At 44.2% G+C, this 282,017-nt stretch overlaps 14 protein-coding genes, 1 long non-coding RNA gene and 1 other non-coding gene across 33 annotated transcripts in view; 10 read left to right on the top strand and 6 right to left on the bottom strand.

Annotated features, from left to right (window-relative positions):
• GRB2 (growth factor receptor bound protein 2) overlaps positions 1 to 13,214 on the top strand; it is a 58,397-nt gene extending 45,183 nt beyond the window's left edge. Inside the window, exons 4-6 of the mRNA XM_044453680.1 lie at positions 7,535 to 7,657; positions 8,707 to 8,875; positions 11,051 to 13,214. Of these exons, the coding sequence (XP_044309615.1) occupies positions 7,535 to 7,657; positions 8,707 to 8,875; positions 11,051 to 11,236 (478 nt within the window). The 3' untranslated portion in view covers positions 11,237 to 13,214. The remainder of the gene's footprint in view (positions 1 to 7,534; positions 7,658 to 8,706; positions 8,876 to 11,050) is intronic.
• Positions 13,215 to 17,849: 4,635 nt separating this feature from the next.
• SLC25A19 (solute carrier family 25 member 19) lies at positions 17,850 to 27,736 on the top strand. Of its 3 annotated transcripts, XM_044453989.1 has the most exons (8): positions 17,850 to 17,947; positions 19,894 to 20,080; positions 21,305 to 21,460; positions 22,393 to 22,563; positions 23,097 to 23,280; positions 23,546 to 23,676; positions 24,797 to 24,927; positions 27,481 to 27,736. In XM_044453989.1, the coding sequence occupies exons 2-8, from the start codon at positions 19,949 to 19,951 to the stop codon at positions 27,491 to 27,493; spliced, it is 918 nt and encodes a 305-aa protein (XP_044309924.1). In that variant the 5' UTR covers positions 17,850 to 17,947; positions 19,894 to 19,948; the 3' UTR covers positions 27,494 to 27,736. The 3 variants fall into 3 exon arrangements, with proteins under 3 accessions (XP_044309924.1, XP_044309921.1, XP_044309922.1); XM_044453986.1 differs by having other exon boundaries at positions 24,797 to 27,736; XM_044453987.1 differs by lacking the exon at positions 17,850 to 17,947 and adding an exon at positions 18,251 to 18,270 and having other exon boundaries at positions 24,797 to 27,736.
• A 7,933-nt stretch (positions 27,737 to 35,669) lies between these two features.
• On the top strand, positions 35,670 to 45,786 carry MIF4GD (MIF4G domain containing). 2 transcript variants are annotated; one of them, XM_044453572.1, is made up of 7 exons: positions 35,670 to 35,752; positions 39,003 to 39,130; positions 39,417 to 39,553; positions 40,444 to 40,553; positions 41,355 to 41,510; positions 42,748 to 42,840; positions 43,274 to 45,786. In XM_044453572.1, exons 3-7 carry the CDS (start codon positions 39,472 to 39,474, stop codon positions 43,499 to 43,501), a joined length of 669 nt encoding a protein of 222 aa, XP_044309507.1. In that variant the 5' UTR covers positions 35,670 to 35,752; positions 39,003 to 39,130; positions 39,417 to 39,471; the 3' UTR covers positions 43,502 to 45,786. The 2 variants fall into 2 exon arrangements, with proteins under 2 accessions (XP_044309507.1, XP_044309506.1); XM_044453571.1 differs by lacking the exon at positions 35,670 to 35,752 and adding an exon at positions 35,760 to 36,053.
• Positions 45,787 to 46,699: 913 nt separating this feature from the next.
• Positions 46,700 to 51,955, bottom strand: MRPS7 (mitochondrial ribosomal protein S7). Its single transcript, XM_044453570.1, has 5 exons — positions 51,827 to 51,955; positions 50,943 to 51,134; positions 49,469 to 49,532; positions 48,530 to 48,697; positions 46,700 to 47,340 (listed from the first exon to the last, which is right to left on the bottom strand). Exons 1-5 carry the CDS (start codon positions 51,901 to 51,903, stop codon positions 47,119 to 47,121), a joined length of 723 nt encoding a protein of 240 aa, XP_044309505.1. The 5' UTR covers positions 51,904 to 51,955; the 3' UTR covers positions 46,700 to 47,118.
• Positions 51,956 to 56,885: 4,930 nt separating this feature from the next.
• Positions 56,886 to 92,671, top strand: GGA3 (golgi associated, gamma adaptin ear containing, ARF binding protein 3). Of its 2 annotated transcripts, none has more exons than XM_044453565.1 (17): positions 56,886 to 56,947; positions 69,501 to 69,585; positions 71,287 to 71,362; positions 73,934 to 74,032; positions 75,064 to 75,187; positions 75,864 to 75,967; positions 77,311 to 77,391; positions 78,800 to 78,937; positions 79,209 to 79,290; positions 80,720 to 80,836; positions 85,009 to 85,290; positions 86,740 to 86,807; positions 87,384 to 87,700; positions 88,175 to 88,440; positions 89,317 to 89,486; positions 89,768 to 89,878; positions 90,497 to 92,671. In XM_044453565.1, exons 1-17 carry the CDS (start codon positions 56,908 to 56,910, stop codon positions 90,605 to 90,607), a joined length of 2,271 nt encoding a protein of 756 aa, XP_044309500.1. In that variant the 5' UTR covers positions 56,886 to 56,907; the 3' UTR covers positions 90,608 to 92,671. The 2 variants fall into 2 exon arrangements, with proteins under 2 accessions (XP_044309500.1, XP_044309499.1); XM_044453564.1 differs by lacking the exon at positions 56,886 to 56,947 and adding an exon at positions 67,565 to 67,601.
• A 1,062-nt stretch (positions 92,672 to 93,733) lies between these two features.
• NUP85 (nucleoporin 85) lies at positions 93,734 to 114,854 on the bottom strand. 3 transcript variants are annotated; one of them, XM_044453566.1, is made up of 19 exons: positions 114,752 to 114,854; positions 112,759 to 112,852; positions 110,012 to 110,174; positions 109,513 to 109,583; positions 109,039 to 109,082; positions 108,264 to 108,333; positions 106,521 to 106,642; positions 105,594 to 105,728; positions 104,829 to 104,951; positions 104,420 to 104,551; positions 103,693 to 103,799; positions 103,272 to 103,355; positions 101,431 to 101,496; positions 98,458 to 98,609; positions 98,228 to 98,345; positions 96,791 to 96,891; positions 95,826 to 95,977; positions 94,967 to 95,050; positions 93,734 to 93,934 (listed from the first exon to the last, which is right to left on the bottom strand). In XM_044453566.1, exons 1-19 carry the CDS (start codon positions 114,782 to 114,784, stop codon positions 93,833 to 93,835), a joined length of 1,953 nt encoding a protein of 650 aa, XP_044309501.1. In that variant the 5' UTR covers positions 114,785 to 114,854; the 3' UTR covers positions 93,734 to 93,832. The 3 variants fall into 3 exon arrangements, with proteins under 3 accessions (XP_044309501.1, XP_044309504.1, XP_044309503.1); XM_044453569.1 differs by lacking the exon at positions 109,039 to 109,082 and having other exon boundaries at positions 108,264 to 108,386; XM_044453568.1 differs by lacking the exons at positions 109,513 to 109,583; positions 110,012 to 110,174; positions 112,759 to 112,852; positions 114,752 to 114,854 and adding an exon at positions 109,460 to 109,483.
• Positions 114,855 to 115,022: 168 nt separating this feature from the next.
• Positions 115,023 to 117,256, top strand: LOC123035561. The gene is made up of 2 exons (XR_006416988.1): positions 115,023 to 115,084; positions 116,985 to 117,256. It is a non-coding gene; the product is annotated as an uncharacterized LOC123035561 (long non-coding RNA).
• Positions 117,257 to 127,558: 10,302 nt separating this feature from the next.
• Positions 127,559 to 135,365, top strand: SUMO2 (small ubiquitin like modifier 2). The gene is made up of 4 exons (XM_044453815.1): positions 127,559 to 127,757; positions 129,860 to 129,991; positions 133,836 to 133,907; positions 134,746 to 135,365. The coding sequence occupies exons 1-4, from the start codon at positions 127,737 to 127,739 to the stop codon at positions 134,806 to 134,808; spliced, it is 288 nt and encodes a 95-aa protein (XP_044309750.1). The 5' UTR covers positions 127,559 to 127,736; the 3' UTR covers positions 134,809 to 135,365.
• Positions 135,366 to 140,562: 5,197 nt separating this feature from the next.
• On the top strand, positions 140,563 to 160,962 carry JPT1 (Jupiter microtubule associated homolog 1). 2 transcript variants are annotated; one of them, XM_044453967.1, is made up of 5 exons: positions 140,563 to 140,893; positions 145,990 to 146,135; positions 147,465 to 147,559; positions 153,392 to 153,413; positions 159,912 to 160,962. In XM_044453967.1, the coding sequence occupies exons 1-5, from the start codon at positions 140,838 to 140,840 to the stop codon at positions 160,058 to 160,060; spliced, it is 468 nt and encodes a 155-aa protein (XP_044309902.1). In that variant the 5' UTR covers positions 140,563 to 140,837; the 3' UTR covers positions 160,061 to 160,962. The 2 variants fall into 2 exon arrangements, with proteins under 2 accessions (XP_044309902.1, XP_044309901.1); XM_044453966.1 differs by having other exon boundaries at positions 140,626 to 140,893; positions 147,462 to 147,559.
• A 2,014-nt stretch (positions 160,963 to 162,976) lies between these two features.
• On the top strand, positions 162,977 to 169,303 carry NT5C (5', 3'-nucleotidase, cytosolic). The gene is made up of 5 exons (XM_044453872.1): positions 162,977 to 163,190; positions 166,801 to 166,901; positions 166,984 to 167,044; positions 168,753 to 168,867; positions 168,967 to 169,303. The coding sequence occupies exons 1-5, from the start codon at positions 163,020 to 163,022 to the stop codon at positions 169,113 to 169,115; spliced, it is 597 nt and encodes a 198-aa protein (XP_044309807.1). The 5' UTR covers positions 162,977 to 163,019; the 3' UTR covers positions 169,116 to 169,303.
• ARMC7 (armadillo repeat containing 7) lies at positions 166,023 to 174,289 on the bottom strand. 4 transcript variants are annotated; one of them, XM_044453876.1, is made up of 6 exons: positions 174,053 to 174,195; positions 172,966 to 173,060; positions 172,715 to 172,858; positions 169,819 to 170,228; positions 167,876 to 168,014; positions 166,023 to 166,494 (listed from the first exon to the last, which is right to left on the bottom strand). In XM_044453876.1, exons 2-4 carry the CDS (start codon positions 173,054 to 173,056, stop codon positions 169,891 to 169,893), a joined length of 573 nt encoding a protein of 190 aa, XP_044309811.1. In that variant the 5' UTR covers positions 173,057 to 173,060; positions 174,053 to 174,195; the 3' UTR covers positions 166,023 to 166,494; positions 167,876 to 168,014; positions 169,819 to 169,890. The 4 variants fall into 4 exon arrangements, with proteins under 4 accessions (XP_044309811.1, XP_044309810.1, XP_044309809.1 ...); XM_044453875.1 differs by lacking the exons at positions 167,876 to 168,014; positions 174,053 to 174,195 and adding an exon at positions 174,213 to 174,289; XM_044453874.1 differs by having other exon boundaries at positions 166,023 to 168,014.
• A 4,451-nt stretch (positions 174,290 to 178,740) lies between these two features.
• On the bottom strand, positions 178,741 to 197,667 carry SLC16A5 (solute carrier family 16 member 5). The gene is made up of 5 exons (XM_044454043.1): positions 197,580 to 197,667; positions 194,292 to 194,538; positions 189,438 to 189,581; positions 187,458 to 188,312; positions 178,741 to 182,548 (listed from the first exon to the last, which is right to left on the bottom strand). Exons 2-5 carry the CDS (start codon positions 194,509 to 194,511, stop codon positions 182,307 to 182,309), a joined length of 1,461 nt encoding a protein of 486 aa, XP_044309978.1. The 5' UTR covers positions 194,512 to 194,538; positions 197,580 to 197,667; the 3' UTR covers positions 178,741 to 182,306.
• Positions 197,668 to 204,886: 7,219 nt separating this feature from the next.
• Positions 204,887 to 229,222, bottom strand: LOC123035598 (E3 ubiquitin/ISG15 ligase TRIM25-like). 5 transcript variants are annotated; one of them, XM_044453978.1, is made up of 7 exons: positions 228,296 to 229,222; positions 226,112 to 226,780; positions 221,213 to 221,308; positions 220,233 to 220,466; positions 216,009 to 216,171; positions 214,415 to 214,477; positions 204,887 to 205,911 (listed from the first exon to the last, which is right to left on the bottom strand). In XM_044453978.1, exons 2-7 carry the CDS (start codon positions 226,697 to 226,699, stop codon positions 205,370 to 205,372), a joined length of 1,686 nt encoding a protein of 561 aa, XP_044309913.1. In that variant the 5' UTR covers positions 226,700 to 226,780; positions 228,296 to 229,222; the 3' UTR covers positions 204,887 to 205,369. The 5 variants fall into 5 exon arrangements, with proteins under 5 accessions (XP_044309913.1, XP_044309912.1, XP_044309914.1 ...); XM_044453977.1 differs by lacking the exon at positions 228,296 to 229,222 and adding an exon at positions 226,899 to 226,972; XM_044453979.1 differs by lacking the exon at positions 228,296 to 229,222 and having other exon boundaries at positions 204,887 to 205,908; positions 226,112 to 226,972.
• A 638-nt stretch (positions 229,223 to 229,860) lies between these two features.
• Positions 229,861 to 246,080, bottom strand: KCTD2 (potassium channel tetramerization domain containing 2). Its single transcript, XM_044453816.1, has 6 exons — positions 245,492 to 246,080; positions 242,333 to 242,441; positions 241,443 to 241,534; positions 237,990 to 238,085; positions 235,860 to 235,985; positions 229,861 to 233,583 (listed from the first exon to the last, which is right to left on the bottom strand). The coding sequence occupies exons 1-6, from the start codon at positions 245,786 to 245,788 to the stop codon at positions 233,554 to 233,556; spliced, it is 750 nt and encodes a 249-aa protein (XP_044309751.1). The 5' UTR covers positions 245,789 to 246,080; the 3' UTR covers positions 229,861 to 233,553.
• Positions 246,081 to 246,988: 908 nt separating this feature from the next.
• Positions 246,989 to 254,208, top strand: ATP5PD (ATP synthase peripheral stalk subunit d). Of its 4 annotated transcripts, none has more exons than XM_044453958.1 (6): positions 246,989 to 247,081; positions 247,755 to 247,885; positions 249,076 to 249,172; positions 252,567 to 252,638; positions 253,820 to 253,882; positions 254,020 to 254,208. In XM_044453958.1, the coding sequence occupies exons 2-6, from the start codon at positions 247,764 to 247,766 to the stop codon at positions 254,149 to 254,151; spliced, it is 486 nt and encodes a 161-aa protein (XP_044309893.1). In that variant the 5' UTR covers positions 246,989 to 247,081; positions 247,755 to 247,763; the 3' UTR covers positions 254,152 to 254,208. The 4 variants fall into 4 exon arrangements, with proteins under 4 accessions (XP_044309893.1, XP_044309895.1, XP_044309892.1 ...); XM_044453960.1 differs by having other exon boundaries at positions 247,061 to 247,160; XM_044453957.1 differs by lacking the exon at positions 246,989 to 247,081 and adding an exon at positions 247,167 to 247,317.
• A 4,989-nt stretch (positions 254,209 to 259,197) lies between these two features.
• TRNAR-UCG lies at positions 259,198 to 259,270 on the top strand. The gene has a single exon. It is a non-coding gene; the product is annotated as a tRNA-Arg (tRNA).
• The last annotated feature ends 22,747 nt before the right edge of the window (positions 259,271 to 282,017 follow it).

Raw genomic sequence — 282,017 nt, 5'->3', positions numbered from 1 at the left:
GGTGATTGTGCAATGTTTGCCAATCAAGAACAGATAGATTACTTGTGATAAGACCAAAGATGAAAGGCCAGAACTAGGTAGCAGCCATTGTAGGCTGAATCTAGTCTGGGAGTCAGCAGTTCCCTATCCTTGCTTTAGCCCTTATTCAAGTATTTAAGTAGATAAAGAGTGATATAAGCAAAAGACAGGTGCATCCTTTCTGCAGCTTACTAAGCAGGGCATGACTAAGAGTGGAGGACTATGCACAAGTATACTCTTAGTTACTTAATTTCTGCATGAAATCAAAGTGAGGCTGTCAAGCAGGTTAAAGAAATTACCGCTATGATCATAATTGTGCCCTTGTCTCCCAGAATCCTCCAAACCTGGAGGCCTCTGCCTTGCTGGGCTCAAGTTGGCAGGACAGGCTGAGTGGAAGAGGCTATCTTCAGCTCCCTGTCCTTTGATTGCCAATATTTTTTTTTATGGATGGGCTTTTCAGGAGGTCCAGCATGAGAGCTTTGAAGGAGGAGCAAAGGAGGCTGGAAGAGACTTAGGGTAACTTATACCCTCACCAGTGTCCTCCTCTCCAAGGCAGCGTCAGAGAGGCGGCCTTTGTAATTCTTTGCCTGCCAGCTGTAGGGGGCGGATTCTGGAGTTGGATGCCCAGCTCCCTTCCAAGGATGGAGCACTGTCTCCAACACTGGAGAGCTTTTACAACCAATCCTGTGGTCTCTGGGATACTTACCTAGGGACCAGAAGATTTACCCTTTTATTAATTGTCAGCTTTCCAAGTAGTTAATTTATTGGTTACATGTATATTTGTATGTTACCAAAATGTCAGTATAGGTACTGTTTTGAAACACTGAATGCAGTTTTAAAAATGTAGTAAGCATAAGCTCTCACTTGTTGTTTGGCCTTCTACAAAAATGCTTCCCTGTGTAACAAACAGGAGCCTTTATTGTGCTTCTTAGAGTGATACCAGTGTTGCAGTGTTCCCACATCATCATCATCATCATCATCATTATTATTATTACATTTCTATGCCGCTCCTTGCCGAAGCCTCGGGGCGGCTTACAATAAAATACATTGACATCACTCTCCCAAGCTCAGAAAAATATGTAAATTTTATGACTGTCTTTTGTATGTTGTAGAGATTGTCCACATATACTTCTAAACTTATTGGAAATGTTAAAATCAGACTAAAACACAACATATGATAAATTTATTCCTGTGTTGGCTTATGTTAATTTAGCAAACCCATCCAGTAGATCAGAGATACTTTGAAATGAAGAAAAATGATTTTGCTTTTTGATCCAACATAAGAAATGTCTTTTGTTGAAATTGGGACATACCTTATTTCATGATATCTGGTTATTTAAAAAAGGTATTTTTTAGGTATCATAAATTACCTAAATTTATGATACCTTTTTTAGATATCATAAAGTAGCCTAGAAAGCCCCATGTTTAAGGGAGATGAATACATCACAAAATCAGCCTATCTTTTTATTTAATGCAGTGTGTTATCTTTGGCTTTCAAACAGTTTGCTTTGCCAAATGGTAAAAGAGCACTGTGTGGTTTTGAATTGGGTGACTCTAGTAATAAGGAAGCATGCCTACAATTATATTCTATTGACATGTTTCACATGCTGAATGTGAAACTAATTGAGCTCTGCGTAACATGGCTCCATAGTGACTGGCCACAAACCTATTTGGGGCTTCCTTGGTGGTGATTGGCTGAATTTGTGGTTGCAAAATTTGAGCCAGAAACAGGCCACCATGCTCATGGAAAGGGAGCGATGGAACCATGTTAACACATTGGCTGTGAATCCTAGATCTGCATGTATACCAAGACTTTTAAACAGAAATTACCAGTATAGTTCCCTTTCAAGACTAGTTCATGTAAAAAATGTGTCCAGGCAAATGCAAAATGTCATTTTCTGATCTAAGTCAGATATGCATGCAGCTGCTTCTTTGGCAACCCGGGGGCAACCCAGGCTGTGTATAGAGATCTAAATGTAACATGGCCTTCTTTTTTGATTCACATAGATGGGTAATCAACCTGTGCACTTGCTTGTTCAACTTCCCCAGCAAGCATCATGGAAAACACACCTGGGCACCAGTCTCTGACATTGCTAGCACCAGTCCTCCCTGTATCAGCAGGTCTGGCTGTACTAATTCTTGTCCTTAAACTCAAAACCGGCTGTTCAGTTGCTGCAGTCAATCCTGAGCAGGTCAAACAGACCAAGTCCCAAAATAAGCAACCTGTAAATAACTGGACTCTGGTACCAAAGCAAAAGAATGAAAAGACTATTTGTCAAAAAAGACAAATCAAACCTTAACACACCCTGGTCCCAATCCAACCACCCAGGGCTAGGATGGCCCCACAAATGCTATTGTGTCTGCCTGCACTGCTCCTGGAAAAGCTACAAATTCCATGTGGTCATAAGTTCAGAAATGATATCCATCCCTCAACTTGGTGAGTCCCAACAAGACTTCTCAGCAGACCCATGTTATCTACCTTAGGACAAATATCCCCAGAAATATGATTGCCTCAGTATCAATTCACCCCACCCAACTTGATATGCCTCTTCAAAGAGCTTCATTTAGCTTTGCTACATGACATGGAACTGGCTGTGTGCTATTATGAGTACCATTCATCACCTAGAGAGAATTATTACTATAAGGATACACAGTGTCCATGTTACCATCCATGTTAGCACTCCTGCTCTCCACATCTGTGACACCCTAAATAAACACCCTCTCATACAGTATCCAAACCACCAGAAGCCCAGTCTCTGCTTCTGTCCCGCCAGATTTAATGAGCCTACTGCTCCATCTCCACCCTCCTCTTCAGCTAAACTTTTTGAGGATATCATGGGAGGACAGGGGACCTGCTTGACCCACTACCAGCCATGTGATCACAGTCAGCAGTTCAGCTTGCTTAACCACCTCTGCCTCCCAACAGTGCAACACCAACCAACGACCCATCATCAGTGAAATTACTACTCTGACTCTGTTGCTGATTCTGTCCAACTTTTCATATCCTCTCCATTTGCCACAGGGAAGGGATCAAAACTCTTTCTCCTTCAGTTCCGTGGTGTCAGGCCCTATGCCAGGCAAGTTTAAGAATGGCCAACTCTCTTCACCAGAAAATCAGAGTTCTGCAAGCCTCTGCTATGGACTCAGTGTTCCACATGGTACAATCTGACCTGGCACCTTCAGTCACTATTCCAGTGCTCCTTGTCTTAATCCATATAAGTAGGCAGTTGGGGACAAACCTGTCCACTCTGTTACCATTGTCTTGCAAAATAGAGGACCTCTTTAGAGTCCAAGAAGCCTTCCTCTCCAAGCATGCTACTCCAAATTTTACAACAGTGGTGGCATCACTTGTAGCGATATTCCAAACTGAAGCACAAAGGCTAGCAAGTCAACAAATTAAAACATCCTGCCTTATGGCTGAACACAGTTCAAAATCTATCACAGCTGCCATTTCCCTTAGGGCTTTGCACCTCAAGCCTTTACCAAGAAGCAAAGTCAAGAATAGAAGGCCTCTCATGATGATATGATGATTATATGAGATTATTCAGAGCATTCACAGACAACATGCTAGATCAGATCCAGAAAGTGAAAATGTCTGCCCTTAAAATGGGAATAGCCTCTCAGTCATTGGCAACTTCCACCTAACCACTCGTGCCAATACTGGCAATGTCAATGGCTGCCTTGTTACTCTCCTGAATCAGGATTGAACAGAGCTCCTAAAGAGAGATCCTACCCCTCCCTCCAGTAAAAATGAAACTTCCAAAATAAATACAACCTCCTTGTGACAAGAACCCTGACAAAACTAAACTGTGTCTTTGGCCTCACTACAGTGCCCGCTTCAAGAACATAAAAGCCATACCGGATCAGACCAGTGGTTCATTCAATCCAGCATTCTGATCACATAGTGGCAAATGAGCTGTCCACAAGATCCCGCAGGCAGGATATGAGTTTTACACCCCTTTCCTGCCAGAGTTACCCAGCAGCTGATATACATAGGCATATTGACATACATAGGCATAGGTAACACACAGCCATCAAGCATAGCAACCATCAATAGATAGCCTTCTCTATGAATTTGGCCAGTCCCTTTTTAAAGTTGTCAGAGTTGGTGGCCATCAATACATCTTATGGAAGTGAATTTCATAGCTTCACTATATGCTGTGGGCAGAAATGCTTCCTTTTATCTGTCCTGAATTTCCCTGGGATGGCTCCAGGTTTTAAGGGAGAGAGGGGGAAATGTCTCCTGCTCCATGTTCTCCACCTCACCTTCTTAATTATGAGCACCTCCATCATGTCTCCCTTTCCCCATCTTTTTCTAAGCAAATAACTTTACTTAGAACAGAGGAATTGCAATAACCCCTTCGTCTCTGCATTTTTTCCAGTTCTGCAGTGTCCTTTTCCATGCAGTAACTAGAAATGTACACAATACTCTATAGTGTGGTTGCACTATTGATTTTTCTGAGAGGAATATGATCTCATTGGTTTTAAATTTCTATCACAAATTACGCCTAACATGGAGTTAGCCTTTTCACAGCAGCTATGTAGTAGACCAATATTTTCATCAAGCTATCAACTACAATCAAAGAGCTCTTTCATGGTCAGTCACTTCTAGCTCCAGTCCCACCAACTTAAAGATGAGATTTTTGCCACAACATGCATTACTTTGTACTTGCTTCACTGAACCACTTTTGCCATTTGATGCCCATTCTCCTAATTTCTATTCTTTAACCAGTTACTGATCTATAAGATGTTTTATTCTGTTACTGCTGAGTTCGCCAGGAGCCTTTGCCGAGGGTCTATGTCAAAAGAAGTCCAAGTGAACAATGTCTGTCAGATCACCCCTCTCAGTTTGTTTACTGACACTCTCAGAGAACTCTAAAAGGTTAGTGAGACAGGACTTTCCTTTGCAGAAGCCATCTTGATACTTTTTCAGCAGGGCTTGTCTCTGTATATGCTTAATAATAATATATTTAACAATGCTTTCAACCAATTTACCTAGAACAGATATAAAGCTAACCAACCTGAAATCTTCCAGATCCCCCGGATCCCTTTAAAAAGATCAATGTTACATGGCCATTCTTCAGTCCTCTGGTACTGAAGCTGAGTTCAGGGACAAGTACATGTGTAAAGCCCACATGTATATTTCGCAGTTGACCACTGAAAGAAGCAGTTAATATACAACCTGGAAGCAAATTCTTTCAGATCTGTGGATCTGATCACTCTTATCTGAAATACTGATACAGGAGTTAAGAAATATTGCAGAAATGCTCTGTTGCATTTGAAAGACTAAGTCATGTGTGATAAATATGAAAACAAACCCTGCTTTGTGGCAATTCTCTCATTCAAAAAAGGAATTGGAAGATGATAGATGAAGCTCTCTTTGTGGCAGAAGGCAGGGAATCAATCCACTGTATGTTATTTTCATTGTGTCTAGTAAGAGTTAGGTTTTTCAAAATCTTAGGAAGTATAATGAATGACAGATTTTCATACAGATATCTTTCAGCAGAAGAAAGGAGAGGTATTTGCTACCTAACATTGGTACAGGTTCTCAAATGTTCAAAGTGGTTCACATGTAATAAAGTAGAATATCCCTTTAAGATAAGGCAAGATTATTCCTCTACTACAGTACAATGTGGTGGTGATACTGAAACGGGGGACAAAGCTGAACACTATACTATTACATCCTCTTAGTACTCAAGATGGATTTGTGTGATTCACCCTCAAAAAAGGCTCATCAGTCACATAATTTGATAAAATTCACTCCTTCTCTCAAGGCCTCTGTGCCCAGGGTTCCCCACACTCCTTAGATTAGGGATCCTCAAACTTTTTAAACGGGGGGGCAGTTCAGTGTCCCTCAGACTGTTGGTGGGGGGTGAGGGGTGGACTATAGTTTGAAAAAAAATGAAAAAATTCCTATGCTCACTGCACATAAAAAAATAATTAAAAATTTAAAAAATGTTTGCTCCGCTCCCTCAAGGTGCAGCAGAAGCCCAAGATGAGGTGGGGAAGAGCATGTTCATATTCAAGGGACATAGCTACAACACAACCAAGGCAATAAATATAGTATTTTGCATAATGCAGCTGATGACTGCAACTGGCGTTTACAAAGAATGCAGCAAAAATACTAAGGATGCATACTATTAATGCCACTCTTAGTATTTGAAGCAAGTCAGCCCAGAACAATTCCCACCATACACAATAGCTGTATTTGGATGCAGAGCTAATGACTACCATATTTTAAGTGCAACCTTGCCAAAACTGGTACTGTCCAGATGAGTTGGACTACAACTTCCATTGGCCATGCTGGTTGGGCATGATGGAAATTATAGTCCTCGCTGCCACCCCAGTTCCGCAAGAGCAGGAGACTAGAGAGGCAAGTGCAGGGTGGCTCTGAGGTAAGGGTTTCTTTCCGAGGCAAGGGGAGGTGAGGGCCTTGATTGTGGCGGCAGCCCCCGGGCTCAGCGAGGGAGCCGTGGTTTGGCCTGCAGCCCTGGGACATGGCTCACATACTTAAAAATGGATTTAAAAAGTTGTATTTTTCTTACCTTCAATCCTTTTTTAGTGTCTCCGTCTCTCTCTGTCTCCCTCTCTCTCTCTCCTGCCCTCCTCTCCTCTCTTCTGTTTCCCACTCCATATTCCTACTCTGTATATGCATGCAATGGGGGAGGGGGGATCCAGCGCACGCGCAGTTGAGCTGTTACAATTAGATGCATTCGCCAGCTCTCTGCTCAGTTTCAAAGAAGGCCTGCTCAGAGCTTTTGGACTTGCTTGCAGATTGTTTTCTCCGAACAAGTCCAAAAATTCTGAGGTGGGCCAGATAAATGAGCATGGCGGGCCATATCTTGCCTGCGGGCCGTAGTTTGAGGGCCCATGCCATAGATCATTAGCCCAAGGTATATTATGGACAAAACCTTCCTAAAATAGTAAACCACTGTTGGCACTGATGGGGCAAACTGAAATGGCACACATTCTAACTTCTCTAAAAGCCATGGTTTGATTGTTAATAGAGTGATTTTTGTCTTTTTTTGGTGGAGATGTTTTATTAAAAACTATTATTTCATCATCAGGGAAGGGTTTCCCAAGAATTTATAACTTGATAATCATAAATCCCACTGCTGTAGGTAAAATACACTGGCAAAATGGGCCTGTATGTGTTTTGCCCAGGATGGAAATATGTCTGAGTAACACCTGGATTTTATATTTCAAAATAGGGAATTTCCTGATCCAAGCTCCCTTCTCCCCCATTTCACCTTGACTTCGAACACGCACACACCATGAGTACACTCGTTAAGCCAGTTCCCCCGCTCCCATTCCCCATACTGCCAAACCTGCTTTTGTAACATCTTGCCTGATGAAGAGGTCTGAAGTGTGCCCATTTTTGCTGAAATAATAAAGGTAATACACTAATGTGGATTTTGTTTTATGTTAAATTGCTCGCTAGCTCTGAACATGTTCAAAGTTTGCCCTCCCCATAGAGTTTGAATTGAGCTTAATTTTCAAGTATCTATTTGCACAGGTGGTTTTTTGGAAAGATCCCCCGAGCAAAGGCTGAGGAAATGTTGGGCAAACAAAGACACGATGGTGCCTTCCTCATCAGGGAGAGTGAGAGTGCTCCTGGAGACTTCTCCCTCTCTGTTAAGTGAGTATTACACAATTTATACTCAAACCCCGGTGAACTGAACTCATCTGAATTATTCCCCTAAATTATATTACTGGTTTATGTCACAAAACTAGTCCTTTATTCTCTGCCTCAAAACCCTGAGACTTCTGATGCAATTAGCAGAGGCTTGACTTGAATAAGAAAGTGGACTTAGTTTGAATGGTGGTAAAGCAGTGATATGGGTGCTAATTGATTGACCTGCTTGTTCTTTTCCCCTGCTACTGAGTGCTTTCCTTTTTGAAATACAGGCTTTTTTTCGTTACTGCTCTTGCCATTAGGATTGGTGAAGTGCCACTTGATTTTCAAAATGTTAATACACTGGCTTTATTACACAGGTTATCATATAGGCCTCTTATCTCAAGAGGTAACCTGTAGCGAGATTCTACCCAAATAAGATGCATTAGCCACAGGAAAAATCCATTCAGAAGAAGTATGGCTGTAAGAATTGAGTATATAAATAGAAAATCACATGTACACTGCCAGTTCAGGTCAGGATAGTGCAAGAACTGCTATACAGATTTTCTTAAACTTAAGTCCTTAGAAAACACTACTTTGTAGTATTGAAGGCTTTCCTGACTATTGAGATGTAATAGTTTGGGGGTGCTTTTTTGGATCTTGTGACTAGTCCTCAGGTCTGACAGTTCAAAGTGTTAGTTTCAGGCTTTATTTCATACACTGTAATTGGTAAACCCTTTGGGCAAGTGAGAATCTCAAGAATTTGGAATAACCAGGCCAAGAGATTAATGGGACCTCCATTTCAAAGAGGTTACACTTTCAGTCCAAAATCAGTTTATGCATTTATTGTCATTGAGCTTCATGGATGCTCATCAGCTGCCTCTTGCACAGTATTGCCACCTGCTGTTCAAAAGTCCCTTAAATCCATATTTTATATCACCGCTATAGGTATTTTTAGCTATGTATATATACAGTTTTCTTTTCCTTTATTATTTACCAATAGAAGGCATCTCATGCATCTGGTTTAAAAGTTAGAAGAACAGATAAGTACCGTAATATTCTTCTCTTCTTAGGTTTGGAAATGATGTGCAGCACTTCAAGGTGCTTCGAGATGGGGCTGGCAAATACTTCCTCTGGGTAGTAAAATTCAATTCTCTGAATGAGTTGGTTGACTATCACAGATCAACCTCTGTTTCCAGGAATCAACAGATATTCCTCCGGGACATTGAGCAGGTGCCTCAGGTAAAGTAGAATTACTAAAGTTCTGGCCTGTTTGCATTTCTGTAGCCTCAAAGCTAATCTTAAATGCAGTGTCAGCTTGTGATCACTCTGACTCATGGGGCAAAAAGTGGGCCAGCAGAGGTGGATCACAGGGTCATCAGAGGTGAGGCTAACCATGAAACTTGACCAGCCCCGAAGCATAGCAGTTTTCATGCATCGAGCCACAGGGAGGTTACAGCACAGGAGCTGTTAAAAATACACAGCTGATGGTGAACGCAAGGTTTGGGTAATTTAATGTGGTAGAGGACAGCCCTTCAAATACTGCAATTCCAATCCATTTATAGCTGTAAAGGGCCTTTTCTTCAGTGGCCCCTCATCTCAAGAAATAAGTTGCCATTGGGAATTCACCAGGTCCCATTATTTCAGGGTTTTAAGAAGAGCCTGAAAACATAGTTTTTTATTCTAGCCTTTCCCTAATTATGTTTTATTGGCTGCAATTGTTTTTGCTGCTGTGGTTTCTTGGAGCATTTGTTATTTTTATCACTGCTTTGGTTTTTATTATATGTATTTTATTGTAGTACACTGTCTTAGGAGGACTCTTGTCCTGAAAGGTGGCCTAGAAATGTTTTAAATAAATAGCAGCCATCACTTTGCACTATACCCAGAAAGGGATTGGCAGCCAGTCCAACTGTTTGGGATATTGATAAGATTCTTATAACTGGTTCCAGTTAGTAACTTAGCTGCTACATTTTGTAAGTGCCAAAGTTCTCATATGCAGCTGCAATGAATTGTAGAAGTCTTAACGTTGGCAGTGCATGTACCACTGTGGCCTGGGTGTTCTCCATCCAGAAGAATCACAGGTAATGCATCAGGTTAGCTATTGAAAAACAAGGCATCGGGTACCTGAAGTGCCAGCTGGGCCTCTAATGACAATATCTGTGAGCATCCCATGAACTGCAGAAGGGGAGGGCAGCCTTGACCAGAACAGATTGAACACTACCTTTCTAGTCAGGAAAACAAATCTACCAAAAGAAACTCTGTCTTGCTGTATTGGCCCTCCTTGCTGATTGTAAATATCAATTTAGCATTTCTACTGCCTTACCCAAATCTGATGAAAAGGAGAAGTATAGCTATACACTTCACATTATCTGATGCTTCTTTTCGCATACTCAAAATGTGGTATTTCAGACTGGTAAAGATAGTGGCATATGGAATTTTGTTAAGTGAACAATAATACCAAAACATTTGAAATTTGATGTTTTATCTCTTATCACTTAAGAAAGAAACAGCTATATGCTGACCTATATTGGATCATTGCAAAGACAGAATATGTTGCAGTTAATATAGGAACCTAGAAGGCTTAGCTCCTCAGGGCTGTTAGATCGTATCAAATAAAGATGTTGATGTAGGAAGTAGAATATTGGGAAACTAGGACATCCTTGAAAATGACACTTGGATTATTTCATGTAAAGAGATGAAGAGTATGCCAAGTGAAGCCTGACTTCATCATGTTTGATAATTTGAATTTACATTAATCTATCCATTGCAGTAAAATATCAGCTCCACGTGAAGATATTTATAAAATAGAGTACTTTTGAATAGACTTCATGCTTAAAGAAGTAACTTGATGCATAGGAAAAATACCTTGTTAGTACAATGCTAGATAACATTTCATTTGTTTTTGCAGACTTTAAGAATTAAAAGATGCACGTATGTTTGCAAGACTTAATAGCTACAGTTGGTTCTAAGTTCAAATGTCTGCATAATGTTCACTATGAAATAAATCCATTTCTGCAAGTAGAAACTCCATTATTTCAGTTTTCTGAAAGTAGTTATTAATTTGAAACAGTTATTAATTATGTTTACATTTCTAATTATTAGTTAAATTTCTAATTACATTATTATAATTACATTTATATCCTATCTTTTTTGAAGAAGCCCAAGACAACTTACGAAGTCCACCTCTCTATTTTTTCCTCACAACAGCACCGAGAGGTGGATTAGGCTGAGACACTGGCCTAAAGTCACCCAATGGGCTTCATGGCTGAGTGGCAACTAGAACCTATATTTCCCAAGTCTCAAACCAACACTTCAGTCACTATACCACAATAAAAAGGGTTTCTCTTATTTAGTAGAAACAGTCTTAAATGAATCTACTGTTTAGCACTTACTAACTCTGTTTTGTTTCCCCTGCAGCAACCCTCATTCGTTCAGGCTCTTTTTGATTTCGACCCTCAAGAGGAAGGTGAACTGGGCTTCCGCCGTGGAGACTTTATCCAGGTCCTTGACAATTCTGACCCCAACTGGTGGAAGGGAGGCTGCCATGGACAAACAGGGATGTTTCCACGCAACTATGTGACCCCAGCAAACCGGAACATCTAGAGCAAATTATTAAAGATTATTTAAGGAAACAGGAGAAACAGTAAAGTACACATTCAGAATCTAACAACAGCCAGTGATCTCCAGTCATCAGGCCATAAAATCTGAGGCACCTCTCTGCTTGAGAGGGAACACTTTTTTCACTCAGTATGGAACTTTCTGGGGAGGGGACAGGAGATGGGTCCAACTTATGCGGCAACACTTACCTTTTAAATTAAAATAGTTATTAACAGACTTGTTTGGTTACTTCTGGTGGCCCCTTATGTTTGCTCATCCTTTATCCCCCAACACTGACCCACCAGTTCATCAGTGCATGAAGTTTTAATGCTATATGAAGTCCATGCTATGCCATTAAAGGAAGGGGGAAGCTCTGCTGGTGTTTCCTGTGGATGCAAACAGTCTTCCTGAAGGGAAGAGAGAGGAACCAAATCCATTAGCCTATTTAATGCACACATGCTAATTCTGCTTTTGCCTTCAGTATTTTGCCTGGATAAGATAGGGAGTTACTTTTTTTCCTAGATACCCCTTCACCTGAAATCCCAGCAGCTCCAAAGCAGAGGAAAGAGAGTGGGGGGCTTTATGTTCCACAGGTTGCAAAGCTATTCTGAGAAATTCTATACTACAGCCAGATTGTGTTCTCATTAACCATGACAGCATTTTAATTTTTTCTGATGCGTATGGTTGAGCACATTCTATTATTTTTCCATTAGTGCCTTTCCCTCATTTCCTTTTTTTAAACTTTAAGGGGCAGTCCAGAGCCTTCAGATTTTTCCCTGTTTTATGTAAATATTTAAGGGGTTGAATGAGAGAGTTGTAGCTTTATTATTAAATACAAATAACTCTATAAACCAGGTGGAGATTTAAAATGTGTATAAGTATCTGATATTCTTTATTCCCAGGTGGGGAAAGGCATAAGAGGATGCATAAGAGGAAGGGCTAGGACTTGCAGCCAGGGGCCCTTGAGAGAGAAAGAAAATTGTACCAGTATGAATAATGTGGCATATTGTATGAAGCTGCCATTTCGAAGAGGCTGAATATTTTGGAATGTCCTCTTGAAGATATACTTTCCCCAAAGTATGGTAGGGAGAGGTCACAAAACTGCTTAATTGTGCTTAGATTTCTTAGGGAATGTTTGAACATGATGCTTGACGATATACAATGCTATCTAGTCCCCCTTTATAGCTGGCCAACTTAAAATGGCAGTCAGTGCCTAGTTCTCCAAAAGAGGGAATGGGTGCTTCTGTTGTACTTTAGCAGTTCCCTGTCTCTCCATGCCAGCATTGCCATAGTTGGAGGAGTTGTGTTCCTTACTCCCAGTTCACAGCAGGCTGTGTGTGGAATTGTATCCCAAGCTTGTATCCCCTGATAAAATTCACTCATGCCATACATGGTATTATGGACGGGTTGGAATTCAAACTGGGAGTGCAACCTGCAGAGCTCTTGTGCCAATACTCACCTTATTTCCTTTTGCTGAGCCACGCGGCTGAAAGAAGCATTGCAACAACGGATCCCAAAGCCACCACAGAGATCTCCTGTTCCGCCAAGATGGAGAAATTCCTGTGCTGGCGGGTGCCTTTTTATACTAAGTGTTACAAATGTGTTATTTCTGAGATGGACTCTGCCTTACAGTTCTGTTTCTCCCAGCAGATGAAAGACAAAGTTATCCTGTAGCGTGTTAATTTCTCTCCCTTTCCTTGCTAGCTGTCTTTCTCTTTCCCTGTTTCCCCTATTTTCTTCTTTCTCTAAAATGATTGGAAAAGGAATCTATGGCATTCTACACTTGGACCATTTGATTGTTTTCTTATTTTGGAATTGGTGTATATCATGCAGCCTTGCAGACATAATGTCTTGTGTGTATATATATAAAAAAATCAGTGTTTAAATAAAAACAGGCCTATGTACTTAATCCTTTAACTCAGCAGCATTTGGTAGATAGTAATTAACTGTGAATAATAAATATACAGTGAATTCTTCCCTTGAATATTAGTGTCTTTTTCTGTTAATATAATGAGCAAGTCTAGTAGTCAGTACACTGGAATGTTATGTGCCTTCACCCAGCCAACATCTCTGCTTACAGTGTTGATTTCTTATGCACCATAAGTTGAAGGTAGGTAACAACTGAAAATCTACACCAGACAAAACAGACATGTAACATACTTCATTTTGCAGTTGCCTAACTTCAATTTTGCCTAACTTGAATTGTTGTGAAATGCCCAGAGAGCTTTGGCTATTTGGTGGTATAAAAATAAAATTAATAATGATAATATTCCAGACCATAATGGACTTCTCAAAAATAATTCAGAGCTAAGGAATAGCCAGTTAGAACACCTTTAAGACTGTGCTTTCACAGTTCATACTGGATGAATGGAGGACACTATTCACGTGTTGTTCTTTGGTGAGAATGTACCAATTATGATGGGACTTTGGGGTAAAGAACGCTATCTCTTGCATATATAAGGCTCAGATTTGTGTGTGTGTGTGTGTGTGTGTGTGTGTGTGTGTGTGTGTGTGTTTGGTTACCACACAGTATATTGGCTTTAGTTTGTGGCTGAATGTTGTAACTTATACTAAGAAAGTCACAAGCCTTCCCAAGCATCTCAATACATTAACTAGTACAATATATTTAGTTGAATACCAGGAGTGTAAAACTTTTCAGCCCAAGGACTGAATTTCACTGTGGAGAACCACTCGGGACCACATTCTTGTAGCGGGATCAAAATACCAAAAATAGCAATTTTAGCTTAAAGCTCTTATTGCCAGTAACTATGCTGTAGGAGATGCATTCCAGCCTCTTGGAATAAAGAAAACTACAAAAAATTGAAAACTACCAACCAGTTGGTGGGAAGGAGATAGGGTCATTTGGGGATCCCAGGAAGGCCAGACTTGGCCCCTGAACCTGAGATTCTGCATCCTTGAATTAAACTAAACAATTTGTACCAGAGAAGCCTTCCATCCAGGGCCAGTTTTGGCTAAGCTGAAAGTCAACAGATTTAAGCTTGCAGCCAGAATGGAAATAGCTCACCCTATTCTGTCTTCCTCTTCATTCAAATGGATGAATGAGAAAAAAAATAGCAAACTGTGTATGTGACCAAGGTAAAGAGAATCAAGGGCAAATGTCAAAAGTGGGAGCCTGATGCTTGACATCTGCTTCCCAGCTGCAGCTTAGCTAGCCAGAAACTGAGTCAGTGGATAGGGCTGCTTAGTTTTGCACTAGCTTTTCCCAGCCAAAGAGCAAGGCATTGGCTGGTAGATAACTCATCTAGGCAGCACCTTAGGAAGGCTGTTTCACTATTCCCCTGTGTTTCCAGCAAGGAGTGAAATGGACTCAGCCTTCACTCCTACATAGTCCCAAACTATTTAAGCTGGCATTGAAAAAAAGATGCACAATTTCTTACCAAAGTCTTACCAAACCAAGAAACCAGCCCAAGGTCAACAGTACTGTTGACTCCCTAAACCCAAAGTGCTGAGAAGATATTCCGGGCAATGGGGGGAGAAATACTGAGAGAACATCTTTCCTGTTCTCCCAACGGCCTGTTGCTAATGTGATCCTTGGCTCTTTTCTGCCCACAAATGATGCTCAGTTTTGCACAGAAAAATCTTTTGAGGCAAATATAATTCCTCTAGATGTGTCATTCTAAGCTTCTATATAAGAAGGAAATCTGCATACCTGCCTGCTGTGCTGATTGCTGGCTGGCAAACCAACTGTCATCAAAAGGCATATGGCTCAAGCTTTAAATCTTGATTGCTAGTGAGCCTGTGCTTCAAAAGCTCTAAATTTAGCCAAGGAGTAACCACAGCAACAACAAACTTGCTGTAGATTCTCAGTCAATATTAAAGCAAGGTGTAGTTTGGGATGCATCCAGTATTGCACTAACAGATGTCGGCTTTCACACTGAAACTTTTCTCCCCTCCTCTTCCCATACATTTATTTATTTATTTTTCGATTTATGTCCTGCCTTTTCCCTACAAAGGGCTCAAGGCAGCTTACATCTCCTCCTCCATCTTATCCCCACAACAACAACAACCCTGTGAGGTAGTTTGGGCTGAGAGTCTGTGACTGGCCCAAAGCCACCCAGTTGGCTCCATGGCTGAGCGGGGACTAGAACCCAGGTCGTCTTGAGTCCCAGTCCCAGGCTCTTAACCACTACGCCACACTGGCCACATACCTTAAAATCTTTCTTGAAGGAACTCCCATAACCCTCTGGAGCAGATTTGGGAGGGTGCCTCTGGAAGAGAGAATCCACTTTGCTGTCCACAGTGTGGACAGACATGGTTATGTCAATATTTTATGAGGCACAGAATGAAGCTTTACACTGTTGCTGTTATGTACTGCCAACCCACCTCCAACTTAGGGCAACCCCATGAGTGAAAGCTCTCCAGAATGTCCTGTTGTGAGTTGTGTACTTGATTGCCATGTAATGGATGCCTGCTTAGAAAAGTACATTTCCTTTAACTGAAGAAATACCTGTTCACAGAATAGGAATGGGGAACAGAATGGAATGTGAGTGCAGCCCTTTGTTGGAATGGCAACATCTCAACCTTCTTTGATCCTGATGATCCAATGTAAGGAGGTTTTTTCTGAGACCATTGTGAGAAGGGACAGATTGTAAAGGAAGGTTTTGAAGAAGAAAAAGCAGAGACACGAAAAACAAGTCCTGAGAAGGCTGAGGACAGACCAGAAAAGAAAAGAGCAGCAGCATCCTGCCCTTTCCCTGGTTACCAGTCGGTAGATGCTTCAGAACTGTCAGTATCTGAGGCTTACAATTACTTCTTAAACCTGAACTGCAGAGCTAGAAACAGGTTTTGTTTTAAGAAATAACCTACCTTTAGAGAAGATCGCCACCGGACTGCATTTCACTGTATTGTTTAAGAAACTAAGTTTAAATTGTGCATTAATTTGCATGTTTACTTTGCATCTTCCTCCATTTCTCTTCCCTGTTAAATAGTATTTCTTGTTTTATAAGTTGCTGATGAGTTAGTTATTCCCCACCTGTTTTCAGGGCATGTGGCTCCTGGTGGGTTGGAGGCATTGGATGCTAGTTTGGGTCAGCATCTTGCTGTCCCGGAGGTGCTTCCAAGTGTAACCCCACTTTTCCCACTGACAAACCTATGGGGTGGTTAAAACAGAGAGATCTTGGTTCATTCGTGCAGTAGTAGAGAAAAACACCAGTTCACTTAATTCCTCAAAGCAGGTGAGGGAAAAAAGTGAGCAACTTATAAAACCAGAACTTGGATTTATTTAACTGGCAGAGGGAAAGGGGGAGGAAACAAAACAAACAGTTGAATGAGTAAACAATTTACACTAAGTCTCTAAAAATAAAATGGGGGAAGGGCGTCTCAATAATGCAACAGGCCAAGAAAGTAGGCTATTGCTCAGTCCAGGATTCAGAAGTAATTTTAATGATTGTTGCTTATACAGCCACTGTTCTCTGGAAATGGGAGGAAGGGCAAAATGCCACCACTGCAGCTCACTTTCTGTACTTGGCCTCAAGGAAATGTCTTTTCTGCCTCCCACTTCTCCCTCTTCAGTTTCATCAGAAGCTCTGTCCCCAGTTTGTCCTTTGTCATCTTCTCACAGTCTCCTCAGAAACAGCGTTGGGGTTTGAAACAGTATCTTTCAAATAATACTGGCTTCTTAAAGATGAATAAATTGAGGTTTACTGTCCTAAATAGTACAGGCATCTAGTATAGCCTTCTCAAAATGTAGTGAAATTCAGTAAAGGAAAAGTGTTGTTGTTTAACGTGTTAAGGAGACACTCTGTGTTTTCAAGTTCTAAAATCTTAGGAAATCATAGCCACTAAAGGCCATGCCCTTAACAAACATGTTATTTAGGCCAGGAGTGGACAGAAGAATCACTACTGCAAATATCTAAGTTCCTAATGTGCACTTCAGTCTTGAGACCAAACTGAATCATATATGCAAACTATACAACAACAAAGTTTTAAGAACGTGCATACTTTGTGGCAGTGCCAGTTGATCAAGGTCTAGCACTGCCCACGGATTTGGGTATTAACATTTTACAACAAACAGTGAGTCCTGGAACCACTGTAAAGATCATGCATATGTCCTCTCTATGACAGGGAGGGTGTGCTATACTCTATAAATACAGATTTATAATAAATCTATAAATGCTAGTAGCATCTCCCTAGAAGGAAATTCAAGCCAACACTGCATGATTAAGTTACACAATCAGAACAAATTGCTCTGCAGTTATTTCTGAAGATCCCAAAAATTCTGAAAGACACTCAGGCTTTTCCTATTGGCCTCTCGCCATCTAGAGTCTTTTTAGCTGAGCAACACATTCTAGCTCATTTCAAATCAGGATATCTTTAAGCAGCCTTTCCCAATCTGATGACTGCCAAATGTTTTAGACCACAACTCCCAGCATGCCTGACCATTGGCTATATTGGGCGTGGCTGATGGGATTTGGAGTGCAAAACATCTGACGGGCACCAAGGTGAAGACGCAATGAATTCCACCCACGCGAATGTTCCGCTTTGCCCACATCCCCACCCACCTTACTAATTCCAGCCCCTCCCGCCTCCCTTCATCAGAGAGGAGGACACGCCCATTCCGCCGGAGAGGACTGCATTTCCCAGAAAGCCAGGCGGCTGCCAGGGCCGCGGGAGTCCGTCTTTGAGCGGGGCGAGTTCGGTCGTAGCTTGGCCTGCCGGGGCAGCTCCTTTTTCCCGCCGCAGGGAGCGGCCGCCTGGGTGAGCCTCGGGCGCCTTGGGATGGGCTCTTTGGGGTCGAGGCGCCAAGCAGCAGGGGCCGGAGCGGTCGCGGGGTGCCCGCCGGCTTTCCTTTCCAATTCAGAAAGGAGAACAGATTAGTCGTCCTTGAAGCTCTCTCTCAGGAGCCCTCTTCTGGTTTTGGAGATGCAAGGTCGGCTTGTAGTGGTGTCGGGAATGCACTCTGAGCACGCTCAGCTGCACTTCTTCCCCTCCTATTCGTCACCTTGCGAGTTATAGGTCCGGACGTGAAAAGACATCAGCCCCGGAGAAACCTTTTGGGTGAAAAACCGTTATTACTTTCGGTAACTGTGTTTGACTTGATGTCTGACTGCTGCATCCTAGAAGCAAGGACGTCTTCCCTGGCTTGCTTTCGTGGGGTTCTGCTTTTCATTGAAAAGCTGCCCGGACACAACCGGGGGGGGGGGCACCACACTGCGGGGGAGGCTGGCAAATAGAATGGCACCTGCTGCTTAAAATAGGGTGGCTTCTGCCTCAGTCAGCATCCTTCTAATAGCCTTTTTGCGGGTACTTTACAGTGTGTGTTGAAAAGGAAACAGGACTGTGACCTCGTCCCATTTTGGGGTTCACCAAACATCCACACACTGGACTTAACATTTAAATGTGGTCTATGGATAGTTCTGGTTAATGCAAACTTTATCTCAAAATGTCATAAGAATATTATGTGCACCAGGCTTGTGCACACTAACACAAGCAACACTTCAAAATGTTACCGCTGATGTGTGGTTACTGGAAAGGCTTGAAGATGAGGGTTTGGGGGGAATTTTTCAAGTAGAACATTTCCCAGAATACTTTTAATATTTTAAGGCCATTGGGATCTAATTTAGCATAAGCAACTTAACTCAGTCGAATCTGTACTAACCTGTTGGTTTGATGATAATAATAAACATGTCTTCGTCTGTCAACTCCATAGCTCCAAGGGCATGAACCAAAACACCTGAAACTCAGCCTGTGTACTAAGACTCTAGGCATGCACACCTGGAGGCTATTTGGTTGTTAAAACACATTAATCTCAATGCAGCTGGGTGTTTGATGCCTGCAATGCCCTTTTCAGTCCCTTCAGTAAGTGGTGGGCTTCCTTATCCAGTGCATCACTTGAAACAGTTTGAACACGGTAAGGAGGAGTAGCCAGGATGGGCAGGAAACTGCCCCCTAATAGGGGAAACCTCCATCAAGGTGCCTCATGGTGAGGCCTGCAGTTGCCTGGGTGGGGTGGCAGGCACAGAGAGTTCAAATCTGACAGCCGTATAACTCAACTGAATCAGACTAATGGCTAGTCCAGCCTGCATGACCCTGGGAGTATTTGCTTGAACTTGATAAAGGGCATTTTAAAGGCACCCCATATTGATACGATGTGCTCTATAAATATTTGAGACATTTTCTCTAATAGCCATGCATAGTTGAACAGAAATATATCATTAGGAAAAGCAATAATGAAAAATAATACATATTTGATTAGAATTGCATATTCAAAACTTAGGAATGCATTATTTTTGTGTGATTTTTGGTTGATTATTGTTTTTATTACGATGTTGGTATGTTTTATACATTACAAGTACAATAAAAGGTTTAATTATTTTTACTGGAATGCTTGTAAATACGTGCACTTTCTTTACATTGTTAAATTTTTTGGAGGGGGCGGGGAGAGCAGAAACACAAAGCGGTTAAACATACTAATTTTCACATGTTCAAAGTGCTGTTCATTTTCCTTCCTAGGATACTCACCTGAAAAAAGTCAATGGTAATTTTTAATCTGCCCAATTTGACCTTGTTGACTTTGTTAACCATTGTATAAACTGATAATTTTCTGCCCCACCTTTCTGTCTTTGAAGTATGTGTGTGGACAGTCCTTAAGCTCTAATGTAAAGCAGCCTTCTCAGTTGGGACTCTTCCTTCCTTACCCTCAGTATCAGTGTCCACAGGAGTAGATGGATATCAAGGCTGCCTGTGGGCCCTGGAGGGATGGTTGGCTATGACCCAGATTCCGAATGCTCATCCCTTTCAACAGTGGAAATAGCAGCGGCAGGATCAGCATCTGGGTTGGTCACTCGGGCAATGATTGGTCCCTTTGACGTGTTAAAGATTCGTTTTCAGGTACTATTCTTGCAATTCATGGGACAGTCTTATTTTATGATGGTAAACAAGTGAAAGAAAAGTGGGAGGGAAGGAAGGAAGCTGTCCTTTCCCATAATTCGTTACTGTGCTGAAGATTATTATGGTAATAGTATATAGTAATGGAACCAGGAAGATAACAGCAGGCTTGGTGGAACCACGGTGTCCCATCTTGTGATAACCTCCTGATTAGACCACTGTAGTATGTTGTATGTGGGGCTGTCCTTGAAAACAAGCTGAAAATGTCAGCTAGTGCAGAATGCAGCTGTTCACATATTAATGGAAGTGGCCAGATGGGATCATACTACCCTTAGCAAGCTACACTGCTTGCCTATTTACTTCCAAGCCCAATAAAACCTTGAATGGTTTGGGACTTAATGAACCTCTCTTCCTATACTAGCTCACCCATGTCTTAACTCTTCCCAAGGTGCTTTCTGCCTTTTGTAGGATAACTAGTGAAGGAATCTTCTCTCTTGTGGCACCACATTTGTGAAACAACCTTCCCATGGAGGAGTGCCTGGTACAGACCATGCAGTTGGTACCACTTCAAACCTTTTCTGTTTTCCCTCAGCATTTTAAGCCTCTGTCTTAGAGATGGTTGCCTACCCTCTACTGCTGTTTTATTATAGAATTTTGTTTCCATTTTGTTTGTTTTTGTAGTTCACTACCCTAAAAATCACTTTCCTTAAGAAAGTCTTTGGATGACAAACTGTAGTCTTTTATTTTGCATCCTATTTGAACTTGGGACATAATTCTGTGCCCTTTTTGTGTTTCTGTGCTATTTCTCCAAGTCTAATTCTGCATAATATGAAGAAAGATATCCCATTGCATTAGGAAAAAGTCTGAACATGTTGGGCCTACTAATCAATCTTTTTGACATCAGGAGTTCCTCTCTCTCTCCTACTGTTGGTGGTGCCACCTTTTTCTTTTTTCTTTTCTTTGCTGTTGGCATTTTCACTACAGTATTATAGCAAACAAATGCAGGCATATTTACTCAGAAGTAAATACCATTTAGTTCTATTTGGCTTCTAAGTAAGCACATGTAAGATGACAGCCTCAGAGTGGGGACTTAGAAATGTTGTGGTCTTAATTTGTTTTAAAGCCTTCCCCAGCCTGGTAACTTTCAGATATTCTTTAGAAGCTCAAGCCCTGATGCAATTCATAGTGCAAAGATTTAAACTGAAAGCTACTTCTGTTCTCTTTCAGCTTCAGATAGAGCAAATTTCTTCCAGAAATCCACGGGCTAAGTATCATGGTCTCTGGCAGGCTATTTGGGTGATTTTTCGGGAGGAAGGACTGACAGCATTCTGGAAGGGCCATGTCCCTGCTCAGCTCCTCTCAGTTACCTATGGTGCTGTCCAGGTAAGAATCTGACATGTTTTGGCTTAGCTCCTGAGCTATTACAGCTACAGTGGCTTCCACAACAATCCTCTTTAGGTGGGACTGCCTTTCTCTTGTCTGTTTCCAAAGTATAGAGTGGTACCCATGCAGCATATTTGAAAGGATGCTTTTTCAAGGGATATCCCCTGCATCCCTGCCAAAGCATATGTTTTGAGGGCTGGGAGGCCCTTCCTGTGTTTTTGCTTTAATTCCAGCCACCCAGCATTCCAGGCCTTTCTACTTGTTCATTGCTGTTTTATTATTCACAGGCGGGGGGCAGGGAGGTATTACAACAAATACGTTGGTAGATCAGCCTTCCTTCCTTTGATTATTTTAGCCCCACACTGTAACCAAATATTGTAAAACCTGTATAGTTACAACAGTCCAAGTCATTCTTCAATGCATACATTTATATGGGTAGCCCACACACACACACACACACGCACGCACGAGAGGGAGGAAGGGCAAACAGATCAACCGCCTAAGCAAAATACACACCACACCAAGATCAACAGTGAACCCTAGCAAAACACCTCCCACATACACAAGTACTCAGGAAAATACAGACTACTCCAAAATAAACACACAAACCTCAGAAAACAGGCAGTGCACACTGCAGGGGCAAAGCACACCACCCTCTAGAGTCTAGACCATCCCCTGAAGTCCCCTAGCAGTGTCCTGGCACATGCTTCCTAGCTACCCCTGGTCTGTTGGCAAGGCAGCTGTCTGGCAAAGGTGGCACCTTCCTAGCCTCGGTGCTTTTCCTCCAACCACTTGTATTAAAAATAGATCATTTTTGTAAGTGCCTTTGTGGTGCTGGTTAGTTACAGCTGCTCGATCTCATTTCCCACAGCAGTCCTCCTTACCCAGCCCAGTTGTCCACATTTCTGACTGTTGTCGTTTGTCTCTGCCAGTTTGTCAGCTTTGAATTTCTGACAAAGTTGGTGCACCACGGCACAGCTTACGATGCCCGGGACTTCACTGTGCACTTTGTCTGTGGGGGGTTGTCTGCCTGTGCCGCCACGGTGACCGTTCAGCCCCTTGACACACTGCGTACTCGCATGGCTGCCCAAGGTGAGCCAAAGGTAAGAGATGGATGGCAGGTCCCCCCACCAGAACACAGGTACACGTGGCCTTCCTTTAGTGGCCACCTGGACTCCTTGCAGATTTATTCTGTTCCTGGCAAGTGAGGTGTTTGCCACACAACTATCTTGGAAGAGTCTCCTGGCTCTTCCCTAATGCTGAGTATTTCCTTCATGCCAGGGCAGAGAAACCGCAGTTTCTGCCAGAGTGTACATGCAAGGGAATTTTGTGAGCATTGCTGAAATTTGACTGACTTCCTGATGCATGGCAAGCTATGTTTGCCTCAAACCTCTTTTGATTGGCCTCATAAAGAAAAAGGTGCTTCCAGACTAAGGGCTTGTAGTGGTGCCATGCAAAAGGCAGTGTGTACCTATTTTCTTTCTTTCTCCTTAACCTATTTTTTTCTGATAAGGGAACAGATGGGAGGCACATGGGAGGGTTACCAATGGGAGATAACAACATCTGGGCACCCCTGTAAAATTCAGTGGGCATGTCTGGGCAGTTGCATAAACACCAAGTCTTGTGCTGTTTTCAGATCTACAGAAACCTCCGCCATGCAGTGGCAAGTATGTACCAGAAAGAAGGGCCGCAGACATTTTATCGGGGTCTCAGCCCTACCATCATCGCCATTGTCCCTTACGCTGGCTTCCAGTTTTCCTTCTATGGCCTCATGAAGAAGCTGTATGACTGGATCATTCCGAACGAAGAAAAGAAAGGAGGTTAGTTGGGGGGTGTGGGTGGCAGAAGCAGCAGCCAGTGACCAATGGGAAGGCCCTGCTATTGCCTTCCCTAACCTAGTTTTCCTGAAAATGAGCCACATTTCAGAATAAAATTCTCCCCCGTACGCTGCTGTTCTCCTTTGCTGCCCAGTCAGCTGCTGACTTCAAGTGTTACGTCATTGTTTTTCTAATCCCTGCTGTCGAAAAGCGAAGTGTAGAGCTGTGAGATGCAACCCCTCTCCTCCTGGCTTCTTCTGCTTTGCAGGCAATATTAAAAACTTCCTGTGCGGCAGCTGCGCTGGAGTCCTCAGCAAAACCCTCACCTACCCCTGTGACCTATTCAAGAAACGACTGCAGGTGGGAGGCTTTGAGGAAGCCCGGACAGCCTTTGGGCAGGTGAGAGGTGTTTCAAGTCGCAGGGCCCTTCCTCTTTTCGGGATGATTGGCATCATAAATGACCCAAGCCAGCCACATAACTAGGCTGCAGGAATGTATAGCTGCACCAAATGAGCTTCCATCCTGTGCAGTGTACTATATGTTTTCCCTTCCTGCTTTTTGGATAATTGTGGGATAGAAGAACAAAAAGGTCCATTGCAGATCTTGCTAGATTCCTCACTGGCCAGAACTGATTCCATATTTGGTACTTCTGTGACTTTTCAAACACCAATTTCTCTTCTCCCTGGCAGTTTCCGCAGCCCTGTTATAAGTCAGTGTGGAACCTCCATTCCTGTCCATGCTAGATGAAGTGCAGTGAAGGTGCCACATATTGGTCATGCTCAGACCATCCTCTGAATTCTGATGGAGGAGCAAGCAGGCATGCGCGTTGGGCTCAACCCCCCCTCCTGTCCTCCTCCGTGCATGAGCCGTGGAAATCTGAAGCTTCTGTTTGCAATTAGAGCCTAATTTGACATCCTGATTTCTTTGCTAAATATGATTTGTAGCACTCACAGTTTCCAGTACTTGGAGAAGGCAGGAAGTTGTGGCTTGTATCACACTGTGAGGAAGCATTTCGATCTTCCCTTGAGCCTGGAGGAGGTGGGGAGGGAGCTCCTGTGTCAGTGCCCGGCCACAGCTCATGCATGAAGCAACCTACGTGGCATAGTACAACTTCCCCCAGCCGTAGCCCTCCAGATGCTTTGGACTGCAACTCCCAGGATTTGTGATGGGGAGTGGAGCCCTAGATGTCTGTGGGGCACCAGGTTGGGGAAGGCTGGTTGGCTTTGCATCTGAAACAAGCCAGTTGCCCTCTGAAGGGAGAACAGTGACTGGGACTCTCCTCCACCCAGGCAGCAGAGCAGCATTTTTGCACGCTGCATGTCGTGCTCCATTGTTGGCCACGTTTACCAAACAATAACCAGCAAGGTTTTTTTTCCGTTCCGTGAGACTTGGTCCGCTGATTTTCACTGATGACATCCTGCTTCACTTGCTTGTCCCCCCTGCCTCTCTTTGGCAGGGAAAGATGCAGAAGACTTTCCCAGGTTGCAGTTGTCCTCTCACCTGCCTCCCCTTTCCCCAGGTGCAGAGCTACACGGGTTTAGTGGACTGTGCACTCCAGGTTACCCGGGACGAGGGAGTCAGAGGATTGTTCAAGGGCCTCTCCCCAAGCTTGCTGAAGGCTGCCTTCTCGACCGGCTTCACTTTTTTCTGGTATGAGCTCTTCTGCAGCTTCCTGCGCAGTCTGAAGGACTCCGATGGCGCGAAGAAGCAGGACAGCTGATGGGAGCAGGAGCCACTGTCTGCGATGAATGGACTGTCAGGGTTGCCATCCAGCCTGTGGGGTCGGGGGGGGGGGAGGTGTGGAACAGAGATGGTTATCCCTTTGCATGATGGGATCCATCTGACCCAACCAGAAGGCCCTTCCTTGCCCCTCACGACTTCCGGCGATGGCAGGGCAGGCCTGCAGCGGCTGCATCAAGCACTTCCCCTGAGGCACAGGCGCGTTCTGCCAACACCACATGGAGGCTGCCTGCCTGAGCACCGCTCACTCCAGAGAGGGGGGATCTTCTTGCTGTGTCTGCAAAGCACGGGCTGCCATTCCTGTGTCGAGTCACTCTAGCCGCTTGGGGCAGCCCCTAGCCAGTGTGCCCGCAGCCCCTGTAGCCCTCCTGGGCCTCGCCTCCTCCTAGTTGCCCCTCCAAGCTGCTGCGGCAACCCCTGCAGTGATGGACAGGGCCCACAAATGAGGTGCCTGCATTTGGACAGCACTGACTTCTGCACTCCTCTGTTAACCCACTGAATCTAAAAGTGCCCACCCCTGATCCAAATAGGAGGGAGTTGCCTTTTGGACATAACTTGACTCATTTTGATCTACATTTTAATGGATCCTCTCAAATTTATTTCTCCTGACGGCTCATCTCTGGACGCTTTCAGCAGAAGTGAGATAGAGATTCCTTGCAGCAAACTACCCAAAAGCTGGCATTTAGTAAGCCAAGGCTGAAATAGAAACGTTTGTCCAGTCAATCTTAGTCAGTCATGCCTGAAAAGAAAACTAGCCCGTGAACGCCTGAATGTAACCCAGTGCAAGTGTACTTGGAAGTAAGTCCTCCTGAATTCCATGGGACTTACTCCCAGATAAGTGTACTTAGGACTGCAGCCTTAACACGTGTTTCTCAGACACTGCTGTATTCTTGAAAGAAAGCCCGTGTTCTGGACTGCTTGTTTTCTTGGTCTGCTGTTAGTTGTTCTGTTCACTTCAGTAGAACCAAGTATCATTAGACACATAAGTTTTGCTTCCGTTCTCAGAAGCTGGTTGCGCCAGTTCTTTTTTGCTTGCTCTAAAAGGTAAAAGCACTTTCCCTTGGCGCTGTGCCAGTGTATGGTGAGAAAGCGTCTGTCTCCCTCAGCTTAGACACCTGTGCATAAGGCGACGCCATGGCATAAGAGGACTATGGACTGCAGTCGCCTGTCTCAGTGGTTGGGGGTACTGCATTTAAATGTCTTGAGCTGTTTTTATACCAGCCCCTCAGAGCAGAATGGGGGGAATGAAATCACTGTGGCCTGTGAAGTAGAGGAGCTGCCTAGGTTCCAATAAAAACCACCCACCTCTTTTGCTAGGCAGCTCCTTTGACTTTCCATCCTGTTACACTCTCTCTCACAGTGGGGCCACATCTTTTCACCCACATTTCTAGCTTGAAGGGCATTGTAGAAGGAAGTGTGCTTAGATTCTCATCTGCAATCTCCTGGGGCTTTGCTTACTGCTGCAGATGAGAATTTGAGCACATTCGATTCCACTAGAGTATGAAAAAAGATGCTTGTGAAATCTCCAGAGCCTCTTGTGTCTGAGGCTGTTGGATCCTGCTGAATTGGTGAGGGAGCCATATTTTTAGAAGCATAGAAATTAGAAACTGGAAGGATTCTCCTAGTCCCCATCTCCTTCCTACCTGTGGCATAGGATTTGGTTTTGCGCACTTGCCTGCAATTATTTCTATAGGTGACCTGACAGTCGTATCCCAGCTGCTGTGTCTTGCCCCCTACAGCCCTATGCTGAGTGCGAACGGTCAGAGGTGTGTGTTAGGCAGGGTGTTTCTCTCCCCAGCTGCCTATGTGCCCTTCCTCTTCAAAGACTGGGACTGACTGGTTGATTCAAACTCCTTTATATAGCATTCACCTGGGGGGAGTGACAGGTTCTGAGGCAAGCAAGAAGCTGGACACAAGGTGCTGTTCTGGTGGCTGTTCCTGTCGTGATTGAAAAGGAGTTTGGCCACTTCTTTCTGTGTCCAGGAGCATCAGCTCCCAAACATGAGGACAGCCTCTGCATTCCCTCTGCCTGCAGTCGAGCACACAGCCTGCCTTGGCGTCCGAGATTTGCAAAAGTGACCACAGGCGGATGCTTAAGTCTTGGCCTCTTCCACTGATGGTCCCAATGTGGCAACATCTACCAAAGATCTGGAGAGATCTTTGGTTTGCTGGCTTATGAATAAGATGTAACCCTGTGCCCTGTAGGCCATCCTTGGTTAAATTTAATCTTGTGCCTTATGCTGCTTCCAAGCCAGATGCACTTTATTGAGCAGAAGTTTAAAAATCCAGCTACTTACTGGGTACCGTGGTGTCAGTAGTTCAGGCTTCCAAACCAACAAAGCAGTTGAACTCTGGCTCTTGGAAGCCTGTACCTTTGAGAGAACTACCCAGATTCCTAGGAGTGCTTTTATTATTATTTCCAGTAGATTCAATTATCTGAATTGCATCTCTTTGTCTTCTCAGGATGCTTGTTTGAGTGCTCTGTCTTTGCATGCAAGAGCAGAAGAGACTCATTTTCAGGATCAATCACTGGGGTGGTTCTTGTTTTTCAGTTCCTCTTGTGGTATCAAAGCTTAATCCATTACAACATTTATATTTTTCATATAAACTTAGATTTTTCAAGGGCAGGGCTTATCAGAATTTGGACCAGCCCATTTTTCACTTTCTATGGAACATGTACTTCTGTTGGAAGAAAAGTAATAAATATGTTTAACAGGAATCTGCCTGACTCCATTTTTCCCCCAGTACTTAATTCACCTTTGTTCCTAGAACCTCAGTGGAGAAGCACCTTGCTCAAAAGCGAGAAAGGACTGAGTCTCAGGTGTTCTGATGGGAAACATTGACTTCAATACATGTGTGTTTTTCTATGCAGCACTAACAATATGTGCTTGGTATTTGGGGTTGTGTTACCAAATTCAAAACATCTTGTATAAAGTGAATTTCATAACAGGTTGTGCCACGTGTATAGTGGTCAGAAAAGCAAAACTGAGCAAAACAAAGAGCACCTAGTTTCAGTTATCTGTGCTCTGGTAACCTCTCGTTTGGATTAATGCAGTGCGCGCTATATGGGGCTGCCTTTGAAAATGGTCCAGAGATGCCAACTAATCCGAAACAGGGCAGCAAGATTATTAATGGGAACTGGCTTGCAAGAACATATTATGCTAGTGCTCTTCCAGCTGCAGTGGCTGCCAGTTGAAGTCCGAGTCCCATTCAAAGTGCTAATGCTAACATTCAAAGCCCTAAACGGCTCAGGTTATCTGAAGGATTGCCTCATCTCATACGTACCCATCTGGACTCTGAGGGCATCTTCAGAGGTCCTTTTCCAGGAGCCCATTCCAAAGGAGGAGAGGCAAGTGGCTACCAGAAGGAGGGCCTTTTCAGTTGTGGCACCCTGCTTTTGGAATGAGCTCCCCAACAGGGAATAGCTGAAAAGCCAGCAGTGTCAGGGTGGGATTCAAAACAGAGCAGTGGCTAGGTGGACTTGTCAGCTGGATGCTAGTGGAACTAGGATGGGGTGGTCCAACCTGCAGTCTGCAGGCCTCATGCCGCCCTCTTGCTGCTCAGAGCCCCCTGTTCTCCCTGCCCTCCCACCTGGATCCCAGCAATGGCACAGGCATGATTGCAGCAAGCTCTCCCGAGCCTGCTGGCCCGTCCTGCTCTCTTCCTGAGGTTCAGGACCAGAGTGCGTCCAGCTGGTGGCCTTGAAAGAGCTCGCTCCAGCATGCTTGCACTGCTCTAGCTGATACAAGACTGGGCAGAAGCTGAAATTGAATTTTGAAAACCACATGCTGGCCCTGGCGTGTTCTCATTTAGGGAGAAGAAAAGTCAGGACATCACTTTCCTATATATGGTATGCATGGCTTGTTCAGAAGTGGAAAGCAAGATGGGAATCACCTGGTTAGGACAGAAGAATAATGGCATATATAGGAGTTCAAAAATAGGATGAGCAAATTTAATAGAGGAAGCAGGGAGTTCAAGGACAGTTCAGTAGGATAGTCAAAGCTTTCTCTCCAAATTGCTTGGAGTGCTGTTCAACGACATCCAGAATCTGCCTGAGAGGAGACGGCAGTGATGAAGTGAGCACTCATCTGCCGTCCTTCAACATGCAACGCAATGTCCACCTGGAAATAAGCCCCATCAAGTTCAGCCAGGCTCACTCCCACGCAGGAGTACACAGGAGTGCAGTCTTTTAAGTTTTGCTCTGAGTGGGGAGAAAGAAATGTTGCTTTGTTGTGCTTTTGGGGCACTTCATTTTTCACAGCAAAAAGGGCAATGAAATTCCTCCAGCAGAGTGGTGTTTCTCAGCCCAACAACATAAACTGTGAACCCTGCTTATTAGGGATGGATCAGGAACTCATCTGGTTGAATTATTTTGTCAGACTTCCCCAGTAGGCACATCTAAAAATTATGAGAACTAGAAGGCACCTGAGCGATGAAATCCACATTTTCCAGAATTCTGCAATGGTTTTTACAGGTCAAAACAGGCACACACAAATGCATATAGCAAAGGGAAATGCACATAAAAATGCATATATCACAGAAACTGTTCAAGTAAAATCATGTGCCTAAACTGGATATTAGGAAAAGTGCATACAAGCATAGAAACAGAAAAAGAGCGAGTCAGATGGGGCCTCCCGGGCCATCTAGTCTGACCCCCAGCTCCAGCCGGCTCTGCTCACAACATGCACACCATGTGCATGTCTAGCCTATCCTTGAACACCCTCACTGATGGGGCCTCAACTACCTCTCGTGGAAGCCCATTCCACACCCTCGGGGTCCTAACGGTCAGGAAGTGCTTCCTGGCATCCAAGTTGAACCTGGGTTCCCTGAGCTTTGCTCCATTGAAGCGCGTCCTGCCTTCCTCTGCAGGGGAGAACAGGTCTCTACCCACCTCCGTGTGACATCCCCTCACATACCTGTATGTCGCCAGCAGATCCCCTCTGAGTCTCCTCTTCTCCAGGCTGAAGAGACCCAGTTCCCTCAGTCTCACCTCATACGGCATCCCCTGCAAACCGGCACCAACCTTGTGGCCCTACGCTGCACTGACTGTAACCTGGCTATATCCTTCCTGTAATGAGGGGCCCAAAACTGAACACACTACTCCAGTTGTGGGTGCACCAGAGTCATATAGAGTGGTAGTAATACCTCTCTCAATCTAGAAGTCACACTTCTGGCTATGCAACCGAGGGTGGCGTTCGCTCTCTTGACCACCGCATCACACTGCTGACTCATGTTTAGCCTGCAGTCAACCAGCACCCCAAGATCCCTTTCACAAGTGCTGTTCTTCAGCCACTTGTCCCCTAACCTGTACTTATGACACCAATTCCTATGCCCCAAGTGCACTTATCTGCATTAAACGCCATCCTGTTGTCTCCTATCCATTTCCATAGTCTGTCCAGATCCTTTTAATCAGCAGACTGTTCACCCCTTCTTCCATGTCGTTGATGAAAAGATTAAACAGGATCAGCCCCAGGACAGAGCCCTGAGGGACCCGATTCCCCACTAATGGTTACCCTCTGCTTTCAGTCAGTCAACCATGCCCTAATCCATTGGACAGTGCATCAGTCTATCCCAAAACTCCTCAGTTTCTCCACCAGGATATCATGGGGCACTTTGACAAAGGCCTTGCTGAAATCCAGGTAAACCACATCCACTGCATCCCCTCCATCTAGCCACCTTGAAACCTTGACATAGAATGCCACAAGGTCTGCCTGGCAGACCTGTTTTTGTGGAAACCATACTGTGTGGCCGCCAGACTCCCTTCCCTATCTAGCATCACTAGATCGCTTGCTATTATGAGCCTTTCCATTGTTTTTCCTACAATGGAGGTAAGGCTAACTGGTCTGTAATTCCCCATGTCCCTTCTACTACCCTTTTTGAAAATTGGGACCACTGATGCCACCCTCCAGTCCTCTGGAGGAAAATCCAAATCCATTAATTAGAATTAAAGTACACAAAAGTGGATAAGAATTTTTGTGCAGGGTTTTTGAATTTTGTTTTTTTGAGGAGGAGCAAAGGTACAAACTGATACAGAAGCTAGTCAAAATGAAATTATGGTTGGAAAACTGAGAAACCACATGAAGCAAAACAGATACTTATGTATCACTGTCCCTCCATTGCACTTGCTGAGGGAATGGGGAGAAAGGTGTGGGTATGGTGTGGAGTGCTGCATTCTTTAAACCAGCTGTTGCCCCTTTAATGGGGTGAAACTTCTCCTCCTCTTGGAAAACGAGGGCTGCTGCCTTCAGAATGGCTGTGGCACAGTGCCCAGTATGACCTCCCTCCTGTCAGGGGCAGAGAAAAGATTGGCACTGAGATGCCCCCCCCCACCCCCCAATTCAGGCATTCACGGACAATCAGCAGGAGCTACATGAAATGTTGTATGAAAAGGCGTCCACGTTTTGGCTCCAGAAGTGGGAAATTGCCGTCCTTGCCAGCTGCCACTCCAATGCATTACAATGGCAATTGTTTCGGTATGTATCATAAATTTTATTAAATTTATATCCTGCCTTTTCTCCTGCAAGGAGCTCAAGGCAACTTACACAACCATCTTTCTCTCCATTTTGTCCCCTCAGCAACCCTGTGAAGTAGGTTAGGCTGAGAGCCAGTGACCAACCCCAAGCCACCCAAGGTGCTTTCCGGCCAAGTGGAGGCTAGAGTGATCTCCCAAGACCCAGGCCTAACTCTAACTACTATACAGCACTGCTTTGCCCCTTTGGTCATGTGTGACACAGCACAGGTCCCCCACTTGTGAAACTCAGGCAAACTCCATGCATTACTATCATTTCCACTCGCCCTGGTGAGAACACAATTCTACGTGGTCTTCTTTGTTGTACAGCTACTTTGAATTATGGGCTGCAGGACTCTCTCCTTCGTCCAGCTTGCTTTTTGTGATCTGGGCCAGATGAAAAACCAGCAGGTAGATCTTAAAACTGCATCACCTGTCACATGGGTGTCACCTGAATAAGTTGCTTCTGAGAAATGGGCCTGACCCGCGGCTTCCATCAGATTGTGACTGAGTGCCCTCCAAAATGTCCGGCCCGCAACAGCCCCGCTCAGATCTTGCAGGCTCAAGACTGTGGCTTTCTTTATGCAACCAATCCATCTCATTTGGTCCACTTCTGCTCCCTCTCTGCTCCCTCTCTGATTCCTCTTGCCTTTGACATTCCCTAGCATGATTGTCTTCCCCAGTGAGTCTTGCTTTCTCATGATGCTGCTTCGTCTTCAGGGAGAAGGCAGGGAACCTTTGGCCATGAAGGCCAATTTCGGCAATCAGTTCCTTGCCCCAGCTGCTTTTCCCAGTTGGCTTTTATTCCAGGATGGAGCAGGGCTCCCCATCTGAGCTAGAGGTGCACTTCCTGCTGGCTCAGCTTCTGGGGGGCCACCTGTCAGAGGCAAGCCGCTTCCCCTGCAAAATGCGGATAAGGTCAAAGCTAAAGTTGCAGGGATACCCGCTCTCATATGCACGCACTGGCAGTGTGTTTACTGGTGTTGCCCAGCACACACAGCAGTCCCTCTGCTGCTGCACCCTCCAAGCGAAGCTAAAAAGGATGCAAATACTCTGACCAGTATTCTTGCTAGGACTTGTGCAAATTTCTCTCTTCGCCTTTCTCATGAGGAGGCTATAAAGCAGGGGTGCACAACCCTCTTCAGGGGCCACACTCCTGTGGCCCTGACACTGCTAAAACTCAACAACATGGCGGGGGCAAAAAACAGGTAGCTTGTTCTCAGAGTGCTACAGATCCTCGCCAACTGAAATGTGTCCTTTTTAAGGCTCCTTGGTAATGCGCTGATGTTTGGCGGGATGCTGTCTTTGTTTCCTTCATCACACAGCACGGCAGAGGCAACCAGGGACCACATAAGAGAACAGGGGACTCAGCAGCTCAGGGGCCATACCTTGCCCATCCTTAACCCTGACCCATACAAGAGTCCTACTTCTCAGATCTAATTCCTCAGTACACATCAACTTTTCCCGTAGAGCAGGGGTAGCCAAACTGAGGCTTGCGAGCTGCATGCGGCTCTTTGAGTTTATTTTGCAGCTCTCAGAGGGACCGAAAAAGCCCTCTAGGACACAGCCCCTCAGTTATGCGAGAAGTTCTTGGTGAAGACCCCCAGGGGGCGCTATTCCTGTATGCAGCAGAGGAGCTCCTCTCTGTTCACTTGCTACAAGCGGTGGCGTCTTAATTAGATCCGCTTTAAGCTGGGTCAGCCCAGGAGGCATGAAAGGACTGTTACAACAACAGATGGGTGACCTAATTGGCGCATCCAGGGCAGGCAGCAGTACTGGGTGACTCTGCCCTCCCCCACACCTTGGAATCAAGACCGAAAGGCGATAGGGCTGTTTTCATGCGAAGTGTTTACTCATGGGAAGGGTGCTGTAAGAGCAAGTTGGAAGCTACCTCAGATAACCTGGGAAAGCTGCCTACCGTCTGTTGGAGGTAGGTGATGAATACATGATAATGCATGTGAGTGTGGAGCAGCCTGCCCCCTTTGGCGGGACCATGGGGAAGCACAACCCTTGCGGCTGAAGAGAAGGCAGCTGTGGTGGCCATGAAGGAACTAGGTCAGACTTGGAGGCCAAAGCCTCCCACTGGACTTTCGAGAAAGTGGCCTGCCACCCTGCTGTAGCAGCAAACTGCTGTGGTGGGGATATCATTTAAGTGAGCTCAAATTGCAAGCATCTGCATGGTCAAGAAGAGGGTTTTCGCCATGTTTGGACATACCAGGAGCATAAGAAGCGGTTGTACAACTTGCAATGGCAATTGGAGAAGAGGAATGTTAGCTGTGTGTCTCAGAACTGAAATAATACACAAGGTTGTCATGGGGGGGCGAGGGGAGACGGTCGCTTAAGAACATCAAGGGTCCAAGCTGCATCATCAGTCCGTGGTGGGCAGTTCTGCCATTTTTCAGCAGCAAGTGTCACTGCTTTTCAACTGCTTTGTCCATTTTGAGCAGGGGATGCAACTTGTAGCCCTCCAAATGTTTTGACCTCTTAATCTCATTGATGGATCAATTCCATCGAGGAAGCCACAACCTTGAGTTTGCAAGAGCTGAGCAGCACTATCAAGGACTGGACATTTTGGAGGGCACTCAATTCATAGCATTGGCAGAAGTCAGAGGTGACTTGACAGCACAAAACACATTCCATCACCCGTCACCACTAGCTAGGCTGGCTAGGACTGGTGGAAGTTTCCAGCCAAAACATTTGGAAGGCAACAAGCTGCCCATTCCTGATTCTGAGCATATGTCTCTGCCCTGCTCAGTGTGTGCTGCTTTGGTTGCATAGCCAGATTAATCATAGGGCTAAGTGGGCAGCTTGGGGGCCTGTCAGCTAGCCCAATTCCCAGCTTTCAAATAAAGAAAAGCACAAGTCTCTAGCCCTTTAGAACCACGAACATAAGACAAAGCATCCAGACATGTTCCAGTTCTCTTGGGAGCAATGAGTCTTTCAAGCTGAGCATTTAAACAATGAGTGCAGTCACAGCTATGATCAATATTTGGCCACAGTGGTCCATGTAGAGCGAAGACTTGCCTGGAGAGTGGACTTCCTGGTTCATTTGGAACCCCCTTGCCACATGGAAAAGTGATTACCACCCACAGAAAACAGCTGCAACGCTCAGAATATCAGTCAGTAGCCTATCCAGCGCCAAACAAAGGGTAACTGGACATGACAAGAGTGCCCATTCCTTCAAACTCAAATCAAAAGTACACTGTTGACTCTGTGTGTGTGTGTGTGTGCGCGCGCGCGTGCCAGATGTCATGCGTTCTGTACTGGAGGCAGAATAGGAGGCCTACTACAGATGGTTACTATGGGCCTAGCATGGCCTTGACCTGGCTGTGTTTGGCTGGAGTCATGCCCAGACACCTAACTGGAGATGCCAAGGGCTGAGTGGGGCCTTGCCGCTGTTCCCAGCCTCCTCCTTCCACTCTTGCCTCTGGCTGGTGGCCACAGCCCCCCTTTCCGACACACACCTACAGGGTTCACAAGGTGTGGGTGGAAGCCTCCAAATAGGCCCTTCTTAGAATAGCAAGTGATTTGAAGTCGAAAGTGGTTTGAAACCATGACATGCACCACCCACCCTGCAAAACCCAGCTCATTCCACTTGTGGGAAATTTTGTGAGGACTGTCACAAGTTCTTCTTCCATAAGTGTCCCAAGCGTACCCGTTTGTCATGGCCACTTTTTAAATTATCCCACTGCTATCCCCTTTTGCCTCTTGTGAGGAATCCAAAATGGCTGCCCTCGCCATTTTACTCTCACAACGTCCCTGCAAGGCTGTGCTTCAGTGATCAACCCTTTGACGGCCGTGTGGGAACTAGCACCAGGGCAACGCTCTCAACTATCGTGCCCTGCTGGCCCTTGTTGGAGGGAATACGGAACAACAGGCTATTATTGTTATGAAGTAGCGGCACCGATCGGGGAGGCTCTTTCTCCCTCGGTACACCACGCATTCGTATTCCGCACGATCGCTCCGTGGTGGATCCGGGGAAGCGGCTCTGATAAAACCAACTACCCGCAAGTCCTAAGCTCCGCCGGTGCGTCCAGGGTTACAGAAGAGACTCTGCAACTGAATCTTCCAGCAGGCGGCGCCGCCACCGCCCTGCCACCATCACTCCGCCTCCTTTGGCGAAGTCTCGCTAGGAAATGACCTAAGAGGAAGCCCTGCTGGTTTGCAAGCAATGGAAAGAATCCGTCTTGCTGCTGGCACCGCCTGACCCCGAAGCGGGTGCAAAAAGTAAGAGCCGCCGCCGCCGGAGCTGCTGCGCGGCTGCTTGGGCCAGAGGGGCGCTTCTGCTGGTGGCGGGGCGAATACACGGAGGATGCCCATCCTGCACTTGCACTCCATGCTTGAGGTGCTGCCTTTCCTGCTGCTGCTGCTGCTGTTCTTGGCTCTGGGCTTTTTCCTGATCTACCTCCAGCGACCCGAAGCAGAAACCAAAAAGAACTAGGGGTGGGCGCGTGGGCGGGTGCCGGTCTCCCACGTCACGATGCCGCTCTTGGAGGTGGAGGTGTGACAGACTAAAGACGGAAAGCAGGTTGGTAACTTCTGAACACCCGCCTCCTCCTGCGTGGGGCTGCCCCATGGAGAGCAGCTTGTTCTGCCTGTTAACGTGGGTGGAGCAGTCCACCCCCCCGTCTTTTTGCGGGCAGCGGGGAGGGCTGGACGGGGAAGCGGGCGCACGCAGCCCGCGCTGGCATGCCGAGTTCCGTGGGCGCCTGTCAGCGCTGCCTGACCCCCAGTGTTCAGCATTTGGCCTCCAACACAGGACCCCTTCGTAATTACAGGCTACTCATGTTAGGCAGAGGGAAATGTGAGCGCATGAAGTGGGGCTGCCTCATTCTGCTTGCGTGGTAATGTCTCATGTGGAGCGTACATAGTTCTGCCCATGTGCAAAAAAGTGGAGAACAAGAGGACCGGGCATGAACACATGGATGAAGTGCTTGGAGAGTTAAATATTTTAAATAGTGCATGAATAATGATAACAACAACAACAACAACAACATATGTGTTGTGAAGAATGTGCATGAAGGCAGAATGCTTCCATAAATGAAGGATCACGACCACATAACAAATCCCTCATGTAAAGACGTCTTGACTCCCTTCTGTGATCTACAAAATCGCAGTGTGATTTTTCCAGGTCATGGAACCCACATTAGCTGATGGAACCCACATTAGTTACACTTGTGTGAAAGAGTGATTTAAGAGTGATTTATCTGGCTAAAGCCGCTTGAGAACGTATGATAGGAACTGACTCCGTGACACATCCCTTTGCTAGAAAATGTGTTTGTATTTTGGTGACAGTGTTACTTATAGTGATTTCCCGGTGTAGGAATATTCCTTGCTCCATTTTTGTCACTGGAGATGTCGGTGGCCACTGTGGCGCAGAGCACTTTTCGCCAGCTTAGGCTGGTGCACCAGCTATTGCCCTGCTGAAAGATCTTAGTTTCATGGATCAGGAACTGGTAACCTCCAAGTTAAATTGCTGCCAGCGGCTACCTTTGGAGAGGTTTCATAGATCAACACAGAATGTCTAGCTTGCTCACTGAAACTGGGCATTCTGATTGCTTCATACGAATGCTTCAAGAACCGCACTGGTTCCGGGGCCATTTGTGGGCTCAGTTCAAAGCACTTGTTTTTACTTTGAAAGGACTTTATGGTTCGAAGGATCCTCTGGCCTGCCAATAGAACGAGACGTTCAGTGGAGACTCTTCCGTGGGTGCCCTTGCAGCAGATGGCTTCAGGGATGAGTCCTCAGCGATGGTGCCCTGATAAAGGAAAGGGCTGCCCAGTGCCTACTTGGTTGCCATTTCAGTGAAGACCTTGTTTTCAAAGGACTTCTAACATACTCATTTATATATAATCAATAACCAATGTTCTCTGGCAAATGGCAAAGAGTTCATCTGATACAACACACATATGTGAAAGAAGAAGATTGAAGACAGGGTAATGAATTCCACAGGAATACAGATAATGAACAGTCATGGACATCTAAAATCTAAGTCTCTGAAATGCCAAGAAAAAAGAAATATCTTGGCCAAAAAGATTCCAATGTGGGTCCCAGGCAACCCCCTTTGAAGATTGCATAGAATCATGGAATAGTAGAGTTGGAAGGGGCCAAGAAGGCCATCGGCTCCAACCCCCTGCTGGTGCAGGATGGCAGTCACATTATCTCACTCAGATAACTTCCTAGTTTCTTTCTGAATGTCTCTAGAGTAGGAGCACAGCGAGAAGGCATCTTGCTTCTAGCCAGCCACCTGACTTTCCTTGGTGAGGGCATCTGGAGAAGGGACTTTGAAGATGGCCCAGGCCAGCCCATGTGGCCAGAGCTGTTCCTTACTCTGGTCCCAGGTCATTTAGGACTTTCATGGGCAACACCAGCACTTTGGGTCAGGGTTGCGAATGGACTGGGAGCTGACAAAGTGTGGTCCCATGTGATCATATCAGCCAAGGCCAGTTATGCGTAGCCGTTCTGTTTTGGGGGGGGGGAATGGAATCTCGGAGCTATCTTCCAAGATAACCCTGTGGACAGCACATTGCACTGAATCTGCCTTATCTTTGCTGAAAAATTTTTATTGTGCTTTTAGTCTGAGTAATTTGTATCATGTGATGAGTGACTCTTTACTGACTTGTTATGCTTTGTTTGCTTTGTTTTGTTTTTAGACCTGGAGGATTGTTTGATGGGCAAGGTGGATGCCTTATGATAACCATTAATAGTCTTGTGAAGTATAAAATTATAGAAAGTATTGTTGTAATCTTTTCTAGACATGATTGAGTTTCCTTATAACTGTGAAGGTAGCTAAGGGCAGGCTTCTGAACCATGCTGAATTGTACTCCTAATTGCTACTGAATTTTGCCCTCTCTGTTAAATGGTGTCTTTAATTTTGCTGTGCAAGTCCCTTTCAGATGGTTGACTTAAGGTGCAATCTTATGCATGTTTAGACAGGGCTTGGGGCATGCTGGAACTTCTGAGCCATTTTTCTGTCTAAACATGCATGAGATTGCACCCCTACTGCATTATTCCGAGGCAAGGAGTGGTGCGATGTGAAGAAGAGAAGGAAGAGTCAGGATGGGGAAGGTGGTGGTCCGGTAGCAGAGGAGGTGTAGGCAAGGTGGTTGAGGCAAGCCTTTGCTGAAGGTTGGGACTGTAAGCAGAAATGTGCAGGAAGAGAAGGAAATACCTTGATACATGGAAAGAATGAGGTGGCCTTTTCAGGCACGGCAGTGGGCACAGAGTGAGCAGCATGAGGGAAAGGGGTAAGGAACAGGGGAGCTTGAAAATGAGGAGCAAGGAGGAGATGTGAGATTTAACCAAAGGCTGAGAGATGGAGAGGGTTTGGAACTTGAAGGAAGGCCCAAGGCCTTTTGAGTGGCAGAAGCGGAAAACCCCACGGGTGCTCTTTTGAGTGTGCACAGTGGAGCAGAACTATGCAGCGCTTCCTGGAACCAAGCCTTGTTTTGTCACCTTGCTTTTGCCTGTTTGCAGGGGAAGCACATGTCACAACTGTGGAATTCCGATGAGTGAGCAATGTGCCGCTTGTCCGGCCGCTTGTCCATTCAGGGTTCAGAGGCTGCGCAGCAAGCATTTGCTCTAGCACCAAGCCGGGCGAGCAGGTAAGGCTGGATATTTATGCAAAAGGAAGACTCCCCCTCAGCTCGCAAGAGAACAGAAGAGAACAGTGCAGAATCCCAGGATCTTTGCGTGACAAGATCTTTTTGCTTTGACTTTATCAAATGTTGAGGTGTTCGGTTTCATTTTAATTGCTTGGGTGTAACTAGCAGGGCTTTTTTTCCTACTAAGTGGGGAACCAGACAGCATATATGAAAACCAGGAACAATACTAATTACTTCCTTCTCTGTTCTCAGTAGGCAGTATTTTTAATCTCTTTTCTCCTCGCAGCTCCCACGATACTCAGCTGCCTCCCTTACCAAACAAGCATTGAAAGAGGAAAGCAATGGGAGACACAGGCAAAGAAGACTGTAAAATTGACACATTTGATGCAGAGATTCAACAGCTGTTGAAAACAGCCCTCAAAGGTCAGCATCTCTTGCTCACTCTTTCTCCTCACTACTTCCCATGACCACCACATCTTCTGCTTCTGACATGAGTGTGTCAGTGGAGAGTGCTGAATGTAGAGCTTTGGAAGGCCTCAACATCCCCAGTGACTGCCTGCTCCAGTACGAAACTGCCCGTTCCTTATGATCATCTAACATATCTGGAAGTTAGAAGGAGAGCAACTGGAGATAGGATCTTTTTTGTAATAGCTTCCCAGGTGTAGAATAATCTGTTCAAGAGACATGTCTGGTGTCTGTTTAATGGACACCAGGTTACAAGAGGATTCTCCTCTTATCTCCCAGTTTAACTAACCAGTTTGAATGACATTCAAAGGGGATTAAGCAAGTTCAAGGAGGATAAGACTATCAAGGGCTAATAGTGACCTCCATTATCAGAGGTAGTACACCTGTGTACACCAGTTACTGGGGAACTGAACTGGGCAGGGTATGTTACACACATGTCCTCCTTGTGGTTTTCCCATGAGCAGCTGGGTGGCTGCTGTGTAAGCCAAATGCTGGAACAGGTGGGACTTTGGTTCAAGCCAGGGGGATTCTTTTTAGGTTCATAAGCTTATATGAAGACATCTTGATCTTTGCTGGCCTTTTGAGGACTCTTCTTCTTGGCCTGTTTTAGAATGGTGCTTTAAATTGTGTTTATTTTTTAATGTCCATTTGTATGATTTGGGGTGGAGAAAGCACTTATTCCATACATCATCCACTTCCAAAATTCTGTTCTCAAAGAGAAGACACATTAAATGCCCATCAGAAATTATGGAATGCAGCAGTAAAGCATTGCTGCACAATCTGAACACCCAGAATGCTTGAATCTGTGTCTCAAGGCAGCATTGAGAGTGTTGTCTCTTCTTCTGTAGACCCCAGCAGCGTGGATCTGGAGAAAGTGGCCAATGTAATTGTGGACCAGTCCCTCAAAGACTGTGTGTTCAGCAAAGAGGCTGGCCGCATCTGCTACACCATCATTCAGGTGGGAGCCCAAGCATCCCATATTTTGAGAACCAGCAGCTTGTTCAGCACTGTTAACTCTGGGCAACTAATCTGCAGATTCTGTTCGCTACTTCTCATGGATGTGGCTATAAATGAAAAACATAAATCACATCTTACCATGAATCTTCTGGCCAGTAAAGTGACATTTCACTCCCAGTTCTGTAGTTCACCAAAGCGTAAAGCTAAGTTTCTCCAAAATGCCTTTCTTTTGTTTCTTCCCTCTTTTGCTCCTTTAAAAACTATTTCCTTTGTGACTGATGGATGGGTAAGAGGTAGATGAGTTATGGCAGGAGGAGGAGATGAACTATCCTTGGCAATCAATAATAATGTAAGTAAAGAACCTTTTTTCACACACACACACAGAGCAAGGAGGAGAGCCAGTGTGCTGCATAAAAGCAATTCTGGATTGGCCTGCTGCTCATCTTGGGCCTCCCGCCAGCCATACTTCCTTTCCTGCAGATGGAGCTTGGTTTAGGCTGCCCTGCTGAACATGGTGGGTATCCAGCCCAGCTAAGAGGATAGAAGTTGAATTTATCCCTTCAGCTGCAGCCCAGGCTTGGTGAGCAAAACTCATTAATGACCCATGTAAAGTTTTGCCTCCCTCCCAACACTTAAGAAGTGGCTAAGAAGCACTTCTAGGCTCCTGCTTCATTAAATCAGATCTTTTTCTGCACAGTGATGGGGTTTGAATAGCATGAGAGGGATCAAAAAGACACCAGTTGCCACAGCTTAGACTACATACAGCATCCTCCGGGGCTCCATGTCTTTGTTTTTGTCACAGGTGGAAAGCAAACAGGTAGGCCAGAGCATCTTCCGGCGTGGCCTCCTCAACCGACTACAACAGGAGTATAAGGACCGTGATGAACTGCGAGCTCGGTCCCTCCAGGCCTGGATCTGCTTTGTCACCTTTATCTGCAACATCTTTGACTACCTGAAGGTAAGGGGTTGATGCTGAGAATAGGTTATCACTCCTCCTCAGATCGAACTTCAGGGCCGATATGGTACTGGTTATACAGCCCTTTTTTATATAGAAACATAGAAACAGCGAGTCAGAAGGGGCCTCTGGGGCCATCTAGACTGACCTCCGGCACCAGCTGGCTCCGCTCACGACATGCCCACCATGTGGACGTCCAGCCTATCCTTGAACACCCGCACCAATGGGGCCTCAACCACCTCTCGTGGAAGCCCATTCCACACCCTCGGGGTCCTGACTACAGTCTTTTAAAATAATACTTGCCAAACAGTTTAAAGCAAGAAGAACGAATCAGTGCAAGCACATGCATGTCTACTCAGACATAAATCCCATAGATTTCAGTGGCATCTGCTTCCAGAAAAGGGTGTGTAGGATCGCAGCCTAAAATGTAAGTCCAATGTACATGATAGACTGAAAGTCTGCAAGATTGCAAAAGCTGCTGAAAACAGCAACATTAATAGTGTCTCTAAAAAGCTTGTGATTTTTGTAAATCGTTGCATGGGTCAAAATAGGTGCTGCAGGGCTGGATGGGCTGATCCTGTGCACAGCCCTCCCCTGACAAACACCTGCTTGGGTGTTTGTAAGGACCAGGTTCTTCACACATATGTGCAGAAAGCTGCTGTATGCAAGGAGACACCCTACGGACTCCTTGTGCTTCCTCAAGGATAGGTGCACTCGGCACACAGATGTACATGCAGAGAATTTGTGCTCATAAACATCCACTAGAGCTCATGGCCAATGGTCGGAGATGATGGAAGTGGTGAGCAAAAACATCTGGAGCAATTCAGATGGGAGAGAACTGCTGCTGGGCCTTCCAGATTAACAACTTCATCACAGTGTGAATTTTGGCAGGCGAGATCCAGCTTCATTGGATGTGCGTTAAGTTTGCACCCGAGGCAGAGGGCTCCGTTCCAGACTGGTGCCCTCCAGATGTGTCTGACTGCAACTCCCATCATAGCCAGCCAGCCAGCCAGCCAGCTGTAGTTCTGGTGGCACACAGCCTGGGAAAGCTGCTCTAAACCAAAGACCGCTCTCAGCAGAACAGTCTTTGTTAGCTTTTAAGGAGCCACTTGTTTTCTTTTCCTGGCATTTTTGGGGGAGGTCTTCAAAGAAATGGCCAAGGGCTTGTAAACATATGTTGATTGTTTTGTAAGCGGATAAGGAAGTTAATGTTAATCATCAGTCCACTATTCATTCTTAGGTCAACAACATGCCCATGATGGCGCTGGTGAACCCAGTCTACGATTGCCTGTTCCGCCTCGCACAGCCCGATAGCCTGCAGAAAGAGGAAGAGGTGAGTGTGACCAGGGATGAGAGCCACTTGGCCCTGTGGAAAAGAATCAAAGTCTAGACTGTCCAATGGGCAGAGAGTTACAATCTCCTGGCGGGGAGGGGGAGCCTGAAGAGAATGTACAGGAGCCAAAGTGGAAATGGAGAGCAGCTAGACAGGTGAAGTTGGGGACAACCCCGAAAGAGGGTGATTGGGACAGAGAATGGCTGTGGGAAGTGCAAGGAACTGATTCACAGAGCAACTTTGTTGTTTCATTGTAAACACATGCAAACTTTTGCTGCTTCGATGCCAAAGAAACCTTCCCACAGGAATTGGTACGTCTGTGTAGAAGCAGCAGGGTCTGCTTTTTCACCATCCTTGTCTTCTGCTTTAATGTACAGTTGTCAGCATGGACAGCTTTCCTGCTTTACCCGTGTGTTTGATGCCTTCTATTAAGGTGGACTGCCTGGTGCTGCAGCTGCACCGTATTGGTGAGCAGTTAGAGAAGATGAACACCCAACGGATGGAGGAGCTCTTTTCCCTCCTGCGAGACGGCTTCCTCCTGCAGGAGGGCATTAGCTCCCTGTCTCAGCTGCTACTGCTGGAGATCATCGAGTTCCGGGCCGCTGACTGGAAAATGACCGATGCAGCACAAAAGTACTATTACAGCGAGGTCACTGACTGAATGGTCCGTTGCTCGCAGCACCACACTCTGCACAGTTTGAATTGCCACTCTTGACCCCTTTCACCAGCAGATTTCATACAAAAGAAAAGCAAACAAAGCTGCAATTATTTTTAATGCCTTTTGTCTAGCACTTTTTTGTATATAGAACGACTAATGCTCTCTCTGGGTAGCTCTTTGCACTAGGTAATGGCTGGCTGCAGTTGAGCTGGGAGGGAAGTATGACTGGGAGGTGGGGGAGAACCACTGCTCCTGTTGTGTTGCACTAAAGAGGGACCTATATTAATTATTGCTGCCTGCTGGACCGGTGTTTTCCATGGAGCTGTGGTCTTTCCTTACTTGCATCTCCCCACTATAAGTATGCAGCCCAGAATGCAAAGGGACAGTGGTTTAAATCCAGACTGATCAGAACTTAATTTACTCCAAGAGGCCAGATGCTAAGAATATCCCTCTCTCCTGGCTGCATTTGCAGGGTGGGGAGCCTCTTTCAGCCCAAGTCCTAAATTCACTTTCAGAGAAACTGAGGCAGGCTGAGGGGGCCCATTCCAGTGGTGCTCAGCAGTAAAAATACACAAGAAACTCTGGCTTAAAGCTCTTTCTGCCAATTACTAAACCTTAGGAGAGACTGTTGGCAAAGGAGAAAATGTGGAAAACTGGGAAACATCGAACTATCAGTGGTCAAGTGGATGTGACCCTCTGGGGAACCTCTGAGAGCCAGATTGTGATTCTAGGAGAGGCAGAGGTCACCCACCTGTTTTTGAATTTCACCTTCTTTCACAGCTGAACCCAAAAGTAAAGGTGATTCCGCCAACAAATTACAAGCAAAGGATTTCTATTTGCTTCCCTGTAATCCAGGCTGAGGGCTCTGCATGCCAACTGCTGGCAACCTGAGCAGTGGTGCTCTTGCCCTCACTTCCTGCTTGTGGGCCCTGGTGGCCTCTCACTGGCCACTGTGGGAAACTGATGCTGAGCTAGAGGGCTTTTGCTCCGATCCAGCAAGGCTCTTCTGCTTGCCGAAGGTACGTTTCCAGTTGGCATGGGTTGCCACTAGGAAACACATGTGATTTGGACAACTTTATCACTTTCTGAAATCAAAAGGTGTGTTGTGTGCCACTGATCTTTCCAAATGGCAAACAGTTTCACTTCTTTACTGCATTTCCTGCTTCTTGTCAAAAGCAGACAGGTTTTTAAAACCACCGTTCACTTCAAATTTGCATGCAAGGGCAGGACTGTGTGTTTAGCAGATTATCATTAGGATAAAAACGAGCATTGTTTCTACCACCGATATCCTTCTCCTTTGCCAATGGAAAATAAGGTGCCTGAAGGCTGAAATTCCAAGAATGCTTAGAGCTACACATTCATTAATTTCTGAGTGAGGTCTGCCAGGACTGTACTCCTTTAGATTGTAAGTTTGAATGCTTCCTGATGCAACCAAAATAACCCTCTCCAAATACAGAAAACCAGCACTGAAGGCTAGGACCCTTCACTTTGCCATGCTAGCATGGCACAAGCAATGAGTTTTTCATGGGAGAGCATTTGGTCATGTCATTGCTAAGTGGCAATTAGATGTGGAGGAATGAATATGTTGTTTGATATTCAGTTATCTAGAAGTAAATTCCATCAAAATCAGGGAGGGGGTTTATGACCAAGGAAATACCTTTAGAAGTGGAAAGGGGGCAGCTTTTCCTTGTGTTTCTTGCCTTTAAAGTAACAGTCCTGGTAAATTGCTTAGATTTTAAGATTTTTAACAGATCATATACTACTCTTCTGAGGTCAGAAGACAATTTTACTGACTTTGGTGTAGCTTAGTCGTAGGGCATACTGTCCTGTGAAAGCTACTGCCCAGCTGTTAGTTCTGAGTGGTGCTGAAGGCTTCTGGAAAGGCATGCTGGAGTTTGCAGACTCCAAATGACAATTCAGCCACACATTGTTTTTGAAATAGGTTGCCATCTCTTTGGTAGGCATCCTTCTGTAGCTGTGGCAGAGTGCTATGCAAGTGCTATTACAACCTCCGGTGCCCATTAGGTGCTGTTCCTTCCTTTTCCCTCTTCTGGCCAGCTCAGGTGTAACAGCTAAGGCAGTGCCTTCACCCCTACAGGTGGTGTGAAGCTGACATGCTGGTGCAAAGTATCACTCCACAGCAGAAGTATTCCCTGGAGAACATGCAACTACTCATTGATTTTGTAACTTTTATATAATAGCTACTTTGAACTACAGTATTGTACTTTCCTGATAAAAGGGTTGGTTTGCTTTGGATTTTTTTAAAAAATAAACATTTTAGACATCTACCTATACTCTCTGTTTCCCATCTATCAAGGAGCTATATTAGATGAAAAGTTTCTTTATGGCAGGGCTGTAAGTAGCCATATAGCCTGTTTCCTGTGGCAATCAAGAATTGTCTCTAGGTGACTAGCAAGGGAAGCCTCATGGAACTTTGGTCTATTTTTTTAGCCATAGAAATTGCAACAAAATGTTGCTGTCTAGTGTTGCAGTTCCCCTTCTAGCAACTATATTTCATTCACCTTCCCACTGCAGTTTCACTTCTGTCCTCTCTCAGGTTGTTTTTTCCTAAAGGCTTTCTGGTATTTTGGCATCCCTGTTTTGGAGTTCTTCTGTCCTGTATGTGGATGGTTCCACTTTGGCTGCAGAAGGACTAGCCCTCACAATTGGGATAGTGATAAGAGGTATTAGGAAGGCAAGTAAGGCTGCTTTCTGGCATATTCTTTGGAAGGTAGTAGGTGGCAGTGTTCAGCCATGAAAATGTTTGCTATACACTTCCATAAGGAGACTAAAAACTACACATTGTCTTTTCTATCACTCTTCTTATCTCCTAGGGGATATGAAATCTTTTTCTCTAACAGGCTCAAAAATTTGTATGGCTGGGAATCAGCCTCCCATTCTATAGGTAAGGTTAAGATGTGAAGACTCCCCCAGCCAAGATGCAGCACGAGCCATTTAACATGCTTCCTACACATACAAGAAGACAGCAAGGATTAAGGTTGGTTCAGCTGTACATGTGAATCACTTGGCTGCAGCATCAAGGGCCATTTGTACAATATTTTGTGACTAACTACCCTTTAAGAGAGATCAATTTTCAGTCAGGTGGCAGTGACAATGGGAAAATGAATATGCAACTAACCCATGATACAAAAGCATTGCAGAGTGAAGCTGTTCACCAGAGATGCAGGAAGAACATCAGAATGGTGTTTCCCTCTTTATTACACCTTAATTTTCAGTCCAAGTCTAATTCAATCCAAGATTTAGCCAGAAGACTCAGCAGAAAGTACAAAATCCTCAGCTATTTTTAAACAATCCCTTAGAAGGCTACCTGTAACTTAAGCAAGCCATTCCGCATCACAAGTGAACCCTCTGACTTGAAAAAGATAATACACAAAGAAGCACAGAGCGCCATCTGTACCAAGGAGATTGCGTAGGAAAGTAACCATTTTCTTTTAGCTAAGGTTTACCGTACAACATATTCTCCGAAAGCAAACTGAGAAAGCTGGCCACAGTTCTCCCAACCTTGTGATAGACAAAGAAAGGCATATGGGAATTTTGAGAAACACTTGCTCATAGCAAAGTCAGTCATCAAGTGCCGCTTCTGCAGAACAGTGTATTCTCTACCCCCATCGAAAGTGAGCAAAAGCTCGATTGGCCTCAGCCATCTTGTGCAGCTCATGTTTTTTCTTTATGACAGGCCCCACATTGTTGAAGGCCTCCAGCAGCTCCTGGGAAAGCTTTTCAGGCATAAGGGTACGCCTGTGCTTATTTTCCCTGCATTCAGTGATCATCCACTTCATGGCTAAGAAACGCCGCCGGTTGTCTGACAGAGCAGTTGGGATCTATAAGAAACAAAAAGCAGGGAAGAATGTAATTCTGTGTTAAATGCCCTTAAATGCTAGACTACTTTAACTACCCTCCTATGTTGGTTTTACTTCCAGAAATCTTGAAGCTAAGATCTGGGTTCCAAAAAGCTTGGACAGGGGCACAGGGGGTGGACAGTGATGGATTCCTGCAGAAAAATCAAGGTATTAAGATTGCCAGAAAAGAACCTGCAAAAGACTTTCAAGCGTTATCCCCGTCTTACCATTTGAGGTTGTAAGGCCTTCAAAGGGGCTCTGCCAGCCACATGCAACCTTCCTGCCCACTCGGCAGCCTTACAAGTTTTTTTAAAAGTAAAAGAAATGCTAGACCACTGAGAATACCACTTCAAAGCAATTCAAAAGAAAAACAAGGGGGATCCCTAGGCTATGGAAAATCATCTCAGCCACAGAAAACAGTGTTAGTGAAGGGTGCCTTTTTTGACTCACTGTACCAAAGAAAAATTCAAGCCTGTGGCAACACAGAGGAAACTGAAATGGCTCCTCTCCTGATACTCAATTCAATGGAACCATGAACTGCTTGAGGGCTCTGAATGCTACTTCACAATGGTGGAAGCAGTTCAGCTAAGGGGGAAACGAACACAAGGGCTCTAGCCAGGGCTGGGTTTAAAGAAGTAGACCATGCCACCATTTAATTCTAACATGGACTCATACGTTCAGGCTGTAACCACCAAAAGTACATGCGATATGTAAATAAGCATATGTTCTCAAGAGAGCATTTTCTGGACTTTCCTAATCAAGAGCAATTCTGCTGGGTGGTATTATTTTATACTTTAATTATTGGCAATATTTACAGTACCCTTTGACTTTTCCACATTTTGTTGCGTTACCTCCTGGAATTGAAATGGATTTAATTGACATTATTACCACTTGAAGTACTCCAGATACTCTACACTGTGAAAGTGCAACATGTTTTCATTGTGACCCAAAAATTATTGTCTCACTTGATGCAATCTTACACAGGTTTCAATGGGAAAAATAGCATACAACCAGGAACATGTCCCAGCCAGCGAGACTGGTTGGAGGATGCTGGGAGTTTTAGACCTTTTTTTCTGTTGAAAACTTGCATTGAATTGTGCCCTTAGTTTCTCTCCTTCCCTTCCCTTCCCTTCCCTTCCCTTCCCTTCCCTTCCATCCCATCATGGCTCACCTGGTAGACTCTACCTCCCTTCTGAATACCAGAAAGCCCAATGATAGGTTCACAGTTTTTCAGTGCTTCATGAAAGATTTTGTAGGGGTTGCACTCAATGTTTTCTTTCTCCTTCTCGTCAGCTTTATGGTATTTCTCAAGCTGTTTCCTTTTAATCAATTCTAAAGTCTTAATTAAAAGCAAAAATAAAAACAGTTTGTTTACTCATGCTGAAGCCTTAATTACAAACAAAAGTCACCATAGCACAACTTCTGTGATAAACCTGCTGAAAAACTGGATTTACAAACTCAGTAAGAAATTCACCAGCTGCATGCCTCCTGGATAGGTTATCTGTGCATGGAGCCTCAAGGATCTTTCTGACAGAGTCCCATTTACAAATAAATTCACAACATTTCAGAAGCCTTCAGAACAGAATCTCATTCTTTGAGTTTTGTCCTAAAACAACAGCTAGCAAACTTCTTGCAGAATAAGCTTTTGTGGACACGGTCTACTTCATCAGATGCAGCTCCCTGACTACTGGAAGCCTGGCTGACCCAGGTCAGAGCCATTAACAGGTGCTACCTTTAACATTTTCTTGGTCATCATGAAAGTCCTTAAAAAAGATGCAAGTTCCCAATTGGCATTGGATTTAATACTGAAAAGACAAATTTCACATTCTGATTCATGATTGTTTACTTCTTTTGTCTATAATGATAAATTACGGAAGTTATAAATTGTTCGTGATCCATGCAGAATATGGGATTTTGTTAGCAAAACTTTTAGTGGAAAAAAGATAATTTAAAAAAAAACGGCTGGAGATGTAGAAACTGAGGCTCATGATAAAGGGATTAAGGCAAGAATAGGCAGTTTCAATGTTGTAGTAAAAGTAGAAATACTGTTCTTTCATCACATTGGCATTAATCAAAGGAAACGATCAGAAATTGAAAGTTAATGTTTTACCTGATTTATAATGGTTCGGGCCAAAAATTTATCCCCTCCCTTCATCATCATGCTAGTGAATTTGCTGTTATGACAAAAAATAAATGTGATTATACCAGCATTGCAGGTATCCTTACTATGAAATAAGATCCTTATAACTAAACTCTGCTATTGCACAATGCATTATGCCATTTGCAGAGATTTGGGTGGACAGTACTAAGTGAGATAAGGTGATTTCAATGTTAGACTCAGGAGATCTGGTTTCTTGCCTAATCCAATGGACACATGTCTGCTTCAGCTGTAGAGAGGCAGTGTGGCACAGCAGTTAGAAGCGCTGAACTGGGACTCAGGAGATCTGGGTTCTAAGCCACTCAGCCATGGATTTCACTGAGTGACTCTGGGCCAGTCACAGACTCTCAGCCTAACCCAGCTCAGAGAGCTGGTGTTGTGAGGATAAGATTGAGCTGAGGAAGAGAATTATGTAAGTCGCCTTACATTGCTTGAAAGGAAAAAGGAGGGATATAAATAAATGCCTACAAGGCTGTTGTGAGGATAAAATGAGAGGACTATATAAGCTTCCCTGCAGTTCCTTACAAGAGGAAAAATGGTGGGATATAAATGTAATTGTGAGGACACATCACCCTTATTGAAGAAACAACAGAGGAGTTGGCCACTGCAGCATGATGCAGCTCAGTGGCATACTAGCATCTAATGAAGTGGCCCACCACAGGTCATGCGTCTGCAGCTTCCACATTCCCCCATGTTTCTGTTGCCACATCAATCCTCTCTGCTAAATGTGCCGTATCTTCCCTCATATTGTGGAAATGCTTGGTGGAGGAAGTAAACCACTCCACAAGCCAACAGCTGCCTACAGCCATGAACAGAAGGAACACAGAAAGGGTCAAAGAAAGACATAGCATCAGGTCTTTAACACCACCCAGCATATGCTTACAAAACTGGCACATAACAAGGAAGGCATCTAGGGAATATGTTGTTGCCACTGCAAATTATTTTTGTTTCTTTACACAGCTTTGTGCTCCAGAGCAAGATCTGAAACACAGAGGTGCAAAACTTCTCACTGTATCGTGATCTATCGTGCTGGGGCTGATGCTGTGCCTGTGATTTGGGGAAAATATGTGAAACGTTCTGGGGTATTCTAGATTGTTCCATAGCACAATAAAATGCTACCAATAAATTCCTAAGACTCTGAAATATCCTGCTTTTGGCACTGTGCTTCTTGGCTATTTCTACTAAAAATTCCTGGTATTTCTGTCTGCAATACTTTGGTCAACTAAAATACAATCCTATACAAAAAAAGCCTTCAACTCTCAGGATGCCTCATGCTGGCTTGAGCTTAGTATTAGTGGGAGTTGCAGGACTTTTTTTGTTTAACATGCATAGAATTTTACTCTTATTCTATGAAATCAATGAAAATTGTATATCAGATAGCAGATATAGGTACAAGAATGAGATGTAGTCATGATAGCATTCAGACCTTATCAATGGGTCATAGAACACAGAGCTGCTGAGATTGGCAGGGGCAGCCTTTATAGGCTGGGTTGCTCTGAGCTCCCACATAGCTTTTTCTTCCTCTGACATTAGGTCTGGAGATTGACGATACACTTCTTTGTTCACCTCTGGCTCAACGAAACTGGGATTGTATCGGGACCACCTGACCTGTGTCAGTCTATGAAAGATGTGAAGAAGAGAAAAAGAATGTCACAGCTGCATTTTCAGCCCCATGAACCTTGCAGCAGTCTGCATATAACATCCTATCTTGCAAACCAACCCTATGTATATATTAGAGTAAGTATTAATATCATACTTCAGACTAAAGGTCAGACTAGATGGTCCGGGAGGTCCCTTCTGACTTGCTCTGTTTCTATGTTTCTATGTATTCAATTTATAATAGCAGTGGCATAACTCACAAATTACTACTATTATTCCTCTCATGAGGAGGGCAGTACAAGTCCAAATTCACTGTGTACTTCTTTTGATGACGAGTTACCTAAACGCTGGTCTTTCAGAACACTGTTAAAGCCAGTTTTGGGGCTGCTTCTTCAGAAAGAAAGCAGAGTGATGAATACCTTACAAACTGGAAATATATTTTCAATGTCCCCTTATTTGTAGAACCCGTTATTTAATTTTGACCACTATACTCGAGACCAGCAGGACCTCCTGCTCTTGCAGGTTTATAAGATTCTATGCTTTCCGAACAAGGACTTCCCAAGTAAATTTCCCTCTGAAACTGTGGTTCCTAAATCAACGATATTCAGGATGCTATGCGGAGCTGAAACACTGGCTAAAGCACGATCTTTATAAGGAAAATTCGCTCTGCATTCCACGCCTTCGATCCAAAGGCGCCCATCGCTTCCTTACCCAGGGAGCCATACTTTCCATGGGCCAAAGAGCCGCTGCCCGACAACCCCAAGCTTCTCCACCATAGGGGCAGCCATCTTGCTTCTTTCTCAGGACCCCGCCAAGGGCTGTCCCAGCGCCTGCCTGTCGCATCAGAAGCGCGCTCCTGCAGAGCGACTTTTGCGGGCCGGAAGTCGTCCACGCCGTGAGAGAATCAGGTTTTTTTTTTTTTTTAATGCATATATCGTAGAAAATGTGTCATTCTGCTCTCTCATCGCCAGTTCAAAACCTTGCAAAATCAGAGACGAACCTCCTCCCACCTTCTTAATCAGGAGCGCGGGAGACAGCCTCTTCCGCGGCTTGCAATCGGAGAGAACGAAGGAGGCTCGAGCTTATATGATTGAGCTCTTCGCTTCTCCTGGGCGCTCTAAAGGGCGCATGGAAAAAAATGTCAGGATTGTACAGAGAAGTTGTCTAACTCTAGTGAACTGTGTAAAACAAATGGAAACCCGCTAGGTTCAGCATGACGCTAGTTTCAAGAAGCAAAGTCCTATTCAGACCAGAAAGAAAGACTGCACGCTGTGGGTTTTAGACAGTATTAATCCTTAGCTAACGCAGAACCCTGCAAGTGGGTCCTAGATCAAGTCAAGCCAGAGCTTTCCCTAAAAGCAAAAAAGATAAAACTGAGGCGGTCTGCTTTGAAGGATCATGAGAAGGCAAGAAAAGACGCTAGGAAAAGCCGAAGGCAAGAGAAGAAAAGACCAAAGAAAGGATGGATGGATTCCATAAAGGAAGCCACAGCCTTGAATCTAACCAGGGCTGTCATGGTCAAGACATTACAGAGGGCGCTCATTCATAGGGAGGACATAAGTGGGAGACAACTTGACAGCACATAACAACGCAGACCCATTGAAATGAATGAGACTCAGACTAACATTGGATACAATCCAATGTGACAGGCATAAAACTAAGACAAGCATGGCTCCAAAGCCTCTTATAAGAGCTGCACCTTATTCTGGAATGCTGCAGTTCCATAGAACCATGGGGACACTTTATACTGTAACACATTTTTATATTTTAGTGTTTTTCTATAAAACGTTCCCATTCTCTCCTCTTCCCTGATCCATTGCTCATTCTTTGCCAATGTATACAAGCTAATAACGCAGTATAACTCTTCATGCATCTGATGGTGCGGACTGCAGACTATGAACATGTATTCCAAAATAAACATCTTAATTTTTACAGTTCCACAAAAACTATTGTTTTTGCTGCAACCGACTAATATGGCTACCCCCTCTACTGTTTTCATTATAATAATCAGCCCCAATTTGCATTTGAGGGCTTCTGCTGTAGGGTGGTAGTCACATGAAATTAATTAGTTAATTAATAAACAAGTACATATCCTCTTATAAATGCATGGTTGAATATTGTGTATCAGTTGTGTATTGTCCAAGCACTTTGTTAACAACTAGCAATTGTTGTAGAAATTCAGATAAATCCTGGTAGAAAAAAGTTGCTTATACTCGTATGTCCCTTTGTGTTATAAAATCAAACCTGCAACATCTCTGCACCTCTTACTCAGAAAATACCAGAATTCCAAGACAGGCTTCTGTTTAGCATCATTTTCAAACTGTTCCTTTAAGACAGGGCTACTACCTTTGATTGGAAAAGCTTTTGCAGAATGCAGCTCCCAAGGAAAGTTATCCCGTCTACTCTTTGGCTAACAAAACCCATAAGGCTGACTGACAAGTTTTTCTAGCAGTATTGCAATCACCCTCGTTTGCATGCCAAGACCCACAATAATCCCTTAATGATCCTTATGTCAATCTCTTGTAATCAACACTATTGTCCCACTGCAGATTTCTCACATTCTTTTGACTGTGTTCTCCTGATTTTGTCATCTCCTGCCCTGCTGCTACGAGTATGTAATGTGAATCATTCTGTAACGTGCTTTACGTGGGGCTTCCCTTGAAGACGGTCCGGATACTTCAGTTGGTTCAAAACAGAGCTGCCAGGTTGCTGACTGGGACTGGGCATTATGTTCACATGACTCCAGTCATCCGACAGCTTCACTGGCTTCCCATTGAAGCCCGGGCCCAATTCAAGGTGTTGGTTATGACCTATAAAGCCCTAAACGGCTTGGGTCCTGGCTACCTGGAGCGCTTACATCCATATATGCCCGCCCGCCCCTTGAGATCTGCGGGAGAGGCCCTTCTTCGGGAACCCTCCGTGAAAGAAATTAGGAGGGTAGGTACTCGGAGGAGGGCTTTCTCTGCGGTGGCGCCCAATCTATGGAATATGCTCCCCAGAGAGGTCCGCCTGGTGCCGTCGTTATTTGTTTTTCGGCGCCAGGTGAAGACCTTTTTATTTAAACATCATTTTAATTGTTAACAATATTTACTTATTTATCTGGCCAGGGCGACTTCTCTTCTTTTCTTTTCTTTTATAACTTTTCTTTTATAACTTCTTTTATACTGTTTATATATATATATATATATATATATATATATTATTTATTTATTTATTTTATATTATTAATTTTAATTTTATATTGTTATTTTTGTATTGTATTTTATTGTGTTGTAAGCCGCCCCGAGGCTTCGGCAAGGGGCGGCATAGAAATGTTCTAATAATAATAATAATAATAATAATAATAATAATAATCAGAACCTATAAAACACTCTGTATATGTTCTAGAAGTTTGTATGTGGTCTCATACTCACCCAGCAGAGCTGTTTGTAAGGTTGGTCTCTGCAGAGGGTATCTGAAGGCTCAACCTAATAAACTGTCAAGGGTCTTAACGAAATCTGTCTCCCTGTGAATCCAAGCATACATTCTCCCAACTGGTATTTCAAGATTCCCTGACACAGTCTTACCAGATTATTTTTCATTTTTGTCCATCATGAGAATATTCTGGAGTTTGCACATCCAGATTATTAGAAATTCTCTGTACAATGGTGTGGTCCAATTCTGTGCGTATCTACTTGGAAGTGACTCCTACTGTGTCCACTCTGCCACATTTATATGCATTGGAATTCAAACTTTCAGTAATCATACAAAAACACTTAGCGATATGCAGTAACTAAAGCCAATCTCTATTCTTGGTGGTGGGGACAGGGGAAACAGAAGAGCTGAAGGAGGAGCATACTGAGCTGCAGGATGGAATTATTCCAGCTGACTGTGAAAAACTTTAAAAAGATGTCTCCAAACTGTATGACTGAGCAACAAAATAGCAGCTGAGGTTCAACATAAATGTAAAGTGATGCACATTGAGACAAAATAGAAATACTAATTTCACATATTAATTGATGGGGCCTGAACTGGTGGTGACCTGGAAAAAAAATGGTGCAGTCCAATTGAAGAGTTCAATGAAAACGTTAGCCCAGTGTGTGCCAGTTATGAAAAGGACAAATTCCATGTAAGGATTATTAGAGAAGAGACTGAAAATAAAGCTGTATGCTGTAAATTTATAATGTGGCCATATTGTGAATACGCTGTTTAGTTATCAAAGAATTTCAAAAGGTGCTAAGAAGGGCAACCAAAGTGATCAGGAGGCTGGAACAACTCCCATATGAAGGAATGTTGCAACATGGGAGGATGTTTTTTAGATTAGAAAAAGGGGAAGGGCAGATCAATCATAAAAAGGTGGTAGGGTGAAAAAGTGAAGTGGTCAAATGTCTACCTCTTCCAAAGTTTTGCCTCTTTAGCTCAAGAAGCTTGATTGAGATTGCTGTTGGGGGGCGGGGGTCCAGCTCCAGACCACTGTAGCTGCGGGCTCAATCTTGGGAACTGATCCACTGGATGCAAAGCTGTTCCCACCCTGTTGCTGCAGCACTGCCAGTGGCAGGCTTGTGCCTGTAAACCTTTCTGCAGACATAAGCAGGGCCTCTGGGGTGGGTATGCCTCTCTTCACTGGCACAAAGGCACCTTCATGTTATCCTAACCCCTTCTCAGCAACGTATCAGGCATGAGGTAGGGAAGGACTGTGCTGTAAGAGAATTGAAGTTTTCTTGTTCCGGCAGCCAAACACCTATGTTTCAATAACCTCCTATCCTTTATCTAATTTGATTTCCACTTCATCACATTCACACAGTAATACTTATTTTTCTTGAGAATGTTTGGTAATGTATGGTGGAGTAGTGATATTTTAAACAAATATGCAGCTTAGGATACCAGTCAGTTACTGAGCGGCAAAGAGTAGGAGTGCGCTGGTCTCTTCATGATCGTCTTTGTGGATTTCCAAGGAGGCTTCTGGTTAGTCACTGTAGAAATTGGGATGCTGGTAAATGAGATAGCTCCAGTGGGGCTCTTCCTATGTCTTCATCCAAGCAAACAGCCTAATCCCATCCTGGGTAGATCATGCACTAGACAGTCATCATTAGCTCTTTGTGCTACAGATGAGCAAGCTTCCAGACAGAAGAGAAATGTAGCAATAAGCAAACAGATTGGTGATACCAATAGCGTTGGGAGCCCATCCCACACACAGGTTTAGGCAGCCACAGATAGTGCTTTTTCAAGTGTCAACAGCCTCTTTTTGTTCTTGCCCTATACTGAGGGATTCCTATAGCACAGTCTAGGCTTGTACTGAGATAAGGGAAAGGAGACATCTTGCTGGGTCTGGGGTGCAGCGACAGCCAGAGGCCCAAGCCTCTCTGCACCTTTAGAAATGCCCCTCGAGAAACTTATTGAGAGGTTGCTTCATATACCCACGCACCTCACAATTTAAAGCTATTCTTATTTGCTTGAGAAGGGAAGCGACAAGAGCAGGCGCTGATATTATCATCGTCACCATCAGCTTTGGTTGGACAAAGGTAAGAAATCATCACGAACAATTCCATATACACGACTATAGCCAGAAGTGGATGCTGTTGCTGCTGAAATGAAAGCAGTTCTCCGGTGCAATGAGATGATGATGATGAGGAGGATCACGATGCTATTAAAACAAGTCAATGAAGCGAAACAGCAGCGAAAGGGGACGCCGCAGAAGGGGGATGGGGAGACGGCGATCCTTCCCGCCCCGTCTGGGCCGGGCCGGGCCGGGCCTGGCGCGGCGCGTTGTGGCGTAGCCTGGCAGGGGCGGAGTCTTCAGGCCGGCCGGCAACATGGCGGAGGCGGAAGGGGAAAGCTTGGAGTCCTGGCTGAGTGAGTAACCCTCGTCCTCTCCCCTTCCGCCGAGCGAGGGGGGCGGCGGCGGTGGCGGCGGTATGGGCATGGGCATGGGCATGGCCGTCTCCTTGTGGGGCGGACGAGGCTGGCAGTCCGGTGGTGGGGAAGGGTGTGCGTGCAGCGCCCGGGCGGCGTGCGGCTGGGGCAATGACAGCCCGAAGGGAAGGACTGGAGGGAGTCGGTGGGGCTGCTGTGGAGGAAGAGCTTTGGGGGCAGGGAGTGGCAGCGGGGGGTCGTCAGTTGGAGGAGCTGGAAAAAGGGGGGAGCAAGTGCAGCGGCCGACCGGGGCTGCTTCTGTGCCTCGAACAGTTGTCAGGACGAGGAGATGTCGCTGGTTTGGCTTGAGAGACGCTTCCTTTTTTATTCAGTTGTAAGACATACAAGAAGTCCTTGCTGTGTTAGGCTGCCCTACCTGTGGCTGTCACCTGCTTCCGTTCCGTCTGTGCCTTTTGCCCTGATATACCTTGGTCTCGACTGGTCCATCCTTTCGGGTCACTATTGCTCGAAGCACCTTTGGTCTGATGCGTCTGTGAAGTCCAGTGCTGCTGATCACTCTGGTGCCATGTCATTTAGTCTGCCATCACCTACTTCTCTTTCTTACTTTAGCCCATTCTAGGGAATTTTCCTGTGTAAAAGTTTATGCCCCTCATGAGCATGTCCTTCGCTTATTCCATCAGAACCCATGTAAGGCACCTCCACCTTTGTGTTGTTAGTATCTGTCCTCAAATTCCTGTGGACATGAGTAAAGTGTATATGAAGTGTAGCGGTTTGAGTGTCAGTGCAACCTTGGCCACTCCATATTGTTCTGCTTACTCTTATTCAAAGGGTTGTTATGAAGATAAATTGTTGGGGGGAGAACCATGTGTGCCACCTTGAGGAGATGATGATGATGATGATGATGATGATGATGATGATGATGATGGACCTCTGTGGTTATCTAGGAAGACCACAGAACTTCCACCCACCTGTTTCATCTACATGTAGTGCCCCAGCTTTCCATCTTCTTTATAGAGATGGTGCATCATTTAGGAAAAACATGAAAACTGGAGCTACTGCAGTATAATGGCAGCTATGAATAAGGAAGACCCTCACTGAAATTTTGGATCATCAGTAAACGCACTAGGTGTCTTTAGGTAGGTGACTAAACCTTAGCAAGGCATCTGTAGTAAGGGGAAAATAGCTCATCTATCTTAGCTGTTTGTAAAGATGATTCCGATCATACTAGTGGCCAACTTTGAGGAACTGAAATGTGCTGTTAGCTATGTTCCTTCCCTTCTCTTCTCTGTAGTCCCAAAATATGGTCACTTCCTCTTAAGTTCAACTAATGTTACTAAAACATTTCATAATTAGTAGTTAGTTATACAGGCATAATTAGCAATACACATTTCCTGAGTATAAATAAGGACGCTTCCTCTGACTCCAGCAAGCTGGTGTTTGCTTATTTATTTATTTTAAAATTTTCTGTATTGTCTTATATTTTCAAAAAATCTCAATATGGTGTACAAACAATTAACACATTAGAACTAGACAACAGTGCTTGAGTTAAAATACAGTAGATTATACACACACACACACACACACATTTTTAAAACTGGATAAATAAAAAGGTTTTGGCCTGGCACCAAAATGAGTAAAGAGTCAGCACCAGGCAAACCTCTCTGGGGAGCATATTCCACAATCTATTTAATTTCTATTTATCATGTACTTCTTTTATATCATCCAATGTATTTTATGATCTCTGGGCACAGACTCATCCCAGTTCTGTGCCTTTTTGTCTGGATAGACCAGGAGTGAGCAAAAAAACTGTCCTCCAGTTGTTTTGGCCTACAACTCTCATGATCCGGTATCATTGGCTGTGGTGGCTTGGGCTGGTGGTTGACCACTTCTGGTGTGCCTACCCCTCACTTTCTGACACAGTTCTCACGTATGATGATGTATGATGATTGCCAATTTTCTTTTATTCTGATATGCAGGTTGGCTTTTCCAACTTTTAGTCTATTTGAGGAGAGGTTGCCATTTCCTGAAAGATGTGCTCATCCACATGTTACTCTGCTCTGTTCATCCAGTCAATTGCCATTTCTCCTCCCTGAAAAGTCTTTTGGTTTTACATGTTCATTTCCCCCTTTTTTGGCTATTTCCCCCTAAATGTTGCCCCTGTTGTCCCTAAATGCTTCTAGAGCGAGGAAAAGCACAAAAGAAAGTTATTCCTCAGGTTTTTTTCTGAGTGGAGTTGGGAGTGAGGCCTTGTGTTTTGCCCACTATAAAGAACTCAGCTTCTTCTCCAATATGGATCCAACAGAATCTTATGCACATGAATCAACAGTGCACTCAGACTGAGATGTCAAAGTAGAAATGCAGAGTTACAGTTGTGGTGGACACAGACTGCCTGAGGCCTGTCCCCATTAATCAATGATTCTCTTCTACTGAGGGAAGGTCAGGAAATTCCATATATATTTTCCTTTTCTCCTTTTCTAAATGACTGGTTTCTTGGCTATAAAAAATATCATCCTGATGGTTTCTGTTCTTATATTTTCTAAACTATATTTTGGTATACCAAATCTATGAGATTCTTCACTTGCTGTTTTACATTATAGAATACATTATAAAGGAGATAAGTAAATGTATCACAGATGTAAGAACATGAGAAGAGCCTGCTGGATCATACTAAAGACCTATCTAGTCTGCTCCTGTTTTAGCCAAACAGGAGCAGCCAAACTATAGCCAAAGGGAAGCTCAAGAGAGACCCCAAAACAAGGCATGAAGTCAATAGCTGTTCCTTGCTGTTGTTCTCAAGCAACTGGTCTTCAGATGTGCTGTCTCTGATCCTGGAAATAGTAGCCACCATTAGCAACTACCGATAGCCATTAAGGTAGTTTTGTCAATAATAATAGAGTAATAATAGATGGATCAGATACTGAAAATTATAAAGCTTTCCCAGATGCTGTAAGGAACTGCTTTAGAATGTTCAAAATATTTCAAGTACATAATATCAGTTTTCCTTATAATAATCTTGTAAGGGAAGTTAATGTTGCAGATGGGAGGCTGATGCTGAGACATACTGGCTTGCCTAAGGCCACCTAGCAAGTGCATGGCAGAGGCAAGATTTATATCATGGATTTCCTAGCTCAGCCTCTTAGATACTCAAGTACACTAATCTTTTCATATAGTGGTAACAGATGGTCTTTTAAAAAATTGCCTTTGTTGAAATGATGTCGTGTTGGACAGAGCTAGCATTTATGGATCAGACTCCTCACTTGTGCATGTCCTGAGGTGATGTAGAATATTTCCTTCATATTAGTTTCAGTGGAAGGGAAAATGCAAGGCTCTGCCTGAAAACAAAATGTGAAGATAAATGCCTCCCACATAAATCTCCCCTGCCACTCTTCAGGTTTGATTTGGTTATGTTCAAAATAATGGACCCAGTGCTCAAAATCATGGGGTTTGCCCAGATGCATAGGAATCATGTGTTTAGAGCTCCTTCACATATTCATGATCAACACTTAATGACTGTAGTCTTCAAGCTATGACTTGCACGTGTGAATGAATTATCATTGTTAAAATAGCACAGGCAGCTTGTTCATATTTTTTCTAGAATAATACATTTTAGTGGATTCTGTTCACATGTTCAGCTGAGACATCCAACACTAGAGTAATAAAGTGTTAGGAAAACAGTATTTTACTGATGCTTGTTTGCTACCTTTGGCTCAATTATTTTGGGTGCTTTCAGTTGGCTTTTATGCTATTTAAGTATTTAATTATTTGCAAACTACTTTGGATCTGCATTGTCCACGGCTCTTGCACTGTCAAGCTGACTTCCTCAATAATTTTTTAAAATTGCCCAGCGATTCTTCCTTATAAAGTTCTATCTGTGAATTCGTTACAATTATGCACACTTCACGTTGTTACCAGAAGGCCTAATGCTATCAGCTTAATGATGTGCCTCCTTTAGATTCAGCTTCATTAACACCATGTGTAAACCCTCTGAGCAGAATCCAAATCTGCTTTTGCAGTGTACCTGAGAACATGAAACAGCTCAGCCTGGATCAGACCAGAGGTCCATCTGATCCCAGTATTCTGCTTCTCACAGTGACAAGATAGATGCCTGTGTGAAACCCACAAGAAGGACATGAGGGCAGTGGTCCTCTTACATTGCTGTACTGCCTGTGAACCTGACAGCTGTATGAATGTCATTTTTGCTACTGGCAGCTGTTTTAGGTTTCAGTTGGTTATGTTCAAAATAATGGACCCAGTGCAGCTGTATCTTTTATGAGTTTGTCTGAGTCCCCTTTACAACTGTTCAAATTGGCAGACATCACTGCATCTTGTGATAGCAGATTCCATAATTCAACTTTTAGATAAGTGAAATAGTACTTCCTTTTCTCTGCCCTGTATTTTCCCACTATTTGGCTCCTTGGGATAATTACCAGTTTTCTACTATTATGAAAGAGGGAGAAAAGCACCTCCTTTGCTACATTCTCTATTATACATAATTTTATACTCCTGAAATTAAATTTGGATGTAAGTATTTTGAGAAGCAAAATTTAGATTTTGTTTGGTTTTATAGCATATTTCATTGCATATCAAGTACTATAATATCTTTTCTCTGTCAGGGGCAAGTATTCACTAAATGTCATCCACATTTGAAAGAAGTACATAAATGAAATAGCAGAGAAGAATTTCTGTGTCTAAGATGCTAGAAGTTTAATTGGGAGGTCACATGAAACTAGGTAATATCAATATACTTGGGGAACAATTGTACAGGGATTTTGCTAAGAAACACTCCTGAACAAAGACAAGAATTCTTTAGTAAATTCTGAAAGCTGCTCATGGTTTCCCCAGTCAGAAGTGGGAGGATTTGTCACTGCCATGGGCTTCCAGTTTTCCAGGTGGAATATGTTGTCATCACAGAAAGCCAAACACTGGCTCTGGTCCTGACACTGCAGAGAGATAAGTGATTACCCAGCAATGTCTTTTCTCCCCTGGCCTCTCATTCTGGGAGGTAAATGACGGTCTTTGCATGAGTTGCCATTCCTGCCTTCAGTTAGAAAGCAGTGGCTGAAAATGGAAGACTCAGTTACTCCTACACAGTCAGCTCCTTTTGCTTAGCATTCTCTGCTATTTCTGTACTTGAGCCATCTATGGTGCACCAGGTATTGTCTATAAATGTGTCACCTAATCTGTGAAGCACATTGCCCCAGAGATCATGAAAATACACAAAATGGCAGTGAGTGGGTGCGATATGACAAGTGTATGGAGGATAGGAATATTAAAATATTAGCAAAGATGATTTGGATAGGCAGGGTGACTGAACTTGCATACTGAGTTAGGAGGATCTTGTCACTCAGGGCGTGCCTGTGTACTTCGTGAATGGAAAGTGTACATTACAGGTATTTTCCATATAAGAAATTGCCAATTTCTGTCACTCAGGAGTGGGCAGCTCCATCATAAAGCTGGATCCACCCACTAGTAACTAATTAACTGTTGTAAAGTGCATTTGCTAAGGCACCACATCACAGAGAGATCTGTACATTCTATATATAACGAAGAAGAAGAGGAGATGTAACATGAAAGTTTGGAGTGTCTATTTCTTGCAACATGAAAATGGGTTGTTTTAAAAATAGATGCTTGGTGGCTGTATCAGGCCTATGGGCTTTTACACTCATTATTAACCTCTGGCTGTAATTTGGCACACTTCTTGTTCCACAGGTAGGTGTTATGAAGCGCATCGTTATAGTCCTTCCTTATACAAAGTTTCTGTGTTTGTGTTTGGATGCTTTCTTCAGAAAGCTGTTCTAATGAGCCATCAGTTAGTGCTTCCTGTATTCAAGTAGGATTCTATCTGTTCATCTGTTTTTGTGTGTGTTCAGACCTTATCAACCTGGGTTCAGTATAGAAAATTGTATAATCAAGATTTTTTCTCAAAAAGAGAAGCTGGGTTATTTTACATTTAATACAATCAGAATATATTGAGTGAACAAGGAATATGAACAATTCAGTATGACAACAAAAGCATAATTAATAAGAATTATCATTACAGCTCCCTTTCCCCTCAAACTCATCACTTTCCCTTCCTCTTTCCCAGCTGCCATTCTATCCAGAGGTGAGCAAAAACTCTGGATGAGTTTGGGGCTTCAGCTCTGAGAAGCTCTTTCTGATGCAACCAGTGGCCAGAAACACAGGAAACTGAAGACCAAAATATTTCAAGATCTATATTCTGCCCACACCTGCTTCTCCCCCAGATTTTTTTCCACTGCCCTGGAAACCTTCCATCTTAATTCCTTTTTCATTTTCTCCCAACTGGTCCAAAAGTTTCCAAAATAAGAATCAGTAGCCTTCCTTGAGTTTTATAAGGGTCATTTTCTTTAAGGTAACTATCATTAATATTTCAGTCTGGGGTAAACAAGGGAATATTTTATGTGTAATACAGTGTTCATTTGCTACAAGATGTGGCCTGAATTTCTTCGTGACAAGTGGGAGCTGCACAGTGGCAAAATGTGTTTATTGTAAAGGAGTAGCTTTTAGGTTGCTGATTTGCATCACTCCAAAACTCTTTGGCGTTGTTGGGGAACTGGATATACAAGCTTCTGTTTCTGCGGATAAGAATACTACCACTGCAATTACAGCTGAGTTTGACCTTGGCAGTCTTTTCTAGTTTAAGAGTTCATGTAATAGGAAGGAAGTGAGATCATCTCCAGAACTTGCCCTTCTGTATTTGTACCTATATCCATTTAAGGGCAGTGTGATCTCTCCCCCCCACCCCCACCCCGCATATATAAAATCTTTGGGGTCACACTATTACAGCCTCTAGAATGCAATGTTAGAGCATCTTGTGTAATACGTAGTTTTGTTTCATTATTTCATGGTGTGCAGAACGCAGAGTGTAGGAGTAAATGGTAAATTTTTTCTAAGAGGAGGAATCCCACAGGAATCTCTGTTGGGACTAATGCTTTTATTCATATATTATCTAGAATTAGGAGTTAGCAGTGAATTCGCAAGGTTTGCTGGTAATACCAAATTACTTAGAAGTTAAAACAAAACGGGATTGTGAAGAGCCCCAAAAGGAACTTTCCAAACTGGGAGAATGGGCATCAAAATGGGAAATATGGTTCAGTGGAAGCAAGTGTAAAATGATCCACATGGGGCAACCTCTTTGCTGCAGCTTCATGTATGTGCAGATAGGAGCTGAACTAGCAGTGACTCACCGGAAAAGGTATCTTGGGGTTGTAATCAACAGCTTGATGAAAATGTGGGTCCAATATGCAGCTGCTGTGAAAAAGGCAAACTTCATGTTAGGCATAATTCAAAACAAAATTGAAAATAAAACTGCCAGTATCATACTTCCGTTATACAAAGCTCTGGCATGACCAAACTTATAATACTGAGTTCAGTTCTGGTCACTGCATCTGAAAAAGGACATTGGGAAGTTCCGAGAAGGGCAACTAAAATGATCAGGGGGTTGGAGCAAATTTCCATCTGAGGAAAGGTTACAGCATTATAGTTTAGCTTAGAAAGAAACTGAATAAGGGGAGAATTGATAGAGGCATTCGCAGTGATGTTTAGTGTGGAGAAAGTGAAAGGAAAGACAATTTCTCTTTCTGTCTTAATACCAATACCACCCCTGAAGCTATAGAATTCATTACAAGAAGTAGTGATGACCACCATTTTGAATGATTTTGAAAGGGAACTGGACATATTCATGGAGGATAAGGCTATTAATGGCTACTAGTCCTGGTGGCTACATATTCCCTCCAGTATTAGAGGCAATGTGCCTGTGAAAACCCATTGATGCCGACCATGGACTGAAGGGTGCAGTTGCATTGAAGTCTTGCTAGCAAGTTTCCTGTGAACAGCTGGTTGGCCACTGTGTGAACAGAATGCTGGTCTAGATGGATCCTTTCTATGATCCAGCAGGGCTCTTCCTATATTCTTAATATGGAAACTATTTGTATTACAGAGTGGTAAACCGGCATAAGATCATTTTAAAATGGACAGATCTGTGCAGATTACATGGTTATACCACACATGGCATGGGATTATTACCCCGAGAATATTGTTTTTAAGATTTTTAAAGTTTTCCTTTTAATGTTTAGCCTCTACCTAAAGATTAATGTATGTGTTGGAAAGTTCAAGAGCAGTGACTGAGTAGGGTTTATGGTGTTGAAGGGGTTTCTTGCCTTGCTTCCTTGGCCTTGGTCCTGAAAAGCAAAACAGAATAAATTATGCAAATTTATGCAACTTGTGAACATGCCTTGTGTGAAGAGGTAAGATTTTAATTACCCGGATCCCAAATTTTAACATTTTACATATTCTAATATAATATACAGTACTTTATTTTATTTCCTCCCCCATTCTTTACACAGTACACACCAAGGGTCCCCAACTGTTTGGCATTGGCAGGTACATTTGGAAAACTAAGAAAGCTTAACTCTCATGACACTCTGCCTGCCGTGGGGCTTGCCCATTCTTGGGAATACTGCCATGTTGGTATGGCTAATCACAGACCATTCCTTTCCCCAGAAGACAAACTGGTAAGACTAAAAGCAAAGTCATCTGCCCAAGGACATAGGTACAAGACAGAGTTCCCAAATACAAAACCACTCTTTTAAACCCAAATAAAGATGGTGCTGCAGGAGAGCACTTTGCCAGGCTCCCAGTTTAAAATAAAACTGTAATTTAGAGAAAGAAAGGAAAATGAAAATCAGGAGTAGCTGGAGGGATGGAAGGCTTCGCGGGCACCAAGAACTCCCAGGAATGCTGCAGAACTCCCAGGTATCTACAGTGCTGTAGTAGAGGAAGTGGAGTCTTCACTATATTGCACAGAAAAGAATTTCTCACAGCTGTGGCCCTCTTCATATAAGCATGAGGGACTATGTAGACCTTGTCTGTTCCAGCAATGTTCAGAGTGAGGAGTAGTCAGGAACCAATTACAGTACACAGATGAGTGCCTGAACTGTGAAGAGTTCCTGATTGTACCCTCCTGTAAAATTAAAATGTAACAGTGGACCACGAGGATCTTGGTAAAAGAAAATAGAGCATACCAGAGTTCTGTGACCTTGCATTTACATACATAGCTTTGATTTGGAAGCAGTCTGGTTCCTTCTGCTCCTTGTTCTTAGTAAATTATTTCTTGTTTTTATTTGGTACCTTTGAAATACAGTACAGATACATATAGCTTTATCCCTAAAATGTACAGCATTTTCTTTTCTCACATGTTGCCCTGGTCAGTTTTGCTGTACAAATTAGGTTAGATTGGGTACCTCACTGGCTGATAGTCTAGTGCTATGTATCTGAGAGGATCTGTCTGGAACAGATGAAACATAAACTGCAAATCTATCTTGATGCTTTGCATTTTCTGCAATCTGCCACTTTCAGAACTAGGGAACGTCAAAAAGACAGACCTTGGAATAATAAGTGATTCCTGCAAAATCACAGCTCATTTCTGTGCAGGACATTTAAAGTTTAACTGCATTGAAATACTGCCTTCTCGGATCACTGCTCACAAAATAAACTTATGAGCTAGATGGAGAAACCTTGGGCCTGCCTCCAGCCTGCAGGCTGAAGCTTCTGCACCTCTGATCTACAACATACATCCAGAATCCCCAGCAGCTTACAGGGCTGTCATATCAGACATATGGTCATGTTGCAGAAAATGAGTCAATGCAAAAGGGTTTCCTGAAAGTATAAATGCTGTGAAAACCACTGTACACAGAGAATTCAACCCAAGTATCAAGCATTTAGGATATAACACAGGGCAAGTTCACCCAACACACTAAGCCACCCTTAGAATAAGCCACAGTGAGCTGTTTCATAAACAACCTACAGTGTGCCCAACATGCAGTTGGGCTTGCTGTAGGTTTTCCTCCCCCTCCTTGCCCCTCTGTCCTGCAACTGATATCTGTTGGAGAAATGCCAGCTCACACCAGGACTGAGATAGAAACGGAAGATGTCTTTATTAAAAGCAAGGAAAGATGGGCGTGATCTCGGCCATCTCCACGCCCCCCCCCCCATTCCCAGCACGATTGCAGCCCTCTCCTCATTCGGGGGGGCGGGGGTGGGGGAGATGGCCAGGATCATGGTTGCCACCCAATGCGGAGTTCGTGAGCTGATTCAAAATTTTTATGAAACTTTTGTTCGCGACCCGATTTGTTTGTGAATTGAGGCCTTTGTGAGCCGAGGTACCACTGTACAGAATACAGTTAAGGAGGCAAATACCAGCAATACCATGGAAGTTGTATGAAAAATTACATCACTTAGACAGACCAAGCCTGCACCCTAAATTTCAAGCTGCACCACGACCCTATCACTGCTTCTTCATCCCTAGCAACTATATTCCTTTCCTCATTCAGCCACATGCAAGTTCCTTTTTTTTTTTTTTTTTGGAAATATTCTTTTTGTAGGAAAGTTTACTTAAAAAGGCTTTGTTTGCCTCAAAAAAGCTTTACCTTTTTTTCTTCATCATATCCCGGTGTCTTTTGTGGCAGTACTTGTCTTATCTCCCCCTTCCAGCTCTCATTGTTATCCCTTTTCATTCGCTATCATTTTTTTCACAGCCTCAGGAATACACAATGACACCAAATGCATTTTAATATGCCCCAGAAATATGCACCAATGGCCTCATTATTCTTAAAAAGTAAGCCTTTTGGAGGTATGCAAGTGAGCACTTGTGGTTTATGTGGTTTTAATAAATGGAAGGGGATTATAGCAAAAATTTCCTCTCCATTTACTTCCCAGTTTGCCAAAGTTTCAGATTTTTTCACCCACTGGTTAATATATGCAGATTTCATGGCTCAGAAATGAATCAAGGGGAAGCTTGTGTTATATTTCCCCTCCATTTACTTCCCAGCCATGAAATTTGCATATAGTCCCCAGGCAAAAGTTTGTTAAAAAAATAATCTTCGAGTTGACAGAAGGGACAGAGGAAATGGGAGGACGGCACTGACAGGACTTGCTGTCTCTTTGTCCCAAGATGGCCCATTTACTCCATCCCATTCAGTTGCCTTCTCGGTGTTTTGTTTCTTTGTTTTTTGTTGTTATTGGTTTTTCTGAACTCCAAAATAGTTTAAAAGGCAAACAGGAGACACCATTTTAGGCCCTTTTAACTAGAACAAAAGAAGATTTAGGAACCAAAATTGTGCATTTTTAGAAGAGTAGCCACGTTGGTCTGAAACAGCAAGAAGAGGGGGAAAATGTGGCACCTTTGAGATGCATTGGTTATCTTTAATAGGCAACGGTATGTGAAGGTGCAAATATGCTGAAGAAAACAGGAGGTCACTTAAATCATCACAAACCAAGTATATATTAAATTCCAATGAAATAAATGGAACAAAAACACTTACCTAGGTGTCTTTCTTGGTTACTGATCAATTACACACTGTACCTGGAAATCGTAGGAACTGTGAGAGACTTACTTACCTGCTTTGTCTACTATAGGCTTCTCTAACTTGAAGTTGTTTTAGACTGTGACTCCCAGCATTCACAGCCAGCATGGCCAGTGGTCAGGTCAGGGATGGTGGCAGTTGCAATCCAAAGCGTCTGAGAGGCACCAGTTTGGGGAAGACTGGACTGGTCCATGTGCACTATTCAGCAGAGTAAAATTAACTGTGTATCTGGCAAGTCATTTTGTGAAGTGGTGATTTATTTATTTATTCAACTTATATTCCACTATACTAGTCCAAAGACTCTCTAAGTGGATTACAATATTACATAAAAGCAAATAGCAACATTACATCAAATAACAGCAATAAAAACAAAATGCAATAAAAATACACAGCTGAGGTCAGATATCAATAAGTTAGAATATATGAAAGCTAAAAGCAGTATAAATAACATCCAAGTATAAAATCATTTGTTAAAATATCTGGAGAAGAGGACGGTTTGACCTGGCGCCAAAAAGATCGTAAAGATGGCCCCAGGCAAACTGCTTTCAGAAGACCATTCCATAAATGAGGCACAGCCACTGAGAAAGCCCCTCTTCTATTTGCCATCCTCTTTACCTCCTTAAAGGATGGCTCTCTCAGAAGGGCCTCCTCACCATATCTTAGGAACTGGGTAGGTATATATGGGAGCAGATGGTCTTTCAGGTATCCTGGTCCCAAGCTATTTAGGGCTTTATATGTTAGTGCAAGCACCTTAAATTGGACCCAGAGCTCAACTAGTAGCAATGTAACCAATAATGTACTGGGGTCATATGGGCGTGTGAACTTGCTTGTACCAAACATAGGATGATGAATGGTTGTTCCCTTGCTCTACTTTCTATGGGCCAGCTTTGTAATGTACTCTCCATACTGAGCAATTTTTATGCAATTTGCACAATGTGTGGCATTTGGCTGCTCTGGGGTATATGGAAATCAAGGAGTGTGCATTAAATCCTGGTGACTCCCTAGCATTAGAAGATTTTGTTTCCTGAAGTCTTTTTTGAAGGGGAAAAAGTGGTAGACTGGTAGAATGATCATCACTGCCTGGTCTGGGAGAAACAGGAGATGTTTTGTTCACATCTTGGGTTAATGCGCAGCCTGCTTCTTTTCCTCAGATAAAGCCACCAACCCCCTGAATAGACAAGAGGACTGGGAGTATATAATTGGCTTCTGTGATCAGATCAACAAAGAACTGGAAGGGTAGGTGTCCCAAACCATTCAAGTTTGCCTCAGGTTTATTGAAGAAGTGATTTTTATATAATCATTGTATTTTGATGCTTCAATTAATGTGATAGTTCAAAATACAGGTATTTGATATGTATTACTTGTTTTTTTGATAGCTCTTATGTAGTTTATGCTCTTCTCAAACACAAAAGCACTGCAAAGAAGTTCCGAATATAAAACAACAAATATGACAAGAGCTACATCCAGGGCTAAGATTCAGTAAGGAGTATCTTATGAACTTTATTACAGCTTTCCCTCACCTGGTGCTCTCCAGATGTGTTGCTCCCACCACAGTCCCCTAATGGGCTCTGCTAGCTGGGAGGTGCTGGGTGTTGTAGTTCAACACATCTTGAAGGTACCAAGGGAAGTCTGCCTTATGGGTTGGATCCCAGATGATTGATCTGCCAACAGAAAGATGGCACTGGTGGAACAGGACTTCTCTGTCCTCCCCCCCCCCCACATAAAAGTCATCTTGCGTCCTCCACATCTGTTCCCAGGCATTCCCTTACCCTCCAGAGCAGATTTAGAAGCAAGTAGGAGGCCACATGGAGGAAGAGAGGGTGGAAAAGTCCTGTGCCACCAGCCGAAGAAGGGTTGTGGATTCAACTGCAAATCATTTTCTGATTCTAATTCTGACAGTTTTCAGAATATGAAAGAACATCAGTTAACTTTTTAATGTTTCCATTCTCAAAATGAATGTCATTGCAGTGATTATTTTAAAATGCCCTTTGTATTTTTAATGCTGATTGTATTTAATTCTGCTTGTATTTTATGTGTTGTTGTAAACCACCCAGGGAGCTTTGGCTGTTGGGTGGTATAGAAATTAAATTGAATAAATAAAAAAATAAAAAATCATGCAGGGCTTTTATGTTTCAAAAACAATTTGCAGACTTTACTAACAGTCATGGATCATAACATCTTGTGTAAGGGAGAAGTATTATTTTTCCCATGTTGAGAACGTGAAGGGCCAGAAACCAGCAGTTTGCCATGGATTATGCAGTTTGGATTTTCAGTACCACAAGGAAGGGACTTACCGTTCTCTGCATGATATATTTGAACAGTGCTAACAACTGAACAGTTAATTCTGGTAATGGATTTTGAAGCTATAGAAGTGCCATTTGTTATTTCTTTTTATGGCATCCTTTTATGTACCTCATCTTTATTTTGCAAAACCTAACAGAGAGAGGATTGCTTAGTTGACACTTTAATCACATAATAGGCTGCTTTAGGATAGATGCCCATTGTAACCCCTTTTGACTTTCAGGATTTGTTTGTTTTCAGAGTAATTTTTCAGGTTTTATGTTTGCAGAAAAAACCCCATCACGTGAAAGTACTATGTGTGCATTGGGAGTTGGGAAAGTCAAGCCTTTGCCATTATCCTTTAGTTCCTTTGACCTCAGGACTATTTAAATTTCATATTTTCCCCCTGTTTACAGGGCCTCCTTTTCCCTACTTCATAAGTGTTTTGGGGGCAAAGACAGTGATGTCCTCTCATTCTCTATAACTTATTGTTGTAAGCTGCCCCGAGGCTCTATAACTTATTGTTGTAAGCCGCCCCGAGGCTTCGGCAAATGGGGCGGCATAAAAATGTTTTAATAAATAATAAATAAATATAAAGTGTCACATATATAGGCAGCATTCCCCAAATACATATTTAAATAAATAATTTTATTTCAGTCCACAGATAGCAGTGAGATTGCTGGCACATAAAATCCAGTCCCCACAGGAATGGGAGGCCGTCCAGGCTCTGACGGTAGGTGTTTGCAATCACCTGGTTGCATGATAGGGTGAAGAGTTATTTAGTGAATAGTTTCCACTTTGGGAGGCTGCTGGGCCAGTGGACCACTCTAGTGGCAACATTTGGACTAGGCAGTCTTTTAGTTCCTTCCAGCTCCTTGCAGAACACAGATTGAGAGCAGGTGGATCCACAGTGGCCAAGGGTCTTGAGCTCCTTTTCTAACAAATGGTACTGCAGGGTGTCATTCTTTCCCTGCAAATGAAAGTAGCATTTGGTGATACACTATTTTCTATATCTACACATTTCTATATCAATTAGTCTTGAATGTGACATTCTGATGCTGTCACACTTTGCGGGGAGTAAGCAGCGTTGAATATAGTGGACTTAGGTCTGAATTAACATGCATAGAATCAGGCTGTGCATTCATCTTAACATTTAATTTAAAAATAAGTTTCTCAAGTTCATCATTGTGAAGTAAAGCATGGCAACCTGTGGCATATGCTGAAGGTCAAGGACACACTTTTCTGGGAGAATCTCTGCCTAAAAGAACATCCTATTAATTGCAATGTTTCATGCCCCCTTCGTTCTTACTCTTCTGATTCTTTTCCTTCACTTCACCTTGTGTCTTCCTTTCTCTCTTTCATGTCCTATCATTCTGGTACTTACTAAATATTCCTAAAGCACCAGCAACTTAAAACAGGATAAGTTATGCATTTTGTAACTCAAATCCTTCGGCCACCTAATGAGAAGGAAGGACTCACTGGAGAAGAAACTAATGATGGGAACAATAGATGGCAAAAGAAGAAGGGGACGGCAGAGGACGAGGTGGCTGGATGGAGTCACTGAGGCAGTTGGTGTGAGCTTAAGTGGACTCCGGGGGATGGTGGAGGACAGGCAGGCCTGGAGGAATGTTGTCCATGGGGTCGTGATGGGTCGGGCACGACTTTGCAAATAAGATAACATAACATAATGATATAACGTGTTCAGAGTTTTTTCCTTTAAATGTTGGTAAGTTTCAGAAGAGCAAGGGCTTATAAAAGGGGGGATAAGTGAGCAAGGTGATTGGCTGGTGTGTGAGGAGAAGAGAAATGAATATAGTAGATAGTCAGCCGTTGACAGTCAGAGCTGTGGTCAGCCAGACCGAGGCAGCCTTCTCATTAGAATCCCAGACAGTGCAGTGGAAAGCATTTAAGATTCTGAAGAAGGAAGTATTATACTTGGGGGACATATTAGTGACCAGGGAGAGTCAGAACTTAATATTGTCATGTATTATAAAGGTATGAGAAACAGAAGCTGGCAGAAACCTGAGTGCAAAAGGGAAAGATTGAGCTGAGATAAATAGACTTAAGAATGGTCAAAAACATTCAGAAGAGAAAGGAGAATTTGACAGCGAGGAGTGATTGTTAAGGGAGAGTGAGATCACCTCAGTCAGAAATAATTAGCACGCACTGTTTTATTCACTAAGGAACATCTTGAAACCAATACACTTGTTGTACAAATAAGGTTTTATTTATTGTTAACCCAGAGTCATAAACCATTTGTATACCAGTGTCTCATCCTGAGGACCACATAGTAAAATGAAGGAGCCCTACTGCTTGGGCACAATATTGAGGGAGAGATAGATTAATAAGACTGGAATTAATTTCCTGGTGGCAGTGTTACATACTGAGAGAAAGAGAGGGAAATTTCAGGAAGCTAAAGACACACCATATCCAAACAAATTGTAGGACAGTACTCGTGACACACTTTTGGGGTGGGGGTGCAGAATTTGAGAGGACAGTAGACAGTTCTTGGTGATGTAAAATATCTGTGGGTTGGGGTATATGCATTAAACTGGTCCAGTTATGGAGAAATGGCTCCACACCTTCATTTTGGACGTCACGCAGAATGATAATATCCTTTCTTGCTAATTTGTTTGCAGAATTTTTTCCCAGTGGAATGAGTCTCTCCATACCTTTCCTGTTGTCCAGTATTTCATGGCTTGAGGGACCACATTATTCATTGTGTGTGGCCCTCATGGATAGCATAGCGTGTTGTGCAAACAGTATCACATATTCAAAGGGATAAGAATGGTGGCTGTGCCAGCTGGCTTTGCCTCTTTGGAATGCAAGACATTCATATACTGAGCACCGAGTTTTGCATGGGGGGCTGTGTAATTTGATCCCAAGCATGCAGGGGATCAAATTGCACAGAGGATGGAGAGTCCAGCACTAGGGTGCCTGTGTGCTTTGGGGTCTACACAGGTGGTCTCCCAGGCAGATGTGATGTCCAATGGCAGGGTCCTACTGGCACAATCTTTATTCTTTTTCCCTCCCTGTGTACAGTGCCATCTGCACGGGCACAGCATCTTTGTGAAAATGCCATTGAGCTCTCATGAAATGAAATTAAGATAAATCCACAGGTTTAGAAAATCAGGCAGATACATCTAGACACTCGGAGTGGTTTCTAGGAAGCTTTACCTGACCCACATTAAGCCCTGATGGTTCAGGTTGCATTTGAAAGTTTCCCCTGTAACCCCTGTGCCTTATATGATACAGGTTGGGGATTCATCTTATGCTTGTCTGTTCTTTGTTTGTTTGATTGCAGGTGCTGGAAGCTTGTATGAAGAACTGTGGGCGACGCTTTCATAACGAAGTAGGAAAGTTTCGTTTTTTAAATGAGCTAATTAAAGTTGTGTCTCCCAAGGTTAGTATGAAGGTTGTTTTTCCAGAGATATGTTTGTATGTCTATCTTGCCAAAATTCATAAAACATGATGTGGATCATGCAGATTCTTCTGGTATAAGAGAGAGTATAAATAAAAGTTCCACAGATTTAAAAAGTTCCTGCATGTACCTGGACCATTATTGGAATAGTTGGAGGACAGTGTCTTAACATGTCAGATAGATAAGATTGCTGTATAAAGAGTTATTCCAGGAAGATAAACTGGATCAGATTAATAAGGAATGTTAGGCTGAAAAGCTATGACCTGTATACTCTGACCTGGGAGAAAATCCCATTGAATAAAACAGACTGGTGTGCATGATTGCAGTGCAGTTGCCACAGTAATTACACTCACAGCAAAAGCTTCTGTCTAGTTCAGCCACGCCTTTCAGCATTCACTGTCAAAAGAAGCACAAACTGAAGGCGGACTTCAGCATTGATCATTTCTAAATGTTATGAGAGGGGAAATTTGACGAGTGGTATTCTATTTGTGGAGAAGGCATATTGATATGCTTGAGCATGGTACCAGTTGCTGTCATACTGGTACAACGTGCGAGTGCAAACTGGTCCTGCAAACGTGTCCACTTCTGTAGGATTAAAAGAAAAAAAATGATCCCATTTATGCAAACTTGAATGCGTAGGGGAAAAATCAGTTTGATTCCTTTGCACAAATTTGAAAAGCAAAGAAAATGTGATTACCAACATTAAAATGGCTCAGGAAATAGGTAGAGTTTGGAGGGGGAAGGCTGTCTATAGGGAATAGGAGACTGAGATTTTGTGCCTTGCAACAGGGACATTTGACAATTTGCAGCACTCTGTAGCAATTTGTGATTTGAAAGGGTCAGGGTTATCAAGAGCAGATGGAAGGACTGTGGGAAAGAAACCATGCCACAACACCACACACCCAGTTATCTGTCAGAAGTGTTATGGGTTACTTATCTAATGGTTCAAAGTAGGTTATTTTATCTGAGGGCAGAGAAACCTAAACCTTTGCTCTGCTTGGTTATTCTTGCAGTACCTGGGAGACAGAGTGTCGGAGAAGGTCAAAACCAAAATAATTGAGCTGCTCTACAGCTGGACAGTGGCCTTGCCAGATGAGTCCAAAATCAAAGATGCCTACTACATGTTGAAAAGACAAGGTGGAGAATAGTTTCTTCTACAGCCTTTCATTCTCTTTCCTTGTTAGATGGGACTTGGTAATATTAGGGTATCAGATATAGTAGTTTCCTCTCACCTAGGCAGCGGACTGCTTCAGCCAGGAGGCAGCAGAATCTTAGGTTTCATGTGGAGTGTTCTATATTGTGGCTCTATAGTGCTGGCTGCGCCTTTTCACTACCATTGATTGGCAATCCATTCACTAGCTGCTAATTTCATCTTTGCTACGCAGTCATAATGCGTGTTTTGTGCAGTTAGGACATATGATAACCGGAAGTTTCAGGCAAGTAACAGAATCCAAGCTTGCAGACTCAGGAGATCCCTGGTCTTTTAAGAACTAAAATCTAGACTCTAGAACTAAGCAGAAGCATGTCTGAAGGCATGAACATCCCATACGGAGTTAATCTGCAGAGAGAAAACCCATCATAAAATTTTTGAAGGTGAGCTGGGTGCTACCATTCAGAATCAAGATTTAAAACAACACTTCTTTTTCTGGTACTTCGACAACACACCAGCATCATAAGAATACCTTAAGCTAGTAGCAGACCCTTGTTCAGGATTTAGGTGCCTTAATATGATAGAGCTTGCTACTTTTGTTCAGGCAATTTGTAGTGAACAAGAAAATCCTGAGTGTTCCCCCCCTCACCTTTCTGTTTTCAGGCATTGTTCTCTCTGACCCTGTAATTCCTGTGGAGAGGACCCTGATCCCCTCTCCTCCACCTCGTCCCAAAAACCCTGTGTTTGATGATGAGGAGAAATCCAAGGTAAAGTGAAAGAATGAATATACTAATAAGCAACAGCCATGTTATCTTGTGATGCTTTTAGGGAGATGCTAAGTATAAAACTAGACCCTACATCCTCCCCCCGCCCTTCGTAATGTACAATCTACTTTAAAAGAAAAGGAAAAAAGTAAAGGCCTGACCTCTTGAGTAGTTCTTACTTCACCTATGAAAGTTTTGGAAACTTTCAAAGATGCTTTTGTAGTTTATGCAATGTCTTATTGCCCTTGCCATTTCTTGTTCCAAGGGCAGAGGAAGCTGAGGGTTGTATTTTCTAATTGTAAACTAGAATGCCAGTAAAAGTCCCACAGTTTAGCAAACCACTAGTTTTATTTTCATGTCTCTTTACTCTATGCTGAAAGCAGAACTAAAGTGAGGATTGGGGACCTTGATTTGTGATTGTTTTATATTCTAAAAAAAAATGAAGAGATAAAGGCTTGGAAAACCCTGCATGCTTTTACTGAGGGTGATCCTTGTGGGGAAAGATGGATTAGAGGACTAAGACTTTTGTGAATAATGGTCGGAAAAAATAGCACTTTTCCTAAGTACTGAATTCTTCACTTTTCTTATCTCAATCCTTATCTCCTTATAGCAAACAAATCAGTATTATTTGCAAACGACTCACAGAGAGAGAGACAGACAGACAGACAGAGACAGAGAGAGCGTGATAGGCATACGCCACCAGTGTGAATTCAGAGCTGAATGAAATTTGAGTTAAGGACTCCAATTTGTGGCTTACTCTTTTTAACATGATGCCAATTTCAGCTCTTTCATGCATGGAAATACTGTTGATATGTACTGTTGCTCTCTTGAGAGAATCTGAGTTGCAGGTGGGAATCAAATGGATATCTGAGACCTGAAATTAGTTGTTCAAAGTTCACTTTATATCCTGCTCTCTCTCTCTTTTGATGATGAAACCCGGCCTTAGTGGTAGTGCCTATAAATTAAGACTTCCATATCTTAAACTGGAGGTCCAGCAGGGGTTGTGCCAACCCCAGCACTGACTCTGGGTAGTGGGTAATTATGCATAGTTAGTTTCCACTGTCATAGTACTGACACCACTATCCTACACAAACTTATAGTAAATACATTCCAACAGCATGTCTGCTTCTTGCTTCTGTGTAATGTATTTGCTTGTTTGTTTGTTCATTTGTTTGTCTATATCCTGCCTTGCTACCATAAATGGTGCTTAAGTGATCAGAATGCCCAAAGTCTACATTTGGATGCCTTAAAGACAAAATAAGGTAACAATTCCTCATAGTGCAACTCTGAAAAATCAGGAACAGTTTAACCTAAGCGCTTTAACATACTTTTTTTCCTTTTTGCAGCTTTTAGCTAAATTATTAAAAAGCAAAAATCCAGATGATTTGCAAGAGGCAAACAAGCTGATTAAATCTATGGTGAAAGAGGTGAGATCTAGTACTTACTAATTCATCTATAGATGTGAAGATGGCATGAGGCTTGTTTGTACTTTCAGGCATTTTAGAGCACAGTCTGAGGCCTGCTAGATTCTATCTAGATGGCTGTGGGAAAAGTCACGTTTCCAGCTCTGACCTCAGAAAATGCTTTGAGGTTGAAGCCGAGATTCTGTCATCAGAATGACTCCCTCTACTCTTGCAGCTAGAGTTCTTTCCATGCTGTCTGACTTTGACTTTGAAACCAGCCCTGGGAGGAGGCATTTTGCAAGAAGGGATGAGTGAGTCATGTTGTGCAGAATCCTGATGATGTCTCAGCCTCCTTTCCTGACCAACCAGGGGAGAACATGTAGATGGCTGAAATCAGCTGTCTAGGTGTTTGGAGGGAGCAGAAAGCATCTGGGAATCCTTAGGTCTGTGCTCTCCCCACCCTCCATGTGACTTTGGGCAGTCACATGGATTGTGCCTCCTAGAAATCTTTGGACCGTATCACTGGGCTGCATGATCCCAGAAAGCCTGAGAATTTTTGGTCTCTGTAAGCAAGGCTCTGGTTTCCTTCATCAGCAAAGTTCTTATCTCAGTTTGAAGCTGTGACTAGTAGTGGGTAGTAAGTTAAGACATACCAGTCAGTAAACTATAGCTCCACTCTGTCTGCTAATGCTGGATTTAATCAAGGCTCTTGACTCGGATAACATCTGTTATCTTTGGTTTATCTGCTCATTCTCCTGCTTGCCTTATGAAGAGGCATGTATGCACTGAATGCATTGAAAGCAATGGGCTTAGATCATTCTAACTCTACCTATAATGGGCTTGGGGTGTAAATTGTAAGGAAGAAAGTTCCTTATTTCTCAAGTTGCATCTTGGAACTTGGATCTCAATTCTTTTGGTTCTGAAACCAGAAGTAGATAAAGTGCATTAACAGGCTTGGGGAGAAAAAGCTCTTAAACTATGTCACGTGATCTCTAGAGAGCCAAGTAAGATAGAAACATAGAAACAGAGCAAGTCAGAAGGGGTCTCCTGGGCCATCTAGTCTGACCCCCAGCTCCAGCCAGCTCCACTCATGACATGCCCACCATGTGCATGCCCAGCCTGTCCTTGAACATCCCTCACCAATGAGGTTTCCACCACTTCCCATGGAAACCCAGGATGGAAGGTGACCATCTTGTGCAAACATCCAAAAATTCCTCTGACCTTAGTGGGTACTGCTTTTGTATACTGATCTTTACCTATTTTTCCTAATACATTTCCAAAGGCAAAATAGTGCTTTTCTGATAATAGATTGTACAGTCTGCACACATTGCTGCTAAATATGTAGGTTTCTGCACTTTTCACTAGTCAGGCCTGGTTTGTGATGAAATAAAGAAGAGAAGACTTATTTTACCTTTCTCTTTCAAACTTGCAGGATGAGGCACGGATACAAAAAGTAACAAAGCGCCTGCATACCCTGGAAGAGGTAAACAACAATGTGAAATTGTTGAATGAGATGTTGGTTCACTACAGCAAAGAAGATTCTTCAGATGCTGATAAAGAGCTCATGAAGGTGAGTGTCAGTTTCATCCTTGGGAAATGTTTAGTTCCTGACAACATGTGGCTCTGTTGACTTCCATCATCTAAAGGCAGGGAATTTCACATCCTAGCTTCCTGTGCAAGAGCAGCCACCAGCATCATGCGGGACACACAGGAGGAGATGGTAATCTCTCCACTGGAATAATTTCATGGAGGTTTGTAGATGAGCCAGGCAAGGCATTCCTAAGAAGGCTGCCCTTGTCTGCTTTGGCTTACTGAGTGCTTTCTCTCACATGTTCACCCAGGAGCTTTATGAGAGATGTGAAACGAAGAGGAGGACACTGTTCAAGCTGGCCAGCGAGACGGAGGATAATGACAGCACTTTGGGTAAGCAGGAACCTTTTCTTGACATGGCAGGAGCTGACTGTAGCTGTGTGAGTTGTAACTGATTATGCTCCACCTGCACAGGAAGAATGGCTTTTGATAGCAGAAGTGCAGAGCCCATGTTGTTGTTACATGCCATCAAGTCATCTCCAGCTCATGACACCCCTATGAATGAATGTCCTCCAAAATGTTCTTTTATAGCCCTGCTAGAACGATTAAAGCCAATGGTGTGGATCCAATAGCTTGGATGTAGTAGCTTTGTCACACCACCAGAAAGATACGGCTGGCCAAACTGGGCTTCCATACCCCCTCTTCCCTATTGCATCCTGTCTGTGTGCCTGCTCAGTTTCCTCTGGAGATGCTGGATCCAAGCTCATGTTTGCACGGTCCTCTTGCACTTCCATATTTGCCCTTAATCCAGTAAATATGCAGGGTAAAATGCCATTAAATTTAGTGTATGCTCTTGTGTCTCCATCCCCTTTCAAAACAAGGCCTGTGCTCTTAAATGAGCCAAATTCTTCGCAGAGTGTTCGGCCTAAGGATTCAGTGAACAGTGCGTAGGTAAGACTCATGGCCCTACTCTCGTATCTGTTCATTCCTAGCTAGACTCCATGAACATTTTAAATGTTCATGTTAGCTATCTTGACATTGCTTCCTACCACTGACTTTGTCCCTGTTTCCTGTTGACTTGTATCAGTGTGTGCTGTGCAGAGGCAGGCATACAGTATATGCTGAAGTTATTGCACCATGCAATGGCATACCATTCGGGTAGAATGAAGAAAACAAGACCCTGTTAGGAAGTCTGTGTGATAATGCAGTATGGATGAAGGATTTGTTTGGGACAAAAGGTTGTGTGCATGGACAAATAAATCAAAGGAATTGTTTGTTTTATCGTTTTTATCCTGTTTTTCTTTATAAACCCATTTCTAACCCCCTACAAAATTATTAAAGCATGATTTTACATAGTGGATGATAACAAATCTACACTCATTATATTTCCATTCCAGCTTTCTTCCATCATGGCACTGAAGTTGACATGCACAGGGACCTCAGGCACTCTTCCATCCAGGCATGGCCTGTCCCAAGGCTGCTTAGCTTTGGCAAAGTGGCTGCAGAGCATAAAAACTCAGAAGAAGAAATCTGTAATCTCTGTTGCCCAGCCAGTGTGGTCACTTTTCATTCCACCAAAACATGTCATGTTGCTGTGGGTGAAAGTCCTAACTTGTGATAGCAGAAAAGCGTGAGGCAAGAGCTACGTATGGAGGGAGACAGTCGCAGTGCATCCAGGGGTGGGGGGCACGCTCTGAATGGGTAGAATTCTTCATCATGAACATGAATGAGTCAACTAAACGGATTATATCCCCAGACTGCGAAAACATTTCCATGAAGGAAATGATTTACACCAGTGGTATGCCATCTGTTTTTTTTGCAGGAGATATCCTGCAGGCCAGTGACAACTTATCACGGGTAATAAATTCTTACAAAAGAATTATTGAAGGACAAGTCATCAATGGTGAAGTGGATATTTCCGTGCTGCCTACAACAACTGGTGAGTCAAGAACCATCTGTTCCCCTTGCTTTAATTCATCTAAAAATTATACCCATTTATAATGCATAGAGTATTTTATAGTCCTTTGCTCTAAAGTGGCTTTATAGGATTGATCTCACGATCAATCAACAATCGATGGCACATAGCAACAACCCTTAAAAATCAATATTGTAACATCATTTAAAGTCTGTCTACATTAAATATGTAAACATACACATGTATAAACATTCAGACATTCAGCAATAGAATCATGGAATCATAGAAAAGTAGAGTTGGAAGGGGCCATGAAGGCCATTGGGCCCAGTCCCTTGCTGTTGCCAAACACTAATTTACACCGTCCCACTCAGATGACTATCAGTTTCACCTTGAATGTTTCTAGTGTGAGAGAGTGCACAACATCTCTAGGCAACTGGTTCCACTTTTGCATCACTCTGAAAGTGAGGAAACTTTTCCCAATGTCTAGCCTGAATCTGGATTGTCGCAGCTTGAATTGATTATTCCATGTCCTACACTCTGGCATCAGTGAGAAGATATCTTGATTTACTTCTTTGTGACAGCCTTTGATGTGCTTGTAGAGGGATATCATGTCCCCACTCAGTTTTTACTTCTCAACTTGCCCAGTTCTATCAGTCTTTCCTCATAGGGCAGTGTTTCCAATCCCTGGATCATTTTTGTTGCCCTTCTCTGGACCCTTTCTAATTTTTCTGCATCTTTCTTAAATCTTGATGCCCAAAACTGGACACAGTATTCCAGATGAGGTCTGACTAGTGAGGAGTATAGAGGAACTACTACTTCTCATGATTTTGAATTAATACTTCTATTACTACTACTTTTTGCTAATTTGCTTATCAGAATGCCGTGTGGCACTATGTTGAAAGCTTTGCTAAAGTCAAGGCAGATTATGTCCACAGTGTTTCCTATGTCTATTTGGGAGGTATAGACATCCCAATAAATCCCAATAAAATTAAATCCCAATAAAAATGAGATTAAATTAGTCTGACATGATATATTTTTGATAAATCCACGTTGACTTTTATTAATCCCTGCATTTTCTTCGAGGAACTTGCAGACTGATTTTTAAAATAATTTGTTCCAGTATTTTTTCTGGAGATTAATTAACTGGTCTGTAGTTCCCAGGTTCATCTTTTTTCCCCTTTTTGAAGGTGAGGACAATGTTAGCCCTTCTCTGGTCATCTGGCACTTCTCCTGTTTTCCAATATTTATTGAAGATAATAGCCACTGGTTCTGAGAGTTCCTCTGTTAGTTCTTTATGACTCTGGGATAGCGTTCATCAGACCCTGGAGATTTAAATGCATTTATTCCATCTAGGTGTTTGTTGACAATTGGTCTGTCAGTCTTAGGCTGCCATCTCCTACTTTCAGCTTGAACTTCTTGGATGTAGATTTTCATGTGGGAGAAGACTGAGGCAAAGTAGGAATTGAGTTTCCTCTGCCTTTTCCTTGTTGTCTGTTATCACTCCGCCATCCACTTTGAGTATCTGGACACCTTTCTCTTTCACATATCTTTCATTTTGGATGTATCTGAAAAAGGGTTTCTTGTTCTTAGCATCCCTTGCTATTCTCAGTTCATTTCCTGTTTTAGTCTTCCTGATGCTGTCCCTGCAATTCCTTGCTATTTATTTATATTCTTCCTTTGTGGCCCTGCTTCCACCTCCTGTATATTTTCTTTTTTTTCTTTCAGGTTGTCATTTAACTTTTTGTGGAGCTACATGGGCTTTCTCTGCTGTCTTCTACACTTTTTTCTTGTTGGAATTGTTTGTAGTTGTGCTTGGAGAATCTTCTTTTTCAAGATCTTCCACCCTTCTTGGGCACCTTTTCCCTTAAGAGTGAGTTGCCATGGCACCTCAGTTTTCACTGCTCTGAGTCCATTTAAGTTGGCTTTCTTGAAGTCCAGGGTACATGTTTGACTGCAGTTAACCTTTGTCTTCCTTACAATTGAGAATCCAAGCATCGCACAGTCACTTTCCCCCTGTGTTCCCGTGTCTGCTCTTTTGTTGACTAGGTCATCCTGGTTAGTATTAAATCAAGAATAGGTGGTCCTCTTGTTCCTTCCTCTACCTTCTGCTGGAGGAAGTTGTCGGCAACACATGTCAGGAATCTCTTGGAGGGGCCATGTCTGACAAATATTTCTCCCAGCATATATCAGGGAAATTGAAATCCTGGTGTGACTATATCATTCTTCTTGGAAATGCTGGCAAATTGCTTTACAAGGTTGCATCCTTGCGCTCTTTTTGACTGGGTGGTCAGTAATAGATGCCGATAACTATGCTTTTCTTATTTGTTGCTCCCTTTAAATTAAACCAGATGCTTTCAGTGGGACTACTAAGTTATTCTTCTGAAAATCAGGAAGGTGAGGGAGGAGCAGAGCCAACTGAGCAGAGACCTTGAGGAGTATTCCTTAAGGCAGTGGTTTTCAACCTTTCCACAGCAAAAACAGAAAAACTGCCTCGGGGTCTGCTGAAGCAGAAGCAAAAAGCACCATGCACATAATATAGTATTATGTGTGTTAGTTTCCAAACACAATATCCCCAGAAAAGGAAAATTCTCCTGAACAGCTAGAAACCAAACAACAAAAAATGCCAACACAAAATTGGCACAGCATGGCTCCAGCCAACTCCCACCGAGCTGTCTCTCCCCTCTCTGGCCCCACCAGTGGCACTGGCGCACCCCCAACAAACGCAATGCCAACTGAGGAAGAGGTGGTGGAGCACAGCTAGTCCCTGTACTGGTCCGTGGCGAGCAGGTTGCAGCCCCCCTGCGGACTGGCAGGAAATCTCCCGCAGAGCAGTGCCAGTCTGTGGACCTGTGGTCGAAAACCACTGCCTTAAGGCTATGACTGTGGCACTTTTCCGTCCCCTCTTCCTTCTCTTGAGGGCGGCAGCGCTTTGGGGAGGGACCTCAGCTAGGCCTCACTGAACTGGACAGTTCTTTGCATAAACGATATTCAGAAATCAGCGGGAGCAAACTTCTGCCTCCTAGGATACTCTCCTAACCTTAAAGTGGCCATTCTTGAACAAGACAACTTCCAAAGGGAGAAGCCACTAAACTCTAACTTATCAAGAACTTCAATTCTGCCATTAAAGGCCTTAATTGAGATCGTGGGTATATCTTACCATACATGTTAACTTAGCAAAGCCAGGATGCTTGTATTATCATCAATACTTCTTTGTAAATGGTCACTTTCATCATTTCACTAACATTTAAACTTCATTGTTAATTGACACCATCTGCACTTTTTTACATTCCCCCTCCATCAACTGTGTGGATATGTGCCTTGTGCTCACATTTCATGGATCCGAGGAAGTAGGCTCTAACTCATGAAAGCACATGGCACAATAACCGTCTTAGTCTTTCATTGTGTTTACCAGTAGTGCTTCAATAACGGTTTGCCTGTTATACTAAAGTTGAATGTTTCTGTCCACTTTCACTGCTGACTGGTGGACACTTTGCATTTCTCAACCTTTAATGCACAAAGAATGGATGAGAATGCTGACAGGAAGCACTCTCCTGAGAGAGTCCGACCAACATGCCTGAAAAAACATGGCACAGCATTCCTAATTATGGAGATTTAAGAGATACTTTTCTCAGGATCTGGAACAGGAGGACATTCTCTCTGTCTGCTGAAGAAATGGTGTAACTGGAAATCCCTTTTATGAAATCTTGCTTACTCTACTTGTTTGCTTCTGCTTCTGTTTCCGTTTCTTTCATTTGTGTCTAATTTTAGACCATAAGCACTTTACTCTGTCAGGTTTTACAAAGTACTGCCTACACAGATAATGTTATATTAGTAATAATAATTTCCTGCTCTAGTGCAGTGATGCCCAGAAGCTGGAGTGAAGCCCTTGTGCCCAAGGATATATAGCATGACATCTGCATAAAGATGGCCACTTTTAAGTAATGGAGCTTTTTAAAATGGGGATGCAGCCATACAACCTCCTGGAAGCTTGAAGGATTGAAGTACAGGTCTGATAGCCTGGGGAAAGGCTCACAGCCAAAACCATTTGAATATCGGCAGCATCATGGCATCGGAGCCACCATTGCGCTCTTCGTTTGCTACCTTCATTATATACCTACCCACTTAACAGTACCTCTGTTTCTTCCCGCCTTGCTGCGTCCCTTGCCAAACTTCCTGTTCTCTCCTGACCCCTACAGGAAGTGAATCTGTCAATAACATTAGTACACTCATTGATTTGGCCGGATTGGACATTTCCAGTACACCCCCACCGCCAATGCCTCCGACAGCACTGACACCAGCACCGACACCAGCGCCGGCTCCAGCGCTAGCCTCGTCGGAAATCCCCATCCTCCCTCCACCGCCTCAGGCACTCGGTCACTCCCGAAGCCATTCATCCAGCCAGGCAGACGCCACTGCAGCTCCGCTGGCCAGCACGGCCAATCCCCTCTCCTTGCTCGATGAGGAGCTGCTGTGCTTAGGTAAGATGGCTGCGATTTGGACAGGCTTGTGAGGGGAGGTACTACCAGGTGGCGGCGGCGGCGGCTGCTGGCTGTACAGGAGCCTTCCAGGACGGCTGCCCAGATCCCTAAAAGGAAAAGGGGAAGTCTGCTTGAGCTGGCCAGACTAGATTAGAGCTGAGAGCCGCAGTGGGTGGCAAGGTCTTCAGTATGAAAAGGATAGGAAAGATGGGATGCTGTGAGCAACAAAGGTGCTTCTTACAGTCATGAAGGAACTCCCTCATCCCAGGGTCTGTTTAGTTAATGACCTGGGGCAGTTGATTTCTTTTGTTCGTCTGAGTGACTGAGCTGGACCTGTTCATTAGTCTAGGAACAGCATCTCTCACATGTGTAGTAGTGGTTAAGAATGTGAGAGTGGGACTCAGGCAATCTGGGTTGTAGTTCGCACTCAGACATGGAGCTGACTGGATGACTTTGGCCCATCACAGACCCTCAGGCCAGCCCTCCTCACAGGGTTGTTGTTGTGGGGATAAGATTGAGAGCAGCAGGAGGAGAATGATACAAGCTGCCTTGAGTTCTTTAAGAGGAAAAATGGTGGGATATAAATCTAATAAATAAATAATATATGTAGTACCTTGCTTGCTTCTGAACATTGTAAATTTATTTTTATTTATTTATTTGGGGTTCTTATATGCCGCCCCATCCACATAAGCCTCAGGGCGGCTTCCATCAAATAAATAATAATACAAATATATAAAAACTAGAAACATCCAGGTGATAAGTTAAAACAATAAATACATTAACAAATTAATTAAAATACTGCTTAAATAAAAAGGTCTTGGCCTGGCGCCAAAAAATGATGGCGCCAGGCGGACCTCTCTGGGGAGCGCATTCCATAAGTGGGGCGCCACCGCAGAGAAGGCCCTCCTCCGGGTGCTCACCCTCTAATATCTTTCACGGAGGGTTCCTGGAGAAGGGCCTCTGCCGCCGATCTCAGGGGGTGGGAGGGCAAGTAGGGATGCAGGCGCTCCTTTATCCTTAAATAACAGCATTGTGAATCATAATGAATGCAGTGAAGAGTTAAGGAATGAATACATGGGTGGGCTCAATGTGTATCTTTTTCAGAATCCCAATGAGTTGCTGGTTTCAGGCATGATCCATTTAAACAGAAATAAGTCCTACAACTTCCAGCATTCTCCAAACACTGCAACCCTAACGGATTTTTTGGATTCGTACTTTGTACTATATTTCATCCTCACAGCAATAGGCTTAAAGAGAGTGATTTTCCTAAGGCCACTCAGGGTAAAACATGGCTGAGTGCAGATTTGGACTTAAGCCTCCATGATCCCAGGGTAAAATATTGCAAGTGGGCTCTCCTTGGAATCCCACCAGCTCTGCTGTGACTTTTCTCCTAGGAAATGTTCAGCTCTTATGTCCTTTCCCTTCCCTAATATTGTCTCTTATGCCCAGGCCTGAATGACCCACCTCCAACTGCAGCAAAAGAATCAGCTGAGAGCAGCCAATGGAACATGTTCCAGGTACTTTGCTTTATGATGATGGGACTGAATTTACACTCAAGCTAGTACACTTTGGGAAGGACCCTGGACCAGACGACTGGTACTATATTTGAGCGCACCTCAGCTGAACCTTGCTTCATTTTCTGGCTTATGCCATTACGAGAAGGCACCGATAAAAAACAATGGGCAGGGATCAGCCCCCTTGTCCATAATAATGTCTGAGTTCTGACAAGCGTTGGTTATTAACTGTGAGGTGTTGTTGAACCATGAGTCATCATGTTACCTGAACCCAGCATTGCTACCAAAATACGGTTTGTTAACCACAAACACTATAGCTCGCAATCTAGCAACAACTCTTGAGTTCTCTTCATCGGTTGTTTGTGGTTAACTGGCTCACAGTTCAGTGAGAATCCACATTCAACCCAGTGTGATCCCGCAATGTGGTAGTGCCTTTTGTGAGCTCTTGTTCCCCCGGTCCCTTGCTCTCACCCTCTTTTAGAGCATGCCCCACCTCATGGAGTGCCATCATGGAGAAGCAGCACATTGGAGGGGAAGCAAAACAGTTCTCAGTGTATTCCTTTGCTTTGTGTGTTGCAGAATGAGCCAGGAGATCTGGACTTCTTGAATCCAAAACCAGTTGCCATGGCCTGCAACTCGGCAGTGAACCCTAATCTTTCAGCTGTGTCGCAGCCTGCATGTGGAACATCAGCACCTCTTACTTCCACGTTCACACCCTCTCAGCCTGTCTGCTGTATCCCTGCCCCTACTGCATCCCCTTTCATATTCTCCACTGGACCACCTCTGGGCCCTCCAAGTACAATGTCCGTTGCCCCTGGCTATCTCAGCTCTGCTCTGGGGAGTAATAGTCTGCACAAGATGGATCCATTAGGACATCTTCTGGATGAAAGCAAAGGGTTAGGTTTCTCTTGTTCTTCTGTTTGAAAAGGATGGCTCCCATAAATCCCCCACACACAGCCTCACTCGCATTAAAAATAGGGAATAAGGGAGTTTTCCTTCATCAGGAGTGCAGAACCTAGGGAACAAATAGGACCCCTGAGGATTCCTTGTTTCGCCATACTGCTTCCCCTGATCTTCTCCCTTTCCCTCAACCGCTGATCATTCAGCGGTCTCCCAGCTTCCACCATTCCCTCCCCCCCTCTGATACGCATGGTACACAACGAGGCATGGTTGGTTTTTAAAGTTCACTGAGTTTTCAAAGAATAAGGCTGCTAATAGCATATGTGCAGCCCCAAGGGGTTTATACAGAGGAAGAGGAGGAAAAAAGTGGGCACAGGGTGGCACTAGAGAATGTAAGAGTTGGCATGCAGACTCTCTGGCTCCATGGCTCATTTTCTTTTTGTCTGTGTTTGTTCTCCAACCTGTTCCAGACCTTCCACTCAAGTCAACACAGCAGCCTCTGTGTTCCACCCGGGAGCTGCGTTGCCGGCTGCTCCTCCCGCACCTCTGGTGGCTGCCTCAGGACTACCTGCAACAGCTCCTGGAGGCCCTTCGGTTCCATTCCCAGGCAGCTGCACTCCTGGGTCAGGAAGCCCGCTTTTCCAGCCAGCCTCATTCCAGCAGCAGGGGAGTCCTCTGAAAGGACCGGAGATCTCCTTGGCCAATGTTCACGTTCCACTGGAGTCCATTAAACCCAGTAGGCACCACAGGCCTTTTTCACTCTCCCCGCTTGAGTCTAGATTGTGGTTTAATTAATTCAAACTGTCTTGTTTTCATAACATGAAGGTTTAAGCACGGATTCTTTCCCTTTATTTTGCCCAGCCGTACTATCTGAAAGCAAACCGTTTGTGCATAGCATGAAAAATAGACTTGGGAAATCTGCATGGCTGCATTCCACCCACCCTCACCAAAGTGGATATTTCTCTGGTTTAGTGAAAAACATGCACTGTGGTTGAAGGAAACGTCTGAAAATTAGTGGGCCCAGTGGATGCATCCCCTCTGGCCTTGCAGCTTTCTTTTACTTAACATACACAGGCCCTCTCCTTTGTCTCTGCGCACCGAGTGACCTGGCATATTGTTCCATGCAGTGCATCCGTGCAGCTTTCCTTTTTCCTTACCACACTTTCCCCCAAAGTCAACCTTTTATAATTAGAGCAAGTTCTGAGAATTAAGAACAAGTCTGGATTTATCTTATTCACAGCATATTTTCTGGTGGCTTTGAAAGAATTTCAAGTTTACAGTCCAGTGCAATGTGCTAAGTTCCCTAGTTTAAGAATACAGTTCTTAACAAGCAAAACTTCTAGGGAACTTGAAGGATGGAATGAAAGCACTGGCACCCGGGGCAAGCCTTTTCCTTTTGAGCCAGATGTGCCTCAGAAAGAAATATATGCAAATTGAAGGAAAAATGGCCACCCCCCATCCACTTTTAGTGGCTTAGCTCATTAGAACTCAGTGCAGTGCTGCATCCTTGCTCCAAACGAGGCGCTTTGCTCCCAGCCTTCTAGGGGTAAGTGTTCACTCCTGTGATTCCCAATGGGCCCCGTGCCATGTTGATGCTTTCTTCCTCTTGCAGGCAGTGCTCTCTCCGTGACTGCCTATGACAAGAACGGTTTGCGCATCCTGCTGCACTTTGCCAAGGAGTGCCCACCGGGCCGGCCTGATGTGTTGGTGGTGGTGGTGTCCATGCTAAACACAGCGCCTCTTCCTATCAAGAACATGGTGTTACAAGCTGCAGTGCCAAAGGTAGGGGTGCCGAGGATTTCTGCAGGGTCAGAGGACTGAACCGGAAGAAAGTAACCACTTTTCCGCCAATCTTGCTACCACTTTGCAGGATCCGTGTTGTAAACTCTTGCCTTAGTCTATCTCCCTGGCCCAGTCTACCAGGCAAGTATTTATTTTTATGATTTGTCAACTGTACATACAGCTGTCCTCCACATTAGACTTAGGTTTGATGATGCAATATAATTTCTGTTATCCTGCACTAACATTACCCAAGATTTTCTTCTTTGCTTTTTTACCTGCAGTCCATGAAAGTGAAGTTGCAGCCGCCTTCAGGGACAGAGCTTGCGCCGTTCAATCCCATCCAACCGCCTGCTGCTATCACCCAAGTCATGCTGCTGGCAAATCCTAGAAAGGTGAGGAGGTTTGTGTTCATGGTTACTCCATCCCTTCTTGAAGGCTGACCACTTCCATCGGTTTCTACAACCTGGGCCATTCAGCTTGAAAAGTCCCATCTCTGCTCACTATTAATCCGGGCAGAGATAGAAAGATAGCATAGCAGTCAAACCTGTCGCCCTGATACCCATCTTTGGCTACACACTGAATATCGGGTACCAGGTACCAGCCACTGGGGATGCAACATCTACCCTTTGCACTGTTCTTGGGAGCTTACAGAAGCATCTGGTCAGCTAGAAGTAGAAATAAAATCATGCTTTTTAGTATCAGGCTATAAATCTACCACCACCAACTTTTATGCTAGAATGACTTCTGCATTTGAAAGTACTATTACTGGATTTGTGACTCAAGGTAAAGATGGTTGCAGGCATAGTGCTCTTGAGTCTTTCTTACTAGGTTAACCATGTAGCACAATTCGTAGCAGTGCATTCCGTAGCCTGAAAGCAGAGCCACAGTGCTCTGATCAGATGCGGAAAGATGTGTAACCGCTGTGTCTTGGTTCCATAATACAGTATCGTGCACTTTCTGCCCATTCCCAAGCTTTTGTCTCACTATGTTGTTTTCCGTCTTCTTTGCAGGAGAAAGTGAGGCTGAGGTATCGACTGACTTTTGCATTAGGAGACCAGCCCAGCACAGAAGTGGGGGAGGTAGATCAGTTTCCTCCTGTGGAACAGTGGGGGAACCTATGACCCTGAGGCTTTCCAAAGGATTGGAATGAATGTGAAGTGGAAAGGCTACATGCGGTATCCGTTGGTGATATTTAGCTTTCTGTACATGTTCTGTCCACTCCACTTGTTGCTTTAGTCCAGACTGCTTCCTGCACTCTGGAGAAAAGTAGTCCAGGGCATGAACTTGTGTTGGCAACTAGGAACAGAGGCCTGGCTGGCTTCTTTACTTTGGCCAATCCAGTTCTACCTTCCACTTTGTTAAACTTGAAATAGGATCGTTCTGGAGAGCTCAGTAAGCGGAAAGGGAGTGCACTGGTGCTCTTAGCATTGGTCTGTTGTCTGCAAAGGGCCATGATGCCTTCCTAAGTTCCTTTGGGGCTGAGCCCTAACAGATGTTCCTGTGCTCTCTTTTTACCTCCTTGGTGCCAGAACTAGGACAACCTGTGGGCTTGCAGAGCAACAACACGGGATCCAAAAGAGGAGGTTTCTGCCATCACCCAACACCCCACTTTCTTTTTTGGGTAACACTTACCTTAAATGCTAGCACAGCACATACAGGTGAATAAGAGCTGGATATTTCTCACTCGTCATATGAGAACATTAACAAACACAGAGCTCTGCAATTGCCACCTCTGATTATATTTCCAGCCGACTCTCTAAGGTGTGCTTCCCAGGCAATGAATTGGGTTTGTATGCCCACGGCTGTGCAGCAGTTTTGCCTCTGCATTCGACAATTGTATTCTGTTGAGAGGTAAAACTAATCTAGAGTCACAGCCATTGCTCAAGCGGGGGAGGATGGTGGAAATGATTGAGGAAGGGCATCCACTGTCAGTGCAACTGTTAATCAGGGTCAGTGTTAGGAAGTGGTGCAGCGAAGGCCTCGAGTCTTCTTTTGAAGGCAGTATTATTAGTTAGGAATATTCAGTGTACATAGAGCTATAGGAAAATGTCAGACCTGCAGATGAAGGGAAGGAGAAGCCATGGCAATGCATGTGCGGACTGATTATAATCTATTTTATTCATTCCAAATATTAAGTGGCTAAGTGCAATTGTCCCCAGGAGATATCCCTGTGTTGAGACAGACAAAACTTTCTAAATATTAATGGTATTTATAATTAGGCACAAAAGCCATAACACGAGTATTGCTGCTTTGGACCAAGAAGTAGCTTCCTTTTATCCAACATGTTTTTTGATCTAAATATTTTCAAAAATCTGAATTTGTCTTTATGACATGCATATACTCTCGTCATGAACTGATCGTTTTGCTTGGTTATAGAGAAGGCACTTTGGACATACAGTAGGCTTAAGAATCACTAGAAGCGTAGTTTTCAGTACTTGCTACACTGTGCACCTGAAGACAGAAACTTGGCTGAAGCCAAGTTAATGAGTTTTTCACAACTCCATCTTACAGAGGTATTTCTGGCCACCCTATATTTAAACGTCTTCCATGTTAACATCATGGAGCAGGCAGGTGTCTCCTTCAATGGCTTGTGTTCTTACCAGGTTTGGGTTTTCTAGCAGGAGAGAGCAAACAGCACATCAGCAGCATTTGGAAGAGTCAGACTTGCGTAGACAGTTGCCCTCTGTGCAGAGGCAGACACAACCCTGATGAGCGAAAGGCAAGCTATGAGGCTGAGTGGTAGACTGCATTCGCTGACAGGAACAGAATTGCATTTCTTCTGTCTCTTGATTCGGCCGTCATGAGTATTTCAGTCTCTCCGCTATCAAGTTTTGCTTAGCTTACCGAAGTCTGCCCTGTGCCATAGCCTATCCATCAAGAGCAGGTTTAATTGCCTAGCTGCAAGTCATTCTCTGACTGAGGAAACCAGAAAAAAGCACAAATGCTTTCTGCCGAATGGCTTTCTGTGTCAGCCGTGCTGCCATGCCCATACTGTATAATCCAGCAGACAGATTCCATAGTCTCACTGTGTGGAAATGTACTGTTACAAGCTTCAGAAATTATTTATGAATGTTACTCGTCCAGAAGCTGAAGTTGCAGCTTCCTACCAAACACTCAAGACTGTAAATATGTCTCAGAAGCATTCGTTTTTCTGCACGTTCAATAAAATTGCTTTCTCTACTCTACTTCAGCTGCCTTGCAGCCAATTCATATCACAGTGTGTTTTGCTCCTAAACCACAGGGCCCAACAGCTCACTCTAGTTTTTCTTGACAAGGGTTGTGGAAGAAAGGACCATGAATAGGTTTTGGTAATCAAAATACGCTTCGGTGGGTTCTTTAAACCATGGAGCGTGCCAAATGCGATATATGTGAGCATTACAGCAGCATGGTGTGTCATGCCATCCATACCAGGGTGGCATGCCTTGTTGGAGGGGAGGAGACCCCTCCAGTGACTTAACAGCACCCCTGGGCGGAAGGTTGCTTCCCCCTCAAACAAGCCATGCCACCTGGACTCAAGACAACGTGACAAGCCATGCTGGGGCAGTGAGGATGGAAAGTACGCCCTGCGTGGCCCCCGTTTAAATAAAGCCGCAGTGGCTTATTTTGATTGTACAGACCATTCTAAAGGCCCTGGAAGCAGGAGGAAGCTTGCTTGCCCTTGGTTAGCGAGGAAATGGATCAGGCAGGGAAGGATTAATTCCCTCTTCTGCATAAAGCAGGGCTAAATATGTCAATAACTCCACCTCCTAGAAGTGGGGAACCCCATTAAGTCTTGACTCTGCCTTGCAAGAAAGTTCAGCAGTCAGTTTCTGATCCCAGAGGGATGTGGGAGCAGATTGCTTTTTATTTGGTTTTACAATGGAATCTGTTAATCTCTTCTTTCCCCCATCATTTCTATAGACAGGGATGTGTGTTTCTGTGGCTTCCCTGCTCTTAAGTTAACAGGGACAAAATCCTTGACACCTTGTACATTGTGTTGCACTTTTTTACTTGGCCTTATGGACTAAATGAAGAAAATCCAAGATGCTGGGAATAATTTCTAGGTGTTGAGGACAGGAGGCAGTTATAGCTGCCTCAGTACAGATGATTTTCTTAATTGTGTAATGAATAAAGATATTTGTCCTTTGATTTTGGGTGCATAGCTCATACTGGGTGCTACTTCAGTTGAACAAATGGACTGCAACCTTAATGAAGTCTAGAACAGCAGATTGTGAATTTCTGAATTCAGTGGAAAGGGGATTACAAGAGAGATGCAAAATATGACATTTATTCTTAGAAAACCCCCCCGCCACAGTTATGTACAGTAAAACAAAGCAATGTTTTTGAGTTACTCTAATAAGCAGCTGTCATGGTTCTTCCACCGTGCCTTCTTTTACAATGGCTCGTGCGAGGTTTCGTGCCAGAGCAAGCCGCAACATTTCCACCTTCATTGTTTCAGCATCATCATCCTAGAAACAAAAGTAATCTTAAAATATTGCCAAATCACTGTCAGAGCAGTACGACAGTGGAACCAGTTGCCACACTGGGGACACCCAAGGTGAAACTGGGCAGCCACCTGAGTGGGATGGTGTGACTTGGTGTCCTGCACCAGCAGGAGGCTGGAACTATGATATCAGATAATATATCCTGGATTTTATCTCCTCCTCTAGGAGTATCAGAATGTCTTCACCATGAGAAAAAGCCATCTCGTTACCTTTACAATTTTTCTGCACCTATAGTGCAAACCTAAGAAGCTTTTCTTGTCTGCCTGGGGCATTGTAGGAATGGGAACAATGGCTAGAACCAGCCACCAGCACTGCTGCCAGTGTCATCTTGCCGATCATGCCATTACAAGGCTCTTCCCCAAGGGTTCCCTCAAACCTGGAGCTGCCGCTGCTCTTTTTCCTTCCAAAAAGGTGTGGATGCGATAAAGAATGGCAGAAATCCCTCTATTTTTCTTAACTATTCACACAAGTGAGTCTGTGTTGTCCTTAGACATAGAAGGAAGGCATCTTGCAATGCAGGTTTTTGCCTTAAAATGCTGCCATGCAACAGAGAGACTTTTCTGCCTTTCCCTAAAGCCTTCTGCATCCCAGGCAACTTGCGCAGGGAAGGAGAGGGGTAATTGGCAGACGGCATCACATAACACACTACACAGAGGCAAATATGTGCCTGCCACTATGTGAACATGAAGCTAGAGTAGGGCTACAGCTCGCTCCAGAGCTCTGCTACATAGCACAATAATACGAACAGTGGGGGGTTTGTGTATATGCGAATTACATTTTTATGCAGACAGATGAAATATAATGGGAGTTATTCATTTAATGCTTTTCCCCAGCTCATTGAGCTCTACAGGAAGGTGACGCATACGCTTTAACTTTTCCCACTTAAGTCAGTGAATCATAAAAGGGCTCAGCATTGGCTAGATCATGCCCTACATGTACCTGTTCAATTCATAAAATGTCAGAGAACCCTAAGCACTTGCCCAGAAACAGGATTACCTGCAGCTTCTTTTTTAACTCTGATGCTGTCACATCTTCTAAGCATTTCATTAATTCATACGTCTGATCAGCAGAGAATATTACCTGAAAGAAAGTGGTAGTTAATTTGCATTTTCTCCAAAATTTATTTATCTCTTGGGTGAGCTTTTAAGCCAGAGCTTCATAGCAAGTCAGGCCTCCAAACATGAACAGTATTACTTCAGTGGCTGATAAAGAAAATGCTGAAATTAACATCTACGCTGTGTGCTGATGTTAAATTTATTTAGATTTCTTTGGTTAGTGATAGCTTTTAGTTAATTCCAGTGTAATACACATGAACACTGGTGTGGTAGAGGATGCTTTCACATCTTGGCAGTGGTGTGCTCCGGACCAGTGACAGACAGAATTGGTTTCTATAGATCAGCACCTACATTATCCACCATATTCAGAGTCTACCAACTCTAATGGGGAAGAGCTCTTTGCAAAATTAGAATGGGCAAACTGAACCTCAGGGGCCCTTTGTATTTTACAGTAAACATCAAGGTGAACTGATCCCATCTGCAGGAAAACAAAGCTTTTATTGTAATGAGTTCGTTTCGTCAAAGGCAGACGATCAAAGAGAAAGATCACACGTGTGTGTCTCTTCTAGGAACACCACTGCTGGAGTTTTAGCAATTACACTGAGTGCACATGATAGCTAATCCACCACCACTGTCTGAATCTTGACAACACTCTAGCATTGGAGATTTCTGGGCTCCTGTTGAAAGGTTTTTGGGACTAAATGCTCCCCTGCTCAGTGAGGGTCCCTCCAAACATGGGAAGCCTTCCCTCAACGACCACCACTAGCTTGTGATTCATGGTTCAGAAATACCACACTTGCCTCTTTCTGCTCCAGGAGGGGAAGTGCGTCAGTCAACAAGGTCATCCAGAAGGAGCATGGAGCAATGCGAGCTGTCATCAACATCAAGAGCAGCTTGGCTGCTGCAAAGAACTGCTTCTCGCCATACATCCGATGAAATTCCCGGTATTTCCCTACAACCAAATGTTAAGTCAGCTTAACATTTTGCAGTTTGCAGAATATCACACCACTGGCTTCTAAAGCCATTTCTTTGTCTCTAGACCACCAAAACTGCAATAGGGCTGCCCAGCCTTTTTGTTGTTAAATAAGCAAAATTTACTGATAACAATCCCAGGACAAGACCGACAACAGTAGAATAGCCACATATGCTACTGGTGCATCTAAAAACATTTGCCTCCTAAAACAGTGTTGTTCAAACAAAAATGCCCTTCGTGACACAAATAGGAAGCAGCTTAGACAGCCTATTTACTTAACTACAGATGATTATCTTCCACAAGGGGAGCATGAGCAAGGGGAGCAATGCCACTTGGCACTGTTGAATGCAGGAGGAGCCATGTCAAATCAGGCCAAATACAGCCAGTACTCAGTTCGCACAAGGAACATCAAGATGCTCACAGAAAGCCCACAAACAGGCCATAAATTAGTAACTTCCTGCTTGTATTCCCCAGGAACAGCGCGTGCGCGCACACACACACACACAATCGATCTATAAAATAGAATAACCACTTAGGACAAACAGCCACTGATACCTTCTCCTCTATGACTTTCTCTAATCCTTGTTCAAAGCTGTCCAAGTGGGTAGTCATCAATACAATCTGTGGTACCAAATTCCATAGTTTATGCCCTTGTTTTTTCCTGATATGGATCCTGTACACAGGCACCTCAGGACACACTGCGGTCAAGTTGCCACAAGTTGTGGGGCCATCTCAGGAATGTGCCACATCACCATTCCTTTTTTAAGAAAGACACTATATAGTTGCTCTCACCAAGAAATGTCAGTCGATCACTAAGCAGCATGGATGGGCCCAAGTTATCAATGAGGTCCAGGTCCGAGAAGGTGCCTTTTTCGCAGTATTCCTTCAGAAATCTAGGAGGGTATGATGGGAGCAAAGCAGGTCAGCACTCATAATACCTGTTTTGCACCATTTGCCAGTGCAGTCCAGCAAGTCCTCGCCTTGCATTCTAAAGATGCAACCCCCACTTCTGTGAAGAAAATCGCCTTTGGCACCTATTGCAGTGTTTCCCAAACATTTAATAGTCACAGCACATTTTTCTTGTCCGAAGGCACATTTCAGTCTTACCCTCTAAAAGGCTTGCTGCTGCTTCTCAGACCACACCTGTGCTTCTGTGCAGTTTTAAACCTGCACCTGATGTGGGCAGAAGGATGATCGTATCCCCCAATGGGGGCACCGGGGCTGCTTGCAGATGATCTTACTAGACCCTAGCTAACTCATGCCACTTCCTCCACAGAGGAGTTCTACTTGCAGAACTCAAGCAGAAGTAGCAAATCATTCCTTTGCTAAATAAACACATTCAGTTTCCCTGAAAATGACAACCTGCAAACAGGAAACTTGAATTTGCCCCCCAAGGTAGCTCGATTACACACTCCCTTGTCTCTCTTGCTGGTTCCAAGGAATTCCAGCCTCAAGCCCTTTCCCAGATTTTTAAAGCTGGTGCCTAGGATCCAGAAAGAATGACCTCTGTTGCCTTGGAATGCCGCTGGCTGCCGGACCTTAACATCAACATACAGCTCACCATATGGGGAGGGAGGTTCCTCACTGTGCCTGGGACCCCCGTTTTTTGGAAGTGCATGGGAACCAGTGGGAGCGAACTCTGGATCATTTCTCCATCAACAATCCAGAGTTTCTGGCTAGCACAGCAGGGAGATGGACCCAAGGACAGGTTGTTTAGTGCCTGCAATATCCTCAGGTTGTTTAGGGAAATGGGCATGGGCAAATAATGGGAAGCCAGCATGCACACTCCCAAACAAGCCATAGTATGCAAACTGTGGGATGGTCATTATATGCACCACAGCTTTCTTTACAAAGTTATGCAAGGGTGCTGGAGCATCTGACTGCAATTAGACAGCATTGACTCCTAACAGCTGGCATGCTATCTTAGGGTCCGTGCTCTGTGAGTGGGTTACCTTTAGGTCCCCGCCCAGCTGCCTTGTACAGAAAAAGGGGCTAAACAGAATAAGCATGTTACATCAGAAGATTTTGTCCCTTGTCGAGAAGGAACCCTAAATGTGGTCATGCACAAGCCACCTCAAGCAACCATGAGGTCACCATCTAGCAGGACACCAGAGGCCAGTTTTGAACAGTGTTGTCTCCCAACAGCCATTTTATCCCCAAAACCATGTTTCCCAACCTCTTTGTGTGACTGCATCTTGACAAAATGGTTCTCCTTGCTTTAAAGCCTACCTGTCTGATACGAGGGTGGCAAAAGCAGCATCCTTTGCTCGGATACTCCAAGACAATGCTGAGCCCAGGCGATTATTCCGGACAGCTTTCATGGCCATGGTTTTACAGATGCTACGAACTTTGTGGGGTGGAAAAGCAGGTATGCTCAGTAAGTGACACTTCAATTAACACTTTAAAAGAAAAAGACGTTGAAAGATTTTTACAAGCAGCCAAGATCCAGGGATATCTACCTTGCTCGCTCAACATTCGCTGCTCACAGATCCTCAGGACTTTGAGGGCTTTATGCTCTGTTTCCAGAGGGATTCGTTCAATGTGATGCTCTAAGTATGCTCTGCCATATTCTGGACAGTGGTCAAAATAGTCTACTGCGAGTTGCCATAAACTACAAAGGAGAAACAAAGGAGGAACAAGAAATATTTATTGGCTCTTTCCAGGAGGGAGTTCTCCCAGAATTACCTTTTAGTAGCCTGTAGGGATGTATGCAGCTTCTGTCTGGGGAGTAAAACCTTGATAAATTCTTCTGGTTCCATCCCTTTTTCCCCTGCTGGCACTGCCTTGATCTGTAGCAAGATGAGCCAATATGCAGATTCTTTTCTGTTTTAATGGTGCCGATATGTGCAGGGATTTTTTTTGGGGAGAGGTACCCTTGAAATTAACTCCAATTAGCCCTGGCAGATGACCTTTCTCAAAAGAGAGACAGCAGGTAGGGAGTGTGCCCTGTTGTTTCTCCTTGACCTCTCAAGCAGCTTGCTTGCTTGCTTGCGTGCTTGCTTGCTTATTTATTACAAACATGTATATCCTGTCCTTCCAACAAGCACTCAGGATGGCTTACATAATGTCAAATTACAATAACACAGTAATAAAACCACAATTATTAAAACAATATAAAACAGGGCATCATAAACTAAGAGAAAAGAAAAAGAAGGAAAAGACTAGAAAATGCGACTGTGGGGAAGGAAAAAATATCTTAAAACAGCTAAAACCCTTGATTATTAAAATGAGGGTTAAATAAAAAGTTCTTTACCTGGCGCCAGAAGGAGTACAACATTGGCGCCAGGCAGACCTCTCTGGGGAGTGCACTCCATAGTCTGGGCACCACTGCAGAGAAGGCCCTCCTCTAGGTAGACACCCTCCATACTTCCTACAAAGAGGGTTCCTGGAGCAAGGCCTCCCCTACCGATCTTAAGGGGCGGGAGGGCATATAAGGAAGGAGGTGTTACCTTCAGGTATCCTGGTCCCAAGTCTTTTAGGGCTTTATAGGTTAATACCAGCACCTTGAATTGGGCCCAGACTGCAATTGGGAGCCAGTGGAGCTGACAGAGGACCGGCGTTACGGGAATAATGACCGGCCCCCATCAGCTCTATCTGTACCAGTTGAAGTATGCGGACTGTTTTCAAGGGCAGCCCCACATAGAGCGCAATACAGTAATCCAACCAGGAATTTACCCAGGCATGTATCACTGTTCTATAGCTGTGCTACCACGGGATCCTGGCATCTACCTGGACTGGCTCACGCAATGGGGAAGGAGGTGCCCCACTGCAGCATTATGCTGCTACCTGCAGGGTCAGATGCAGAGAGCAACGCTGGGGGGCTGCTCCTGGCCCCTCCGCTGTGGGGTGCCACGTGGCAGGATCTTGTCTCCGGGGCTTGCTAGCATTGATGCGAATCTACTGGGAATAGCCATGAGGGGATTTGGCTGAGGGTGTCACCCGTATGAGGACAACAGCTCATTCTGTTTCCCTGTGCCAGGCATGACCAAGATCCAGTGGCAGGCTGGATGAGGGCCAATCAACCAAGCATGCCCTGGTAAGAAAGAGGCTTGGGGAGGGGGATGCTTCCTGGTCTGGAAACTGGATGATTTATCTGTCCCAGCTGGCCTTGCACTCCCTCTGCAGGGATACTTATCTTGTCTGGGGATGCTCTCCATCACTAGAGGGCCAGTGAGCGCCCACGACCCACCTAAGGGGATGCGGCTACGGCTACAAGCATTCTCGACCTGGGCTAGCCCAGCCACAGTGGTCCATACATTCATAAGCTCAGCACTGGCCTGTTCTAGTGCACTTCGTATGGGGCTGGCCCCGAGAGTGGGTCGGAAGCTACGGCTAGTGCAGAAAGCTGGACCTGTTACTCCGAGGAGCTTGTAACTCCTGCACCGGCTTCCAGATGACTACCAAGCTAAGTTCATGGTGTTCCGGATGGTTTACAAACAGCTGAGGACCTGGTTACCTGAGAGGGCACCTTCTTCTGCATGGGCCACCCTGGTCTTAACACTCTGAGGGAAAGGGGACAACAGCCTACCGATGTTCACCACGTTATGACACAGGAGAGAGCCTTCCCGAACGCACCAGCCCCATATAAAATGCACTACAACCATGTGGGACAATGTCCTCCTACTGTGGAGGGTTTCTGCCAACAACAAACATTTATTTGCCCCAAGGATCTCAAGGCCGCTTACAAGGTCCTCCCCTTCTCCATTTTATCCTCACAGCAACCCTGTGAGGGAGGTTAGGCTGAGAGTGGACCAAAGTCACCTGGTGAACGTGGCCAAGTGGGAAGAAGAACCCAGGTCTTCCAAGTCTCAGTCCAACAGTCCAACAGTTAAGCTGTATCAGCTCTGCCACCTATCCTTGGTTATGTTAATTATGGATATTTAATTAGTATTTTATTATTTTTACTGTCCTCTGTTAGAAAATTACTTTGTGAACCTCTTTGGGATATAATGAAAATAGTGTATTTTTTTTTCTGAAATAGGTAAAACAGCAGCCCAGCTCCCACACTTTCTGATGGTGCTTGGGAACTCAGAGACTTGATGGAAGAAACCAGCCAGAATATAAAAGATGACATGAAAGTAAAACATTTTGGTGCTCAGACTAAGGTGAATGCACCTGTGTGTCAAATGGCACACTACATTCACGCAGCAGAAGAATCTTCAGGTTTGCAGTGCACTTAAACTGGCTTTTCCTCTACCTAGAAGCCATTTAGGTAAAACTGATACCATAAATACTATCTTGGCTGTGCTCACAAACTTGAAACATGTGTTATTTCAGATGGGCCAAATTCTCTCTGGTGGGCTGGATGGTGTTTCGTAGTTTTCTTCCTTCCAGAATTCCTGCCTAACTGTCACTTTCTCGTGTGTCTGTCAACCTGTTTTCCTTCAGGGTGGCTTTTGAAAACAAATGAACAAACGGAAACTGATTGTTACCTATGATGGGAGAAGAGTCCAGAAGCATATTCCAGCAGGAGGTATTCACGCATATTGGAACCAAAGCTAAAAGAAGACGAGATTGTAATAAATTTCCCAGTATTATACTATCACTTCCACTGAAGGAAAGATTTCTTCAGATATAATACTTTCACTGTCAAACCTCCTAAGCCCAGTGTCAACCTCACTTCTGAATGGGTAAGAAGTCCATGTTTGCTTTGCACTTTGCCAAAAGGAGAGAGCCCAGTCAACCACCGAGAACAGTCCGCTCAGCATTCCGGGGTAAGAACAGCTTTTGGTTTGTTCCACAAAAGACATTTCCAAAAGGGAATAAATTTCTCTTGCCTGAAGAAGAGCATGTCAAAATATTTAAAGGAAATGCCTCGTTGTGAAGTTGGGGCCATAGGGAAGGCTTCCACAGTTTTTGCTTTCCTCAATGAAGTGGCTGAGGAGATACACCTCTGGTCAAAGGGAAGTGGTGGAGGCTGCCTGCATTTCAGTCTAGAGCCCAAGGAAAACTTGCCTTCCTCGCAGGCTGAGCAAGGGCTACCTCCCTTGCCTCAGCAGTGCTATGGAAGAGCCTGCTAGCAAATAGGAGAGAGACGGCCATCATGGGCTGAGCATCTTCCAGCTGCGCAGCCCCACCTCCAAGCCTCTGAGGTCTTCAGTGGGTGCTGCTACCAACAGTGCGGAAAACCAAGGACCTGGACAGAACGGTTGCCTGCAGATACCTCCCTATTTCTGTTCCTGCTACTCGACTCCAACGTGATTTTACTGGGAGAGTCTTTTGTAAGCCTCTATCCAAGCCTCGTTGGGCTATCAGCAGGTGAAGCTGCTCCTACCAAGGCACTGCACTGATCCATCTAGTTTAGTACCGTCCACTTGGACTAGCAGCGGCTCTCTAAGACCACAGAGATTTTTCCCAGCACCAGCTACAACAGACACACCTGACTGGAGACGCAGCAGATCAACCCAAGAACCTTCTTCATGCACAGCATGTACGAAAGAGAACAGCCCACATTTAGATGTGAACGCGGGAACAACATCTGGCTAGAAAGCTTTTGCTACTGTTTCCTCTCCCTGCCCCTTTTAGAACCCTCAGGGAAGGGAGGCAAAAAGTTATTTAAATATATCCTGAAATCAGACATTCTCTATTTGTTATTCCAAGGTGACAAATGCAGTACTGTACCCCATACTTAAAATCCTATTGTTCTTTATGGACAATATGAACTGCTAAGCACCCCTAAAAAAATCTCATGGAAAGGCCTCGTTGGACAAGAGGCAGGAGAAATGCTTTATCCAAACAAGGCAACCACTGGAGGGCAACTGTCCGATCAGAATGCCATACAGGCACATCCAGTCACATGTGCCACAGGATTGCTGACAGCGAAAAGAAAGTAAGATTTTCAGTTGTGCTTTACCAATAAGAGCCAAGAATGCGAGGTGGGAGCCCCTCCTTTAAATCTCACCTACCGTTCTCTTGGACTTTGCTCCATGTCCAGAAAATGACAGTGATAACAACATTGGCCTATCTTGTAGGATGGTTGCAGAATTACAAAGATGATAGCCATGAATAATGTTAACACTCTGACAAGCAACATAAATGCCAAGAGAAGGTGCTTAAAACTGAGTCTTAGTTTTAAGTCAAGGCATTTAAGAACCAACCCGATTTCATAAGCTACGAACAATACAGTTCTCCCATGAAGTGTTGCCAGACCATACATATTTTCCCTTGGAATTGCTGGGCACTACAAGCTGAGAAAGGAAGCTGTCCAGTTGCCCCACCTCTAGGGGTGTCTGGCCACTGAACAGACACATCAAATAAAGAAAGGTCTACTCACTAGAGGTTGTGAGACTGAAGAAGATTGCAGTGATCTAGGAGGTCTGTCAGATGAGCCACAAACCACCAGTTGCTCAGGGCAATGCTGTGCATACAAGAAATCCAAGGGAAGAAACATAAGCTTATAATCTCAACACACACACACACACACACACACACACACACTTTTTTTTCTAATTCTCCAAAAAATGACAACATTCCCCCATCCAATGTAGTAAACTTTATTAGGTTGAAAAAGAACCACATTTGTCTGGTGAATGCTTCTGCCACTAATTTTTTGTTTTAAAGGGACTTTCCAATTTCTTACATCCATGGCTGTTTACAAGAATCCTTGTCTCTTAAAGCACACAAGAAATTTCACTGTGAAGTTGAGAGAGTGCAGTGCGAGCAATCGAAAGCAAAAAAAGGGATGATAAAGTCACCTGCATTCTTTAATCACTTGATGGATATCAAATTCAAAGGCTGCCAGTAAGATGCTGTCTAAAGGCTCCGGGCTGCTCTCTCCTCCCAGGAACAAATCCAGGCTAGACTGTGGAAAATGCAAAGAGGTAAGGTAAGTTCAGCACCAAGAAAGTTTGTGGCCTGGTTATGCTCCTGCAGTATAGGGAAGAAGGATAAACGAAACATGGGCTGAAAAGTGTGGAAAAGGATCCACCCTTCGATTTCTCAATAAAGTATGTTCAAAATATCTAGTAATCAAGCAACTTCCTCACAACACACATCAACAGCTCCCTGGACCAACTTTGCCTGTTCACAGGTCCAAGCAAAGTCACGGTAACAGTTGTGTTATCCAAAGCAGGGCTGGCACCCGTATGAAATAGGCGGGAGACCCTGACTTGCTAAGGCAGCATCTGGTGTATATAACAGAGTGGTGTTGGGAGCTTTCCAACCAGAACCTTAAGCTTTCTTAAACCTCTGGTGGGAACTGCTGGCAAGAAGTGATGGACGGTGCCCTTGTGGATGTGCTGAATGCCCCTGCACTCTGCACACGTGCAGTCCTTCTAGTATGGCGCCATCCCTTCCTCCTCCCACTTAAAAGGCACACTGGAAGCCAAAGAATGCTGGACACCACTACCAATTGCCTTTCTGCTTGTGGAGCAGAGAAACCTGTGGCTGGCTCTACTCTAACGGCAGGCTGTCTCAGGTCACCTGTGCATAGAGATGGAGTTCCATATGCTTCACAGTAGGATGAGTGTACAAGAGCCGGGTTACCAGGAAATGGTACCAGGTCGTCATGAGGTCTTTCTTCTCTAGAATGGTGCTCTCATCACCCAGGAGGATCTAAAGGACAAAGGAGAAAGAAGCCAACACCTGAAGTGCCCCCATCAGCACCTGCACAGACCATTACTTTGATCTTTTCGCCCTAAGGAAAGGCCATTTGCTAGGGGTTCTTCGTTGCGAGTGATGCAGTGGCAACAGTGATATAAAAAGGCAGAGACAGCCTCCAATCTTTTCCTTCAGTACTTCACTGCAAGATCCCCACCACAGAATACGTGTCTGACATGCTTTAAATCTACCACTGGCTCACCTCCAAACTTCATTCTTGAAGCCCACATACCTTGCAGAGGGTCTCCAAGTGAGGGTGAGAAGCAAAGGTCCCATCTTTCAGGAACCGCTGACATTCCTCATGCCAGTGCTGCCATTTCAGCTCCATCTCTGTCAAAGTCTGGGTGTTACCAGGCTAGAAAAGGATATACAAGTATGTAAATTTCTTTCGTATGGAAAAGTGTCTCTAAAATTCCCCTGACAAGTGCATGGAAAACTTCCATGAAAAGAGAAATAGCATTTCTATATATATATATTGTTGCATACAATGAAAGGGACACACAATTTGAGACTCTGAGGTAAATACTGTATTACAAAGCACCTCTCTTGGGAAACAGCAAGCAGGACAATGTTCTGCTAACAAATTCCTCTGCCTACACATATACAGAATACAGTAATATTAATACAACTTCTTTCCAAATACATGGGAATATAGCTGATGCCCAGGCACAATATTCTTCTTGTAGCTCTGTCAAAGGTTATCACTACTTTGCAAACACAAGAGAAACTTATTTCTTACTCATACACCAAGGAAACTAGTATTAAAAAGCACAGTAATCTTCACAGTTCCATGGCAGACCCCTTGTTTTGCATGTGGAAAGCCCTGATTTCAGTTCCCAACATCTTCAGTTTAACAAAACGCTAGACAGTGTGGCAATTAAGACTTCTGCTGGGTATCTTGGAAAGTCTGCACCTGCCCAAGTAGAGACAACTGTTGCAGACAAAACCCTGCTAAACCAAGCCCAATGGGACTGTATGAAAGAAGATGTCTACATACACAGAGGACGGGCATCTTCTTCATCAGTTCATCTAAAATTTTGCACATGTTCGCAGAAGTCGGATGGGTACTGGCTTCCTTCGAAAGCAATTGTCGTGCCTCATCCATCCGGCCCTGAAGCACAAAAATCGTTACCTGAAACCAAACAAAAAGGATTGTTATAGGACACTATGGAGTCAGATCTCAGAAATCTGTGGAATGCGCTCCCCAGAGAGGTCCGCCTGGCGCCGTCATTATTTGCTTTTCGGCACCAGGCCAAGACCTTTTTATTTAAATGTTATTTTAATTGAATGTTAAATTATTTATTGCTTCTATCTAACTCTGGGATGTTTCCAATTCTGTATATTTTTGTATACTGTTATTTATTTGATTGGAAGCCACCCCGAGGCATATGCGAATGGGGCGGCATACAAGCACTCCAAATAAACAAATAAATAAAATGGCCTAATTGTGCACATGCAGTACTGCAGTGGCACAGTCAGACGCTAGAACAACATCTAAAATGGGACAAGTAGGGTTAATCGGTCCTGGCAAGCACGTCCAGTCGCACCAACGTAAATGACTCTCTGCAGGCCAGTAGTCCTCCATTCCTGCATTTGCCGCAAAACAGCATGCTGCCAGCGAGCACGGCTGACCATGACGGCTGCGGATGCACCCTGGACTACGCACGTCCCAGGCACAAAGCTCCCAGCCGCAGTCTTGCATGCTGGCTTCACAGGCAAAACATCTTGCACTATGAGACCCTGAAAAGGCCTGGGACGCAGGGCTTCCAATTCACAATGAAAGCTGGCTCAAACAAGGCCTCCCTCCCTTGGGATGGTTCCATTTGATATAAGCTGAAATGATGCCACTTGGCCCAAGAAGGCATCTTTCCAGGCGCAAAGAGCAGGCGTGTGTGCGCTCTGAAAAGGGACAGTCCAGATTTACCACATTCCAGAAGTTTTCGTGCTTTGCTGGATTTTCACTCCTCAGAAGTTCACAAACCATGTTGTCCACATCGCACACGTGAAGCCGAACCCAGTCAAGGAGGAGACACAGCAGAGAACCAGCTGGGGAAAAAATAAACACATTTCTATAAGCTTCCTGCTTGGCTTTAACTTTTAGCCTCTTGTTCTTGGATGCAAACACACAGATTTGGTCTTAAGGAATTTGGTTTCCCCAGGCCCCTTAAAAAACACAGAAGCTCATCACCTTGCGCACTCTTCCACCCTCCTCCCCCTTTAAACTACACTCTGGCCTTCAGGACAAATTATGGCAGCTACAACTCTTGAAAGAAGTCACCCTGTTGTACACTGATTCACATTAGTGACTAGCAACTTCACACAAGATGATTTTTTATTTATTTAGAATTTTTCTCTACCATCATTCATTAAAAGTGTCATGATGGTATACAATTTTTTTCACAAAATATTAATTCAACAATAAAACAATTAAAACTCACTGGTGCCAATACATGATGCTAAAATAAAATACCATTTAAAATAACTAAAATACCATTTAACAATTTTAAAACTGGGTAATCAAAAAGGGTGTAGCCTGGCACTGGAACAAATAAAGCATTGGCACCAGGCACAACTCTGAGGAAGGAGTTCCGTAATGGGGGCGCTACAGCAGAAAAGGCCCCCCTTCTCATAACAGCCCTCCTCTTTCAAGGAGGGCTCTCGGAGGAGGACCTCCAGAGGATCTCAAGGTCCAGGCAGGCTCATATGGAAGGAGACATTCCTCTAGAATTCCCAACACAGAAGTCAGCACTTCATTTTCTGTAGTGAGGCCAGCTGTGTACTCAATGTACATACTACAAGATGCTATTCCCTCTCTACTTCCCAACCCTGATACATAAACTCTTATATACGATGGTACCTGGCTGATCCATGTGCAGCAGGTACTCGCAATGGCTCAAAAGCAGCTCATAGCCCTACATGTTGCATGTATCCCTATGAATTGGGTGTTATAGAATTGTGATTTATGAATCAGATGGCAGACAAAAGCCTTATGAGCCCTTCCCTCTTGAGAAGCCCTCCAAGCCCCCTCACCTGCTCAGTATGAATCCTTAAAGGGCTGGTCCCCCAGCCCCAAGGTGAGCACCCCCATCTGTGTCGCCCCCTCCCTTGCACATTCCCTCACGGCTGACTGCTGGGCAACTGTGGTGTGGCAAGAGCTCCGGACTTCTCAGGCTCAGCCAAAGGTGCCTGCAAGCGTCCGGGCTACCAGCCTCAGATTCAGGAACCCAGTCTGGTTCCTCAAGAGTGGGCACAGCAGCCCCCAATTCAGATGGCTCAGCCAGTTCTGAGACTGAGCTTTAGGCACATGCAGCATAAAATCAGTCTTAAAGTTATGTCAGCATAAGGGCTAGAGCAGCAAAAAAAATCCCTCTATATGCTCTTTCAAATGTGACCACATTTTATACTTCCGTTTGCAAGACACTCAAGTTTAGAAGGCATTTTTGTTTAGCATCTATTTTTCATAACATTTGATCAACAAGGGAGACATGTGGTGATCATCTAACTTCTAAGCGTTTCTTGCCAAAGACAGAAAGGAGCAGTAAAGGAGATCACTCTTTGAAGGACCTTTCCTTCCCTTGCATAATTTTAATACAGAGACCTAACTCCTAAGGGCAGCAGAGACATGTCTGAGCCAGATGCATGCTAACACCAAAGTATGCTATTTCACCTGGTGCTGCTTCAATAAACATGATTTCACAGAGGTTCCAGATCAATTCCATCGCAGATAAAATGGAGACCTGGGAAAAACAGACAGGAAGGTAACAAGGACACTCCTTCAAATGTTTTGAGCCTAGAGATATGATAGCAGGAGTATTACTATTCACATAGGCTAAAACCATTCAAATGAGTTTTGCTGGGAACAAGATGCTACTCAAATAGAGTCTGGGTATCTCATACTGTATTTGGGCAGAGCAAGAATCAAAGGATAAGTACTTGTACACTCTATGACCAGGGATCCACGTATGTATTCACCGACTCTGGTGCTTGCCCTCCTCCCTATTCTGGGCAGAGTTGATCTAAGTGCCTCTGAACTCATAATATTAGACTCTTGACTATCTCAGGGAAGAGATGAGATCAGCTGTGAGAACTGGTGGGAAAGCATTCTGTGCATGGGACTTGGAGTGAGAATATGGCAACTGGAGAAATAGCTAAGCAATCCCCACCTCCTTCCAAATCCCCACCTCCTTCTCAAGTTTCTTTTTCTTAGGGAAATTATTTTTCTTATACTGCTTTATAGTTAAGCCTTCGGTGCTCAGAATTCTTCCGCAAGTACCATTTAATTCCTTCTACATAGATAATATGCCTACTACAATAATCCCTGGCTAATATTCCAACAAGATCCAAAGTGCTAATTCATCAGAATGTATCAAGGATGGAAAAGTCTATGGAAGATGCTAGCAGAAGATTTTTCCTAAGTGTGACGACAAAAATATTTCAGTTACCTGAGTACTGTGGTACACGTGCATTACTGGGTCCTGTGCAGAAGCTAACAAGAGAAAAATGTATCAGTCAGGTTTTTCTCCTTTTTCCAAAATGAATGATGCACAGGACCATATTTATTCCAGACTTTTAAATGCCTGTCAGTTCTATTCCATTATTTTATTCCATACCGTAGAGAGATCTTTACAACATTCTGTGTGCTTAAATGTCACCTTTATTAGCTGCATTCTAAAAGCAGCTGTCCTACTCCTATGCTTGGACTGCCATTACTACAACCATCTGAAGCTCAGTGAACTACTTAGCTGAGCAATATTGGAATCAGATCTTACTTCGAGAGATGTACAGACTGACTTGATCTTACAAAGCCGTGTGTGTGGATGCCATTTCAAGTTCAAGAGCCAGATAGATTACCTTTATAATTACCTGCTATGACTCATGCCCCGTGGGTTTCACATTCATAGTGCAGAACAACTTACTAGCCATCTGATGTGAATCTTCCATGCAGGCTCTTATGACCGAGCGGTAGCTTTTGCTCACTCGAACCAATCTGCCAAATGCGGAAGGGCCCGATTAGAATGTGTTTTTTAGGAAAAACTGTTATGAAAAGTCCCTTGCCAAACACCATGTGCTTCAACAAAGGTATGATGCAATCTTACTCTAAACCAGCACGAGTTGCAAAGTGCTACACAGGTGTTTCTGTCCTCCTTTTTGTCAGCAAGTGAATGCACATTAACTGAAAACAGAAGGCATTACAGAAGAATAAGGCAAAGATCTAGAGAAAAAAAGCTGATTAATATGCTGAGGCTGCAATTCGGTGTGCACAGCCACCTAGAAGCAAGCCTCAGTGAACACTGCAGGAATTAAACCTAAGCAAACATGTACAGGATGGGGCTGCAAATTAAAGAACCCCAGTTGCTACAGACCTCATGCCCTATTTGGATGGTCTCACAGCAAGAAGATCCTTAGATCACTTACTGTGCAGTCCTTGACTTTCCAACCTTCTCTTTCTCATCCTTCTGGAGTCCAACAAAGATCCCATGTGATTCATTGAAAAGCTTCCGCAAAGTGTGAGAGTAGATGTCATGATCTTTGCGAACAACGTAGACATAAGGACAGTTCAGCCTTTTCTCTTCAGACTCTGAAACAAACCACATAGAAGTTCTAACTAAAAATACACTATTAATCCACAACGAGAATAATGCACAGGTCAGCCTTATGGCATAGCAGGACCTGTTAGGAATTTAGACCTTATTTTGGACCATACCAAAAGAGCCAAAATGCAGGAGAAGTGCCACCATTCATTCTTTGAAAACTTAAAATATAAACTAACAATTCTAAATAGTAACTCCAACCTTAATATTATGACTTGGAAATAAAGATACTGTTATTAAACTTATTCCAGAAGTTGAGATGTTTATCTTTTAATAAATGCACCTGTCCAAATAATGTACACAAAACATCACAGTTTCACACAAGATGTGACCGAGTGGCTGAATGGAGGAACAGGCACCCTCGGGCAAGGCTCCCCTCATAGTTTGCTTCCTCTATTAATTTATCATGGGACAAGGGGAAACCTGCATCTCTCTAGATATTGTGGGAGACAGTTTGAAAATGCCTGCCACAAACAGCTGAACTATTTATTACATTTGCATTCTAGGGATCCTTCAAAGGGATCATGAACTGTGTACATGGGATTTCCAGGTACTGATCAGGACCAGCTTACTTAGCTTCAGAGACAAAACTACTTCTGGTGCCTTTAAACCAGTAAGTAGAGCACTGTCTACAAATCCATAGAAGCCCTTCTATAAAACCCAATCTCTACATGTAAACAGAAAAACGAGGCTCAATAATATAGGACACTACCATTAAACAATATTCATCCTCAAAGCAAATTACAGTGTGTTTCATGATTTTAGGGGTTGGAATTCATTAATATTGTTGGCACTGAGAGTTGAAATCAGTTTCACAAGGACTTTAATCATATTAATATGCTAATGCCAAGAGCGGCAATATGTCTAGGTAACAATTTTACATCTAGACATATGGAGCAGCAGGTGCAGTGGAATGAAGTTCTTGCAAAAAAAAATGAAAAATGAAATAGATATGGCTGTAGTCATTACTGGCTTGGATCAATGTCCTCATTATGATCCCCAGCCCTCCAGAGCAAATTTGGAGACAGTGCTGGGTGACTACAGGGTAAAAGAAGCAGAAATCCCATTCTATCAGTCATCTATTCTGCAGTCACAATGAGAAAGTTGGAGCCAACTCCTAGTAAATAAGCATTATAAAATTAAAAAGACATCCCTGTAACGTTTTAACAACACAACAGAACAAACCCTTTATCTAGAAGTAGTCCTTTTCTCTCTCACCCTAATCTAAGTAATCTTTCCTCCTGAACTTATTCAAAGTGACTTTTCTAGTTACCTTGGAATGCCCCTGTCTATTGAAGTTACATCTTCAGCCGCACTAAAAACTGTGTCACCAAACAACTGGAGTGAACCAGTTGCTTGGAGAATCACTTCCTGGTTAAAACTGATCAAAAAAGCAGTTTACATCTCCTGCGTGCAGAGGGCTGAGAACTGCCCATGCAATGGAATGGAGAAATCCAAAGTTGATATGATTGCACACCAGCATGTTCATCCTCTCCACTAGGCAAATGCTAGCAGCTCTTTTTGACTTATGAAATGTGAACATTTTGTCTTTGCATTTTTCAACTCACTGACCTGCTAGTGCAGATCCCAGGGTAAATTTAGCTCATTATTCATAAAGCACAGGTTGAAAAGGGCTCTGGCTAGGGAAAAAATGCTTCCCAACAGCCCTGCAGTGTATGTTCCTGATGAATACTGAAGGGTAGGGGTCAGGTGGAGAGACTGGTTTACAGTGATCCTGCAGTCTTTTCTAGGTTTTCTCTCTCTGTGAAAGAGGGGGAAATAGGAAGACAGCTGGAAAGGAGTGAGGAAGAGAGAGAGAGAAGGCACATAAAATTGCTACCATGAAAGCAAAAGGAAATCCAGTGGGAGTAGGATGTGTAAGCATACTGCAAAATTAAGGCACAGCACTTCAGTGTAGCAAAGCTTTTCAGCTACCATTTAAGAAAACATATCAGTAAAAAGTATCTGTGCAAAGCTGTGCTTAGAAACATAAAAACTGGAGCTTTGAAAGGATCACCACCACATATTGCAAAATCAGACTTTCGTGGTGTGTTCTATGCATGTTTATTCAGATAGAGGTTGGGTTAGAGGACCTATTGTTCTTAATGGGAGGCTTACTCCCTAGATAGTGTGCTTATTAGTAGCTCTATTATATATTATATTACTAGGTTGCTTAGGACTGCAGTCTTGGGGATTTTAGCCTTCAGGTAATGCCGGGCTGAAAGTGGAATAATGTACAAGCTGGTATTCATTTTGGTTCTGTGTCTGGATGAGCAAGTGTTTTAGCAAGTAGTTCTGCAGCAAAGCACTTGGCCACTCTATCTGCAGCACATCGCTGCAGTTCCTATTTTATATTTATCAGACTTGTTTTAGATTAGAGAAGAGATGACAATGAGGGAAATTGCTTAGAAGGAAGGATGATACCAAAGAAGGCCTGCTAAAATGCTCTTGCCCAAGGACCAGGTAAAGTCTGCCTAAATAAGCTAGGGTATTACACCACTTTGTTTTGGTCTCATCCAAGAATTCATTTTTTAAAAAAACACATGCATATTAATATCAGAAGTTGCCAACCTGCTGATCCAAACAATGTTTCACACACCAGCATCTCACCAGGTCCCCAGTCAAAACATAATTGTCTGTTAGCAGAGTCCACTCCAGGAATAAGCTGTTTTTTAAATAAAAAACAGAGAGTAAGTTAGACAAGTATGGAGATGTTACTTATATCATAAGACTTCAATCTTTCACAAACTATAATTTTAAAGGGCTAAATACATCTGGAAAGACAGATTCTGGCAGCAGCAAAATCTGAAATGAATTAAGAGAGTAACCCTTTTCAGAAAAACACCTCATGTGACCAATGCTGAGTGGTGTTCTGCCAAACAGACCCATCCATTCTGCTGGGCACACTGGTTTCTCCTGCCCCTTGGCATCCACACATATCCCCCAAACATCTGCAGATAGGAAGCCTTTGCCTGTACAGCTGTATACAAGAACACTGCCTCTATGCAGACATTTGCACAGTACATGTAGGTAGAGGGAAACAGGGAAGTGTGCATAAAGCTAGTTAATGTATACCCACTCATGTATCAATTGACTACAAGCATCACTTGTGAACGCAAATATACAGTGTTCCTCTATCTCAGCATTACTTCATTCCCCGGTGTGTGCCATCTCCCACTATCTGCCAAACAACCCTATTTCTTCTGAAGTCATTATCATATCTCTTGCAAAGCACTGTCCTCACATATATCCATAGCTTAAGAGTTACTACCCGCATTATAATGGACTTTGTATGTTAGCCTATCAGTGAAGTTTTGCCTTCTGTTTGTTCAGTAGTTCACTCAAAACTTAGCACCAGCTTGTTTTTGCTTCCTGCTTCTGTTATTTTTTTTAGAACAAGAAAAAATGCTTTAGTATTAAGTTTTGTGAGAACTGATAGCATTGTACCTAGGAATTATGTAAAACTATGATTCTAATACAGTTTCCCTAGTAAAAGTTCAAGCATTGCATTTTACGACTGAAACAAACTACAGAAAAGCTCAGCACTGCATCCATTCCCATCCAAAGGAAGAGTGCTGTGTGACTTAAAATCCTGCATATCACACCACCCTGTAGACTGCAGAAGTTACGGACTTTAGCCTCTCCCATCAAGAAAATGACCAAGGGCCACTGCAAGGTTGGAGACCGAGTTTAGGAGGGAGGAGGAAAAGACCAGTCTGGCTCCACTCATCAGCCAGAAAAGCAACAGCTGCAAGGAGGTTGCTGACCTATACCCTGCCAAAGAGAACAATCAGCTGCAACTGCCAGTTACCCTGGGACTGAGTCTCTGGTGTGTTTGGGGAAGTTCCTTAGAAATTGCCTTGGTGCTAACCAGATGTAAATTTAGGGTATCACTCTTCCAAATTAACCAAATAAATATGGATTGAACACATGTTACTAAGGGTCTGAGCAGGACTAAAGTGATCCAGTTTCAAATCAGGACTAAAGTGATCCAGTTTCGAATCCCTGTTCATACACTCTCTCAGCCTAACCGACTTCACAGAATTCCTCTATGGATAAAATGGGAGTGGGGCAGAATCAGCTGCCTGGAATTCTATCCAACGTTAATCTAATTTCTCTTATTCTTCTCAGTGTCTCCTTCCAGGACTCCCATTGGATATATCCCATGAACTCCTCAGAAGAAAGGTAAGACATAGGTCCTATTATGCCATTTCTTCTGATAAGTGACTGAACTCCCTAATCCAACTTCGTAGTGGATTCTCTTTTCAATTTAAAATAATCTACTGAGAATTCTTTAAGTTAAAAAGCAAAACAAAGCCTAGAATTCTGCCGGGTGGAGCTCTCCCCCTGCCCACTGAGTTCCAGATATTTTTGAACTACATTCCCAGCATTTGTGACCGTTGGCTTTCCGAGCCGAGGCCGATGGGCGTTGTAGTCCAAACCCTCTGGAGGGCACCAGGTCGGGGAGAACAGCGCGAACTCCCGCCCACCGCAGCCCTCTTCCAGCGGTCCTTTCCGCTGCACCACCCAGAACCATTCGGAAGAGAAGAACACGAAAACCCACAGTGACCGACGGCTCCACATCTAGCTCCTCCATCTCGCCGAGCCACGGCTCCGACAGCTCGTGCTCGCTCGCTCCGTTTTCACCTTCCTCGCGCCCGCGCTGCGCCCGGGATTGCCCAGCCAATAGCCGAGCCTCACGCGGAACCGCGCGCACGCCAGCGGAAGGGCCCCCTTTCCTTCTCTAGAGATAAGAAATAGTAGAACAGCTAGCTCGCTGCGATCCGGAGATGGCGTTTCCTGGTTCCTTTATTTATTTATTAATTATATTTATATCCCTCCTTCTTTCCTTTGAAGGAACTCAAGGTGGCTTCCATAACGACAACAACTCCGTGAGGTAGGGCTAAGAGTCTGTGACTGCCTAATTACCCAGTTAGCTCCATGGCTGAGTGGTGAGGGAAGAAATTCTGAGGCTGAAATGGAAGCTAAGGTCATCCCAGCAACCTAATCTAGCATTATTAAGGGTTAATGGTGTGTGTGGAGGAGAGGGACGGAGGGACGGACAGTGGTTTAGATTATCTTCCAAACTTATCTCCTTCATCAGGTTGCAGCAAATGTGACTGCCTAAATCAAAACTGCAGATCGTGTGGCCCCCCCAACTAAAACTCCGATCATCCTTAGCTATTAGCTATGTTGATTGGGACTGAAGAGAGTTTTAAGTTTCGTAATGTCTGAAGGGATACAGCTTTCTCTCCCCCACACCTAGAATCAATATCCAATATTCTGTTGCACGCGGAAGTCTTGTGCACCATCCACTTTCATGCACGTGTCTCGTTCTTTTAAATGAGGCATGGGCAACGCGTGGCCTTCGGACGTTGCAGGACTGCAACTTCCATTAGCTCTAGCCAGAACATTACAGTCCAACAACATCTGGAAGGCCATCGACTGATTAAGCTCTAGACCCCTATACACAACAACGAAAGCCCTAACTCACATTTTTCATACATAGGAACTCAGGGAGAGCCCGAACTCCTATCTGTCCTGCTCACATATTTTTGGTTTGGGTAGGGGGTACTCTGTCTAATCACAGCTACGCTACATTCTGAATTTCTCCATCGTTTCCTATGAGGCTTTTACTTTCATCTGTAAGGAAGAGGAACCCGCTCATCTGAGTACGTGTGTGACTCTAGCTATAAAGCTGTGTTCCGCCTCCCGAATCGACGCAGTCCCTTCCCCGCCTCTACAGCTCTCCTCCAAAGCGCCTGCAAGATTTGCGAAGTTTCCCCAGAGCCTTTGCATCAATTCCTGCGGCCCGTGCGCAGCCCGTCTTCCATAGGAAGAGGATGGGGATAGTCTGTGGGGCTCTGGTGCGGGCGTTGTTTTGGCCCAGAGGCAGCAGTATGCTACTGGGTACCAAAGTGGCTTGCCAATGCTAAATTAGCCTGCGATGAGCTAGAGAAGGAAGATTCATGGGGGCATAAATAACTCCCCGCATATCCCAGCCGTGTCTAGGATTACGGTTGACGCTGTAGCGCTGGGGGTAGATCCGTCTGACCGGTTGCAGCTATTCCGGCTTTTTTTGAAGATCGCCGATTAGAAGGGTAGCTGCAGAAGAGATTCCATAACAAAGAGATGCCTTCTGGACTGATGTTAAAAGGCTGCCAAATTTCCAGTTTGGCTTATTTTGGGTTAAAAATTAAGACAAGGAGTCCAAAACGTTTTAGACTTGAATACGTATCTTTTTTTCTGGAGGGTGGCTTTATTAGTCTCATGAAATAAAAACAACTGTCTTGTGACCTCTTAAAGACTAGCCCATTTATTCTGGAATTAGTTTTTGCAGACAACAGTTTGCTTATATTGCATTTGTGGACTATAGTCCTCAGATATTTATGCCAGAATAAATGGGTTAGTCTTTAAAGAGCCCCAAGACTCTTGGTTAAAATTGTGTGTGTTCTCTTGTTTACCCCAGAGTTTCGTTTCTTCTCTGCCTCAGGTGGACAGACAGCTTTTTCACTGGACTGCAGACTCACCAGAAACCACTGGATTCTTGTGCCTAAATGGCTAGGTTTTGCTTCCCAGGCTTCAGCTCCACTTTAGCTTCTGCCGGTCTCCAGTGCCTGAAGGAGAAACTGTCCTAGCTAATCCACAGGGTTGGGGGTTGTAAATTTAAATTCACAAACATGCAGGGGGGTGTATAGATTTCCTTGGGTTGTCTGTAGACTCTTACTACTAATGCCATTCAGGAGCTGGGGGTTTTGCATGGCTGTTTTAATGGTATTATATTGGCTCATGTTTAGGCAGTGATCCTCTAGTCTCCAGGCAGAAAAGCAAGAGAAGAGTGAGAAAAGCACAGCTGCATGTTCCAGAGATTGTACAAGAAGGGCCTGGAAGCAACTGAAGTATGGAGAAAGATGAGGATGGATATCAATCTGGCATTTTTTCAATCTGGAAAGCTTTGATATATTTAGTTCATGGGCATGCATATGTAAATATAGACATTATCTGTTTCACAAACCTCCAAAGAATCTCATTAGTGTGTTATTAAACCACTTGTTTTAAACTTTTAAAAGTGTGTGTGTATTTAGGAGCCTGATTCAGTTCAGGTTCAAGGCTATCAAAAGATTTTAGTTTCAGAGACAATTAAAAAAAAAACCCAGTGCTTGAATTTCAGATCTCATTTGGCACATTGCTTCCAGAAGGTGAATTCAGGTAAACACTGCAACTCTAGAATACCTCATCACTTGGAGAAGTGTGCAATTCTGGTGTCAGGGGATGGGTCGTGTTTCCTTGGAGAGGAACTGTCAGCTGGAAGAGGTGTAACAGCAATGCATCTAGTCCAGGTAATGTTCCAACAGAAAAGGCTGGCATTGTAGCAGGCCAACCAGCAGTTTTATGAAGACCTTGGAACAAAGGGGCAAAGCTTCGGGCCTGCTGGATTCCTCAATGCAGACTGCAGAGCTGCCCACAGTTCCACTGGTGGGCAAGACCAAGCAGATCTGATACTGGAAAGAGCAGTAGGGATGGGGACAGCAGGGAACCTGCTCAACCTGGGAAAAGCAGCCTGGATGGCATAACTTCACTTGGTACAGAGCATTCAAGCTGGGAATGCTGAATGCTCAGTGAGCCCAGGGATTTGGCGGGTGCCAAGGAAAGCCTCTGCACCTCCGGGGGCAGCTGAGCCCCTTTCTTCATGTGGGGAGGAGAGAGAGAACTACATGGCTTCTCTGGTGCAGGGAGGTGTGTGGGAGGACAATGCATCAGGGGAAGGGCCATGCTGACCAATATCATCCGATCCACAGTGGGCCTGTTGGGGGTCAGGCCAGTCCTGGTGCTCACCTCAGAAGGGTTCTGTAATCCTGCCACAGAATCTTGTTGTTCTTCTTGTTAGTCGCGAAGTTGTGTCCAACCCATCGTGACCCCATGGACCACATTCCTCCAGGCCTTCCTGTCCACCATCCCCCGGAGTCCACCCAAGCTCACACCAACTGCTTCAGTGACTCCATCTAACCACCTCATTCTCTGCCATCCCCTCCTTCTTTTGCCATCTATTGTTCCCAGCATTAGACTCTTCTCCAGGGAATCCTTCCTTCTCATTAGGTGGCCAAAGTAGTTGAGTTTCATCTTCAGGATCTGGCCTTCTAAAGAGCAGCCAGGGTTGACCTCCTCTAGGACTGACCAGTTTGATCACCTTACGGTCCAAGGGACTCGCAGGAGTTTCCTCCAGCACCACAATTCAAAGGCCTCATTCCTTCGGCGCTCAGCCTTCCTTATGGTCCAGCTTTCACAGCCATACATTACAACTGAGAAAACCATAACCTTGACTATACACACTTTTGTTGGCAGGGTAATGTCTCTGCTTTTTACTATGCTGTCTAGATTTGCCATAGCGTAGTGAAGGCCATTGTGGAACTCTCCCAGGCAGGGCCATCCATGGGCCTGATGGGCGCTTGCCCATACTGATCTGTGAATGTTAACACTTGGAAAATGGGAAAACTTCCAAAATTAACAGTAGTTGTAGTTGTGGTAGGGTCCCCAGTACACTGCTTTGCCTGGCGCCCATAATGCTGTTAAGATGGCCCTGCTCCCAGGTTTGGCAGATGCAGACAGCAGTATCTCAAAGTGAGAAGGTGGGTGCCTTGCCGGAGAGGACATGGCAAGAGGCTGAGGCTGGCTCAGAAGGCCATTTGCAGCACTGTCTGAGGAGATCTGTGAAGCAGATGGGACTTAAGGAGCTTGCGCTGCAGAGATTTGCCATCAGTTGCTGAAGCGGGAGCCTGCCAACTGTGAGGAGGGCAAGGGAACCAGAGAAGCCTCAAGAATAGGAAACTGAGTAGACAAGACTGTGCATGAGTTGAAGTGGTGGAAAGAAAGTGCTATGGGGAACGATGGCATGCAGCAGAAGTAGGCATGATAGGACCCTACGGATGCTTTGACCTCTGCTTGGCTGAATTCCTAACCATGGGCCATGTTGGCTGAGATTTATGGGAGCTGTAGTCCAGAACTACTGGAGCACACCAAGTTGCCTACTCCTGACATAAAACCTAGAGGAAGAACCCTTGATAGGTTTCTTCACCACATGGAAGAAAATCAGCAAGGAAATCTGTGCTAGAAAAGTAGCCACTGCCAGGAAATGAGTGAGAATAAATAATCCCATAAAAACTACTTTGTTCCATGGCTTCCCCATGAAGGCTTTAGTGGATGGGATGAAGCCCCTCCTGTTGATGCACCCCAGAAGTAAGCCCCAGTGGGCATAAGATAGAGTTACTGGAGTAACAGAGATTGGGAACTTTGCTGTATACAAGTGTCGGGCAACATGGACAGAGAGGGGAAAATGCAGCTGCCAACCTGAGTGGGCTCACCCAGTTAGGCTTGAAGAAGGATCCTGCAGATGGAGACTTATGGCTTGACCCAGCTCTACATTTAGATCCAAGGGATGGTTCAGACTAGCCAGAATACCTTTTCCTTGAGGGGGGTGGGGGTATAAAGAGAAAGAAAAGGGGGCAGCTTGTCATAAAGAGACAACATGCCTGGATATTTTACTGGTCTTTTTGAAGACATACCTTGAAACCATGAGTGGAGTCACAGGAATCGCCCCACCTTTGGAGCTTCATGAAAACCAGGGCAAAAAATATGCTGAAAAACATGTGGCTTGGAATTTGTGGTTTTGGGGACTGCTTGTTAGTTTTTTAGGAACTGGTTATCATTTTTCAGAATTGTTCTGGCAGACTTTCTTAAGATTTTCTTGCAATGTAACATTGCAAAGAAATGTAGTTACTGAGATTGTGTAGGATGTGTTTCAGGCTGGCAAAGAAAAATGAATGATGACTGCTTAATTGTATCGCAGTAAAATAAACAGTTTATCCAGAACAGGAATTCTGACAGTAATAAACCTTGCTTTTTGCATTGCTTATATGAACATTTTAATAAAACCGCAAGGCAGGATTTCATATATAACAGAGGAATTTCTTAGAGGAACAGGGGAAGTAATTTTTCTAAAGGAAATGGCTATGTGTGCTTTAATGTCACTAATCATGTTTATTTATTTTTATTCTTTTAAAAACAACTCCAGGGAAACTTCTTATTAATTTTCTTCTGTCTGATCTGATGGGGCTCCCCTTGAAAACAGCCCAGGTACTTCAGCTGGTATAGAACAGAGCTGCCAGATTGCTGACGGGGACCAGTTGTTATTCTCATATAATGCCAGTCCTCTACCAGCTACATTGGCTTCCAGTTGAAGTCTGGGCCCAATTCAAGGTGCTGGTTTTAACCTTTAAAGCCCTGAACAGCTCAGGACCAGGATACCTGAAGGAATGTCTCTTCCCTTACATGCCCTCATGTCCCTTAAGATCTGCGGGAGAGGCTCTGCTCCAGGAGCCCTCTTTAAAGGAGATTAAAAAAAATCTACCCAGAGCAGGGCCTTCTCTGCGGTGGCACCAAGATTATGGAATGTGCTCTCTGGAGAGGTGCGCCTGGCACCAAGTTTATATTCTTTTCGGCGCCAGGTTAAAACCTTTTTATTTAATTGCTATTTTAAAAACTAATATTTTAACGTTAACAGTTGCTCTTTTTGGTTTTTGTTTTTATATAATCTTTTATGGAATTTGTTATTGTTTTTAATTGTATGTGTTGTGAGCTGTCCTGAGATGCCAAGGCATGTGGTGACAGCATACAAAAGTTTTAAATAAGTAAGTTTTTAAATAAATACATAAACAGTATTTTTAATGAAAGGATAAGGGTTGGACTAGATGACCTCCAAGGTTTCTTCCAACTTTATGATTGCAAGACTGCAATTAAGACAAAAGTTATACTACTACACTGGTCAAACTAGCTGGCCAGGTCTAGTCTTGCATATTCCTTTCTTAGGTAAATTGCAGGAAATATGTTGTCATGGAAACTAAATAATCTGATTTATCTAAGTAGCTGGCCTTCTGAATGGATAGCAAATATCCAAAAGAAGGATGTCTCTTTTCCCACATCCAGCTGGGAATGATGTAATTGAGGTATCTGTCCTTGAAGAGAACTTGCCCTTTTCAGGATGCACTTTGGAGTGAGAAACAGAAGGAGAGCTGAGATTCTGATTCTTAAAAGGGAAGTTGACTGCCAGTCTGGACATCAGGTGAGGGAACAACGGATTTTGGGTAACTGTTGGAATGTTAAGCAGTGCTTTCCATCGGTGCTTATCCTGAATATTTGGAGAAAGATGCCAAATATTATAAAGCACCAATAAACTTCCAAGAACCCCTTCCAAGGGGAATCAAACCCAGATAAGCACTGCGCTTTTTTAACCTCTCATCACTTTGAGGGAATTGATATCATTAATATCTGATTTTTGGCAAGCACTATGAAGCAGCTACTCTTCTCTTGATCATACTGATTAGAAAAGCAGAGTGATCTCAGAGACATATTTCCAGAGATTCTTGCTGCCTGCCTGCCTGCCTGCCTGCTTCCTTCCTTCTTCTGTCACACTATTTTTACCTTCCTTGCCAATTATTATCAGATGTAAAGGGGTTTATGGCATCCGTTTAAAAATAGGTTTGTGGTAGTTTGCTGAGCTGTTGTATCATGTGGTACAGCAAAGCTAATAAAATCACTATTAATTCACTAGTGATTTCCAATTGGCTTTAGAATAGTAAGCAACTGAGTGTTACTGATGATAGCAACATTGACCAGTGGCATAAAGATTATGGTTTATTACCAGCTCAGTGTAATTGGTGAGAAGGACATTGATGGGTAAGACTGGGAGTAGAAGGAAATAGAAACAAGAATGACTATCTAGCCTAGTGTCTGAATATTGACCGACCAAGCACTGAGGTCTCAAAAGCAATAGGTTTCAGAGCCAAATATATGTATACCTAACATCAGAAAGTTCCAAGTGGTGAATGTTTTGCTGGTGATTCCATTGGCTTATGCACACATACATATTTATCACTGGGTGCCTTGTGTCAACACTACCAACAAATGCAGAGCAGTGCAGGCTCATTTTATTGCTGCTCATGGGGATGGTCTGTAGCCCAGTGGTAAAGCACAGGTTTTGCATGCTGAAGGCCCCGGGTTCAATATCCAACCACTCTAGAAAAGGCTCCTTTCTGAAACCCTGGAGACCCATGGTTGCCAGTCAGTGTTGAGAATCCTGGACTATTGATCAGACTTGGTATAAGGCAGCTTTGTATGCATCTAGCTAGCAACCTTCAGTTTATATGTTGGCCATAACCAGGTATTTATTCCTTCAGACCCAGTTGCAGTCTTACTGAAGTGCCATAATTTTGGTCGAAAAGACAGGGTATGAAACTAACACACAAACAAATACTAGGTTCATTAAATTGTGATCTATGGAGGAAATTCATTTTACTTTATTTTGGGACAGCTCCAAAGTTTCAGATAATTTCATGGTGGGAAAGCCACACCTACCATACCTCCTATTAGTAGGCAATTTAATATTGCATACCTTGGTTCAATTATCACTTCAAAGGTAGACTGAAGCCAAGAAATTAGAAGACTAAGACTGATGGAACTAGAAAAGATCCTCAAGTATAAGGATGTTTCACTGGAAACGAAAGCCAAGATCATTCACACAATTGTATTCCTAATCACTATGTATGTGGCTGAAGGCAGGACGGTAAAGAAAGCCATTGGTACATGCCATCAAGTTGTCTCCAACATATGGCAAACCTTTGAATGAAAGGCCTTCAGAATGACCTGTCCTTGATAGCCCTGCTCAGCTCTTGTAAACAAGAGCTTCATCTTGGAATTAATCCATCCCTTCTGGTCTTCCTTTTCTTCTTCAGCCTTCTACTTTCACTAACATTATGGAGTCTTCCCTTCCTATGATGTACCTGGAGTACAACAGCTTTGGTTTCATAATTTTTGTTCCCAGGGAAAGCTCTGGCTTGATTTGATCTAGGACTCACTTGTTTTTCTGTTGGTCCAGGGTATTCACAAAGCTCTCCTTTAACACTATGTTTTGGCCTTCAATAGTCTTCCTGCCAGTTTTCTTCACTGTCCAGCTTTCAAACCTGTACACAGTGATTATGTGTACAGTGATTAAGTGAAACCTCCTTATACTACCATGGTGAAACACCCATGAGCGCTATTGACTTGCTGGATCACATCCTGGACACATGAAGCAGAACAAGTGGTCACTGCTTGCACCGAGTTCTACAGTGACTGTTCTTTGCTGTGGTATGACCTGGTAGTTATTGTATAGCTGGAGTCATAAAAAGGTCTTGACAAAGTAGAAACAGAGAAACAGAGCAAGTCAGAAGGGACCTCCCGGGCCATCTAGTCTGACCTCCGGCTCCAGCCAGCTCCGCTCACGACATGCCCACCATGTGCATGTCCAGCCTAATAGAAACAAAGAAGTCTGTCACCAAATGCTCCTGAGCAAACTTGGTCATCAAAGGACAAGAGGATGGATGGACCAGTAATGGATTCACTGGCACTTTCTCAGACTGGGGAGACATAACAAGTGAGGTACTTCAGAGTTCAGTCCTGGGCACAGAGCACTTCAACGTTCTTATTAATGATTTGAATGAGGAGATGCAGGGAACAATTAGATAACATTTCAGATAACACAAAATTGGATGAAGATTTTTTTCTGTTCATGTTTACTGTGCAAAATAAAAACATTCAAACCTCACCATAAATGAGCAAAAAAAAGTATGTTATTTGAACAATATTTACAGAAAGAAAAATATCTATAGCATTGGTTGTGTTTATATTATCTATCTGTATTTGTCTGTATATAACAGAACAAACTACTGTTACTAACAATAATTATGCATATACTTCAACAAAGGCACATCAATTATCCATGTATTTATTAATTTCCAAGGCCACTCATTCAAAAATTGAATGTTCCATTAAATCCTCCACACATTTTATTACCAGTGTCTGTTTATCCTTCCAATGTTGTAATATTAGCCTTCTAGCTGTCCAGAAGGCATGGAAAATCCATTTATGTTGATCTGGTGTTAGAGTCCAAGAAATGAGTAGGTAATTTAAAAAAAAAAATGTGTACCCTTATATATCAAAGAACGTTCCAACACAAAATTTCTCCAGAGTATTACCTCCTCCCAAAAGGTAGCTGCCATTGGGTATTGCCAAAACATACAGAGAAGAGAAACATTAGCAGCATTGCACCTCGACAATTGCCCTATTTAATTAAGCCCTTCTTAAAGGGGTATTAAGGCATCCAGTTATGCTCGAAACATCAATTTTTACTGAATTAACTGTAGCCTGAGATCCATAGTCCCCTTGTGAAATAGATAATAATGAAGCACTCCGGTTAGGCACTATGTGATGTTGTAGTTATTCCATTCTTTCTTGAGATGGATATGTATTTACCAGTATTATATTTATTCACCTATATTAAATATTTATAAACATAAATTGTAGATTGATGCAATTTTTTGGCCTCAATCAGTATTTCCAAAAACACAGGCAGCTCTGAAGCTGTAAAAGTGACAGGACCAAAACTACTTCCTGACAAATGATCAAATTTGCTGATCAGATTCACAGATACTAAAATGGAGGCGGTGGCTACAACTGAGGAGTATGTACTCCAGATCCAAAAGGATCTGGACAGATTATTAAAGTGGGTAGGGGACAACAGGATGGCATTCAATGCAGATAAGTGCACTTGGGACATAGGAATGGGTGTCATAAGTACAGGTTGGGGGACAAGTGGCTGGAGAGCAGAACTTGTGAAAAAGATCTCAGGGTGCTGGTTGACTGCAGGCTAAACATGAGTCAGCAGTGTGACATGGTGGTCAAGAGGGTGAATGCCACCCTAGGATGCATAGCCAGAAGTGTGGCTTCTAGATCGAGAGAGGTATTACTGCCACTCTATACGGCTCTGGTGTGTCCGCAGCTGGAGCACTGTGTTCAGTTCTGGGCCTCTCATTACAAGAGGGATATAGCAAGGTTGGAATCAGTGCAGTGAAGGGTCACAAGGATGGTGGGTGGCTTTTTGCAGGGTAAGCCATATGAGGAGAGATTGAGGGAACTGGATCTTTTCAGCCTTGGGAAGAGTTGATTCAGAGGAGATCTGTTAGCAACATAGAGGTATGTGAGGGGGTGTCATGCAGAGGTGGGTCATGGCTGTTTTTCCCCTGCAGTGGAGGGCAGGACACATTCCAATGAAACAAAGTTCAGGGAACCAAGATTCAAGGTAGATGCCAGGAAGTAGTTTCTGATGGTTAGGACCCCTAGGGTATGGAATGAGCCTCCATGGGAGGTGGTTGAAGCCCCATCGGTGAGGGTGTTTAAGGATAGGCTGGACATGCACATGGTAGGCATGTCATGAGCAGAGCTGGCTGGAGCCATAGGTCAGACTAGATGGCCCAAGAGACCCTTCTGACTCAGTCTGCTTCTATGTCTCTTTGTTTCTATATCAGTCCTTTACACAGAATTGTAGACCCGTCGCTTTGAATTGCTTACTTTTATGCCTTGCTGATATAGCTTTGTTATTATGCTGGCCTGTGTTTTGTAGGAATCAGCAATATTACCATGCATCTAAGGCAACTGTCATCACTGCCTCATTTTGTGCTCCCTCCACCTCCTCTGACACCAACATAGAAAAACTATGAGCCTTTCAATGAACTATTAAGACTGCTAAAATATTCAAAAGATGAACTTTTGTTTCACTTTTTTGTAATTTATTGTTGTTGTTGTTAGTCATGAAGTCATGTCCGACCCATCGCGACCCCATGGACCACATTCCTCCAGGCCTCCCTGTCCTCCACCATCCCCTGGAGTCCACCCAAGCTCACACCAACTGCTTCAGTGACTCCATCCAGCCACCTCATTCTCTGCCATTCCCTTCTTCTTTTGCCATCTATTGGGCTCAGCATTAGGCTCTTCTCCAGGGAGTCCTTCCTTCTCATTAGGTGGCCGAAGTATTTGAGTTTCATCTTCAGGATCTGGCCTTCTAAAGAGCAGTCAGGGTTGTTATTGTAAGTTTCAACAAGATGAAACCATATAAAGGAAAAAACTATATAAATCTGAATATATAAATTAAGCATAAACTTCAAAAAATGCAGACCAAATATCCATATATGTCTCCATTTGAACATGGTGTGTATATCTCATCTGTTCAGATGTTGAAAACACTGTTGAGTCTTCAATCCATTGTATTATAGGAAGAAAACATTTTTTCTTTCAGTGTTGTAATAAATAGGTCTGATGATAGAAAATAATATCCAGAAAGACAAAGCCACTATCTTTGATGAAAGATTTCATCAAGACCTTTCCAAGACCTTTCCAAGATATACAGTATGTGGGTAAAAATAGAGCTATGTTAGCTGCCTTGAGTTCCTCACAAGAGGAACTAAATGATACATAATATCATAGGGAGAGGACCCCTCTTCTCTGTGAAACATTTGAAAATATTTGCCAGTTTCTGCACTCAACTGGGGTGTTACAAAAATAGGCCTGGAACACTGAAATGGGGAGTTGGGTGACAGCAATGCCTGTTCTGTCCCTGAAAACAGTATTGTGTGTTCAGTACCATCCTATATTCAGAATCAAAGTATATACGAACATTGATCGTAATATATTAGCATTTTTCCTGTAACAACTTTGGCTTTCATTTTCACATTCACTATCTCTTATTTAATGCCAAGTTTGTCATTTATATATACACATGTTCCCTTTGCTTGTATTTAATACTGTTCCACTCTCAGTAACATTCACAATGTATACACCGTTGTTGCCTCCTTTCCCACTGATAGCAAGCAGTCCCATCTTCCTCTTCCTAGTTGACATTTTTAAGGAAATGGCTAACTGTACAGTCCAGCCCATGGAAAAGCTGCCTCATCTCCCTTATGTTGTTCAGCATCCCAAATGTGTTTTGGCTTTTTTAGTGAGCTATAAAGAGAAACGTTAGAGCTAGTTCAAGGAAGCCTTAATTATGTGTGCAAGTAGCCATAAATTTGTGGGGAAATAAGAAGTCAAGTTCTGTGGTATCCGATGGAGAACATTAGGGGTAGGGATGGCTTTGCACATAAATTTGGCTAGTCCATTAAACACAGGCATATGAAAAATCAAAAGACCAAGAAATACAGTGTATAATAAGCCCATGTCATCGAACCATTAAGTTGTCCGAAAGGGAAAACTGCCAATGTAGAGGACTCCGCAGTCTCAAAGGCCTGGCGGCCATTTTGAAAAGACAATACCCTCTTCACGAGCAAGAGCAAAGCTCGCTGCGCCTGGCGGGGTGCGCGCACGTTGGACATGGGCGCGGACGACACGGCGGGGTGCGCGCACGCACGCAAGCTTTTTCCCCTCCCTCCGCCATTCTCCTCGGAGTTATGTAACGGTGCTGCGCGCACTCGCCGGCTGAGGCCCAATGGGGATGCGGCTGAAGGGGGAGGGGAAGACAGTGCGTGCGCGCTCTCGCCAGCCGAGGCGCGGCCCCGCGGCAGTACGTGCGCGCACACTCGCCCCCTCCCCCAGCCTTTCTGTCTCGGCCGTCGTGGTCGCTTTTTCATCTTTCCGTCCCCCCACTTGCTGTGAGGTGCTTGGAGCGGACGAGACCCCGCGGACTCGCCATGGCTGACGAGAAGCCCAAGGTGAGCGAGGGGAGGGCTGCGAACCGGCATGTGGGGGGAGGAGGGAGCGCAGCGCAGCGCTGGCTCCGCCGCGCCGGTTCTTGCGCGCCATTTTCCTCCCCTCCCCCAGCTCTTAGTCTGGTTTCTTTCCGGAGGACGGGCGGGAACGAGGAATCGGGGTGCCCTTTCGAGGACCTCGTTCCCCCAGCTCCTTTGAAGCGGGGATCCCTTCTTGCCTTTCCACGGGAGGGTGTTGCTTCGCTTTCCGCCGAACAGACTTTTTTCCTCGCCATCCATCCCCGATCCGCCGTTTAGAAAAAAAGAAATAGGTGCTAGTCCCTCACGTGCTGGGCGCCGTTCGCAGCCTTACTGACTGGGGATGTTAGAAAAACCTCTTTGTGTTGCTTCCGTCGGCCGCCCGCACGCTGGTGCTCCCTGAGTAGTTCGGCAGCAGGTAACCCCTTTTCTGTCTTCTCCCGAGGGGTTAACTGGCAGCTGGTGGTCTGGGTTTCCCTTTTCCTTCTTTGCCTCGTTTTGAGTGTGACTTCGGAGGCGCCAAAATCTGGGCTGCTCCAAGGGCACCCGGCCTCTCCAGGACTCTGCGGGATCTTGAGCCATGAAAGGGCTTGCCGCTTAAGGCGGCTGAGTAGAATAACGTTTTAAAGGGGGACGGGAACGTGAGGAGTTGGCTTTGTACGTGGTGGTGTGCAGGGGAAAGATAAGTGCCGTGGGACTGTGCATTTTCTCGATGAGCCGGAAAGCCTCGTGTGGGAGCTGTATTCAGGGTAAGTTCAATCTAAAGTAGACCCATTGAAATGTGTGGGACTTTAAATTAAGACTGGATACAATCCTGTGCTTGCTGAACAGATCTTTGTATGTGTGGAAGGGGGGATACTGGGCGCACTGGCAGTAGGCAGAGAGAGCATCCATGTAGAGTTTTGAATGCTATGTATTTGATGATGAGTGTTATAGACATAGGTTCTGTGGAGGTGAAAGTGTTTTATGAGGCTCAGATATTGTTTTCTGAAATAAGGGATAGCCATACCTTAAGCAATGTTCTTTAAACTGGCTTGGAAGAATTTTATCACTCCCCACAACCTTAAGTAGTTCTATAGTTTACTGAAGTAGGTTTTTCCATGCACAAACTCGTTGATGGTACATAGGTTTTAACGATTGCTTGTTCCATGCTTATAAGCTTCACCAAGCTAGTCCAGTTCTTTAGTATTGTTTTTCTGTGCTTCCCACTGCTTTGTATATTAAAGGTAAACATCCAAGAGCTTTTATGACTTTCATGGATTTACTAGTATCTGCCACTTTTAAAAAATCAACATTTAAATTAAGGTAAATAGCCATATTTGTAATATGTCTTTACTGGAGAGAGATTTAAAAATAAAACTCTGTTAGTTCTATGAGCTCACCCTGTTGATGGAGCAGAACAAGTGTGAAATAATGTGCTGAGGAGTTGTATACATTAGAACAATAACTTAATGCTTGGCTTAGTTCAAATAAAGCAAGAGGAGGTGTTTGTAATTAGCATGTTAGAAGCTAAAGCTCCAAGAATAGATGCAGCTTTCTTAAGAAGGATAAAATTAACTACTGTGCTCTTTACAGCTGCATGCTATCACATTAACCCTTTAGAACTGTTGTCTCTGTCAAAAGTTAACACGATGTCTTACAAATGTTTGGTATTATACTATGTTAGTTAATTTCTCAGATTATTTATGCGTGTCTACTCAAAAGTAAGCCTCACTGAGTCCAAAAGGACTTACTACCAGGTAAGTGTGTGTGGGACTGCAGCCTTAATGAGGTTCATTAGTTTGGGGATTCAGTGCTGAGAATATTGCATAGTAAGGAAATTGATTAACCCATATTTTTACTTAAAACGTGAAGCTTGGAAGTTGTTGCATGGTCTAATTGTCCTGGCTTCTGTGACCCATTGTTACCTGATAGGTCTCTAGAATTTTACCTACAGATTCATGACAAGTGAATTGTATTTCTAAGTTGAAAGCTGTTGTGGCCAGTCTTCAGGATTGGAGACTATGAGCTGAACCTTGAACCCAAAGATTTATTACTAAGAGGAATGACTTACCTTTAAAAACATGCTGCTTTTTCCCCCCTTACAGGAAGGAGTGAAGACTGAAAATAATGACCACATTAATCTGAAAGTTGCAGGGCAAGATGGATCTGTGGTGCAGTTTAAGATTAAAAGGCATACACCACTTAGCAAACTAATGAAAGCTTATTGCGAACGACAGGTGAGATGGTCATATGGATGCTCAAAGCATTTTAACTCTGTGATAATCCATGTTTAATGAAAATGCATCCAGTTATAACTTTTATTGTTGTCAAGATAAGCTGGCTAGAATCTGGAAAAATAAAGGCTTGTTTTCTCTGTTCAGCCTACTGCATGGCTTGCTCCTATTAGGAAGACAAATGCTGCATTGCTCTTTGTGGATGCCAACCTGGTGAATAAAGCAGAAGCCTTCAGCAGGCATTGTGCTAGGCCCTTTGATTCTGACAATAGTTAACCTTAACTTTTCTGGTATTTGTTTTTGTATTCTAATTTCCATAATTTTACTGTAACCACTCGAGATAGTGAATGTGAGCTGATAGCCATTTTCTGGAATTGAAAATGGTTGGGGTTGGGAACAGTGACATGGCACGTTCCATGGTATACTCAGTATTTTAACTCTAGTCAAAATAAACTTCTTGGCACCATCTAGGTTCCCCTGCAGGTTTTCATGGACCTGCACCTATAATTTTAAGAAAAGTAAAATACAGCATTGCTACAATAAAGAAAATGTGATTACTCAAAATACCTTTGAAAAGTTTTTCAGAATAATGGCACTAGTTTAGCAATTATGTGGTGGGATATATGAAACACCTTATTGAAATTCTGTGATATTTTGTTATATCAAAGTTAATGATGTGCTTCTTTTCCACTTCTGATTTTGAATTGATCCTAAAACTTCTGGAGATCTGAGGATTATACAAAGGGAATGTTGTTACAGAATATTTGAATGTGTAAGTGTTCTTACTGAATTAAGGCTCTCCTTGGAAATGGATCAGTTTCAAAAGGTGCATACTTGCACATTGGACTAGTAAAGCTCCCAATAAGCAGAGATAGTAATACTTGCCATCCTTGGGTGATTTGAGACTATTATCACTGACTCCTGAAGCATTTGGATAATTTGGGCTCATGTAAGTCTCAGGTGACATTTAGTGGATTTCCAAAGTTCTCTCTCTTTTGCCCTTAACTGTGAACTTGTAGGACATATCACTTAAATGTACCAAATTTAAAAGATGCCATTGTGAACAATAACTGTTTTTAATTCTTACAGTGAAGAGTAATTGGCAGGCTTCAGTGTAAGGGGTTGGCTTTAGCGTATATGTTGCAGTGCGTGCCTTCTGATTCATTTGTTTCTGATGTAGCATGCTGTGGCTATGCTATAGAAAAGAAGAGGTGCTGTCTCATTTTTTTGGTAGCTATGTTCTTTACAGTAGATTGGATTCTTAACTCAGGTTGAGAGACAGACAGAATTACTGCATTTAAAAATTTAGTATTCTTTAGTGAATTTAATTGATGTACTCATCTATAGTATAATAGATGTCTATAGAACTGTTTGGGAGAAACACAGTAGAAATCTAAAAATAACCCTTCTGCTGGCACAAGATTTTTCATATTCAACTATTCTTAAGTACTATCAATATAATGAGGCTAGTCTGTATTGTGTAGTACTTTCAAAGAATGAATTTTAGAGGAATGGATTGTCATTGGCCTATCATGTACTTTATGATATTTGAAGCAAGGCTGTCCTTATCCCTGTGAAAGCTGATGACAGTAGACTTTAGCCAGGCAAAATGGTGCACCCCAGGAAGTTTTTAAAAAAATAAGTCCAAAATAAACTTAATCATGGGAAGTATCCTATCTGATGCTACCACTAATGTAAATTGTGTTGTATTAACATAAGCAACCTCTAGTACTGCGTAAGCAGCATTTGATGGCACGACAGTTTCCCCAGAAAACCTGTCATAATAGCAAATGCTGTTGGTATTGTACTATAGGCATTCCCTGGGTTACAAACAAGTTCTGTTCCTGAGAAAACAGAATTTTGTCTTTAAGTTGAATTTGTATGTAAGTTGGATCCCATATAGCCGCCCCTCCACATTTGTTGGAGTTAGGGGTGCAAGATCCTTATGAAATTGGGAAAAGTAAATATCTCTGTGCCCTCCCCATTGCCTAAACCAATGCCTCCTTTTTGCAGGAAGGCCTGCTTTGAGGCCTCTGTATCTACCCTTTCGCTTCCTCCCTCTCTGTGGTGGTGCTTTGAAGGCTTTCCCTCTCTCCCCTTTCACTTCCTCTCTCTCCGTGGTGGTGCTTTGGAGGGTACCTCCTCCTTTCTTACTTCCTTTCTCTCTTTATGGTAATAATGATTTTCCAGTGTAGTTTTTAAAAAAATTAATAGGGTTTATGGCAGTTCATTCATAAGTATGGATTGTTTATAACTTGGATGTACATAACTTGGGGACTGCCTGTAGGTGTTGCTTTTCCTAATGAAAAGTGATTGACTTTATTGGTAGTATTGAATAGGATTCTTAAAAATCATGTCCAATCTCAGATATGATTATCAGGTAAATACTGAGACCAGCTGAGCTTCAGGCATAGAATGTCCTGATCCTGGAAGTACTTAAGTTGGCCATAGTACAGAACTTTACAATTAAGGATTTCTACTTGTGGCTAATTGTGTGTGGTTAAGTGGTTGTGGCAGCTACAGAAATATGGAACAGAGCAGAGTAGGCTAGGGAGGGCACAGCAGTCAGGATTTAATATAAAGACTTGTCCTGGTGGTTTATTTTTTAACTGAGAATGATGGTTAATGCATATACTTAATGATAGTGGTATTTGCAACTAAGTTCACTGTCTCATCTTCACTTTAATAACTTTTCATGCAAAAAAGTGATGTAAGAATAATAGGTATTATTCAGTGCACATTGTCTGAGAAGAACTATTCCATAACTTTTCAAGATAACTTTTGGAAGGTAAATATTATTTCTGTTTTGGTAGTAAAAGCTCTGTAATGATCCATTCTTTTAAATATGATGTGAGCCAAAAGAAACAAAGTGCACATAAGCAGACAGAATAAAGTTACATTTCATACAGAAACTTTAAACCTCTTATGGTGCAGTCCTGTGGAGATGCCTGTAACCCTCTGAATTTAAAGGGTCAAGGGCATCCTATGTGTGGCAGGTCACTTCTGCTCTCCTCTTGCTCTAGATAGATTACTTGCAAGCAGTCCTTCGAGTTCAATTTTGGTTATCTGAGGTGTGCTGCTTTAGAGAAGAAGGGAAGGGGGCTGAGATGGCACTGGGATATACTCTATCTTGATGGTACCAATTTCTTTCCCTCCCTTCCCACTGGAACACCCCCAAAGCCCCCCACTAATGTTACTTTTATGACCACAGAGAAGCAGCCGGTGCAGTTCTTTATGTACCAGCTGTGAAAAAGAAACTTCAAGCACTGATTCTCAGCAGTGAGCAGATAAATTTTCTGACCTCATAGCAGGGAAAATGAAAAATCCTATGGCTGTTTAGGCTCTGTCTAATGGCCATAGAATTGATTGATCCAATCCTTATGTTTGGTTGGTAGAACTTACAAGCAATGGCTAGTATTGCAGAAATAGCTATTTCTGTCTGTTAAAATTTAAAAGGTAGTGCAGTCTTGGAGAAGTCTCCTGAATTTGGAAAAGCTTACTTTGTAGTGACTTGACTCTTGTAAATGGTGACCACACTTCTGAGACTGGTTATCCCAACTCCTCCTCCAGTTTTACTTAAATTTATGGATGTTAAATCACTGCTTCTGGATTTGAAGTTATCTAATAATGTAGCATCTCCCAAACGAAACCAATAGGGGCACAGTTGAGCACTCTTACTAGGTAAATTTGACATGTAATCCATCCCAGTGCTAATGTAGATTTTGGTACACTTATTGTCAATACAAAAGTAATATACAATGTTAAGAAAGTAAGTAGGATGATAGCTGTTTGAGTCAACTGAGCAGTATTTAGCTTGTTGCTTATTTTCTATTTATGCTTCATATAGGGTTTGTCAATGAGGCAAATCAGATTCCGGTTCGATGGGCAGCCCATCAATGAAACAGATACACCTGCACAGGTAAAATTGAATCTAGTGAAAAATTCCTAGACAGAAAAACAAGGGTACAGATATTAACCAAAGAGTGGTTTAATACTAGACCTTATTTAAACTGTCATCTTTGTCACCAGATAATGCTGATTTAGAAAAAAATTGGTAATCCTCCTGTATGTAAAATATTTGTTCAGTTATTTGTTAAATGCAACTATTTCATTTTTTCTAATACTAGTGTGCCACAGTCATACACGCCTTAGTTATATACCATTTAGACTGCTGCATGTGCTGTTCATGGAACTGCCTTTGAAAACTGTTAAGAACCTTCAGTTGGTCTGGAATGCTGCAGCCAGACTGTTGACTGGGGCTGATCACAGGAAACACACAACTCCCTTGTTACGCCAGCCTCGTTGCTGGCTGGTCTGTTTCCAGACAGGATTCAGGTTATGGCCTGAATCCTGTACAGCTTGGGACCAAGCTACCTGAAAGACTACCGTATAAGCCTGTGTGGTGCTTAAATCTTTGGGAGAGGCCATTCTTTGAGACCATCACTTTCAGAGGTTGCATTGGAGAAGAAGAGGCAGGAAAACCACTCTGCACAGAGTCCTAGATCTGACCCATTGAGTCTGAGAAGTCCCAATATATGTTAGAAGTAAAACAAACCTCACTTTCTAAAATACTTGTGAATGAGTTAATTGTTCAGCAGAAAACAGGGTATCACATTCATGCTGCCAGAGTTAGTGTTAGATTCTGAGGCTCTTCTTGTGTTGGGGTTTATTTACTTATTTATTGGTCATAACAAAAATGCCATGTTTGAATTGAAAGATGTGTTATAATGTGAGTTTAATTTCTAACCTTTTTACAGTTGGAAATGGAGGATGAAGATACAATTGATGTGTTCCAGCAGCAGACAGGAGGAGTGTACTAAAAGAGAGAACCAAACTTCCCTTCCCACAGACAACACATTCACAATTAGAAAAGCAAGACTCGGTTCAGCCACCTCTTGACTACTGCAGTATAGCTTTCTCTCTTCTTTTATTTCTTTTCCTATTCCTTCTATTGTACATAAAGTAACTGGTGTATGTGCACAGACATGCATATTTTTTTTAACTAAATGGCCAATGGTATGTTTTGATCAACATCATATGGAGATGGGGTGGTAAAAACAAACTGGTCTGTGAAAATACCCCACGTCTCCATTAGTGGCATGCTCTTCTAACTTTTATCTTTATATTCCAGTAAGTTATTTTGCTCTCATTGTTGGAAAAAAACAAAACCTTGCATACCTTATTTGATTGGATAATTTCAATGTTTTTCTTTTATCGTTGTACAACCAAGGACGATTTTATAACTTTTTTGTACGTAGCTGTTACATGTAGAGCAATCTGTCTTTAAGTAGGGGTAAATTACTCTAAACAAAAAAATGATCTTGGATAGTTTTCCCTTCCGTCTTGTTGTTTAAATAAACTTCTTGTTTAAAATAAACAGCTTATTTTTCTCTGCCATTATAACACTGAGCTTTGGACCAGTCGGCTGCTGTGGTATATGCCAAATCCATGAGTTGCCTGCTGTTTCATCAGATTGCATACCTAGTTATTGTGCTTCCTTCTACTGTCTAGACTAGGAGAAAATTACCATCAGCAGGGAGACTGACCTGCAGTATTTGTGTTAAGGGCTTTGGGAATACCTTTTCCTCCATTTGAAATCCTGGATAGTCATGAGGTTTTTAATGTAAATGACCAGGGTGAAAAGTTGTTTGATTTATTTGCAGAACTTCAGACTTTAAAAAAACCTCAGTTGCATGTACATTTTTTCTGCATCTATAATTGGGCGGCTGCCTTGAAAAACTAAACATAATACTGCTTATCTGTAATCAGGTTTTCTCCCATTATGTTTTAGTGATGAATATACCTCCATACTTGCTTTTGCCATTTGGTGGCTGTCTCCCTACTCCCTGTGGTAGAAGTGCTGCCAGGGTTTGGGGAGTTCTGCTTTTTTCCTGTACTGCTTTACTGTTCTGAATTGCAAAATGCATCTTGCCTGCCATTAGTTTTGTGAGAGAAAACACAAGATACCTTTGCCCCATAGAGACAGCTACAGATTTGGACTGGGGAAAAGGCATAGGAGAAAAGTGGATAAAACACCTTTTCAAGGGCCACTCTTCCAGGCCTCCAAGCAGCTTAATGGGGCAGCTTAGTAAGACATGAAGCCTTAAGAAAACTTGCTCATGCAATTCCTATGTTATATCTAACTTGGCTAGCATAGGATGTGCTAATAGAACTTGACCTGTGAAATACAGAATCCTGCTCTATTTAATAAATTGATATTAAATTATCTAAATGGGATAAAATTATATTAATGATGGAGGGTAAAAAATACCAGGGAATCCTCAAATGTGTCTTGCATATTGCTTTAAAGGCATGCTATTATCAAAGACAATGGTGTAAGTCGTCATGAATAAGGATTCATTTTAGAAATAATGCAGACATAGTGATTGGCTTCAATCAGTCATGTGAACAGCACAGCATCAGGGTTTTAGTATTAGTGTGAAGGCACAGCCAGTGCTCTCATCACTGGAAAAATAGCCATTTGGTGGCTGTCTCCCTACTCTTGGTACAACTCTGATGTAATTAAAATTGGCCTTGGGCATCAGAGGCCAATTTCAGAGTACAAGACCATTGAAATTGGCTTTGTACCCTGATGCACCTCATCCCTTCTGGACCTTTGTATGTAAACTTGCCAGTCAAAGATCATAGTCTGACAGAGGTGAGGCATCTGGCACATCCTTCAAAACTGATCTTTGTGTTGCTTTCTGGAAATAGAATTGCAACAGAAAGCATGTGTCCTGCTTCTGATACTAAAGCTTGTGTATTGAGCTGCCTCAGATGAATTGAAAGGGGAAGCAGAAGAGGAGCTTCTAGTAATGTTAATCTGTTTTAGGTGGATAATGTCTTGGTGTTATTTGGATACTAAGATGTGTAAATGAACAATTTTACCATTCTTCTATTAGAGGCTACATTTATTGCAAAGTTTACCTTCATCTCAACCTGCATTTCTATCAACAACATTGAGATTTGAGTGTATCGCATACTGTTTAACTCCCTTTTTAATAAAGAGCTACCATAAGAAGAAAATACTTTTTTTAAAAAATGCATTTTCTGCATTTGAGAGCGCAGTGAAGCCACCTGGCAGCATGTAGGAATGTGTTTCTGAATTACTCAGTCTGAAGAAGTTTACTGAAGTCTTGAATAAAAGGTAATTGTATAAATGGCAGTATAACAGCTTGAGATTTTATGTTCCCATTGCTGGAATGGAGTTAAGCGCATTTGCATTTGAGAAATGATGCACACCCTGCCTTCTGCATGTTTGCATTCTGCATTTTCAGAGCTAGCTAGCAAATACATACTTTATTAGATAAGCAAAATTAGGTAAGCAAAAGGGCGATATGCATTAAAAAATCCAACCAGTACAAAGATCTAACCACCATTTGGTCTGGAGAATTTCAGAAAATAGGTATCACTTTATGGCAGTGGCAATGGGGCATTAATTTGAGGTATATGCCTTGTTGATACCTTCCATTTTTCTATTTTTATCTATGAAACCTCTAGGATGCTCAGATTCCAAATTTGTTCCCTTGGGCACAAAAGGGAAATTCATGTTAAACATGGAGATTAATTCCCTGTTACCTTCATTTTTCAAACAGTTAAAAGGTTGCGGACTTTCTGGTGTTTGTCATTTAGAGCCACTGCTTGTGAATTTTAACCCCTTGGTTAAGACCAGACATGTTTACAAACAACAAAGAGTTGTGTGCATTGATTTATAGAACAAACATCTTTAACACCAGTAACTAACTTGCAAAGCAGCTGCCTATGTAATTGATTTAATAAGGGTAGGCTGTTGACCAGGTGGGTGCTAGATGCTGAACAAAGCAGGTGTGATGAAAGTTCAGGTGCAATGAATGAGCGTGAAGTAGTGGGTGGATTGTGTTGCGCTTTTCACCTTGTCTCAAGAGTATGAGGCTGCAGAGAATCACATGACAGGGCACAAGAGTAAAGGATGCCAAAGAGGATAATTATCTCAAAACAAGGTGTATGAAATAACAAGATTTCAGGGAGTGCATTGTGAGAGGTGTTTTGACAGGCAATTTCAGTTTCTACTCATTTACTTTAACTGAGACAATCTTGACTCCTGAGCCAACAGGCTGGCTTTTTTGCTGATGCTTAACTCTGCAAGGTTCTCCACCCCCCCAGAAAAAAAAATCCCTTGATTTGGGGTACTGAAAAGGAATGTGCACAGGATAAAGGCTTCTTCCAACAATATGGAGGATCTAGTGTTGCTTAATGCCTCTGCTTAAAATTAATTTTGTGATACCAAGATCCACTGAACATCTTTTGCTAGTGTGATGTCAGAGAAATACTAAGACTGAGTATTTGTTAACATCTCCATCACTAGAAAAGTACAGAGTAATGTCCTTTCATTTATGTCAGAACAAAATATAAGAATCTTGAAGTGCTCTTGAGGTTTTGTTCTGTTTAACATACCTTAAAAAAATCTCAAGTGGCTACATGCGGGGCTCTAGCTTCCAGTAATCTTGTCCTGTTTCTTCCCACTTCCCTTCTCAGCAGGCCTCTGAGCCCCACATGGATCAAATTTAAGAAAGGAAGGGAGTAGGCAGCTAGAGTTCTGCTTTTTAGCATATGCCTGCAGCTAACTAAAAATAAAGGGCCCTGCTATTGACCCAGGTGAGCTTGTTTGGGGGTGGGATAGTTTTGCTGTTTGTTGTTAATAGGTATGTCTTTTGAGAATACTGTGGTTTGTGCATGCATGTTTTTAGAGAAGAGTTTTTCAGCATCACCATTTTTCCTTCAGTGAAATGGTATTGTGCTTTGTGGAAATATTCATGGTTTGGGGCTCAGACTCAATGCCTGCATTTTGCTCACTTCCTTGAACAAATTACTTGTCTTTTCTGGCTAGGCAGCCCTGCGGCCACTCATACCATTACATTTTTTTCAGGTTTCTAAATGTGCCCATAGGCACAAAAACGGCTGGAGACCTATGCCATATTGCTTCATGGCTTCAAACATCTCCCCTCCCTGAGAAAGCATTAGTTTTGATCCCATTTGAAATTGCCTCTGCATTTCTCCTATGGTACATGGAAAATTACTGAAAACTTGTGGAACATTTGAAGAGTGCCTAGGCTAAAACATCTCACAGTATAATAGAAAGTAAGTTTCAATGAGACTTGAGTAACTGTGATAACCTTGCCCAGCCTGGTGCCCTACAGGTAAGTAGGACTACAACTCCCAGCACCAAGTTATGCTAGAACCTGCTGTTTAACAGAGAAATAAACACGCTTATGGTTCTCCCTCAGAACATCCAGGCATAAGAAACTTTGTGGTTCTTTTCCTTCTATTCATGCAGAGGATTTTCTTGGTTTCATAGCCTAGCATGTTGAATAGAGCCAAATACTGCTGAGAGGGATGGTTTAACTTGGATTCCTGAACTGGGTAGGGAGTTGGACCCAAAGGCCCTCTGAGCCCTTCCAACTCTACCATTTTATGCTCAGATTTTACCTGAAGGTTACCTGAAGGAGCGCTTACATCCATATATGCCCGACCGCCCCTTGAGATCTGCGGGAGAGGCCCTTCTCCGGGAACGCTCCGTGAAAGAAATCAGGAGGGTGGGTACTCGGAGGAGGGCTTTCTCTGCGGTGGCGCCCAATCTATGGAATGTGCTCCCCAGAGAGGTCCCCCTGGCGCCGTCGTCATTTGTTTTTCGGCGCCAGGTGAAGACCTTTTTATTTAAACATCATTTTAATTGTTAACAATTTTTACTTATCTGGCCAGGGCAACTTCTTTTCTTTTATAACTTTTCTTTTATAACTTCTTTTATATCGTTTATATTTTTTTATTTATTTTATATTATTAATTTTAATTTTATATTGTTATTTTTGTGTTGTATTGTATTTTATTGTGTTGTAAGCCGCCCCGAGGCTTCGGCAAGGGGCGGCATAGAAATGTTCTAATAATAATAATAATAATAATTTTTCTTTTCTCTGCATCATGGTTGGTATTAATTATTAGGTATTATTTAATTTTTATACTGTCCAGTAGTTAAGGCTTTCTGAGCTGTTAACAAAAGTTTAAATTAAAAGTTTAAAAGATACAAACATTAAAAGAGCAAGCCCAAATTGCACCATACTGCAGCTCGATTGCAACCACGTGAGATATTGTACTGGATTCTTGTACTTCGACTTTTGCTCAGGAAGTGGCGGCCTTGCTGGCTGCATTCAAGTGCTGTTTGGGAGGGGCTTCAGAGAAGGAATGATTGGAAGTAGTGATTTGGTGGTACAGTATTATGTGACGTGCCGTCTTTTGAAACCGGACTCGACAGCTGTTAAGCCTAGTGCGCCGTTGTGTAAGCGAGGTGCCAGGCTTATGCAAGGTTCCCTGGAGGGAATGAAGAACGGTCAGTAGTAATGCATCGTGCCTTGCCAGGCTATGCCACTCCCTATGAAGGGATCCCCTTAAATTGCTATTTCATAAAGAAAGGCCAAGTAAGTTGTTATTGCCTCATGTGTAACCCAGCCAATCCTAGCCCACTTGGTTTGAGTGACAGTCACATCGTTAAATCATAAACAAAGGGGATGAGCGGCTCAGAACAACCAATAAGCGTTAAGTAAAAGTAGCTTTCGACCAGTCGTCTTTCAGTAGAGGGGTTGTCGACTCGACTCCAGCTTTTGGAGGCGGAACAATATCTAGAGTGGCATAAAGCTAACAAATGAGCTTGGGAGAGTGGGTTTGAACTGACCAATAAGATGACTCAAAGAGCGAAGTTATAAAAGGAGCGGCTGGCGCCGGGCAGTTGTCGCCGGCAGCAGCTGAGAGTGGAGGTGCGGAAACATCATCTTCCGCTACCCTCTTACTCGGCGGTTTCTTCACTTGGTTCGTCCCCGCCATGACCACCACGACCACCTACCAGGGGATGGATCCCAGCGGGCGCAGCAGTTCCAGGTTCGTGTGCTTGGACGTGGAGGGCCGGAGGGGAACGAAGGGCTGCGCAGTCCGATTTCCGTGAAACGATGGTGGGGGAGGGAGGACGTGCGCGCCAGGCGAGCGAGCGAGCAAGCACTTGACTGCGTTTTCTGCTCCCCCTTTTCTCTCAGTAGTCTCCGCTTCCTACTCCGCCTTCATCCCTCTTGCGTTATGGGTGGTGCGATCGGACTATGCTCTGTTTCTCCAGGAAAAGGCAGCTCTCTGCAGGGCGAATGTGGGGCGGGGGGGGGGTGTTGCTGCTTCGTAGTCGTCCACTGTCTTCGTCTTGCCACGGGACACGTGGCCCCCCTCATCCCGAGGAGGAAAAGGGGGGACTTCCTTCTCTTTGCCTGGGTGGGTCTCCTGCTCTTTCTCATTCATTGATTCATTCAGTGGGCCGCGGCAAATTCCACCGGCTGGCGGAATCTCGGCCCCTCTCTGCGTTGGCGGCGGCTCTTCCCATCGCTACATAGTGAGCAGGTCGGGGAGGGAGAGGGCCTGGTCGGGGTCTGCGCAGCGCGTATCCCGCGGCTCTGGCGGCATCATCCGCCCCGCTTCCCGCGAGGTCGGCCGGCAGCTGCCGTGGCCTATTGTCACGCTGTGGCTCTGGGCGGTCCACACCCACGTCGCCTCGCGTGCGTGCCTCCGGCGAGCGACAGCCGCCGCCTTCCCGCACCTGCCAGGGCATCCTCCTCTCTCGCTGGAGGCGAGTGCGGGATCGGAGGAACCCTCCTGCCTCTTTAGGCCTCGCTCTGTTCCTTACTTGTGTCGTACATACATCTCTCCCTTGGGCTGTTCCCCTTTGTGCCTTTCGGGAGCCCGGAGCCCAGTGTGCCCACTTCCTCGCCTCGGAGCTTTCCCTGAGCAGCAATGGTGAGATCGACAGACCGGACTGCTTTAGATTTGGGCACTTTAAAGAGTGAGTGGGTTTGCGTATGCATGCGGGGCATGGGGAGAAAGGTCTTGAAAGCCTTCTCTCCGCCCAGCCCAGCTCTGGCTCCACTTTCTGCCCTACCCCCATTTACAAGCTTGGGCTTGGGGGGTGCTTGCACCTGCTTGGAAATCTGTTGTGTGCCTTTTGAACACTGTCCTGTCACAATCCCCTTTCGTTCGCCCCTTCCCAAGGAAACAGGTGGCGGGATGCACTCTATTGCAAGGCAGAGACGGCATGCGACTGGCACAGCGCAGACCTGTCAGTGCGCCTCTGCCCTCAAGTCTAACAAAGGAAGCGTCTGGCCCTCCCTGATCCACCTCGCAGCCGAATTAGATGCTCTCGGGCTCTTCTGCATCAGCCCTGGCACAGTTGGCTTGCTTCCTGCTTTTGCCTGGGCTTGCCCTTCTCGCTCACAAATGTCTGGCACCACTCCTGTAAGTGATCCTTCTTACTGGGTGGGGCTTGAGCACACTTCCATTGTCTCACATCTGTGGCCATCTCTACCTGCTAACTCCAGGCTTACAGCCTCTGCACAGGTCAGCAACTTCAGCTGACAACCTCTGCAAAGCCGTCCCCATCTTGGTCCAACTTTTGCCTGTCAGTGGAACTTCAAGCCAGACATGCTAGGAGTGAAGGTGTACGAAGCTTATTGTACACTGTTGCTTTAAGTGGATTAGATCCTTAAGCATGTGCTGGCCATGGAGCTGCTCCTGAGTATCTCTTCTCATGGTCAAACCCCTGCAGTTGTTGCATTGGTTGATCACAGGTCGTGAGCTCGTGGTGGGTGGGAGATGGTAACAGCAGACCTATCTCAAAAGGTGGTATCATAGAAAAGCCTGATATTGGAACAAAGAAACTTGGCATTTTCAGTTGCATTGGGAAACTGAGGTGGTAAATGGCTGTTCTATAGAAGCACAAAACAAAGGCCTGTGGCTGCTGTGTGTTTTTATAAAATGACATTTGTTGTTAATTTTGTTTGAATTGTTATTTATTTTGCGGCTATTGTTGTCGTCATTAGAGTTTCTGATTTTTTCTTTTTTATTTTAGTTTTCTGTTACAAGTTTTGTTTAAAAAAATAAGAACTAATACCCTTAATTTAAAGGAATGCAGAGGCAAGCTTTTTCATATAATGGTCTTGAATTTGCTTCTCTGACAGCCGCTTCCCATGTTGTTGTCACCATCTTCTCCTCTCTCAGCACAAGTCCAACAGATTATAGGCGGTTTGTCTGCATTTTCTCCCTTCCCTGCTGCTGTCAGATTGGTCTTCCCATGGCTGTACAAAATGTCAGTGTAGCCACAAATCAGGAAAATAAGAAAACAGTATGTGCTGTTGGGGGATTTTTTTTTCAGTTCCTCATTTCCCTTGACATGGAATTAGGCAGCATAACCAATTATAGGATTTTGGGAACTGTAGTCCTGCAACATCTGGGGAACCGCACATTCCCGGTGCCTGCTGTGGTTGGATGAACTTCTGTGATACATTGTTGTAAAGAAGACTAACATAGCTATTTTCTTGAACTGTATTTCAAGCATCAGTGAGACTGAGGGAAGTGTGAATGGTGCTGAGGAAACCAGGATGAGGTTACACTGTAAATCGCATTCTTTTTCACAGATGGAATCAGGTAGATGCTCATTTTTTGTTAGTTCTGCTTAAGCCTTGCCCTATGGACTTCAAAAAAAAAAAAAAACTCTTAAAGTACAGTTGGCCTTGCATCTCATTTCAGAGCTAACAGAAGTTGTAATATACAACTAGACAGGTGAATAAGGATAGCCTCCAGGCAAAAAATCCAGGAAGCTTATCTACTCAGTCTCAAAGACATGCTATCATTCTGCCTTGAATGACTGACATAGTGTAGCGAACTGTGTTTGCGAAATAGATCTATATCTATATATAATAGTAACATCTGATGACTATTTGCAAAGCATACAGAAAGTTTGTAAACTTTAGTATGTTAACACTTAAGGTTTTTTTTTCTCCCAGTGTTGTCTTATTAACTTTTTTAGCTATGATACAGCAGCTTGCAATTAAATCTACAAGAGGGTATAATTAGGGATGCATGGGGGGTGTTTACAGTAATCTCTTCTGGTCCTTGTAGTTGATATCCAAAAGCCCGCCAGAGGAGGTGGGTGTAAGGAGCTATAGATTCACTTGGGAGCTTGCTGAATGTAAAAAATGCCAACCTGCAGAAGCTATCCTTTTTTCTCTTCTTTTATCAGACTGTGCTGCAGAGTTGTTCCCAGTGCAGCATGAAATGTCCTTACATAAAAAGGATTTGCCTGTAGGAATTGTATACTTCCACTTGAGATCTCTGATGATGATGCACAACTGGGTTGCTACATGTACACTTAGGACAACCAGACAACATCCTAAATTCATATTGCAAGAAAATGATGGTAAAACACTTAGATTCATATTGAAAAACTGCTTCCTTTAGAAAGGATTCCAGTGTTTTCTTTCCCTTTTCTCTTTGTGCTAAAAATGGGGTTTCCCCTGCCTGCCAGTTGTTAATCTTATAGTGCTACATAGTCCTTAATTTTAATATTTAGCTTATTCTTTATTTTAATTCAGTAATCGCCTTTATAATGAAAATGTAGATCACTTTTAAATTGCTTGTGTTCTGATCAGATTTGTAATAATGCAGTCTATGGATGAGCCAAAAATTATACTTTGCCACATTGTTTTTATACTAATTAGTTCAAAAAGTGGCCATAGTGAAATAAACTGTTAATAATTGCGCAATCCAGGTTTTCTGTTTGGGCCAGAATTTGCTTTGGCACCAAGTTCAAAGGACTCTTAAATCCTCTGAACCATTGTTATGAGTAAGGAAGATATGCTCCATTTCCACAAAATGAGCTGATCAAGAATTAGGAAAGATCAGTGACTTTCATGCTGTCCTGGTGAGATGCCATGGTTATAGTTTTGGATCTGGGTGAAGAAGCATCTCTCCGTAACTTATGCTCACCTTGCTTGCTAGCCTTGCAGTGTGGAAAATTATACTGGAAGGTAGAGCATTGTAGTCTGAAGTGTTAGTCATCAGTTAGGTCACCATCCTAGAGGCCCGGAGAGGGTGTCCCAGGGTTCACAGGATTAAAAGGATACCCTCTCCAGTCTAGGAGAAGATGATTCTGTCCTCAGGTCTCAGCCAAAAAAGGGCATGCCGGAGCAGAATGGGGGATCTACTGGATCCAGAGCCCTTCCACTCCTTTCCCTTCACCCCAGAATGGGAGAGAAAGTATGTAGTTGCTGTAGTTACTTTCCCTCATCTTCTCAGTTGGCTGTGTGGTTCCCAGAAGGCCCTGATGGTTGCTCTACCTTGTGTTTCTCTGTCACCTTCCAGCCACTTTTGACTTATTCAACCCACCTACTTCATCTGTTAAGATCTGCATGTCATGCCATTGCTGTGCTTGTAGCAGTCACAGACAGGCCACCTTGGAAACCATCTGTCTGCCTGTGAAATTATTCTGGAACTCTTCTTTGTCACAGTCTTTTAACCACCACACCCACCCCATAAAGCTCCATCAACACAGCCAGGATTTGTTTGGTTCCTTTGTCTTTTGGACTTACTAGGTACACATATAACTACCTAGGTGCTTCTGAAGAATAGAACTTGTACTGTTTTCTCCAGTCTGGTTGTCTCTGTTTGTGCCCCAAAGTGGGGCACTCAATGAACTGTGAGTGCCCCACTTTGGGCAAGTCTTCCAAAATGGCTTTTAGCGTACATTGCAAATAAACTAACTTGATTCCTGCCTCCATCTTTCCGAATGGAGTTATGAGTCCTCATGGCCCACCGTGTGGCCATAGATAACAATTCAACTGGCAGTAAGTGCTTCGGTCATCAGGGCTGGCCTAACGAGATGTTCCTGGCCTTTTCTGTCTTTTACGTATAGTGGGAAATAAACTATTTTGAAATGGGCTAAAAGTATACCATGCATTCTAATTACAGGCAGGCAGAAGGTAGGTTTTCAGATGTTTTGAATATAGTAGCTTCTGCCAGAATGGCTAATGGTCAGAAATGCTGGAGCTTTGCCTTCTGCCTGCCCTGTCAAAGGTTATATAGTGGCTTTCATGCCATTATATATGGCATTATGCTCTCTCTTGTGATCTTGCTGCAACTAAATCTTGCTGCAACTTTCTTTCTAGGGTTCTTCGCCCACCAGGTGGTGGTTCCAATTTCAACTTGGGATTCGATTTGCCAAAAGAGCAGCAGGGAACAAGAAGGAACAAGATGGCATCCAGTATCTTTGGAACTCCGGAAGAGAATCCACCTTCCTGGGCCAGGTCAACAGGTGAAGCTACTTTCACAAAGGGATGCCCGTGCTTAAACATCTGGATATGGATGTAATGATGCTTCTTGAGGTTGCTTTGGAGCTGTAAAATGTGGGGTGGGAGTGTGCCAGCCAGTTAAAAAATAACTGGACTGGGGAGAACTTCATGTGTTTCAGGCTCATTCATACTAATATAAGAATGGATGGGTGGAAAACACCAAGACTCTTCCTCATTTTGTTACAGGTTGGGCAGTGAAATTTCTGGGTGTTGCTCCAACATGTAGCAGCAGTAATAGATGTTGAGCAGTTGTCTGCCTCAGCTTGTCTTATTGACAATCACCACATTTATTTATTTATTTATAAATAAATGAAATTTGTATGCCATCCAATTACTTGCATCTCTGGATGGCTTACAACATAGGTAATTTGACAACCCACTCTGGCTGCAAGTTAATAAAATACAACAATAAAATTCAATATTAAAATATACTAAAATATTGATTAAATAAAAACGTCTTAACCTGGCACCAAAAAACATATAATGATGGCACCAGGCGTACCTTTCTGGGAAGCGCATTCCATAGTCGGGGCGCCACCGCAGAGAAGGCCCTCCTCCAGGTACTCTGTCTCCTAATGTCTTTCACAGAGGGTTCCCGGAGGAAGGCTTCTGTTGCCGATCTCGGGGTGGGAGGGCAAATATTATATCCCTTGGCAGAGGGACATGTTCCAGCCTGATAGATGCAGACTACTGATAGACCAGCCCCAGACCTTGGCACAGAAGCACATCAGCGGCTACGCCAAATGTTGAATAACTGCACAGTCTTCTATAGGAATTGTGGAAATGTTAGTGATAGATGTAGTGAATAAATACTAGTTAATATGTCAACTGCTGCTATGGTAACTACTGGATTGCTTGACCTCCATTGTGTGTCACCCTAGAAATCAGGATTGGGAAGTGTGTGGCCCTTGAGATGTTTTTCCACTGCCACTCCATCAGCCCTAGCCAACATAGACAATGGTGAGAATTGTAGTTCAACATCTGGAGGGCCACATATTTCCCAGCCCTGCTATAAATGAAAAAGATAGTATATAGTTCTGAGACAGAATAGGTCAAGTTAGTAGTTATTCTAGCACCAACTAATAAAATTGTATAAAAAGACACACTTGGCTAGAAAGCTAGCAGATGTTCAGCATTCCAGAATTGTTCATGTGGGGAGGGGTTGGGATCTCTGTTATTCTTTCAAAGGCAGGTGCATGTTGTTTGGGAGAAGTTAGATGCCACTGATTTGTGCTTGGAAATATATATGATGCTTGATGTAGGTGCTACATTGACAAATGTATTTACAGCAGCCAAGTCCAGTGATGTCAGTGAAACTTCTGAAGAGCTTGGGACACAAAGGACAGATTCTTCTGATCTGAACTCTGGTGACTACGTAGATCCAAAGGTAAGATCTGCTTTCCTTTTGTTGTAATAAGAGGATGGTGGGAAAACTCTGCTAAACCTTAGGAATACCGCTTTATGGGATTAGATCCAACATAGTCCTAGCAAATGTTCTCTGGCATGATAAGACTTTGTCCCCCTTTCTCTATGCGATTTGAAAATGTGCTTTGGAGGATTTTCCATCCCCCTAGAGCTGTTCTTGTGGGGGGAACTGATTCCATCAAGAGACTGACACCACTCCCTCTCTCACTCTGTGTCCTTCATTCTTTATAGTAATTTCACTAGGATTTATCTGAGCTCTTGATAGAGGATTAAAACTCAAGCAAATGGCTGAAAAGACTGGCTTTGTTGTCATCTGGTGGTGGTCTCAAATGATATGACTAGTATAATACAGCTATCTCCTACCCAATGCTGTCCTGACAATTTGGACTACAACCCCCATCAGTTCTACAAAGCAAATAGTCAGGAATTCAGACTATTCAGCAAATAGTCAGGAATTCTCCTCATCTGGAAAGCACCAGAATAAGGAAGACTGGCATTGTAGTTTGTAGTCTTTGGTATGAGAGTGTTAGGTGAGCTTGCATTTCATTGGTGAATACAGCGTTTGCTTCTTCACTTGAGAAGTGATTGTTGTGACACCACTCAGGGCATGTGTGCCGCTACGTGTATGTAAAGGTCTATTACAGCTTCTTGGGTGGAAGGTGTTGGAAGGGAACCTAGAATCACGGCCAGTCGCAGTGCAACCTGTGCGACTTGCCAGGAGTCTGTCATACGGGTTGGTCGCGGAAGATGGCCTGTGACGCTTCCATAAGATGTGTTGCGAATCACTGCAGGACTGGTTTTCTTGCTTTCTGTTGAGATTACTAAGCATACTAAATTCTCAGATCTCAGTCATGGTGCTCCATGTTTCTACAATGCATATTCAAAAATCTGAACCACTCAAATTGGAGGACTTTAAATCACCAAACATACAGCAGGACACTCGTATTCCTAATCTGAAACAGCGAATAATAGTGAGCACTATATAGTATACATATACATTTCTTTTTTCACAGTTTGATGTGTAGATGTATTCTTATCCATCCTTGCAACCTCAGCATAAGATTTCTCTCTTTCCCTTTTAAATCAAGAATTTTCTCTTAAAAAGAAGTCATAAAGTACTTTCTTTTGGACCAAGGTCAGCCACAGTTAACTGAAAAGGCAGTAACTGAACCAGCAGATACAGGGGTCCTACTGTTACTAGTACATCTTCAGGCATGAATATGTTACTATTTATAGAAACATAGAAACACCGGGCCATCTAGTCTGACCCCCCGGCTCCAGTTGGCTCTGGTCACGACATGCCCACCATGTGCATGTCCAGCTTATCTTTGAACACCCTCACCAATGTGGTCTCAACCACCTCTCGTGGAAGCCCATTCCACACCCTCGGGGTCCTAACGGTCAGGAAGTGCTTCCTGGCATCCAAATGTAACCTTGTTTCCCTGAGCTTGGCTCTGTTGGAGCACGTTCTGCCCTCCTCTGCAGGGGAGAACAGGTCTCTGCCCACCTCCGTGTGACACCCCCTCACATACCTGTATTTATTCTTGAAAGTGGGCGTTGCTGCCCACTAACATAAGCTGGGTGTGAACATTTTTTTCCTTTTTCATAAAGCTAAAAGTCAGAGTCATCCCATGAAGATGATGGATGGGAGATTCTGAACAGATAGAAGGAAGCACTTCTTTGCACAAAGAAGTACTTTGCAAAAGCTAAGCTATGGAATTAATTTCTGCAAGATGGAATGGTCACCATCAAAGTGGACGGTTTTAAAGGAGGATTCAAATCCATGACTGAGAAATTGCTTTTTCTGAGAAACCTCAGATGGTAGGCTTGTTACCAAGCTGCAGTAGCAGAGGTTGCTTGGGAGCAGTTCTGATACAGGGATGTGTAGTGGTCTAGGAGTAGTGGAACTGTGGTGGATTATCTGAGGCCAAAGTTACAATGGTGTGGATGTCTCACTGGGACTTTTTAAATCTAAATGTGCATAGGACTGTGTATAGACCCTTAACATGACTGCAGTTGATGTTGGGCAGCTCCGTTTCAAGAGCATGCACATCCTCAACGCTTGCCCTCAGCATGCTTGGTGGAAGCCAGCTTCAGTGGGTTGAGCATTCCCACCGGTCTTGACCTCCATACCCCCCTGGAGCCTGAACAAAAGCGCCGCCTTGGGGACCGTGTTGGAAGGGTGTCTTGTAGAGACGCCGACTAATATTTGAACAAGTCTACGAGGGGCTCGAAGGAGGCACAGCCTTTACTTTTCCCGGGGAGAAATGAGAGAAGGGATGCGGGGGGGGGGAGGCAGGTGAAAAGTGCAGGGCTGCCAATGAGGGTGCTTAAGCTCATGGCAGCAAACTGCAGATTGCTTTTGCGAAGTGGAACTCGCACTTAGCCATGTGTGTAGCATATCCTTATTTATGCACCAGGTTTTATTCTCTCATGTCATATTTCAGTTTAAACTATTGGAGTAGCTCAGTTCATGGAATTTTCTCCCAAACTTTATGGATTTGTTTTATTTATGTACTTCAACATTATGCTTACCTGAAATACGCCTTTTAATTATATTGCTGTTCATTTGGAAGTGGTGAGAGGATTTGGGCAGGCTTCTGCAAATGCAGCATATAAATAAATTGATGACGAGACTCTCTGCCTGTATAACCACAAGCATTTAAAAATTGTCTTTAAGTGAGATTTTGGATCCTCGTGGTTCAGCAATTCCTTAATGATCATTTATGCTAATTGTGCGGATGTGCTGTTTGTTAGATCTCCTGTGGGCAACAAGCAGGTCACTTGCGACTCTGGGGCGTTTCCTGTAGCCCGCCAATTGGAGGGCCCCCATCACTCACCACTCTAAATGTGCCTCTGTTCTCCTGCAGCCCAAAGTGGACTTTTAAAAAATCCCACCATACTCTGGTTTCTCTCCCAACAGCTTCCTGTTGAGAAAGCACCATGAAGTAATTTTGTGTAGAGTAGCCATCATTCCTCTCCAAACAAGGATTGAAATGCCTTCCCTTCCCAGGGAGGGCAAATAACTGGGGAACAGAAGGCTTGCCCGTTCTTTCCCTTCCAAATCCGTGAAGATCCTCTTCACCCATGGGAGGATCATACAGAGAGAGCACATGCATCTGTGTGAAAGCATCCATGTGGGACTGGCTGTGTGTGTGTTTGTGGTGATGTGAAGTTCATGTGCTGCCCACTGCTGTCAGTATGTAGCCCCAGGAGTGGGGAGCACAGCTGTTCTAGCTATTGATCTAGACTTTTGCTTTATAGTTGAATCTGCTTCATTAACTGGCATATGGTATCTCTCAAACTCCTTTTCTGAGTATCAGTCTTGTGCTTAAGAAGGAAATAAATTCTCTTAGGAATGATTGAAAGGGCTGGATATGGTCCATCTGAAGATGTGAGAGCTGTCTATTTCAGAGAGTCTCCTGCAGAAAATGGTTCTTGTTCTCTGGTTCTCCAGAAGGCAGGACTAGACCAGACTGTTGGAACCTTCAGGAAGTTATTTTTGTGAAGTATGAAGAGGAATTTCTTAACAGCTGTTCAGTAGTGGAACTGATTATCTCAGGAAGTGGTGGGCTTTCCTTCACTGGGGCTAGTTCCGCGGAAGTATTTACAGCATCCATTAGGGATGCCGTGACTATGCCTTGTGCTGCAGAGCAGCATTGATGAAGGGGTTGGACTAGATGAACTCTAGGGACATCCCAACTTCATGATTCTTTAGTGCTCAGAAAACCACTATCCATGCAGGTTTGCCTTTTGATTCAGAATAAGCTAGTTCCTCATGATACAGCAGAATTCCTTGATCCCAGTAACATCTGACTGGAAGAAGGGAGGATTAAAGCAGTAAATTACATACAGTATATCACAGAAATGAGTACACCCCTCACATTTTGTAACTATTTTATTATATCTTTTCATGTGACAACCCTGAAGAAATGACACTTTGCTGCAATGTAAAGTAGTGAGTATACAGCTTGTATAACAGTGTAAATTTGCTGTCCCCTCAAAATAACTCAACACACAGCCATCAATGTCTAAACCGCTGGCAACAAAAGTGAGTACCCCTAAGTGAAACTGTCCAAATTGGGCCCAGAGTGTCAATATTTTGTGTGGCCACCATTATTTTCCAGCACTGCCTTAACCCTCTTGGGCATGGAGTTCACCAGAGCTTCACAGGTTGCCACTGGAGTCCTCTTCCACTCCTCCATGATGACATCACGGAGCTGGTGGATGTTAGAGACCTTGCGCTCCTTCATCTTCCGTTTCAGGATGCCCCACAGATGCTCGATAGGATTTAGGTCTGGAGACATGCTTGGCCAGTCCATCACCTTTATCCTCAGCTTCTTTAGCAAGGCAGTGGTCGCCTTGGAGGTGTGTTTGGGGTCGTTATCATGTTGGAATACTGCCCTGCGGCCCAGTCTCCGAAGGAGGGGATCATGCTCTGCTTCAGTATGTCACAGTACATGTTGGCATTCATGGTTCCCTCAATGAACTGTAGCTCATGCAGCCCCAGACCATGACACTCCCACCACCATGCTTGACTGTAGGCAGGACACACTTGTCTTTGTACGTCTCACCTGGTGGTCGCCACACAGACTTGACACCATCTGAACCAAATAAGTTTATCTTGGTCTCATCAGACCACAGGACATGGTTCCACTAATCCGTGTTCTTAGTCTGCTTGTCTTCAGCAAACTGTTCGTGGGCTTTCTTGTGCATCATCTTTAGAAGAGGCTTCCTTCTGGGACGACAGCCCTGCAGACCATTTTGATGCAGCGTGCGGCGTATGGTCTAGCACTGACAGGCTGACCCACCACCCCTTCAACCTCTGCAGCAGTGCTGGCAGCACTCATACGTCTATTTCCCAAAGCCAACCTCTGGATATGACACTGAGCACGTGCACTCAACTCTTTGGTCGACCATGTCGAGGCCTGTTCCTGGGTGGAACCTGTCCTGTTAAACTGCTGTATGGTCTTGGCCACCATGCTGCAGCTCAGTTTCAGGGTCTTGGCAATTTTCTTATAGCCTAGACCATCTTTATGTAGAGCAACCATTCTTTTTTTCAGATCCTCAGAGAGTTCTTTGCCATGAGGTGCCATGTTGAACTTCCAGTGACCAGTATGAGAGAGAGAGAGCTATAACACCAAATTTAACACACCTGCTCCCCATTCACACCTGAGACCTTGTAACACTAACAAGTCACATGACACCAGGGAGGGAAAATGGCTAATAATGCCCAATTTGGATAGTTTCACTTAGGGGTGTACTCACTCTTGTTGCCAGCGGTCTAGACATTGATGGCTGTGTGTTGAGTTATTTTGAAGGGACAGCAAATTTACACTGTTATACAGGCTGTGTACTCACTACTTTACATTGTAGCAAAGTGTCATCTCTTCAGTGTTGTCACATGAAAAGATATAATAAAATATTTACAAAATGTGAGGGGTGTACTCACTTCTGTGATATACTGTAGATTTACCAGTGAGCAGCCATGTTTGTGAGTCTGTGACCTGCAAATATCCACTTAATTGGCTTGCAACTGGTTTATTTCTTGGAGGGCAGTTCTCTTATGCCACAGTAGTCTGCTTAGGAATTAGTAGTCCAATAAATTGGAACATGCATGTTCTTCTTGATGTTGTTTTCATAATACTCTGAAATGTTTGATCTGTCAGTAAGTGGGGGTTCTTTTATAGACAATTCAGCCTAATTATTAAATTGGCTTGGATGGGAAAGCAATAGGTGTTAATTGGTGCAACAAAAACAGGGAATAACATTGTGTTATTTTTTTTGCTTTCAGGGAAGGGAAAGTGAGGCTCCTGGTAAGTACCTTTTAGCCTGATACCTCTAAAGAAGCCTAGAACTATAAGGGGGAGAGAGAGAGAGAAACCAAACCCCCCTCTAGCTGGAGAGGAGATAAACTGACTTGAATGCAAGAGCTATATTTTATGCTTTACGGTTTTAAGAGGCTCTGGATGGGACCTGCAAATCACCTGACAGATCTGCCCGTCAGTTCTGTAGGTCTGATATTAGGTAACACAATATACAACATTCCTCAGTTCTATTCCTGAGAAAATTGACATTTGTCTTTAAGTCACATTTGTATGTAAGTTGAATCACATACAGTCGGCCCTCCACATTCGCAGGGGTTAGGGGCACAGGATTTTCACGAAAGTGGAAAAACCATGAATATCTCTACCCTGCCTAAACTGACTAGTCCTTCTCTTTGCATCAGGGAAGTGCCAGAGGGCTTTCCCTCTCTCAATGGGCAGGTCAGGAAGGGGTGCTCTGGAGGCCTCTCTTTCTCCCCTTTCACTCCCCCCTCCCCCCCCTCTCTCTCTCGGCCTTAACTTGAATTTTAAATTAATAGGTTTTATGGCAGTTCATTTATAAGTGCAGATGGTTTATAACTTGGACATTTGTAACCCAGAGACTGCCTTGATTGATTGATTGATTGATTGATTGATTGATTGATTGAATTCATTCATTCATTCATTCATTCATTCATTCATTCATTCATTCATATACCTGTCTAGTAGTCCATATCTGGTGTCTCTGCGTGACTTACAATATCAAAACACAATATTCTAAAATCAGGAACCATAAATCAACATATTCAAAACATATTAACACATCCAAATATAAAAGATAATATATCAAAATTATAAAATATTAAATAAATCAATTTAAACTAAAATCCACTAAATCCAAACATAGGTTCAATTTTAAAAGCAGTAACCATTAAAACCCATTGTTAATATAGCCAGAGAAAAGGTGAGTCTTTGCCTGGCACTGAAATGCTTCCAGCGTCCATGCCAGGAGCAGCTCTCTAAAAACCCTATTCCAGAGGTGGGGCGCAACTGCTGAGAAAGCCCTTCTTTTAGCTAACATCCCCCTCACCTCCTAGGGGATGGCTCCCTAAGGAGGACCTTTTAGCTTGATCTTAATGGATGGGTAGGGACATATGGGAGCAGATGATTCTTTAGGTACCCAGGACCCAAACCATTTAAGGGTTGGTGTAAGTAAGTACAACCACTTTAAATTGGACTTGGGCTCCCACTGGTAGCTAGTGTAGTTGGTATACTGATAAAACTGATACACTGTGGGCTCATGGACTAGTTCTCGTCAACAATTGCATGGCACTATTTTGAACCAGTTGGAGTGTCTGGACTGTCTTCAAAGGCAGCCCCATGTAAATAATCAAACTGGAATGTAACCAGGGCATGCGTAACAGTGGCTATGTTTTGTCTGTTGAGATATGGCTGTAATTGGTAAATTAGCCACAGTTGGAAGAAGATGCTCCTGGCTCCTGAGACTTGGGTAAGAGTTTTGGATTCAGGAGCACCCCCCAAACTGTGGACCCTGTCCTTTAGGGGGAGTTCAACCCCGTCCAGGGCAGGGTGTAAGCCATTCAACCCATCCAGCTGACCACCGGCCAAGAATACTTCTGTCTTGTTTGGATTGAGCCTCAGTTTATTGGCCTTCATCCGGTTCATTACTGAGTTTAGGCACTGGTTCAGGACAGACACAGCCTCACCTGGGTTTGATGTAAACAAGAGGTAGAGCTGAGTATCATCAGTGTACCGTGCTCTGAGCCCAAACCTCCAGAAGACCCCTCCCAGCTGTTTCATGTAGACATTGAAGAGCGGGGGGGGGCAGTATAGAGCTCTGCTGACCCCCATGGCATAACCCCCATGGTGCAGAGCAGCTGGTTCCCAGCACCAGTTTCTGGACCTGGTCAACCAGATAAGAATGGAACCACTGCAAAGCAGTGCCTCCAACCCTCAACCCAGCCAACCTGTCTAGAAGAACACCATGGTTGACGGTGTCAAAAGCTGCTGAGAGGTCCAGGTGAACCAACGGGATTGTGCTCCCTGTGTCTCTCATCCCACAGGCCAACGCAGTCTCTGCCCTAAATCCAGGCCTGATTAAAATGGATCCAGATATCTGTGTCATCCGGAAATGCCTGGAAGACTTGTGTTTTTGCACAGGGGAGCATAGCAACTGTCACGAGCTAGGGGTCCCCTCCCAAGCAAGGCAGTCACTCCAGCACTTCTTGTAAGAGTATTTATTCTACACAGGAAATCTAAGCATTCACAAGCCTCTGAGCCTACAGAAGGAGAAGTGTTGTCCCCCCTCTGCCCCCTTTACCCAAAGCTTTGCTTATGAACCCTTTAAGGAAGGCGGGACACTGCGAAAATGGGCCCGCATGCGTTCTACATGGTGAGCCCCTAATCGGTCCAGCCTGTGGCTGTGACGATAGGCCCTCAGATCCACGTCTTCAGGAGGCTCGTGTCCTCCGTTGGAGAACTCTCCCCTCTCCCGTCCTTGGTCTGCCTCATTCCCACAGGCAGGAGGGAGACTGGGCTCCTGGCTGTCCTTGAGCTACTTTCATCCAGGGCAGATGGAGGCTGGCACTGCGGGGGGGTAGGGGGGAGTGTGCAGGTGCAGTCCTGTCAGTTACAACAATTCCATTATCAGAGTGTGAGCTTTGAGCCTAGTCTGGTTCAGCCATCCCCGCATCATCCTCAGAGTCTGAGCTATCCAAAACAGGCCGTGTCTGATGCGTGCCTGGGAATCTCATCAGAGCGCGTGTGCACGACAGCAGCCTATGCGTCGGTGGCCCCTCTCACTCGCTCCAGAAGACGGGCACTGCACTTCCTGTGAGGCCTTGCCTGGCTCAGCTAGAGCTCCTCAGCCTACCCTTCAAACCCTCGCCTTTTCCTTCCATTACTCCTCCTTCCCCTCTAATGCACATAGTGGCAGAAGGCACATTAAGCAAGGTGTATCAGGAAAGCCTGCACAGAACACGAGGCACCTCAGAAATGTCAGAAATTCTAGCTCGGTGAGCTGGAGGTCCTTCCTATAAAGCTGTAGCACTCATCTTTGCCGGTGCGCTGCGTGTTTTGAAATCCTTTCTGGAACAAGCAGCACATCTTGCAAGTTGTGCTTAAGCTGAGAATGCTGTGCTGCTTTTAGCAGCTGATTAAAAGCAGAATGTATGCCCACACCAGAGTGGAAAGGGATTCCTGAGCCATACTAAAGCAAGCCAAGATCCGCATGCTCATTTGTAGGAGAAGCAGTGTGGGCAGAATGGCATTAGTCCAGCTCTCTGTCAAGTAGAACCGCTGCTGCTGCTGCTGCTGCTTAATGCCTTATGCACACGGGTAGCTTTATCAAGTGTGAAATAGAACACCTCTCTCCTCATGTGCAGTCCTCATCATTCACTTGATGCTCTCCGTGGGCCCCCTTAGCTGGCTTTTTCCATGCATGGGGCAGATTTCTAAGATGACTGATCTTCAAACTTGCAGCAAATAGACTTAGCTGATTGCTCCATCTAGTGCACACCACACACAGCTGACCTCACTCTTCTGTATTCAGTCGAAATGCTTCTTACTGAGCTGGATCTGGGCATTTTAATGCTGTGGTTAACCAGCCAGAAAACAGTTGGTTAAAGTACATCTTGAAATCAAGGTCAAAAAGACATCCTGACCTGGAAGGGTTATGAGGTAAACTCTCACTGTGTGTGCGTGCGTTATGCTGATTGGATTACAATTACCATTATGGTTTTGCTGTTTTAAGAGAATGAGAGAGAGACTTTGTTAACTACCCAGATTGCTTTGGCTAGTGACCAGCATAAAAATAAATGCCAGCTCATCATTCCCATTTGATAATTCATGGCTGTTACATGGTTACAGTCCAGGAATGGGATGCTAAAATGCTATGAAAAGGGCAGGCCACTGGCAACTAGTTAGACAGGCCTTCCCCAACTTGGTGGCCTTCCAGTTGTGTTAGACTTCAACTCCCATAAGCCCCTAGCCAGTGCAGCCAAGCAGGAATGCTGGGAGTGGTAATCAAAGACCTCTGGAGGGCTGGTGAAGGTTTGCATTTAAGTGTGAGTTTGGCCTCTATAGGTGGTAGAGGAATAGAGGAAGAAAGAGGAATATCTTCTAATACAACCAAGAGGCACTACAGGAGGAGCCTGGGAGGCGTGCTGCCAGCCTCCCCATCCCTTTACATAGAAACATACATAGAAACAGAGTCAGAAGGGGCCTCCCGGGCCATCTAGTCTGACCCCCAGCTCCCCTCACACCATGCCTACCTATCTTCCCCCTCCCCCTAAACTTTGCACTATGTAGTAGGGCCCAGAACAGCTTGCTTCTTGTCTGATCTTTTTGCCTTAGGCTAGAAATGGAGCAAGTCCTGCCAGAAGCTATTGTACCCTCATAACTGGGAACTTTGAAATATTTTTTATATTTTGGGGAGGCTCCCCCAAGAAAAAATGTGAGAAAACTAAGATCCGGATACTGCCAGCATACTTGAGCGTGACAAGCTCCCCAGACCACATATCCTCCATGGGAAGGAGTAAAGCTGGCTCTTATGTGGCACTTAAAAGTACCATACAGGAAGGGAAAAATGTGAATGTTGATGCAAGTTGTATGTGTTTCTCCCTCTGTAGATTTTCTTTATATTCACTGTGATGTCCCCCAAAATGGTGTGTTTCCAAGGCCGGTGATTCCAAATGTCTGCCTTTACATTTCCTCTAGCCTCCTTCCTCTACAGAGTACCACTCCTTAATTTCCATGTGTTTCTTGTGTGTGGCTTCCATACTTTTCTGGTCCCTTCTGAACAAGGCTCTTCGTACAGAAGAGTTTACTAGCCACACCCCCAGTTCTTCATCCTCTCTCTGCATCACACATGTGGGCTCCGCACCTGCGGGGAGCCTGTTGTCTGGATGATTTCATAGCCTCAGGGATAATGTTACTTCCTTATCTCCGGGGAGAAAGGCCACGTTTAGAATTACATCTGATTGCTCACAGCCTTTGCTATGGAGAGTAGAGCATTCAGGGAACATGACTCACTGGACAGAGCAATCCTCTGCTTACCAAGATGGTTCCATGCATGTCAAATGGGTGAGCCGAAAACTGTCATAGGACACTAAGTGCAGCACAAATAAAACCAAATCATGGGCACTCTACTTCAGGAGAACTGGACCACTGATAGAAGCCCAACTTATTTGACTGTGTGCTCAGAATACCACTATTCATGAGGGGAAGCTGAGGGGAAACCATATTGCTGTTCTACAATGATCCATTGACTCCTGTGGTTCCTTGAACGTGCTCTGACTGCCACTAGCAAGTCAATGAAGTGCTGTCCCAGGTTACACTTGTCCATCCAGAGCCCAGGACTTCTACACTTGACATACCAGATTTCAAGAGTTCAGTGTTCCTTTCAAGGAAAGAGATTTAGGGTGCAGCCCTTGTAAGTTTAGACAGGAGAACTCACAGCATACCCCAGCAGTCATTGTGCTTCCAGCCCCAATACCTCCAGCCTAGCGCCTGAAACTTTTTAAAAAGCCTAGCTCTTGGATTAATAGCAGGCATTGTAGAAACAAGTGGTAAAGGTAGTCAAGAATATTTTCAGTAGGAAGGCTATGGAAGAGTGCTTGCTAATCCAAGCAGCTCTTCTGTGTCAACCTGAAAATTGAATGGAAAGGCCTGATCTGAAAATGTGAGTAGTAAGCAGATGTTTTGTACACAGCTCTGTGGGAGTTACCAAGTAATGTACACACATTTATGTTCTGCTTTAAGATCCACCCAAAATAATCTAATTATATACATATGCAAGAATTCTACCCATGCAAATAGTCATTAGTGTGTTGGTTAGCTTCTAATGACTAGGTTTGGCAGACTGTCTGAAAGACAGTAGAACATATTTAGGAAAGCTTTATCCAAAGGAGTTTCTGAACAGTCATTCTGGGACATTTGAGGCCAAAACAAGACATTAAGAGCTCCATCCTGTGGTCCATTGAAGCTCAGTATTGTCAACACTGCCTGGCAGGGACCTTGCGGGCAGAAGTATTTCTCAGCCTTACCTGGAGTTGCTGGGGATTGAACTGGGGAACTTCTGCTCACACAGCAGGTGCCCTACCATCTGCTACTGCTCCCTCCTCTTCTAACCTTTAGAACTGGAGGGTAAATAAAAACCAAAGGTTTAGTTCTCCTTTCCTTGTGAAGATTGATTGTACAACGCAAACCCACGAATAGGGTAAACCAGGCCAGTGTATCTGTAGGACAGGGTTTAAGGAGAGTAGACATTGTTTGAAGAGCAAGTGTTTGTCCTGCATTGCTTGCCTACAAAAGCGAGGAGGAGTAGGTAAGGACACAACTGTGGAGTTAATGTGATCCCTGATAGGCTACAGACATGCTAGCTTTGGGAGTTTTGACGCATGCACTTTCTAAGTGTCTTGCTGACACTGGCAGGTACTCAGCTAAGGGGAATAATTTGGTTTCCACCTAATCACTCTTCTTGTTTTTCAGAAAACACAGAGGTTGAAATAGAAGCTGCTTCAGGCCCAAGTGAAGAGAAACCCCTGCCAGCGGCACCTGTTCCTAGCCCGGTAGCACCAGCACCTGTGCCATCCAGGAGAAATCCACCTGGTGGGAAGTCCAGCCTAGTCCTTGGTTAAACTTGATCCTCCTGTGCTCCTTCTAACTACTTGGAACTCATGTCTGTTATCTTTGTTTTTCTTCCATGCTTGTGAACTGCACAACTTGAGCTTGACTGTACTTCTCAAACTATCATTAAAGAAGCACTTTATGTACTTCAGTTTTGTTTTTAAAGAAGGTCTTTTTTCTGCATTCAACTTCTGTCTTGTCTCCCTTGGGTCTAATGGAAGTGGCATGTGTGATTTCTTTTCCTTGTGGTAGATAATAGAGCAGTGGTATTCGCTATGCAGCCCATGGCTGACTGAAAGTTTTCTACAGTATATAGTCATGTGTATCCTAAGCCTAGGCTGGTTGATTCTGGGTGTGCTAGGTGGCATTTTTGTCCTGAAATGTGTAGAAACCCCTTAGTTGGCTTTAGAGGGGTTGAAAGGTGGGGTTGTACAGATCAGAAGATGGGTGATAAAATGTATGTGTTCTCTTACCCTACTCATTTCTGCAACACAAACTGATTGACCAGTTACTGAGTGATACTTGGATAACCAATGTCGGAAGCCCTGTTGTACATTACAGAACAGTAGAGCTGTGATGCTAGTCATTAACCATGCTGCCTTCAACCTGGAATCTTGGTTCAGCCATGATAAGACATGGCCAGTGCCAAATATAGGGCTGGTGATGTGAGCCTGCTGTTCTGTTCCCTGAGTATCGGGCCCCACCTTAGGTGGCGGTGATGGAATGGATCTTACAAAAGTAAGTATTGAGTGGAGAACAGTCTCTTAAGACAGAGTCTAGTCCAAATGACTCCAGTGCTATGCATGATCATGCTGGTGCTTGACCATGAGGTGAATCTCATCCTTCTAAATGTGTGTTGTATCTTGATAAAGCTGGATTGTTGCTTACTAATAAAGGATATAGAAATTTTGAAGTGTCAGAGCTTTCTTTTGCAGGGGGGGATGTGCCTGATAATCCCTTGACTGATTCCTGAAAGAAAGCCAGAAATATGCAAACTAGAAATGGCCTGGCTTCTTAAACCATTTCTCATATATCCCCTTAAACAATTATTGCAATGTCAGCATACTGATTTGCAAGTAAACAGATCTTTTATGCTGAAAGACTAATCAAAGCTGTACCACCCTTGTTCTTTTTGGGCTACAGAATCTTATATCTGTTAAGAGATGGGGGAAGGCAGGATTGAGAATTTTTATGTAAACTTTGTATTTTTGTTCTCATCGTGGGGCACTAACCAAGCCCTGTCTGCAGATGCTCGGGATTGAATTTGGGACCTTTTGCATGCCAAGTATGCTTTCAGGGTTGTGGTACTTCATACAAAAGCAAGGGTGAGATGGGCACTGCAGGCAGCTCCACAGTCTAGGGGTGGCCATAACATTCTGTATCCCAACAAACTATGACTGTTGTTGGTGGAATGCAAAAGAGCTGCTCTAAAAGATAAGGGGCAGAGTGCCCACATGGGAGAAGACTGTCCTTTCAAGCATTCCACTCCCGAAATTCACAGCTTTGAGGGTTGTGACAACCATAGCAAACTGGGTCACATACTCTAAAGAAATCTTGTTTTGCGGTTTGTTTCTTTGAGCACAGTCTTCAGTAAGAGGTTAAAGGTAGCCCAAATGTATTTTTTAAACACCCAGCCAGAATAGAACAAATCTGGCAAATAGTACCATGTGTTACAGTTAGGTGTGCCTAATTCCAAGCAAAAGCAGAGCTTGCTGTAGAGTGCTCTGCAACTTGTGAATATTTCAGTACTTGTCTCTCTTCTGCATGTGCCACTTTATCTTCTCAGTGGGAAGTGGGCGGGAGGGAGGATTAAGGCAAAAAAAGTGGGGTAAGCCCAGCTCTGGTTAAGCCCAGACTTCATTTGTCAATCTTGGCTGAATCTAACTTGCAAACGTTTGTTGTCTCTTGTTCAAGGGAGAGGTGCTGGGCTTTTGACAAAACAGGATGGCTCTGTAGTTTCACTAATTACTCTGATAATTCATCCCAGTAAATCCATGGAGTTGACCCTTTTATAGGGATCATCTGACAAGCTCAGGCATTAAAAGACATGAACTATGTCCGAAGTATGTTAACATAAAAGCTTAGGGATGGTCTGAAGTGCCGAGATTATGGGGAGGGTGAGCCAGAGTGAATCTATGATGAATTGTCGCAGCAGTTCAGCTGTGAGATTGGGGGCGGCTCGAATGCATGATGTTGGAAGTGACAGAGCCCTCAGAGAGGGCTGTACCAGCATGCACTTTGCATTACCATGGTATTGCAAAATTCTGAGCAGGATAAATGAAGCTTATTCATTCCTGTCCTTATTTATTCTGAAGCACGTGGAGTTTTCCAGGATATTAGGGCTATGACAGAATGGATGTGCTCAGTCGATGTGGCTTCACAGAGTGGATCCTATTTATTTATTTAGAAAATTTCTATGCCACCCCATTCGCCAAAGCCTCGGGGCGGCTTACAAATAAATCAATTAAAAAACTATAAATTAACAATATAAAACAGTATAAAAGACTTCAATCCTACATGGAATGAAGTCTTAAGCAGAATCAGTGTCTGGTAAGTCACATTTGAGGCAAGGAAAAGAATACAGACAAATGTACTACCTTTCAGAAATTGATTCTACAAAACGACTTTGCGCTAGCTTTAAACACCCGCACACACAACTCCGAAGAGGAATTTCCCTGTAGAGAGGCTGCTTATATCGCATGAACCTCAAATGGGACGCGTGTTCCGAGCACGTGGGTCCAGGCCGAGTTCCTCGCTGCTCGCTGTCCCGCCAAGACCTCTCCGCTTGGGCACCCTCCGCTTTCCGCCGTACTCCTGAGGGACAGGCCTGTCTTTCCTCCGCCCTCCGCCCATCCTGGAAGCAACCCGCTCTCCTCCGCCGCGCTTTCGGAGCGATCGGCCCGCCGGCGCCAAGGCCAATCAGCCGCGCCGCTCAGCGCTGCGCCTCCGCCCTGCGGCCGCCGGGGAGGCATGGCGCCGCTGCGCGTGCTGGTGGACATGGACGGCGTCCTGGCCGACTTCGAGGGCGCGCTGCTGCGGGGCTTCCTCGCCGCCTATCCCGGGGAGCCGCACATCGAGCTGGCGCAGCGGAGGGGCTTCTCGGCGCTGGAGCAATACCGCTGCCTGCGGGAGGACCTGGCGGTGAGCCGCTCCGCGGGGCGGAGGATTTCCGGGGGGCCGCGTGGGGGCGCGGCGCCGCTGCTCTTTCCCACGCCGTATTATCGGGCAGAAATGGGGAGCGAGAAAAGGCAACCTCGTGGCCCTGAGAGTTCCGTTGCCCGAAATGTGTCACTGTAGATTTCGCCGTGACAACCGTGGGCAGGTTAATACCCCACAGGTGATTTGGCCCACTACTCTCAGCAGCCTAGTCAGCACAGGCAAAGAGAGGGGATGATGGGAATTGGAAGCCAAATACATCTGGAGGGCGCCTCCATTAGATAGAGCACTTCTTCTCTTAGCACAGCTTTCCCTAATCTGCTATTTTCAGCTGCAGCCCCCAGCATGTCTAACCAGCTGGCTGAGATTGAAGCTGAAAATATTTAGATTTGGAGTGGATTTAATAACTATGTGATGGGCATAAATTCCGTAAGCAGTAAACAGGAAAGTTTGAACTGTTGGTTTTTGGTCAAAAGTCCTTGTTAGAGAGAGACAAAAGAGCCACCCCCCCCAAAAAAAAAGAAAAAAAAAGTGGGAACAGCCCTGATAGAAATCTCTAACCCTTGACAGAGACAGTTGCTAGTGCACCATTTATTCCACAAGATTATTGCTTCAGCCCACCAGGCACATTTAGCGCTTAAGTTTGTAATCAAGATCGTTGTTGGCTTTTTTGCTGCCATCCCTGAGGAGCTCCATGTAAAACTGGCAAAATGAAGAGGCATTTCAGAGCTGGAGTAATTTAACACTTCCTTTGGCAAAATCTTTGGGTGAGGCTCTCTGGCTGGCATAGCAGGATTGTGGGGCAAGGGTGCTTCAAGACAGCTATAAATTTCCTGATAGTACAGTAGAAGCTCCTCCTCCTCCATACAGCTCCTCCTAGAGGGTTTTTGTGCATTTGATAGTGAGGGATATAGATAAAATCAGCTCATGAAGAATTTAGAAAAAATGTTGCATGGAGTATTGGATAAAAATACATCAGAGATGTAATGCTTGTTTACTATGAAAGTAGTTTCACATGTAGGCAGTGCCTACCTTTTTCTTAAAGGTACAGTACAAAGTGAAATATGCAGGCAAAAAATCTGAGAATGAATACTCCCATATTCTTTATTGCAGTTGCATTATACTCCCATAATGCAACTGCTAGCATGTCAAGAAAGTGTAGTTAAAAGTTTTCTTTTGGATGTGCTAGCTCACACAGTGTTTCAAAAGCATGGGAGCACTGAGTTTTCCGCGTATCTATTCTACAGTGGGGCCTATTCAAGAAGGGGTCTGCATATTTTGCTCAACAGTAAGAATTACAAGCAAACCAACTGAATTTGCAGTTCAGGCTATAACTGGAGCCTTAAGGGCTAGAAACTTGCTTTTAAAACAATTGTGAAAACCCTCAATGTGCTGTATTTTGTCAACTTCTGTATTTGTATAGGAGAATATTGTCATTGTGATATGAGTGTAGCAAGGAAGCTGATAATTTATCTGCAGAAAATATCCATTCAAAATACCACTTAAGCATATTCATTCGATTCCCTTTATCCCTAACAATAGGAAAATTACTTAACAAGTGCAGTTTTTGTTAACACCAAGATACTTTTCTTCCAGGACCAATTTGGAGGGAGAAGCTTCTCTAGAAAGTTATGTGAAGCCAGTTCTTTCAAGCTCACATCCAATAGGGATGTGTTCCTATTGGATCAGTCAACTGCTATTCCTGCATACAGTTGCATCTCTTTGAAATTATCAGGAATTACAAGCATACCAATTAGAAAAAGTCTAAAATTGCTACTGGATAGGTGCACCCAGAATTGGAACTCACATGGGCAGAGGGTTTTTTAATTTTTGGTAGTACCCAGATAGCCACACATATATTTTTACAAGAAAGCCCACAATGAGTGCTGAGAGCACTTCCACAGTCAAAGGTGTACTCCTGCCTCTTGTAAGCAGTGTCAGTCCTGCATGAAGTGCTCATCTTCAAATGAGTAAAAGTGTTTCACGTGATGAAAAAGGATGTTCTTTAAGTGTTCTGCCATGTATTAGAGGTTTTTAAAAGACTGATAGCACTACTGTCACCAAACATAAAAATGTAACTTTAAGAAAAAAGTCTGGTATGTAGGTAAAATGCCCCCTGCCCACTTTCTTTGAGAGATTAATTAAAACCTCAGGTGTCCATGAGTGCTGAACATAATGCATCATCTGTCTTTGTTTAGAGCTCACCTTTTTTCCAACTGAAACTCCAGAGCATTGTCCAGGTGGGCTCCCATCCAAGCACTGATCATACCCAGCCTGCTTAGCTTCAGGAAAGTCATTACATCATGCGCCCTCAAAGCAAACAATGAACAGCACTGACAAATGAGAGACCAGACTTACAGGGAACTCCCTCCCTGAAAAAAAAAGTCTTCAAAACCATAGATGAAAGAAATCATTTCTATGTTCTGCCTCAAGGGATGAATTTTAAATAGTGGATGAAAGGTACACGTACCATTGCTGGAAAGAGCTCTATATATGAAATACTAGGTGTGAGGAATTGCTGGGCTTTTTCTTTCAGAATGGCAGATTCATTATAAACGAAAAACAATCCCTCCTGCTTTGCAAGTCAGGTGTTCTGAACTGTTTGGTGGGGGAGGAGCTGTGAGCCAGATGACGCCAAGGAGGGAAGGCCATGTCCTCTGTCATCACCCAGTCCTTATCCAAAGCACTCTCTGGAGCTATTCCAACCTGCACTTCCGCAGGAGACTTGCCTGCCTTTCCTGCGTATGGGTACTGTTCTACTGGGAAAGTTTACACGACCATCACAGAAAAAAAGAACCATGTGGTGCTAGTCTCAGATTATTTCTAGGCCAGTTTAATGTACTTCACAAAATATTAACATGAGTAAAAAGTGCATTATAAAATTTTACAATTTGAAGAATGTAAGAGAAGCCCAGCTGCCATGACAAAAAGCCCACCTAATCCCAGGTTTGGTTCATACAGCGACCAACTAACTGCCTATGGGAAGCCCAGAGGGAGGACATGAGTTTGGCAGTACCCTCCGGTCATGTTCCACAAGACACTGGTGCACAGACCAAGGCAGCCTGCTCTTGCCTCTGGAGGAACCACACAGCCCTCATGATTCATAGTCACTGACACCTTTTTCCTCCATGACTCTGCCTAGCCCCCTTTTGAACCTACCCAAGCTGGCAGCATCAGTGCATTATAGGGTACCAAATTCCATAATTTAACTTTCCACGGTGTGAAGAAAGGTTTCCTTTTGACTGTCCTGAATCTCCCACCATTCAACGGCACCAGATGACCCTGCGTTCTAGTATGAGGAGAGAATGAAACGAACAGGAATAAATCATAAGAGCAAACCTTAACTGAAAAAGCTTGGATGTATAAAAATGCATTCTTAGTTTCCCTTAATTTTAAAGGTAGGTTTATCTCTCACACTGCTCGAGCATATACAGGGGATATGGTTTTGAAAATCACCATGGTTTGATTCTTGAACCTTTGTAATGTACAAGGAATCTTCTCTGGTTTCTCCAATTGTTGTCCAAAGTTAGATAAATTTTAAGCATATGCTCAGAGGATTTCAGGAGGAAATAAAATTCTCCATGTGATTTTTTAGATTAAGTTAGCCAGCGTATATGAGTCACCAGGCTTCTTTCTGGATTTGGATCCCATTCCTGGAGCTATCGAAGCAATGCAAGAAATGATCCAAATGCCCAAGTAAGGACCATTTGAAAAGCACAACACTTTGCGACTAGCCTCATGTTTTCCTCTAGTGACTAGTAATCCTGTTTCTTTTCAGCACCGAGGTTTTTATTTGCACAAGCCCTCTACGGAGATATGAATTCTGCATTCCAGAGAAGGTTGGAGAGTCTCTTCTTTTTTGGCTTACTTTTCCCAGCTTCATCATTATGTAATGCAAAGTGCCCACTGGTATTCTGATGAGTGTTATGAAAGCACCTTCCTTAGTTTTTCTGACTTCTCCTGGCCAACCCTTTGATGCCAGTGCTTCATGCCCATCATTGTTGTTATTTGTCATGGGGAAGAAGTGGGGCTGGATTCTCCTACCATGCTGTTTACTTAGCTGTCCTGTTGTCACAGAGGCTGGCCTGCATTGGCCCAAGCTGAGTTCCTAGATGGTTATTGTAGGCTAGAATCTGAACCCCAAGGTCTATGGCTGTCCCATGTAACATTAAACCCTCTGGCTACATTCCACTGCTATTGAATACCTTCCTATTGCTACAAATCCACTGAATGCTTTATAACCTTCTGAAAGAAACACATTATATTTGCTGCTCATGTAGCTGGATATTCTGATATACAATCTGTATTTGTACAATTCAGACCCACCAGAAGTCGCTCTTTTTTCAAAGATACAAAGACCCCGTGAACTGTAAAGGCTATTCCCTTCTCATTATAGAAGCAGCTTCTTTGAAAGATCTGTTCACTGCTTCTGATATTTTCAGCAGAGCCTAATTCCAATTCTAGCCATTCATACTTGATAAAACATGCATAGCATAAACTTAGGTAGGCCACCACTGCCCACCTTTGTTAAATACATAAAAGATGTGCTTACCCATCAACAGCCAGAAGACATAGATGGGAAAAGACATGCACCTTTTTTCTCATCAAATTCACAGTATTTATTACTATTTGGCTCACCAGGGCAGCAACAGGGTAATAAAATATCTTACCTTCATTAAGTGAGAACTGTTAACAGAAGCAAATGTAAGGAAAGGCCTTTAAGTGGATATTGGATTGGAATCAGATCCTTTGTTCTGCCAGCAGGACACCACCTTCCAAATTGGCTGCAGAAGGCCTCCAAATACTGTCCTGTAGGTAAGGCAAGCATGCAGGGGTGGGAGGTTAGCGAGAAGGAGAGGATGCCGTGGTCCTGCTCTCTTCTACCAGCAGAATGAAGGATCTGAATCCAACCCAATGCAGTTCCAAGGCCAAGACGTAATGGGTATATCACAATTCTGTAAAGAGTATAAATGAATAGTATTCTTTGTCCAATCAGATATGATTAAGGCTGCAGTCCTCAAACACACACAGCTAGGGAGAAAGCCCTGTTTATCATCAGGTTTTCTCCTGAGTAAATATACATAGAACGGTGAATCTTGAATGCCAGGAAATCCAAACAAATCTGCTTTATCTAGGTTATTTCCTTGCCTCTACACCTCATTTATTTAAATTCTTATTTTCCTATGAACAAAACTGAGACTCCTGGATGAGGGGCAAAGTTAACTGAAGAACACCCTCTGCCACACACACACACAGAGGCCACCAAAAGTCTCCAGATTTTGAAGAAAGCTACCAGATCTAGACTAGGAGCCAGCTTAACATACAGGTCTGTGTCTGTTTACTCAGAACTAAGGTCCATGGGATTTAGTGGCATTTGCAGCCTAAGTGGTTTGCAATGTGAGAAGTTGTCTCTGACAGCCTACAGAATATAGATCAGTCCCATCTCCACATCTAAATTCCATGTCAAGTCTGATACCTTGCAGTGCATCGATTTCCTTTAAGCTTTTGCTACACATATTCTAATACTGCCCCCTCTTCACCTGACAGTACAGCTGGGTTGCAAAACACTTGGGTCCCAAATTTGTGGAGCGACTAATCCTGACCAGAGATAAAACAGTTGTGTCAGCGGATCTGCTTTTTGATGACAAAGACAGTATTAAAGGTATGCTCATTTGGAATGCTGCTTTCACATTCAAGTGCTTTACTTAAAGTTCAGGTGATGTTTAATATTTGATCTTTCACTTTCCCATTCTGTTCTCAGGGGTGGAGTCTAATCCAAGCTGGGAGCACATCCTGTTCTCTTGTTGCCATAACAGGCATCTAATGCTGCAGCCCCCACAAAGGAGACTGGAGTCCTGGACTGACGAGTGGAAGGCAATACTGGAGAGCAAACGCTCCAAGAATGTCTAAAGAGAGGGGCACATCCTTTCTCTGCCAGTTGAAGAACACGAGACTGCAGCTGATAAGGAGGCCCCACAGCAAGGAAGAACAGACTCAGACGGCTGCCCTAGGTAGGGAAAGAGGTTCTGTTTGTTCCTCTGAGTTAAGCAACTGAGTATTATGCTTGCACTGTTCAAGTTATTAAAATGTTAAATCCCTGTGTGGAGCTATTGTCATATTTATAGGTAAATAAAATGACAGTATATCAATACTGGATGTGTGTGGAGCCAGAAGATTGGTAGGGACGCCAGAACAGAAGGAATTTAAGGGGGTCCCATAGGGTGTAATAATCCTCAAATTTTATAGTATTCTATTTCTTTATGACAGATCAGCTTCTGTTAAAGTATCATCCTTCATCATTGGCTATACTGGCTAAGGCTGATGGAAGTGATAGGGCAAAGCATCTAGAGGCCACAAGTTGCAAGCCGCCCCTGAGTTAAAGGAACCTGCATCCTATCCTCCCACTTCCCTTCCAGAACAAGGCCAGTGCAGCAGCTGTTAAGGCCTTCTAGCAACAATTTACACCATTGTGGGACATTACAGCAAACTGAGAAGCACCAAAAATATGTAAGGAAGCACTAAAATGACTTGGTCTCAAGCACACACTTCATACTTGAACTCCCAGTTCATTTACAAGCATTTTCAACAGAGATTTCTGGATTAGCTTCCTCACCTTAGAACTGTCTTTGCCAAAATGCTGCTTTCCATTCAAGAAAAATAGCTCTGGCTGGCCCAAAGTGCTGCATTAATCCTTCGGCAGTGGAATTCCCACTGCTGTGTGCTTGGTCTGGTTCCGAGCCTCCTCGACCTGAAGAGGGGTGCAGTAGTCTTCAAGGAAGATGGTGGCCAGGTTCCGTAGCCTCCTGTTGGTGGAAAGGGAAAAGCGCAGCATGCACTCTACCACAGGGAGGGCAGTGATCTGTTGGCGAGACTGGGGTGTCGTCAAGTACATCAGGGTAGTAACTGCAGACAAGACAGTCTCCTCATTGGAACTGGACAGGCAGTTGACCACAGCTGCTATCCCATCTGCCTCCAAGATATAGTCCTTGTTGATTTTATCCAAGCAGAGGTTACAAAGGCCGCCTAAAATGGGGTTAGGGCAAAGAGAGTGAGAGACAAACACACAAGGTAGTAACAGGATTTTTGTCTGTTTCACCCGAACATCTTCCTTGTGTTTCATGCACTTCTGAGTCATCTAGGTTGTCTAACCAGGTTCCTATTTCTGCAGCATGCAAACACTAAATGTATGCATATTTTCAAAAGAAGTGGCTTTTGAAAATATCTCCATCCTGTTTCCACTGAGAAACTGCAGCTTCCTCTTTGTCTGTAGGCCTAGGCAAGCACAGAGAAAGTAATTTCTACTGAATTCAGAGCATACAGCCATTAAATTAAGCCATTCATGATAATGCTGAACATAAAGAGCATCCCTCAGGAGGTGCAAAGCAAATGTCTGAGTCCTGATAGCAGCATTCTGGAATAAGTATACTGTTTGGGTGAATAAAAGCCAACTATCAGCCTAGTGGTAAGAGTGGATAAGGCCACAAGGAAAGGCAGTCAGCCACACTGTCTTACCAAATCTTAAGTAAACTCTTACCATGCTTCTGGGCCTGATCAGAGATCTGCAAAAGTAGCTCACCACTCGGCCATACAGAATGGATAATCAGCATTTGAAGAGGCTACACAATCACAGTCATCATTTGGGAGACATTTGTTTACATCCACCCTTTTTTGCCAGATTTCGCAAAACATGAGATCCATGCCAGAGTTAGGAAAAAGGCAGGGAATGAATCCAGATTTTTTGTTTGGGCAGCTCCAACCCTCCAGAGTAGATTTGGGGAGCACACGCTGGGGAATCACAGAAGTCCTGTCCCACAAGTAGCATTCTTCCACTGGAAGGACGATGGCTCTGGATCCAAGCTCAGAAATATAATTTTTCTGATTTAAATAGCATTAAACATTTTCATGGGCTTAGTGGGAATTTGGGCTTGGCTGGCAAAGGGCAGGTAAACTGAAGGGCAAGCAAGAGGCACAGCACATCACAGGCCAGGAACTGAGTTGATCCTCACAATGTGGCGATACTGGTTGATGTTTCACCATTCTAACAGTGTATCACAGTTGCAAAACTCCTTCTCACTGCAATCAGTCCACTTGTTCTGATCCTGAGAAAGCCTTCCTCTGGCTTTTCAACCAAAGCATTTCCACTGGTCTCCCCACATGATGCTCTGGTGCTCTGCCCCACGACTGCGGTAAGAGTGCGCTCTGCTTCACTCTGCTGTCTTCAACTGCGCTCTGGGTGTGTGAGAGTCCCCCGCAGCCCCCAAGTGCTCTCTTAGTCTTCATTTTAGAACCGGATCCTTCCCTTTATCTGTGGCTCTGTAGCAAGCTGCTCCTTCAGCCTGGACAGCTTCAGATCAAGCACGCAGGATGTGGGGTACCCTGCCCATTACATGATGCAGGGAGTTGGACCTGACTTCCAGAAATAAGCCCTGGAAGCCAAAGCACTCTGGTCTTGGATCACTCACATGCTTTTATCAGGCAATGCAAGACTTCCACGCTGTGTTAGGCAATGTGTTCATTTTAGGATATTTTCTCAACAAGCCCTACTGTAGTCCCTGCTCCATTTGCCTGCTGTAAGTAGATCTTTTTCCAGTTATACAGATGTCCCCTCGATCCAGACAAGGACGCAGCTTTGAAGGACGGTGATGATGATGATGATGATGATGATGATGGCAATGATGAGACTTTCTATAGTGCTTCTGTGCTCAAAGTGATGCACATACACTATTTCAGGAAACACACCTTCTCTGTCTTAGTTGGAGGTCTGAGACAGAGATGGGGGCTGGCTTGACCATGCAGAGACTCCCTGTATCAGCCTTGTAATATATGGAAATTGCTTTGAGTTAAAATAGCTAACCTTCCCCAGCTATATGTACCCTTTTGCACTGACAATGCATGTCCCTAAACCAGGGATAGGAAAACTTTGCAGCAGTACAAGTAACTGTTCTGGGCTCCACCACAAAATGACGGCCAGCAGAGACACACTGAAGAACAAGCCACCTGCCCAAAAGACCCAGTGCAAGCAAAGGTGAGGCCTGAGTTCCCAGCACACTAAACAACTCCTCCAGATCCACAGTTCGACAGAAACCTGTTTCACAGTGACCCTGGCTGCCAGTAAAAGAAAAAGGAAATTAAATGGGAAGAGCAAGGAACTTTAGCAGGCCCTAACAGGGTGTCTGGAGCACCGGGAAATGCTGCTTGTCCCTGCCCTAAACGAGAAAGCTTCCTGAGACCAAATTGGACTGAGCGTCCCTCTAGCCCAGTCCTGGCAAGATTTGAGGCAGGACCCTCCCAGCCCTACCTGGAGATGCCAAGGATGGAACCTGGGATCTGAGTGCAAATCAGGTGCTTTGCTGCTGTGCCACAGCCCCTCAAATGAATGTGGCAGTCTAACATGAATATGAGGAATAATTTGACTGTGACATCTAGTAGACATCCTAGAATCACCAAGGTGCAAGGAACTTTTCGAAGTCATTCTAACTCGTGGCAAATAATTTAAATTCAAGATTTACCAAGCGCAAATTCCACAAGGGTTCCATTGTCCTCAGTTAGCATATCAAGAAACAGGTCCAAGACCTTGAGTTGCCTGAGATATTCATAGTTCTTGGGGTCGTAAGCAAAGTTAGCTAGGTTGGCCAACACCTGCTCCTTGGCTTCTGCAATATAATAAAAGGATTCCCCAGATTAGGAAAGAAGAAACTGAGATGGATAAGGCATCCTTGAATCAGTACAAAAGGCATTAGTGGCCAGAAATTACACTTACCAGAGTTCTCCGTTACCTGGAATTCAGTAACTAGGGCTTGCAGGTATTCAAGTCGACCCAAACTTAGCAAGTCCTTCTGGTTTTGAGACATGGTGCTAGATCAAAGACAATGGTACATTGAAGTAATACTCTGAATTTCATATTACTAATCCAAAATAAATTGGACCTGATCTTAGCTGCTGCAAGGTTTGGACTCATTTCTCTCAAAAGAGAGCATTCAAGTTAGAAAGTTCATACTTTGAAGGTGAACCAGAGAACAAGAAGGGTTGGGATGCATCAATGAAATACCAAGGTTAAGCAGCGAGATTATCCAAGTGGCTGGTGAGTACCAGACCGCCTCTAGTTTGTGGAGAGATACTGCAGAACAAGGAGGGTCAGAGGGGGAGCCGTGTGAATTCATCAACCCACTGGTTCATCATCAAGCCAAAAAAGGAGACCAATTAAGTAATGTCCTGCCTTCCCACCCTCTGGCCCCCATGCAGCACAAACCTCCTTGTGGGTGCAGCCAGCCCCTTTTGGGGGAAAAAGGAACAAGGAGAATTCAGTTTGGGATCAACTTCTATAGCATGGGCAAGTGCTTCTAAGCAGCCACACCAATCAGAGGATCACTATTTTGATAGATGTTACTTGTTAACAACTTTATTATTACTTGTTCTTTATTGCAAAGTTGGCCTAGCTCAGTAAAGGACTGTATTTTAGAAACCTTTTGTCCTGATCTGCTAGAAAGGAAAAGTGATGTGTTCTCAGCAGCTGCACCTGGGGTGGCCAAGTTTGCCGATGACATCAAATTCTTTTTGATGTTTAAATAATTTTAAGCTCATGCCAGCCCCAGACCTTCAACATGGTACATGCCTTGCGTGCCTTCAGAGAGAGAGGTTTTCATTTCCGCTTTCTACCCACTAAAGCACCCTTTCCCCACCTCGCCACTCTCCAGATGTGTTAGGCTGCAACTCCCATCATCCGCAGCCGGTTTTGGCAGGCAGCCGGTTGGAAAAGGCTGCTTCAAGGAGCCCTCCCAGGACCTAGACCAAGCCGTAACAAACTGAATGAAAGCGAACTTCTTCAACTCCCCCCGCCACGCTCTTACCTGTGGTCCTTTACCTGTGGTCTTCTATCCTCCCTTTATTTATTTATTTAGAAAATTTCTATGCCGCCCCATTCGCCGAAGCCTCGGGGCGGCTCACAAAACATTAAAATATAATACATTAAAAATATAAAACGAATTTACAATATAAAATAAGTCGCACCATTATGCTTCCGGGGTACGCAGAACAGTGAAAGAGCAATACAAGCGGACACTCGAGAAGCATCCCAAACCGGAAGTTACGTATAAAGCTGGCGGAAGAGCCCCTGTAATGGCCACACCATAGACCATAATTCTCCGCGCAGAGGTGGGCAGGAGCGAAAGTCGCAGCGGGGGCGGGCCTATCCGTGAGGAGCGGCTGTCCGAACGTCTGTCGCGTGGAAGCCGCTCACGCGCTCCGGCGACCGCCATCGCGTGCAGGCGGCGAGTCAAGGACGGGCGGGGAGGAGTCCTGGGAGGAGGTTTTGCCGGTGGAGTTGCTGAGATCGGAAGGACGGTGCACTGCACCTCGCAAGACCCTGGGTTTAAATTGGTCATTTAAATCTGTGATCTTGGCCACGCTTAAGGTGGGAGCAAGCCCCGTCGATCACAGTGAGCCTTACTTTGGAGTAAACATGCATAGGGCTGCGCTGTTAAGTGTTCCCTTGCACACAGATCGTTATTTTGAAGACCAAAGCACACACTACTTTAAATGCGTGTCTGGAAGTTTATATGTCTTTTATTCTCCCTTTCATTTTCCTGAAGAGTAGGCTCAGTGCCCCGATCCAGATTAGACCCTTAGAATAGGGATGATGCACGAATCAATAGGTAGAACTTTAATTGGTTAGATTATGCAATCATTGACATGTAACTCGGCCTGAGAAAGTCCCTCTTTTGTAGAAATCAGCATGTGTGCATCCTTGAAATGTAGCCTGACACTGACCAGGCACCAGTCCAAAGAAAACTAGTTGGCACTTGACAGATAACAGCAGCTCAAACAAAGGGCAGTTCACACCAGCCCACCCCATCCTCCTCCTCTTCTATGTAATAGCACCCTCTCCTTCAAAGCATCTTTGGTGTGGAAGTGGGAAAGATGATGCCTTGTAAATTTTTGCTTCTATAAACTTTTGGAAAGTGTTAACTATATTACATGTAACCATTTAGTGATCAGTGTATAAAAGGAGCAACTGGGGACTGCTCAGGTGCGCCATCTGGAACGATTAGTTGGTAGCTGGTTATTCTCAAGAATAAATCCTTTAAAAGAAAACCTTCCCCTGTTGTGTATTTTGGGCATATGCACACCAGGACATGGACATTTTGGTCAACAGAGAGGTACCTGGATCTGGACTGGGACATCTCTGCCTACTATGGAATAAATATTAAAAGGTTATGTAGCTACTAGATACTCATCTAAAATACACATGAACACGTAAGCAATGTTTACTGTAACAGGAGCAGGCTACAAGCCTATGTTTGCAGACCTGGAACTGAGTCCCCACGGATTGTCTGTACTTCTATATACTGCAGACAGCTTTTCCTCCCTGAAACAGAGGAGCTCTGTGCCTGTGAATACCAGTACTATGAAGAGAATCATGAGGAGGTGCTACAGAACTATCAGCAAGCGCTGGCTGAATTGCAAAAGAAAAGAACTGCCTCCCACCTGACTCTGTAAGAACCGGCTTGGCTCTGTGGAGTGACAAGTCACGCCATCCTTGGTACTTGGGACTGCTCAAGGCACTTGTGAGCTTCACATCCTCAATTTTTCTTGTAGGAGAGACTGTCCAGAAATGCAGGAGCTTGGGAGTGAGGGGACTTGAGATCAGTACTTGGCTCCTTCACTGGTTTCTTTAGTGACTTCAGCATCCTATTTCACAGAAACAATCTTGTCATCACTCAGAAAAGATGATCCTGCTTTGGCAAGTCAGCTACTCCTAAATGTTTCACCCAAGGGACTGTGTGGGTTTTTCTTTGAATCATGTAGCTGCTGTCTTCAATAAAAAGTCCAGAAGTATGTTGTTGATGACGCCTGTGCAAAAGTTGCTAGGTTGTTCAGATACAAAACTTCTGGCGGGTCTTTTTAGTCACTATAGGGAACGCAGTTGCTAACATAAACGAATCATGTAATTTGGTTACAAATGTGAACAAGGGAGCATGAAAAAATAGCTTTGTTGTAAATCAAACAGATTCAGGAACTGCTTTGTAATTGCTTACTGTGCCATTCTGCATTCCTAACCTTTCGCCTTTACATTTTAATACCAAAAGACTAATTCTCAGTGTGAATGAAATAGTTCAAAAAGTTCAATTTGTCCAGTGTGTTCCCTTTCACAATCTCAAATGATGTGCTCCAAACAAAAAACTTTGCAAATGAAATATACTTCCATAGGCACATTTAATCAGTTCTGCTTTCCAGGAGTCAACTGTTACTTGGAGGAGTGGGTGCTGGCAGAAGGCACGAATGAGGCTGCAGCAGAAACAAACAGAAAGAAAAAGAGCGGGGAAGGCTAAAGCCAAGCGGCTCCTGGTATCTGTAGAGATCCTTGCTAGATACCTTAAGAATTCCAGCTGTTCTTTGCTTGTGTGCAAACAACATTTATGGTCAAAAGTATGCAGGACGGAGGGGTATGAATGTTGGTTGGAGGAAATCTGTATAATAAGCAGCCTTATTGAAATGTTATATTTAGGGGATAAGGAAAGAATGAGACAAAATCTATTCAAGAAATCGATTTTAGCATTAAGAATGAAGAGTACTCCTACCCCATGGAAAAATGGGGTCCTTGCCAGTGGGAAAGGCTAGGGGATGCAGGGAGCCAAATCAGCTGAGGTAAATTTGAAAGAAATGGTGGCCCAGCTGTGAAAATGGTGTGGGCAACTGACACAAGGGGGAGAGCAGCAGGAGGACCTGAGCACCACCTAGTCCTGAAGCATGTCCCCAGCCAGGAAAAGACCCGCTTAGGAACATGTCTACTCATGAACTTTCTGCTGCAGCAACCAGGTGGGATAGATGAGGAACAGGGTCTTGCTCACCCTTTTTTGCACAGGGTGAATCATGCCATTTTCCCCTTCATTTTGTAGATTCCAGGAGTGTAGCATGCATTCCTTTGCAAATAATAGTGTGCAAACAATACTGCTTTACTATAGTCGTTAAGCAGTCTCAAAGATACTGTAGAGATACATAGGAATATAGGAAGTAGCCTTTTATGGAGTCGGACCCTTGCACTGTGTGGCCCAGTAATGTCATTCCTGGCAACATTTCTCTTGGGTTTCAGGTGGGAAGTTTCTCCACCCTACCTGGAGATCTCAGGATCAAACCTGGGACCTTCTGCATGCAAAGATTGTACCTTGCAACTTGAGGCACGGCCCTCCCTTCTGCATTTGGGCTCTGCTTCATGTCTCTTAACCTACAGATCTTTTCTAAAAGGCTTCCACTTATAGTGACTGGAAAAAATCTAGAAACAATGAAAGGTCTGGAAGAAGGGGAGTGATTTCTCATAATCTTGTTTCTCATCTTTGCCAGGGTTCTCTGTCATATAATAAAACTAGTTCTGTTTCTGTTCCCTGACTTTTAAATCTAATTAAAGCTTAATTCTCTGACTGCCTTGTCTAGAAAGTCTGAAATAACCAGTTATGCTTCAGGGCTTGGTGTTCGAGCTGAATGTACATTTCATAATACAACAACTTTACATCCTAATAAAATGAAGCTTCCTGACCTGTAAGATTGTCAGACATTCCAAACACTGAAATATTCTTTCAAGAAAGCAGTACCGCTGTTAATGCAGGTCCTGGAGCAGCAGCACAATATTCAATTGGCAAGTGATGGTTTGAAAACCATCTATGGAAGGGTAGCTGCACTCTAGGTTCTGACTTAGAACAAAAATGGCTAGAGATGTTCAGCCAAGTTAGAGCCAGAAATACTGTAATGGGGTTGTGACCAAAGTAGGGGAGACAAGGTAATGATGTGCTGAGAGGCAGAAATAGGAATCAGTGTGAAACAAGAAAGAAAAGATAAAAACAACTAGTTTTAGCTGCAATCCTATGGTCCCAAGTGAGTAAAGGTCTTGTCCGGGTGACTGGATCGTTTGGATACCATCCTGAATGTAGAAAAGAGGGGCCCATTTTCAAAGGTTGAAATCCTCCTAGAATCCCCCATGCCCCTTGACCCCTTTTGCCTCTCCAAATACCAGAGCTGAGGTTTCCATTACAGCTTAGAGGTGGCGTCTCTCCCTTGGCCTTGACGTATGAGGATGGGCACTATCCTACAGCCCGAAACATCCTCCCTATGATTATAGGTTTAGAGCCTTAATTGACTGAATAATGAATACCATTTTAAAAAGCTATGAATCTAACCCTTTATTCTGAAGTCAGGAAAGTTAGTATTCATCTCGCCAGCTGAGACTCTAGCACAGCCATTGGTAAATGGAGTGAAACAAAAACCATAACTGACAGGAGGGTAAATATAAAGCCCTCTACCAGACACAGTTTTGGAATCAGTTGGGCACGTTCTAGGAGAAGACCTATCCCCATATCCCTTTGCTAGAAGTATGGTAACCAATTGTTACACGAAATCATATTTGCTTCTTCCAATAGACTTAGAAGAGAAGGGTAGTGACAAGAAATCTGAACTTCCATAGTAAACTTGCATTGCATTTGCATTATATTAAAGTCAAACAATTTTGAGTTGTTTTACTATATTTATTCATTAAAGGGTAGGAAAACCCACTAAAATTTGGTCCCTTCTCAGAAACAGTGTATTCTGAAAGCAAAAACAAAACACATAATTATCCTGAAAGAAGCACAGAGATTGGTGTGCATTACAGTTCAAAAGCCTTAACTTTGCCAAGTTGCTTTTGTGCTGTTCACCTTACAAAAGTTACTAAGTGCATTTGACTTTTTCTAGTACACCACACACAATGCTTTCCAGCAAGTGATGTAACAACCTTGTAACAAATAAACCACAATCCTGAAACCAAGCCACTGCAAATTGCTTTTAGGTAGTGGCCTACATCAATGCCAATTTTGTGGTGCTTGGTAAAATAGTTCATGGCTTCTTAAAAAGAAGGGCCTCATTCAGTGTCCTATATAAACATCATTACAGCAGTATGGGAAATTAATTGATGCTGAGCTACTGGCAATCTGCACATTTGTTAGTAATGTGAAGTTTTCCTTCACAATTTTTTGTGCTGAATACCTTGCATATCTTCTAGCAGGCAGTCCATTTCTGGTCTCACTCAGGTACAGAGGAAGCAGAATGAAAACGTTCAGTATGTGTCTGGCTTGCTGTGCTTTGCTTGTGAAAGAAGCACAAGCTATTTAGAGATGTTTGGTGAAAGCTGCTGACCCACAAGAGATAAATAGGAGAGGGGAAGCCAGGCCACTTTCACTAATAACAGGATTACAAACTTACTATCTTATTTCCAAGATCTGGTAGCCAGGTGTATGGAGCTTCTAGACTTAAATGTCCCAAGTAACTCTCATAGGTAAGTGTTATTGTTACCAGTATCTTTCATGATGTTCTCTAACCCATTGGAAAAGCCCTTAAAACATGTACAGGGCTAGGTTGAAAATCTACTTTTGCATGTTCCATGTCAACCCTGAACATGGTAGGGCCCTTCCTATCCTTTATATTGACAACATTCATATATATTTACATATAATAAGTGCATGTGCTACATTCCGAAAACCTCCCAAAGCCCTGAAGCACAAATTGAACTGAGGCTTCTGTTTGGTATGTAGTTACTAGGGATCAGTGCAGCATGTGGAGTCATTGTATTGTCATACACAAAGACCACCCAAACCCCACCTGCAGGTGTTACATAGCTTCATGTTGCTTCCTTCCTCCAAATTAAAGGTCTAGATCCTCAGACCTGGGGACCAAATCCAGCTCTCCAAGTTTCCCAAGGCGGCCATGCTCCCTTTCCCTGCCAACTGGCCAGCGTTTATTTGCTGGCTTCCTAGCGCTTGTTCCATTTTCCCCTACTCTAAAAGGCTGTGGTTCTCCTAAGGCTTAATTACTACCGGGAGTAAGAGCTTTCAGCTAAAGTTGGCTGGTGTTCTGGCCTCACCCCTTTTGCCTGCAGCCCTTCCCACCACTCAGATTTATGCCCTTTCCTCAGAATGCCTCTGAAGTGAAATTTGGCCCTCGGGCTGAATGTGGTGCAACGTCCTCGCCCAAAGGCATCGTGGGAAGATGGTTTGTGACCTCTAACTGCTCCGTCACTGCAGATGATGGTGATGGAATGCAATGGCTTTCAAGCCACCCTGCCTAAGGAGAATTTCCTCTAAGTAGAAAAGCTCAAGAAACGAATGGCTTGCCCACCTGTTCTTCTACTAATTGTTCCTGTGCATCCATGTAGCACCTGTTAACCAGCAGGATAAGTGAAGTGGATGCTCCAGGAGACGGATTTTGGGGCCCCTTAAGGGTAACAGAAAGGCAGAGGAATCTGATGCACGGTGTGTGTCTCCCCTCCAAGGGCCATTGAGACATGGTGCTGCTCTGTCCTTGTGTAACTCACTCCTTTTAGTGAGGCTTAGGCAGAAATGGACCGCGTCACTTGTTCTTCGCGGAGTCATTCCACTCGGTTGCAAGACACCAAAACATCTGGGGCAAGTCTTGCATGAACATGCCCTCCGTCTGGTCCTTGAAATGCACACGGATTAATATAGACGTGGCAGGTCAGAATCCTTCAGTTGTTCATTCCTAATCCTACTGACCTTCTTAAAGGGTAGACTGCATAGTCATTGTTCCGTGCTATTTTAAACCACTTCAGGCCTGTATCAATCAGAACGCTTCAGGTTAGTGTTTACAGAGATACAAGAACCAGAAGAACAAACTGTGAAATGAAGGGCTGGAACTGGGAAAAGTAAACACAGTAAGTCTGAATTTAAGCATAGCTGTGTTCCTATTCAAACACTACTATTTGATATGCATAGGCCCAGTGGATCAAATGCAAAAGATTTGGCAAACTGAGCTGCAATTTTTCCAGTCAACTCAGTAACAATCCTGGGTCAGTTTCAGAGATAATCTTACCATGGATCAATATGAAGCAATCTCTTTCGGAAGACTATTCCAGAGGAAGTGCTCTATTTCCCAAACTATATTTTTTCTCTACGTATTTCTGAATGCAATTAAAAACTGTCTTGATTTTGACCCACAGAGACGGCTTTGCTTGTGACCTGTTGTTTCAGGTAGGAAGGCAAGAACAGCATTTCTCATCCTTAATGCTTCTTTACACCCACATATGTCTATAGAGGGTCAGTTTGCCCATATACTATGCTTGTATAGCTCACACATTCCTCCTGGGCTGACTCTATAGGCACCTAAAATGGCCAAGATGGTGCACTGGATGAGATCAAACATACCTCTGTGTTTCCATTGCACTATTCTATGGTCTAGTCAGTGCTTCAAGAATTGTTCCTAAAAACAACAAAAGGACCGACTGTTTTGTTCAGCAATGGCCCTTTCTTTTCAGCAGCATGAATTTCAAATGGGAGCAAAGGGGATCTAAGACACTATTGGCTAGACTATATAGGCACTTTGGAGCCATCCTAGTTTTTGGTGGACTATAGCTTCAGATTTGAGCCTTTGTTATCCTGTGAAATATCTTTGAATGCAGATGTGGCTCACTTTGGCTAGTAGTACATACAACCACACCCACCCGATTGGACTACTAAAATTGATATATTCATATAAGAACTGGCCTTCAGTTATATAGCACGAATGCAACATTCTGTGTAACATTCAAAGCGCCCGGTGGTAAAGCACCCTAAAAAAGCTGTATCTTTGTGCTTGAAGGGAAGTCAGCCAACTGACTTCACAGTGTGTTCAGTTATAGCAAAACACCCTGCCCAGAAATGTTTTTAAGTCTTATATAACTGTCCCTTACTGGACTTGCATGGTTGTCAGGGGGCTAACATAATTTATAGCCCAATAAGTGAATAAGTTCTTCCATTCTTCTTCACTGGATTATATCATGAAAACCTGATAATAATAGAAATGTTTGAGCTTCAAGTAATGCAGATCTTGTCACAGGACCATGCCCTCTTCTGTCTCCCTGGGGTTTGCATCACGTACAAGTTGCTTAAGGTACTCTTTGGATTTCTGGATGTCCTTGAGCTCTTATCCTCAGATTTGGAATCATTATCTAGGACTCCAAGCTTAACAAAGCTGTGTAGAAAGTCACAACAAGAAAAAGGTGGGCACCAAGAAAGCAGGCACATTCTCCTTCTGCTTTCAGGCGCTTAGGGTTGTGAGGAATGCAACATTCTTCCAGCTTTTCTGGATTCAGATGCTGGTGACATAGATGACTTCGGGAGGGCCGTTTTTGTCGGGCCCCGCCTCAGCTGGCACTTCACTGTATTTGCCCCTCGACGGGTCCTCAGGGGGTGGCTTTTGAGTTTCCGTTAATTTGTTCTTTGCCTCCATGGTGCAGAAGCCAAGACCCATGAAGAGAGCTGCGGATACCATGAAGAAGCTGGAAGCGTAGAACACGTAACTAAAGTGGCCTGTGATATCCACGAGAAAACCTGCAACATAATCAAGTGGAAAGCTCAGGCAAAGACATGCTGAAGTACAGAGTTCACCTTTTTAATACGAGTCCTGTCTCTCCAACCTGTGAACTGATGTCTACAGCTGATCTCATGGGCATAACTGCCCCTGGTACCTTCCTTTCCCTCCTCCTCCTCCTCCTCAAAGGATATGCCTTCACCAGAAACAGAGACCAGTTCAAGTGCCGTGGCTTCCCTGCCCCATCACCAGAACAAACACTGGAAATTGTCATTGGTAACTGGACTGAGAATCAGCTGTTGTTCAGAAGCTTTATTTTAACAAATTTTATTTTCCCAATATTTTAACAGTTAATTGGTTTTATGCTTGTTTTCAGCATCATTTATTGGATGCAGTGTGTTGTGTGTTGTTTGCTGTATACGGTTGCTTTGTTTTGTTTTTTGTAAGTCATCCAGAGACTTTTAGTATTGGAATGGCATATAAAAACTTTAAATAAATAAAAATTAAATAAACACACCGGGGCGGGGGGGGAGGGGCTGCTGTTTTCAGGATGCCTGGGGAATGAGTATTAAAATAGATTTAACTCTGTGATATTGATACAACTAAAATCTCTTTAATGAACATTGTTCTCAGGCACATGGCCAGCCACCATCTCCTTGTCTATTTAACAGCAGAGTGTGGAGCTTTGGTTTGAAGGGTCAAATGGATTGGTCGAATGAATCCTAAATATCTGCTCAGGGATGGAATTACACTGCAGGCTCAAGCAAATGTCACTTTCTCCATCTTCAGCTCCCCAGGTGTAAATCAGAATCAAAGTAACCTGTCTCAGGACTGGGTGGCAGACAGATCAGCCTCTACTGGTAATTTTCTGGGTGATCACCAAGAGTTTCTGACTCCCAGCTCTTTAACAAGCTCCTCCTAAATGAGGCAGCAGAGGTGGAAGGAAGCTTTGGGGGAAAGCCAGGGCTGCTTCCAGACAAGGTTTTCATGCCACTGTTGCCTGCCCCCTTTGCAAAATTTTTCAGATCTAGAAGAGGAGGACTTTCAACTTATAATCCCCCTGCATTCTCCCACTGTTTCACCTGTCTTTTCCCTTATCCAACCAGAAGTGTACTTTTGTGACAAGACTGTGAGCTCCATTCCAGTATTGAAAACAAATTCTTGGGCAGAGCTTGTTCCTCAATGCTATGGGGACCTCCTACTATTTTGCGCCTGGCTCCAGTTGGTGGATCTTGCGGTTCTAGGAAAAAACAAAGAAGGCCGAACAAGCCATATATTTCCCTGCAATCTCCTAGTGTGATTGTAAAGACATGTTCGCGGAATGTTCTGTATGCCTGCAACCTCCGGATAATCATCAGCATCAATGATTCTCAACCTGTTGTCATGCTGCGACGGACCCCTCCAGAACATCATGCATCGTCCTGGCAGCGTTAGGAGCTCTTGGGCAGGCATGCTGGATCAGCAGCACTGTGGTGCAACCTTGCCCCCTTTCATTTTCATTCCTCATCAGCCCTCACCCTCTTCTCCCCCACCATTCTGTGTCTTCAGCAGTTCCGTCTTGTCCCTGTAGTCCTTCTTTGTTCTTCCACTTTCTCCCTTGCTCCCTTACCTTCCGCACTCTTCTTTCTGCCTGGCCCTTACCCAGGTCTTTTCCTTACCCAGAGGTTTGTTTCTGACACAGCATGACATCCCATGAAGCCTGTCCTTCAAACAGCTGTAGATTTAGAGATCAGGACTAGTTTCTGGACTTGGAATCCTGCTGGTCCAGATAGCAAAGTGATTTGGCCAACAGTGGCTGGACAGCCCATGGGCATCTTCCCCCAACCCAAGTTTTGCGAGGCTCTCCTTCTCATCAGTCCTCCGAGAAGAGCTAAGCCAAGCTACCTGAATTTTCCTCAGGACTCCAGTTCAGCCTTCCCCAATCTGGCGCCCTCAGAATGTGATCAGCTACAGCACCCAGCATCCCTAGCCCAAATAAAGAATGGCCATGCTGCTTGCTATGATGGGAATTGTAGTCCAGTGCATTAGGATGGTGCCAGGTTCAGGAAGAGCAGCTCATGGTCCAACCTAGGGCTAGCGCAGGTCTGAAGAAATAGGTCCATACTACCACTGCAGCGCCAGGCTTGGAACCCCGCTGCTTCAACTCCATCCACCTCCTGTACTTTCAGATTCTTATCTCAGCTCCCAGAACTTGGCACTCAATGCTAGAACTCCTCTCAGGCCAACAGTGACGCCTAAGCAATCTCAGCCTAGCTTTATCCTGGATAACACAAGTCATTTCGGCCCCACAGTACTGATGCAGATTTCGCCTGCCCAGACAGCAGGTTCCTTGTAAACAGAGTTTTTTGGGAACGTTCCACAGCAATCCACTTCTCAGAATCTGTTCTAGCTGACATTTTGGTTTGCTTCATTGAGACACATCTCATGTTAACATCTGTGTTTGGTTTGTGCAAAATAAATGATTATTTCCCTCCTGTGGCCTCTTTTTTTCTTTTTGTTTTTGTAATAAAGTGACTGAATCATAACTTGCCCAAAGGCATCTCTGGTTTCTATTTCCAGAGAGAAAAATATCTGTGCATGCAATTTGTTAATTTTGCTTGATCCAGAGGGCCTTAAGTTTCTGGCTCCAAGGGTCTGTGGATACTGTAAACAGTCGCCTGCCTACTTAAACCCTACTAGGGCATCAGGCAAAACTAGCCGTAGCATCTCAAGGCTGGCAGTCATGTTTGCTGTGTTACCCACTGGCTGTTGTGTTGAATACTGCTAAGTGTGAAAGGGAGACGCAGGCCTGAGAACAGACAGAACACAGAAGCAAAAGAGCTGTGCCTGTCAGCAGTAACTAGAGGAATTTTCCACATTTAGAGTTTTGGGAATATCGTGGGTGCTCACCTAAAATGGTTGCTGTTGTGCGCATGGACTCAGAAGAGTCCTTGGTGGGTGCACAAAAGGAAAAAACTTCCCATGAAAACCAGAGGGTTGATGAAAATATATTCTGGTGTCAGCAGAACAAGCTTTACTCCCCAGCTGCACAGACGATGAGAATGGAAGTACAGGAGATAAGGAAATTCAGGGAGGTGTCCAAACAGAAGAACATCCCGAGACCAATTTGGTTGTTGATGAGGAAACAATTTTACCAGGTGACGATATGGGATGTGGGAATGTAGGAGATAACATGGAGGAAGCTGTTGAGGATGCTCATTCTTGCAGACACACGTGCAGATTGGGACAAATAGAATCGAGACTGATTGAGCGACGCAGGGAAAAGGGTCACAGTGCCACGCCTCTGGAAGGACGGCCCCGAAGGATTCAGAAGCCCAGTGTAAGTTGAACTTAATTAGAACGAGAGGACAACTTCCTAGCTTATCTGACTGTAACCAGGGCCGTCTTAACACCATTCTGGGCCCCGGGCAAAGCAGTGTACTGGGGCCCCTACGACAACTACAACTACTGTTAATTTTGGAAGTTTTCCAATTTTCCAAGGGTTAACATACACAGATTAGTATGGGGCCCACGGGCGAGGGCCCATCAGGCCCATGCGTTACGATGGCCCTGACTGTAACTGCAATACTGTGTAGAATAAAACTTGTGTAGTATCAACTGGAGTGATTGCTTTCGTTGGGAAGGAGCGCCAGCCACGCAACAGTTGCCATTGAACTGGTGGTGGGATAGCTCATTAGGTTGTTTCCAGCCACAAAATACCCATTCCCCAGAGGTCAATGGGACTAGAAGAAAAGACTTGCTGAAGAACGCAAGTACAGGGCAGAGGTACAGGCCAAGCTCTGAAACACAAAACTGCTTTCTTGATCCAAGTTGGTGCTAGAAGCCAGCCCCTCACTTTTCAGCATGCAGCCCTCCGAGGTTAAAAAAAATAAGTTAAAAAATGAAGGTATAACATAAAAATCGGGTGGGGCAGGGAGCTTAGTGGGCACCACAAGAGGTGGCTGCAGACACTGTGCCGGACCGGCCCAAGCTGTTAAATATTCTCAGACCTGATCTGACATGGTTTAGCTTTTTCAAGGGCATTAAAATACAGGAGCGGACATACAGAGGTGGATCTAAAACCATAAGTGAAATCCTAATCATGGAAACAGTGAGTCTCAGCACCCACTAATGGAAGGGCTGATTCTCCTTGCAGCCCTTCAGCATCTGCTCTAGAGGACTGGGGTGGCCTCCAGACAGGCCTGGGAGGTGGGGCAGAGAGGAGAGAGCATATACAAAAATGTTCTCCCTCCTTTCAATTAGTAGCAGCTTCCACTCAATCAAAAGGCTTTTGCACCTTTGACACAACCCATCAATAATAATGGAGTAATTAATATCTACTATTTTGTACAAGTCTATAAAAACTCGTATCAACCAAAACATTTCTTCACTTTCTTTTAAAAATGCAGTTTTTCATAATGTTTTTGCATACTTTTGTCTTGTGTGTGTGTTTTTTTAAAGAGCTGAAATGCACCAGACAACCATGGTGGTGGCTCCCCAGTATGGTTCTACAATGGGGCTATCAGGTTTTTAATGTTTTCCATAGCAAACATCCACGTATGTGTGTTGAACGTGAGTGCTACATAAAATTGGGTGTTAACTGCATGACTTGTGACATCCCACTTACAAAAGAAAAAGAAATCAGTTTGGGGAGGGCAGTGAAGGACAGGGAGAACCTTCAGTCCCTTTTCTGCCTACTGTTTCCGAAGAAGCTCAAGCATTGCCTTCCTTGTATCTGTTAACAGAATCTGAATTACTCTCTGGGGTTGGAGGATAGATGACCATCCAGGAAAGAGATCTGCAAGCTCCCAGGTAAGTTCTCCTTCTTTCTAGTCGTTTACCATCCACAATGTCTGCTGGAGTCCCTAAGGCACTAGAAAGAGTCTTTCCGAGGCTGAAGAAATTTTCCTACAGGGAATTCTATGACCACATATTTTATCTGCCTCTTACCTGCAAGAGGGGGTCCAATGAGAATAGTGATGCTCTCCAAGATGGTGAAGAGACCCAAGGCACTGGAGAACCTGTCCATTTCTACCACATCCATTAATACCTGGAAGATAAGTGCACCAATGATGCTCATGGAAACACTATAGACCAAGCAGTAGAGGACAAGAATATTGTACCCCGCTGAGATGGCACAGATGAGGTTGCTCAGGCCATTGAGCAAGACAGCTGTGCTGAAGAGGTAGATCCGCCGGCCAGTGAAGATGCTGAGGCCCGACAGCAGGCCGGCCATGGGGCGCATGAATATGTTGATGAACCCAATGGTGGAGATGAGGAGTGCCGCCTTGCGCTCCTCGACACCATTCAGAATAGCATAGGGCACCAGATAGATGAGGGGCAGCACAAACCCCATCACCATCCAGGCTACTCCAATGGTGTAGATCTGGTAGCCTTTGTTCTTGAAGAAGATGTCAAATGCCAGGTACTTCTGCAGGGTCTGGAAGCAAGCGGCAAATCTGGACTGACGTAGCAGCTCCTTGTGATGTGCACTGTGGCCATTGGACAAATGCGCCCCTTCCACTGACTGCCCCTGGCAGCAGCTCAGCGATGGGGCAGGCGGCTTGGTGGGGACCGGTCTCATCACAGCCCCACACACGCAGCAGTTCAGCAGCATGCCCCCAAAGATGAGGAAGGTGTTTCTCCAGCCCATCTCGTCAAGCAAGTACTGGGAGATCAGTGGCCACAGCGTGAGGCCAATGGAGACGCCCGAGGAAGCCAAAGCATTGGCCAGGGTTCGCCGGTGGGAGAAGTAGTAGCCAAGCACTGTCACACTTGCCTGGAAGCTAAAGCACGATCCCAAACCTTTAAGGAAAGAGGAGAGGAAAAACAGGAATGCGCCACGCTGGAGATAGACGGATGGATGTTTGATTATGAGAGCCCAGTATTTATCTCGAGCTTTTAAAGGGCTCAGTGCAGCCAGTGTCCCTGCACTTGCTCAGGGGCACCACTGAAAGAGGGCAGAGAAGGGGTGAGACATTCCCCACCCCAATTTCAGGCAACATCGTTTTTCAGCAGCATCCATATTTGATGGCAACTCACCAGTTCCTCACAAATACAATCTATTATTCTGAACAGTTAAAGGGTCCGTGCCAAAGCTATGGCATCCCTTGGCTGGAACAACTGCGCATGGGCATGCACATGTGTGCACACGGATGTCTGTCTGTGCCCGCCACAGAGGGACTGGCCAGGGTTCAATAACACTTGCTAGCATTTGATAACATGGCTCCAAGGACACATTTAAAAAGTGACCTCATCAAAACTCCTTTAACTACGTTGCTTGATGCTGATTTAGCTGTTTAATTTAACATAGCCAGGCTCTTACCCCTACGCAGATCGCTTTAATGTAATGAAATGTCATAACGAAAGCCATGCTGGATCAGACCAAAGGTCCATCTAGTCCACCACCCTGTATACATAGTGACAAAGCAGCCGCTCACAGGTTCCCTCAGGCAGGATGGGTGCCACACCTCCTCCTGCCCAGCTGCTCAGCAACTGGTGTATGTAGGCAGGCTGCCTCTGGGAAAGGAGGTAGAACATTACCCAAGGCTAGCATGCACTGATAACCTCCTCCCTAATGTAATGCAATGATAATTTGTCCCTCCCTACTGAAAAATTCTGAAATAGCATTCATGTGTAACATAAGCCCATATTCTTAGCCGTGTATTGCAGGTAACTGACAATGGAGTGCCGAAATCAGATCTGAACCAGAATCACACTCCTCAGTCCTGTGGAAATGCTATTGGGATTAAGTCCCGGTGAATCCAGTGGAGCTTACTTCTGAATATATTCATGCATAGGGTGCATGGCCAGCCACTTCACTATACTGTCCTTCAGCCTCTGAGTCCCATTAGACATGAGGAGAAACAGTGTGACAGCAACCCTGGATGACAGTCATAGATACCCACCCAAATAGTTGGCTGTACTCACCAGTGATGAATCCAGCTGTTATATAAAGCTGGCTAATAGATTTGGAGAAAGAACTGGCAACCATGCCCACCCCACTGAGAAGACCTCCCAGCATCACAGTGGTCCTGCAGCCAAATCGCTCCACCAAAATGCTGCAAAGCGGTCCTGAAAAATAAACATCAGTGTCAGGGCAGGAGCTCCAGATGTGGAACTACTACGGAGAATGGAAGACTGCTCCATGGCAAAAGTGATGCTGCCACGCATCCGTGGGTAAGCTGGTCTTCCTCGCCATTCTCCTGCATGTGGTTCATGAGGAAGGAAGAGTAACATATTTTAGATGCCCTTTGAAATCACAGCTATTCACATGGGGGGTTTCCTCATCTATGCAGAATGCTGCGGCTACTCTGTTATTTTTATAGGATTGGAATGTTTTAAGGATGCAATCCTATGCATCTTTAGTCAGAAGAAAATCCTGCCACTCCTACCATGCCCCGGCCATTAATTATGTGAACTAGCATGTCGCCATGTTGTATTTCAGGGCACAACTCTGCACATATTTTGGCAGGACAGCCACACACAACTCTCAGCCTGGCCCAGCCAGCTTTGCGGGCCATTTCCCCTGCCTGAACTTGTGCCCTTAGGGATGCAGTATCTTCAAGCAGCACAGACTTTTGTACTAAATATGTAAAATACTATCATATGTGCCTTTCCCATCACCCACATAATTCAAGGCTATGTCTTGTAAAACAGAATTATGAAGGGTGGGGAGATAATCCTAGGTCATTATCGTTTAACTTCCTGCTTAAGAGGATCACCACGAATGTTCCCAAGCAAACACTTCCACCTGCAGGATATGGAGGAGGCCTAGTTCAAACACGGGGGAGGCAGGGGAGAATGGGAAGTGACTGCCTTGCTGTGTATCAACAACCCAGAAGGCAAGCAAATACCATGGTGGTAAAAACTAGTGACATGTATAATTGCAGGCAAGAGAGAATGCATGAACTGAGCATCAGGATGCAGGTTTTCAGGACTGGAGACAAGAACTGATGGTCATAAGCTAGCCAGAGCTATTGCAATGGAGCTGGAAAAGTAACCTGAAGAAATACCAGTCAGTTTTCAGAGCATAACATTAAGACAACATGCTCCTTAGATACAGCGAAGTTCAGGCTGTTGTCTGAATTGTCCTAGAAATAATTTGTCAGCAATGACAGGAAGCAGGTGGTGAAGCTCGGGGGCATGCCCCAGCTACAGGACCATGTTACGGGACCACAACTTTGTTGGTTAACAGGTGCCTCTCGGGTAACAATCTCTCAAAGGGAAGTGGTCTGACGACATTTCACTTTCCCTCAGGACATGACTTTCTCAAAAAGTTGCACAATGAAGCAGGTGTGAACAGGAAGTGGAGTTTATCCTTTTTGTGACTTTCCAGTAGACTTCAGGTACTGCTTATGTGACTTGGCTCTATGTCCCTGGCTTCTGTGAAGGAGGCGTCTTTCTGTGCAGAAACAAATTGTGGCCGCTTCCAGGATTGAGAGCTGCTAGAGCCCCTAGTTAGAAGGCGTGGCACAGCTCTTCAGTCTCTTCCTCCTTCACGGATTTTCCATGGGAAGACGTAAGACAGAAGCAGCACTGGGCAGAATGTGGGAGGCTCTTGCGTGAAGGACGGCAATGTCTGGACACAAGCTCCACCGGACAGAAGACGGAAAGCTTGAAAGACCCAACCGTCCTCCACAGCAGTGGGACAGACGGGCTGTTCAAAGGGATGGCGTGAACATTCAGCCATTCAGCCATTAAAATACTGGGAAAATAAAAAGGTTCAGGCCTAGCAGTGAAAAGAGCAAAGAGTCGGCGCCAGGTATACTTCTCTGGGGAGCAGATTCCACACTTGGGGCACCACCACTGAGAAGGCCCTTCACCTGGGAGCAACCTTGCTGGTCTCTTTCAAAGAGGGCTGCTGGAGAAGGACCTCCGCAGATGATCTTTCAGGCACAAGGCCTAAAATTCAGGGATGACAACTGGCTTGCTGGTGCATCCCAGGGTCTGATATGGAGAAATTACAGTTAGGATGGCCAGTTATGATTTTTTTTCACTCTTACTCATAGGCAGGCTAAATCCCATATCTTTAGGTAATGGGGCCGCCTACAGAATCATACAGCTATGTATTATAACTTGTCCCACTCTTCTTTCATAGTTCTTCACCTCCCCCTGTATTTAGCACAGCCCTGTGAGGCAGGTTACGCCGAGTGAAGGAGAGTGGCCCAAGATCACCCAGCACGCTTCGTGGCTTTGTGGAAATCTGGTATGTCTGGTCCTGGGGGCTGAAAGGTATCCCAAGTCCTCAAGTCTAATCTGAAGGCACAGGCAGGGACTGAAAAGGATAAGGTGAATTTGCTCAGGGCTTCTGCTTATTTAACAGCTGAGGGCATGAAGAAGCACGTCAGGTTAGGCGCTTCGCTTCACGCAGCTGCTTCTGCATCTCTGGGCACGCGCTTTTCCCCTCCAGGCTCTGCTTGTCACACAGGTTTCCAGTGGTCATAAACAAAACAAACAAAGGAAAATGGGCCACCCTACCTGGGTCACCTCAGGATACGCCCAAGTAGAGGGCACGGCAGCCTCGTGCAAGAGGGCCTGGCAGCCCCGGACTGAAGTCTCTAACAATTTAAGGGCATTTCCCAGATACCATTTCACTTCTGCACATGGGAAATAAGTTGCTGACTTGGGTCCAAAATTAAAAGACAAAATGATTATGCAACTTGGCACGTGCTATGGATATGCTCGGTAGAAGAAAACAGGCCTAGCCTGTTTGTTTAACACAAGTTTAATATGCAGAAGTTACCAGGCTTAATTTATACTGTTAATTTATATTATTTTAAGGAAGTTTATTTATGTTTGTGAGCAGCCCAGAGGCTTCGGCGAATGGGGCGCCATGGAAGTTTTCTAAATACATAAATAGGCGATGCTTTTTGTGGCACGGAGGATAACATGCTCACCTGCTGAATTCTCTGTTAAAGGTGAGGGAGCAAGCCAGTCAAATTTTCTGGGCCAACTGGCAGCTTTACATTAGCCTAGAAGCAGCACACACTTCCCTCTTACACAGCCTTAAACGTCAGTCCAGCTTCTACGTAATACTTTGTCTGAAAGCTGATGGGAATAAAGGATTGCAGCTTTTTCCCCTGGCTAGGTTTTGTCCTTTCAACCATCAGAGGTTAAATGCAGAGGAGCCTTGCCAGAAAAACAGTTTGCAAGCGTAATCATATTGTAGGTTGGAGAAATTTGAGGTACATTCTCTCTCCTCCTCCTCTTGTTCAGCTCAGCATAAGCCTATTATATGTTTAATCATTGTGACAGCTTAGATTTCTTTCCTCTGAATCACTAGTTTACGTAAGCCATCCATGTGGATCATATATATGTACAATAGGCTGGATTTCTGGCTCAGTGTGGTACTGTAGCCTGAAAAGACTTCTTCTTACTCAGATAAGGTTGTTTTGTTTGTTGGAGGAATTATTCATGTCCATTTCCTTTTTCTCTGTGGCATCACTCCCTTCACTACTTCTGATCCTTCCAAACAGAAACTTCCTTCCTTTGCCTGAGATGTAAAGCATCTTGATGCACCTCATCCCAGCTGGTCTCAGGGGACACTAAGCTATCGGTACCCTCAGGTCACATGGCTGCCCTTACCAAGATACAATCAGAACACCCTGAAAGCAGATTAAATGCACTGAGATTGTGTAAGCTAGGGTGGCACATGGACCTTATTTGCTATGTATAATATCATTTAGTTTATCCTACTGTATAGCAGCAACAACACAATGAAACAAAAAGCAGTTTAAGAAGCAGGAGGGAGTGTTACACAGAGTAAGGAAACTCTATGGGGCATGCCGTCCACACAGTGACATGGACGAAGGAGGTCAAAACAGAGCAGGCTGTGGAAAGCAGAGGCAACTCAAGTTTGCAGCTCTTTTCTACTCATTGAGGCTCTTTTCTACTTGTTCCTACTGAGCTCTGTAATTTCATTTTTCATGTACTGCCCATATATCCTATCCAATGGCAAAAGCTCTCTAGCCTGCTTACAATGATCAAAAACCTTAACAACATGATATTATACAACATATAATATCTGTTTCTCTGGTACAGTGATTATGATATAGTATTTCTACCCCGTTTTTCCCTCTTGTAAAGAGCCCACAGTGGCTTACATCCTTCACTCCATTTCACTCTAAATGAATGGTTACAGCCACATAACAGAAACATGCAAACAACTCAGGATATGTTGGCTTATTATCATTTTATGTACTTATGCAGCATTTTCTAGCTCTGCCCAGCTACTATTTCCCATCAAATTCCCAACTTTCTGTTTTGTGTCCTTTCACAGGACACAAATAGAGAAACTATTAGTTGGTAGGATGAATTATCACCATCCAGTCCATAATATAATGCTCTGCTACCACATAAGGTATATAAAATATATGGATTTCTGCCCAGCTGGTTCCAGACCTATCGTTCTCAGCCTCATAGCTCATCCTAACTCCAGAAAGGCAGCAATTCCTATAAAGGGTCAGCCAGGATGCCCCATCGTATTCTAGAAACCCTTCTGATGGGTCACCAGATTACAGGTGCTGGATTGTGGCAAGGTGATACTAGAAGTCTGGATCAGGAACTAGAACCATAAGGAAGGGTTTGAGCAGAAGACAATTCTGTTAAAAGAGCTCCTTGGCAGAATAATATGTAACTGGTCACCCACCTTCCCCTGCATCTTTGCATCAGAAAGCGAAAGGGAAGCTTACAGATTGCATGGTCTGATGACTCTCCATAAGCCAATACATCCCCACAGGTACCTTTCAAAAAGGAAGGCTAGAAAGGAAAATGAACACTCACCACCTGCGTGTAGCACAGCCGTCATGATGGAGGGGAACCATGATGTCTCGCTGTTGCTGGCTTGGAAATCATGCTGCAGATCCTTGAAAAAGACCCCAACACAGGCAGGAAAGCCCAGGGTCAGGGCGTGAGCCAGCACCGTGGCTACTAAGACCATCCATGCCCATCCACGATCCTGGAATCTGGAGCTCTGAGGGGCTGCCTCTCCCTCCTGGGGCATTCTTCCCTGCAGCTTTCTCTGAACAAGCTTAATCAGAAGAAAACAAACAGATGGATGTGGGACAGCAGCAAGTTCAGTGGAAAGGTGACAGTGAAGGAGCTATTGAGCAAGAGTCCATGCCAGGAGCAGGAGACTTTTCTGTGCCTCTCCAGAGAACTCCTCAGCCCTTGCCTGAGTTCATCAGCCTGCTTGGCAAAGGGCTGCCTTCCCTTTTACTTCACGAGGCTGCGAGAGCCTTGTGAAATAGTATAGGTCACACCTGAAGCGAGGAAGTTCGCATTACTTGGCATAGTTTCCTGGCTTGTTTTCCCTTTCACCTGCTTTCAGACTACAAACTCCCCTTGCCAAACTCCTCTATCCAATGTCATAAAATTCTAGTGCCAAGAAGAGAAAGCGTGCAAATGTCAGTGACGCTGCAAAGTATTTATAGTTCTGCTGAGCATTCAGAGGACCGCAGTGAGTCCTCTCCCACAAGCTCCTGGGGTTCATTTCAGGTGCTGGATAGAAAGTTCCAAAAGCCCTTCCGCTAAGTGTCACTCCATGTCCCTCCATGGGTGAACGGATGGTCACGCATGACGCTTGCATCTATGTTCATTTGTTCTATGTTCACAGAACTCTAGTCTAATGTTCACAGGGGCTAGAAAGTACACTTGATACACCAATCAGTTTCTTCTCCTTTCCATCCCACACAAAAAGCATTTCTATGCGCACACAAATAGCACAAGAAACACACACAGGTGTGCTTTAATGCACCTGTAATGCCATCCTCAAAAAGGCCCTGAGGAGGGGCTGTCCCTTGAATTGGGTTCCACAGCGAGGCAACCCCCCGAACCACCGAGGTTCCGGAATGAAGAAAGACCACCATGGTTTCCATGTGAACTCCGTAACCCACGTCGTGCTGGAGAGCAGACAGAGAGGCAGCTGTGCACGCGCGCGTGTAATCTATATGCTGCCCCATTAGCTGCAGACTCTCCGGGCAGCTCGCATACAGCCTGTGCTAACACCTGCTCTGCAGGGCTCTCCTTGCTCTGGGCCACAAACGGCCAGCAGGTACAAAGGAACACATGCACATCTTGGACATGAGTCTGGCACACCTGAAAAAATGCCTGATGTGGTCACAAACGCGGCCACAGGGAAGCAGGGCTTGTTTTCATTTCTCTGGGAGCAGAGGCGTTGCCAGGCAACTGCAAAAAGCCTTCCTCTGCTCTGCTCGCTTCTCCTCCCTGAGCCCCACGAGCCAGCCAGCCAGCCAGCCTGCCTGGCGGCCTCACAGTCATCTGGGGGGAGCATGCACTGCACCCTGTTTTCGAAGCCCCACAGTGCCATCCGGAGCTGAAGCAGGGTGGAGTCTCGGAGCTGAATGCCTGGGTCTAGAGGAGATTCGCATGAGCAGAGGCTGTGCTGTCCTTAGGCATTTTCTAAAAAAAGAAGAATGTTCAAATGACCCCACCCATAGTCTGGAGAGTTAATTTTTAATGACACATACAAATTCGCTGAAGCCAGGAAAATTGCACCCCCCCCATGGATTCCACTACCTGACATGCCGATTCACATGCCTTTGTGCACGGCTGCTCCTGCACAGAGCCGCGCGGTCACCTCTGCACAGCCTTCTCCACCCGGATCCCAATGCGGGGCAGGCAGGAGGAGAAGGCACAAAGGCTCCTTTCAGCCCGAAAGGCACAGCAAATAGCTCCCTTCCCTAGTCCTGCTGCTGGAAACTGGCCGAAGCACACACTTCTGGCTGCACCGGGAGAGAGATCTGCACCTCCGCTGCCGCTAGGTCCTTCCATGGTAATAACATCCTCATTCCACTGAAAGGAGTAGTACTGAAGCAATCCGATGCACTCAAGGGTTACACCTCCTGCCTCCATATTTGCTCCAGTTACTTTTTAGTATGACTTAAGCGTGTTGCATGTGCATCTCTTTGCTGGGGACCGGCAAAGCCTGTCCCCGAGGTCTCCTGGGTTAGGTGTCTTCCTTGGGAAATGCTCGACAGTGTCATCAGGGGGCTACAGCTCGTTCTAGGCAATGACACTTCCCTCTTGCACACCAGTGCAGTCGCTCTGGACTTGCTTACCGACACCCCCCAAGGGAAAGCAGCCACTGCCTGGCAACCGCAGACCACAGAACAGAGATGCCAGCTTAGGGACCAGAGGCTGCCACAAACCCAGACGCCAACCCCATCCCCGTATCTACTGTGGCTGCCCTAAACATGGCGGCCACAACATCTGGGCTCATCCCCTGCTTGTCTTGCAGCGTGATTTATGCTGCCTTCTGCCAGCGACACCCTGCCCCTTTCACACGGGACAAGCACCCTTCACACACCAGGAGAAAACGAGTGTGCAAGGGACATCAGGAGCAGCAATGTTCAAAAGCTGGCATGTGGGGGCAGGCAGCAAGGACACTCTGCCACTGACCTGAGGGCGAGCCCTCCTGGACAAAGACACGTCAAAGCTGGGTTAGCCAGATGGACTTTAAAGGGGCACTGACCGCTGGGCTCTTGGTTCCCCTCTACCTCCTACAGCTTAAACTGGGATGAAGTCTTTCCAACGGCGGCGCTGCATCCGTTCATGAGCTTTCCTCATGCCAGGACAGTTGCGATAGCAGCCACGCTGTTTTGTTCTGTGCTCGGACAAGAGCAAACCTCCCTCCGCCCCTGAAACAACCGTCGTGAGAGAAGTTCATCTTCCCCGTCTACTGGAGAGCGATTATTTCCGCCTCAGGCCAGCTGCCCCGCTCCCCCCGTCCGCCCGCCCGCCACCTCTCGCCGGGAAGGGGGCCGCTGAAGGCAGTTTCATTTTCTTTTGGCAACAGGAAAGGAAAACCCAGCGCCGCCCGCCCGCCCGCCCGGGAGCCTTCGGCGGGGCAAGCAAGACGGATGGGCCACACTTCCTTCCCGCCTCCCTCCGCGCACGGCAGCCCGGCCGCTGAGGATCGCGAGGGACCCCGCAGGGGCAGGGAAGGGCACCGGATGGGAGGGGAGCTCCGCGCAGCGCGCGCACCCGCGGGCGCGCGCACCGGCCTTTCCGAAGGGGCCCCGAGCCGGTCCCCCGGCCGATCCCCGTTACCTGTTCGCGCCGGCCCAGGGTGGGCGCGGGGCTGCCGGCCGCCTCCCTCCGGGGAGCGTCCCGGCCCCTTCCCTCTCGCTCTCCTTCGCCTCTCCCCCAGGGGCCGTCGGAGCCCTTTCCTCCGTCCGCCGCGGCTGCCGACGGAGGAGGAGGAGGAGGAGGCGGCTGGATGGCGAGAGCCTGGATTATCGCTCACTGCGGGAGCCACCCCGGGCGGGAAGGGATCAGGCGGGAGCCGTCGGAGGGAGGGCGAAGGCTGCGAGGAAGGACGGCTCCGCCGCGCTGGCGACCGTGCAGTCAGGCACTGCCGCGGTCTGGCCCGGAATGGGCGGCCTCGCCTCGGCTTGGCTTGGCTGGCTTGGCTTTCAGAGGGCTTGCAGGGCCATTGTCCGCGCCCGCGCTGAAGCCCGGACCTCGCGGCTGGGCTATGGCGGGTGCAAGAGCGGCTCTTGTGCTGCAGGGAGGGGTGGGGGGCAACTGCACGTGAAATTGGTGGCGTGCGCAGGCGGCGTGGTGCGTGGTGATAGTGCGGGGCTGGAGCCCAGAACGCCTGGGTTCCGGTCGTCTTTGGCTGACTCCGACGCTGCTGCTGACTCTCAGGCTAACCTACCTCACAGGACTGTTGTTGTCAAGATAATATGGAGAAGAGCTGCGTAGGCTGCCTGGGGTTCCTTGCAAGAGGAAAAAAAGGTGGAATATGAATGCAATGTGATAATACATGTAATAATAATAGTTACCTTTGTATCCAATGCAATGAGCTCAGGATGGAAATAGCATACCCTATTAATCTCTCTCCTCTCTTCTTCGCAACAGCCCCATGAGGTTGGTTGGTTAGAGATATGGAGAGGGAATGGCTGGCCCTGAGTTACGAGAGAGTGCACGGCAGAGCGGGCATTAGCACCCAGGAATCCAGAGCCCCTGTTTAACAATTCCCATTATGCTGAACTGGTTGATGGAGTGCTCCCGCATTCCAAAACAAAACTGGCCCTGTAAATAGAAAACTAGCATCTCAGGAAGGAAGCATATGCAAACTAGCCTCTCACATAGCCTGTCTTTCACATACCCCGTAACCCTGCAATAGGTCTGCAGCAGCAGCATAAACCTAGATCCAGAGTGGGTAATTTGTAGGCCAAAACTGGAGGGGCGCGACTCCCATCATGCCTCATCATTGCATATGGCAGATGGGAGTGGTAGGCCAAAAGATGGAGAGGACCACAAAATGTCCACCATTGGCATGGACTACCAAGAGTTACATTGTTTATTCAATTCAAATAGTACGCTGATCACAGAGGGACTGATTAATGGTGCAGTCCCTAACCCTTATTAGACTGAAAATGCCCTACAACTTGCAGCCATGCTGGAGTTTTAGGACTTTTTTCTGTCTAGACATGCACAGGATTGTAGGACTTTTGTCTGCTCCTGCAAAAGCAGGAAAGTGTGTGTGTGTGTGTGTGTGTGTGTGTGTGTGTGTGGTGGGGTACGCTAACTACTGGCAGTGTAGGCAGGCACGAAAGGATGCTCTGATGGAAAGAATCTCAGCAAGGTAAACTTCCACCACCCCTGGTGCTCCACTCAGCCTGAGGCAGAGTACTCTGGACCTTGTAGCGTACCCCTGAGGTTGATGGAACAGGGGCCCAAGCCTGCACCCTCTGATTCCAAGCCCTGGGCCAGGGCCCTTAACCAGTAGGAACAACCAAGGGGAAATGTCTGAACTTAGTACCAAAGACAATTGAAATAAAAGGCATGCTTTCAAATATGATCAGCAGTAAGTTTATTAGCGAAAGGGGAAGACAATGACACACAATGGATTATTATCTGCAAACAATACTTATATGGCAAAACAACAGAATTGAATCTGTGTATTCACACCAGCAGCACCAGTCTCGAACCTCAGAAAGCAAGCCCTGCAAAGCAAACAGTATGCAGGGAAACGCAAAATCAAGCAAATCCCATTGAATTTAATTCCCCACAGTCTTTAGCAAGTCTGAGGCGATCCCTATTAGCTAATCATGAACAAGCTTTAAACGATCTGCCTTGCCTTTGTGTAGGCAGGAAATTCTGACACTCTGAACTCATCTGCCCAGTTAGAGAGCGTTCTGCTTCAGCTGTAATGACCTGAGAAGACACACCCAGGTAACTTAATATGAGCCCTTCTGAATGGAACTGTACATGTGCCTGAAACACAGAAGAAAAATCGATTGGCAACCCATTGAGTTGTTTGTAACAGTAGGCCCACAATGTGTAGAACCAGGGAGCAGGCCGGAAATGTAGATGCTCCTGAGGAATAATCACAAATGCTCCAAAGAGTGAGCAAGCATGTGTGCTTCTGCAGAATCTGGACTTCCGTGGAACCTGGTTGGTGAGCTTTCAGGTTGATAATCACCTGGTGTAGCCACTTGCATTCCCAACTGATATAGGAAGGATTTCAGTGGGGATGTAGCTGCTCATCACATTTCTCTGCCATCTTTCCTCCAAGAAGTACTAGCAACACACTGAAGTTGCTTCAGTTTGGTCCTCCCAGCAAGCAGTGCTGGGTGGGTGGCATCCAATAGGACACTTCTGCCTGTTGGAGATCTTGCCCCCACTGCTTCCACATTAACAATGTTGGGCTTCTGGGGCACTCTGAAATGAGTGGAAATGCTTGTTTCTGGAAGGAGGCAGGCTGGCAGAACTCATGCAAGGGAGCTGTACTGGCCTGCCACCTCCAGAAAGAAGCATTGGTACTCATTTCAGGGTTTGTCCTAGAAAACACTACATCTCCTTGCATAAATGGTGGGTCCTGGGTGCACAATAAAATCAGCAAAACCCACTGGAGGGGAATCAGCAAGACAGCAAAGAATCAATGTAGACATAAACTCTCCATTACATTCTGCCCAGTGTGGTGCAGGCTTTGCTGTGAAAAAGTGGCTGGCCCAAGCCCAACCAGTGGCTGAGTGGGGACTTGAACCCAGTTCTTCCCAGTCTAAGCCCAGCATTCTAAGCCATCTTTACCCAACCTTGTGCCCTTCAGATGCACTGGACTGAAATGGGCTGTCTGGGAAGGATGGGAGTTGCAGTCCAATACTATGGCAAGATACCAGGTTGGGGATGTCTTCTCTAAGCACTGCAATGCAATGGCTCTGATTCCATTAACATGGGATGGAGGGAGAATTAAGCAGTAACTGTGATTCAGAAGGCTCTGACTGAGCCAGTGTGATGCTGCTGAAATTTAGCATTGCTGCAGCAATGTCTTAATCTCTATCTACTTTCAGAAACCTGATGCAATTAGGGATGGAGAAGCCATGACTCATCCTTAGATATCACCAAGGGGAAGTTAGGTAAGAGAGTAAGAGGCTAATGTTAAGGCAGGCATTGGCAGACTTTTGGCTGCTGGGATTCACAGTGTTCAGCTCATGAGCTCAAAATGTACAAATCTGAACTTTGTTATAATTTTCAGATTTCAAGGTGTGTGTGTGCCTGGGCTGGCCTGTTGGTAGTAAAGATTTCTTCATACGAATGCTGGGATTTTATTTATTTATTTATTTAAAACATTTCTATGCTGCCCCATTCGCCGAAGTCTCGGGGCGGCTCACAACATAAAATTAAAATATAATACAACCAAATATACAATAAATTAACAATATAAACTAAGTCGCCCTGGCCAGATAAAATAAGCAAATAATATTAACAATTAAAATGACGTTTAAATAAAAAGGTCTTCACCTGGCGCCGAAAAATAACGACGGCGCCAGGCGGACCTCTCTGAGGAGCGCATTCCATAGATTGGGTGCCACTGCAGAGAAAGCCCTCCTCCGAGTACCTACCCTCCTAATTTCTTTCACGGAGGGTTCCCAGAGAAGGGCCTCTCCCGCAGATCTCAAGGGGCAGTCGGGCATATATGGATGTAAGCACTCCTTCAGGTAACCAGGACCCAAGCCGTTTAGGGCTTTATAGGTCATCACCAACACCTTGAATTGAGCCCGGACTTCAATGGGAAGCCAGTGAAGCTGACGGAGGACTGAAGTCATGTGAACATAACGCCCAGTCCCCATCAGCAGCCTGGCAGCTCTATTTTGAACCAATTGAAGTATCTGGACCGTCTTCAAGGATAGCCCCACGTAGAGCGCGTTTTTTTTATTTATATATATATATATATATATATATATATATATATATATATATATTTTCATAGCCACTGAATGACTGTGTGACTTGATGAGCCAGGCCTGTTTGGTCTCGGGCCGCCACACCACCTAAGTGTCTCATTACATGCCTTGCACACAGCTCATGCATCTGTAGTGGACAGAAATGGAGATACTCCTATGGAAATGGAAAGAATCTTGCAGTCAAGAGCAGATCCCAGAGCTTCCCTTGGCTGGGCTGCTTGCAAAACAGCCAGAGCGAGAGCAATGTGGGCTCAGGCTGTCATGAACAAATGTTTTTCAAGTGCCGGATGACTACACCCTTGATAATGAGGCTGGGAACAGGAGACTGCTTTGCAGCGTGGCGTGCACCTTGGGAGTGCCTTGGGATGCAACCAGGGAGACACAGGGGTGAAGCCAAGGTTGTCATCCGAGGCAAATGGCTGGCAATCGCTGCCAACAAGGGATAATTAACTAGCAAAGGATCTTAACATTTAACTTGGAGGAGCAAGCCAGGAAGCTTTAACACTAATCCAGCTACTGCGGAGACACAAGGCCTGCAACCAGTCACAGTTATACTATGCTAAATATTATTCCGAAAAGGCGCAGGCAGGCAGGGCTTTTCACACTAGCCAAAATTCTTGGGAATTGGGCATCTGCCTATAGATCAGTCTGTAGTCCCTGGAAATGAATATAATGGCAGCAGTGTGACATTTAAGGTTTCGTCTGTTGGTATGTTTTTTGCTGCACTGGGTGGGAGAAGCTGGAAAGGACACAAGAGATATATATTGTCTGACTGGTGCAGGATGCATGAATGGAGCTTTTTTGGCTCAGTGACTAAACTGGTGAACTTGGTGATCCAGTTGTGGCATCACAGCCTGGCGGCAGTTGGTGGGGGCAGGGGCCGCGGTGCTAAAAAACGCAGAAAAATTGAGACTGACTTAGAACAACTCTTGGGTCACCCTGGAGCAGTTACAAGACTGGTTCAACTATTTACTGAAAAAGTGTTTTTGGTCATCATGTTATTGGGTTGAGGGTTGGGTCACAGGCAGAGATACAATAGGAAGAACTACAAGAAATTGTGACTTGTTCACAGGCGTGGCACAAGCCAAGTAACCGTGGCTTGTGTGATGTGTTTCAGAGTGGAGGAATTTGAGGACCCTGGAGATGAAGCACAGGGCAGATGGTGCTATTCTGGTGAGAGGCTGCAGCATCATTCAGAGGAAGGCAACTGAGACAGGCCCCCGCTCCAGGCGCCGTGATTTTCCTGGCTTGCCTGCACTCCTCCCTAGCCTGAAGGGGCTGGTGGTGGATGCCGGCCAGCTAGGTTTGCCTTTCCCCAAAGGACGATGGCCTCTTTCAAGCGTGCTCACCAGGGCTTCTTGTGCAGCACCGAGCTTGACTAAAGGGGCAGGGAGGGTAGTCTTGCCTTGTGAGAGCCTCGCCCCCTTGATCAGACTCCTTAGGCAATGGGTAGCTGGTGCTGGGTACCTCTACCCAAAAACAGGCGCCTGAGGCAGGATCGGTTTCTGTCGCCCACTGCCTCACAGCCTCCCTGCATTCACTGACTGGTGTCCTGCTGAGTGTCGTGTTGAGGAGCCAAAGTCCTGCAGACTCCGGGGACTTTACTTTTCATGCTGAGGCTCCCTTGCCAGGAGCAGCTCAGGATGCATGGCCACGATATCCACCGTGTGCCCGTCTGAGATAGCATCAAGCCCAGCACATGTGACTGGAGAAAGCGCTCTGTGGGTGAGGGACCCAGCAGTGGCTCCAGTGACTCCGATGGATCGCTTTCAGGCTAACCGTGGAGGACCAAGTTTGCCCCAGAGGCTGATGGGTCCAGGTGGGCTTCTAAGGCTTCTTGGGAATTTTCTTGCTGGCTTGGCCAGTGATCCTCCTGAGGGCCCGGTCTCTCATTGGAATAAGGGGATTGGCCAGGCTGTCAATGCAGTCCCTCCGAATCTTCCGTGTTCTCTTCTTGAAACGTTGGTATTCTGAGCAGGGTGATGCAAGTACGAGGTCAGCAATCAAAAGACAAGTGGCAGAAGACACATCGCAAGTTCAAATGAGCACAGGCAAAAACCTTTTTGTGATTCTGTTCTGTGGTGGTGAAGGAGTCACACTTCCCGGCCACCACAGCATCTGCTCAGTGTCATGCAGGGGAGCTTTTTCAGGTGGTTAAATGCCTCTTTTCAGCAGGTTTTAGAACAGCCTTTCCTAACCTGGGGCCTTCAGAGGCCTTTGGACCCCAGCTCCCAGGATTCCCATCCAGCAGGGCCATTGACTGGGAATTTAGGGTGTTGCAGTTGAAATATGTCTGGAAGGCACACGGTTGGGGAAGGCTGCTCTAGAACAACAGCTAAAAGAAACCCCTTAAAGGCCCCCTGTGAGCAGTTTGCTGGACATTGGGCAGTTCCAGCCACTTGTATCCCCGCGGGTTGGGATGCTGCTCCTTTGAGAAAGTCTGAGATATGCAGGGTCAGTACACCATCTTGTCACGTGAATCCCTTTCAGCTGAGGATGTAGACATGCCCTTGTGTTTGTGAGCTGCCCAGAGGGTCCTTGGGCTATAGGACAGCATGCAAGTGTCCTAAATAAATAAATGCTGCTTAGAGGACGGGGGCCTATTACTTGCTCTTTCGATCTGTGTCCAAGCTAACTTGTGAAATGTGCCAGAGCTTGGCTGGGCATCTGGATCTCCTTGATCCAGATCAGTGCATCCTTGAGATCAGTGCCTCCTTGAGGGAAGGTGCGATCCCTGCAGCTTGGAAGAAAGCAGTGCTGAGGCCTGTGTTGAAGAAACCGAATTCAGAGCAAGGACGGCCCGTCTGTGGGTGTCACCGGGGCATGGTTCCACCAAGCCTGCTCCTCTACCCAGGCAGGTCAATTTCACCCATCTTACATGATATAATTCAGAATGGAAGCAAGCAGCAGTGCTGCCCAATGGGCTCATCCTTGGTTGTTTGCATCCTGTTTTAGCTAAGGGACCATTGGGCGTGCTTCAGAGTTGCGTGTGGTCAGAAAGTTCCTGCAGGAACTTCTGCATTGCCCCACAGAAGGCAGAAGAATGCTGCTCAAGGAGAGACCTGGGTAACCTGTTTATGATCTGCTCAGACACCAGACCTGCTCAATTACACTCTTTGGTTGCGAGCCAGAGAACAAAAAAGAATTTCTGGAGTTAGGATGTTTAAAAGGGAACAGTGGGATTTATAGACAGGCTTGAAGTATAGTACCTGTCTTTAAAAAAAAAAAACTCAGCACATGGGCATGTGCACAAACATCTAATCTACAGACTTAAAGTTGTTTAAGAATAATTTCTCTTTCCCTGGAGAGCTCCAAGAATCATAGCACCGTCAGAAGAGCCACCAACTTCTAACAAAATAATTCCCAACAGCCGTGCCCCTCCTCATCGAATTACCATTTACAGGGATTCTAGATTCTTGGGAGAAGCTAAATTGGTAGTGCAAAGATGCCCACACCACCAAGCACCTTTAAAAGCGCCACTGTAAACCCGCACAGTTAAGGGGCGTTGTTTGCTTCTGACTGCAGCACTGCAAGTCTAAAAAATGAATACAGAATTCTGTTCAGGCAGGAATGAGATAAAAGTTAATTTTATCAGCCTTGGCGTTTAAGTGGTGGGAGCTGGGGGTTCTGTATGCATGTTTCCCTCTACTCCGGGTGCTGTTTCAAAGTAATGGAAGCCCCACTGCTCACCATGGCAGCTGGGTATAGTGGCTCGGTGAAGGTGGTTAGGAAGCGGTAGATGAGATTCATGGTGCTGGTGACACCATAGAACGTCAAGGAGCCTGCAGCATAATCCAGCAAGACCCCAATGGTTTTGTAGAAGTCGCCTTGCACCACAGTCTGGACGTTGTCATGCCAGACGGAGAACTTCACCGAGTCCCACTCCAGGCACCACGAATTGCCATTCCTGCCAATCAGGTGCAGCATGCATGTTTTCTCGGTCCTATGCCTGTAGTTGTAGGTGACTCCTAAGGAAAGCCACGCATTCGCGATCTCGGCCTCCCAGTAATGGCAGCCCTCACAGAGGCTGCGGCTGCACAAGAGCTGCGGCCAGTGATTGAAGCCTTGGCTGGGTTTTGAGTAGTTCTCCAAGAGGATCCCCAAGTTCAGCACGGAGTGGGTCTCTTCAAACAGGAAGAGCTCTTCATTGGCAGTGCTGGCATCGAAATTCAGGACACAATAAGCTGCTTTATGAAAGAAAAAGAACAGAGAAGAGTCAAAAGGCTGATGCGAATGGGGTGGCGTGTAAGTTCTCCAAATAAATAAAAAGGAGACAGTCTGGGAAGGAGAGCAAGCATGAGGAGGCCCAAAAGGTGCCAAGGATCATTGGATCACTGAGGCTAGAAGGAAGCTGGAGATGTTTGCTGATTGATTTATTAGACTTGTACCCTACCTGTTTTCAAGGAGCTGAGGGTGCCCAACTGAGCCTTGCAAGGAACAGTGGCTGAGCCAGTCACACGGTGAGTTTCATTACATGGCTGGGCTGGGATTAGAACCAGGGTCTCCCCAGTTCCAACCTGGCATTCTAACCACAACTGCACAGCCAGAACCTCTACAGATTGTCCCACGTTCGGATCACCCATCAGATTACCCAGTCACCCGACAGAATAACCTGGCCCCTCCTGTTTGTTTATTGCACATGTATTATTTTTAGATATTTTCCAAGAAGTTCCAGGCTGCCCAAAGAATGCTTTTTCCTTCTTTTCCTAACAACCACCATCATCTGGAATGGCAAAAGAAATGGAAATATATGTATGCAGGCACCTCTGTAGCTGTGAAGGAACTTGTATCCCAAGGAATACAAGTCTTAGGACTCCCCAAGTTTCTAACCACAACATCTCACTGGTCTGTAAAGTGTTTATATATGCTACAAGTGGACAGCAGCAGCAAATAAATGGATCCATGTCAAAGGTGCCTATATGAGTAGCAGAAGAGGTCAGGTAAGCAACTGAGCTGATTAAATCAAACTGGGAGGAAAGGCAAAGCTCCAAAGTTGCTGCCAAAATAATCAAAATTGAATTCACTTCCCATTTCCAAATATAACATACATATCAGTCCAGAGGATGAGGTGAAGTCTCTCTAAGAAAAATACCTTCTTAGCTTACCCTTCTTAGCTGTACCTCACAGGAAGAGACGAGACATATGGAGTCTAACCGTACAAGGCCGCCAACATTACTAAGGTTCAGAGAAAATTCCAGGAAAAAAAGAGGTTTGCTGTAGCTGAGAGGCACAACCTGGTCTTTTGACCTGAATAAATGTCATGAGGCCTTCTGCGTGTGTGCCGTTTTTCTGCCACCTTTCAACAGGAGGATGATTAACTGGCAGGCCATTAGTGCTCAGCTGCCCTTGCTAAACGCAGCACCCAAAACAGACACAGTGCATGATCTTCTGGTCATGAATTTGACTCTGTTGAGGGCCAAGGCAAGCCAGCAAGTGCAGGCTGGTATTAGTTTAATGCAAGTATTTAGATCAATGCTGACATTTAACTTTCCTCTAGTGCAAGGGTGTGTTTTCATTTGTTCTGTTTTTTTCTTTCAGAGGTAGAGCACTGGGAGATTTTGGGGTTGGCACTTCCATCATGAAACCAGAACTGGTGCTTTAAATGTTATCCTGCTCTTAACCATACTTTGAAGAAAAGAAGTAGGAATTGGTATTCCCATGCTGTAGTTTAATGGTGGGGATGCAGGGCTCAGACTTAATTTATGCTGGGCTGGAATAAGGATTTTCTAGCTCCCTGTCTCAATCACTGAAGGATGCAATTCCGTATCCTCCTGCTGTTGTCTGGGGGTTAGAGGATTTTTCAGAGTCCATCTTCAAGCTCCCGTGAATTTGGAGCTGGGACACTGACGACGGCAACCTTGCCTGCAGCTGGCATGGAAAGGGCTGCACCTGCTGCCTCTCTGAGCACCTTGGAGAGGGAAAAATGATGTGCTATATAAGTGGGGGGGATGCTGCCTTAAGCCAGTTCTTCTTGGCACCTCAGTCCCCTTCCCTCCCATGCCCTGGTGCTGAATCTGAAAGCAGCTGTCCCGACAAAATACCTGAGGAGAGATGTCGCAGCTCCACGGATGTGAGGTTAGGGAAAGTGCTATATAAATTCTAAGTATCCGCACGCATCCCAGTGCCAGAGTTGGCTAATCCCTGCGATGATTAGAGGACAAGTCACGTGCACCTGTCTACCATCCTGCTGGACTCTCCCCAGGAATGCCTCCCTGGAATGCAATTTTAAAGGTGGGGGAGGATGGAGGAGGGAAAGCCAAAAGGTCTTGTTTGCCTATGCATTTCACCAACTCAGTTTCATAATATGTAGTGCTTAGTGTATATTCGTGTGTAGCTCTGCATGTATGGGTGGCATTTATATAGACACGGGAGTGGACGTGTGCATTTGTGAGCACATGCAGGGGGCCTGGCCGTGTTGTCGGTGCTGAGTGCAGGAAGAGGCCCAGGCCTGTCCCTGCATCCCTCCCCAGCTCATGGTCTGCGTCCGTGCTGTGGAAGGGGTGCTCAGGTAGTGGAGAGGGATATCTGTGTGTTTCCAGAAGATCTTGCAGCCTTGTCATTTCACTCTGCTAATTCAATTCGTTCTGGAACGCTGAACACTAATGCATGTCAGTGCTGAAATGTCTGGGGCACTGTGATGACACGGTGATTAAGCACTTGAACAGGATCAGAGAAAGCCTGTTCCGATCAGGATAAAATAAAGTGAGGAGTGAACCGTGTGTCCTGGGTCTGCTCAGAAACCATCACTTACCCCAGGCTTCTCTCTTCCGGGAGGAGGAGAACTCCAGCAGACAAGGCTTCCCAGCCTGAAGACGCAGTGACTGAGGAAGTCATGCCTGTTGAACTTCCACACCTCGTACAATGATTAAAGGCGCAAGGCAAAATATCCACCAAAAAGTGGCAACCCTGGGAAACAGCACTCTTAGAGTATCTTTTGCAATCATTCTGAAAACATTGTTTTATTCTTTACACTGCTAGGAGTGAAATCCCTTTTTAAAAAGCCAGAAGAGGAAATATTTTGTGAAATTGATCAGACAGTGATGTGGAATGTCAGGACTGGGTCAGTGCTGAATCCCTGCGAAGTCTGATGGATCACATACAGACAGGAGGAAGAGAAAGGGTGGAAAACTTTTCTCTTCCCATGCTGCCTGTCCCACCAATTTCTGGGTCTTTAACTCATTCTTCTCTCAGTGGAACATGGGCCAAAAGTAACCTGTGCTCGGAAGGGGAAAACTAGCTACTTCCCTCATCCAAAACAATTGAGGGAAAATGTTTAGTTTTCCATTTCTATATTGTTTTAAAATATCTTCTTCCCAGTTAGTGGGGCTTTGGTATGTTTTCATACCCAAGTGTGCCTATGAGATTGTTAAGTCAGCTTCTTTCTGAAAACGTGAAGGTGAAACAGAAAGGGGAACAGGGTTGCTTAAAAATCAAAATATGCATGTTGGTTTTTAAAGGTTAGAATAAAGGCAGCTAAGGTGGGATCAGGGGATTGGAACAATTCCCAATACAGAAAAGTTACAATGCTTAGGGCTGTTTATTTAGAAAACAGCGACATGATAGAACAGGGATGGTGTACCATCCAAGCCTCGCCCCCAGTGAGCTGCTGAACTTGTCACTGGGAGTGGCAAAGAAATCTGCAACGTGGTACTGAATTTTGGGGGTAAACTGCTACAGAGGATTAACGAGGACAAATTTAGCTGGAAAAAGCCACATGTATCCTTTTAAAGCCTCTGTAACGGGCTGATGGCACCATAATTTGGTGGTGAGGTTTGCTGCTGCTGCCATGCCAAAGGAGCTTAGGCCATGGAGTGGGAAGTGGTTCCCAGACACCCCAATATATTCTTCTGTTGCTGATGCAGGTTTTATAATTGCTTTACAAATAAGGGAAATGTGAAATCCAATTTAAGACTCAGCATCTTTATTCGGGGAGGAGTGCACCCAGGATGTACAGGGATAACCTACAAGGAAGAAAGGCCAGACAAACTATTGGACAGCATCAGGTCACTTTCCTGCAGCATTAGACTGAACAAGTTAATCCAGTTGCCCAACCACATCTGCTAACTCTTGCATTCCTGAAGCTCAGTTCTTTGAGTCTTAACTCATGGACAAAACTGACCTGCTGCAGGAGATTCTGGATCAGACTTTGCCCCTTTAAGACTGTGTTTTTGTCTGATATGGCTTGCCCTTGACCAGAAAAGCACACATCAGCCCACAGCAAGAAGCGCATCCCTAGGACAGGAGCCTCAGCATTCCCCCTTATTCCAGACTAGCCTGCTGCCCTTCAGGACTTGGGGTGCTTCTAGACAGAGAGCTCTTAGCACAAGCAGCAAATAGACGTCATGAAGCTATTCTGACTTGTTTCTCTTTTACACAAATACAAGATGGAAGTACTGAAAATATATGGAAGGGTTAAAATGGAAGATGTTGGTATCTGGAACGTCCACAAATGAGACAGAACTGCCCATTAAAAGCCTCTTTTGGGAGCACCTTCCATGTATATGGTTCATTCAAGAATATGGGGGAGAATACGGAGGGCAGGATGCAGGAATCTCTTGGGAAACGGTACTTCAAGGTTGAACTGTAAGAGTAGGAGGAACAATGATGGGCTGACTACTGAATGGCTATGGTTGATTAGGTCTTCGTCAGGCTATAGTTTACCTTTTGCCAATGGGAGATTGAGGGTTAGGGTTTCTTTGAGAACTTTTGAAGGAGATCTGCAGGAGAGCTTGGATAGGCTTGTACCAGCTGAAAATCAGCAGCTCAGCCCACAAATCATCTCATTACTCATCTCACAGATCTCATTGAAACCACTGCAAATCGTTGTTACCTGCTGTCAGGTCATTTCCGACTTATGGTGACCCTATGCAGGAGTACCCTCCAAACGATCTTTTCCTTGATTGCCCTGCTCAGCTCTTGTAAACTCAAGGCTGTGACTTCCTTTGTGGAGTTGATCCATCTCATATTTGGTCCCCTTCTCCTGCCTGCAACTTTCCCTAGCACACTGGCCTCTTCCAATGACTATTCCAGTGACAAGCACTATGTAATCAAGGTACGGCAGCCTCCGTTTTTGCTTTCAAAGAAAGTTTTGGTTGATTTGCTCTAGGAGCCACTTGTTTGTCCTTCTGTTGGTCCAAGGATTCTCAAAGCTTTCTTCCAAAACCATGTTTTCAATGCATCGATTTTCTTCTTGTCAACTTTCCTCAGTGCCCGGCTTTCATGCCCAGTGATCAGGAATATAATAGTGTAGATGATCTTGGCCTTGGTCCCTGGTGAAACATTCTTACATCTAGTGATCTTTTCTAGTTCTTTCATTGCTGCCCTGCCCAGTATCAACCTTGGTTTATATCTCCTTTTACATAGGCATGTAAAATCTTTCACAATTCCAGTGTCTTCATTGTTGACCTTAAAGTTATGTACTGCCTCTATAGTCCTAAGTAGTGTTTTCTTAGGGTTCAGCTGCAGTTCTCTTTTTTCAATTTCTTCTTTTGTCAGGAGGCATTTCAGTTCACTGATGCTTCCTGCCAGTAATACGCTATCATCTGGATATCTTAAATTATTGATGTGTCTCCTGCCAATTTCCACTCCTTCCTCTGATTCTGATCCAACTCTCCTTATGATAAGCTCTGCCTACAGACTGACTATTCCTTTGTTGGGCTAATGAGCCAGGATGTCTTGTCAATGGGATCTGCTTGCTGAATAACAGTTTCCAGATAGCTGGCAAATTATTTTAAGTAAATGCCCCAGAACAGTGAAAACAACAAGAACCTTACCTTGGACATTTAACACGTTCGTTCTGGTACAGCCTTTAATGGACACTGCCCAGTTCTTCAAATTCAGGGAGTGTTATTCCTCTGAAGAAGCGCACAGTGTCCACAAAAATATACAACAGACTGGGTTAGTCTTTAAGATGCCATGACATTCTTTGTTGTGTTTCTCGCAACCAATTAACATGGCTACTGTTCTGGGAATTGTTACAAAAAGGTAAGCAAGCTTTTAGTTTCTCCAGGAGAATGCAAAAACTTGCTCATTGTTTTGTGACAAGCTGGCCAGCCTAAGAAATGCATTACATGTCTTCTTATGAGCTGACAGAACTCATCTTATTTTTTTGGAAGACAAAGCCACCAGAGCTTAGAAAAGGGAGCACTCTATATTTGCCTATATAGGAGGCAAATAGGGGCGAAAGACTGAAAGTCTGCAGATGAAGAGGTATCTAAGCGCAAACAAACAATAGTACAACCCATGTGTTGCTGCTTAGTCATTTGAGCATCATTTCTCCCTCCAGCATGGCAAAAGCTCACACACTTATTTAATGCTTATTTAATGCTTTTTATTTCCAGTAACTGCAGAGGTCCTTCTAACAGAAGTGGTGTGGGATGGGATGGAGTGATGAACATTTAGTCTGGGTGCAGTACTGGTTGCCCTTTTCCTCTAAGCTCTGAGCAAATTGTACAATTGGGATTGTGCAGGAGGCAGAGTTCAGACAATACAATTACCCACACATAAGGATTGTGCATGGATTGAATGTGGGTTATCACTGAACCATGGGTTATTATGTTGTCTGAACACAGCTGCATTAACAAGCCATGGCTTCTTAATCATGAGCCATCCAAGAAGAGAACTCATAGTTTCTTGTTGTAGAATCTGCAATTCGGTGCTAGTAGCATATTTTGCAGGAGCTCGCAAAAGTATCCCAGAAACTCTACCAGGCTGTAGCTTGTTAGAACTTGGACCCAGCAACTGTCTTCTTATCTATTTTTTCAGATGAAACTCATGAGCTTTTGGTTGACAAGCAGAAACTCACCAGGGCTGGCCTTTCCAGAATGGCATTGCAATGACAAGGAAAGATGTTAAAACCCTAGTTCACTTTTGGCCTAGCTATGGAGTTTCCCTATGTTTCCTTGTTGCATTATATAGTAATCAAATAAAAAAATTCTGATTGTTATCAAGGTTTACTGCTGCTCTTGAAAATGTGCTCCCCCCACCCCCAGTCCCTTTTATGGAGCAGAATTTGTAATACTGATTTGAGTGCCTTGTTTTTTGGCCCTCTACTGTAGATTACAAAAAAAAAATAAAAAAAAGGTGCTGCGTTTCTCACCCTTTATTGCACCTTTCCCAAGTGCCTGTCTGATGAAGTTTTCTGTATCGGGGGCTTACTGCGAACTTTGGTCTAGGATTAGAGCACCTGCTCTTGTCGAAGTTCTCCAGTGACTCACCTAACAGGTACAAGTGGTGGCACGAGCCTCAGCCAGGAGGCTGATCCAACCTGTGTGAAGAAGGGGCCGTGGCAAGTCATCCAGAATCCCCATGAATGTACTTCCTCGCCTGTGGCCAGCCAGTGCTGTGCAGCTTCCCTTCACCTATGGGATCGTTCTTGCTCTGTTTCAGGAGGGCTGGGGGAAGCAGCAGAAGGGAGGAACGAAGAAGACATAGCGAACCTGCTTTGCCCAGCCTTGGTGAAACAAACTGCTGGTTTAGCTGGGAAGGCAAACTCTAATTTCTACCATGTATGGCTGAGCTGCATTAGCAGCAGCCACACACTATAAAGTTTCAGCATAACATGCCACACTTATGCATCGTCCAACTTGCAGATGCCCTCATGGTATTTTACAATCAAACAAAAGCAAAATGATAAAACAAGAGTGAAAATATTAAAATATAAGAACATCAAACCTGAAGGAGGCAACAGTAAAACAGATCATCAGAGCAACAGATTAAAGTTTGAATGCCTACTTAAGAAAAAGAAAGAAAAAAGATGAAATCCCTGCTTAAAGAAGATCTTAACATGGCATCTAAATGCATACGGTGAAGAGGCCAAGTGAATCTCTCTGGGAAGGGCATTCTAGGGAGGTTGGGGGCACTCTACCAAAAGCTCTTTCCATGTCACATCATTGCAAGTATCTTCTCAAAGGCCATCTTATCAATCAGACAAAAGCACACCAGAGAAGGTGGTCCTTCAGGTAGACTGTTCCTAAACCATGCAGGACTTTAAGTGTCAGCATCAACGCTTTGAACTGGGTCTGGAAACTGATTATCAACCTGTGCAACTCAATGCAGCCCTGCAGTAATACTTTCTAACTGGCCAGGCCCAGTAGGCAGACTTGCTGCTCCCATCTGTTTTAACTGAAGTTTCCATACTGCCTTCAATGCACTGGAATAGTCTAGGCAGAAGGTTGCCAGGACATGGTTAATTGTAGCCCGGCTGACTCTGCCCAGGTAAGGCTGTAGCTCTTAGATCAGTTGAAGCGGATAAGAGGCACGTCATACCACGGAGGCCATGTGGGTTTCACTTGACAGAACTGGATCTGTGAACTTCTCCCTTGTGTGGAAGGATGATCCCATGCAGAGCAGGTTGTACACCCTTAAACTACTTTTTTTGTTAATGTTTCGATTATGTCAGAATGAGAATTTCCATTGAGTCTTTTCTTATTTTTTAATACTTCATGTTTGCAAGGGTGCTAATTCATCCACTTTCTCTTAATTGCCACAGTCATTGACATTTGCTTCCTGAGAACACCACGATCAAATGCTACAAGGCAGAAGTGCAACTCTTAACCACATGGTTGGGCCAGAAGTGACTTGATGGCTTAGGGCCATGTAACCTGGCACTCTAACAAGGTTATTGCCAGCCACACTAGCGACTTCCAAGTGTAAGAAAACAGCAAGAAAAAAAGTAATGGAAACACCTACATTTTAGGAGATTCTTCCGATCTGTGGGTGCTGGTATCACTTCATAGGGTACCATTGTGATCCCTGCAAGATTAGAGGTGCTTGTGTTATTTATTGTGCGTGTAGGATGGGCTGTGACCAATGATAAGTGTGAAGGGAAAAATAAGATGTTCTACTCAGGGGTGAGGGCAACCCTGAGTTTCAAAGTTTCTGTCTGCTCTTATGAATCATTATTCTAGAAAAATGGCCATTTTAATCTGCTACAGCAGGAGAAAGGATGCCCTTTTCAGCCCAAGGACCAAATTCCAATCTGGGAAAGGTCTTGGGGTCCACATTAACTCCGTGAATGATGTTGAAGGCTATGTGGGAAGGAAGTTGTAGCTAAACAAAAGTGTCCTTTGGCAAGTGAAGGCTAAAAATATGTGGCAGGAGCTTAATATGTTGCTATTCTGATGAATTTGCCTGTGTTTAACAGTGGCAAGAGCTAGCAAGCATGTTTTGGCTCAGCTACTTTCCCAAGTTCAATCTCAACACAGAAACAACAGAAAGTGAAGCACTAGAAGCCAAGAATGAAGACTAGGCAGAATAACTTGGCATAGACTATGGGGCAACTTCTCCTGGAAACTTTCTACAGCCTAAGTTAGCATGGTATTTTATTGCAAAATGGGCAGTGCTGGCACCTTATCTAATTAGGAAGAGACATGTTGATGCAGTTCACATCATCAACAAGGGCTGGGAATGAAAAGCTGTGGGTGGAAACAAGGGTGCTGGCTCCTGCCTGCCCAGGCACTGCATTAAGCCTGACCTGGAGCCTATGAGTATGAAGTCTCCGTTCTTTTCCCCCAAACAGCCCACAATGCTGGGCTGAATAACTCAGGGACAGAGTTATGTGGGCCTGGTCAGAAACCAGCGTGCTCATGCATTTGTGGACATCCCATGGGGTACCCTCTCTGGTAGAATTTTCAGGCCTTCTTCCTTGGTGGAGGGCAGCATCCACACCCCTGCCAATATCCCCACCCTGCCGTGGGAAATACCAGGGGGTCCCACGTGGGCTGCAGTAAGACTTGAGGGGGCTGGATGTTCTGCACCAGAGCAGGGAGTTACTCCAGCTTCCAAAAACTTTGGTTGCATTTTTTTGCACATGTTCTATCTCTGCAAGCATCTTTTTGAGGTTGGTTGACCATAAGAGACTCCATTAGGAGCAGGAGGTGGCGTATAAATGAATGAACGAACGAATGAATGAACGAACATGACATTCTGAGTGTGGTCGCACCATAGATTTGCATTACAATATTTTCTAGCAATTTCCTAATAGTCACTAGCATGGAATTCACCTTTTTCACAGCTGACAAACACTAGATCAGCTGTTTTTATTATGGCCTCAAGGGCCTGATCTCAGTGATAACACATAATACTTCACAGCTGTAGATATATCAGTGGTCCAAGTTCCCCGATTTCAAGTGTCTTGAAATGCCTGTGCATTTTGAAGGGATTCTTGGTCTTAAATTGAGGCGTAAGTACTGAAAGCTATGTTGGAGGGTAGTAACGAAGTAATTTGAATCTAGAACGCATGGTGCAGATCTGTCCAGCCATCAGGTATGCAGAACTAACTCACCTTTCTGAAGGACCTTGTTGATGAAGCAGAGTCCAATCATGGATATCTGGGATTTCAAGTCAGTCAGGATCTGTTTAAGACCAACGAAACTGGTCGGTTCCTCACATTTCAGACCAACCAAAGCTTCCATACAACCGGACATTATTTTTATCTTTGGGAAGTCCTGTAGGAACAAACAAACTTTAGGAGAGACTTCAATTCACCCCAAAATTGTTGGAATGGAGAGATTTGCATTTCCTTGGTCTTGGAAAAGGTCAATGTTTTTGTACTTTCTGGTAAAAATGTTAGAAACCTTTAAGAGGGACTAAAGAAAAAGTGAGCATTTCCCCTTTCCAATTCTCCAAGAGAACAACAAACTAGACATGGTATATATTATCACAATTTTGTTGAAGCCAAGATTTAAATCTGGCCAATTCCTGGATCAGAGAAACCACTAGCAGCTGTGGGGCTGGCAGGAAGGGGCTATGGCCAGAAGAAGGGGGTACAGCCATCTGGAGAAGGCTGGAGAGCTGGACTGGTTTTCCAGGTGGATGGATTTCGCCTGTGAGCCAGATAAGTGCTATACCACTCAGGAAGGAAAGAAGGAAAGGGGAGATTGTTGCCAGATGAAGTGGAGTGGAAGGAAAAGAATTAGGAGGAAGAAAAGGGTCCTAGGAGGAGGATCCTGAACAGGGCCTGGGAGGAACAAAGGGCTGGGAATTAAATAATGCAGTAGGAGATGGGAAGCAGATGAGAGTTACATAGACTGCCTTACGTCCTGAGTAATGTGGAGCATTCTGGGAGAATCAGTGCGGCACACTGGGTAACAGGAACACTCAGACATGCACATTTAAAGTTTTGTTCCTCTATTAAGGGCATTGGGCAGCTTTGACCAAGTCAACCTATTCTAAGCTACCATACGGTTCTGGCATAAGCTTAAGTCAGTGTTCTGAGATCCTCAGAGAAAGAGTGTGATATACTGAAGAAAGAATTGGCAAATTCTGTGTGGGAAGAAAATACCCTTGGTGGAGAATAAAAGCTTAACCTCCAGATCTTATTTATTTATTGCATTTGAGTCCCATGTCTTTGTCCTTTCAAGGAATTTGAGGTGGCTTACATAATTTCCCTCTCCTCTCAATCCTATCCTCACAACAGCAACCCAGTGAGGCAGCTGGGCCGAGAGCCTGTGACTGACCCGAAGTCACCCAGTGAGCTCCATGGCCAAGCAGGACTAGAACCCAGGTCTCCCGAGTCCCAGTCACACGCTCTGAACCACTGCCCTGCACTGGCTCTCACAACAAACACAGGAAAGCCCCCATGCCACTAGGAAATGTTAAAACCCACTGGAAACATCACTGACTGCTTTATTGCTTTTTTGCGATAGGCTAAATGCGCTTGTATGGATTTGGTCAGCACCACCTCAGGGGGTCAGAGATGGCTGACTGGGGCTGGAGCCCCAACTCTTCCATGCAGAGCCCTGAATCACAGGGGTGGGGGTGGGGGGGGCTCTGCTTGCACCACCCTGCTATCCATGGGCCCCAGCTGAGTGTCTCTGTTTCACCTGATCCCCCTGGCTTAGCTGGCTTTTTGCTCACAAGCACGTGACCTCCTGTTGCCTTTCCACCCAAGGGCCTTTTCTTTCTGAGATCAGTTGCCCTCCTCTCCCCTGGCCATACATCATTTTTTACAAACAGACATGCTTTTCTGAGGAGACAGAGCCCCTGAAAGACACAGAGACTTTGGAGCATTCGCGGATCTGTCCAGCTTTCTCCTGTGGGCCTGAGTCCCAGATCTTTCTGGCAGCTTAGCACTGCTCCTGGCCACCTCTGTGCAGGTGGGTGCATTCCTTCTGCTAATGTCCATTTGTGTCTTCGTAACATGCCTTAAATGGCACAGAAGCCATTGCTCACATATAATGGTATTTAACTGATGACTGCTGATAAAGATTGTGCTATCTTGTATTTCCGGAGCGGCTTGGATTATAGAGAAACTTCGTTGAAACTTTCAGATGAAACAAACCATGTACAATAAAATAAAACTATACTCTTCCAGCATATTTATAGCGAAAGAAGGGTTCTTCACTTTGCTTAAAATCAAAGCAGGTAGTGCTACAGAAACATTTCTGAGCACAGCATGCAAGGGGTGGAGAAAAGGGTTGACTCCGGTCCAATCTGGCTACATGGTGAAGGACGGTGGCTGCTATCAGCACTGAGGTCAGGGTCTGGTTAGTACTAGTGTCAGGGGAGTAATATATTTTGTAAACACGCCACAAGATCAATCGATGGGGCAGATAATGAATGTTTGCACCAATTATTCTGGCACTTCTCCCAGCAGAGTAAAGAGGAAGAAGCAGTGGAGGCATTCCATCTGCATGGCACAATCGCTGATAGATTCATTCCCTTTCTTCTGTGCTCATAATATGCGTATGAGTAAAGTTGGCTTGATTTAAAATGAGCTCTATTCCTAGGAAGGCCCAGCTGCAATCCAGATTCCAAACTAAAAATTAGTGGAGTGATAACACAACACATCCAAGGATAATCTACTATTTTTCCTCTTCTAATGGCAATAAAACAGAATTTTACAAAGCACACAGTGGAAACTATACCTTCTGCATTTTACTCCATATAACTGAGACAATCAGTGTGATATGCTGGATAGAGTGTTGAACTGGGGCCTAGTTCACACTTGGCCATGAAGTTCACCGCATGACTTTGAGCCAGTAACTCAGTCTCAGCCTAACATACCTCACAGGGTTGTTGTTGTGAAGATAAAACAGAGAGGAGAAGCACCTTGTAAGCCACTTTAGGTTCCTTGCAAGAGGAAGAAAGGCAGGGGATAAGTGTAATATAATTAGATTTTTTGCTGGGGTAAATATTAAAAAAGTTAGGAAGAGTAGAATTAAGTGTAAAAAGCCATCATGAGAAAAAGAGGGCTATATCACCAGTGTTCTGAAGACATCGTAACTTTCACTGACAATAAATTGCTGTATCTAGTTTCCAATTAGTCTATATTGGGAAAACCTACATGGGCTAGAATGTAGAACTGTTATTATTTCTTGTCCTTGATATCCCACACCAACTACAAGTTGCATCAGAAAAGATCAGATGCACCTTCTGCAGTCTTCTGATGCTTAATCAGAAGTTCTGTTAAATTCAGTGGGACTTGCTCCCAGATAATAATGCACAGAGGACTGAAACCTATGACAGTGTTCTGATTTTTCAGTGCGAAGGGTTGGCTTGGGGAGGGGAAGGTTCTTCATGTTTAGGGAGCAGAGATAATTTGAGGCTCAGCTGCTGTGTCTACTCCAAATCTTAAGAAATACATCTGCTCTTAAAAATATATTAGGCAGGATCCAGTGGACTCACTACTGTGACGACAGCCTTAAGCAGAATGGCTCCCACGCTCTTCAACATCAGCCGTGAGACACAGTGGCCAGCCCACCAGCACGGAATGGGGCATCCCAGTGGGACTGTGACCCTCAGAGACATATGGAGAATAGGGCAGGACCCTCCAATACACAGCAAAAGTTTTATTGCACTGGGGTTTTATTGTATTGGGGTTTTATTGTATTGTTATTTATTGATGTTTTGTGAGCCGCCCCGAGGCTTTATTGCGATGGGGCGGCATAGAAATGTTTTAAATAAATAAATATAAATAAATAAAAAAAAGAAGCAGCAGGAGGCTGTCTGTAATGAAGCATGGACCATAGCATTAGTTTAACCTAGTATCGTTTAGGATATGCAATTATACCCTGATTCTGATCTGCAAAGTACATTCCAGTATAGGAATTGGTTTCTCCTTTTAAGAGGCCTAACAAGTAGCACTTGGCTATCCCTGTTTTATGCACGTGAGATGCAAACTGAGGCAGGGAACTCAGAACATAAGAAACAGCCTTCTCCAGTGTCAGAGGATTGATCGCAGCCCGGAGTATATCTAACCCATGTTGTCTTCTCTGATATAACCAAATGAGACTTTTCCCAACACAGCTGCCCCTTGATCCTTTTCACTGGAGATGATTGCCAGAGATGGACAGCAAGGTTTTGCATAGCGACAGCGAGGTTTTGCATGGAGAGCAAGAACACACTTTGCCATATCCTGCCCATAGCACTTCCACTTCACCCAGTGGACCACAGAGGCAGCTAGCACAAGGACCTGCGTTGTGCTCTGGCCAAGAGTTCCCAGCAAAGGCAGGTGATAGTGAGGCCTCCTGAATTCCCATCACAGGGTGCTGGGAGCAAGCATTACCTGCAGGAACTGATGGTCGCTTGGGTCACCCACAAGAGTTGCCAGCCACAGGTTCTGCTTCCTGAGATCAGCCATTTGCTCTTGCCTGTGCTGAATGGAATGCCCCATTTCAACTAAGGCTGATCTTTCCTCTTGGTCTATGAAGTCCATCACCTTGGTCTGCAGTCGCTTGAGTTCTTTCATCACCTCAGCAAAGGCCCGATTCACTTCATCCCTGGCAGACTTCACCACTTTCTGCAAGGGAAAGAAGTGCTAGATGCAGTGTATGTCCATTTAGTACCTATTCCTGATACTTCTGGGCTAGGTGGCACGGAGCAAAGACAGACAGACAGACAGACAGACAGACAGACAGACAGACAGATCTCCTCTATGCTGTCAGACCACTGTGGAACCACATTCCCCCTGTTTTGGCCAGGCAGGTGGTTTGACATCGTACTGCAACATGTCATCTTCTCCTAGCAGCAGCTCTTCAAACTTGAAAGCTTGAACCATCTTTTCCAGCATTTTGGTAGGTCCTTATAAAGGTGTTACTTGACTGTGGAACTTAAAAGAGGACACACAGAGCATCAAATAAATACTTAAGTGGTCACACTTACTAGTTGTGTTTTTCTCTTTTTAAAGTGCAAAGCTCACATGAAATAATGGAAGAAGGGGCAGGAAGAGGAAACAGGAAGCAGGTTTCAGTGCGGAGGCTGCTGCATATGTCACCTGAGGAACAGAGTCAGGGGAACGCTGAGCTTATCCACAGCAGAAAATCCCAAACCCACACTGCTCTTTGCTGGTATGTCCTTACATAGCCCTCGACTGGGGCCCCTTTCAGAGCAAGCAACAATTAGCTGGGTTTTCTTCAAACTGTCATGGTGGTAAAAATTCAGTGTCTTAAAAACAAGCACACACAGAGCTAGTGTGTGCCACCGAATCTGTATCATGTGTCATTAATTCCATCCTTTCCAAAGTATATTCTCAGAAACTTTTCTCACCGTGAGGTAGTTCACTCTCCCCCGGTGTTTCTGACTGTCTGCTGCCAGCATCAAGATCTGATTCTCTACATTGGCATGTATCCTCTTCACCTCCACCTGGGAAAGAAAGAACGAACTTGAATGAGGATGTAGCAGCAACTCCGAAACTCTGAGTCAAGACACCTAAAAAAGATGCTTTGTCTAAATACTTTCCCATTACTCAAATCTTAAAAGCATGCGTTACAATGAGCAGGTATTCGCACTGCACGTAGATGCATTCAGGTGGTTGTAAGAAGCTGTGTGCAAGTGCGTCCTCCTTTGGATCCCGGCACTGTTCTAGAACGGCATCAAGGGTTGCCTCCTGCAGCATCCCTCGGACGCAATCCTCTTTGGCCCTGGCCATAGGAGAGTCTGAAGAGGGTTTTCAGTGCGAGGCTACCCCACTCAACTGTTTTCTAATGCTATTTTAACTGTACTGTTTGTTCCTTATCTTGGTTCTGCCTGCAATTGCTTTTTGTGCTGCCAATAATACAACATTAAACCAGTGCTAATGACCCAGAAACAAAAGAACGTCTTGGCACCTTGATGAAACTGAAACACCTGTAAAATGGGAGGCCGAACAAAGGGAGTTTCATCCTCTTAGAGCTACGTCCGAAAAGGCCCTGCTCCAAGTTTCCAGTGCAGGACTCCCCCAGTGGCCCTGGTTTATGGACCGAGGCCTCACTGGATTGCTTCAGTAGGCAGAGAGATGCTTAATTCAGATCTCATTAAGAAGAAAAAAGAAAATACACATCTTCTGCAGCCATGAACTGAATGTAACTGGATAAGATGCTGCCCTCTACTGAACTCTATTCAGCTTGAAATGAATTTTCTCTAAACTACAGAATCTCAAGAACAAACAAGGAACACAATGTAAAGGTAATAATCTTTGTGCTGCTACTGTTAAGTGCTTCAGTGCTTTATCAGCAACGAGAAAATGATGGGCCAAATTGCCTTGAAATAATAGTTTGGAAACATTTCTCCAGTGAAACCATTTCTTCTTTCCCTTTATTATTCAACTGATACAGGAAGAGAACGAAGAAGTTATACAACTGTAAATGGCACATCCCAAATACAGGCCAGTCTAAACATTTTTTTTTTTAACCTCAAATACAAGTAGTCCCAGAGGGACATTCTGTACCACACATCCTAATGTGACTTTAATACTTTACATAATATCTTTCCCATGCCTTTTACATAACTGCAATTCCACAATATGTGGGTAGAAGTACTCCTTTTTCCAAACCTCCAATTGAAATTTGAACCGTTTGGAAATGTTTTGATAGTCCGGCTAGACCATTTACGTAATACCTTGTTTTCCAAAATGCCTTGGAAGTTATAGTGGAAGAGGAACAGAAGGGCAAGCTCCTGGAAAATTGGAGAGGGCAGGGGTGGGGGAAGAAACAGGGCTGCTTACAAATGAACAGCACTGCACTGGTCACAGCACTCGTTTTCAATAACTCTTTTTAGTTTGGAAGCCTAGCCGCTGCCACATCTTTCTGTTCAAAATGCCCACTTGGTGGCAGTGGACGAGCGGGAACTTCTCCAGAATACAGCTGTTTAGAAGCCCAAAGCGGGGATGCCTGGACTGAAGCCTGTAGTGCCTTGAGATTTCTCAGCCCCTTGAGACGACAGCCTGGTTCTGCAGCGACGATGGCAGAAGAAGGGCTTTGAGCTGCCTACAAATCTGTACAAGAAGATGCCCGCACTGGAGAAGTAAAGCTTTTGTTTGACCTCCTGGGGGGAAATAGTAAACAAACCTGTGCCACTCTACAGCTGAGCCTGGATTTGGCCTGGATAGCAGTTCTTGGGAACCTGAGACCCTGACTCTTTCCATGGGGTGCAGACTTTTCCCTGAAGAGCAATTGGAAGGGGAAAATATTGGCTTACATCACCGCCTGCATACTCTGGTTACCGCCTGTAGTTTTGAAGACTGAGCAGGTCCTTTATTTAAGGACGGGGCAGATTATGGCTCTTGGAGCCCCTTTCTGAAAAAGCAATTCCTTGACCTCTCACTATACTGATGTTTAGACACAGGGGGTACAACATTTACCTCACAACAAAGCCCTGGGAGGTGTTGCATCTTCAGAATTACATGCAGTGAGAAAACAGCTGGGGACAACAGTAATCTATTCCTCCAGACACATGGTGTAGTGGGACATCCAGATGGGCACGTGCTCATTATGGCAGTCCTTATAACTATTTTTTTTATTGTATAACTTTGTTTTTGTTGTAAGCCGCCCCGAGGCTTTGTTGCGATGGGGGCAGCATAAAAATGTTTTAAATAAATAAATACACTATGTCCGCAAGGAGAGTCCAAAAATGCAGGCAGCTGTAGGGATCCACCTCAACAAACCACGTCTAGCAATGTTCATCCCCACCAAGAGTAAGGCCAATGGGTCTGAACCGCTCACTCAAGGCCAAGCCACCTGGAAACATCTGGCCTTACAACAGGAAACAATCTATCATTCCTGGAAAAATCAGTTTCCCCCAGTGACTGTGAAGAATGCAGCTAAACCCAGAAGGAAAAGGGAATTCTGAGGAGAATGGCTAGGAGTGTCAGCACTGCACCCTGCAAGACTGCTCCAGACCCATCAGAAGGAGATGCATTTGCTGTGGGAGACGGCAAGGAGGAATAAAGGAGATGTATCCAGCACTGGGAGAGTGAGTGGTGCAGGAGAAGCAGCACATGGAAATATTCAGCAGAACATGCAAAAGGGAGCCTGCTAGAGACGCTGCTGGGCCTGTTCAGGAAGAGCACGGCACATAAGAGAGTTATGACGATCTCCCGGTCCTCCTTCTGTGCCTACAAAATGGCAGGATCTCATCAAAGCGGGGCAGGGGGTGCCCCAACATCGGCCATCTTCATTTTTCCATGAATGCTTTGGAACGTGTAGATGGTTTGCGGCCATCTGTGTGAAAGAACTGTGTGTGTGTGGGCAGTGATTCAGACAGAGAGGAAAAAGAGATTGAGGGAGTGAGTTCTCTGGCAGGAGAGTGGGGAGGGGAGGAAATCATTGGCTTTTTGTGATATCGGTGCTGAAAGCTGTGGGTTTAAAGGACCTGAGCAGGCTCAGGCCCCAGCTTTGCCTTGTGGACAGCTTTTGGGCAGGCTGCCTGCCCTCTGTGACCAGCCACCATTCGCATGGCAGCCATTTTGTGGTAGTGCAGAGGACAGTTTCTCAAATTGCCAGATGCTTCACGGACCCCAACTGTTGCCCTCTTGGGCCTAATCTATCACCTTGACCCTTTGCCACTTCATCAGCTGGGGCTCCCTCTGGCGGCCATAGAGCAGGCCACAGGGCATGCGTGAATCTGATCTGCTTTGACAACCTTGGCTAGCTTTCCTCAATTGTTGCCCTGGCAGTTAAGCTAGGAGAGCCTGCTCAAACAAAGCACCAGGGCGTGTGAGGCTCATTGCAAATGAAAGTTCACTGCAGGCCTCCTCTTTGTCTCTGATAGTCAGGAATACTTCCAGCCCCTGGGCATAAATTATTCTTCTATTGCAGCTCTCTCACAGCACCTCTGCACAAAGTAGTGGCTAAGCCAAAAGTCACTGGTTTCTATTATTCGCTCCAGGTGAAGATCAGGGCGATCAGCCTCTTCAGGCAATGTTGCACTGTTGAAATTTAGGAAGAAATGCCATTAAATGAAATGTAATCTTCTAAGAACAACTTCCTTTTTTTCTTTTGATTTTTTATTCCGCTTTTCCCTTTGTCTGAAACCACAAAGTGGCTCGCAGAAGTATGATACCAAAAAAGAACATTAGTTCCAGCATATCAAAAGCAAATGCATAAATGTATTTCTCAGAATAGGATTCCTCCAGCTCAAAACCCATTCCTTTTTTCTCTGCTTTAAACATCAGTGAAATACAGCGATTGCCTGTCCTCATTATATCCATTTAATCAGCAACTAACATTTCTGTTATTCTGTTCCGGTCATTTCTGCATAGCCAAGCTTTTCTATGCAAGACATTAAACTGCTCTATGCAAAGTTGTTTATTGGTTCCTTAGACAATGCTGTGACGCTCCCGTCTTGCTTCTGTGCCTAAGGAACACTTTTGGCAAGCTTATTTGAGTAGGGAACATGCAGAGAAAGAAAGGGAAACCCCTCTGCTTTTTGAAATAGGTGTGTATTTGTGCTAGTCTGCTGTTAAACAGGGCCACCTAGTGGCGTTGCGATGCAAAAGCAGGAAGGGAAATATTGTGCAGTCAACTCATTTGGGTTGGATCTGATTAAACCCAAAGCAGATACTGCCGATTAAGAGCAGATTAACAGTCGGCCAGGAATAGAAAAGCTCTGTCATAACTTTTTATGACTTTGGACCATCTGAGGGGTGAAACAGTCTGAGTGGAATTTCCCCATATCAAATTCCTATCCTAAGCATCTGAACGGCTCTGAAGTTTCATTTGCTGGAATCATTCAGGAGTTTAAGGTTTAAAAGTCTGCATGGTGGAATACAGCACATCAGTGTGGATGGGCAACGGCTCCTGCAAGAAGAAGCTTGGAAGCACAGCTCACAAATGACAGGATGAATCCCAGTTCGTGAATGTATCTTCTGGGGTAAAGAACAAGGAACTGCAAGAGAAGCCTGCTGATGGGAAAAGAAGACATGTTGGGAGAGAAAGGGAAATGAGAGAAAGAAAGTACAAATTAGGTTTTGCTACTGGAAGCCATGTAGATCAATGAGGCTTGAGACCTTCCCTCCCCTCCGACCAACAGGTTAGAGGCGTACAAAGAGAGTGGGTGCTTTTGATGGAGCACTTCTAGGGGGTGATGGAGAACACATTGGCCTGGCACCTCTGTGCTCTTTGTGGCATCGCCTCCTAAGATAGTTCCTGACCTTAGAGGGTGTATGTATGAAGTGGGCACAATACTCACTTCTTTCTTTTTTCTGTCCTCCTTTAGAGAGACTGCTTCATGGTTCTTATGTTCCTCCCGGAGGCAAATTTGGCAAATGAACTTGCCTTCCATTTTGCAGAACAGCTCCAGCAGTCTTCGATGCTTCAGGCACATGTTGGCCTTCAGGTCAGCAAGGGGCGCTATCAGCTGATGGTTCTTGAAGGTCCTGTCTTCATAGTGGGACCTGATGTGGTTGTCACACAAGGCAGCCATGCACTGCAGGCAGGACTTGACAGCCTTCAACTTCATGGGTGAACAGAAGTCGCAAGGGACGTCCCTCGACCCTGCTAGTTTCTGTGACTCCTGAGCCTCCGCTCGGGCGAACCGCAGGGCAATTTCTCCCAGAGTTATGTTTTTGCGGAGATGAGGCCGTGAACTGAAGGGCTCGCGGCATTGAGGGCAGTAGGGGCATTCCCCAGTCAGGGCTTGGTGGTCCCAGTAATCCTGCAAACAGTCCATACAGAAGTTGTGCCCACAGGCTGTGGTGACAGGCTCTCTGAATACCTCAAGGCATATTGGACACACAATATTGTCTTCAAGGAAAAGGAAGCCAGCCTTTTTCATCATAACAGCTTAGTTTTGGCTTGGATTCAGCCAATGCACATAGCTTTGTAAAGCTCGTGGAAGGGTTAGAAGTAGGGCTGTCACCTTTAAAACAAAAGCAAACAATGAGTCTTGATTGGTTGAGTAAATATGCATAAATTTGCATATGACAAACATATTCAAGAGAAAATTATGCTGCTTTCCTCCTACTCCAGCCTAGTACCTTCCAGATGCATGGTCAAGCTGGCTAGGAATGATAGGAGTTGCAGTCCAACACATCTGGAGGAGACCAGCTTGGGGAAGGCTGTTTCAAATGGTATATATTGAAAGCAAGAGGAGGAGAATGATGTAAGACACTTTGAATTCTTTAAAAAAGCAGTCCCTCTAACGAAAAACGCAAGGCTAAGATGCTGCCTGCCCCTTGCAATTCATCTACATGTTCATATTAAAAATAAAATGTTTCATTGTCAGGTTAACAGGGGACAGGTTTTAGTCAATGAAACAGTTTTCACTCAGTTAACACAACCAACAGACTGCTATGATTAGAAAACCAGGTTGAATGATCACCCTAGAATACACAGCACTCCTGAAAACAGAATAAATACCTTCTGAAGCACTGGCATGGAGATGTGTGGGTGGTAAAGCTGCAAGGCACTGCTTAACATAATCTTGACTGGACACATCACAAAAAAATTTTGTTCAGCTAAATTGAAACCCCCGTGTAGGTTTGGTCAGAAGCGATACCCATTCCAGCCCATGGCTCTCCCTCCCAGATAAACGTGACGGGGTTGCAGCTTCAGGACCCTGGCCTGAGGGCAAAGGTGACAGAATGCAGGGAGGCGGAAGCCCCGGCCACAGCAGGTAGACCAGCTAGGCCTCTTGATCACGGGATCAAGGCCCCATTCAGCACTCTGGCAAACTGTTCGAGCATACGAACCCTTGCCATTCATTCCTTCAAGCCTTTCCTTTAAAAATTGAAAAGGCGAACTTCTCTGGAATACCCAGTGTGCCAGATCACAGAATCAGCTTGCAGCCACAGATAGGCTGCCCATGCAGTCCCAATACCAGCCATTAATTCCTATCTTAGTATGGATATCCTCAGTTTGTTGCTGGGTGCTCGGCCATTGCTATGAGCCTCCTGTGGAATCTGACATTCGTATGTCTGAAAAGTCCTGAGAGTCTACCCGAGTTTCTGACCTAGGCATGCCTCCTCATCCAAAGAAGATCAGCTCAGAGCAGTTACTCATGCAAAGATGCAATTGACAACCTCTGTTTCAGATAGATAGTCTGTCTGTTACACCTCTACATCATTCGGTCACACCTGATGCAAAGACACTTGCTCTCAGGGCAAGCTGAGCAAAGCGGGGACAAAGCTGGTAATGAATCATGCAGCCTCCTCCACATATGGGGACTCTGGCTTCACAGGAGTCTTAAATTATCTTATACATTTAAAGAATAATTTATAGAATCACTACCGCACCACATACAAGAACATACAAGGAAACTACTTAAGTCAATTTGGAAAGAGAATATACTCTTAAGGATGTTCAGGTTCCTGAAATTTGTGATCCTACAGTTCTGCAAATAGATTTTCATGAGTTCTATGAATTCCACGCTTACCTGTTTAGCTGAGCGACACTGAGAATCATGTGGCAAAAGAAGCCACATATAACAGTTCTGCTCCCAGATAAGCTCTGCCCCCCAGCTCTAGGAATGAGGTTTACAAGTCTTGTTTCTCTTGGCCCAAAACGACAGCTTCCCTTCAGTTCCTGCTCCTTTTGTGGGGTTTGCGTTTGCTAGCTGACATCACAGTTCAAGCTGGAAAGGATGGGGGGTGATAAGCACTCTGGTTATGATGTCATTACTAGGCAGATGCAGGTAAAACTGCTAAAGATCCATTCTGCAGCATCCTTACAAGGAGAAGCAAATTATAGGCACCTCAGAGAAGTGGCATGGAGTGAAATGTGGAAACCCACATGAAGCCAGAGAGCTTCAGGGCAATGTTTCTGCCCATCATTTTAATTTGGTATGGATAAATTCACACAGAAAGCTGTTTTTAGAGGATCAGTTTCTGATGGCCACTCACTCACACAACTGACATCTGCTTGGTATGTACCAAGGTATTTTTGGATCTTCTCTGATAAGCATTCACTTTTCAAAGGCCTGCAGTGATTGTTTCTTTTGGACAGCAAGCTACTACTAGTTTTCCCTATGCTTTACTACTATACTAGGATTGTACTAGACATGACAATTCCAACTTGTTTAATCTAAGATGTGGTAGATTCACTCACAATTAATCAGCATCTGTACTCTTAGTTTTTAAACCTGTTTCAGCAAAATGGATAGTATAAACCAATACACTTTGCCTCCTTTTTGCTGTTCTGCTTGAAAATTTTGATAAAGCTCAAGAGATTCATCGTATCATAGAATGGCAGACTTGGAACCAGGAAGGTCATCAGGTTCAACCTGTTGCTCAATCCACGACTCCAAACTGAACCATCCCTCTCAGATAGCTGTCCAGTTGCATCTTGAATGCCTCATGTGTGAGAGAGCCCACAATCTCCCTAGGGAATTGGTTCCTTTGTTGTCCTGCTCTAATAGTCAGGAAGTTCTTCCTGATTTCTGGACAGAACCTAGCTTCCTGTAACTTAAGTCCATTATTTCATGTCCTGCATTCTGAGATAATCAAAGCTCTTGGCCTTGCTCTGTGTGGGCCACCTTTCAACTACTTGAAGAGTGCTATCATATCTCCACACAGTCTTCTCCAGGATAAAACTCCCCAGTTCTTTCAATCTCTCCTCAGAGGGCTTTGTTTACGGTTCCCAGATCATCCTTATTGCTCCTCTCTGAACTCCTTCCAGCTGGACTGCATCTTTCTTTAACTGTGGTGCCCAGAACTGGACGTAGTCCTCCAGGTGAGGCCTAACCAGGGCTGAATAAAGGGGAACTAGTGTTTCAAATGGTATGGATGCTTCTATTTATGCAGCCCAAAATAGCATTTGCCCCTATGATATCAGAAGCTACTGCTTTCCTTGACATCAAACGAGGAAAGATACTAAATACCAAAGGAGGGAAAAACCATGCTGCCATCCCTTGCTGTAAAGAAAACATATGTGAAAGGCATAACAACCCTTCCTTCCTACAACTAAAGCAGGAGGGCACAAGAAAAAGGTTGAGACACTCAATCATGTCAGAATCTTTATTGGAAAAAAAATCACAGCATCTCCATTATTATTCAAACACATTTAATAAACAAAGAGAAACAGTAGCAAAGGGCACTGACATGTGACAAACTGTACAAAACCTCTAGGTTTGCAAACAAAACCTGAGGGTGAGGAGCCCACGGCCCAGCTGTGGAGGTCCGAGGAGCCACCTCCACCCTTTTGTGGGTAGCCCCCTGCCCTCAGACCACTCAGTCACCCCTGAGAAAAATTGATTAAAAATGTGCAGAAACAAAGACACTTTTTAGAGAAGGTTAGCTCCAACCTTGTTGTAACGGAATAATTGGCCACTGGGAAACTGGACCTGCTACTGGTCCCCAGGGGCTAGCTAATGATTTAAAGAAAACCTCAAGAGATGCAAATCACTCAGATGAATAACCATCCTGCCATTTGCTTCCCTTTCTATCTACTGCCATCAGCAGGGGAAATAATTTTAATTTATTTTCCAGCTTTAGCTTTGGAGATAATGTTTTGACCAAGTAAAGGCAAATGGAAAGAAAAGCCCTGTTGCTGTAGAGGCAGAGATACAACTGGTGCAGCACACAGAAGCCAGTTCTTGAGATTAACAGGGCCTGAAGGTGGCCTGTCATGGTAGGGAATGACTATCACAAGTGAATGAGCTAGAATGGTGTCTTGCTGTAGCTGGATTTCAAGCCCTTATACTAGGAAAGCCAACAGCTTTTCCAGTCCCTAATACTGTTTCAGTCTCCAACTAAACAGAGCTCACCACTCCAGGAAAAGTCTCAACAGACTTAGTTACGCTTGTTGAGAATACTTGACATGGGAAGCAAAGGAGAAGGCAACTGTGCTCCAGCAAAGAACTAAATTCACTGAAAACCTCTCGCAGTTGTCAGCAGCAAGTGGAGTATTTAGGATAGGCCCACTGATCCAGTAGAAACATTATTTCTCACTTTAGCTCCAACTTTGCTGTAACAGAACAGCCTCCAGTCCTGCCAGTTACAGCTCCTCTCACAATCTGATTTTCCTCCAGATTGAAACGGAGCCGTTCCCAATGGCACAATATGGGCAACAGAATGGGAGCCGTTTGTTTCCAGTCTATTATCCTGATATCAGGCACTCCTCTAATGGGGCTTCCCCATGCGTTTTTCGATTTTATTTTTGGTGACCATAACATAAAACAATGAGGTATTTGTTTTGGTTAACTAAAGCTACACAGTAAGGTCTCCTTCCAAGCAAACCTAACACTGCTACGTGCCCAGCAAGGTGGGGAATGAGTTGGGTTAGGCCATGTTGGAAATGGCTGCTATTCTTGGCATCAGCCTGCTTTTCTTCCAACTTCATACACCCACAACCCACTCCCTCTACCTCCGAGAAGTAGAGATTGTGAGGGGATGCGTGAATGCCATACATCTGCGGTTCTTAGACTCCCTCGCAGCACACAGACATCTGGTTATTTCTCAGTTGTTGACATACACTGACAACGGCTGAAGGTACAAGATACTCAAGAGATTTATGTACACATCACAGTGTTAGTTAAATCCAGCCAGGACGTACAGTCTCACCATGCCAATACCAATACATTATAAACGGGAAGGGTGGGATAAGATGGGAAAGTTGGTTTAATTCAACACAGTACAGAGTGAGTTGAGTTTCAGCAACCAGTAACCGACCTCAAAACCTTTGGTACAGTCCGCTTTTACAAAGACTGGACCACCACATGCTCTCCAAACCTTAAGCCTTACTGGAGGTATATTGGCAGAACTGGTGGGGAAGCTCAGGGATATATGCACAGAAACACTCAAGAGTAAGGGAGGATGTAGAGCAGGAAGGAACTGGGTGCCAAATTGCATTTAAACTCCCTAGCTTTATCCATGATAAGGACTTTCATGGTCCCAGTAATACTTCACTCACTGTCCTTCCCCACCAACTGCCCTCACCCTTTATGTTCACAAGGAGGAAATGGAAATGTTCACAAGGAAGCCTCATTACTCCACACCATAGAACATGAAAAATACACAAGAGTACAATCTCCTTGATAGGGAATCCCAAGCACACCAATCGAAATAGTAGGGATACTCCTTTGATCACAGGTTAGTGTAGGAATTTTGATTATTGCCTAGGGGAGACCAAAGCACTTCAGTTTCTTTGAAGCGTTAGTTTTTATGTTTGGGACTTAATGCAAAGGCCCAGAAGCCAATGGCGGTCAGTGAGGAGAGGAGTCAGGGTGTGGAGGGGAGGTGTCTCATGCAGCAGATGCTTAAGGGTTTCCACTTAGCAACAACTAGGAAGGGACATTCCACTGATCAGGGATGGCACAAATTCACTGACAAGATCAGCAAGTCCCATTTGGCTAAGATTAGAATTCAAGAGAGGCACAATATTTTCATGTCCATTCAAGGCATTCCAAAGGAAAACAAAATGTACAGAATTTCACACCACTTGGGACAAAAAACAGCACAACAGTTTGGCAACTTTCACCACCACCCCTCCCCTTCCCACCCCCTGCCCAACCTGTGCAGTGCCCCTTAGTTATTTTGGGTAAGATGACACAATAAAGGGTGGAAGGGATTGCAAGCGCAGAATAACCATGTGTAAATAAGGGACCCTCCATCCCCAAATGTATTGGAAGAGAGTTGTTAAACCCTACCAAAATAACTAGAGTACAAAAGAAAATCTGCTTTAATCAGGACAGCAAGAGAACAAGGGGATAATTTCATGCTGCTGAAGACAAGAGAAGGCAAAGCTGAACTTGGCAGGAACAAATCCTCCAGATCAAAGAGCAACTTTAAGATGCCAAAAGCCCACATTCTGGGCTCTGGCAGGAAAAATGGAACATACACCTGATTGCCACCCTCCACTGACATTGTGAGAGTAAGAGACAGTATATCTGTCTCTGAAACCAGGGAATAATTATACATTTTTAAAATGTGTGAAGGGTGATAACCAAACCACACTGTGAGAGATGCTTAGAGCTTATATTTTTAGTGTTATCAGAGGAAAAACCCTTCAGCTGAGGCCCCATGGTACACATAATTCCCAGCTATCTACCCTGCACAAAAAAACAAAAAACAAACCCCACCCTCCCCAAGCCAAACGGAAACAAAAAACACCACCCTGAAGCTTTCCCTCTAACAAGTATATGAGCTAGTTACAAACCCAAAACAAGAATGATAAAGGTTTGGGGTAAGCGGAGGGAATGTTCTTGGTTTAGATTTTCTTGTCCAAATCTATGTTCATCAAATCTGGACTAGCCTAACTTTGACAAATTTCTCAACGACAAATGGCACTGCATAACCAAATTTCCCTGTCATTACTCCAGACCAGTGATGCCCGGAATAATGTAAAGTATCCAGGAATCTGGGCAGCCCTCACAAAAGGCTCCAAAGACAGCTTTCTCCTCCAAATAAAACCAAATAAACCAAACAGTGCCAAGGCAGAAATAAAAAGAGAAAGAGATAGTGGGGCAAAGGGACCATCCAGCTGGAAGATCTTCTTTCCTCTTTGCTTTCTGAGACTGAGTGGGATGAGCCGTATTGCCTACCAGGAGTACTTCTCCACGGGCAGGACAGGCTCAGCTTTGCTTTGTGTTAGTTTGATTACTGTACAAAAGCAAGGTTGGACTGCAGGAGAAATGCTCTGCCCAGCTAGATTGCCCTTTTGACAACTCCGGGAGTTTTGAAGTATTCAATGCTTAGATCACATCCGTGATCCTCGCTCCTGAAGAATCTGGAAAAAAGACAAGCAACAGAACAATTAGTTAGGATTTAGGTTAGCAGTTTAGTTTAAATTGAGAGAATAAGAGCTGGAAGAAATAATTGGAAGTGAAACTTTAGATGTTCCATGGCATGTCATAAATGGATTCATGGCCACACCACTATAGAAAAAGCTTATCAACCACTGGAAGCCAAGCACATTAACTACTGTGGAGCCCCACCCTGCCATGATTTAGGTTATTTATTACTGCTAAATCAAATCAAATATTTGGCATGGGAAAAATGGGTCCTGCTAAAATATTTGACTTGCATAATTGCAAGGCACATTTCTAGTGCACTTCAGCAGCTGGCCCTGTCAAGCTCATGTCACATCCTATTAAGTATCTTTGGCTGTGATACACTTTGGACTTTCCTTCTTTTGCCTTATACTACAGTTTAATCAAATTCCATTTTCAGTTGTAAACATCTACTCCATGAATTAATCTGATAGGAATAGTTCAAATGCAAAAGGTTAGAACAATAAAGGTAAAAGGGGTCAAGAAGGCCATCAGGTCCAAACCCCTGTTGTTGTAGGACACTAACTTACGCCATCCCACTCAGACTGTCCTGATTCTTTTGGCATGTTTCTAGTGTTGGAGATCCCATGACCTCTCCAGGCAACTGGTTCCTCTGTCATATTGCTCTGGCAGTGAGGAAGCTTTTCCTGATATGTAGCCTGAATCTGGTTTGTTACAACTTAAGCTGATTAGTCCTTGTCCTACACTCTGGTATGAGTGGGAAGTGATGTTGTCTTTCCTCTTTATGACAGCCTTTCAGGTACTTATAAAGTGATACCATTTTCCTCTCAGTTTTCTCTTCTCAAGGCTGAACATACCCATACCCAAGGCTGAACCTCTCATAGGGCAGTGTTTCCAAACCCTGGATTTTTCTTGCCTTCCTCGGGACCCTTTCTAGTTTTTCTGCATCCTTCTTATATCTTGATGCCCAGAACTAGACACAGTATTCTGATGAGTTCTGACTAGTGAAGAGTATAGGGGAACTATTACTTCTCGTGATTTGGAAGTAATACTTCTATTAATGCATCACAAAATAGCATTTGCCCTTTTTGTGGCTGCTTCACATTGTTGGCTTATATTTAGCCTGTTGTTCACAATACCTCCAAGGTATTTTTCCTTTTCAGTTCTGTTGAGCCATGTGTTCCCCATTATGTATTGATGCATTTGGTTTCTTCTTCCTAGGTGGAAGACTTGGCATTTGTCACTACTGAATCTCATTCTTTTGCTTTCAGCCCAACATTCAAGCTGATCAAGATCACCCTGGATCTTCATTCTGTCTTCCAGGATGTCTGCTATTCCACCCAGTTTTGTATCATCTACAAATTTGACTGTTGTTCCCTGTATTTTGTACATGGATTGTACACATTGCTGTATGCAATCCTATATACAAGTTTTACCTATAATTTATCTCATGTCTGCTCTCACTTCTCTGATTCAAGCACCAGTCTAAGTTTTAGATACTACAGCATAAGTACCTTTACAAATATTAGCAGAATTACTGCCATAAACTCGATTGCAAGAAGTACTATGTCCACATGACAGAACGACATGCCTATGCTTTGTTTCCAAATTCACAGTGGTGTTAATGCCAGAGAAATCAGCTTCCGTGAATCCAAGGCTGCAATCTTACACACACTTACCCTGACTGAATTCAGCTGGATTACGTTCTGAGCAGCCAGGCATTGAATTTGGCTGTAAGCATTAAAAAACGTCTAAGGGCACAATCCAACGCAAGTTTAGGAAGAAAAAAAAGGTCTACAACTACCAGCATGCCCCAACCAGTATGGCTGGCTGGAACATGCTGGTAGCTGTAAGCCTATTTTCCCACCTCAGTGTAAATAGGAATGTGCCTTAAAACAATCTTATAAACTTTATAGAAAATCCAAGTGTGAGGAGAAACCCTTTCTAGAGACTGCCACAGAGGGATATAGTGAAAATTCTGTACAGCTTTTTCTAAATATTTTGGGAAAAGAACTGATGGATGAACCAAGAAATATTAACCACCACCATCTGGGGTTTTTGCCTCTCTCTTATTTCAGTGGCTTGTTGACATGCTTCTACAAGTTGTGGCTGCAGGATACTGAAACTAACATCTGCAATAATAACCTTCATCAAAATGCTAACTATCAGAACTGTACATTTCATTACATCAAAGCAACCTGCCTTATTTTCTTTTCTATACAGAATGATTAATATAATCCTCAAGGAATCTGATCACAAACTGGTTCCTCACCTTTGCTTTCTCACTAGGCTCTATGACAATGCCATTGGTAGAGTTATTTAGCTCTCTGGATACAACACAGAGGAATTCTGCTTGATCTTCATTTCCATAGTTATATGAAGATCCAATGCTGATTAGCTGTTAAAAAGGAAAATAAATCATGCAAAGGTTAAAAGCAGGAACATTTGATGACAATTCTACTTCTGTATCTGGTCTACAATAGTGGCCAGTTACTGAGCTGTGGGGAGAAGCATTAAAGAGCACAAGGCCATGACAAAATACTCTGTTATTCCTTCTTAGCTTTTAGATGGCTTAAGCTGAATTACTGAACTTCTTTTATCCAAAGCACCCAAGTACCTTTTGGAAAGGCTTTTGGGAACTGCCTTCTAGTGGAGGTGGGACCGGAGGCAAAAAGGGTGGGGTCAAAATACCGGCATATTTGTGATTAAAATTCTTAATATTAGTAATTAGACAGCAAGAGAGGCTTTTTCAATTTAAAAAAGCCGGGAAACCATTCAATAGTTAGAGGAAAGGAGGCATGGCCATCCAGGGGAACCTTGGAGAACTGGATCTGAACCACAGGTGTGGGGTTCAATATTTCCAGCCTACAAACACATCCATGTCTAGCCTGAGTCTTAAAAAACTTGTGATGCACTGAAAACTAAGCAACCTGTGTGAATTCTCTTTGCTCTTGTACTGACAAATAGATCTTCTATATTGTAACAAGCATACATACATGTGCAATTGGTAGCCTGAGTGGATTCTAATTTCATGAATAGCCCTGATCACAGATATTAATTCAAATTCTTATGAATGACATTTTTGCCCACTCTTACTTAAAACATTATCAGTGTCACTTTAAAATATGAGCAGTATTCAAAATCTTTAAAAGTGTAACCAGAGGCTCAGATACATTTGTGTAAACCTCAAATAAGGCAATGAAGAATTTAGGATTATAGTTTATATAGCTGCTTGCTTGTGCCAGCATATATCTCTAGAGATTACAAACAAAAAATCAAAATAGATAAATGCAAGCAGAGAAGTATAAAAACAGAAATGTAAGGCAGTATTACTAAAGTTACTGGCAACGTGTAACAGGAGTCTGAGGCATTTATAACTACAAGCAGCAAGGGTACAGCAACAAGGCCTGAGTTGGTATTAAAATAAAAAACAACTGGACATGGAGAAGTGAGACAGTAAAGTATGACAAAACATTTGAATGTTCAGAGAGCAGCAGTGCTATATCAGTCTGGGAAGATAACACTGTGGATACTGCAAAAGTTATAGTGAGCAAAATTCCCTAATGCTTAAGAATGTGAGGATGAATGCTTCAGCCTTATTTACTAGGGATAATCTACGATTTTATTGTGTCCTCTCATAAAGTATAAGCGAAGGATGAGTAACTCAGAAGGCATGTACTGAATGAGCTCTTTTGTTCCGACTTCTACCACCCCGTACAGCACACTGGTTCAACTTGTGCTGGCCCTTGCCATTGTACAAAAGAACAAGGACATTGGGTATGTATGAGGCATTTTGGAGTGGGGAGGACAATAAGAGTTACCTGCCTTTCTCAAGATACTTTTCAGTCAGCCCTGCACGGCCCCAAATCAGGGCTATGGGAGGCTGGCATTTGGAAATATGTAAAATATGCATTTCTATACTCAACAAACTTGAGATGGTACAAAGTCCCCTACAGATGGCTCAATATAATAAAAATATTATAATCTGAAACATTTTAAAAAATCCAGCTCATGAAGAGGAACTGGAACCTACAGACTGTAAAACCGCAGTTAACAGCATCAATTGACTGACAGGGAAGAGGAAGAGAAAATAGTCATGGGGGGAGGATGCTGATTCACTTTCTCCAAATTATGATCACCAATACCTGTTAGACACTAGGAAATCAGACTTCTTCCCAAGTATCATCAGACTAAGCACAACTTATGTTCCATTAGAAACACCATCCTCTCCACATTCCAAGATGGTTGCAAGGAACTACGCACACACATTCATGATTCACTAGGCTATTGATATCTGCTCCCTTTATTTCCTTCAACAGAAAATAATGAGAGGCAGATAAGCCATGATTTAATTCAGTGAACCCTTCTTCTGGATTGGAAAGGATTCATTTGCACTGGATACCTGTTCAAATTTCCATCCATCAGACATAGTAGACACCATCTGGGTGAGCTCTTCCTCTTGGCACTGCAGGACTCTGTATACATGCTTGACAGGTCCCTGGAACATGAGGAAAATAGCAACTGACAAATTAGAAATTTGACAAATTAGTGGCCTTGCTAAGCAGCAACAGCTTTTTAAAAGGACTGGTGCATTTCTTGCTTTGCCTTGGTAAAATTAAAACAGAAACGTAATTACTGAAACTCTCTAAAACTCATCATCAAGTCTATGCTGTGGTGGTGAAGACGGCAAAGGAAGCTTATTTTTCTACCTCCATTGCATCCTCTCAGTGCCATCCAGTGGATCTGTTCTGAGGGTTTCAGGGGCACTTACAAACCGGCCCTGTGGAAGAAATAGTGGAACCCTCAGTGGCCCACTGTGAGGAATCTGCACAGCACTTTGAGGGTAAAATCACTCAGATCTGTCAGGAATTGGAGATGCAATTCCTTTGGCTGAGGCATCCAGCGCATTGTCTGATCCAAGTTTATTGGATGAGTTTCAGTTGTTGGGGCCTGAGGATGTGGACAAGGTGCTTGGACTGGTTCGGCCTACTATTTGTATGCTCAACCCTTGCCCACCATGGCTTGTGGCGCAAAGTGCAGAGTGGGTGCGCCCCGGGTTCTGGAGGCTGTGAATGCCTTGTTAAGAGAGGGAGTGGTCCTGGCCTCATTGAAAGAAGCTGTTATTAGACCACTCCCAAAAAAGGCCAATTTGGATCCAGAGTATGTGAGCAATTGTAGACCAGTCACTAATATCCCCTTCCTGGGGAAAGTGTTTGAGCGGGTGGTGGCTGGCCAGCTTCAGACACTCTTAGATGAAATGTACCTCCTTTATCCATTTCAATTGGGATTCAGACCTGGATTCAGAATGGAAACTGCCTTGGTCGCCTGTGGGATGACCTATGCCTTGAGACAGACAGGCAGAGTGCGATCCTGTTGGTTCTTCTGGACCTCTCAGCAGCTTTCAATACCATTGACCATGGTATGCTTCTGGACAGGCTGGTCGAGTTGGGAGTGGGGGCTACTTGACTGGCTGTGTCCAGAAGGTGGTGCTGGGGGATTTCTGCTCTGAGCCATGGCATCTATGTCATGGAGTTCTGCAGGGCTCTAGTTTATTCCACATACTTTTTAACATCTACATGGAACCACTGGGTGAGGGCATCGGGTGTGGGCTGAGTTGTCATCGGTATGCTGATGACACTGAGCTCTACCTTTCTTTTTCATCAGATGCAGGTGTGGCAGTGGATGTTCTGAATCAGGACCTGGCCTTGAGAATGGATTGGATGAGGGCTAATAAACTGAAACGTAATCCAGATAAGATGGAGATACTGTTGGTGCAGAGTGCACCTGTTCAGATGACATCTTGCCTGTCTTGGGTGGGTTGCACTCCCCCTAAAGGACAGGGTTCATAGCCTGGGGGTGCCTCTGGACCCTGACTTATCCCTGGGATTCTAGGTGGAATTGGTAGCCAGGAGTGCCTTCTATCGGCTTAAGGTGATATATCAGTTGCAGCCATATCTGGACAGACAGGACCTGGCAACAGTTATCCATGCACTAGTAACCTCTTGTCTGGATTATGCAACATGCTCTTGGGGCGGGGGGAGGGATCCCTTAAAGATGGTCTGGGAACTTCAGTTGGTCCAGAATAGGGCAGCCAGACTATTAATGAGGATAAGCAGATAAAATCATATAAAGCAAGTCCTCTACCATTTTAACTGGCTCCCATTTGAGGTCCAGGCCCAATTCAAGGAACTATCACAGGTGTTTAAAGCCCGAAATTGCTTGGGACCAGGGTATCTAAAGGAGTGCCTCTTCCTGTATGAACCTACCTGGCACCTTAGATCTGCACCTGAGGCCCTTCTGAAGGAAGCCCCTCTTCAGCAAATGAGGGTGATAACACAAAAAAGAGCCTTTTCTGCAGTGGCACCCCGACCCTGGAACAAGCTCCCAGAAAGTCCGTCTGGCACCTTCTTTACATTCTTTTAGGCACTAGGTGAAAACATTTGTATTTCTATGGTATTTTAATTGTTAACTCATTTTAAGGAGCAGTTAAACTGTGGGTCTGTCATTACTGTTATGTATCTTATATTGGTTTTAATATTTTTATATTTGCAATTGTTGTTTTATATTGTATTTTAATCTATATTTTATTCCATTTTGTATTTTGTTGCTGTAACCTGCCCAGGGTGCTACATGGCTAATAGGGCAAGCTAGACATTAAATGAATAAATAAATAAATGGTGTTTAAAGGTCATTTCTGGGCACCATGACTGTGAAAAACCAAAACATGTAGCAGGATTTTAGAAACCAGAAATAGAAGTAGGTGAGCAGAGTGAGGATGTTACAGCACAGAGATAGGCTAGGCATGTTGCATCAAACACCCTTTTGTTGCAGTCTGTTGTGTTCTGGGACAAGATAAATGTACGGTGACAACTAATGGCTAAAATGGATTTCAGCTGAAAATAATACTGTACCACTCGGAAAGTGGAGACAAGATGCAGCTGACCTCTCTCTCCACTATTTCCTACCTGGTCAGGACCTAAAGTGGCCAAAATGCCAGCAATAACAACACCCAAAATACTGCCCTCAGCACCTATCTCAATCCTTGGACAATCCCAGGTAAGAGAAGAATGCACAGGTCCCAAGTTTTTCTATTCTTCTGATTTCAAGTAAATTTTGCCTGGGCCAAGTTGGGTCTTGCTACATATACCTTTCCCCCAAAGTTCCAAAACCGTCTTAACTTTCCTTCCTTATGAAAGAAAACAAAAGGCTAATCAATTCCAATCCCTTAAATGTTTTGAGAATACATGAAACCCAGATTTTCTGACTTTTCAGGGAAATATGGGACTTTAAAACCCTACATAGTTATGAATTCCAAGCAGAATTCCCCAAATCCACTAATTTGCTTGCCAGCTATGACTACTTCTCTCACCTCTGGAAGACACCCCGTCCCACTGGCCCAACGCAGCGATCTGATCTCTCAAATTCTCCACGAACTACAGCTAACTATGAGGAAGACAATGCAACTGATCTGCCAGAACTTATCTGCAGTTTAAAGCAAACTTGTGAAAAGGAAGGACTCTCTCTGCTTCTCACTGAGCTTTTGGCAGGGGCAGTGATGCACTGCTCCCACCTCCTGCAAAAGCCCAACAAACCCACATTTCCTTCAGGGAGATCTTGGGAAACAAAGGGCGATTTCTCTTTCTTTTAGTGCTAGTGCCAAGATACTGCTTCTGTCTTTTGTGAAAGCCTATTATGAGACAGAGAAAACATTCCTCACCTCTCCCAAGTTCTCTGCACATGCCACAGAACTCAAGGAAAGGGTAGCTGGTAACCCCAAATAATGTCTGGTCAAGTCAGTATTTGTGAACACCCAATTCTTACAAATTCCCTTCTATGTTCTTTTAACATGCATTACTTGAGAGGTTCTGCTTTCATTGTCCCGTATTCGCTCCTTTACCAACCGCACTAGAGATGCAATGTTGTAAAACTCAGCTTCTTCCAGCACACCTAGGAACAAAAATTAAAAAACAGAATTAGGAATTGTTGCTGGCCTTAAGTGGATGCTAATCCCAAAGGCTCCTGTACAGAAAACTTTAGGTTCCAATATTGCAGCACTGTCATAACACAGAAATATATACAAACATGATTTTAACCTAATAAACAGAGAAGCTATAATACCAAAATTTCTTTTTGTACAGTGCAAAAAATACCAAAAAGTTTCAGAAAGCTACCACAAACATCCAGACACACTTGTTTGTTATGAATGCAGTGTTCTGTGTGCATGCCTCTTCTCACAACAGAAAACTACAAAAACCTCAGGATTCAAGAAGAAATGCCCCTTCCATTTCACTATCTTCACAAAGAAAAATATCCTTTTCAAACAACATACCAATGAAAAATCAATGCAACCATAATGGTTAATGGTATGTTCTTAGATTATTTTTGTGGTGTTTTAGTTATATTATTGTGCTGATTAGTTTATATTATTGTCCCTGTTCTGTTAATTATGAATTTCTATAGTGTGTGTGTACATTGCCTTGAGATTGTCTTTTGTGCTGGGAAGTGACATATTAATAATAATCAAAACCCCAAAATTTGTACTGTTCCACCATGAGTTGGCTTAAAATAAACCATCTTTCTCATGAAATAGAAACATGCAGACAATGCAATCACTGGGCTTAAGCATATTTAATTTTGAGCTGGGATGAGGCCAATATCCATTAAGGATCTCTCTCGTTTTCAAGGAGATAGATTATTTATATCTTTGCCAAAGTCAGACAAAGTATTGCAATCCCTTTTTCTTACCTTCTTCTGCCAATTCCTTGTTTATTATGAGTTTTCCATGCCGGAGGTAGTTCAGGATTGGACCAAAATATGTGGGATCCCTATCAATGAGATATGCCCCCGTTTCATCCTGTTTAGAAATATACCAGTGTCAGATTCTGATACTAAAATGGACAATTCAATGGAAAATATTTGGCTATGGAAGCTGGTATCACGAACATGGGAATTTGTTTGGCTGCAGAGAATCAACTTCCTCCTCAGCAAAACAAGTGGGTTCTTTTTAAGAAGTTGTGTCTGAATCATCCATAAAAGACAGAGCTTAGATTTAAAATGCTGTTATAATGTCTACTAGGTTTCCATCTCCTGCATCACAAGATAGAAAGAAGTATTTTATTACTGGCTTTTCTATTAGAAGACACCATGGTGCAATAAAAACATAGGTCACTGCCTAGATAAAAGCATCTCATTGAATTATCTAATCATATGTCTATCTACTTGAAATAAACTGCTCTTACATCCAGATCAGTGGCATTCTTTGAAAATTTATGAGTGTTTTATTTCTGAATTTCCATAAAGCTTTGAAAGCACTTAGGAGCAGCAAGAAAAAAATGGGCAAAAAATGAATACAATGACCTCATTTTTCTTTGTTACTGAATTCCTAAGAAAAACTTTTCTTAGTTCAAACTGTTAATTCTCTCACATGAACCATATTAGTGCTTTCCAACAGAGGTAAAATTTTTCTGCTGCACACAAATGCAATCTAATCAATTTGTTTGGCTATTAGCTGGAAGATTAGCTGGAAAATTACTAAGGATGAAATGCTATGCATGCTTAGATGGGCTTTTTTTCCTGTCTCATGATACCAGTTAGGAGATAATGTATAACTACCCTTTGTGCTTAACAGTTTTTTGCAGGAAGAAAATATGATTGTAGAAGCAATAGGAAAACATGGGAGGGTTACCAGTGGAAGATGATGTTGATCTCCCTGCCCCATCAAATTCTGTGAATGAGGCAAGGCATGATTACATTCTTATCTGGAAGCACTCAAAAGCTACAATCACATACATACTTACTTGTGAATAAGTTCCAGTGACCAGGGGCTTAGCTCTGAGGGGACATATATAAGATTGTACTGCACAAAACCAGTAAATAAGGAAACCAGCGTAGATATTCCTTTGTGACTAATGTGTTGATTCCAATCTAAGATGGTATCTTTTAAGCACCTGAGTTTTCAGTTAAAACTCTATTGTAAAGTAACATATTTATGGAAGGTCTTTTATGGGATATTCAATCCCACCCCTACAGTATTTTAGTATCAGCAACAACTATATGCTGAAAGCAACCACTCAAAATATACTTCATCTTGGCATATAATGTTAAGCATTGGAAATGGGAGTTGGACAAGCTGCTCTGCAGTATGGACATGGATTTTTTTAAAGTTCTTCCTTATTTCACTAATGTGAGGGATAAAATTAAGCCTCACGTGCTGCATTTGCCCTTAGGGTCTGTGGAGCAAAATATACCTTGAACTAAGAGGTTATACTCTGCCAGCTTTATATAAGAAAACAGATTCATATTTACTGTCTGCTTCCCAATGCTCCCTTAATCTACCCTACTACAAAGCAACAAGAGAGTAAGTGAAGCACTGCTCATGGTAAAAAACAATTTCAGATAATTGCACGTATTTAGTCAGCATTATGTTTGCAATGACAAATGATGCTTCAACTCACTGAAGATGCTACAGAAAGTTCCATGGACTAGGTAACTTGGAGGCAAGGAAAATATTGATTCTCTATATATGCAATATAAAGAAGAGCCAAAATTGCCAGAATCAGAACCCCGCAGAAGTTCTATGGAAACAACTAATGCTATATTCTGAAGATAAAGTACACATGTAAGTAGAATTTTAAAAGCAGAATCCTATGCATGTTTATTTAAAGGTGCAACTGTACAATAATTTTCATATATAGTTGAAGATGTGCTGAAGTGCAACCTATGGGTAATTCCTCCAAATTAAAAAAAAAGGAAATTCCATACATGTTACAAAGATCACTAAATAATGAAGGGGTGTGGAATTTGTAGTCCACCAGATATTTTGGTTTACAATTTAAATCAAACCTAGTCCACAGTGCCAAAGGTGAGGGAAGATGGGAGTTGTAAGTCAAAACATCTTTGGGGTAGGACACAACAAGCCCATCCCTGAAAAAGTACAATCAATATATGTAGCAATTAATGTGTTTCACTCTACTGAAATTACTACTTATGTTAAGACTAGGATTAATGCAGTGTTTACAACACAACCACACATATGAAATGGTAAAATTCATATTGACAATGTTATAAACAAGCATAAACAATAAGCTACAAACCTATCAAGCTGTCAAATAGTTGAACATGCTATTTCAAGTTTCATTAGGAAAACACCCATGTTTTCTTTTTAGTACCGAATGCCTGTACTAAATATTAAAGTGCTTAATGGTTAGGGTGGTGACTACAACCATTAAAAGAAAAGGTTACACACCCTTCTTCCACACAAAGTCTAGATCAGGGCAGGCAGTGGGTAGACTGGGATTTCTAAGCAGATCTCCAAGACATCTGTGGTAGATTAACCAGAGCTTTTGATTTCCAGTGGTGAACAAAGAAAAGGGGTTTCTCCTTCCTAAATAAGGCCATGGAAATCAAGAAAAAATTGGGAGGGAACAGGAATAGATTTCTGCGTGAAAGGTGGTGTGCATAAGTTGCTGGTGCTGCCTACAAATTGAGCTGAGCTAGGGGCACTTTGTTCTGTAATTCTATGTCCTCCTTGGACCACTATATTGGGTGAATCTTGTGGTTCCTTGTGATGTACAAAGTGCATCCTGTTAGTCTAAAATCTATGCATCACTGTTCTAGATGTAGGCTACAAGGTTTTCTAAGAGCAAGTCTCTTGTAAACAGAGCCTCACCCACCCACCCACCTACCCCCCCCCCCCTTTATTTTGCTTTGCTGAGACCAAACTCCGATCAAGTATATAGGGAGCTGGGAGCTCTGCAAGGACCGACCTCCACGAGGCACCATGAGAAGGGGCCTTCCGCTATGGGTCATGGCTGTAGGAAGCAGACAAGTTCTGAGGGGTGGGCAAATACACTGTCCTGGGAGGCATCCCGAGTCACAGGGCGGTCAAAGGCTCGCGCCGCTCACCTTGTCCGAGCCCAGTTCAGGGCCCTCCTGGCAACAGAGGCGGCAGAGGAAGGACTTGGGCTCGCGGCAGAGTGTCTGGCGGGTGCTCACGAAGTAGGTGCCACCCACGTTCAGCCGGACCCACTTCGAGCCCGCGCCGCCGCCGCCCGGTGTGGCTCTGTCGGCCGCTGGGGGGTCCGAGCTGCGCGCCTGGCAAGCAGGGGCCGCAGCTGGGCGCGGACTGGGCGGCCCAGCGACCGGCAGCGGGCTGGGCGTGCGGCCCCGCGGCGGCCCGTCCCCGGCCGCCAACTCCGCCATTCTCCGCTACGGCTTCTTCCCTGGGCGAGCGGCTCGCAGCCCGTCAGTCAGCGGCCGGGACGGAGAAACTGGAGGAGGACGCGGCGGGGCTCCGCTGCCATCACCCCAGTCCCCAATGACAGGGAGGGCCGACTTCCGGGGTGGAGAGCCACTTCCGAGTCGCCCGCAGCCCTCCGGGCACAACCACTTCCTGCGGCCACGTCCCGCGCCTCCTGCCTCGCCCCGCGCCGCATGCGTGTTTGGAGGAAACCAGCACGCGCGCGCCGTGGGTCTCTGCAGAGGCAAACCGCCTTTTAAGCGCAATTAAAAATAACGCTCGGAGAAGCCCCAAATAAAAACCGGAAGGAAGCAGAGAAAGGCCTTGCCTTTCTGAACTATGCGTAGCATAGACACAAAAATTAGAGAGCGGCATTACCTTGGATGCGACGGGACTTCCAGGTTACTGTTGATGCCATTCCCAGCCCCCCCCCCGCAACGTGTGTGTCCTCCCCACAGTCAAGAAGGGGGGAAGCAAAGCAAATACTTTGTCCTCTTTTCGGGGGGGTGTATGAAACAAATGAATTTGCGGACGGGCGGGCGTTTAATTGGTCTGCCAGCTTTTAACCGCTTCTCCACTGGGAAGGCAGAGCTATCCAAAATTAGTTTCCCCATATTGCAGGTACAAGGAACGGAAAAAGCAATACTTATATTATGCTTGTATTTGCACCTTGAGCGGAGCGGCTGAGGCTCAGATTGGGACGCAGTAAGCCTGACATATAGTCTGTGGCTATCACCCCCATGCTGTAAATTGGGGTACGTTGATGCAGGCAATGCTAGAAAGGACAATTTCAAGCGCACTCGTTCCACTGACAGTGTCCGTATGCTTGCATCACCCGAGCTCTTCACACCAGCATGTTGACAGCCGACAGCGCGGCAGAAGGCACGGCGCCCTGAAGCACACCTCGGTTGCAGCACGGGCAAATGTTAACCGTGTGCCCCTATACATGTCTCCTCGAAAGAGCCCCGAGGAGTTCCGGGGGGCTCACTCCCAGGGCAGCAGGGATGGGCTTGCAGCCTGCGTGCGCAGCCCCTTGCGTGTGCCATCGCTTGGCACAGGCCTGGTTTGCGACTACACTCTCCCCGACCCAAGAAAACCAAGTGGCCTCTCTTCGTTTTCCCTCTCTACGGCGCCGGGAGCGGCCGAGCCTTTCCGGATTTGTTCCTCCTGATTGGCCCGACGGGGGGTCACGGTCAGGCCGCGCTTCCTCAAGCGCGTTTCCGGCGGCGCTTGGTGGGGGCGAAGGGTCGCTGAAGGTGAGCGAGGGGAGCGTCCTTCGCCGGGCGGTGCTGCAGGCCGGCCTCCGGTTCCGCGAGCAGCGCGCGGTTTCTGCAGGTTGCCCTTTCACTACGTTACGTGGTGTTCGGGTGTCGTTGTGACCCGGCAGGAGTGTCGCTTCCGGAGAGAAGAACATACACGTTGATTTGCCTTCGACTGCTTTTGTAGTAGTGGGCTAATGCAGCGTTTCTCTTAAAATTTATTTTGATATTAGGTAATCTTGGTGCTCGGAGCCATGTCAGTCAGATCTACTTAAAGTAGATCCATTAAAATGAATGAGACGAGTTAGGCGTTGGGCAGGACCCATAAAATGATTTTTGACGTCTTTATAAAGTACACATAATTAAAGGTATTCTTTTGAATAAGTGAAGTAATATTTTTACTTGAATGATATGGTTTTTGAACTTTGCAAGTTACACCTGGTACATTGACTACAAAGTCAGTGAGTTTGTTGGGGCGACTCCCAGATAAGTGTGCATTAGATTATAGTCCTAGTTTGGAATTTGTTCAAATGAATTTGAAGTGTATTTGTCCCTATGATTAGTATTTGTTGTTTGCCTCTTACCTTATAATTCACAAGTCATAGATTTATCTTACCATGTGTTAACATTTGTGTTTTTTGGTCTCTAATGCAAGTCTTCTGGTTTCTAGATTGTAACAATGGCTGCCCGCAGAACTGCTGTGAAAGCAATAGACTGGTTGGCATTTGCTGAGCGAGTGCCTCCCGCTCAGAAACCCATGTTTAATGCTCTGAAAACACGCAGTGATGCTATCTCAGCCAAGTGAGTACTTCCTAGTGTGAAAAGAGCGCTATGGGCAGCATGACAGTAGAATTAAATTCCATTTTTCTGAGCACAGGTGCCACAGTGCTTGTGATGATGGGCAGGTTCAAGCTGTGTATTATCAGTTATATTAATTTATAGTGGATTTTTTGAAATTCATTTTATAGGTTACTTTAAACACTAAGATGATCACTGGTTTTTTATGCTATCTGTTTCTTTGCTTCTGCAAAATCTTGGATTTTCGATGTTCATTTGTTGCTGACATAGGTGGTTGATGTGGATATGCTAATTTCATTTTGTAATTTTGAACAACTTTACGGTAGCCTTCTTTAGTCTTCAGACACTAAGAAAATTCTTGAAACAAGATGTGTCTGCTGTCACATGTTTTGGGACCATAATACCTGTTGGAGCACCTCCACCCGCCATATCTGTTTAGACGCTATGTTCAACCTTCTGGAACCTGGGCCTTCCTCCCAGTACTAACTCTGAGAGAGGCTCAGAGGGTGGTGACAAAGAGAAGGGCAGCCCTCCTGGCACCAAACTTCGTCATCTTTTTGATGCCAGGTTAATTATACACTTTATGCTGAGACCTTTAAGGACTTACTTAAGTTGTCCCTTCAAGTCCCTAGATATCTATCTCAGGTGTTTTTTACAGAGTAATTTCTGTTGCTTTACTACTTTTTAATACTTCTCTGATTTTATGGTATTTTATTAATAATCTTACTTATTTTCCACTGTATTTTATCATATTTTATGGATTGTTGTAAACTGTTCAGAGGGCTTTGATTATGGGGCAGTATAGAAGTAAATAAATAAAAATTATGATAATTATTTGGTCACGACAAGGGAGCTCAGATCACATGCTATTTCTTCATGACTTGGTAACTTAAGGTTATTTTAAGATTTGAGAAAATTCTTCTATCATATTCTGGCAGGACTATCTCAAGTCTTCTATGCTGGACATAACATAAAAGCAATTAAATAAAAATGAGAATATATTGGCTAAATGTCTGTCAAATTTTTGTTAAGTGTTTTGCAAGGCTCATTTAGAGATGTATCTGAATAGCTGAGAACATTGACAGTTTTGATTAGGTACTCTTAGGACAGATGACAAGAATGAGAGATGGCTGTAGTACTAAGAATAGCCAGAAATACCCAGTAATTCTAATGTGTTTCCCATGTCCCAATAGACTTACTTCTTTGCCAGCGGCTCCCCCAGCCATAGACTGGGCATTTTACAAGTCTGCAATTGCCATACCTGGCATGGTTGATGAATTTGAGAAGAAGGTGAGACTACGTTATGATACTTCCAATGTTTCTGAATTTAAATGAAAGTTCTTTGAATGTTAGACAGTCTGAAAGTCATATTAATTATAATGTAATTTACAGCAAGGCATCTTGGTGGCCAAACATTTATATGAAGCTAAAGTGGAGGCTGTAGCTTTCTTGGGGCAATGAATACATGTTTTGCACCTTCTGCACCAGCAGGCATTGCTTTATGGAGCACATACTTAATCTAAACTTGAAGCAATAATCCTTTTGACCTGATTTCTTTGCTATGTATGACCTTAACATTTCTGTATAAACTCCAGGATAAAGAAGAAAATATAGGGTCTTTTGTACATCCACATTACAGTGGTACCTTGGCTCACAAACACCTCAGTTCATGACCAAATCGGGTCGCGAACAAAAATTTCATAAAAATTTTGACTCAGGTTGCGAACTCCGCATTGGGTGGTGATCGCCGCCATCTCCCCACCTCCCATCCCTCATGTGGGGAGATGGCCGTGATCGTGCTGGGGGCAGGGGTGGGGGGAGATGGCCGAGATCGTGCCTGTCCTTCCTGCAGGAGCGTGCCCATGATTGCGCCCGTCTTTCCTGCAGGAGCGCAACCACGATCTTGGCCATCTCCCCCCTCCAGCATGATTGCGTCCGTCTCTTCCCCCAGCACACCCGTGTTTGCGCCCAGTCTCCTTCCCTCCAGCGCACTGGGATGACGGGCGCATGCAGGGATGACGGGCGCAATCGGGTCGTGCTGGGGGATGCGGGGAGATGGCCACACTCGTGCTCGGGGTGTGGGGGAGATGGCCTCGATCTTTGTTGTTCTTTGTCACTTTGCTTCACATTTTTCTGATTTAAAAAATAGTTACAGAATGGATTAACCTTATTTACGTTGAACCTTATGGGGAAATTTAACTCGGCTCATGTTTTGGGTCAGGACCAGAGTCCTGGAACGGATTAAATTCGTGAGCCAAGTTACCACTGTATAAGCCTCACTCTGTTATGTTTACATTATTCATACTTCAAATTTCTGGTTATTCTTTTTACTGTGTGGTAGATTGTTCTGTGGTATTGCTTTTATTTTGTAAAGGCTATTGACTGATTTTTAAAGTTTAACTTCTGCAGTGTTGTTGTGCTCCACTTCCATATTAAACGGTTCCCAGGGAACAATATAGACCAACATTTATTTATTTGTTTTTGTGTTTCTATACTGCCTCCTACTACAACAACAACTCTAATGGAGCATTTGATTTCATCATCATTCTGATGACCCAAGCCATACTTCCTTAAGCCATTCTTTTTGGATAGCTCCTAATTTAATAATAGGGGCCTGGTTGAGCCAAGGCACTTCTCTTTGCCTTAAGGATGTCAAAGCATTTCTTCCTAAGTATCTCTTGAGGATACTTAGGAAGAAATGAAGCCATCTGTATCAAAGAAGATACACAATTTCTTGAATACATATAGGGATGAAAAATGGATAAAGAATACCAGTAAACAGGCAAAGTTTATGGTTATCTGGGTAGCCACAGGACTTTTGATGCAACAGAAATTGTTTCCAGGGGACAATTTACTTGGACACCTTGACTGTTCCTGGCTCTAAGCAGAAAGCCAAAGAACAGGGCCCCTTGCCATGGATTTTTTTTTTTTTAACTGCATACGTCTTCCTCTATTTCAGAGGCTATCAATATATTATTCCCCCATTCCTGGGAAGGAAGGATAAAAGAATAGCCAGCTTTCCCAGTTAACTTAAGCACAAATGTGTGTAAACATCCTTATATCAAAAATGAGGCAAGACATTCACAGTGCCTAATAGCTGGTGATCCCTCACCTTCACTGAGGCCCCACAGGTTTCTCACCCCAATTAAGCCTATCAAGTATCTTTAGCTAGATGTAATGCATGTAATCGGACACTGGGAACAGTTGCACTTAACTCTTTGGCCCAGGGTCTTCTGATTACTAATCCCTGTATGCCTCTTAAAGAAGCTGAAAACTGTTAGAGGTTGGGCCTCAACCTTAGCCTTGAGAAAGGAATGAGCTAATAAGATTTCAATTGTCCTAATATGAGGTAGTGACAGATTTTATTTTCCTGGGCTCCAAGATCACCGCAGATGGGGACTGCAGCCAAGAAATTAAAAGATGCTTGCTCCTGGGGAGGAAAGCTATGGCAAATCTAGACAGCATACTAAAGAGCAGAGACATCATCCTGCCAACAAAAGTTCCTATAGTCAAGGCTATGGTTTTCCCAGTTGCAATGCATGGCTGTGAAAGCTGGACCATAAGGAAGGCTGAGCGCCAAAGGATTGAGGCCTTTGAATTGTGGTGCTGGAGGAGACTCCTGCGAGTCCCTTGGACTGCAAGGAGATCAAACCAGTCAGTCCTAGAGGAGATCAACCCTGACTGCTCTTTAGAAGGCCAGATACTGAAGATGAAACTCAAATACTTTGGCCACCTAATGAGAAGGAAGGACTCCCTGGAGAAGAGTCTAATGCTGGGAACAATAGATGGCAAAAGAAGAAGGGGACGGCAGAGGATGAGGTGGCTGGATGGAGTCACTGAAGCAGTTGGTGTGAGCTTGAGTGGACTCCGGGGGATGGTGGAGGACAGGAAGGCCTGGAGGAATGTTGTCCATGGGGTCGCGATGGGTCGGACACAACTTCGCGACTAACAACAACAACGTGTTGTCAAGTTATTTCTGACTTGCTTCATCCAACCACATGGAACAATAGAACTTTGCTGTCCCAGTTACAACTTGAAATAAGATTTTAAAAAAGAATTCCTCCAAAAAATATTAATTTGATTGCTCTTTTCCATCTCCACTTGCCCATTTTTAAATGTTGCTGCATGATTTTCTAACATAAGGGGCTAGCTTGCAATTAGAATTCAAGAATTCTGCCTCTAAGTCCTCTTTTTGGTTTTCTGGTAGAGCAATAAGTGTATGAAAGAGAAATTCAGGAAATGCTAGATGACATCAATTCTATTAACTGCTTAAGCTGTATTGATTGCAATAAAACTTCAGTATTGCCTAACACTTTTGATGGCTAGAATTTGCAGGTGCTGTGCATTCTTAATAGGTGTTATCTTCTTCCTTATGACTGACTAAGGTCTTGGCAAATTAATTCAAATTAAGTTTAGCTTTTTTTTTTTTAGTGTCCCATTAATGTTGAGATGTCTTATGTTAGCCTATGTAGCTTACAACTTCAGACATGACATGAGCTTGAGTCAGTTTCTCAAGACTTCAATGGGAAGGAGACTAGTGCTTTGGAAAACTGGTAAGTGCAAAGCATGCAGTGAGCTACAGCGCCTGTCTGAGAGAAGAGTACTTACAGGGACAATGAATATGGTGTTGACTGCACTGGAAGCAACACACTTAAAATATCTCTCCTCTTCTCTAATTTGACAGTACAATGCACTCAAGATTCCTGAGCCTGTGGATACCCAGTCTGCTAAGATAGATGCCCAAGAAAAAGAATCTGTAAGTATTTCATTTCTTTGTCCACTTATGTGGCATTTCTTGGTGCCTGTAGGCGATATGTGCAGAAGAGGAGCCCGTATCAACTTGACCAATAGAGCTGAACCTTGGTCTCTCTTGAACAGCTCATGCTGATTTTAGCAAATAGGGCTAGATGTAGTTCCCTTCTCACCACTGATCACTTTCCCTGTGCTGTACTTCAGACTGTTGTTTGCTGGGATTGTGGCACTGCTGAGGTCGATTTTAAGAGTTACAAGCCTCAAACTGTGTTCTTGTTAAAGAAGGTCTCTACCTGGTGCCTTTGTTTTGCTCTCTTTGGCGCTAGGCAAGCCTCTCCGGGAAGGGAGATTCTGCAAATGGGGCGCCATAACAGAAAAGGCCCTCTTCTTAGTAGCCATCCACCTTACCTCCTTTGGTGAGGGCTTCCAGCGAAGGACCATTGAGGGTGATCATAGGGTCTGGAAGATGGGAGGAGACAGTCCTTCAGGTAACCTGGTCCCAAGCTGCTTAGGGCTTGAATGTGAATACCAGCTTTGAATTAGACCCAGGAATGGATTGTCAGCCAGTGCAGATGGAAAAGTATTGACATAATATGATCATGTTGGCCACTTCCAACATGACTCCCTGTCCTCTGTTGAACCAGCCCAGCATAGTGCAGCAATTCCAGCAAGAGGTTACCAGTCTCCAGCTAAAGGTAGGTAGGCTATCTCTGTCCAAAAAGGTCATCGTTGGTATATTAGCCTAGACTGATAAAAGGCCCTTCATTCCACCAAGTCTGCCTGTTCCTCTAGCGGATACAGAAACACTCCAGACTGAACCTGATCCACTGTGGGAGAGCATCCCTCCCTTGAACATCACTTACCTGAACCACCCACTAGGAGTAGCAGCATCTTGTTTTGGTTGCATGGCCCTCATTCAGTCCATTAGTGTGCCCAGGCACTGATTCAGAGCAGCCAGTCTTTCACCTATATTTGGGGAAAAGAAGAGAACCCTAATTCCACAGCTACCTTCTGGAGTCAGCCATCCAAGTAGCAGCACGACCACTGCTGCACAGTGTTTCTGACTCTCAACCCAGGCTCCTGCAAAGGTATGAGTTTGGAGTCAAAATGGCAAGCCTTCTGGATTACTGTAGTCTCTCAGACAACGTCACTGATGGGTTCACTGCATAATTTGATATCTTGCAGGAGAAGAGTGCTGCTGCCTATATACAAGCCTCTAAAGCCCGCATTGTTGAGTACGAGAAGGAGGTAAGCTGGTGATCTTCCTGGTGCAAAACAGGATGCTGTATCGTGCTGTGCTATCTGTGAATCAACTCCATGCTTTTTCTTTTAAGTATTCCTCTTCAAGATGCAGTAACTCTGTTTTCTCTTCTCTTCTCTTCAAGCTTCAGAAGTATATAAACATGATTCCTTTTGAGCAAATGACACTTGAGGAGTACTGCGAGGCATTTCCAGAAGCCAAGCCAGACAAAGAAAAATACCCATTTTGGCCACATAGGCCCATTGAAGACTTGTAAAAGCTGCCTGTCTGAAAGGACCCTATAGCATCTCTTAAATAAAGTAATTAGAGCGGAGCCTTAGAGAATTGTCTTTTCTAAGAATCTTGCAGTTGAACTGGGTTCACGTTAAGACTTCCTGAGCTCAATATAGCTTAATCTCAAATTAGACTATGTCAGAAAGTTGCCTCATCTTGTCCTGGAGCACTGAAAGCCAGTGCGGTTCAGCTAAGATTGGTGATCTTGGGCTCGTTGCATGGTTGACTGAGAAGAGGATCATGAAGCACCGGAAAGCTAAATATGCTCTCATAGAAATCAAGTTCCATTGAAGTCAATGAAATTTACTTTTGAATAGAAGTATAGAACTGAGTTTTAAAATTGGGTTTTAATTTGGAGATTCTAAACTTCTAAAATAAGCAATTTAGACACTTGCTACCCTTAACATTTTGAATTTTTTTAGGCCTTTAACAGAGGTTAACTTGGCTTCACATGGGGATAGGGGAGGAGTTTAGTGGGTTGGCAGAGCCAATTCTCTCACATTGTGGGGAAACTTGCTTCCATTAAGATCTTTCCAAAATGCCAGCTTGATTCTATATAACTTGAGGCTATAAGCAATGAGATGGCATACAAAAACTCTAAATAAATAATTCAGTGCCTTGAAAGCAGCCTTCTCCAACATGGTGCCCTCCAGAAGTTTTGACTCTGACTCTGATCAGCTTCAGCTAGTGTGGCTAGTGGTCAGGAATCCTAGGTGTTGTAGGTCAGGAGAGCAGCAGGTTGAGAGAGGCTTCTCTCAAATATATCTGTAAGTAGTCTTAACATTTCTCTCAAATGGAGAGTATGGAATGCTTACCCAAGAGGAGTAAACTGGGTGAATTCCTATGACAGTATATCAGAATGCTTGTCTTCTGGTTCTTGAAGCATGAGTAGCAAGAATCTCTGCAGTGGTGAACACATAGACCTTAGGCCAGGGGAGCATGGGGTCCACTTTTGTAAAGATCACACTAGCAAATGGGATATTCAGGTTTTATAGATCTTTGGAAGACTCCAAACTCCTACTACATCCCTCCTCTCTTTGTGGATTGAACTGCATGTGTTAATGTGTAGCAACTCTGTAAGTGTGTGCCAAACATGGCAACTCACATGCATATATATATTTCCCAACCTTTCAACTGGTGTTCAATATACCATTGTATTAACTAGTTTATTCTTTGGCTTTATGCTTCATGCCCTTAATTAGCTTTGGGTTATGTAAGACATTACCTATTGAGGGCATTTTAACTCAATAATACATGGTAGTTGATCTCTTGCATTAATTGCAAACTGGCATGCAGGGGGATTTAAACTTTGACAGTACTGGTAGATGACAAGAAATAGTTTTATTAGTATTTTCAAATTGTGCCATTTGGCAAACTGTTTTAAAGTACAGAAACATCACACAATTGTTTTTAAAAGCAAAACAAAGAAGTATTAAAATAAGGAATGTAAAGCAGCAAGCAGGTTTCTAAAGATAAGTATTTACTCCTCTAAAGGTATTCCTAAATAAAATGGGTTTCACATGGATCTAGAGAAGCAGGGGGAGCAGGATGTATCTCTTGGGAAGGTATTGCAGAATTCAGGTGTCACCATAGGAAAGCTCTTGTTCCTTATCACCATCCACCATAGATGGTGGTGAGAGCAGTTAGAATTGGATATCTGAAGTTCTCAGTTCATGAGGTGGGGGCTCTAACAGGAAGAGAGAGTCCTTGGGGCAAAAGTGGGCATGGCAGATCTACTGGTATATCTCTGGATGGTGTGCAGCAGATCAAAACTTACCAATTCTCAATTGCTCAGCAGCAACAACAGAATGACTCTCCTTCAACACTTAGTTATACTGCTGAAGAAAATTCGAGATAATCTGCAGTGGATTTTTATGTGAAAGGACTCTGAATGTTTTGAGTACCAGAACTTGACGTACATCTTTTCCATCAGACTTTGGTTTGTGAGTGTGGGAGATTCTAGAAAAAGAAAGATCCTACCAAAAGGCATTTAGAACATTAAACTGATCAATAGAAAATTTTAAAATAATTTGAACCTGGTGATACAGGATGTAGATCACCAGACAGTCCCTTTGTGGTATGTCTGGGAACCTATTCATGAAGGATCAACAGGGCAAGCCAGAGTATTTACTCATTGTTCCTTCATAGAAGAAAGGGGAAATCTGTCCAGATGTTGGGATTACCACTCCCATCCTCAATCATTGGCCATGTTAGCCAGAGCTAATGAACCATAGATTCTTTAGTCATGTTTTGGTATTCATTTGCCCTGCCTGATAAGCAGTTCAGATCCCCTGCAATTCAATCACTGCTTTGGATAAAGATTTTGTTCTTTAACTGTGGCAAGAGACAAAGCAAACCCTTCTTTTATTTTCAAGATTTCCTTCCAGCCTTTCTTGGATTCTAGGTTTAATAGAAAATGTTATATATGCAGAGATGCACAAGTATTATCCAACAGTACGCTGCTTGTCTACATCTGTCTCTAAAGAAATAAAGCTTGACTTCAGTCATATCATGTTGGTCTTCCGTGACTTCAACAACTGTAGAATCAGCAGAATAGGGGCAAATAACAGCTGTAATAAAAATTTGCATTACCCTGAATACCTTGACATAAGCATGTTCCGCCAGCTATACAGAAAGAGTATTATAATTTATAAACTATAATTTCATCACCCCTCCATACCTCTAGGAGCAGAAAGAAGACTGAAAACTTACAATTGTTAGAAACAAACACATTCCTTTTCCCCCCTAAAAGGCAGAAGTGGCCCTGGATTTACAACTAATGATGTAATTTTTAAAAGTAATAAGAGTGGAAGCTTTTGCACTGTGAGATCTAAATTGCTTTCATGAAGAATCAATGATAATTGCTCAGAGCACTCTGCTGACTCTTGGGACCAGCTTTTCAAATTGCTTGCTTACATGAATCTAAAGGGTAAACTTGTAATCAGACCAAGGGAATGAGGGGGAATGAGGTTTGCATGATTGCCATAAAAGAAACATGAGCGGTCTGGATTATGGATGCAGTCTGATACATTGTGTCTGGTGCCATATTTTTAGTCACTATCTTTGCCTTATATTGGGCAAAAAAAGTAACTGTGGTTCTGAACAACCACTGCCTAATTCAATTGCCTGCATAACTGCAGTTTCCAAATGCTAAGGCTTTGTAGCTCTTTCTAATAAATAGAAATTCAGCTAGGCTCACTTTTTATTAGTCCTGCAGAAGTTCATCCTTGTGAAGATTCCTCCTCCAGCAGCACCCATTCCAGCAGGTTGTCTTGAGTGAGATGAGGGGGAAGGAGAGCAGGACTGTTCCCCCAACCCTGCAGAAGGGATTAGTCATCCCCCGCTTTTCCACCCCATTCTTTCTTTCATGCTGCCTACCCCTAGAGTCTGCCCCCTCAGCCACTTGCTTGCCAATTCACAAGGTAGCAAGCATGCAACCACTCCGATTCCCTCAAACTCCTGGCTTGCTGACAGACTATCCAAGGACCTATTTATCTGGAAGCATCCAATGTGCAAAGAACTGCACTTATTTGCATATACTATAATCAAATGATTACAAATGGACTGAGCATGGAAAAATGCTGGAGGGATATGAGGAGAAAGGGGACCCCCCCCCCCCGAAGATTAGGCTATACTAACTCCCAAAAGCTCCTGCAGATATGACCAATGCAAAGGGATCCTGGGAGCTGGAAATCTCAAACATCAGGATCTTTCCCTAGGGCTCAGTTGCTTGAGGTACGTTCCAGGGTAGTTATTTCCTTGTCAAGTCATCTATGTACACAGCTCATTCTTGGGAGTAATTACCCAAACAGGGTTTCACCAATGTTATAACAGCCCCAATAGTAAAATGCAAAAAAATTGTTGTGAACATGAATGAGTATTCAGAGAGCACTCCACTGAATGCTTTCTCATTTGCACCTTCTTTATACCAGGTAGGTAGTTTACTGTATTAAGCCATAGGCTATTACAAATTGACAGGGCCATAAGATCCAATTTAACAAAGGAGAACTTTAAAACACCTCCTTCCTATCTGCCAATAGTTTAATAAGGATGAGGCACACGTGGCTTTCCAGATGGAGTTGGCCTACTGCTCCTTGCAGTTGCGCACCCTTGCAGCTGCGAGCCGGGGCTCAATGACAGCCGGAGGGCCGCATGCACGTCCTTCTGATTTCATACGTCATGATTTGCTTAAAAATAAAACTTCCAGTAAATCACAGCAGAAGCGGGATGAAGCGCTACGCGCCGCGTCTTGCCCAAACCAGCCAGGGCCGCCCGGGGGCGCTCCTTTGCTGCGGCTGGGAGTCCGGAAGAGAAGGACGCGCGTGCTGGAGCGGGGGGTTCCGTAGGAGACAGACAGGGCAGCGGTCTACCCCATCCGTGTACGCGTGCACACGTGCCCCGATCCAGGGGCGGGGCGACGCGGGTTGGGGATGGAGAAGGAAGGAAATCTTTCCCGGGTGAAGGCGCGGCACCAGCCCCATCGCAGGCTCCAGCTGGATGCAGAATCAGGCGGAATTCGCCTTGCCGCGCATGAAGAGCTCACCTCTACGTTGTTGTGTTCTTAAAATTTTATTTCTGTAACGGCAAAATAAAGGATCCAGCTTTTCAGAATACGGAATGAAGAGTATTCATCTCCCCGTCCGCACGCGCTTCCGTGGTTCCTCCAGCTTGAAGGCGAGGAAATAAATGTTTCAGTGCTTCCCTTTAATGATCTCAATGACTCGATCAGTAATCTAATGCGTGTTTAAAAACAAAACAAAGCGCCGAAAACGATTTTTACAGCTTCCCCCGCCTTCAACACACCAAGTTCTAAATTTAGTATGGAGGCGAGTATTTCGATATTAATTTTACTTGTGGGAAGCAGCCAATTCTTACTCATTTTTAAAGAAGCTCTTTTAGAAGTAAGATCAATAGGTAAAGATATCTCACGGGGCGTTGCTAACAGTCCCAAAAGATATAGTTACCTCCAGAGATGTAGTGAGGGCGGGAGGAGTAAGAAAGATTTCTTGAAAAAAATGCTCGTATATGCGACCACGTGGCCTAATGGATAAGGCGTCTGACTTCGGATCAGAAGATTGAGGGTTCGAGTCCCTTCGTGGTTGAAATCCGTTGCTTAGAAAAAGAGGCGACTAGGTATTTTTCTGCCCTTCGAGAGGAATTACTGTATATGTAAATTGGAAATCAGATCCTATCTGCTATGTTGATTTTGTGTGTATAAACTTACAGCCAAGTATTTTCAGTAGTTCTTAGACTGCATTTATTTAGCTAATTAAAAAACCCTAATCCTATGCAGCAAGCCTGTGCAACTTTAAACAGGAATTGGCCTACGACACCAAGTGACATTGGCTGGAGCATGCTGGGCCCTGTAGGACTTTTTTTCCCGTCTCAAGTTGCATAGGATTGTGCCCTTTAAAGTTTTCCCAGTTAGATTTTAAAGACTTACATGGCCTGGGACCTTCAAAGCACACCTGCCCTCCTCTCCCAGCTATAGGGAAGCACTGGCTGGAGCCTCGTTCTGGTGGAGGTGTGGATAGCTTCCCCCATTGCTGTCCCTTTCTTTCTCTTAAGTTTGCTTTTGGCTAAAGTTTTCTGTGCCTGTTAAAGTTGATGAATTTGATTTCTTCATGTTGTTTGGTTTACTTTGCCCACCAATCAACTTCAAAGCAATGTCCACAAATCTTCTTTCAAAAAATGTGTTTAGGCATAATTCTATGCACCCATTTCACAACTGTGGAAATGACTGAGGTACAATACACATTCTTGGTTTTGCTGCAGAAGACTTACATGGCTGCCCTATGGAATTTGTTTTGTCTGTCTGTTTAAAAAATGCTTGAAGCAGCATTGAGTCACTGGGAAAAGTGGCATAAAATATTTTGATAAATTTAGGAGTCAGTGACTATCTATAGAAATAGAAACATAGTCCATCAGAAGGGGTCTTCTAGGCCATCTAGTCTACCCCCAACTCCAACCAGCTCTGCTCATGTCATACCCAACATGTATCTATCTATGACCCTTCCAAGGTAGTGAAAGCAATGAGCATATAGAGCTGGCACTGCCAATTTGGAACACTTTGTTTTGTGGGTGGTTGTTATTATTGCCAGATACTGAAGATGAAACTCAAATACTTTGACCACCTAATGGGAAGGAAGGACTCATTAGAGAAGACCCTAAGGCTGGGAACAATTGATGGCAAAAGAAGAAGGGGATGGCAGAGGATGAGGTGTCTAGATGGAGTCACTGAAGCAGTCGGTGTGAGCTTAAGTGGACTCCGGAGGATGTTGGAGGACAGGAAGGCCTGGAGGAATGTTGTCCATGGGGTTGCGATGGGTCGGGCACAACTTCACAACTAACAACAAATTATTATTGTTATCTTTTCTATTAAAAGTACATGATTTCAATTTTCATTTTTGGTACAAGAATACCTGACTTTTCATTCTGGCTGAATGATCCAGTTTTTCCAGGCTGCATTCCTGTTTAATACAACCAGCATTGCTCTTTAGAGTGCAACATCTCCAAATTTACAAATAAGCAGCTTGCGTGGTGTTAGAATGTTAGCAGAGGATAGTTATAAGCATCTTGACCTAGTTCCCCAGAACAGAACAACAGGGGCTAATAAGGTCAGGGTAAAATGAGTGGAAGTTCTGCTATAACATAACTGCAGAAGGCCTGACGCTGTAAGAACAGCTTTAGACGTAAGGTGGGATCCTGATCTGATCAGGATTCCTTGTTGCAAGCCTTGTCCCCCAAGTACCCCTTAGATAGACTAATGTTTGCCTGTCCTGAAAGGTCTTCCTTGTGTGTTGTCTTAATCCATTCAACCTTTTGTTTTACTCTCATGTTCTTCTAGCGATCCCCCTCCCCGCAAACTGCATACGTGACCGAGAGGTTATAAAAACATCCTGTGCAGACTTCATCTTTGTAGTCCCTTCAGGGTCTACCTCCATGCTGCCTGTCTGAATAAACTGCAAACATCCTTTGACTGTGCACCTCCAGTACACCTGCATTCACTGTTTCTTGACAATAACCACCACTAGCAAGGAATAATTGTGCAATCCTTTGGGAATGTAGTCTTCACCATGTGATTAAAGTCAAATCATGACAACAAAAGCAAACTTTTTATTTGCATCCATTAGCACTTTTCTTACTAATACACTGCTAAGAATAAAATCAATGGGAAGTTTCATATTGCCATGCTTCAATTTTCCATAAATATTTAAGCTGATAATATTCTGTATTTGTACATTTTATTATGCTTATCCCACAAAGTACACAATTAAGGCTAGGGATTGATCAGTTTTTTAAGACAGTTGAAAGGGATGTTCTATGTATTCAGCCACTTTTATGCCAGGCAATTGGGTTTTATAGGTTTTTCTATGGTTTCGAAATCTTGAAAATTCATTTGATTAGAGAAGCACCAATGAAGATGAATGTGGAATGATGCAATTACACAATAATGCTATTATGCAAGCAAGTTTTCGATTTTAGAAATAATAGGCTTCTCTACCTGAGGCATTTATTGTGTGCTTATCATTTCTTTGTGTTATGGCCAATAGATGCTGCCTCACTGGCTCTGGAAAAAGGCGGCATCCCCACTGTGACCTTGGGAAAGCCCTGCAAGGTTGGAGCAGGACTCTGGCTCCAGACAGCCCGCCTCTGCCCCTGCAGTTCTTTCCGCATTGGCTGCAGGTCCCAAGGTGGAGGATCCGGGTGGGTGAGGGGAGGAGTGTGGCGCACCATTCCCTGCAAGGAGCAGGAACACATTTAAATGGCCCTCCAAATGTTTTTCTTTTCTTTCTCCTCTCACCCTCCCTTGGATGCCCATAATCTTCCAACTTCTCGGGGTTTATTTATTTTTATTATTTGTTATATTTGTATGCCGCCCCAAAGGTTGTCTGGGTGGCTCACAATGAAGGGTTCTAGGCATCACCATTGAACAGCATCGTTTTTCCAGGAAGGGGAGATCAAGGCAGGAACACCTTCCACTCTCAGCCCTGAAGCTACCAGGTGATGTTCTGTGGAGATCTCGCAGCCTCACCTGCTTCACCAGCTTGTTATGGGGTGGTGGGGAGGGGAGGTCCATATATGCCTCCTTGAACTTCTTGGACGGAAAGGCAGCACATGTGTGTGTAATAATTCCTTGATGTGACATCTCATGTTATTTGCAGGGGCCAGGGAGTCATGCTGTATTTTTCCATTTCAGAATAATGTACATTATAAACACCATCGAAAACAGCAGCCGAGCACCGCAAAGCAGCTTCTCCACACGGTACACAAACTGTACCCATTTTGCATTATCAGAATTCTGGCATATGTCAGTTTGCAGCTGCTCCCTCATAAGTTTCAGCTCGTTGTGGATGCTTCTGAGAAATGGGTATGCCTGTTTTTCTGCATGATCATTGCCTCCCAAGGAATGGCTGCTGGGCTGTACTTGCTTTTCCAACATCTTTTCTAGGATATAAAAAGGCACACATCATAGCACATTATTATTCGGCATTGACAGAAGAAGCCTTAAGCAAGAGAGGAAACCATGTTGCTCTGAGTGGCTTGCTGCTATATGGTGACTGTATCCTCAAGGACACTCTTGAGAAGGGCTGCCAAAGGACTATCCTCTACCCGGAGGGCATCCTTTGCCTGAAGGGCTGCCCTATCCAGTCCAAACCTGGTTTAAAGATATAGAACCCACAGAAAGCAGCACAAGAGCCTTGAAATTGCCCCTCAAGAGTAACCATTTGGCAGCAGATGTCCCAGTTTTTCAGTTCTGTGACAAAAAGCCCAACGGATCTGGCAGATTAACATTCCTTGGAGTTTGAATGTTGTCTGCTGTGTGAGGGTGACCTCATAGGCCATCTATCGGAGCTCAGGCTAAGACAAAATATGCACAGCAGTTTGCAAAGATGACATGCTGGGAAAACTTGTATGTTCAAAATTCATATGAATGTTTTTCCTCAGTGAGAAACAGCAATATGGGAAAATATGGAAAGTACACTTATTACAGGTGCTCAGATGCAATGGTCTGTCATCTTTTGAGCAACAGACCCTCTCTTTTTAGCCCAGCAACAGATAATTTACTTAATTTTAAGCTATTCTTTCTCCTCCTCTCATGGCCACCATACAAATTGCACCCTGCTGCTGCTTAGAAGTCTATCTCAATATGTATATACAGGTATGCATCTCCCGGCCCCAAATATTCTGTCAGCATCTTGCATTCGATGCTCCAAGGGAAAGGACCGTTCAAATGCTGGCTTGAACTTGGGGCCTTCTCTAGGCAAGGAACGCATTGTGCAGTCCTGCTTCCTTACTCACAGTAGTCTGTGGGTGCTTTACAATGGCAGAGTGAACCACAGTGAGAAATTTATGGGCTTTCTCTAGCTGTATAATGGGACATACACATGAGGCTGAGAAGGGAAAAAGTATAAATGAGCAGATCTTAATCCAGAGAATCCAGAAGATTCTTTACCGTTGTTAAACTGGCTGGTTCAAAACAATGTGGAGAGATGCCTTTCATGAGGAAGAAGAATAAAGGTATTACTGGCTAAGAAGCTGTATGGCTTATTTGCTGCACAATTAAAAGTTTGCTTTTTAACAAATACTGACCCAGATGATGATCGGGATTGTCAGAAGCTTTCTTCTTCCTCTCACAACAAAGGAGTTCCTGGCATTTGAGGAACCAGTGAGGAGGCCCCATTGACTTCAGAGACAGGGTCAGGTAATTCTCAAGGAGGCTAGCAACCAGCAACAGGAAAATTCCCATGAAAAATTTGGCTGCAAAACAAAAAGATGGGTGAGATGGCAAAGAGCATGACATAAAACAGAAGCAGGGACATGTGACCTTCCAGATGTTGTTGGACTGCAGCTCCTGTAATCCTTGATTAGACGTGTAGGCTGGGGGTCATGGGAACTGGACTCCAACATTATCCGAAAAGATACATGTCCCCCCCCCACCCTGACCTAACACTGGCTTTTGAAGCATGTCTGCCCAGGTAAATGTTTGGGTGGCTGGATGAGAGGAAGAGCGATAATATAAATGCTTTAAACCCTTATATTCCTAGTCTGAGAAAATGACAGGGACAAGGGCAGCTTCAGTAAGACCTTTGTTCCTCAGTCCTCAAGTAACATTGCCTGCTTGCGTGAAATTTCCATGACTTGTGTTGGCTGGGAACATTATGTAGGAGACCCCAGGGATGTGCTGGGTGGAGAATGCAGAAGCTCCACTTCAAGTGGTACTCTTCTGCGAGCAGCAAGAGGATTCTGGATCCAAGCAATTGTCACCTGGAGCCAGAGTGCACTGATGCAAAGCATGCAAACATTACAGTTGTGACTGGGGAGAATGAATACTGGTCCCTGTTAGCACCTGGTTTTCACAGAACACTTTTACTGTAGCCCCACTTGAAATTATGGCTGTTACCTATTAGAGGGGGATCATCTGAAGATGCTGGTAGAATCTCATTCAGAATCAAAGACAAAACAGCAATTTCTAGGATCAATGTGATCTTTAAGTTGATCTTTTCAGAAGGGTTGGCAGTAGTGCAGGAAATTGCCAAATCCAGGAAGAAGAGAGCTGATGTTGGGATGATCAAATTGAGAACATATAGAATCGGGCGCCTCTGCATAAAGAGCTGTTGAGAAATTAAAAACAAATCCAGTTACTCAAAGGCAAACTCAACAGCATGAATAAAGGGAGTTTGCTTGCTCTGGGGAATCCTAACCCAATTTTCTGAGTAAGTGGGATTCTTTTTCACTGAATGGAATCAGGATCATCTTGCCTAACGGCTCCTAAACAGCATAGCCTTATGCATGTCTGCTTAAAAATAAGCGAGTCCCACTGAGTTCAAGGGAGCTTGCTCCCTGGTAAGGTGATAGAACCACAGCCCTGGGAATCCTTTCCACACTGACTTTTCCATGAAGGATTTTGATAGTGCAATTCTGCAATTTACTTAAATTCAGTAGGATTTATTCTCATCAGACCTCATCATTCTCATCAGCTAGCATAGCTGACTGGGACATGCTGAGCCTAGGAGGCCTTTCCCCTGACTAAACATGTATAGAATGGTGTCCCAAGTCATGTTTCAGGTTGCCTGCTCTGTTTATGCATATTCAACATGGAGAAACATCTCCTGTAGATATATGCACCTCACAACTGAAGAACATTATGAATGGGCAGGCAGCATTTTGGGGAAGTATGTTCCATGACTGGTTCTTCCCACTGAGAAACTTCAGATCAATAAAGTATTCAAGAAACCCCAGGCTTTTCCAGCTTGAAAATAGGAGCCTCTATATTTTCCACATAGTGATCTGTATTCCAGCATACAGTATGACAAGTCCTATTTGGGTGGTTGGGAATTAGTTTTCTCTCACAGGATGCTTATGCAGCACCTTTTGGTAATTAGGGTCTTATGGGTTTCATCCTTGACAGTGACAGCAGAATTCTCATTTGTATGTAATCATCAGTTCTGTTACATTTCTCATATTAAACAATGCAAATGAGAGCTCAAGTGGGCGATTAAGGCAAGCAACTTACGTGATAAGACACTGCACTATAGTTCATCTCCAGACTAGACAGTATCTCCTGGGAAAATGTGATTTTGTTGAATTTCCACTCCCCATTGGTTAAGTAGATATTACGACTTTTGGCATCCACTTCAAGTGAAATTTCACTGTTTCGTATTTTTATCTCCTCAACTGGAACAGAAAAGAAAGCAGCAGGACAGGAGCTTTAGAAAAAACAAAATTCTGTACACCTTGGGACAAAGCTTTTTATGTGCCCTGAGTCATTCACGCCTATCTGCTGCTAGTATTTTTCCGTAGTGGATGAATGTGTGTGTGAGGGAGGGAGGCTTTAAACTGGATTCCTGCACTGAGCAGGGGGCTGGACTCCATGGCCTAAATGGCCCTTCCTACATGGCGTTCCATGTGCACGTTCCAAGAGAGTGCTCAGTGGCTCAGCTGTCTGGCAGCCTTATTGATCCATGGGGAGCAAGTAAAGAGGACCTGGTGCCCAGAGAGACTGGCAGTCTCGCTCTGAGAAAGGACCTTTCCTGAGCACCCCTGCAAGGACACCTTCTCCTTGGTTGGTGGGGAATGGGCTTGAAACTCTTTATGAACAGTGGAGCAACTCAGAGGAATGTGCCTGATGGAACTATGAATAACCTGCAGAGCTCTAGTTCCTCCAGGGGGCGGCTGCTGTGGTCCTCTTAATGCTAGGTGTTAAGGGAGTCTCCACAGAGGGAGAAGAATAGGGTAGGAGCATTGTGGTCTCCAGAATGTAATGTCTGGGTGTTGGAGAAAGAATGCAGGCTGGCTCTGAGGATGTGAGGTGGGTGTAAGAAGGAAGAGGTGTGGCCAAGATTCATGCAAGACATCACATGGCAAACATACTCAGGGGACCTTCTGCTGCAGGGAACTACCTGTATGTATGGGCGAGAAGATCGTGATATTGCACATCTGCCGGTCAAAGGGAAATGTATAGATGTGCAGACTGCAGGATGAAGTCAAGTGAAAAGCCTGGAACTGCATGATGGTGCCATTGGAAAACACCTGGAGGAATGAGCTGGCCCTTGACTTTTCTTCATTGGCCCTAAAATAGAATAGAAGTAGCTAAAAGCCAAAGTGACACAGGGCTTAAGCAAAAGGCTTGTAGAAAAAAGGAGTTAGATCAGATTGAGTCATACTTAGACTAGACCAATCGAAAGCCATGGGACTGAAGTTAGTCGTGTCGTCTGCTTGAGAATCGTTTTGTATCCTTCTGTGGTCTGGTATACAAAAAGAGCTTATTTTCATTGGAAATATTCAGATGCTCCTCCATGGCCAAGGGTGGTTAGTGTCTAGGAGCGGGGCCCCAGGAGGTCCAGCTTCTAGTCTCCACTTGGCCATGGAGGTCACTGGGTGACTGGGCCAGCCAAAGACTTCCACCCTAACCTAAGAAGCAATTCCTACAATCTAGGCAGGATTCAGGGACAATCCTGTGCATGATTAGGAAGAAACAATAGCTAAGGAAATGCTCAGAGCTGTAGGACTTTTTTGCTTTCTAAACATGAATAGGATTGTTCCCATAAGCTCATTTACATCCCTTTGGTGATTTCATTGGGAAAGTAAAGATCACTCCTCTCTCCCACTGAAATCAAGGGAATGGAAATGCTAACATCTTACTCATATTCTACTTCAAGAGCTGAAACAACAAATTCTCCCAAGTATTTAGGAGTGGGGAATAGCATCAAAAACAATGATTTAGCAAATTTATTTGATCTCTAATGCAAATACTTTACTTTGTGAACCAATTTCACAGAGTTGCTTCTGTGCATTTCACAAAACATACACAACCATTTAATTTACAGGTAAGAATTCTGTAGTGTTTACAAGATAAGAGTTGGTTAGAGCTTGGAAAGAAACAAACAGCTTCAAAGACGTTATCAGTAGAATAAGTCATCCTTACTGTTCCTCTACTGAGATTTCTGGCACCCAGAGTTTATCCGCTGGTAAAGTAAGGTGGGTAATGTTACAAAAGTCGGAAGGCTCCCAAAAGACAAAGTCATTTTTCCATGTCTGGAGTGTGAGACACATGAGGAGGGAAACAAAGGGGTTAGTGTAAAACATCTGCATTGAACAAGCTCAGCAAAGAGAGGAAGCTCTGTGCAAAATGGCTCTTACCACAAACAGCCAGAAGTAAGTAGTTATCACTTGTAGCTTTTCCACCTGCAAACAGACCACAAACAAACCAAGCCCACATAAGCACCTCTCAGTTTCATGCACCTGATCAACCCCTTTATTGAAATCAAGGGACCGCTAAACTGCATCACTTGTGTGGGCTCATGCCTGACTTGTTTACTGTGCCCAACTTGCTTGTCTCACATTGAGGCTTGTGGCTAGCCACAGAGTTTAGTCGCTTACCACTGCCAGGATAGAGACCAGAGTAAAATCCAAATGGACATCCAAGGCATCTCTCCAGTCCTTATTTGGTCTGCTATACAAAAGGAGCTTGTTTTCATTGGAAATATTCAGATGCTCCACCACACTGTGAAGCGTGCAGTTCCATTTGAAGGCAATCCCTGTTGGTTATGAATACAATACTTTTTATTTTTTTATTCCCATCACTCCAGCCCACAACGCACCTTGCTACAGCCGTCAATCTACTATCTGTCCATTACTTATAAGTTTATAAGTTAAACTAAATTTATAAGTTAAAAATCAATTGCTTTCTCATTCAGACACCACCAACTCACTCTTGAAAAAGTTCTGTTACACTGGGAAAGTGACTTGATCTTCTAAAGAATTATAATCAACTAGATAATGCAGCTCCTTAGGCAAAACCTGCCATAAATCTTACCTGGTGATAGAGCAAAGAAGATGCCAAAGGTTAACATCTTCCACATTCTTCTTCCACACTTAAAAGAAGTGGGGACAGATTAAGTAGGTTGCCTGAAGAGTTGATTTATAAAGATAAGCAGGTTGTTGAGTTTTAAATGTTGCAATAAATGTTCTTTATGTTGGTCAGTGGCAAGCAGGTAGGTTCTGACCCAAGATCTGTCAGGGAGGACTCCCTTGAAATTGTTCAGAGTTGCTGGTAAGTGCAGGCAGAATCAGAGTTCCAAGCACCTCTATTGCATTACAGCAGAAAGGAGTCACCTCAGGTCAACCTCAGAATTTTATTCTCTCTCTCAGACTTCCCTCCTTGGTCCTCCAGTGGTTTATGGCAAAGTAATAAAAGCAATCTGAAAGGTGAATTGCTTCAATGCATTCCACTCCACCACTCTGCATGATTTGTTTGCAATAAATCTAAACCATTGGGGAGGAAGATTCAAGGAAAAAGCTCATAACTGGAGATGTGGCCATGTCTTTAATGGAGAGCTGGAGTTCACGCCCAAATCTTAATCTCTTTGCTTCCAGAACTACAGATAATGAAACACAATGGCTCACTTAAAAGATGGGCTTTTAAATGAGTCCCACTGGGTCTGAGACTTTCTGGACTTTTGTAATTAAGAAGGCAGTTCTCAGTATACTCTAGTTCTAGGTCTAGCCCAAGACATTTTGCTAGCAAAGGATAAGTGGTGTCCCCTGCCACCATCCAATCTACAGAAGCAGACAGATGGCAGATGGATCTTTCTTTGGCTCTGGTGATGGGGCAGCATCCATTTTCACCCCTGAGGTAGTGTGCTAGCTTAAGGAGTACAGTGGGACACATGGCTCTGTCCTCCAACAGAAGGAAGACATGTGGGGCTGCAGCTTCCACCTCTTGATATCCACCAGCCATTGCCACCTAATGCAACTGCTTCCTTCTGTCTAATGGAAGGGCAGCTTTAGCTGTGGCAGAGGTCTGAAAAAGGTGCTTCCTTACAATCAATTTTCTCAAAGCAATTTCTTATCTTAATTTTAAGGAATCAAAACTGTTCCTTTGTGCAGCTGTATCCTCATCAGGTACAGTGAGGATGAGGTACCACTTTAAGCCCACTGACCAACCTCCATTGCAGAGAAGCTAGGTGTGGGGTGTGTTCCAGTGATGAATGGGTCCAAAAGCTAGAAGGAAAGGGAAGGGGTTGGAATACCCACGTTAGAGTAAAGCTCTTACTTCCAGTAATTAAAACTTGGGAGAGTCTCCCCTTTTAGAATGGGGACAAAGGTACCCAGAAGCCTGGAAAACCATGAAATGATTGGTGTTGGGAGAAAGGAGTGTGGCCTGAGGTGTCCCATCCTTGACATATAGAGATCTTGCCAATTACTCTGTTTGCTTTTCTGGTGGCCTCCTGGTATCATAGACCAGGATGAAGATGCATTTGGTCAAGTTATTTTTTCAGGGGCCTTCCTTATCGAAGAATGTATCAAGCTGATCTATGGCTGACCCATCCTCTTGCTTGGCCTTACCATCCTACCATGGGCTAGCAAGTGGTAGGAATCATTTCATTGGGTTGCTTTTCTATGAATATGCTCATTCATTCCTTGAAAGAAATTTGCTGTGACCAAACTTATTCTTGAGAATAGAACAGAATTTCTCATCCTTGCCATGCTTAATTGGATAAACTGCACCAGGTCCTGACCCCTTGTGTCCTTCAGTGCTAAAACTGCACAGAATCTGTGGCATCAGGAAAACACCCAAATTTATTATGGCATACACTTTTATGAACTGTAATCTACAATAGTTTTATGCCATGATAAATTTGTTAGTGATTTGTTGCAAGCAGTCATAATAAATGGTTAGTTTTTCAGACACCCCACATCTTTTGTTGATTTTGCTCTGTCACATGGGGTGTCCCCTCAGCAAGTGGAACATGCTCCTTCTCCCAGCTTTCTTCTGAAAAGAATAGCATGTCAACATAAACATATAGCAACTGAAGACTTTGATTCTTGCAGGATTATTTGACTATTGCAATATCTAAGTAATGACACGTTGCATGGTCCAAACCAACACTGATAATCGGCTGCAGTGCCAGGATGAATGTCTTCAAGAGATACAGGTGAGTAATGGCAGGACCAAGACATAGATTCACTGAGCAAGGCAAAGGATTGCAGGCCCATGCTACTTACCAGTGGATGATACCGGTAAATATCTAAAGGGCTGGGATTGAGGGTCACAGAGCATGGTAGGTAGCCGTAAGACCAGGCCAACTGCCAAAACAAGCACCTCCATAGCTCATTATTACCTGCTAGTCTCAATAGGATTTTCCTTCCTGATGCGTTTCCTCTTCCTTGCCCCCCTTCTTTCTCTCCGGGGCCTGCCGTACTCCAGCATTTATCTTTTGCCCCTTCCTCAGAGCCCGCGAGTGTTTAAAAGTTCCCCGCTCTGGTTCCTTTTTTGGCCTAACGAGGCTTAGGCGTTGCAGGGCCAGTTCCCGCGCCTCAAGAAACTGTGCTGCAGAGAAGCCACGGTGCTTTAGTTCTTCGTGGCCAAAGCGGCTGGGAAAGGCGCTCCCCAGCTCGCCACGGGTTGTTTCTCACTCCTCCTCTTGCCCAGGGCCTTTCGTCTGCACTGGCCTCTACAGGTCACAACTCGTCTGCTGTCCCGCCGGGATGCGAATCTTCCTCCCCCCCTCCCCTCCGCTCCTCTCCTCTCCCCTCCGAGCCTTGCGAAACCCTGGCGTTGACATGGACCCCCCGCCCCGCATGCGAGGCTTTCCTCCTTTTTAACCCTCCCCCCACGGGCGCGGTGTGCGTGGAATTTGGCCATGCAAATTCCCCTCCCCAAATCGGCCCAGGGGGCACGTGCGTGCTCAGAGGTGAGTCAGTCGCTTGTGCGCGCAGGGCTGAGGTAACTTGGCCCACAAGGGGGCAAAGTTGGCTGCCATAGAGTGAAGCACTGCGGTGGAGGCGGACAGGCTGAGGGAAGGGGGGAGCAGCCATTTTTGCCACTCGCCCTAAGCAGTGCTGCAGTTCTGTAGTTTCTTTTCTTGGGGTCATCAAAGCCAATACCCTACAGCGTTGCCAAGCTTTTCCTAATACTGCAGAAAGGAGAATTTTCCTGGTGTTGCTTCTCCTGCTATGGTAGCAACAGTAAGGAAAATGTGTGGCCGCTGGAAAGTAGCCTTTTAATGGGCCAATGAAAGGCATACAAGTCCTGTCAAAAGGTTCCTGCCCTATTTCCAGAACTCAAGCAGGCTTTTAAAGAGGCCTGGTTTGGATGAGCAGTGTAAGTTAAACTAGCCACCCTGGCTTCTTTAAGCCGTGGCATGTGCTGGGTGCAATTTATATAATCCTGCACTTAGTTGCCACTTGTGCCATCCAAACGTGGGCTTATTTGATAGGGAAAGAACCCATGGGCTCTTGTGGGGTTTGGTTTACATGATAAGCAATGGCTGAACAGGTTATGATTCTGTCAGAGTCTCCCTACCAATGGTGTGAAGGAACACTCAGAGCCACAGGGAAGATTGAATCTCCTTGAATCTCAGTGTTTTTATTGGTGAGATCACCCAGGATCCCTGCAGTTTACGTACAACAGCATGCTACTGGGTAGTGGTCCTCAAAGGCAATTGCAAGCTTTTAGAACATACACAGAGTGTTTTATAGATTCTGAGTAACAGCAGCAGAGCAGATGATGAGAAATAAGGAGAATGCAGTCAAAAGAATATGAGGGATCTGGCTTAATACAATAGCACTGATTACAGGAGATACAGTGAGGCACAGGAATTATTGTGAGTCTTGGCATGCAAATAAGGGTGATGGTAATACCACTAGAAAAACTTGTCTGGCTGCCTTATCAGTTTTGTCTAAGAGTAGCCAGTGTTAGCTTTCCTTGGGAGCCCCTTTCTGCAAAGGCTTTTCCAACCAAAGGTAGTAGCCATCTCTTAAAGGAACAGCTTTGAAAATAATGTTAAACAGAAGCCTGTCTTGGAATTCTGGTACTTTCTGAGAAAGAGATGCAGAGGTGTTGCAGGTTTGATTTTATAACACAAAGGTACATATAAGCAACCATTTTCTACCAGGATTTATCTGAATTTCCCCAACAATACAAATAACTATTTTCATGCCAGGCACACATAGTGGTTTCTTTAGCATATGATGATTGTGCAAACTGGCGCAGTGATTGAAACCACAATGAAAATGGCATCACAACAAAACTGCATTTTGTTAATCAACTGGGAATAACAATATGGGTGCGTCCAGAAGAGGCGTACTGGCAGCCAGTACAACTGATGGCATTAGTTGCCTATGTTCACATCTCCCAATCTGGCTTGAGCACCTTTCTGTAAGATCAGTGAAATAGTGAACAAATGGAATAGGGCCTTTTCATTGGTGGCTCTTCAGCTTTGGCCCAATCTTCCACTGAAGTTGTTTACATTCTGTACTGGTTAAAGTTTTGGCCCTTTCTGAATCTGGCAACCCTACCTGGGCTTGTTAAACTCATTAAACAGTTGGGTACCTCCAGCTATTGTGGACTGGACTGCCACTCTCAGAATTCCTAACTGTGGCTGGGGATGCTGGGAGTTGCAGTCTAACCCCTTTGGGGGGCATCAGGTTGGGAAAGACTGGTTTACTGTGACCATTCTACAACAATAAAGATTAAGAAGGCAACTGATAAAATAAAGTGGATAATGTAAAGCCCCTTTTCCACAGGGAGGAACATTTTGTCCTGTGTGAGAGCATCTTGGCATTCTTCTAGAGCCAGATGTTTCTTGATCTGCTGCAGTTCCACACTCAGATGTTCCAGAAGCCTCAGTCTGTCTGCACTATCCTTTTCTGACAAGGGAAACTCAGCAGTTTTTTTTGCATTTGTTGGGTATCTCCTCTCCTGTATGAAAGAAAATGAGGAGAAGATGTGCAAGTGTTAAAAGGACCTGACACTTAGGAACAAGAGTGTTTGCAAATAAGGAAGCACAGTGAGATAAAGACTGCTGACTAGGTTGTTTCTAAATCGTGATTCAATTGAAGCAATGTTGCCTCAAGCATATTTCTATAATGGCATATTTCCACTTAGGAGTAGTCTTAATTCACATTCAGTAATACCAACCCCAGTTCTTTAATTCCAGCTGGGAGGATTTTAGGCTTATATTTTGCTAGCAGGACTCAAAAGCCTGACAAAGATCTACATCCCCAGCAGACTGGGTGAGCCAAGGCCATTCTTAAGGCAAGTATGCAAAGCAGGCATGGCTCAGTGGAGCCGGTGCTGTTTCTGATGCGACCTGCACTATCAGGCCACCAAAATGTGTGGCTGCATAAAAAATTGCTGCTGAATGCTAGCAGAGTCATCTTAAAAAACAGTGGTTTTCTGGCAAAATTCAATGGCAAAGTACATTTTTTGTGAGTGTGGCGAAGAATTCAGTGCCACAGTGTTGTGACAGGAGTGCAGCCTGCAACAGGTGTGGGCAGGGGTGCCATAGTGGGCCCTGAATCCCTTGATATTGCCCACACCTGCTGTAACAATCTGCATTTAAATTCTCCAATCTCTAGGGGGAAAAGCATGTGGAGGACCTTGAACCTAGCTTTGATTTGCACTTTCTGTTTTGCATCAACATAATTCAGAAGCAACCTACTTGAGAGTTTTAAAAAGTGCTGCTTGTGAAATTGTCCTTATACTAACTGTGATTCCAATTGAGTTTTTTTTTGAGCAATTGCACTGACCCATTCACGGCATTTTTCAGGGGCCCTAGAAATCATATTCTTCAGTCAGGAGCCCTCATGTGCACTCTCACCAGTTCTTCCTTCTTTATTCTTACTGGGGAAAATCCACTAAGGAAGGAATGGTGGAATAGGTTCATTTGTTCTATTTTCAGATGTTACTATTTAAAACTTAAATACAATGTGGGCTGGCAAAGTTATCCCCCTTGCTCTTGGCTCCTAAATACTGTTTTTTTCCTTTCCCTTTCCTTTAAAGTAGTTTCTATTTCTTGGCCAGTGGCACTTTTTTGTTCATTCATTGCACCCTGAATTGGCCCTTTTATTAGTCCATTCCTGTTCTGTGGGAAAGTGGCTTTACGTACTGCTTAAAAGCAGTGTGTTCTTTAGTTCAGCTCTGGATAATTGTGCATGAAAGTCACTGACTTTTCCCTACTTTGAGACTGTTTCTCATGATCCATGCTCAAGGGTTCAGTATGAGTTGTTGAAATGTGGGTTATTGTATTGCTGAACCCAGCCATGGGTTGGGTGAATCATGAACAACCCATGAAAAGAACCCATGGTTTGTTGTTGGGTTGTAAACTGTGGGTTGTTCACCATGCTTGGTTATCTTGTTTGGAGTCAGAAAGTACTATAACCCACATTTCAGCAGTAACACATGGCTCAATGATAACCCTACTTAATACTTGCATGTGTGTTACTGTGTTGTCTGAACCTGATCTTTCTATAATTTTCCACATTTGGGTAATGCTTACCAAAATCAGTCGTAGAGCCCTCAGATCCTTTCTTCTCCTTTCTCAGGAATCTACTACAGCATTTATTTTCCTTCAGTGACAGGGAATTTGGTTTCTTTTTCCTGAGATACAGTATAAAGACATTCGCCAAAATGCCAAGAACCATAAAGATGAACATACCAGAGAAAAATAATCCTACATCAAAAAAGAAACAATAACAGTGAGAAGTGGGGCTTTAAAAAGTATCAACACAGATGTAGTGCTAAGCCACTGATCCAGTAAGTTCTTCCTATATCATGAAGGATTGCAGGGCAGGCTGGTTGGGGCTAGCTGTCAGAAAAACAGACAGTTTGCTGAGGAAGCAGGACTGGCAGAGAGGAAATTATGTGGCCTGGTATCTAGAAAAGATGTAGCAGGAACTACGTGGGAAAAATGGGAGTTGATGGTTTGGCATGACTGCATGTGTAGGTACTTAGTCTTCACTCATCTATGTGGCAAAAGCCAAAAGTGATTTTAGGTTTACTTTGGATAAATCGAGTGGGAACTCAGCTTAACTTAAAAGGAGTACAGGATGTGTGTGTCACAGTTTGGTCCTGGGATTATTATTATTACCATATCAATGTATGGGATATCCTAAAGCTGGAGCTGTCAGGGCAATATGCATAAAAAAAACAAACACCATGACATCAGTAATAGAACAGTAACAAAATGAATATCAAAGAACTGAAAATCAGGAACAGGAAGGACAGCAATTTAAAAATTAATTTAAAAAAGCTAATAAAACAGCTAAAACATGGAAGGGCAATTAAAAATGTAACTTAGTATATAATTAAAAATAATATAAGTGGCAGCTTAAAAAAGGAGAGGGTCTAAGAGAATAAAATGGTCTTTACTTGGAACCAGAAACACAGGGTTGTCATTCTACAATTTGGGGGCCACAGAAGAACAAACCTACTCACAAGTACCCTTCTGCCAATCTCAGGGCTTCTCTATATGAGGCATATCTTTTGGGCTTGTGTTCTCTTACTTGTGGTAATGGGTAGGTGCTTTCTACATGGTAGTCAGCCTCCAAGGCTTTTTTTGTTTAAGAATGAGGAAAATAAGCTATTAAAAGGTTATGAGATGCTGCAAAATGGCCATGTAATTTTGCAGTTCTGCTCTGCCACAATGTCACTTTGTGTTTGTGCCCTGCAGCCTATGGATGGGCTGAGAAGTAACAACTTCCAAATGGGAAGCAATGCATAAAGGAGCCGATTTAGATCCTGCAAAGACTTCAAAAGCAGAAGCCTGGGTGATGTGGTGGGTTTAAAGTCTAATATACAGAAGCTCTTCATATTGTGGGATCTCTGAGAAAAACCTGAGACAATGAGTTCAGCGCATGGGCAAGAAGATATGGGAAGAGGCACTCTTTCAGGTACCTGGGTTGTATCTGAAGATAATGTCTAGGAAGGACATTATATTAAACAATATACAAATGTTGCACAGTAATAGTAATATTCTATTTTTGTACAGTATTTAGCTTTCTCTTGGCATGTTCTATAACTAGGTAATAACAGTTCATAGAATCTGACCCCAACTGAATATTTGTTTCTGACCAGGGACCTGCACACTAGGTCACAGTGGGACCAAATTATCTGTCCTCTCTGAATAAGCCCTACGATAAATATGGTTACCTAGTGTGGGTGGATGATCTGATGTTGTTGGCAGCCTGTCGTTAAGAATCATAGACAAAAGGGAGACTTGCAGGATGAGTGTCACTTTGAAGGCTATCTTTTCTTCAGGAGATGCAAAGCTGAAAGTAATAGCCATATCCAGAAAGAAGAGGATAGAAGTTGGCATTATCAGAACTAGCACATACACACTAGCTCGCCTTTTCATGGTGATCTGTCAGAACAATGGCAGGAGGAAAACAAAGGAGAAATCATTTAGACTACAGCAAAGTCGGCAACTTTTTGGCCAAACTCTCAGCTTATGCATGCACAGTCCACATTCCTCCACACGTTCAGTCTTGATTCTTAGCAACCACAGGTCCCCCACCCTAGCCATCTTAAAATGTTGGTACATGATAGCAATACCAATACCCATTCTCTTGAAGATACGGAGTTGTCGGCAGGGCCTAGAGTGAAACTGCAAGAGCTGCTAGAGTGGCCTCGAATGAGTCCCCATCATGGGTACAATTCTGTATTAGGGATGTATGTTTCTAAGGATTCTTTGCCTTTCGCAGTGTATGCAAGAAGGAAACAGTTCCCTCTAGCTGCATCTTTATGCTAGGAAAAGGTGCATGTTTTAAACTATCGTGATGCATCTGTATAAGGCATGAGATCCCTGGGGGCCAAGGACATTTTCATGGCGGGGCAGAGCTGAATGCCTTTGCTCTGCTGGTCATACATGTAGCAAAGTATGAGCCATGTTTACTGAGGTGTATGCATATGTATTTGCATGCTTAATTTTCAGTTAAATATGTATAGGGTCGCTGTTTGTGTAAAGTTGACAGCACCAGCACCACATTGTGCTTGCTCCAGAGACACATATACTAATCTGAAGCATGCTTTATTGAAAGTAAGCCCCAATTTATTCAGTGGCTCTTACTCTCTGGTAAGTGCACACAGGGTTACAGCCTTAGAATGCTGTTCGGTTTGTGTTACTGCATCAGCAGTTATTAGTCTTAAAGTGACCATCATCAATATATAGCAAAGGACCATTTTAAAGCAGAATTTCCTCTTCAGAAATGAACACCTTCCAAGTAGCATGTCTGAAAGATATCTGCCTTTAGAAATGTAGGTAGCAACCTATAGGAATCAAACTTAACACAGAACATCCAGAAGTCTCTCTGCTTTCTGCATTTCCTGTCTACGCAATTCATTCACAGCCGAGTACCTCATAAACGATAGCACTGTAGTTATCTGCTTCGTAAGAGATCATGTGTGGTCTGATCTTCACATCCATGAACCTCCATTCACCATTTGTCAAGTAATTCTTATGAGCCTCTTGGCTAATCTGCCTGGAACTTTTAATACTCCTTAGTAGCAATTCTTTATCTAGAGACAGCAGAAGACAAATTATATAAGGGGTGGTGTTCCCCTTCATGACAGTCCAGAAAATCACAGTCCTGAATGTGACTATGGAGAAGGTGAAAAATAACGTTCATGAGCCCTTTAGGAACAGAACACTCTGAGGTGCAGGCTTGGGCTGTCTGCCCACCCCTTGGAGCTTTCCTGGTCATACCATGTCTCTCTTCTATCTTCTATCTCAGCTTATGCAGTGAATAAAACCACAGTGGGAGCTCAGGCTGAATTGTGTACTGTGGAAGCAATAATTTTTGGCCGGCAGGTCAGGGCCAGATCGCTCATTAGGTACAGTGAGGCAGACACCTCAGGCTGCAGGTGCTGAAGGATATGGAACAGTGGCAAGGTGTTGGAGCATTGAGCTGGGTGGGCCATGCAGTTTGCCTTGCACCCTGCAAATGTGCCTGCTGTCTGGTGATGGACACTGCATGGTCTCCAGTGTTGATTTGACCTCCATTCCAGGTGGTTTCAAAGTACAGAAGAGGGAGATGCGCCATCTTGCCCTTTGCTTCAGGCAGAAAAATGTTTTGGGCCAGTTCTGCAGGAGAAGGCTAGCTATCTATAGGGAAAATTAATTAATTTTGGAGGAGACAGCTTTTCTTACAGCCTTTCTTCTGTGCTTGCAGGCTTGTGATTTCTTGTTCACAGTAGCTAGTGGGTGCTTTACACAGTGCTGGCATCCTTTCCTGTCCTTTGCAATAATTTTAAGATGTTTGATTTTTCTAATGAGGAAAGTCTAGTATAACTTTGAATGGCACCATGATACCCTTTGTATGCAGCTCCACAATACCTTGATGCTACTTAGTGGCTATGTAATGGAACATACAGACAATGGGGGGAAAACCTGGGGGCAGATGTGTGCATAGGAACTGATCTTAATCCTGCAAACAATCTGGAAGAAGCAACCTCGATAACAGTTGGGTTAACAGCCAATGGTAAAAAAACCTCTTAGATCTGGGGCATGGTTATCGGATGGCAGAAGCAGATTCGTAAGAAAGCGGGATAGTGCAGAGAAGAAAAGTGTTGTGTGAGGAAGGAGTGTTAGGGATACACTAACTAAGATAAACTAGACTGGTTACATTTTGGAGGCTGCAGGCATGGGTGGGGAAGAAGTGAAGTATGAGTGTTTGGAGATGAGCATGAGAGTAAGTATGTTGGTTAATATACTCAATTGGGAGTGTGTATTCAAAAGTGGAAAGTGAAACCCAAGGATCACAACAACACAGAGAAATTCAACTACATTCCATTGCCATACCTGTTGGTAATGTTGTTGTTAAAGTTAGCAAGCATTTTTGCTCATCAAAAGGAAATGCATGGACATCTAGATTGCAGGATGAGGTGATTCGATAGGCTTGTATCATGGCAATGGAACCATTGTGTGTTAAACGGACAGTCGTATCAGATGCACACTTCTCTTCATCTACCCTAAAAACACAGTTTGAATTTTGCATGTATCAGGCAATTAATCAGATTTGATTTCTGTTTGTTAAATCTTTTCATTAGTGCAACAACCACTCAAAGGATAAACATGAAATTGTTTTCAAAGAATTAATAAATTTAAATCTTTATATTTAAAGATATAAATCTATTTATAATTAATAGAGTTAATATGTAATACTTATAAGATATAGTTACAGATATCAGAACTGTAATTACAGAAAGATGATAGAATCTATCTTTTAGCAAAACCCATGGGATAGATTCTATACTTTTGTGTGTCAGCAATTTTTGGCTGTTACTACCAGATGTCTGAATAATACACGTACTGTTTTGCTTGCACTATTTCTCTGAGCAATACAGCACTTATCCTCTTCTGGAAGAAGAACCCTAGAAACTTTGTGGCATGTCGTAGTGTTTGGGCTTATTTAAAAATATACAGGTTGTCCCCAGGTGGAGGCACCATTTAAAAACCCTCACAGATAGATTTTTTTTTGCTGCTGCATCTAGCAGGGAAAGCCAGTTACTGGTGGCCAGTAATCAACTGGAACAGTCACATGATCACAGAAGGAAAGTAAACCACAGGCTTGTTCTTGAGCATGGGTCCTCAAACTACAGCCCGTGGTAGTGGGCCAGTTTGGATCCAGCCCGCCATGCTCATTTATCTGGCCTGCCTCAGAGGTTTTGGACTCGCTCAGAGAAAATGATCTCTGAGTGAGTCCAAAAGCTCTGAGCCGGTGCAGGCGTTCTCAGAAACTGAGCAGATAGCTGGCACATGCGCCAAATTGCAACAGCTCAACTAAGTGTGTGCTGGGTCCCCCCCCCCCTCATTGTACACATAGACAGAGTGGGAATATGTGAGCGGGAATACAGAGCGGGAAACAGAAGAGAGGCAGGTAGAAGAGAAAGAGAGACAAAGACGAAGAAACTAAAAAAGAACTGAAGGTAAGAAAAATACAACTTTTTAAATCTGTTTGTCATTATGTGAGCCTGGGGGTGGCCAGGCTGAGGCGGAGAGGTTTACTCAGAGAAAGCTGTAGTGGAGAAAGCTTACTCAGAGAAAGCAGCAGGGCTCCCACACCTCCGCCGTGGCCTTCTCCAAGCAAGCAAGCAAGCAAGCAAGCATTTTTGAATTTAATTAATTTTAAAATTTGTTTTAATTTTAATTAATTTTTAAATTTTTAATTTAATACATTTTTAATGTGCACTGTGCATAGGAATGCATTCATTATTTTTCAAACTATAGTCTGGCCCCCTAGCAGTCTGAGGGACAGTGAACTGGCCCCCTGTTGAAAAAGTTTGAGGACCCCCTGCTCTTGAGCTTCACTGTGGCTTGTGAGTCACCCCAGCTACCCACCCTCACTAGGTTCAGACCTCCAGACTCACTGAGGGTAATTATGTTGATCAGGCAGCTCTCAGATAGCACAAAATAGGCCACCAGGTTTATTCTCCCTCTGTGAGCATGCGACCCCCCCCCCCCCCCTTTCTCTGTGGTAGGTGGTCAGTGGAGGCCGGCCAGCAGCCACAGACACTAAATGGAGTGGGCAGCTGGCAGCAGAGGCAGCTGCAGAGGATGCTGGCCGCTCGTTCTCCCATGCTCCCGGTTAGCTGCCTAAGCCGAGAGGCTCTGCTCACTCTATAGCAGGGTGGGCCCTACATCCTCTTCTGCCATTTCTCTCTAGCTCTAGTCCAGAGGTTGGCAAGTTAAGTAAATCAGCTAGTTAGCTACATTCCTCTGCTAAACAAGCTTCCTGCAGGCTCTCATGTTACACGAAACTGCTGAAAAGATTCTCTTTGTCCCAGTGTAATCTCCTTCATCAGAATGCTAAAAGCTGAGCTTGGGACCTGTCACAATTCACAGCACTTGACTGTTTATCTGCTAATCAGTCACTAAACACACCTATATCTCTCCCCCCTCCCCCGCAACCATGGATAAATCAAAGAAAAGAAAAGTTTCTGAAGAAAACCAAATGTTTAATGATAGGTGGGTAGATTCATTTACTTTTACTGCTGACGAACTTATGGGGTTTGCAGTTTAATGCATGCAGCCCTTTAGCACTGACTTTGACTCTTCAGGAAGCTGTTCTCCTATTCAAAATACATGAAAGTAGTCCTACTAGCTTATAATGTAAGATTAAAAATAACAGTTTTTAGTGACTGAACAGGAGCTGCAGCTAAATCATAATGAAGATATACCGTGTTTCCCCAAAAATAAGACACTGCCTTAAATTTTTTTTGCTCAAAAAAACACATTAGGTCTTATTTTCGGGTAGGTCTTTTTTTAATGTACAAACTGTACATTTAATGTACACCCTTCTGCTTGCACTTTTCTGCTGTGCACCCTTCTGCTCTGCATGCTTCTGCTGTGCACACCAATGCTCTGCACTCCAGTTGCTGCCAAAAGCTGTATACACTGATCCTCTCCAGCGCCTGCTACCGGTCCTGTCACAGGCAGCGGAGGAAGTAGAGCGGCATGAGCCAATGCTTCCTCTATAGTGCCGGCTCCTGTGACAGGTGGAGTGCATTGGATATCACTCCGCCCTTCACAGGAGCCAGGACTATAGAGGAAGTATTGGCTT

The sequence above is a fragment of the Varanus komodoensis genome, unplaced genomic scaffold (genome assembly GCF_004798865.1).
Source record: "Varanus komodoensis strain SLA01 unplaced genomic scaffold, ASM479886v1 scaffold7_1, whole genome shotgun sequence".
Lineage (NCBI taxonomy): Eukaryota > Metazoa > Chordata > Lepidosauria > Squamata > Varanidae > Varanus > Varanus komodoensis.
Note: the sequence above shows the minus strand (reverse complement) of the source record. Positions and strands in the feature narration are given on the sequence as shown.

What these genes read in the sequence shown, in the direction of transcription:
- GGA3 (XM_044453565.1), top strand. Translation starts at nt 56,908, where the DNA reads ATGGCGGAGGCGGAAGGGGAAAGCTTGGAGTCCTGGCTGA. An exon ending in TTAAATCTATGGTGAAAGAG is followed by an intron (nt 77,392 to 78,799) that starts GTGAGATCTAGT and finishes TCAAACTTGCAG; the next exon opens with GATGAGGCACGGATACAAAA. An exon ending in CTTCTGGATGAAAGCAAAGG is followed by an intron (nt 87,701 to 88,174) that starts GTTAGGTTTCTC and finishes AACCTGTTCCAG; the next exon opens with ACCTTCCACTCAAGTCAACA.
- ARMC7 (XM_044453875.1), bottom strand. Translation starts at nt 173,056, where the DNA reads ATGTCTCAAAACCAGAAGGACTTGCTAAGTTTGGGTCGACTTGAATAC. An exon ending in CCAGGTAACGGAGAACTCTG is followed by an intron (nt 172,859 to 172,965) that starts GTAAGTGTAATT and finishes ATTATATTGCAG; the next exon opens with AAGCCAAGGAGCAGGTGTTG. An exon ending in CCTTGTGGAATTTGCGCTTG is followed by an intron (nt 170,229 to 172,714) that starts GTAAATCTTGAA and finishes ACCCCATTTTAG; the next exon opens with GCGGCCTTTGTAACCTCTGC.
- ATP5PD (XM_044453958.1), top strand. Translation starts at nt 247,764, where the DNA reads ATGGCTGCCCGCAGAACTGCTGTGAAAGCAATAGACTGGTTGGCATTT. An exon ending in TTGATGAATTTGAGAAGAAG is followed by an intron (nt 249,173 to 252,566) that starts GTGAGACTACGT and finishes CTAATTTGACAG; the next exon opens with TACAATGCACTCAAGATTCC. An exon ending in TTGTTGAGTACGAGAAGGAG is followed by an intron (nt 253,883 to 254,019) that starts GTAAGCTGGTGA and finishes CTTCTCTTCAAG; the next exon opens with CTTCAGAAGTATATAAACAT.
- SLC25A19 (XM_044453986.1), top strand. Translation starts at nt 19,949, where the DNA reads ATGGTTGGCTATGACCCAGATTCCGAATGCTCATCCCTTTCAACAGTG. An exon ending in TGTTAAAGATTCGTTTTCAG is followed by an intron (nt 20,081 to 21,304) that starts GTACTATTCTTG and finishes GTTCTCTTTCAG; the next exon opens with CTTCAGATAGAGCAAATTTC. An exon ending in CTGCCCAAGGTGAGCCAAAG is followed by an intron (nt 22,564 to 23,096) that starts GTAAGAGATGGA and finishes TGCTGTTTTCAG; the next exon opens with ATCTACAGAAACCTCCGCCA.
- LOC123035598 (XM_044453978.1), bottom strand. Translation starts at nt 226,699, where the DNA reads ATGATGAAAAAGGCTGGCTTCCTTTTCCTTGAAGACAATATTGTGTGT. An exon ending in AGGACAGAAAAAAGAAAGAA is followed by an intron (nt 221,309 to 226,111) that starts GTGAGTATTGTG and finishes TTTCTTTCCCAG; the next exon opens with GTGGAGGTGAAGAGGATACA. An exon ending in CAACAAGGTCCTTCAGAAAG is followed by an intron (nt 214,478 to 216,008) that starts GTGAGTTAGTTC and finishes CTAATCTTGCAG; the next exon opens with GGATCACAATGGTACCCTAT.
- KCTD2 (XM_044453816.1), bottom strand. Translation starts at nt 245,788, where the DNA reads ATGGCGGAGTTGGCGGCCGGGGACGGGCCGCCGCGGGGCCGCACGCCC. An exon ending in ATGAAAGCAGAACCTCTCAA is followed by an intron (nt 238,086 to 241,442) that starts GTAATGCATGTT and finishes CTCATGTTCCAG; the next exon opens with GGACCTGTCAAGCATGTATA. An exon ending in AGCCTAGTGAGAAAGCAAAG is followed by an intron (nt 233,584 to 235,859) that starts GTGAGGAACCAG and finishes TCTTTTTTCCAG; the next exon opens with ATTCTTCAGGAGCGAGGATC.
- JPT1 (XM_044453966.1), top strand. Translation starts at nt 140,838, where the DNA reads ATGACCACCACGACCACCTACCAGGGGATGGATCCCAGCGGGCGCAGC. An exon ending in AGCGGGCGCAGCAGTTCCAG is followed by an intron (nt 140,894 to 145,989) that starts GTTCGTGTGCTT and finishes CTTTCTTTCTAG; the next exon opens with GGTTCTTCGCCCACCAGGTG. An exon ending in GTGACTACGTAGATCCAAAG is followed by an intron (nt 147,560 to 153,391) that starts GTAAGATCTGCT and finishes TTTTGCTTTCAG; the next exon opens with GGAAGGGAAAGTGAGGCTCC.
- SUMO2 (XM_044453815.1), top strand. Translation starts at nt 127,737, where the DNA reads ATGGCTGACGAGAAGCCCAAG. An exon ending in AAGCTTATTGCGAACGACAG is followed by an intron (nt 129,992 to 133,835) that starts GTGAGATGGTCA and finishes TGCTTCATATAG; the next exon opens with GGTTTGTCAATGAGGCAAAT. An exon ending in AAACAGATACACCTGCACAG is followed by an intron (nt 133,908 to 134,745) that starts GTAAAATTGAAT and finishes ACCTTTTTACAG; the next exon opens with TTGGAAATGGAGGATGAAGA.
- SLC16A5 (XM_044454043.1), bottom strand. Translation starts at nt 194,511, where the DNA reads ATGCCCCAGGAGGGAGAGGCAGCCCCTCAGAGCTCCAGATTCCAGGAT. An exon ending in GGCTGTGCTACACGCAGGTG is followed by an intron (nt 189,582 to 194,291) that starts GTGAGTGTTCAT and finishes TTTATTTTTCAG; the next exon opens with GACCGCTTTGCAGCATTTTG. An exon ending in AACAGCTGGATTCATCACTG is followed by an intron (nt 188,313 to 189,437) that starts GTGAGTACAGCC and finishes CTTTCCTTAAAG; the next exon opens with GTTTGGGATCGTGCTTTAGC.
- MIF4GD (XM_044453572.1), top strand. Translation starts at nt 39,472, where the DNA reads ATGGGAGACACAGGCAAAGAAGACTGTAAAATTGACACATTTGATGCA. An exon ending in GTTGAAAACAGCCCTCAAAG is followed by an intron (nt 39,554 to 40,443) that starts GTCAGCATCTCT and finishes CTTCTTCTGTAG; the next exon opens with ACCCCAGCAGCGTGGATCTG. An exon ending in ACATCTTTGACTACCTGAAG is followed by an intron (nt 41,511 to 42,747) that starts GTAAGGGGTTGA and finishes ATTCATTCTTAG; the next exon opens with GTCAACAACATGCCCATGAT.
- MRPS7 (XM_044453570.1), bottom strand. Translation starts at nt 51,903, where the DNA reads ATGGCTGCCCCTATGGTGGAGAAGCTTGGGGTTGTCGGGCAGCGGCTC. An exon ending in TTCTATGACCCATTGATAAG is followed by an intron (nt 49,533 to 50,942) that starts GTCTGAATGCTA and finishes TTGTCATAACAG; the next exon opens with CAAATTCACTAGCATGATGA. An exon ending in CCCGAACCATTATAAATCAG is followed by an intron (nt 48,698 to 49,468) that starts GTAAAACATTAA and finishes CTTTTAATTAAG; the next exon opens with ACTTTAGAATTGATTAAAAG.
- NUP85 (XM_044453569.1), bottom strand. Translation starts at nt 114,784, where the DNA reads ATGGAGGAGCTAGATGTGGAGCCGTCGGTCACT. An exon ending in ACGAAAACTTCTGGAATGTG is followed by an intron (nt 105,729 to 106,520) that starts GTAAATCTGGAC and finishes GTTTGGTTTCAG; the next exon opens with GTAACGATTTTTGTGCTTCA. An exon ending in GGACTCTTCTCCCATCATAG is followed by an intron (nt 98,610 to 101,430) that starts GTAACAATCAGT and finishes TCTCCTTTGTAG; the next exon opens with TTTATGGCAACTCGCAGTAG.
- NT5C (XM_044453872.1), top strand. Translation starts at nt 163,020, where the DNA reads ATGGCGCCGCTGCGCGTGCTGGTGGACATGGACGGCGTCCTGGCCGAC. An exon ending in AATTCTGCATTCCAGAGAAG is followed by an intron (nt 167,045 to 168,752) that starts GTTGGAGAGTCT and finishes TTCACCTGACAG; the next exon opens with TACAGCTGGGTTGCAAAACA. An exon ending in TGACAAAGACAGTATTAAAG is followed by an intron (nt 168,868 to 168,966) that starts GTATGCTCATTT and finishes TTCTGTTCTCAG; the next exon opens with GGGTGGAGTCTAATCCAAGC.